Source organism: Gorilla gorilla, chromosome X, assembly GCF_029281585.2.
Source record: "Gorilla gorilla gorilla isolate KB3781 chromosome X, NHGRI_mGorGor1-v2.1_pri, whole genome shotgun sequence".
NCBI classification, from domain to species: domain Eukaryota; kingdom Metazoa; phylum Chordata; class Mammalia; order Primates; family Hominidae; genus Gorilla; species Gorilla gorilla.
In genome coordinates, this window is record NC_073247.2 from 126,859,947 (window position 1) to 127,148,304 (window position 288,358).

A 288,358-nucleotide genomic window follows, 5' to 3' on the forward strand; every position below is an offset into this window, starting at 1 on the left:
TCAAAATTCTGTGATGAACTTAGAATCATTTTCAAACAACTTACACCAAATATTTACTTACTTAAGTACTTGTTTAAATCTGAAAGTTTAGGATGAGTAACTATAAAACAGGGAATAATATTATCTTCAATAACATTGACCTGGATGACTTTCTACTTGTAGGGTAAATCACAATTACAAATTAATAAAAGTTATTTTAATAAAATATGTGGATTTTTAAAATATTAAATTTACCTGAAAAAAGAAAGATTAATTTTTTATCATACAGCTTAAGGGCAATTCAATAATATACCTTTCACTAAAACTACAATAAAATTAATCATAATTGGCTGGGCGTGGTGGTTCATGCCTGTTAAATCCCAGTACTTTGGGAGGCCAAGCACGAAAAAACTCAAACCCATCTTCCCTGTTGGGAGCGAGCTCAGACTCCATAAAGGATTACCTGCCTTCCATTGTCATGGAAGCAGGAAATCTTCCCTTCCTTGTTGGGAGCAAGTAAAACTCCAAAAAAGGGAATCATACAGCAAAATAAACTTCAGATTTCGACCAGATTTTGGGAGATCAGGGATTCTCTGGAGGGGGTGCTCCCAGACCTCAGCAAATTGCCTTATTCGTTTGAGCCATACAGTTAGCTCATGTTGGTACCAAGCGCCAATAAGAGATTTGTCAAAGGTCAGGGGTACCTCCACTCAGAATCCCTTCATGGTTACCAAATGTGAAGCTTGAATATCTGAGACAGGTCTCAGTTAATTTAGAAAGTTTATTCTGCCAAGGTTGAGGATGGTGCCTGTGACACAGCCTCAGGCAGTCCTGATGACCTGTGCCCAAGGTGATCAGAGCACAGCTTAGTTTTATACATTTTAGGGAGACACAAGACATCAATCAACATATGTAAGACAAATATTATTTCAGTCCGGAAAGGCGGGAAAACTGGAAGTGAGGAGGGGGCTTCCAGGTCATAGGTAGATAAGAGACAAATGGTTGCATTCTCTTAAGTTTCTGATTAGCCTCTCCAAAGGAGGCAATCAGATAGGCATTTATCTCAGTGAGCAGAGTGATGACTTTGAATAGAACTGGAGGTAGGTTTCTCCTAAGCAGTTCCCAGCTTGACTTTCTCCTTTAGCTTAGTGATGTTGGGGCCCCAAGATTTATTTTCCTTTCACAATATAAAGTGAATCTGGACCTCTAAACCACTTACTTTGAATATTCTCTCAAAGTCTGGCTATTTTTCTACACTAGGGAACACAGACACCATCTATCAAATGCTGACAAAAAATGGATGATGTGATGGTAAGAAAGGAGGTAGAGAGGGAGAAAAGAAATACCAGACTTAAATTTTTTCTTTCAACTTTATCCACAGTTTGCATCGGTAATATACATTTAAGTGTTCCATTTATTTTTAAATGCATCAGAAAAGCAATTATGATAGATCTGTGACCAATACAAACATTTCTGATTTATTCAAAAAATTCAGTTAAAAAAGTCATTAAACTAGCATTCTGTAAAGATAATTATTAAACAAATGGTAATGCATTTTTACTCCTTATTTCATTTCTAACATACCCAATGTCACTTCTTTCTTGTGCCATACAGTAATAAAATGTAACAGAAATAGATATCTATTAAATTTTGGGGGCCTAATAAAATATTTTTGATTATTCAACTGTCATTAAATCACAAATCCCACTCAAGTAATGAAAATCATTCTTAATTCAATAACTGATGAAATAGATAATAGCCATAAAAACATTTAGAATAAATTTTACACTTAGAAACTACTAAAAGAAATACATCAGAGCCTTGGTATAACATTGTAGGGGACCATGCTGTGAAACTGCTTTAGAGGTGGTGTTGCCATTTGGCACAAGAGTAAATGAACTGCCATGATGTGGACCTCAGAGAAGCCCATCTTAAATTGAATTTTGCTCTGCAGTAAAGAATGCTACAGTGAGGTTCTGCTGTATTTTCTTTTTAAAGGAATAATTAACTGAAAAGTAACTGAAATGCAATAAGAAAATGGCCTACAATTTCACTACTACTTCAAAGATATGAAACAGGACAACACTTGTAAAATAATTCATACTAGATTGATTAATCAGAGACTATCATAACACCTATGAAAGCAGTATGAATGATTGCTGTGTTTTTAATGGTCACTTAATTTGTAATGCTGTCAAATTTCTACATAAAAAGTCATTAACTAAGGTATTTATTTGCCATTTCTTACATATATTACCCAAGTTTTCACTAGGGAGATTATGTCAGCGAGTTTTTTTTTAATCCAACTAAAAAATTAACAACTAATGAGGTCAAATATTTAAAATAATAAATTACTAATAATTTAATTCTTAAACCATATAGTCATAGAAGCTTTAATTCTTTAAAAGCTCCAATTTGACCCTTGGGGAATGTAATGAACACATCTGTATTCTAAAGCCAAAATTTAATTCTATGGCTTCATGCCAACTGATCAAAAAAAGTACAGTTGTTCCTATACCATTTGGCACACTAATTTTTACCTTTTATATATACCCTTTGAAATACCCAGGCCAACATTTTTAATAAGTTGCATCCATATTAAGAGGTAACAAGTGCAAATGATCACATACTTAAGATATGATGCTTGCTTGGTTACTACAAAAGTAATTATTCAGGTTCTTCTATAGGAAACTCAGTTATTCATTACAGTAATGTTTTTGAAAAATTCCTGCAATACCACCAACGTAAATTTACCCATACCTAAGTTAAAACAAGGACTTTGTGTAACACAGTATCTCATGAAAATATTTATAGAAGAGTCTGTGTTTAATTTAACATCAAAGTAATTGAAGATCACAAGGTTTACAGGATTCACAAATGGCCAGATTTTGAGTAAAAACCTATTCCTCAACTGCTGCTCTCTGAGTATAGCTAAAGGCAGCACTGATAGAATGCTGCTCAAAGGGAAGATATAAACCCAAACTTTGGCAGTTTTATCAAAATGTCCTTGATAATTAGTACTTCACTAGTTCTCAAAAACTTTACTGCTTTGTGTAACATTTTCAATACAGAAATAAAATACTCTTCAAATAATACATTTTAAAAGATGATTAAGTTTCACAAAATTAAATAGCATAAATTAATCATATTAACATTGGTATTTTTGACAACATGAAATAACCAATTTAAGGGAAACTGCAATGGACTAACTAAAAAACCACAAATATCACAATGTGAGGCTCATTTAAATCCTCACATATTACTGACTTTACAAAATCTACTAAAATATTTTAAAGTTCCATTGACTCTATTAATACATTTAAAAAATTGCAAAAATGCTTAAGACTATGTAAGAGTCATCAATTACACAGGCACTTCACATGTAAACAATCTACAGTACAACTGAAAATATTTTGGCACCAACCTATAATACTAAAAGAATTTAATATAAAGCCAGAATTGTTTTTTCTACTCCTTTTTTCTAGAAAACTAAGACCAAAGATTGAAGAAATTGTGTATAAACTAGAATTAGAAGTGTATTAAATAACTCAAATATAGAATTGCTCTAAATTGCTAAAAAAAATTACCTTTATCCAGATGTTTACTAATACGCTATGATGTAAAAAAATTAAACCTAATGTGATTATTAAATTGAAACTACATTTTAAATTTAGTATCAGTCTGCTTTCTGAAAAATAATCAAGATTATCAACTGACTTAGTAAAAAGAGAATTTGAGTTTATCAAATACTCTTATTAAATTAATCCAGTTTTCCCCCAAAGAAGTTCGGGCAATTCAATGTTTAAGTTTGATGTTTCAATGTAATTTTTTTAAAATCCTAAGGCGTGACCTAAGGCAAACTATTTTTGATGGAATATTCTTATTCATGAATTTGAAATATTTGAAATCACTTCAAATAAATGAAACTATACACTTAGAATTTTAAAATGTTATATTAAGCCATAGAAAGCTGAGATGCCTTGGTTGTTGGTAATTCAAGGAGCGCCTGAACTGTGACACCAACTTTCACAAGTCCTCGTTCTTCCAAAATATGATGAGGCAAACAAAGTCTTTCCTGGAGAAAAAAAAGAGATATTTGAACATTCATTTTTTAGAAGTGTAATAAAATTAAGACAGAATTTGATTTTAAAAACATGATTTCTATAAAATGTCAAGAAAACTACATAATTCTAAGTTTTCTCTTATAAATATTGTAATCTAAAATGTTTTTAGATTCTTAATTTATACTAAGAAAAAAGATTACAGAAGTTGGCCTTGTTTGAAATGCTGTCATTCCACACTTGTACCTCTTTCTCTACAAAGAAAATGTTTATAAAAGAGTTGGTCACCACTTTTGGATTTCCCACTCACTACTCAACCACTGCTATCTTACATCTAACCCTAAAGCATATGCCCACTAAAACTATTTTAGTAAAAATCACCAATGCCATCTTAAATGTCAAATGTTGCACATGTCTAGTTGACTGCTCAGTCATATTATGCCTTTGATTAATGCCTTTCTGGGAACCTTACTCCTCCCCTGTCTTGTGTGACACCATTCTTTTCTACTTCAACTTTTCTGACAGCAATTGTGCAGTAGCTTTCATTAATTAGCCCTCACCGATCCTCTTCCAACATTCCAAATGTTTCCAAGGGTTCTGTCTTCACTCTCTTCTCTTTTACACTATACCCTCTCTTTTGGTATTCTCATCTATTTCTAGTTTTAACTACCCCTTCCATACCGATGACTTCCAGGTTTTTATTTCCTCCCAAGATCTCTCTATTGATCTCCAAATACAATATCAACTGGACACAGCCAAATGGACATCTAACAGACATATCAAAATCAATGTGTCCACAACAGAACTACTTTACCAAATTAATTTGTCCTTCTGTGATCCATGTCTTAGTAATACACTATTCAATCTCCATTGACAAACCTGTGAAATATAATAGTCTTCCTCTTTCTTCCTTATTCCCATAACCCATTCTCCAAATACTAATGATGGTATCCCATAAACAGTTCTCAAAATTATTGCCTCATCTCCATCTTCACTGCTATATTTGTTGCCCTCTTAATATTTTGCTTATTTATTCAAATAACCACTGAAGTATATACTAGAAAAGAAGGAAGGCTTCAAATCAATGACTTCAGCTTCCACCCTAGAAACTAAAAAAAGAAGAGCAAATTAAACCAATGGCAAAAGAATGGTGCAAATAATGAGAATGAGAGAGGAAAACAATAAAGTAAAAAAACAAAAAACAATAGATAAAAAAAATCAATGCAACCCAAAGTTAGTTCATTTAGAAGATTTTTAAAAATTCATAAACCTCAAGCTAGGCTAATCAGTAAGGAAAGAGAGAATACACAAATTACCAATATCATAAATAAGGGAAGTGACACCACAAGATATTCTACAAATACCAAAATGATAATAAGGAGACATTATAAATAACTTCATAATAATAGTTTGACAAGTTAGATGAAATGGATGAATTCTTTGAAAGAATAATTAAATGATTCTGTAAAGAGAAACTCCTAAGGCACAGAAACACACACACAAAAAACTATTAGAACTAATAAATGAGTTCTGCAAGGTTGCAGAATACAAGATCAATAAAAGAAAATCACTTCTATTTCTATGAAGTAGCAATAAAAAATTGACAGTGGAATTAAGGAAATAATTATATTTATAATAGTACCAAAGAGAATAAAATACTAAGCATTTAATTTAACAAATCTAATGAAAGACTCATACACTGAAAACTACAAAACACTGTTGGAATAAAAATTAAAAGATATAAATAAATGGAAAGATGTCTCATGTTAATGGATCACAGGAATAAACATTGTGAAGATGACAATATTCCCCAAATCATTTTAGATTCGGTATCCCCAGCAAAATCCCAAGTGGCTTTTTTGCAGAAATTGACAAGCTAATCAATCCTAAAATTGATATGGAAATGCAAGCGACTCAGTATAGCCAAAACAACCTTGATGCAGAACAAATCTGGAAGACTCACACTTCTTGATTTCAAAATGCATCACAAAATTACAGTAAGCAAGACAGTATGATACTGGAATAAGGAATTTAGTGGTAAAAAAAACTGAGAATCCAGAAATAAAGCCTTATGTTTATGGTCAACTGATTTTTGACAAAGGTGCTAAGACAGACAATTCAATGGGGAAAAGAAGAGTCTTATCAACAAATGGTGCTGGGAAAATTGGATATCCACATGTGAAAGAATGAATTTGGATCCGTACCTCATACCATGCACAAAACTGATCTCAAAATGGATCACAGACAAAAAGGTAAGCCCTAAAACTATAAAACTTTTAGAAGAAAACACAGGTGTAAATCTTTGTGACCTTGAATTACACAACGTTTTCTTAGATATGATATCAAAATCATAAGCAGCAGAAGAAAAAATGGGATAAACTACACTTCATCAAATTAGTAACTTTTGTGCTGTAAATGATACCATCAAGAAAGTGAAAACACAACCTGCAGAATGGGAGAAAATATTTGCAAATCACGTATCTCTTAGGCAATTTGTATCCAGAATACATAAAGAACTACAACTCAAAAAAAAAAAGATAAATAATCTAATTCAGAAATGAACACAGGGTTTCAATAGACATTACTCCAAAGAATATATACAAATCAATAAGCACAAGAAAAGATGCTCAACATCATTAACTACTAGGGAAACACAAATCAAAACCGCAATAAGATATCACATCACATACACACTAAAATAGCTACAACCAAAAAGGTAGACAGTAGTAGCCATTGTTGGTGATGATGTGAAGAAATTAGAACCCTCATATATTGCTGGTGGAAATGTAAAACTAGTGCAGCCACTTTGCAACATATTTTGGCAGTTTCTTAAAAAATATAAACATAGAGTTACCATATAACCTAACAATTTCACTGCTAGGTATAACCAAGAGAACTGAAAACAAGTGTTCAGAGAAAAACTTATTCACGGATGTTCAAAGCAACATTATTCATAATAAACAATGAGTGATAACAATCCAAATGTCTATCAACTGATGAATGGATAAACAACATGTGGTATGTATTTAGAACAGAACACTATTCAGCCATAAAAAGAAATGAAGTACTGACTTAGGCTACAAATGGATGAACCTTGGAAAAATTATACTAAGTCAAAGAAGCCAGACACTAAAGACCGCATATTGTATGATTTCATTATATGTCATGTCTAGAGTAGGCAAATCCATAGAAAGAACAGAGGAAGGACTGCGAATGGGCAAGGGCTGTGTTTCTGGGGTGACGAAAATATTTTAAACAGATTGTTGTTAACTGTTGCTGAACTCTGTGATTATACTAAAAACCATTTAATTGTACACTTTAAATCAGTGAATGCTATGGCATTGTAATTATATCTCAATAAAAATATTTTCTTAAAAAAATCAATGTATATGCCCAATCTCAGGCTTAAAAAAAGAGAACTTCAATCCATGCTTTTTAACCACATACAAAAACTAACTCAAAATTGATCATAGACATGAACACAAAACCTAAGATTATAAAATTTCTAGAAGTAAACATAGGAAAGAAATCTTTGTGGCCTTGGATTATACGAAGATTTCCTAGGTTTGACACAAAAAGCACAGCCCATTTTAAAAAATAAATTGTACTTCAATAAGTGAAGATCCTGCTCTTTGAAAGACACTCTAAGGACAATGAAAGGACAAGCCAAAGATTTGGATGCAATATTTATAAAGCTGGTAAATGACTTTATCCATAACTTGTAAAGAAATCTGAAATTCAATCATAGGAAAATAAACAACCCAATACAAAATATACCTCAGATTAGAATATGTACTTCAAAAAAGAAAGTATACTTCAAAGTACTTCAAAAAGAAGATATACAGGTGGCAAATAAGCCTTGAAAAGATGATCGGCATCATTAGTCTTTAGGAAAATGCAAATTAAAACTGCACTGGCAAGTCAGTACATACATATCACAATGACTAAAATTTTTAGAAGATTGATCATACTGAATGTTAGTGAGGATGTGGAGGAACTGGAATTCTCACATACTGCTGACAGGAATGTAAAACAGTACAACCACTTTGGAAGAGTTATGTAGTTTCTTAAAATGTTAAGTATGCACCTACCATATGTTCCAGTTATTCCACTGCTAGGTATTTACTAAAAATTAAAGAATGTATAAATCCATACAAAGACTTGTATACAAATGTTCATAGCAGCTTTATTTGTAGCAGCCGCTAAAACTGGAAACAACCCAAATGTCCATCAGCAGGTCAAGGGATTAACAAACTGTGGTATATCCATACAATAAAATACTATCCAGAAATGAAGAGCAATGGTCTATTCATACATGCAACAACACTGACGAGTCATAAAATAATTATGCTGAGTGAAAGAAGATAGAAAAATATAATACATATTGTATCATTCCATTTATATAAAACTCTAGAAAGTGCAAACTAATCTGCAATGACAGAAAGCAGATTAGTGGTTGCTGGAGAAAGAAGGATTGCAAAGACACATGAGGAAATTTTGGGGGCCAGTAGATATGTTCATTATTTTGACTGTGGTGATGATTTCATGGTGTATGCATATGTCAAAATTGATCAAATTGTACACTTTATTTATATGCCCTATATTGTATGTTAATAACTCAATAAGGCTGTTAAAAATTGGAAAACATCCTAAAACAAAGAAAATTAATTTAAAAATTATTATATATTACCAATTCTGAGTTCAGAGAAAAGCAATGAAGCTAAAAATAAAACCCTTAAAACAAAAATGACATAATATTAGTGAGGTAGTGAATGCTTGTAATCCCACTTATTTGTGAAATGGAAGTCTAGAGCTCAGGAGTTCCAGTCCAGCCTGGGCAACACAGTGAGACTCCATCTCTAAAAAAAGGGTTTTTTTTAGCCCTTCAAAAAATTAATGAATCCAGGAGCTGGTTTTTTGAAAGGATCAACAAAATTGATAAACCGCTACCAAGACTAATAAAGAAAAAAAGAGAGAAGAATCAAAAAGACACAATAAAAAATGATAAAGGGGACACCACCACTGATCCCACAGAAATACAAACTACCATCAGAGAATACTACAAACACCTCTACGCAAATAAACTAGAAAATCTAGAAGAAATGGATGAATTCCTCGACACATACACCCTCCCAAGACTAAACCAGGAAGAAGTTGAATCTCTGAATAGACCAATAACAGGATCTGAAATTGTGGCAATAATCAATAGCTTACCAAGCAAAAAAAGTCCAGGACCAGATGGATTCACAGCCGAATTCTACCAGAGGTACAAGGAGGAACTGGTACCATTCCTTCTGAAATTATTCCAATCAATAGAAAAAGAGGGAATCCTCCCTAACTCATTTGATGAGGCCAGCATCATCCTGATACCAAAGCCGGGCAGAGACACAACCACAAAAGAGAATTTCAGACCAATATCCTTGATGAACATTGATGCAAAAATCCTCAATAAAATACTGGCAAACCGAATCCAGCAGCACATCAAAAAGCTTATCCACCATGATCAAGTGGGCTTCATCCCTGGGATGCAAGGCTGGTTCAATATACGCAAGTCAATAAATGTAATCCAGCATATGAACAGAACCAAAGACAAAAACCACATGATTATTGCAATAGATGCAGAAAAGGCCTTTGACAAAATTCAACAACCCTTCATGCTAAAAATTCTCAATAAATTAGGTATTGATGGGACGTATCTCAAAATAATAAGAGCTATCTATGACAAACCCACAGTCAATATCATACTGAATGGGCAAAAACTGGAAGCATTCCCTTTGAAAACTGGCACAAGACAGGGATGCCCTCTCTCACCACTCCTATTCAACATAGTGTTGGAATTTCTGGCCAGGGCAATTAGGCAGGAGAAGGAAATAAATGGTATTCAATTAGGAAAAGAGGAAGTCAAATTGTCCCTGTTTGCAGATGACATGATTGTATATCTAGAAAACCCCATTGTCTCAGCCCAAAATCTCCTTAAGCTGATGAGCAACTTCAGCAAAGTCTCAGGATACAAAATCAATGTACAAAAATCACAAGCATTCTTATACACCAACAACAGACAAACAGAGAGCCAAATCATGAGTGAACTCCCATTCACAATTGCTTCAAAGAAAATAAAATACCTAGGAATCCAACTTACAAGGGATGTGAAGGACCTCTTCAAGGAGAACTACAAACCACTGCTCAAGGAAATAAAAGAGGATACAAGCAAATGGAAGAACATTCCATGCTCATGGGTAGGAAGAATCAATATCATGAAAATGGCCATACTGCCCAAGGTAACTTACAGATTCAATGTCATCCCCATTAAGCTACCAATGACTTTCTTCACAGAATTGGAAAAAACTACTTTAAAGTTCATATGGAACCAAAAAAGAGCCCACATCACCAAGTCAATCCTAAGCCAAAAGAACAAAGCTGGAGGCATCACACTACCTGACTTCAAACTGTACTACAAGGCTACAGTAACCAAAACAGCATGGTACTGGTACCAAAACAGAGATATAGATCAATGGAACAGAACAGAGCCCTCAGAAATAACACCACATATCTACAACTATCTGATCTTTGACAAACCTGACAAAAACAAGAAATGGGGAAAGGATTCCCTATTTAATAAATGGTGCTGGGAAAACTGGCTAGCCATATGTAGAAAGCTGAAACTGGATCCCTTCCTTACACCTTATAAAAAAATTAATTCAAGACGGATTAAAGACTTAAACGTTAGACCTAAAACCATAAAAACCCTAGAAGAAAACCTAGACATTACCATTCAGGACATAGGCATGGGCAAGGACTTCATGTCTAAAACACCAAAAGCAATGGCAACAAAAGCCAAAATTGACAAATGGGATCTAATTAAACTAAAGAGCTTCTGCACAGCAAAAGAAACTACCATCAGAGTGAACAGGCAACCTACAAAATGGGAGAAAATTTTCGCAACCTACTCATCTGACAAAGGGCTAATATCCAGAATCTACAATGAACTCAAACAAATTTACAAGAAAAAAACAAACAACCCCATCAAAAAGTGGGAAAAGGACATGAACAGACACTTCTCAAAAGAAGACATTTATGCAGCCAAAAGACACATGAAAAAATGCTCATCATCACTGGCCATCAGAGAAATGCAAATCAAAACCACAATGAGATACCATCTCACACCAGTTAGAATGGCAATCATTAAAAAGTCAGGAAACAACAGGTGCTGGAGAGATGTGGAGAAATAGGAACACTTTTACACTGTTGGTGGGACTGTAAACTAGTTCAACCATTGTGGAAGCCAGTGTGGTGATTCCTCAGGGATCTAGAACTAGAAATACTATTTGACCCAGCCATCCCATTACTGGGTATATACCCAAAGGACTATAAATCATGCTGCTATAAAGACACATGCACACGTATGTTTATTGAGGCATTATTCACAATAGCAAAGACTTGGAACCAACCCAAATGTCCAACAATGATAGACTGGATTAAGAAAATGTGGCACATATACACCATGGAATACTATGCAGCCATAAAGCATGATGAGTTCATGTCCTTTGTAGGGACATGGATGAAATTGGAAATCATCATTCTCAGTAAACTATCACAAGAACAAAAAACCAAACACCGCATATTCTCACTCATAGGTGGGAATTGAACAATGAGAACACATGGACACAGGAAGGGGAACATCCCACTCTGGGGTCTGTTGTGGGGTGGGGGGAGGCGGGAGGGATAGCATGGGATATATACCTAATGCTAGATGATGAGTTAGTGGGTGCAGTGCACCAGCATGGCACATGTATACATATGTAACTAACCTGCACATTGTTCACATGTGCCCTAAAACTTAAAGTATAATAATAATAAATAAATAAATAAATAAATAAAGGGTTTTTTTATTTTAAAAAAAGAAAAAATGGCAAAACGGGAAAATCTGTATAATGTAATGGCTGCAGAAAACGTTGCTAAGTTTGCTATTTCCCCATTGAAAGATTGAGAGTAGAAAAAAGAAACAACAAACACTTTTAAGAATTAAAAATTTAAAACATCACATCAGCCAAGCGCAGTGGCTTGTGCCTGTAATCCCAGCACTTTGGGAGGCTGAGGCGGGTGGATCACTTGAGGTCAGGAGTTCAAGACCAGCCTGGCCAACATGGTGAAACCCCGTCTCTATTAAAAATAAAAAATTATCTGGGTGTAGTGGCACATGCCTGTAGTCCCAGCTACTTGGGAGGCTGAGGCAGGAAAATTGCTTGAACTGGGAGGCGGCAGTTGCAGTGAGACGAGATCGTGCCACTGCACTACTCCAGCCTGGGCGACAGCGTGAGACTCCGTCTCAAAAAAACAAAAGCAAAAACAAAAACAAAACCATCACATCAACTATATACAAGAGGTAATTAGAGAACATTATGTAATTTCCAAATTACGCAACAATTCAGATTCTCTACACATTAAATTATGTTTACTTACTTGAGGGAAGAGATTAAAGTGGGATCTGTAGACCAGATTATTAAGACACTGTTCAAAAGACAGCTTAACAAACACAACTTAATTGTGCTCTGATAACAATGTCATTTCTCTCCATAGTCATTCATGTTGAGGTTAGGTTTATAACACTTTACAAAGAAGCAATATTGTGATTATATATCTTCCTTACATATTTACAATACTGCTTTAATGATTATTGTATAGTAGTGCAATTATTACATGAAACATAAGACAATTCCTAAAAATTTCAAAGTTTGTCCAATACAGGTATTCTCATAATATGCTGGTATAATTTCCAATTTTGCATTTTAAATAAAGTTTAAAAAGCTATTCACACTGAATGCAAATCTTCCAATCAGAATCTATCCAATGAATTACAATGGGGTCCAAATGTTCTCTAGCAAAAAAAAAAAAAAAAAAAGAAGGAAAAAAAGATGGTAACAATGACATCACAACCAAGTTGTAAATATGGCCACCGAGTTATGTTTGGTCAGTGATGTGCATGATTTTCCATATTTGTAGCTATTTTATAAATTACTTTAAAGGTAGCTTAAAAACATTCATTAGATAACTGCTACAGTGAAAGCTGGAGCTTAGGAGAAGGTACCAAGAGAAGGCATTCATTTTCATGTTCAGAAAGCATTATTCATTGCTCTAAGAAGAACCCCAGTTTGCATGTAATAAATTCAAATTTAAGTGATCACGTTGTTAGATAAATAACAATTACCTGTGAGACACCCAACTTTTTACAAGCATCAAGAAAATTTTCCACATTTCTTCGACATTTTGCCATGCTCAGTTTGGGCTGTAAAGTAAGAGGGAAAAAATGTACTTTTAGGCATTTTTCTATGGAACTTAATCAAAACTGAAAACTAAGTTCACTGAGGTATATTATTTAAAGACAATTTTAAGAAGCTATATCTTCCTTTAGAGAACTAACAAATTGTAAACAAAACTTACCACTGCTGGTGATGGTACATGAATACTAGCAACAGAACGTGGCCTTATATGATTGGCTAAATGGCAAAGAACAACCCCATCCATCAGTGCAGCTCCAATGTCATCAGGCAAAATTACTTTTAACCTGGATTCAAGATTCTATAGAAAAACAGGTATAAATCAGATACTCTATCTAAACATACATGTTAAATGTTTATATTACTAATTGTTGTATATCCAAACATTTTAAGGAGCACTGAAAATGAAATCTGTACGCCTTATTAATTTTCCAAGTTAAACCCATTTCCACAAAGCAGATCTGAAAGAGCAATCTGACTTACGTTGCGAAGTTGTCGTATTTGCTCTCGCTCTTCCCGTAAATGTTCCATCTTTCTTCTCATTGTAAATCCTGGATCTGCTGCCCCATATTCTTGGCGAGATGAGCGGCTAAAAGCTATAAAAACAGAAATTTCCTAACTTGTTACAAAGTTAATGGGAAGGAGCAACTATTGATGGGGAAAGAGGCATGATAAAAAGAATCAATACAAAATTACATAAAGTATTATTACTCACTAATACATTCCAAATATTTTTAGAGAATATATTTGAACTCTATTTATGTGCATAATTGAAAGCAACAGGGAAGATAAGTGTAATGATTTCTACCACCTATACATGTTCTTATTCAAACATACATTATTAGAAACTTATGGCCCAGATTAAAAATGATTACTGAACATATGTCAGCCTTTTATCTTTTAAAAAAGGAAATTATTCTTGAAGGTCAATACAGTTATTCAGGAATAAAAACTATAGTTCAATACCTTGCCAAGTAACATGGATCCATTTTCTTTTGGGCTTGCCAAATGCGAAAAGATCCCTTTATAAAACCACAATATAATGGAGTGCTATAATTTCAAACAGTGTTTGGTCTGCTGGCAGAGTGGTCATTCTAACAGCAGTCACAGTAGAGTAGAAATAAGACTGCAGTATATCTAAGGCAAAAAGCTGAGGTTTCAGGAGCTTGAAGGTAAAGAGGAAGAAAGAAATGGGAATGGGAATTGGAAAGACAAATATCGTTAAGAGAAAATTGCTTTTAGGAGAGGGGAAAGAATCTATGTGTACTTAAGACTATGGAATCAATCCCATTTAAGCTGGGAAACTAGTTTCAAATATAACTAATAAATTTTATCTACAGAATATCTATTTACCTGATCTAGGCTTCAAGCCAAAGGGACTGTGTGAAAAACCATGAGTTCTGTCATATTCCTAAAAAAAAATTAAAAAGTTAAAAATAAATAAATAATAAAACTTCTTTTCTTTCAAAATAATCTAGGTGCTTATTCACATCCATGCCAATTTGGGGAAATACTTATTTTCCTATGATTAGTGAAGAGAAAAGTAACTTGCATTTCAATTCAAGTTGATACATGTCACTTTTAAGAGGTCAACTAATATTTGCTAGTTGAGCTAACCATATAGGCTTTAAATACTTTCATAGTAGAAAGAAAATGAAAATCATTAGTGAACTGTATAAAATAGATCATACTTTTTGAAAGAATCAGACTGAAGTTTCCCAAAAAAAGAAGTAAGCTTCAATGAAAAGGTAAGTGAATTTAGCATGTACTCAGCATCTACTATGGACTTAACACCTAACAGTAGATAATCTGAAGGCAAACATATTTGTATAGGGACTGCAGAATGATAGATAATAAATATCATCTCTTCTATTTGAATGAATATTTTTTCAAATCTTTCACACACAGTGGTTTCCTATGGAAAGATTAGTAGTACATTAAACAAATCTGAAGATGGAGTTAGAAAGCTTAGGCTATGTTTTGAGCACAACATATAATTTCTCTGTGATTGTTTCTTCATCTTTCAAATGAGGTTACTGTGAAGATTAAATGAGATAACTAAATGAAACTACTGTGTAAAGTGATAAAATAATGTAATCTTAGCAGCACCTTATTTAATCTGTGCAACAACTCTGTGAAGTGAGTAGGGCTCAGCTTCAGTCACTTCTCTGCCATTTATTAACTAAGATAGTTTGGAAAGTTACCCATCTCTTCAGCTGTAAAATGATGAGGATCATACCTATTTTATGGGGCTGCTTTTAGGTACAAATATACAGGCAAGCACTTTGTTAATACTAAAGCATTAGACCAATTAGTTTTACTCTTTTCCATTCACACATGAAATTAATGTAATCAGAATTCTGTAGATTACCTAAATCTTCTGTTAACATGTGATATGCAGTTCAGGTTAAATGTCATTTGAGTTACCAAAGCACATACATACTCACCACCCTATCCAAATCTACAAGCCTCCCAGTTTGTCTTCACTATTTTGGTTAAATTAATGTGAATTCCTAGATGAAAATTTCACTGATCCAAATGAAATAAAAAATATATTACAAAACTCACACCTGTAATCTCAACATTTTGGGAGGCCAAGGTAGGTAGATCACTTGAGGCCAGGAGTTCAAGACCAGCCTGATCAACATGGTGAAACCCTGTCTCTACTAAAAATACAAAAATTAGCCAGGTGTGGGGGCATGTGCCTGTAGTCCTACCTACTCGGGAGGCTGAGGCACAAGAATCGCTTGAATGTGAGAGGTGGAGGTTGCAGTGACCTGAGATCGTGCCACTGCACTCCAGCCTAGGCAACAGAGTGAGATCATGTGTCATATATATATATATATATATACACATATATATACATATATATATATCAATGTAAATTATTTGGGAAATTTGGTATGAATAGTCTTCCCTGTGAGCACAGATCATAAAATCATGTATCAAGCAGACAAATAAGTAGTAGTCATATGTTTATACTTGTAACTTAAAGTAAAAGAATTACAAAAGCATATGACAAAGACTAATTTTAAGATATCCTAATTTAAATTGTTTTCTAAGTGTGTATACCATTTTACCTATCATATGAATAATTTAGAAACATGTTTATAAAATTAATGTCCAAATCCATTTAAAAGTTTTGTAATGCAGATCACCCACAACAACAAAGAATCCTAGCCTATTAAAAAAGCAACACCACCTACATATAATGAAATATTAACAGCATCTATGTAACCAAAGTTACACAGTGAATTTGGGCCATCCAACACTTTGAGCAAAGTGTTGAATTCATCAAATGAATGTGTAATCATTTACTTACTAATGCCAATACACTTTAAGGTAATCTTAAGTAGAAGAGATAGAGTTTAGAATTTTTTTAATTTATCTCTTGTTGTAAAGCAATAGACTTGAATAAATAAATTAGAAGAATCAGTCATTCAAGCCACCAGAGTATTTGATCGAGATTTCACAAACTCTAACTTTCTGATACCCATTCTCCCAAAAACGTGTAACCTCCTGTCGATAGGAACAACCCACTGCAGGGATGTTTCTCGTGGAAAAAGGAAATTTCTTTTGCATTGGTTTCAGACCTAACTGGTTACAAGAAAAACCAAAGGCCATTGCACAATGCTGAAGTACTTTTTTCAAATTTAAAATTTGAAAGTTGTTCTTAAAATCTATCATTTATTTTAAAATACGGATGAATGAGAAAGCATAGATTTGATAAAGTGAATTCTTTTCTGCAATCTACAGACACTTCCAGACACTACAGACACTACAGAAAATCATAAATAAACAAGTGCTAGTATCAATATTTTTACCAAAAAATGGCATTCTTAGAATTTTTTATAGGCTAGAAGGTTTGTACAAACTAATCTGCCATGGATTTTAAAATATGAGTGAATAAATTATATTGCAAAAAAAATCAGGTTACAGAGAACTGGCAAGGAAGAATCTTATGTAAAACACAGAAAACATACAAAACGTATTTTTAAGACAAATAAAAACAGAACTTGTACCTCAGATGATACTGGAGATTGTGGTGACATATTAGCATTATCACTGTCTTGCTAAAACATAAAAATAAAAAGATGGAAGATGAAATTACAATACAAATGATGATTTAAACATATAAAAGGAAAATAAAAATTGTTTTGACCAACTACTAAAGGAAGACCTACTAAAGATATGCCATCCAGCACATTGCCACTCTACATGTGGTCTGTAAACCAGCAGCATAGGGATCCTCTGGGAGTTTAGAAATGCAGAATCTCAGGCCTCACCCGAGACCTAACTAATCAGAATCTACATTTCAGTAAGACCCTCAAGTGGTTCGAAATATAGTAAAGTTTGAAAAATACTATCTACATATAATAGCAGGGACGTGTTACCTATCTGAGACATGTAAATGAAGGCATGCAAAATCTCCATCACCCCAAATAACTTTCATCTGAAAATTTACATGTATCTAATATAGGCTTATTGATAATTACAAAGAATTTAATTTAATAAAACATTAAATGGTCCATGATTTTTAAATGACTATTCTACTGCCAACCAAATATGAAAATTTTGACATTTAACTTTGAATATGCACACTACATAGAAAATGTATTCATTCAACAAATGATTATTGGCTACCTACTATATGTCAGACAGTATGCTAGACAGTGAGAGTACTGAAATTTAGTAAAATATCACCCATTCAAGGACCTTTCAGTCGAGGACAGAAATAGATTAATGTATACAGGTAATACAACATTCTCAGTATAATACAGAACAATGCATGGCATATTATGAGGCACAGATAAGGGGCACTTGGGGGGGATGATGAAGATGGTAGAGAAAGGCAAGTTTCCTGAGAAAGTATAAATTCAGTAAAAAACTGAGTGTCTACCAGAAAAAGAAAGAAGGGAACAACATGCTAAGATGAGAGGAGAAGAACCAAAGCATGGAAGCAACAAATGTAAAGATGAGTGCAGAAAACCTCAGAGCAGTTTTGTCTTGTTGGAGGGTAAGGTGAATGGAGGGTAAGGTGAAAGAAGAGCAAGTTGTGAATTAAGGCTGATGTGGCAAGCAGGGGCTTGATAAAGGAGGATCTAGAATTTATCTTCTAAGTTATGGGGGGAAACTGAAGGTTTCCAAGCAAGGGAATGGCCTGATTGCATTTGTGTTCTTTGAAACGACCACTCTGGCTGCAGTGAGAATGGACTAGAGAAAGGGAGAAGAGCAAGGAAGCTATTGCAGTAGAACAGGCAAGAAATGGATGAGGGCCTCTGCCGGAGCAGAAACAGTAGAAATAAAAGGGGAATGTATGCAAAATATTTTAGTGCAAATAAACAAACAGTAAGTCTTGGCTGCTGATTAGATATTGAGGCAGGCAAGAGAAAAGCGGGTATGAGGAGGCAGGGATAACAAAATGTTTTCTGTCAAAGGCAGATGACAAATATTTTAGGCTTTGTGACAACTAACTGTCCCCCAAATTCATGAGGAATATGTTCCAAGAACCCCAGTGAATGCCTGAAACCACAGATAGTACCAGACCCTTTATAATATATGTGCTATGTTTTTTCCTATACATACATACCTATGATAAAGTTTAATTTATAAATCAGGTATGAGATTAACATCAATAACTAATAATAAAATAGAACAATTATAACAATGTATTATAATAAAAGTTATGTAAATGTGGTCTCTCTCTAAGTGTCTTATTGTACTGTACTCACCTATTTTTAGACTGTGGTTGACCACAGGTAACTGAAACCTTGGAAAGTGAAATGGAGAAAAAAGGAGAGCTACTATACTCAAACACTGCCACAGTAATGAAAAAGTAGCCATAGGCAAATGAGTATGGCTGTTTTCTGATACAGCTTTACTTACAATCCCATACAGCATGTCAAATTTGGCCCCTGGATCATAATTTGCCAGCCCCCGCTCCAGCTAGATGATGGAAGGTGATTCCATTAACTCAGTAGTTCTCAACCTTGGCTGGACATTAAACTCACATGGGAAACGTTAAAAACTTCATTGCTCAGTCCATACCACAACATACCACATGTCAATTAAATTATAATATCTAGGGGGTGTGACCCAGGCGACAGTATTGTCTAAAGCTCACCCGGTAATTTTAGTGTACAGCCAAAGTTGAGAGCCACTACACAAACTGTCGGATATTAGCGAAAAAGTGGGTTTAGAAGCAAAGACTTTTTAAAAACTCAGTTTTGAACATATTTAGTCCTATTGGGTTTATGAGATATATCCAGCAGAAATTCTAAGCAGGGAGGAAGATGGATAAAATATTGCAAGGGCTTGAACCTCAGGGGAGAGGTCTGGACTACAGACAAATCTGAGAGGCTTCAGCAGGTACACAGGTGTTATTCACTGAAGGCTTGACAGCTGGTGAAGACATGCTAGAGACCACACAGTAGGCCACTCCCTGGGAATAATATTTAAAGGGTAAGCTGGGATCTTGTGGAGTTGGTGCAATGGAAAGCTTGGGCAGGTGTACAGGAACTGATTGTGCTGATGCACGGGTAAATATTGCCAAGCATACCCATACAAAACATGTAATTTAGGCTTAAACATAAATACTAACAGTGAAAATATGACCAGCTATAGCCATAACTGACTTTTATTCATCCCAGTAAATACTACTGGAGAGGCCAATGGAGAGAAATTGGCATCTGAGCTGGCAGACGACCAATCATCTGGCTCTATTCATTATTTTTCCCTGTGTGATTCTATTTCCTAAAACTGAAGACATTTTCAGAAGCCCTGCCAAGTACCCAACATCAAATTAAATACCAATCTCTCCAACAAAAATACACAAAACTTAAGTATTTATGGTAATGAGAATATATCTTTTCAACAATGATAGGCTGCTGCATAGTTTACACTGTGCAGTAGAAAGGTTTATGGTAATGCACAAACTGTAGAAGTCGAATTTTAAATTTTAAAATAGCATGCAGAATTTGTGGAAGGAGTTCCTAAACAAAGTTCCTAAAAAAAATCTCAATTGATGACCAGGCTGATTTAGAAAGATAAAAGATGTGAAAGACAACACACACTCACAGATGACAGGTCTAAGACGAATGATGACAAAATTCTAAAACTGAATTATTAGTAATTCCATTCTAAAGGACATATGGAAATTAAATGATTAAATTAATAATTGTATGATGATGCTCGTATGTTTTTATTGTTGGAAAAAAACATGCATTAAATCAATAACAAAGAAACTGAAACATGGATTACATTTTACTCTCACTGAGCCAACTTCATATGATAAGTAAACATTTCAAATAATTATTAATATTATCTTTTCTCACCTCATCATTTTCATTGCCACTTGAACTCTTCCTCATTGATTTATACTGAAAAATATTTAAAACACATAATTTATTTTCCCTTGAACATATAAATTCTCTACTAGTAAATTATGTACAAGGTTCTTTCATATTTTGGTAGCTTTATTACATTACCTGATAACAAATTTAAGTATATAACAGGTGTAAACAGTCCTACTACTAATAACTAACAAAAATAATGCTTTCCATGCGCAAGGCATTGTTATAAGTACTTTACACAGATCAAGTAACATTTCTTTCTTAAGCCAAGCTATTTCCCATTCATTCAGGTGTGCAATCTGAGGGTTGTCTTAGAATTTTCCTTTTTCTTAATTCACTATATCCAATATGTCATCAAGTCGATTCTTTTTTTAATCTCTCTCAGACTTACTTCTTTGGAATTCTCACAACTACCACCCTTTTCCAGGCCCTCATTATCTTATACCTGGTCTATAATCTCACCATTCTAAGATGTCATTCATTATTAAGAAACCTACTGCTTTCATGTTAAAAAACACTACATTAAATGTATATATTGATTGTTTAATAACTGTAATAATGATGACAGCTAACACTTGTACTAGTGCTTGCTATATGCCAGGCACTGATTTAAATGTCTTACATGTATTAACCCATTTAATCTTCTTAACAACCCTACTACATAAGAACCATGCTTATATGTGAAAAAATGCTTCTTAGAGTCAAGAAAATACAGTAGGACAACCACTGGAATTCTTACTTCTGACTCCTCTTCACTGCAAATGATCCTGCAAATCAGTGGCAGATTAATCTTCCGTTTACAACTCATGACTGCCCTGTTGTAACACCTACTAACTTTCAGATTATGTCCAAACTTCTATGCCTGGCATTCAAGGTTCTTTTTTGTAATTTTTTTAAAATTATTATTATTTTTACATTTGTATATAGTTATATTTGTGGTCAATTTTTTTTATTATACTTTAAGTTCTAGGGTACTTGTGTACAACGTGCAGGTTTGTTACATATGTATACATGTGCCATGTTGGTGTGCTGCACCCATTAACTCGTCATTTACATTAGGTATATCTCCTAATGCTATCCCTCCCCCCTCCCTCCACACCATGACAGGCCCTAGTGTGTGATGTTCCCCACCCTGTGTCCAAGTGTTTTCATTGTTCAATTCCCACCTACGACTGAGAACATGCGGTGTTTGGTTTTCTGTCCTTGCGACAGTTTGCTCAGAATGATGGTTTCCAGCTTCATCCATGTCCCTACAAAGGACATGAACTCATCATTTTTTATGGCTGCATAGTATTCCATGGAATATATGTGCCACATTTTCTTAATCCAGTCTATCATTGTTGGGCATTTGGGTTGGTTCCAAGTCTTTGCTATTGTGAATAGTGCCGCAATAAACATACGTGTGCATGTGTCTTTATAGCAGCATGATTTATAATCCTTTGGGTATATACCCAGTAATGGGATGGCTGGGTCAAATGGTATTTCTAGTTCTAGAACCTCGAGGAATCGCCACACTGTCTTCCACAACGGTTGAACTAGTTTACAGTCCCACCAACAGTGTAAAAGTGTTCCTATTTCTCCACATCCTCTCCAGCACCTGTTGTTTCCTGACTTTTTAATGATCGCCATTCTAACTGGTGTGAGATGGTATCTCATTGTGGCTTTGATTTGCATTTCTCTGATGGCCAGTGATGATGAGCATTTTTTCATGTGTCTGTTTTGAGAAGTGTCTGTTCATCTGCTTTGCCCACTATTTGATGGGGTTGTTTGATTTTTGCTTGTAAATTTGTCTGAGTTCTTTGTAGATTCTGGATATTAGCCCTCTGTCAGATGGGTAGATTGTAAAAATTTTCTCCCATTCTGTAGGTTGCCTGTTCACTCTGACGGTAGTTTTTTTGGCTGTGCAGAAGCTCTTTAATTAGATCCCATTTGTCAATTTTGGCTTTCGTTGCCATTGCTTTTGGTGTTTTAGTCATGAAGTCCTTGCCCATGCCTATGTCCTGAATGGTACTGCCTAGGTTTTCTTCTAGGGTTTTTACAGTTTTAGGTCTAACATTTAAGTCTTTAATCCATCTTGAATTAATTTTTGTATAAGGTGTAAGGAAGAGATCCAGTTTCAGCTTTCTACATATGGCTAGCCAGTTTTCCCAGCACCATTTATTAAATAGGGAATCCTTTCCCCATTTCTTGTTTTTGTCAGGTTTGTCAAAGATCAGATGGTTGTCGATGTGTGGTGTTATTTCTGAGGGCTCTGTTCTGTTCCATTGGTCTATTTAATGGTCCCCTTTACATACGCAGCATTATCTTCCATAACCCTTGGAAAAATAGATAACCAACCTGATATCTCAACCACGACCCTTGGAAAAATAGATAACCAACCTGATATCTCAGCCAAAAACTGGGAAGTGAGCTATATTAGGGATAATAAATACAAAACGTATTCTTCCTCCACTGTCTCTCCTATAGCAACTATCACTAATCTAGCAGCATGTTCTTTCCAGGTGATCTCACACAGAATCTCAATATGCCTTCAACCCAGTGTGCCAGAGAGCCACTGAATGAAATTGGCACGTGTGAAAAAATCCTATTTATCAGGCAAGACAATCACTGAAGTCACTTATTTTTGGTTTTAATCTATGTCAATGAAACAGTGATACTTGAGTGAATATGCTAATATTTACTAAGTGGTTACTCTGTGGCAAGTGTAATTCTAAGTACTTTTATTATTAAATAATTTAATAGTTATGAGCAGACCAGATTCTGCTTGCTCAAACGCCTTACTCCACTTCCTTGGCAACCACATCCAACAAACCCGATATGGCTGGGATTGAGAAATTTGGTAAGTCAAAATTGAAGCAGACAAAAAACACAAGAAAAAAATCCACTGCCTTCCAAAGAAATGACCAAACAGGAGAAGCAAGCAGACAAATCATAATGAGGTATACATCATGAAAACAAACTGTACATTGCACAAGCATTGCCTTCATATTTTACTTCTTTTGGCTGATTGACTTTGCAAGATGCAAAGAGGTTGGATCAAGTTTAAACGACTGTGCTGCTCCTCTCACATCAAAGAATGAAGAGCTACTGAAAATGAAGACCGCTCTTGCCTCTCCCATCTGCCTGGCTGGCAGATAAGGAAAATAATTTGAATGTTGGTGAAGAAAGAAGCAGGGTGGAATGACAGTGAAAGCTAGAGTAAAACCAAGCTGGGCCAAGGTGTCCTGCAAGCTATAAAATTCAGTTTAATCAGAGTATCAGCTTTTTTGTTCCAGTGATTTTATTTATCGGGATACGCAATTTTTTAAATGTGCAAATACAAAGTTTCAAAATGTGCAGAAAAAGTTTGTGGCAACCCTGTATCAAGCAAGTCTATTGGTGCCATTTTTCCAATAGCACGTACTCACTTCATGTCCATCAAATTTTGAGAATTCTCACAATATTTCAAACTTTTTCATTATTATCATGTCTGTTATGGTGATCTGTGATACTGATCTTTGATGTTACTATTGCAATTTTTGAGGGGTGACTCAAACAACGCCCATATAAGAAAGCCAACTTAATCGATCAATGTTGCATGTGTTCTGACTGCTCCACTAACCAGTTGTTCCCTATCTCCTATTCCCTGACACACAATAATATTGTAATTAGGCCAACTGATAATCCCACAATGGCCTCTTTAAGTGTTCAAGTGAAAAGAAATAGTATGTCTTTCCCTTTAAATAAAAAGCTTGAAATGATTAAGCTTAGTGAGGAAGACATGTAGAAAGCAGAGATAGGGTGAAGCTAGGCCTCTTGCTCCAATTAACCAAGCTGTGAATGCAAATAAGTGTTGAAGAAAATTAAAAGTGCTACTCATTCCAGTGAACATAACAAAAATAAGAAAGTGAAACAGCCTTATTGCTGATATGGACAAAGTTTGAGTGGTCTTGATAGAATAGCAAACCAACCACAACATTCCCTTAAGACAAAGCCTAGTCCAGAGCAAGGCCCTCTCTTCAATCCTATGAAGTCAAGGTGAGGAAGCTGCAGAAGAAAAGCTGGAAGCTGTAGAGGTTGGTTGGTTCATAAGATTGAAGGAAAGAAGCTGACTGCGTAACAAAACTGCAAGGCGAAGTAGCAAGTGCTGATGTAGAAGCTGAAGCAAGTTATAGAGAAGATCTAGCTAGCTAAGACAATTGATGAAGGTGACTACGCTAAACAACAAATTTTCTATGTAGACAAAATAGCCTTCTATTGGACTGCTGTAGATAGAGAGAAGTCAATGCCTGCTTCAAAGCTTCAAAGAACAGGCTGACTCTTGTTAGGGGCTAATGCAGCTGCTGACTCTAAATTGAAGCCAATGTTTATTTAACCATTCCAAAACTCCTAGGTCCCTTAAGAATTACACTAAATCTATTCTGCCTGTGCTTTATAAATAGACCTGCAAAGCCTGGATGACAGCACATCTGTTTACAGCATGCTTTACTGAATATGTTAAGCCCACTATCGAGCTCAGAAAAAAAGATTCCTTTCATAATATTACTGCTCATTTACAATGAGTCTAGTCAACCAAGAGTTCTGATGAAGATGTTCAAAGAGATCAATGTTTTCATGCACAACATCCATTCTGCAGTGCATGGATCAAGGAGTAATACCAACTTTCAAGTCTTACTATTTAAGTAATAACATATCACAAAGCTATTGGGGCCATAGATAGTGATTCTTCTGATAGGCCTGAGCAAAGCAAATTGAAAACCTCCGCAAATGAGTCATCATTCTAGATGCCATTAAGAACATTTATAATTCATGAGAGGAGGTCAAAATGTCAACATTAACGAGAGTTTGGAAGAAATTCATTCTGATCGTCATGGATGATTTTGAAGGGCTCAAGACATCAGTGGAGGAAATAACTGTAGATGTGGTGGAAACAGCAGGAGAACTAAAAGTAGAGGTTTTTTTTCCTTTTTTTTTTTTTTTGAGACAGGGTCTCACTTTGTCACCTGGCTGGAGTGCAGTGTCGTGATCTTGGCTCACTGCAGCCTTGACCTCCTGGGCTCTAAGAATCCTCCGGCCTCAGCCACCCCCGACCAAGTAGAGGGGACTACAGGCATGTGCCACCATGACCAGCTAATTTTTTTGTATTTTTTGTAGAGACGGGGTTTTGCCATTGGCCCAAGCTGGTCTCAAACTCCTGAGCTCAAGGGATCCACCTACCTCAGCCTCCCAAAGTGCTAGGATTACAGGCATGAGCTGCCACGCCTGGCCTAGAAGTAGAGCTTAAAGTTGTGACTCAATTACTGTAATCTCATGATAAAACTTTAACAAATAAGGAGTTGCTTTTAACGGATGTGCAAAAAAGGTGGGGATTTTTAAGGTAGAATTTACTCCTGGTGAAGAAGCTGTGAACACTGTTGAAATGACAACAAATGATTTACAATGTGACATACCTTTATTTGATAAAGCAGTGGCAGGGTTTTAGAGGATTGACTCCAATTCTGAAAGAAGTTCTACCGTACGTAAAATGCTATCTAACAGCATCGCATGCTACAGAGAAATCTGTTGTGAAAGGAAAGTCCATTGATGTGGCAAACTAGAAATTGCCATATTCACCCAATTTTCAGCAACCACCATCAACATCTACACAAGACCTCCCACCAGTAAAAAGATTATGACTCACTGAAGGCTCAGATAATTGTGAGTAATTTTTAGCAATAAAGTATTTTTAATTAAGGTATATCATTTTTTCATACATAATACTATTACACACTTAGATTATAGAACAATGTAAACATAACTTTTATGCACTGGGAAACCAAAAAATATTCATGTGACTTGCTTTATTGATATATATTCATGTGACTTGCTTTATTGAATAGATATTTGCTTTAATGGCATTGTCTGGAATCAAACCCACAATATCTCTTAAGTATGCCTGTACTGTTACACTCATTTATAAAGTTTTAAAAAACAAACTTAATTAAGGTTACATGACTTGACAAAGTCACATAGTTAATAGGTATCCAAGTAAGGACTGGAACCCAAGTGGTTTGATTCTATAAGCCCAGGCACTGTGCCATAAAATCATCTCTTGATATCTGCAAGGGATTGGTTCCAAGACCCCTACCCCCGCCTCACCCATGCCAAAATTCACAGATATTCAAGTCCCTTCCCTTATATAAAATGGCACAGTATTTGCATATAACCTACTCACATCTTCCTGTATAGTTTAAATCATCTCCAGATTATTTATAATACTGAATACAATGTAAATGATATCTAAACAGTTGTTACACTATATTTTTTATTTGTATTATTTTTACCTTTTTTTTGCCCTTTTTCCCCACATATTTTCAATCAAGGTTGGCTGAATGCATGTGGAACCTGCAGATACAGAGGGACAACTATACTCCCATTTCTAAACACTAATTAATAGGAATTTGCCAGAGATAAAAGGGCTAATGGGCATTCTCAGAAGAAGAAAAGCAAAAAGAACTAAGAAAGCACAGCCTGTGTAGAAAACAAAGAGCAGTTTAATGAGGCTAGTGAAGAAAGTGAATTTTGGCAGGTAATGAAATATAGAAAAGGAAAGAAGGAACGGTCCATGAAGATTTTAACAAATCCAAACTTTATCTTATTGGTAATGGGAAGCCAGTAAGAAGTTTTTTGGATGATTTACAGTTTTACAGATTTAAGAGAAAATTTACAGATTTACAGTTTTATTTAAGGGCATTTTCTCACATTGTCTGATAATTATTTTTTATTGATACATAATTGTACATATTTATCAGGTACTTGTGATATTGTGATACATGCATACAATGTGTAATCATCAAATCAGGGTAATCACCTCAAAGATATTTATCATTTCTTTGTGCTGGGAACATTATCAATCTTTTCTTCTAGCTATTTTAGAATATATAATAAATTATTATTAACTATAGTCAACTTATGGTGCTACTGAACACTAGAATAAAGAAATTTAAAGCCAGAGAATTATCCAACAGCTGAGAAAGGAGGACCATTAATCAGTTATCACAATTGCCTGGGCAAGAAAGTATGAGGGTTCCAAAAAGGGCAAGGGCAATAGAGATAGACATGAATTGCAGAAACGATGCATATATTAGGGCTGATAACCAATTAGGTGATGGGAATGAGGGCATCCAAACAATTAGAAACACAGATTTAGGGAACAGAAAAAAAGTTATAGGATGTAAATTTAGACACAGCAGAATATAAGAAACATCTAGAGTCATTAACAATCCAGAGAGAGCTTTTTAGAGTAATAAAATGAGGATCAGACCCTAAGAGCAAGCAGAAGAAAAGTTAGAGAAGGACATCAAAATGATAACAGGGAAGAAAAATGAGATAGAAACCAAGACAGGAGTATCAAGAAGGAAGATGTGGTCATCATTGTCAAACGCTACACTGGATTTTGCCATTAGTAGGTGCATGTTAAAACCTAGCGAGGGGCTATTTCAATGGAGAAATGGAAGCGAACGCCAGATTGCAGTGGGTTAAGGAATGATCAGAAACTGGAGAACTAGAAATAGAAAGTTTGGCCCTGGCCATGGTCAGTTCAAGACCAGCCTAGCCAACAAAGTGAAACCCCGTCTCTACTAAAAATACAAAAATCAGCCGGGTGTGGGGGAGGGTGCCTATAATCCCAGCTACTCGGGAGGCTGAGGCAGGAGAATCACTTGAACCCGGCAGGCAGAGGTTGCAGTGAGCTGAGATCGCGCCATTGCACTCCAGCCTGGGTGACACAGCGAGGCTCCGTCTCAAAAGAAGAAAAAGAGAAAGTTTAGCCCTAAAAGAGAGCAAAGAGATAAGGCAACAGCTAAAAGGGCAGTCAGGGATAATGGTAGTGTCAGGGCTCAGAAAATACTACCCCAAGATATGGCACCTTCAAGGTCACTCTCTGACCTTCTCCAGGCCCCCCTTTCTTCAGCCCCCCTTCCTCTCCCTAAGGCAGGTAATAGAAACTAGAATTCCCCGTCTCACAAAGCAAGCCATACAATCTAGAAAGGTCACTCTCTGACCTCCTCCCTTCTCCCTTTAAGATGCATGTGACAGGTTTCCTGCAGCATATCGAAGGAGAAGGAATGTCATAGAGAGAAACAGAAAAGATTCTCAACAAACAGGCCCAGTTTGTTACCATTAGATCATACCCTTTTCTGTTCAATCACGTGTCTCCACAACTATTCATTTCTTTCATCAGACTTAGCATGAACATACGGTTTTCCCTGGGTCTTTGGGTCTTCATTTCTGAAGGATCCTGTGTCACATAAAAACTTGAGTAAATTTTTATGCTTTTCTCTTGTTAATCCATCTTTTGTTATGGGGTGTCAGCTATCATTCTTGCAATGAGTAGGGAAAAGATATTACTTTTTCTTCCCTATAACAGAGGTTTGAGCATATTTATAAGGTGAAAGGTAAAGAGGCAGGAAAGACATAGAAGAATAAGAGGATAACTGAAATGCAAAGAAATACAAGATGATATACTTAAGAACTTAGAAAATGGGAAATGTATTACTGTTACTCAACTATAATTCTAATTTAAAATACTCATTATACATGAAAACTTAGGAAGATGCTAAGTTTGCATTACTGCACATATTTAAATGTCCTGAAACTCCAAACCTAATATATACATAGATTTGAAAATACTCTCTAATTCCAAGTTTTTACTAATTCAACTCGGCTATCCCCAACTAGTATTAATCTGAATTCTGAATTACTGAAGTTTTATTACATCTAAATTCAAATGTTACAATAAAGGCCCAGTTTAAAAACCAGAAAAACAGAAAGGTCAGTCCATCTCAGAAGCTTTTATATACATACACATATACATATACATATACATATACATATACATATACATATACATATTTTTTGAGGCTAGTCAAGTGAAGCAGCAGGAGTGGAAAATAAACAAATGTGTAATTGTGAGCAATTCGTTGTAAACACCATTGAATTCGGACTAGCCTCAGAAGCTTGTAATAATTTCAAAAGAGAGACAATAACTTGTGCATAAACTCTGACTCAGAATAAATCAGGTTATTTTACAATCCCAGTGGCTTCTTTACTCCCGTATAAAACTAACAATGATCATAGAAAATGTGTCAAAATATTTTCCAGGGGGTTAACCTTTAAATAAAAATAGTGTACTATATTTATAAAATCAACATGTATTTTATGAGTTATTATGTTTTATCACAATAGTAATGAGATACATTTGAAGACATACATGCCACTTAAATAAATCAAATAATATTTAAAACTAACTGGCTACAGATACTCTAATACTTTTTAACTGTTTTGTCTAGAAATCAATTATTAAATGCATTTAGAAATTCACCTGTGGCCGGGCACGGTGGCTCACGCCTGTAATCTCAACACTTTGGGAGGCCTGGGCAGGCAGATCACGAGGTCAGGAGTTTGAGACCAGCCTAGACAATATGGTGAAACACGGTCTCTACTAAAAATACAAAAATTAGCCAGCTACCCACAGTAGCCAGCAGTGCAGGGAGAGAAAGCCTGTATACTTGGGGGAGGGAGAGCACAGGGACTGGGGGGCTTTACATTGAACTTAGTGCTGCCCTGCCACAGAGGGGAACAAAGTTGTGCTGTGCTCAACAAGCACCCAGGCATGGAGGGAGCATTTGGATCAGCCCTAACCAGATGGGAATCACTCATGCCAGCAGCTTGAACTTAAGTTTCTCAGTAACCTCACCAATTGCAGGCCAAAGTACTCTGGGGTTCTAGGTAAACTTGAAAGGCAGTCTAGGGCACAAGGATTGCAATTTCTAGGCAACTCCTAGTGCTGTGCTAAGTTTAGAGCCAGTGTACTAGGGTGGCATGTGACTTAGGGAGACACCAGCAGGGGTGGCTAAGGGAGTGCTTGCACCACTCCTCTCCCAACCCCAGACAGTGCAGCTCGCAGCAATGAGAAAGAGACCCCTTCCTTTCACTTGAGGACAGGACAGGGAAGACTGAGGAGGACTTTGTCTTACCTCTTGGATACCAGCTCAGCCACAGTAGGATGGGGCACTGGCCAGAGTTGTGAGACCCCCATTCCAGGCCCTAGCTCCTGGATGACATTACTAGACATATACCCCTGGGCAAAAAGGGAACCCACTGCCTTGAAGGGAAGGACCCAGTCCTGCCAGAAGTCATCACCAGCTGACGAAAGAGCCCTTGGGCCCTGAATAACCAGCAGAAATACCCAGGTAGTATGCTGTGGGCCTTGGGAGAGACTGAGATGTGCTGGCGTCCGGTAAGACTTAGCACAAAACCAGATGTTGTGGCTACATGGAGAGTCTCCTGTTTGAGAAAAGCAGAGGGAAGAACAAAGGGGAATTTGGCACCTTAGGAACCCACTCAGACACAGTGAGGTAAGCAACAAGCAGTCTCTTGGAGTTCAGGAATCTAGGCCTCGGCTCTTGGGCAGCATTTCTGGACCTGCCCCAAGCCAGAATTCAGGGTGAGTCCCAGGACTGGCAGCATTCACCACAAGCTGATTGAAGAGCCCTTGGGCTTTAACAGAACATGAGCAGCGGCCTAGCAGAACCTCCCATGGGCCAGTGGTGGTGGTGGCCACTGAGAGAGGTTCCTCTACCTGTGGAAAGGGGAAAGAAGAGTGGCAAGGACTTTGTATTGTGGTGTGAGTGCCATCTTGGCCGCAGTAGAATAAAACATCAATAATAACACTAAATGTAAATGAACTAAACTATTAAAATAAAAAGACATAGAATGGCTGAATAGATGAAAAAATAAGACACAATGACCTGCTACCTACAAGAAACACACTTGAGGCCAGGTGTGGTAGCTCATGCCTGTAATTCCAGCACTTTGGGAGGCCGAGAGGGGTGGATCACGAGGTCAGGAGATCGAGACCATCCTGGCTAACATGGTGAAACCCCGTCTCTACTAAAAATACAAAAAAAAAAAAAAAAATTAGCCAGGCATAGTGGCGGGCGCCTGTAGTCCCAGCTACTCTGGAGGCTGAGGCGGGAGAATGGCGTGAACCTTGGGGATGGAGCTTGCAGTGAGCCGAGATCGCGCCACTGGGTGACAGAGCAAGACTCCGTCTCAAAAAAAAAAAAAAAAAAAGAAAGCTTATTTGGCAAGGTTGAGGATAGTGCCTGTGTCACAGCCTCAGGCAGTCCTGATGACCTGTGCCCAAGGTGGTCAGAGCACAGCTTTGGTTTTAAACATTTTAGGGAGACACAAGACATCAATCAACATATGTAAGACAAACAATATTTCAGTCCAGAAAGGCAGGAAAACTGGAAGCGGCCAGGGGACTTCCAAGTCATAGGTAGGTAAGAGACAAATGGCTGCATTCTCTTAAGTTTCTGATTAGCCTCTCCAAAGGAGGCAATCAGATATGCATTTATCTCAGTGAGCAGAGTGGTGACTTTGAATAGAATTGGAGGCAGGTTTCCCCTAAGCAGTTCCCAGCTTGACCTTTCCCTTTAGCTTAGCAATGTTGGGGTGAGGCCGAGGGGGGTGGATCACTTGAGGTCAGGAGTTCAAGACCAGCCTGGCCAACATGGTGAAACCCCATCTCTACTAAAAATACAAAAAAATAAAAAATTAGCTGGGCATGGTGGTACATGCCTGTAGTCCCAGCTACTCAGGAGGCTGAGGCAGGAAAATTGCTTGAACCCAAGAGGCAGAGGCTGCAGTGAGCCGAGATCATGCCATTTCACTCCAGCCTGGGTGACAGAGGAAGACTCCACCAAAAAAAAAAAAAAGAAAGAAAGAAAGAAAAAGAAAAAAGAAAAAAAAAAGAAACACAGTTCACTTACGAAGATACACATAGACTGAGAATAAAGGGATGAACAAAGATATTCCATGCCAATGGAAACCAAAAAAGAGCAGGTGTAGCTATACTTATATCAGACAAAATGGATTTCAAGATAAAAATGAACAAGAGACAAAGAAGGTCATTATATAATGAAAAAGGGGTAAACTTAGTCAGAGGATATAGTGATTTGTAAGTATATATGCACCCAACACTGGAGCACTCAGATATATAAAGCAAATATTATTGGAGCTCAAGAGAGAGATAGATCTCAATACAGTAATAGCTGGAGACTTCAACACCCCACTTTCAGCACTGGACAGATCTCCCAGACAGAAAATCATCAAAGAACAATTGGACTTAATCTGCACTACAGACCAAATGGACCCAACAGATATTTACTGAACATTTCATCCAGTGGCTACAGAATATATGTTCTTCTCCTCAGTACATGGATCATTCTCAAGGATAGACCATATGTTAGGTCACAAAATAAGTCTTAAAACAGTCAAACAACAAAGAAGTTGCTGAGATAACATGAAGCAACTTCTCTGACCACAATGAAATAAAACTAGAAATCAATAAGAAGAAGAATTTTTAAAACCATACAAACAAATGGAAATTAAACAATATGCTCCTGAATGACCAGTGGGTCAATGAAGAAATTAAGAAGGAAATCAAAAAATTTATTGAAACAAATGATAATACAAATACAACATAGCAAAACCTATGGGATACAGCAAAAACAGTATTAACAGGAAAATTTCCAGCTATAAGTGCTTACATCAAAAGAGAAGAAAAACCTCAAACAAATAACATAATGATTCATCTTAAAGAACCAGAAAAGGAAGAGCAAACCAAATCCAAAGTTAGTATAAGAAAAGAAACAGCCCAGGTGTCATGGCTCACACCTGTAATCCCAACACTTTGGGAGCGTGAGGTGGGCAGATCGCTTGAGCCAAGGAGCTCAAGACCAGCCTGGGCAACATGGCAAAACCCCATCTCTACAAAAAATACAAAAATCAGCTGGGTGTGGTGGTGCCTGTAGTCCCAGCTACTTAGAAGGCTGAAAAGTGAAAGGATGGCTTGACCCTGGGAGGTCAAGGCTGCAGTGAGCCATGACACCACTGCACCTCAGCCTGGGAGAAAGAGTGAGACTCTGGTTTAAACAAACAAACAAACAAAAACAAAAGAAATAATAAAGATCAGAGCAGAAATAAATAAATTTGAAATGAAGAAAACAAAATACAAAAGATCAATGAAACAAAAATATGGTTTATTGAGAAGATAAACAAAATTGACAAACCTTTAGTCAGATTAAGATAAAAAGGGGAGAAGACCCAAATAAAATCAGAGATGAAAAAGGAGACATTACAACTGATACCACAGAAATTCGAAGGGCTACTACTAGCTACTATGAACAACTATGTGCTGATAAATTGGAAACTCTAGAGGAGATGGACAAATTCCTAGACACGTAAAACCTACCAAAATTGGATCATGAAGAAATCCAAAATGTGAACAGGCCAATAACAAGTAATGAGATCAAATCTGTAATAAATAGTCTCCCAGTAAAGAAATGCCTGGGACCTGAGGGCTTCACTGCTGAATTCTACCAAAAACTTAAAGGAAAACCTAATACCAATCCTACTCAAAGTATTCAAAAAATTGAAGAGGAGGGAATACTGGCAAACTGATTCTACAAGGCCAGTATTAGCCTAATACTAAAACCAGAAAAAGACACATCCAAAATAGAAAACTACAGGCCAAAATCTCTGATAAATATGGATGCAAAAATCTTCAATAGAATACTAGCAAACCGAATTCAACAATATATTTAAAAGGTCATTCATCATGACCAAGTGGGATTTATTCCAGGGATGCAAGCATGGTTCAACACATGCAAATCAATTGTTGTGATACATCATACCAACAGAATAAAGGACAAAAATCATATGACCATTCCAATTGATGCCGGACAAGCATTTGCTAAAATCCAACATTCCTTCATGATAAAAACCCTCTGATATGGTTTGCTTGTGTCCCCACCAAAACCTCATCTTGAATTGTAACTCACACGATTCACAAGTGTCATGGGAGATACCAGTGGGAGGTAACTAAATCATGGGGGCAGGTTTTTCCCGCGTTGTTCTCATGATAGTGAATAAGTCTCATGAGACCTGATGATTTTAAAAACAGGAGTTTCCCTGCACAAGCTCTCTTCTCTTGTCTGCCACCATGTAAGACGTGCCTTTCACCTTCCACCATGATTGTGAGGCCTCCTCAGCCATGTGGAACTGTCAGTCCAATAAACCTCTTTCTTTTGCAAATTGACCAGTCTCGGGTATGTCTTTATCAGCAGCATAAAAATAGACTAATACGCTCTCAAAAAATGGGGTATAGAAGAAATATATCTCAACATAATAAAAGCCAAAACTCATAGCCTTTCCCCTAAGATCTAAAAGATGACAGGGATGCACATTGTCACCACTGTTATTCAACACAATACTAGGAGTCCCACCTAGAGCAATCAGACAAGAGAAAGAAATAAAGGGCATCCAAATTGGAAAAGAAGAAGTCAAATTATCCTTGTCTGCAGATGATATAATCTTGTATTTGGAAAAACCTAGACTCCACCAAAAAAAAAAAATAGAACTGATAAATTCTGTAAAGTTGCAGGATACAAAATCAACATACAAAAGTCAGTAGGATTTCTATATGCCAACAGTGAACAATCTAAAAAAGAAATTTTAAAAATAATCCCATTTACAATACTCACAAACAAAATTAAACACCTAGAAATTAACCAAAGAAGTAAAATATCTCTACAATGAAAACTATAAAATACTGCTGGAAGAAATTGAAGAGGACACACAAATATGGAAAGATATTCCACATTCATGGATTGGAAGAAACAATATTGTTAAAATGTCCATACTACTCAGAGCAATCTATAGATTCAATGCAATCCCTATCAAAATACCAATGGCATTCATCACAGAAATAGAAAAATCAAGCCTAAGATTTAGATGAAACCACAAAAGACCAAGAATGGCCAAAGCTATTCTGGGAATAAGGAACAAAACTGGAGGAATCACATTACATGACTTCAAATTATACTACAGACCTATGGTAACCAAAACATCATGGTACTTGCATAAAAACAGAAACACAGACCAATGGAACAGAACAGGGAACCCAGAAACAACTTCACACACCTACAGTGAACTCAATTTCAACAAAGCTGCCAAGAACATACACTGGGGAAAAGACAGTCTCTTCAGTAAATGAGGCTGGGAAAACTGGATATCCATATGCAGAAGAATGAAACTAGGCCCCTATCTCTTGCTGTACACAAAAATCAAATCAAAATGGATTAAGGACTTAAATCTAAGACTTCAATCTATAAAACTGCTATAAGAAAACATGGGGGAAAATCTCCAGGACACAGGTCTGGGCAAAAATTTCCTGAGCTACCCCATAAGCGCAGGCAACCAAAGCAAACATGGAGAAATGGGATCACATCAAGTTAAAAAGCTTCTGCACAGCAAAGGAAACAAGAAAGTGAAGAGACAACCCACAGAATAGGAGGAAATATCTGCAAACTACCCATATGACAAGGAATTAATAACCAGAATTTAAGAAGCTCAAGCGACTCTTTAGGAAAGTATCTAATAGTTAGATTAAAACATGGGTAAAAGATGTGAATAGACATTTCTGAAAAGAAGACATACAGATGGCAAACTGGCATATGAAAAGGTGCTCAACATCATTGATCATCAGAGAAATGCAAATCAAAACTACAATGATGTATCATCTTACCCCAGTTAAAGTGGCTTATATCCAAAAGACAGGCAATAACATACTGGTGAGGATGTGGAGAAAAGGGAACCCTCGCACACTGTTGGTGGGAATGTAAATTAGTACGAACAATATGGAGAATAGTTTGGAGGCTCCTCAAAAAACTAAAAATACAGCTACCATACAATCCAGCAATCCTGCTGCTGGGTATATACCCCAAAGAAAGGAAATCAGTATATCAAAGAGATATCTGCACTTCCATATTTATTGCAAAACTATTCACAATAGCCAAGATTTGGAGGCAACCTAAGTGTCCATCAATAGAAGAACAGATAAAGAAAATGTGGTACACATACACAATGGAGTACTATTCAGCCATAAAGAAGGAGAGTCTGTCATTTGCAACATGGATTGAAATGCAGGTCATTATGGTAAGTGAAATAAGCCAGGCACAGAAAGACAAACACCACATGTTCTCACTTATTTGTAGGATGTAAAAACAATTGAACTCATAAAGATAGAGAGTAGAAGGATGGTTACCAGAAGCTAGGGAAGGGTAGTGGGGGAGTAGAGGGTAGGTGAAGATGGATAATGGGCATAAAAAATAGAATAAATAAGACCTAGTATTTGATAGCGCAATGGGGTGACTATAGTCAATAATAATTTAATTGTACATCTCAAAATAACTAAGAGTATAATTTGATCATAACACAAATGATAAATGTTTGAAGGAATAGATACTCCATTCCCCATAATGTGATTATTGAACATTGTATGCCTTTCAAAATATCTCATGTATCCCATAAATATATATACCTAATATGAACCCCAAAAATTAAAAATTTAAAATAAAAAAAGTTTAATAAAATACTTCCTGGCATCATGAATTTCCCTGAAATACAGTGATTTTATTTTGGCTATAAGAACACTAAATTTTATATACTAGAATAATAATCTATACGATAGCAGCCTGGGAATCTAAAAGAGTCGATGTAACTTTCCTACCATGATTTACTTACTAACTTAACCTGACCCAATTTGTGTTCTTGCTCACATAATCTAGCCAATATGTTGAAACAGTTTTACCTAGTTTCAGGGACTTACCTGAAAAAAATGCTATCCAAAATTAGCCTTCAAAACTAAGAAGAAATAGAGCTGGATTTCTTACATACACACACACACACACACACATTCAATAAATACACTGAATAACCATGACAAATAATTTACCATGGGACAGAAACAAAGAAATCCTGTGCCTCAGTCATTTATACGTATTAAGATAAAGTTGCACAAAAGTTCTGTACATTTCGTAACATAGCAAAACCTAAAAGAGCCACCATTGAACAAACTCAGTGATAATCTGATATAAACCTCAAGTGTAGTGTATTTTACTGTTTAATGAACTATAAATCCAGATTAGCTTTAATAATACAACCTACCAATAGCACTTTCAATTATCGGGAGATAGGTGATTAAGAGAAATTTCCTCTTAGAAGCTGCTGATGTTTTAGTCATGAAAATAGTGACAATTCTGAATAATAGTGTTGATTTAATTTAGGAAACTGTATGTCAGTTTTATATTTTCTTGACATCTTAGGAAAAAAAACTAGTGACATACTCATTTTACTATGTCCTAATACTGACATCTTCTGACAATTTAGGAGAACTACACATCTCCTTAAAACATTTCCCAGTAACTGAAGCTTATCTTTGCACCTAATTTATTAAGGAAAAAAATTAACATTTGTTGAATGATGATTATGTAATGAGCACTTCAAATATTATATCATTTGATCTCTTTTAATAACTTTATAACATAACTATTATAGAAGATGTTTATTTTATAAAAAATAAAATACCAATAAATGATGCTATGAAACCAAAGAATTACGTTTTTAAAATGCTCAGTTTTTAAAATGCACATTTTTAAAATGTAGCCTCTATTAAGACATCTTGAGAAGTCCACTCAAGTTACTGTAAAACGTTTTTTAAACACTAAAAGTGGGCCAAAAATGTCAGTAATCTCAGCACTTTGGGGGGGGCCTAGATGGGAGGATCTCTTGAAGCCAGGAATTTGAGACCAGCCTGGGCAACATAGTAAGATCTCACCTCTACAAAAAATTTTAAAATTTGTAGGGCACTGGGGGACATACCTGTAGTTCTAGCTACTGGGGAGGCTGAAGCAAGAGGATCACGTGAGCCCAGAGGATGGCCTGAGCCCAGGCATTTGAGGCTGCTGTGTGCTATGATCATGCTATTGCACTGCAGTCTGGGCAATAGAGAGAGACTCTGTCTCTCGCTATTGCACTGCAGTCTGGGCAATAGAGAGAGACTCTGTCTCTTAAAAAAAAAATTAAAAACCAGTAAAACTGTGTTTGTTTGAAAGTGTTTGCTGATATGATATTAAGCTATACACAGTAGATAAAGAGGCAGCCTAGAATAGGCTTTGGGTTCAAATCTCAACTCTGCCACTTATTACTAAGTGAACTGAAGAATACTACTTTGCATCTCTGTGCCTTAATTTCATCATCTGTAAAATAGAAATAGTCATAATTGTACTTACCTCATAAGGTTGTTAGGAGGATTAAATGAGTTGATCTTTGCGAAGTCTTAGGACAGTGCCTGGCACTTAATAAGTGCTATGTAAGTTTTTTGACAAATAGTCAGAATTGGTATTGTTACTATGATAAAGGAGAACTGGTTTTGTTATACTACAATATTGGTAGTATACTAAGAATTTGTATTGTTATACTACAATAAAGGAGAGCAAATAAATATTAAATTTCTTTTATTATATGAAATACTACTAAAATTTCCCCCATACCATCAGTCATTCACTAAGTTTTATCTACAAGCAAATTTTATTCAGTGCTTTGTTCAAGGTCCAATGAACTAAAAAGGGAAACTTTAAAATAATGCTGGAATGTAAACACAATTACAGATGTATAAAGGGTTAGGATAAATAAACTTTCACTATTATTGACCAGGGTTCTACTTAGAATGTCCTTCCCTTTTTCCTCATGTCTTTTGTTTCTTTGTTATCTCTTATATTGACCAGGAAATGTAAGACTCATTAAAAGGACTCAGTATTTATTTGTTGAAGGCTTAAATTTACCACAGATCCACTAAGACATATAACAGTTTTGTTTTAGTCATATGATACTATTTCCAAATGTATGTTACACACCCATATATAGAAACAAACAAATGTGCATACAGACCTATTTCTACCAGAGAAAAACAGAGAATATAATCCTATTTATTAGTGATATAAACTTGAACCTACAATGTAGACTAGTACTATGTTTTAAGATGAAATTACTATTATCATCTAATAATAATTAGGCTTTGGGAAACATAAAACGTGTACAAAGACAACAAAATTTGCTATTCATGGAGCAGAAGCTTGTTTGTACTATTTGAGTCAAATCCAGTAATGAATTCTGGCTAGTATTGAATATTATTCTGAATTCTAATGATTGGCTTCTACAAATACAGCAGACCCCAATCACAAATAGACAATAATACAATATTTACAAATGTGTACCCAGTAAAATTTCATTAAAACCCTGCTAACTAGAAATGTGGGATAATTTGGATGATCTGAGCTTTTCTTTTAGCTAAGATAAAAGACACTCAAGCAATCTACTAAGGTAACAATAAGAAAAAAATGGAAAAATCTGCCCTCAAGCATTTTCAGAACTACATAAACAACACTTATTTACATAGGAACATTTAAATGCTAATTGTAAATATGTGTCAAATATTTATTGAAACAAATCCAATGAAAGACTTTTCCTGGACAATTCTTTTAAAACATACTACATATTGCTACAACTAGCAGTGCAGCAAACATTCGTCTATCTTGCAAAGTATTTGGTAAATCATAATTTATATTTATCTACTCAATTATTCTCAATTACTGAAACCTTATGGATATAATTAGATTGTATTACCCCATATATGTGAGAAATCAAAATAACACATTTACTACATTTAACTAGAGAGTTACAGTCTACCTTATTAACTCAAAACAAAACTGACAAAATAAAAACTAATAATTACAAAGTAAATTTAAAAACTAAATATAGAGTACCTTGAAATATTCTTTTCTAATCTGTTTGCTCCGCCTCCTTTCTTCACTCTGCCAGATTATAGGGTGAGATTCTGGCCACGGTTGTTCATCTATTTGATCTTTCTGATTTTCTAAGGGCTATAATGAGACAATTTATTTTAACTAAATAAAAGAGAACAAAATGATAGATATAATAGTAATTTAATTTCTTCTTACCTGCCAGGTGAGGGGTGATAATGGTGAATTAACTTCATCTGCTGAGACACTAAAAAATTAAAGATGCCTTAATACATTAAAATATTTAGAATAAATCCTTAAATATATATTATGAACCTTATGATGTTATCTTTTTAAAAACATTGTAAAGAATTTACCCATGTCTACACTTTGGCCTAACAACATAAAACTTAAAGTTGACAGAAATATATTTAAGTTTCTAAAACCTGTTGCTCTACAGGAAATATCAAAATGGGTTTATTCTATGTAGGCCCTATGCATAGGTCTATTCTAAGGAATTCCCAGAAGCTAAAATAAGTGAAATATCTAAAGATATATTGTCAAAGGACAGACAGGATATTTATTATATTAAAATAATTAACAAAGACTAAAAAAAACTAATAATTTCCTTCGTCTAAATGCCAAAGAGCTCAAGCGAGTAGTTATTTTTGCCTACTGAATTACTGATTATGAGATGCAACCTGTTCATTCTAACAAAACAGGGGCTATGAAGGAAACTATTTTCATCTAATTTTTTGTTGTTGAGATAAGGCAGACTATGCATGCTGTTGTTAGATGGCAATTTTGAACAAGGAGTTCCTGTGGAAAAAATATATAAACAAAATGTCCACTGAAGCTGCTATAACTTAACACTATTGTGGAATTTCTGTATAGTGCAATAACGAAAAGAAAATAAAAATTGGATATAAAGATCCAATTTTTAAAATTTATAGAACACATGATTATCCAAGAGAAAAAGACAAAAAATCTATTATTATAAGAGGTAAGGTTACCAGTTAAAGAAAAACATAGAAAAGTTAATAGCTTTCCTACATATCAACTACAATGAGTTAAAAGATATATTAGAAAAAAATGCTATTCATAAAAGTAAAGAAAAGTATAAAATACCTAGGAAGAAACTTAACTATACTTCTACAAGACCTACATGAAAAAACTACAAATGTCTAGTAAGAGACTTGAATAACCAAAAGGTTCTTGGATAGATAAGTATTACAGGTATAACTTCTCTTTCAACTTAATTAATAACTGAAATGAACTGTAATAATAATTTTTTTAACTCAAGAAGTATTTTTTGGTTTGTTTTAAACATTTGACAAAGGAGTTCCAAAGTTAATTTGGAAGAATGGATGATCGCGAAGAGAAAAGTTATATAATAAAGAGGACTTCTCAACCCTCCTTTCTACTAGCTCCAGAATCTACAGATTTTTCAATGGAAGAGGAGTACAGGACCACGAGTATAATAACTTCTGAAAAAAATGACATTTAAGATCATTGTGAAAGTAATGGCTTATATAACAAGTAGTACAGAGACACCTGATTGATCACGTGTAAAATATACACTGAAAGAAAGAATAAAAAAGGGGGAGGAGACACAGTGAGAAAAAGGTGGGGGAGGAAGAAAACTAGATTCCTTACCTCATACCAAATATCAAAATGAAAAATTAAAAGATTTAAATATAAAGAAGAAATCACAAAGTATCAGAAAAATACAGGCAGTAATTTTTTAAATATTGGAATAGAGACAGCCTATGGGACAAACAATCAAAATTAAATACTAACAAATTTGAACACATAAAATGTAAAAACTAGACTTTGCTAGTGGCCAAGATAGACTGACAGTGACCAGATTTATATCCTGACTGAAAAAACTAAAAGAATGGGCAAAATATTTAAAATTATGCCTTCCATGACATTGAATATTAGGCAAAAAATGACATTATCCTTTAGAGATGAGTAAGAAGGTAAATCCCATAACTGAGCCAAGTTGCTGCATGGAAAGAGTTTCCAGTCCACATCCCAGGAGAAAAAAACTAAGGCAGAGTCTAGCAGGCCCAGAATTCAGGAGACAGAGCTGGAGCCAGGGAGAAAAGGGCAGAGTGAGTTCATACCACACAGTAACAAACAAAAGGGCAATGCACAGAGAAGGGAAAGAGATCTACAGAGGCATCCCTCAAATTTTCATCTGAGCGTACTGATCATTGAACATGTATGTGAGGAAACTACCCTAGGCAAAAGGATAAAATTACCCTCAAAGATTAGAGGGAATAATTCCCAGATTCTCAGAGGACCAGGAGTAGTAACCAGTTCCCACCAGCTAAACTGGAAAACCTCATAATTCACAGGACATCCAGTAGAGAAATGTCTTGCCTCATTAAGGGGACAAATTTATTCCTAGACTAAATGCTGCACTGGTCCCACATAAATAAATTATAAAACCAAGTCCCAAAATATCAAATTATTTCCAAGTAATTTAACCATATCCCAGAACAAAAGTCAAAAATATGTATAATAATACAATATCCACACTCAAGAATGTAAAGTACACAATGTCTGTCATTTAATCAAAAATTCAACCAAGCAATGTTCAAGAAGCTAAAGGAAAAGACTGAACATGTTAAGTACAGACATAATCAAACTTCTAGAAATAAAAAGTGCAACATCTGAAATTAAAACAAACTGGATGGAATTAACTGCAGATTAGACATTTCACAAGAAATGACTAGCAAACACAAAGACAAAGCAGAAGGACTTGCCAAAACCCAACACAGACAGAAAAGTATTAAAGAATGAATAGAACATCAATGTTCCATGGCAAACTTCAAGTGGCCTAATTGGAGTTCCATAATAGAAGAGGTCAAATGATAGAAAACATATCTGAAGAAATAAGGGCCCCAAAATTTCAAATTTCATGAAAATAAACCCACAAATTCAAGAAGCTCAATGAACTCCAAACAAAAGTAACATGAAGAAAACTACACCAAGATCTATCACCATCAAATTACTTAAAACGAGTGATAAAAAATGTTACAGACACCCAGAGGAAAAAAGGACACATTAGGCAAAGTAAAACAAGATAAGAATATTCTCATAGAAAACAGTACAATCCAGAGGATGGTGGAGAAACCTCTTCAAGGTACTCGAAAAAAACTAAAATGTCAAACTAGAATTGTGTATGAGCCAAAATATCTTTCAAAAACGAAGGTGAGCTAGGCATGGTAGCTCATGCCTGTAATCCCAACACGTTGGGAGGCCAAGGAAGGAGGATTCCTTGAGACCGAGAGTTCAAAACCAGCCTGGGCAACATAGTGAGACCCTGTCTCTACAAAAAAAAAAAAATGTTTAAGTTGGCTGGGTGGGATGACACATGCCTGTGGTCCCAGTTACTTGGGAGGCTGAGAGGTGGGAGGATCACTGGCGTGCAGGAGGTCAAAGCTGCAGTGAGCTGTGATGGCGCCACTGCACTCCAGCCTCGGTGACAGAGCAAGATCCTGTTTAAAAAAAAAAAAATTTTTAAAAAGACTTTTTCAGACATAGAAAAGCTAAAAGCATTCAATCAGCAGACCAGTAGTAAAATTATGTTAAAATTTCTCTTTTAGGCAGAAAGAAAATGATACACATGTAAATATGAATCTACACAAAAAATAAAGGGCACTGGAGATAGTAACTAAGGGATTGAACACATAAAAGACATTATCCTGATTATCTAAATGTTCTTAAGAACAAATAACTGTTTAAAGCATAAATAACAACTTGTTATGGTACACATAACAGATACATAAAAAGTAAAATGTATGACAACACACCAAGGCTAAAAAGGGAAAAAAATAAGTATACTGTTCTAAGGTTCTCACATGACACACGAAATGGCATAATAGCACTTGAAGATAGACTGTGATAAGCTAAATATCATACTCTAACCCCTAAAAAAACCATTAACATAACAAAAAGTTACAGCAAATAAGCCCACAAAGGAAATAAACAAAAATTTTTAAATATAATTCAAAAGACAACAGAGAAGGAGGAAAAATGAATAAAAAGGATAGAACAGAAAGAAAACATACAGCAAACCTCAAAATATCATTAATTACAAAAACATAAATGATTTTTAACATTGCAATTAGAAGGTAGATTGTCAGATTCAATAAAAAGCAGGAAGATACTACCATATGCTAACCATAAGAAATGCGCTTTCTCTACAAAGACACAAATCAGTTAAAAGTAAAAGGATGGAGAAACATGCATCATGCTAATACTAAACAAAAGAGAGCTGGACTGACAATATTAATATCAGAAAAGTGGACTTCAGAGCAGAGAATATTATCAAGAATATAAAGAAAAGTCATTTCAGAATGACAGTACAAATTCACCAAGAGGACAATACAATCCTAAACATTTATATATCTAATAATAGAGCTTCAGAATGTATGAAGGAAAAATTATAGAACTGCAAGGAGAAAGATAAATCTACAATTAGTGTTGGAGATTTCAATAACCTTCTCTTACTAACTGATAGAACAAGAAAACAGAAAATAGGTAAGGTATTGAAGATTTAAACAATACTATCAACCAACTTGACATTATATAAGACTCTACCCAATAACCACAGAATACATTTTTTTCCAAGTTCCTAAAGAACTTTTACCATGTTAGGCCATATTCTGGGCCATAAAAATACTCAATATATTTCAACAACAGAAAGTGCTTCTGACTACAACAGATGCAAACAAACAAATTACAAAAGAAGCAATATAGATAAGCAATAAAAACTTGAAATAATACTCATCATCACTAATTTAATCACTGAAATGAAAAATAAAACGTTTTGATATAATTTGTTCTTTTTAGAATGGCAAAGATTAAATAGATTGATAATGTATAGTGTTAACAAGTATGGAAGTAAAGCTATCCATGTGTTACTTGTGGGAATGCAAACATAAAAACTTCTGGAGACAACATATCAAAAGCTTTAAATGTACATTCATGTTTTAATCCATCAATAACATATCTTTAAGCATTTAAGTTAAGAAAATAATACAAGTGGGCCAGGTGTGTGGTGGCTCACACCTGTAATCCCAGCATTTTGGGAGGCTGAGGCAGGTGAATCACTTGAAGTCAGGAGTTCGAGACCAGCCTGGCCAACATGGTGAAATCTCATCTCCGCGCCACTGCACTCCAGCCTGGGCGACAGAGCAAGACTCTGTCAAAAAAAAAAAAAAAAAGAGAGAGAGAGAAAGAGAAAGAGAGGAAGGAAGGAAGGAGAATGCAAGTGTACAGAATATATAAAGTTCATCAAAATGTATATTTAGATTTAGTAGGTATATAAAACCATCACTATAATATTAAGTGAAAACTGCATATTACTAAATAGTATACTCAGTATGATCTCATTTTTGTTAACAGAAAGTATGTGAGATTTTTCTAAAGGTGGGGAAGGGGTGGGGTGTGCTCACCCATGTACTGCTGAAAAAAGTCACAGAATTTAAAATATATTCCCATAATTTAATGTGTTTTGATACGTGCAGCAAACCATCAGAGCACATGTATACCTAGTAACAAACCTGCAGATTCTACACATGTATCTCAGAACTTAAAGTATAATTTAAAAAAAGAAAAAAAAGTTAAGGTCATATAATACTTCTTAATATCAGAAAAAGAATACCCACAAAGCTATTTCCCTTTTGAACAAAAAAGAAGGTTAGAATTGAAAAAGGAACGGCTGAGATACAAAAGAAAGGAAAAATAAGAAAGTCCACAATAGTAATAACTTAGTTTAACAACTAATAACATACGTGACACTTTCTGTGTGCTAATCACCGTCATAAGCAATTTACTACATTAACCCATTTCATCCTTACAGTAACCATGAGGTAGACACTGTTATTATTCGTGTTTTATAGAAGGGGTAAATGTGGCTCAGAGTAAGCTAAATAACTTCCCCAAGAGAATGAAGAAAGAAGTTCTGTTCCTAAATGCAAATGGTGCCAGTGGGGGAATGTACAAGATGAAGCTCTCAGGGTAAGCAGAAACCCACTTCAATCTTATGGGTTAAGTTAAATATTTTAAGGTTTATTCTAAAAGTTGTAAAGAGTCATTAGAAGATAATAAATGGGAGTCACAAGTAAGATTTATGTTTCAGAATTATCACTCTTCCATTGTGCAGAAGACAGACTTAAAGCTAGGCAAACCTGAAAAAAAGGAGCTATGTCTGGGGACTGTTGGAATAAGCCAAGCAGAAAAAGACTGGGCCTGAACATTCTCAGAGGACTGACTCAGGAGTTGAGTCTAATCTAAATTCAAACCATCAAAAAGAATAAATAGAAACTTTCAAGGTCTTCTGGTTCTCAGGAATTCATATATGTGGATTTATATCATGTATTCACATAGAAGAATTTAGTAACACCCAATTGAAAAGAAATGAAAACATAAACAGTATCATAGAGAATAAACACAATCAATGATAAAGAAACACATTATTCCTGGCAAGAATAGCAATATAATAAATGTTCACTGAATGAAAAAATAAATGATTCTATCATCAAGACAAAAATGCATCTATGAGCAAAAAAGATCAGCATTTTTTATTTTGCTTACATCAAAAGTAAATTTAACTCATGTTCTAAAACATTTCCTATTTAAATTATCTAGTTATATTAAATCTGTATCACTTATTTAATTAAAGCCTATATACAAAAACATCACTGTCAAAGGATCAATACTCATTATAAAATATTAAATGTAAAAACTAAGATATTTTTATACCTCTTTTCACATTCCACACTTTGTTTTGGCTTGTTTCTCATCACAGAAGTTGAATGATTAAGAATCCTAGAAGTAAATCAACACATTAATTCCCAAATCTATTAAGAATATTACATCACATGATATAAAAAAAATCTCTAAAATAAACTGCATCTGGTCCTTGAAGATCTTTGCTAGAAAATAATATTTAAATATTATTTAGATCAGATGCCCATAAGTGTACTATTTTATAACAAAATGAAGCTCGGCAACTTTTCCATGCATCTTCTTTTATAAACCCTTTCTCAAAGTTTGGATATCTTCCACCCATGCTATTATTGCCCTTTGCATATCTAACTTTTGGCTGAGATAGAAGATAAAGAGATACAGAGGTACCATCGTGACTGATTTATTTTTCCCAGCACAGCAAATGATATGAGGTGTGTTTATGTAATACATAGTTATTTTGCCAAATGAAAAACTTTAATTCTAAATGCAAAATCAGCGCTCCAGTTCAATTCTTTAAAAAAACACAAGTTTCTTAAACTTTTAATAACTAAATAAAACCATTCAAAGAAAACCAAAGAAAGAAAATGATGAACCATTATGAGAGAACTATTTCTACATAATGTTACATAATTCTAAGTATTAATCTCAAAGTCAAAAGTAATGAATTACTGTCCTTAACATAAGGAACTATACTTAAGAGTTCTTAATGTTACTATACATAAATATAATTTTCACTTTTAAAATTTAATATAAGTAAAATCTCGGCCTTTTATTCAAAATAAAATATCCAGATGTCAACTGCCAAAAGAATATAGAAATGGATTTTAAATAAAAGCTATATATTGACTAATAAAATACATAATGAATTAAATATAAGTTGGTAATTACAGAAATATGGTTAGCATAAAGAAACCAAAGTCCATTACGCTGGATTTCTCACTAGCGTGGATCTAGTAGGGCCTCACTAGGAAAAAGTGATAATGAGATGCAAAGGACAAGTATCACACACCAATCAGTGTAGCTTTGGGCTAAACAATTTCAGAATTAAGGACACTTCTTCTTTGTATAGGCATGCATTAAAATTGCCTTAAATTCTTAAATACAGAAAAATTAAGGTAATGAAATATCTAAAACTATTAGGAAAAATATATTTTAAAAGAGTGATTTTTTTTTTAAAGAAGAGACCACAGTAAGTACTACCCTGGGGGAAATTTCAGAATTATTGCAGGGGAGGGGACTCAAACTACAATGGCCTTCACTATGGTAAATTCTAACTCCTTCTCACCACACATTCATTAGCGTTGTGATTACGGTTGTGTATGAGTTATATTGAAACAGAAAAAAAAGTTGAGATCCACTTACCTATACAATATATTTTATGTACTTGAGAATTCACCTATGTAAAATTTTGCTATGTTCATTATTTTATGATTTACTCTGATACCAAAAGTCAAAACAAACATCTATTCTAATTAAACATCTAGATTATTAACATACTTCCCTAATCCAGTTACTAGTACTTATTTTAAGTAAAAGACTATACAATTCAGCTATGTCAACCTGGCCCCATAATACTTGAAGGCTTCCACAAACTCTAGATACCTTGATTCATGTCCTGTTGCTCTGGTCCTCTGGAAGAGTTTATCACTGAATGATGCTCCTACAACTTAAAGGCCTCTGTCTGTATTCATATTTCACATAAATCAACCAAACCAAAAGATGGGAGATGTTTTTGGAGAGACAGGGTAGTCATTTGTAAAGAAAGCAGAAACAAAAGAATACATAGATTTCAAGGACTGAGAGATCTACCTAATTAGTTATAACAAGCTAGAGGTTAACATGATGCTCCTCAAATTGAAATGTTCACATGATCAGGGAAAAATCATAATAAAACAGGTAATGTCCATAATTTCTATAATTCTAAAACAAAATTATAAACTTCCTAAACCTAGTTTTGCTTTCCATGATCCTTAATTATACTTTAATTATAACTTTTCACAATTGCTTTTTGTTATTTAGCTGTATCACATAGTAATTAGAAGCACATCTTTCCACAATAAAGAAAAACTCTGAAGACACACCTAAAAGCAAATAAAATAATTACTAAAAGGAAAGACACAACAGAAAATACTACAGCGTAAGTTAGCAGGAACAAACATGCAATGGGAACCAGTTAAATGAAGCTATTTACTGCAAAATCACACATATATTTTAATCCTTTCTTTGGAATAGTAACTAAACAAAATTTAAGAAGCCAGCTAAACATCTACTTATTACGCCCCCAAAGAAAATCAGTATAAGAAAAAGAGCAGTAGCCACCTTTTTAACACTAACATAAATGAGTAAGACTCATGGAAATTTGTAAAACTGGCTCAATAATTAATAATACATATCAACTTTTTTGTTTTTCAACAGAATTTCCTTTTTTATTATCAAGTTAATATTAAGAATATTCTAATAGTATCATTTTATTCTCAGTTCCTTCCTTGATTTTTCTTGTTCTAAAAAACATGCTCCCTTTTGTCAATTTTATTTTATTTTGGTAAGAACATTTAACAAGAGATCTACTCTCTTAACAAATTTTTAAGTATACAATACTGTATTGTTAATTATAGGCACAATGTTGTACAGCAGATCCCTAGAACTTACTCATCATGCAACATTATTTTTAAGATAATGATTTTTTTTCAAGACTTGTTTTTATTTCCCAAAATAATAGTGAAGGTAAAATTAGAACTTGATGAATAGCTATTTAAATATAGTCAAAGTCATTGATTCAGAGTGACTTCAATACACTCAGATGCAAGTAGAAATAATAATCCAATATTTTGACAGGGGATGATAAAGACTGTTTATCAATTTAAAAAAAAATTCAGGCCCGGCACGGTGGCTCACGCCTGTAATCCCAGCACTTTGGGAGGCCAAGGCAGGCGGATCACGAGGTCAGGAGATTGAGACCATCCTGGCTAACATGGTGAAACCCCGTCTCTACTAAAAACACAAACAATTAGTCGGGCGTGGTGGCGGGCGCTTGTAGTCCCAGCTACTCGGGAGGCTGAGGCAGGAGAATGGCGTGAACCCGGGAGGCGGAGCTTGCAGTGAACCGAGATCACGCCACTGCACTCCAGCCTGGACGACAGAGTGAGACTGTCTCAAAAAAAAAAAAAAAATTCAACAATAAACTGTAAACATAAAGTAGCTTAATCTACACATCTTAATCAGACAAAGTGGAGGCAGTCTTCTAAACAACTAGGCTTCAGACTTTAAAACCTTATGAGTTACCAATTTGATGGTTTATTTGCTGATCTCTTTTCTCACCCTTTTCGAGTATTAATTCTGTACAATATCCTCTTGCTGCTCCTCTAGGATAGTTTCATGTACCAAGTACTGGCATAAAGTTTCTTAAAGAATCAAAGACATTTTAAAAAATAATATGAACTGCCAGGCGTGGTGGCTCACACCTGTAATCCCAGCACTTTGGGAGGCTGAGGCGGGCAGATCACGAGGTCAGCAGTTCGAGACCAGCCTGGCCAACATAGTGAAACCCTGTCTCTACTAAAAATACAAAAATTAGCCAGGCATGCTAGCGCATGCCTGTAGTCCCAGCTACTTGGGAGGCTGAGCCAGGAGAATTGCTTGAACCCGGGAGGTGGAGGTTGTGGTGAGCTGTGATTGCACCACTGCACTCCAGCCTGGGCAACAGAGTGAGACTCCGTCTCAAAAAATATTAAAAAAAAATAAATTAAAAAATTAAAAATATATATGAACTAAGCAAGTGGCAAAACTGCCATAAGGAAATCATCACTGAACTCAATGTAAGCTGTTTTTTAATTACCTCTAGTTTGGGAGAAGATACATGGCTTCATTTAGCTGAGAGCTAACATTGCATTTGTCTTCTACTAGTAGCAAGTTAAAGAACAGTTAAGTAATATACAGTCAAAGTAGCAGTCCTGGATGATATTTCCTGGTAGGCGAGGGTAATCTTAATCCAGTTAAATTATTTTTAATCAAGACTAAAAACAAACAAAATTTACAATAATTAGTTTAAAACCTAAAAAGAGACGTTACAACTCCTGGCCTACAATTTTAAATAGCATTTCAGATCCTTCACTAATATATTTGGAATATAAGACACAATAATACAGCATGAAAAGGAAAATCCACAACCAGAGAAGGTATAAATTATATCAAATCCACTGTAGGATATATTCTCATATAGGATTACACTTAGATTTTTGGTCTCATTCAAATTCAAGTATTGTGACAGTAAACTAAAAATTTTAAGTCCCTAAATCTAAAAGATCTAAGTAATAGCAACATATTGTAGAAGGAAGAAAGATTATTTAATAGAAAAAATATTAGATTTAGCATTTAAAAATTGTGAGATCCAGTTTAAGTTCAGGCATTAACAGAATTGGCTAGGGATCTAAAATTCTCCATACGTTATAAATTTTAAAAGTAAAATGTGCTCTTTGGCCGGGCGTGGTGGCTCACGCCTGTAATCCCAGCACTTTGGAAGGCCGAGGCGGGTGGAACCCCTGAGGCCAGGAGTTTCAGACCAGCCTAGCCAACATGGCGAAACCCCGTCTCTACTAAAACACAAAAAAAATAGCCGGGTGTGGTAGCACACACTGGTAATCCCAGCTACTTGGGAGGCCGAGGGATGAGAATGACTTGAACCCAGGAGGCAGAGGCTGCAGTGAGCCAAGACTGTACCACTGCACTCTAGACTGGGCAACAGAGCAAGACTCTGTCTCAAAAAAAAAAGTGCTCTTTACTTTATGATCATATTATAAATATTTTAATGTCTGCAAAAATTAGACATACTTATCACAACAATGTCACTGTATATTAATATTTAATCTAAAAAGTTCTTATATTAGTATGTACTAACATCTAAAAAGGATGATAAAGAAGAGAATTAGAAAAAGAAATTACTTTTGCATACATCTTGAAGAACAGCAGAAGTTTTTTTTAGGGAGAACATATAATTTTTTAACTAATTTCTCCTACTAGTTTTAAATGTATTGATTTAATTTTCAAGCAGTCAATCAAAAATATTATGTATTTACTAGGTATAAGGCACAGTGCTAGATGCTATTTTGTACTGATTACAAAACTATCACAAAAATAAAACCAATGAAAGATAACTATTCAGTCAATGTTGTACCTAGGCTAGAAAGAATAATTTAAGTCACATGGATAGATGAAAAACTAATATGCTAATAAGAAAATGGAAATACAGAAATATCGTATATGGCAATGTAAAAATCTATAATTATGCACTCAAATGCTATTCCTAATACCACGAGAAAAATGGATATGCCTGTCGGTTTTTTTTTTTTTTTTTTTTTTGAGATCTGTCACCCAGGCTGGAGTGCAGTGGCATGATCTTGGCTCACTGCAACCTCTGCCTCTCAGGCTCAAGCGATCTTCCCACCTCAGCCTCCCAAGTGGCTAGGACCACAGGTGCACACCACCATGCCCGACTAATTTTTTGTATTTTTGGTAGAGACGGGGTTTCGCCATGTTGCCCAGGCTGGTCTTGCACTCCTGAGCTCAAGCGATCCACCCACCTCGGCCTCCCAAAGTACTGGGATTACAGGCATAAACCATGGCACCCAGCTAGCTGTGGGTTCTTAAAAAAACAATATTATCTTCCCATAACGATAAATACAATTCTTTCACCTGCTAGGTAGAGGAGACAGAAACTTTTTAAGCTCCACGGAACAGGTGGTGGCTTGCTTCATCAAACTTTTTAAATCACAGGGCAATCAACACTTAAATTATATTGGAGGGGGAAAAACAAACACAGACTCATAAGTAGCCAATTTTTAAAAGGCCCATTAGAAAGGAATCACAGGAAAAGTTGAAAAGATAAACATCACAGAAAAAGCAGACAGAAAGTTACAGCAGAAGAAAAATGTGAACTGCTGATGAAGATACATTCGATATGAAAGGAATAAAGGTTAGTGATTTTCTAGTATGATTTTGTATATCTATAAATGTAGCAACTGTGCAAAAAAGACACTTAGGCAATTCAGCTTATTAGCTATTATATAGATTGCCCCTAAAAAGTGGCCCCTAGAAACCATATATTTGTCATTTGATAAGTTTTAGTTGTATTTTTCAATGTACATTTAAACAAATGCCAGTATATTTAAATTTGAAACTTCCCAAAACATGGTCATATTAACCATAAACATTTATTATTTTGAATAAATGAAATAAAATATTTTACTTATCCATGTTAAATGCACCAAAATTATTCTCTTTTCTCAAAGCAAAAAAAAAAAAAAAAAACACTCAGATCTTTATCATTTCAAAACTATAAATGTAGTCCTCTCAGTACATGAAGATGGCAATAACAGCTGACCCTCAGCAGCATATGGAACTTTTCCTGCATTAGAAGTGGACATGTCTTGATTTTATTCTCATTCACACAGTACCCTTCTCATTGCCAACAACATGTACTTGAAGAAAGCCTAACCAAAAGATGAGGAAAATGGTCTTTGACCAAGAAACAGACCAAAGTGAGCCAGTGACCCTCAAATCATCATACTGATTTAATCAACTCTTGTAAAATTCAACTCCATTCTAAGGAGTTTAGACGTATGCCAAGTTTGGAATCTGAGTTTTAAAAAGCACGTTATATTCATGACATGTACCTAGAAAAAAAATGCTTACAATGTAAATAATGCTACTGTGAGCTAAAATTAATATCAACAAATAAATCAGTTATTAAGATTCAGCACACACACAGGAATAAAAAAGAAATACCTAGGCAATATTAAATATAGTGACTATATATATGAGTACATTCTGTTAGTTGTAAATGTAATTTTATATTCCCGTCCTAAGTATTTCCTATTGCCTTTTAGTACAGGTTGAGTATCCCTTATTTGAAATGCTTGGGATCCGATTTCAGATTTTTGAATGAGGGATACTCAATCTGTAGTTAGTCCCTTGAGATAGATCTTAAGAGGGCACTATTGTTTACTCAAAACTTCATATACTTTATTTGATAATCTTTAAATAATCAATTTAATGATTATAAAATTTGCCAATTCAAATCTCATTACTGAAAGGAATACCTGTTCTTCTGTTCTTGCTGCAATAACTGAGCAGCTATTTTCCTCAAATCAGTTACTTCCTTCAAATCATCATCCTCTTCCTCTGCCAGTAACTGTTCTTTCTCAAGTCTGAAAGGTGACACAAACATGGTTATCCAAAAAGTAAGGCAGACTACATTTTATGCCAGCTTCCAGAAATAGAAACCATTTTTGTTTTTAACACCATATGAAAGTTAAAATCCTAGGTCCTTCTTTTAAAATGCTAAAATAAGAAATAAGGAAAACTTCTGTGTTCTCTACTCATTATGAAATGTAGCATACTGGCTGTATTAATATAATTAATGACTAACAAATAATAGCAAAGTATATAAACCATTTTTTAAATTTCTGAAATGTGTAATGGTTAATAGTAATCTAAAAATGTATATTCTCCAGCCTTCAGTATAAAAAGGACTGCAGAGTTCTATATGGCCTGTCTTAATACATAAATTTAAAATATTGTAAAATTTTGTCATTTAATTGCACCATCCTGTTTTTATCAGTTTATTGATTTTGATTTTAAAAATCTGTATATGTCTAAATAAAGAAAATCCAAAATAGGTTCAAATAAGATTGGCAAATTTGCGTGAAAATACTAATATGTCATCTTTATAAAAGAGAACAAAAAAATTTTAAAATAGTTATCCAAACTCTAGTCATTTTATCTTTAGATTTCACTTTAAAAACAGTATCAAACCATGAATCTTTGTGACTTTACCACGTCGTACATGCTACAGGTGATTCTCAAGTTTAAGCAACTGACCTCATTAGATGAGGTGAGAAAGTAAAAGAATGAAATCTAAACAGTTCAAGACAAAGCAATGTACCTCCTTACAGGACATCAGAGATGATTAACTAATAACTGTGAAGTCATTTGGAGGAAGCATAATGTAGAGAAAAGAGAAAAGTTTAAAAATCAAAGAGAGCTACTTTCACACTCTAGGTACTAGTGGACACTAGCTAAGTGGTTTTAGGCATAAAACTTAGGAGTCTTTGAACTTCACCTTCCTCACCTGAAAAAATGAGGTCAGTATCTACCCTACAGGATTTTAATGAAGATAAAATGAGAAACATGGGAAAGCACATAGCACTAATCCTGGTATATGGTAGGTATTCACCAAATGTTTCTTCTTTCCTTTCTGCATCTATAAAGCAACCTGAAGGAGTAACTGAAAAAAATGTGGTAGGTCATATTTCATCATTTTATAAGATGAACGGTTCAAAAAAGATCCAAAGCACAATTATTTTAATAAAATATGGACATAAGTACCCTTAAAAGTCATAACCAGCATGACCAAATGGAAAGTATAGTAGAACAAGAGACAATACATCTGAGTTCCAGCCATTTAAAACTCCTGGTTTCAGTGTCTTAATTGGTAAAGTGATGTCAATACCATCTATTGTTATGGTTGTTACATAGCTCAAATGAAGCAATGTATATGACGGTATAGTTCTCCTCAATAATAATAATAGAAGTCATCATTACACTTCAGGGGTAAAAACAGTGCATATCCTACACTCAAACGCTTACTATAATTTTGTGTTTAATTGAGGAATACAGACAGATGTGAAGTATTTATAAATTAACTATCTAAACATAAGAGGTAAGTGAACAAAAAATTATATTTTTTTCAAGTACTCTTCCAAGTAGGAATATCTAATGAATGGCTCAAGGGCTTATAAATAACATTTCATTTTCATATGTGCTTACCTTTTTTCATCTTCTAATTCTTCATTTTTCCGAGATTTTTCAGAACATTTTTCTTTTCCCTTATATAAAAGAAAGTTAAATTTTAAATTGTATAGTCCACTTTTATAAGATCAAGAGAACATGTTATTAATATTTGTTCAAAGTTTTATTTACCTTAAAGAATGATACAAATGATCCAATATGTGCATTTCCCTGTTCAGGAACTGCTACATCTTCTGTGTTGGGGTCAACAAAATCATATACCTCCTGGTCTAGGTACAGATTAATATTTATTAGAAAATGTACATAGTAAACTGTATGCTTGACACTGCTGTCCTTAGAAAAATGTGTATTTTCTCAATGTAAGAGTTGGCTAAAGACAATATAATTTTTCAAAGCCCATTTTTAATGTGGGCTATGTACATGAAACAAAAATAGCAGGTACCATATGAATTACCTTTCTGAGAATCAGTCTTACTTCCTATTATGTGACTGTCATTTCTTGATATCTGCTCTCTATTTGATTCTGAGACTTGAGAATGAAGGCTGACTGTGTCATCATCTGATGGCTAAAAGGAATAAGCAAAAAGTACAAATGAGGCATTTTAAACTTATGATATGGATTATGTTACTTCAATTTTACATATGAATTACAGAATGTCTGCTTTACATCTCCAGTTTTCAAACCCAAAATTGACATAAGGTTTACTGCTCAGCTTTAAAAATCAGCATGCCCTTTTTTTCAGTTTTAGTCATAAAATGATCATATTTTCAAGCAAAATAAACTCAAGTATGCACAAGTGTCTCTATTTCAATGCTCTAATAAAATTGTAAAACAGAATGGATCAGCAATAGAAAATACTCACTTCTGTTGTGGATAATCGTTTCTCTCCATTATCACTTCCAATTCCAGAGTCAGGGCCATGATTTTTATTTGGATAAAAATCTTCCATACTATGGAAATAGAAATCCTAAGAGCAGTTAGGATTTTCTTCTTAAATAGATAATGCACACATGACCTAAAATTTCCCTAGATAATACAGAATATATACTTTTGATGTCTAAGATCCTTAATTAAGGACATGAGGAGAAAAATATCAGAACTCTTCCTACAAAACATTTTATTCATGCCACTCATGCAATATTGTTCCCTTCGTGTACTCTACAGTGTCAATTGTCAACAATAACCTATTATTTCTCCTCAGAGATTCAGAAAATCAGGCTGCCTTGTTAGAACATTATCTTGATGGAAGACCTGTTTTTCCCATTGGTTTGTCAAATTTCATCACAGAGCTTCGAAACATCTTTTAACTTCAATTTATATGCTTTACTCTTCATTGGCTCTAAAAATGTTTTATTTATATAAATAATGCCCATCTAATAAAGAGAGGATGTAAAAATGAAAGCTACAAAGTATTGAATATGCACTTTAATACTTTCAAATTCAATTTGTCCTTGCAAATTTCTGATTTACAAAATATGCCACCCAGGAAGCAAAGTATTTTTCACTTAATTTGCAATTTTACCACACAGTCTACAATGACCACTTATTATGTATGAGGAATTGTGCTAAATGTTTAAAAGACAAAACATTACATATTTATTGTGAAAAACTGTAGCAAATTGATGGTGTTTTCTCATTTTATATATGATAAAACTTTGACTGGAATGGATTAAGCAATTTATCCAAGGATACGCAACTTGCAGCCAGCAGTCCAAATTTGATCCCTCAATTATCTAGCACCAAAGTCCCTGGTGGTAATCACTATGTTATAATTCCTCTCCTAAAACCAGTTTCATGCTAAAAAAAAAAAAAAATAATAACAACAACAAAAAAAAACTGATTTTTGTACTTTTCAGAAGTATATGAATACATTTAGGGAATCACCTACCAAGTATCAAGTACTATGCTGAATGCTTAAGAGAAAATACATTTTTAAAACTTGCCTCCAAAGAGCTAGCTCTCAGCCTAGAGGAAAAATGAATGTGTTTAAATGTTTTGAAGACTATGACAAAGGTAAATACAAAGTGCTATGAGAAAAAAAAAAAAAGGTCAACTAATTCTCCTCGGTAAACTTAGGAAAGGCATCACTCAAGAATGTGGCATTTGAGCTTAGTCTTGTGGATGAAGAGGCAATAACTGTTAGCATTCATTGAGTGTCTATACTGTGTTATGTACTATGTTAGATGCACCTCATATTTTAGACATAATTCTTACAGTCTTGAAGTTATAATTATTATTTCTTTTTACAAAAAAAAAATAAAGCTTACAAAAGTTAACGTCCCGAGGGGAAAAATTATAACATTTGCTGTTTATCATTTATTGAACTAATTGCTAGGCACACATTTAATTCTCACAACTGTAGAAGTGGGTATGGTTAACATTTTAGGTATGGAAACAGGCTCAGAGAAGTTAAATAACTAACACAAGGCCACAGAGAAATTAAGTAGTTAAACCATGATTAGAGCCAAAATTCATCTGACTGCACTGCACAAAATACTCCATGTATTTGTAGTAAATGACAATGATGATAATAAGCTATTTGTTGAGGAAATGTTATAGGTAAGGCATTGCACTAAGTGCTCTACATACATTGCTTCATTTAATCCTGACAGCACCCGTGTAATTATTTTCTTTTTTACATATGAGAAAACTGAGGACCAGAGACATTAATACACAAGGACATACAGTTATTAAGAGTCATAAAAGGGCTTCAAAGCCATATTATGTCTGACTCCAAAAGCTGTTATATGTAAGTACTGTAGTGCCTATCTATGTATAATAAAGAGTTTACAAAACAGACAAGGCATGGAAGGGCATTCTAGGTAGTAAGAACCATACAGCCTGAGTATGAAAGTGGAAAGCACATACAAGAATTTTCTAAGTAGTTCAATACAGGCTGTGAGTGAGAAATTAATACAACTGACAACCCACTCTATAGACCTGCACTGTCCAATACAGTAAGTAGCCAGTAGCCATATACAGCCATTCCAAATCGAGACACACTATACACATAAAGTACATACCAGATTTCAAAGATTTAATATTAAATAAGCATGTAAAATATCTCACCAAGTTTTCACATTAATTACATGTTGAAATGATAATATTTTGGATATACTCAAATAACATGTATTTCTTTTCACTTTTTTCAAAATGGGTAACAAAAAATTAAAAATTATATATGTGGCTCACATTATATTTTTATTGGATGGTCCTGCTAGAGAATATCTCCAAAATATATCTTAATTCTGCCCATTTCTTTTCATCTGTACTGCAATTACTTTATTCTAGACCCCCTGATCTCTTGGCAGTACTACAACAATCCAACTGGTCCCTGTGCTTCTATTTTTGCTTACTTCCAATTTATTCTCCTATAAGCCAAAATAGTTTTTTTAAAAAAAATGAGTCAAATCATGTTATTCCCCCACTTAAAACTGTCCAATGACTTCCCACTGTACTTTAAGTAAAATTCAAACTTCTTACCACATCCTACAAAGCACCCACATGACTTGAGCTCTGACTGCCTCTCTAAAATCAACATGTACCACGTTTCCTTTCAGCTCCTCTGCTCCAACCACGCTGGTCTCCTTTCAGTTGTTTGAACACACAAAGTTCCTTCTTAACTTAAGGCCATGGCAATGTCATTCTTTCTGCCTAAGATGCTCTTACTTTGCTCTTCACAGAGCTGGCTTTTATTCATTCCCTGACGACACTCTTGAAATACATTCCTTCACAGCACAGAATACAATTTGAAATTTTATATGTGTGTGTATTTCCTTGCTTTGTTTATTCACTGACTCCTGCTCCACTACATTGTGAGCACCACGAGGCCAAGACCAACATATATGACATTCAACAAAACATAACTGAATCTACCAGTAGGCATTCAACTGATATTTGTAAAATAAATGACTAAAACAGTAAATGCCATTACTAAAAGTAAATTCATGTTAAAATAAATATAAAGCAGATTAATCGAGATTAGAATGCCTTAATTCCAATTTTTGGAGCCTTGTTTGGTCTAATACTGTTCATAATATTAAACAAAATAATCTTTAAGAACTGAATCTAATGTTTAGATACTTAATTCTACTTACAAAATAAAAATATTCAAGAAAAAGTCCTATTTGGGAATTCACAAACTTGTGCTGTTAACAATAGTACTTACTATATTGCCATTCAAAGCAATATAAAATTTATATATATGCAATGACAAATCTTTAAATATTTTAGGCAAGGGCATGGTCTAGCTTTCTGTAGTCTCACCCCATTCTAGGTTATTTTCTAAACTATTACATGGATTTATACTTTCATAAAATCTTTCAGACCAATCTACATCTTGAAAGGATGAATTAAAAACAGAATGTTCAATCTACTATCTCAAAATCTCATGAGGATCAAAACACTGAAATCATAAAGAACATCAAAGATGTTCATCAAAGATGATATATCATTATATGTCATTATGATATATAATCTTTGATCCAGACATAAAGACTATGATGAAAGGGAAAAGGTACTCCCCAAATGTCTTGCTCTTCCACCAACCTCAGTTCAAAGTCAAATTCTACTTGTTGTTACAAATGTACAATACAGTGATCACAAAATAAATTAACAGTTGTCACATGCTGAGAAATTAGTGTTTCCGTAATATAATGTCAAACATTTACATTTTTACTACTAAAACTTTAATGATTGAGAAAATGTCAAAAATATTCTAGTATCCTAGAACTTCATTCTATGATGGTGATATGTAGCTTCAGCCAATTATTTATTTTAGTGCGGGACCAATCAGCCTAAATATATTCGGAACACTCAAGATTAATAAGTATATTTCATAAAAAGAGAAGACAGCAATCATCAAATGAAACTGTAAGAATGTTACATTACCTGTCTGTGAGAGGCTGGGAGGGCATTCGTTTACTCAATGATGGAAGATCCAGGGAATCTGGTTTCTTATCCATTCTGCAACATGCTTGAATATTTAAGTACTTAAATATGTGCACCTTACCCTTTAAACATATCTGTCAATAAAAAATAAAGATTTAATTATATAGTTCCAAATATAAATGACATCTATCATTTTAAACCACTCAATAGTCTCAAATTACATTGAGACATCACAATCTTGATTGATACTTTGCATATTTAAATAATTTGTACTTCTGACACCAGGTGGAAAAATCTGACAACACTGATACCAACTAAAATTCTATTGCCATCTCTGTTCTTATTGAAAAAAGTTAATTTTTCTATATTTCACTAGAGTTTTCTTGTCAAAAGCAGAATGTACAAACTATTAAACAATATGAAGTTTACAACTCATAAAAGTGGCCTTTATTTGAAAAAATGAAAAATATATATTCATTGGAATGGTAAGAAAAGAACAAATAATCTATGTGATTCTTTAAAGTAATCTCATCAGAACCACTAAGATGTTTGGCATAAACCCTGGAGAAGGCTAATATAAAAAATATAAATATAGGAAAAATGAATTTGTTGAAAGGTACGATATTAGGCTGGTGAGACTGAAATAATAAAAGAAAACACTGGTCAATTCAACTAGAATAATATCCTAAGAAATTACTTTCGTTGGCCATAGAGAAAATGAATAATGAGGAATAAAATACTATGTGAGCAAAGATACTCTGCATAAAAACAATAGAAAATGAGAGGTAAGAAAACTGTAAGTCAGCTTTATCAAGGTTAATTACAGTCACTAAGTGACATCAAATAAATATTTCTCAAAATTCTAATAAAAAATGTAACATTTTATGGGCTCACACAAGCTTACCTCACATGCAAAAAAATCAGCAAAGAAAACAGTAAGACAACAACATTAAAAAGCAATTATCATTCCAGGTCCAAAAGAAGAATGTTTCTTAGATAATTCTAACAGACACTAGGTCTGACTTGACCACTGAAAAATTTCATTTAAAAGGAAAATTAAAACTTTTGAGCTATTAGAATATAAATATATTGCCAATTAAATGTTGTAAATATCACTGATTTTCTATTAATTATAAATTATTAATATTAAATACTATCAACTAAAATGTGCTAAAATTAAAATGTGAGGTAGTATTCTATTATATGTCCAAACTAAACAAAAATTTATCTTAATTACCAAATTAAGTGCTGGTAAATCACTCTCTTGTAAATTTTAACTTTTTATCATAGTACTTCATGTACACAGTTTTTAAATTTAAAAATAATTACAAAGCTGACAAGACATAATCCTCAATTCTACTTCTCCTTTTTTTTTGTTTTTTTTTGGTTTTTTTTTTTGCTTGTTTTTGGAAAACAGTGTCTCATTCTGTCACCCAGGCTGGAGTGCAGTGGCACAAACATGGCTCACTGCACCCTCGACATCCTGGGCTCAAGTGATCCTCCCAGATTAGCTGGGATGAAATTACAAGCACACACCACCATGCCCGGCTAATCTTTCTTATATTTTGCAGAGACAGGGTCCCACCATGTTGCCCAGGCTGTTCTCGAACTCCTGGGTTCAAGTGATCCTCCCACCTCGGCCTCACAAAGTGCTGGGATTACAGGCATGAACCACCGTGCCCAGCCCATTCTAATTCTTTCAATCTCTAAGATCAAATTCCCACTTTAAACTCTTTTAGTTTAATTTCTATTTGCCCTCATATTTATTAATAACATGCTTCTACTGCTATTTGTTTTAAATTTTCCAATGGTAGATTTATTGGAGTATCACTAAGGAAGATGAGGACTTGGATTTCTTACATTACCCACACCACCACCACCATCCCAGCCTCCCCGCTTCCTATCAATTCACATAAACATACTTCTCTCTTCAGAAGTATAACATAGTGGTTAAAGAGCATGGACTCTGCAGTCACACTGCCTTAGGTTGAATCCTGGCTCTAACCCATGCTAGCAATGTGACCTTGAACAAGTCATTTAACTTCTATGCCTCTGTTTTCTTACATGTAAAATGAGGATAAAATGAGGATAATGACAGTACTTGTTTTACAGGGTTAACATAAGAATTAAATGAGTTAATATATGTAAAGCATTTTCAACAGTGTCTAGAACACAGCAAATACTACATAAATCTCTGCTATTATAACTATGTCACAATTTTTCACTAAATCAAAATCTAGTATTTATATTATTATGACCAAGAAAATATTCACAGATAAACTCCACAGAGTAATATGATTACATTTTCTTTCTCCTGTAAGTTTTTGTTTTTCCTAAAGTAATTAATGGCCCCATTTTTTCTTTTGAAAAATTTTCTATATGCCTATTATAAATTCATTCTTGACTCTGACAGAAGTATAAAACATCTCTCCATGTGGACAAACATATCAAGTCATCTCTTACTTTCTTTTTTTTTTTTTTTTTTTTTGGAGACAACTCCTGTACTCCAAACTACTGACTGGCTGCTTACTAGGCCTATGCATATCTGTCAATCTCAGACATGAAGAATTCCCCTTTTTTTAGTTTACTCCCTCACTTTGGTATAGTACACCCTCTGCTAGCATCCTAAGAAAGGGTACATGGGAGTAAAAATTTCTAAGATCTTGCATGTTTGAAACCTTTTTCTACCTCACATTTGATGACAGTTTGAATGTAGAATGTTAGAAATACTCCCTTAGTCCTCGAAGGTATCATTCCAACATCTGCCAGTTTCCACAACTGCTGCTAGAAAGCCATGCTGATTAGTACTCCTATGAATATGCTCCATTTTTCCTCTTTATTTTTTTCTTTGAGCTTTATTAAAGTATGAGTTACAAATAAAATTTTTTTATATTTAAGTGCCATGTCCATCCCGCTTACCCTGACCCAATGACGGATGAAAGACGTACACTGACACAGATATTTTGCCTGTCAGTCTGGCTAAGGGGCTCTGCTGCCTGAGTCTGCAGCATCTGCCTCGATAAGCCGGGGAAGTTCGCATTTATTTAGTACTGATTAAATGACAAAGGTCTCGAGTAAACACCGCTAGAAGGTAATTAACACTGCCAACCCCTCGAGTAGAGAGCAATCATGCACTCACAGATGATAAAAGGTTGGGCTTAGGGCCACATGAGTAAACAAGCTATTTAGATAAACTCCCTTACATTCCTTTGTACCTACTTTAAACTATTAACTCAAGGTAAGAGGATTAGGCTGACTTCAGCTAAACCTTTTACTGAAGCTATGCAACACCCCCAGCCTTCCAAGAAGGTTTGTGTCTATTTCCTATAACTATCTTCATAACTTTTCTTCTATAATTTTTCCCACCACCCTGACTGAACTCCCACATTTAAGGTGTACAACATGATGCTTTGATATACAGTTGACCCTTGAACAACACAAGTTTGAACTGTGCAGGTCCATTATACATGGATTTTCTTCCACCTCTGCCACTCCTGAGACAGCTAGACCAACCCCTCCTCTTCCTCCTCTTCAGCCCTGTTCAATGTGAAGACCATGGGGATGAAGATCTTTATGATGATCAACTTCCACTTAGTGAATGGTAAATATATTTTCTCTTCCTTATGATTTTCTTAATAACATTTTCTTTTCTGTAGCTTACTTGATTGTAAGAATACAGTAAATAACATATAACATAAAATATGTGTTAGTCAACTGTTTGTTATTGATAAGGCTTCCAGTCAACAGTAGGCTATTAGCAGCTAAGTTTTTTGTGATTCCAAAGTTATACATGGATTTTTTACAGTATGCAGGGTTCGATGCCCCTAACCCTCATGTTGTTCAAGGATCAACTGTATTATACATTGTGAAATGATTACCACAGTCAATCTAATTAATATGCCCATCACCTCATGTAGTTACCTTGTTTGTGTGTGTAGTGAGAACACTTCAGTTCAACTCTCTTAACAAATTTCAAGTAAATACAATATTATTAACTATTATCAGCATGGTATACATTAGGTCCTCAGTACTTATTCATCTTATAACTGAAGGATGGTACCGTTTAAAATCTCCCCTTTATCCACACCCCCCAGCCCCTGGTAACCACCATTCTACTCTCTGTCACCATGAGTTCAACTTTTTTTTTTTTTTAAGGTTCCACATATACGTGAGATCACACAGCATTTATCTTTCTGTGTCAGGCTTATCTCAATTAGTATAATGTCCTTAAGTTTCATCCATGTTGTTGCAAATGACAGAATTTCCTTCTTTTTCTAAGGCTGAATAATATTTCATTACACACAAACACACCCCCCCCCCCACACACACACACACTATATTTTCTTTATCCATTCATCTGTTGATGGACATACAGGTTGTTTCCATATCTTGACTGTAGTGAATAATGTTGCAATGAACATGGGAGTGCAGATTATTTCTTTAAGATGGTGATTTCATTTCCTTCGGATATTGCAATTTGCAAGGAATGTATACTTGGTTTTGCTCCCATTTCCTATACACAGCTCCTAAAACTCTTACACGATCTCTTAAGTGGTAAGTATCCCTTTGCATGCTAATGAATGACTGGTGGCTGGGAGCTCCTGGATAGCCACAGGATAAGGGACTGATTGCCAGGAAAACCAACCATGGGATTGGGCGGTTGAAACTTTCAATCCTACCTCCCTCACCTCCAGGAACCAGAGAAGGGCTGAAAGTCGAGGTGATCACCAATGGCCAATGATGTAACCAATTGTGCCTCCACAACGAAGCCTCCATAAAAACCAAAAGGACAGGGTTCGGAAAGCTTACAAATTGCTAAACACGTGGAGGTGCCTGGAAGGTGGCGTGCCCACAGAGGGCACAAAAGCTTCATTGAGGTTCAGAAAATGATACCCCAAAATGAAAGCCTCAGAAGCAAAGTTTTTCTCTGACCTTCTCCAGACACCCCTCCCCTGTCTCTCACCTCCTCATTCTCACTAGAGGCAAGTCATGGAAACAAGAATTTATCTTCCCCAAGGCCAGTCATAGGCACTAGAACACCTTTTTTCCAAAGCCAGCCATAAAGCCTAATCTAACCTTCCCGTACCTTTCTGTGTAACCACTGGCCATAAACAAATTAAAACCCTCATTCCAGAGAAGTATTACCCTACACCCAGAAGGAACAAATGCTACAACAGAGACACCAAGAAAAGGCCTTGCTAGGTTTTCCCACTCCATCTATTACCATTAGCTCATGCTCTTTTTTTGTCCAATCACATTTCTACACTGCTGTCCCAGTCTCAATTGAATCGAAGCATAAAGTCAGCTAACTTTCTCTATATCCTTGGGTCCTTATTCTGAAGGCTCCAGTGTCACGTAAAACTATGATCAAATAAATTTGTTATCCTTTAATCTTGTTTACTTGTTTTTTGTTATAGGGGTATCAGCCGTGACCCTTATGATGGGGAGGAAAGGGAACATCCCCTCTCCACCCCTTCAGTTAGCACCCCTTCTCATATGCCTTGTCCTATCCTTCTCTTCCATCTGGCTATTCATTTGTATCCTTTGTAATAAATTAGCAATAGTAAGTAAAGTGTTTCACTAAGTTCTGTGAACCACTCTAGTAAATTAACTGAACCTGAGGAGGGGGTCATGGGAACCTTAACTTATAGTTGGTCAGTCAGAAGTATAGGTGAGCAGTCTGTGGGACTGAGCTCTTAACCTGTAGGATCTGATGTTAACTCCAGGTAGTGTCAGAATTGAATTGAATTATAGGATACCCAGTCAGTGTCTGCTGGAGAACTGCTTGGTGGTGGGAAGAAATCTGATGCATTTTGGTGACCAGAAGTGAAGTATTCTGTATTGAGAGTTACAATAGAAAAAAATAGTTTGGTTTATTTTTCTATCTCTTACAGATGTATACCCAGAGGTAGGACTGTAATATTATATGGTAGCTCTACTTTTAATTTTTTGAGGAAGCACTATACTGTTTTCCATAATGGCTGTACCATTTTACATTCCCATCAATAGTGTACAATGGTTCCCTTTTCTCCATATCCTTGCCGGCACTGGTTATCTTTTCTTTTTGATAACAGGCATCCTAACAAGTGTGAAGTGATATCTCATTGTGGTTGTGATTTACATTTCCCTGATGATTAGGAATGCTGAATGAATATCTTTTCATATAGCTGTTGGCCATTTGTATGTCTTGTTTGAAAAAATGTCTATTCAAGTCCTTTGCCTATTTTTCATTTTTTTTTTTTTTTTTTTTTTTTTTTTTGCTATTGAGTTATATGAATCCTTTTTGTATTTTGGCTATTAACCCCTCATCAGATATATGGTTTACAAATATTTCTGGATATCGACACACACACAAAAAATAAATGTGCTCCCTTTCGTTTCAATGAAAGCCTTTGGTGTTTTGGTCTCTGTCTTTCACGTTAGAGATTACTCTTGCAATGTCTAATGATTCTTGGCTGGCTGTTCATTTTCTCTTTTCTTTTCTTTTTTTTTTTTTTTTTTTTGAGACAGAGTCTCACTCTGTAGCCCAAGCTGGAGTGCAGTGGCACGATCTTGGCTCACTGCAACCTCCTCCTCCAAGGATCAAGCGATTCTCGTGCCTCAGCCTCCCCAGTAGGTGAGACTACAGGTGCGTGCCACCACACCCAGCTAATTTTTTGTACTTTAGTAGAGACGGGGTTTCACCATATTTCCCAGGGTGGTCTCAAACTCCTGAGCTCAGGCGATCCATCTGCCTCAGCCTCCCAAAGTGCTGCAATTACAAGTGTGAGCCACCGCACCCAGCCTTTTTTTTTTTTTAAAGACAGAGTCTCACTCTGCTGTCTAGGCTGTAGTACAATGGTACAATGGTGTGATCAGGGCTCACAGCAGCCTCAACCTACTGGGTTCTAACAATCCTCCCACTTCAGTCTACCAAAGTTCCAAAGTACTGGGATTATAGGCATGAGCTACCATCCGACCTGTCTGTTAATTTCCAAAAGGGATAATAAAAAACAAACTGGAAGCTCTGTGTGCATGGGGAAGTTTCCTGATGGTGAGCTTCCATCTATCTGGTGATCAGACACAGACTAGCCATTTCATCAGATGACTCCAAAAATTCAGTATATAGATAGGTCTCTTCTCCTGATGCAGTTTACTAAGGAAGAAATCCACCAATCCTGCCTGAAATATGTAAGACAGGTTGCAAGCATTCTGGGAGCCAAACTGGAGCATCTCAACATTCAGTATGCAACCATTCACTGTTTTCAGTATGCGGTCTCGCTCTTGCTATATAAGCTGTACCTGGAGCCCCTGACTCTGTTTCAATCCCTTTATAGCTTCACTGTCCAATAGGGTACCACTAGCCACATGTGTCTATTTATTTATTTTACTTTAAGTTCTGGGATACATGTGCAAAATGTGCAGGTTTGTTACACAGGTATACATGTGCCATGGTGGTTTGCTGCACCTATCAACCCATCATCTAGGTTTTCAACCCCACATGTATTAGGTATGTGTCCCAATGCTCTCCCTCCCCTTGCCCCCCACACCCCCACAGGCCCCAGTTTGTGACATTCCCCTCCCTATGTCCATGTGTTCTCATCGTTCAACTCCCACTTATGAGTGAGAACATGTGGTGTTTGGTTTTCTGTTCTACATGTGTATTTAAATGTAAATTAATCAAATCTAAATAAAATAAAAATTCAGTTCTTTTGTCACACTATACACTTTAAAGTACTCAGTAGCCACTATGGCTACCGTATTGGACAATGCAGATACAGAACATGCTCATCACCACAGCAAGTACAAATGGGATGGTGCTTCTCTAAGGAGTAAACACCAGTCTTCTGCTGAGGCAAGAAGTGAGTCATCATCTGGCCACTGAGCTAACGGAGAAAACCTAAGGATCTACCTACTCCTTAGAATAAATTCCGGACTTCTGCTGATGCAAATAAGGAATGGTCTGTGGCTGTGGGGCTGAGGGCAAGAATCTGAGGGTGTAAATCTTATAGCCATGGTGTTTAATATGGGAGCTACCAGTCACATGCAGCAATTTAAATTTAAATAAATCAAATTAAAATAAAATTTAAAATTTGGTTCCTTAGTTGCACTAGCTATATTCCAAGCATTCAACAGCCACATAATCAAGTGGTTACAGTATTGGACCAGTGTCGATTATAAAACATTTCCATCATTCAGAAAGCTCTACTGGACAGCACTGCCTTAGACATTCCACAAACCATCATGTTTTCAGTACTTAATCCCTATATTCAGAGTTACATGTTTCCTCCAATACTCAAGCCATTCCCAGGTTTGACGCTGTAAATCAACTTGAATCTGATTGCCTTCTCCCATAGCAGGCACAAGTTTCAGCTTTCTTCATTCTGCTAAGGTAGCTACCACCAGGACTCTAGCCAGTCTTTATTTGAATTAGAAAAGGTAACCCCTTTAGAATGAGTGGAATGTACTTTTGTAGGAAGAAAAAGAAGATCTTTCTTCTGGATGTCTGCAAACCCTCTGCCAGGGCACACAGCATAAAGTACCATTTCACTGCTACTTGCTCCTCAGCCAAATAATTTTGGGCAATCTAAGTAAAGGTACTTGTTTCTACTATTCTATTTTCCATTTTCAGAAATTCTATTGACATCTCTTCCCCACTGTCCTCTTTCTTCTCTTTCATACTTTGTCCATAGGGGATTATATCATAGTTTATTCCTTAACTATCATTTAAGAGGATTCCACATGGATTTAATCCTCACTAAACTAAAAGTCATAATTAATATTTTCCACTTGTATTTTGTTCTTTCTGTTATAATTCCATCTCTCAGTGCCAAGAATGTACTCCAATCAATCCCACAACAAATCCCAAGTAGATATATACCTGAGTGGGAAATAGGTAGAGAGACTTCAGAGTCACTTTTGTAAATAACTAACAACCAGAATTATCAGTTCACAAGCAGAAAGTTATTATCTGGGTTTTCCAAATGCTATCCTAGAGCCTAAGCTAAAACTCCTACCAAAGTGCAAAAGGCAATGCTCAGAAAAACTTTAGACAACAGTGCTTGAACAACAAATTGGCTCTTGATTTAGGTGCTTTTTGATTTACCAGTCATAAACAGATAAAATTATGAATAAAAATGAGAAGAAACATTATAATATTTTTATTACAAACCTGTGCTGGTGGTACTTGCAATGGATTGTTATCCAAAATTATTACTTGTAAATGATGCAGCTTTCTGTAACAAACTGGAATTTCGGTCACTTTATTACAAGAGAAATCCAGCTTGACTAAGGGAAGGTCTCCTAATTCTGGTCAGAAATGAAAAATAATTAATTAAATTTTACATAGTTACTCTCTTATTCATGTGAGTAAAAATAGTGAACATCTTACCATCTGGCAAAACATGAAGATTATTTCTTCTTATATTCAGCTCTCTAAGTGAATGTAATTTTCCCATTTGTTGGGGAAGGACTTGAATCTCATTGCAGCTAATATCCTAAGGAGAACAATAAAACAGAATTATAACAAGCTAACTGAGAAATACATATATTATATATATATATTCTAATTTTTAAATTAAAGCACATGGTTAATAGCTAGCAAAAGTTATCCTCTAATGTCATTGCTCTAAAGATGGATTATCTGGCAGATTTCTATTTATACGACATCATGAAGCCGACCTAGCACAGTAAATAGAAACTTCCCATACAAAAATTTGAGGTTATATCTTAGTAACTACAACCTCTCGAAAATCTCAACTAAAGGCCAACTCATACCAGCCAAAACCAGAAGTAAGAATGATCCAGCACTCTTCACGTGGAGGTAAAGTAAAAGACTAACAACTCTCAAACATTGTGTAATCTGTCAATTACAGTAGTTGTCTCGAGATACTTGGCTGGGCAGAAGCTAAGAAAGTCAAGGATTTATAAATGTGCACTGGAGAAACAGACTATGATAAAGATTGATTTAACTAAATCTCTTTCTCCAAAGGGATACAAAATGAGAAGTTACAAGCCCCAACACTTGTGACTCATCTCATAGCTCAAAGACATTCTAAGAGATCTGAGTTGGAAATCTCTCAGGTTATCTAAGGTGTCTCTCAGGAAATCTCTGTGGTTAAAATCCAAGCCCCGACCGGGCGCGGTGGCTCACGCCTGTAATCCCAGCACTTTGGGAGGCCGAGGCGGGCGGATCACGAGGTCAGGAGATCGAGACCATCCTGGCTAACATGGTGAAACCCCGTCTCTACTAAAAATACAAAAAATTAGCTGGGCGTCGTGGCGGGCGCCTGTAGTCCCAGCTACTCAGGAGGCTGAGGCAGGAGAATGGCGTGACCCTGGGAGGCAGAGCTTGCAGTGAGCTGAGATGGCGCCACTGCACTCCAGCCTGGGCGACAGAGCCAGACTCCGTCTCAAAAAAAAAAAAAAAAAAAAAAAAAAAAATCCAAGCCCCAATTTAAAGGCAAACAATATCAAGTTTCCATAATAACAAATCGAGGTTTTTATTTATTATCATAATAAAAAAAAACAGAAAAAAAGAACAGTTTAAGTTAACTGTGCTCTCTCCCCTCTTTCTTATAATAACATCAACAAAAAAAAAAGAGAAATCTACAACATGGTCTCAGACAGTAATCATTCCAGACACACTTCAAATGAAATTCATATTCTAATGCAACTGCCCCCAATTTCCAACTTTTAGTGAAAATGATAATAGCTTGGAGGGAGGAGAAGAGTACATACATTCAGTTTTCAAAATAATATTAAAACCATGTAGGGAAGAATATAATAATGCTATAGATGATTAGGAAAATATATCCTACATACCTCTTTCAAACAATATCTAAGGCATCTTCATTCAACAATAAATATTTATTGAATACTATTAACATTTGCTAGGTACTGTTCCAGGGACTGGGGATTTATCAAGGGGCAAAACAAAATTTCCTGCTGTCATAGCTCCTCGTGGAGTTTACATGCTAGCAAGGGGAGTAAATTATATAATATGCTAGAAGGTGATAAGTGCTATTTAAAAAAGATAACAGGGTAGGAAAATGGCTATGCTCGCAATAGTGGGGAGGGATACTACTTTATCTCATAGAGAAGGTGATATTGAGCAGTACTGTCAGAGCTAAAAGGTGAACCATACTAATATATAAGAAAGGAATATTCCAGACAGAAGGAACAATAAAAGTGAAGGCGCTCAGGCAGAGCGCACCTGACAGGTACAAAGAACAGCAAGGAATCCAGTGTAACTAGAGGGAAATGGGCAAGGGAGAGAGTAGAATAGAGGGAGGGATATGACTTTAGCTTTTATTCTGAGAGATGTGGGCAGGATCCAGAAACTTTTGAACATGGGATTGACATGATCTGACTTATATTTTGACAGGATCACCTTAGCTGCTATGTTCAGAATAGACTACTATTCAAACGATGGATAATAGAAGTTTGTGAAAATGTTATTTAAACATTATTGCTTCTTTCTAAAGGTATTTGATACTTATGATTTCCATATGGAAAATCCATAGAAATTTGAGAGATAGCTGTCATTTCCCAAGAGAAATAAACCCAGGCATAGGAAATAAACCCACTCCAGTGGGTGCTCTATAAAATATTCTGCAAAGGATTGGAAGCCAGAGAGTATTTCCCAGGTTTCTAATGATAGAATTTCATTGCAGTTGATTATCACATGATGTGGAAAAGTATCAAGGGAAAATATTCCAATGACAGGGAATATCCACCAATTCAATATGTGATTTACAACTGTCAATTAGCCCTCCTAATGGTATCTACCCATCTACTGTTACTGATTTCAAGAGTTTAAAGCATAATAATTTTACAGTACCTAGTAAAATAATAGTGTTTAACATTTTAGAATTTTCTACATAAATTAAAAAACAGTTGGTCCTCTGTATCCATGGGTTCTGCATCCATGAATTCAACCAAATACAAATCAAAAATATTCAGGAAAAAAAAAGCATGGTTGTGCCTGTACTGAACATATATTAACTTTTTTTTCTTGTCATTACTCCTTAAATAATACAACGTAACAACTACTCACACAGCATTTACACTGTATTAGGTATTATAAGTAATCTAGAAATGATTTAAAGTATATGGGAGAATGTATTTAGGTTATATGTAAATATTACTATTGTATATAAGAGACTTGAGCATTCGTGGATTTTGGTATGGGGTGAATCCTGGAACCAATCCCCCATAGAGGAACAACTGTACTAGAATTAATATAAAACTCCTAATTATTTTTTACATTTCATTTATCTAAAAATTACATCATGTAATGTAATTAAAAACGTAGGGCCAAAAACTAAATTAAAAAAAATAAATTACGGAGACATAAAATCTTAAATTAGAACCTTTATAAAATCTGGAAAAACATTAATAGTGTTCAAGTCAAACAAAATAATGGTACCTTTTATTATGAACTTGTTAGATCATATCTGGAATCTCTGTTCATTTTTTAGTATAACATTAAGTGAGACTTTAACTAAAAGGAACATTTTCTAAATCGAATTAGCTAAAAGTAAAAAGTCATACAAAGGAATAAAGGTAATAAGGATGTTTAAGCTATAGAAAAACACATCTTAAGAGTTTGGTAGGCTGGGCGCGGTGGCTGATGCCTGTAATCCCAGCACTTTGGGAGACCGAGGCAGGTGGATCACGAGGTCAGGAGTTCAAGATCAGCCTGGCCAAGATGGTGAAGCCCCATCTCTACTAAAAATACAAAAAATCAGCCGGGCGCGGTGGCAGGTGCCTGTAATCCCAGCTACTCGGGAGGCTGAGGCAGGAGAATTGCTTGAACTCAAGAGGGTGGAGGTTGCAGTGAGCCGAGATCGCACCACTGCACTCCACCCTGGGCGACAGAGTGAAACTTCGTCTCAAAAAAAAAAAAAAAAAAAAAAAAAGAGTTTGGTAAAATGGAGTGTAAACACACAACAGATTACAAATATCTGAAGGGGAGAGAAGTTGTCATTATCTATATTTCTTCACATGGTAGTCCCAGGCCCAATGGAAAAAAATGATAGAAGCATGTATTTTGGTTCAAAATAAGAAAGATTAATAACAAATAGAGTTTTGCAAAGAAGAATTAGGACAGTCACGCATGCACACGCACGCACACACACACACACACACACACACACAGAGTTGTCCACCATTGAAAATATACAGTAGATGTATCAGGGATTCCTACATTAGAAAGTGGTTGTATCTGATCACTTCTAAGATCTTTTATAACTTCAAAATTATATGGTTCTAAAACATAAGGTGAAATTCAAGGAAGTTTCCTTGTATTATAATTGGACATGCAGGTATTCCTTAATGAATAAAAGGTATTCCTGAAATTTCTGCTCATTACATTCTGTTAATATTAATTTCTCATTATGAAATTGTAGGTAAGTTCCTCAAGAAAACTTTTGACCTCCCCAGACATAATAAAGTCATACATAAGAATACTTTAGGACTTTAGTCCATGCACAGTGGCTCACACCTGTAATGCCAGCACTTTGGGAGGCCGAAGCAAGTGGATCACTTGAGGCCAGGAGTTCAAGACCAGCCTGGGCAACACAGTGAAACCCCATCTCTACGAAAAATGCAAAAATAAGTTGGGTGTGGTGGCGCATGGCTGTAATCCCAACGACTTGGGAGGCTGAGCACGAGAATAGCCTGAACCTGGGAGGCGGAGGTTGCCGTGAACCAAGATCATGTCACTACACACCAGTCTGGGCAACAGAGCGAGACTCTATCACAAAAAAAAAACTTTAAAAATACCTGTTTATTAGGAAAGCATCATTCAAAATAAAAGAAAAACATGAAGCATGGTATACTGCGTAAAGTGGAGGTAACCAGAAGATATGAAAAATAGCTGAAAGCTTCGAGGCTCTGAATATGTTTCTCTCAGAATTCAACGTCCTTTAATACCTAAAATGTTATGTCCAAGGTAATTAATTTAAATTATTCTATATTTCTACAATCAATTGCATATAATGGCCTTTTACCATTTATTTCAGTCTAAAAAGTGTCATAACATGACATAAGCAAACAGTGAGGAAGAGTTATGTTGCTAATTCTGTTTGCAGACACTTTCTTCTTTTATCTCCTTTGTCTAAGGATATATCACAGTCCTATAAAAGTTTTATTTTAAAAATTCCCTTAGCTTTTCTCTAAGACCTTTACTGTCCACAAAATGAGTAAACAAATGCTTATTCATTTGAAAAGTATTTCTTAAAGTTTGTAAGCAAGCCTTCTGACGTCACTAGGACTAAGGAAGAACCATGCTATTTTGTGACTGGAAAAACTCAGACATATAGTATCTCAAGATTTTACTAAATCTTACTGAATTTAGACATATACCAAGTTAGTACTTTTTTAAAAAATTACAATTAAATTCCATTAAAAATAGGTAATCTTCCAAAATGTAGATATATTATGCATATTGCATTAATTAATACAACTAAGTTACTCACCAATTCCATTAAATCTTTTAACTTCCCAATTTCTTCTGGAATGGATACCAGTTTATTATTACTGACGACCAAAACTTTAAGGGGAAGATCAAATAGATATTTTGGCAATGTTGATAAAAGATTTCGGCTGAAAAGAATGAGAAAGTTTCATTATGAGAATATGTATGTAATGTGACATATTAAAAACGAAGAAATCACTTTGTAAGTAAATAATATTCTATCACTAAGTAATAACTTAATAAGTACTTGCTGAGTGCTCACTTTGTATCAGGCACAGTGTTAAATTTCTTATATGCACTGTCTCATTTAATCCTCATGTTAATGATACAAGATTAAGTAGTTATTATCTCCATTATACAAATCAGAAAATGAAAGTTAAAACTGGTTAAGTGATTTGCCCAACTACAGCAGAGATCCATAGCACAGCAAACCCTACGCAGGCAGACCTATGATACTACTCCACACACCATCAGTTCTCAAAAACCCAGAATGATTCCTCCGAGCTCAATAATGTCAGAACTTTGCTCCTTGATATAATTCTGGTATATTCGATACTTCCATGCTAGGGAAAGTCTCCAGGGATAAATGTGCATGCACTATGTTTAAGTTTATAAAAGAGTGAATAGGACTATATCTTCAAAAACATGTAGTAACCCTAACCCATTCCCTTTTAAGGTTTAACAGCCTATTAGCACCTTTATCTCAGCTCAAAGTTGATAAAACATTCTTATCTCTGTAGATACATTTAAATATAATAACTAACATTTACTGAGTGCCTACTATTGCCAGGCCATGTTCAGGGCAGCTCATGTGAATTAACTCTCACAGTGATCCTCATTTTGCAGCAGGTCATGTGAATTAACTCTCACAGTGATCCCCATTTTGCAGATGAAGAAATAGTCACAAAGAGTTTAAGTAAACTGCTCAAAGTCACACAGCTGTTAAATGGGAGAGGCAGGATTCAAACTCAGGCAATCTGGCTCTGGGGTCTTTGCCCTCAAAGTACTATGGTCAAATTTATATGCCAAAACAGACTGACTGACTCAAAGGAACCACTAACAAAATGTATATTTTTCCATTCCATTTACATGCTAACAAGCACTGGTAAGCGATAAGCTATTATTTTTCCTGTTTTTCAAAGTGTCATTTATAGACCTATACCTAGCATTTCGTGTAACATACACAGCAACAAAAGTCCAGTGTTACTCAAGGGGGACTTGAAGACCCTCCTCCCCATCTTTTCTCTGGCAAAGGACATCCAGAAATACTAGACTGGCTTTAATAACACGGCACAAACAAACAAAAAAAAAAATGGCAGTGCCCCTCAACAAGCAATAATGGCCAGACTGCTGGAATGTCAAATGTGCTAGGGTCCTGTCATAATCCTTCATACTTTCAGGATGAAGCAGGCTCCTTGGAAAAATGGTCAGTCTGGGTCCCTTCATACCAGGGCACACAAGGATCTTTCTACAGGATTCTACTGAAAAAGGGGGGTAGTATATAGGAAGAGAGAAGAGTTGAAAAAATATTTTACAAGTTTATTAAGAGATTTTCACCAAAATAAATAAATACATGGAAGAAATAATGGCAAACTCATTCTAATACATCTTCAGGCCAAAAATAGCTTAAAAATCAATTTATTTTCTTCCCTTAAAAAGCATATTCAGGCCGGTCACAACGGCTCACGCCTGTAATCCCAGCACTTTTGAGAGGCCGAGGCGGGCAAATCATTTGAGGTCAGGAGTTTGAGACCAGCCTGGCCAACGTGGTGAAACACTGTCTCTACTAAAAATTAGTCGGGCCTGGTGACAGGCGCCTATACTTCCAACTACTTGGGAGGCTGAGGCAGGTGAAACATTTGAATTTGGGAGGCGGAGGTTGCAGTGAGCCAAGATGGTGCCACTCCACCCTGGGAGACAGAGCAAGACTCCGTCTAAAAAAAATAAAAAAAAAAAACGCATATTCATTGAGTTAAAACAATCATCTTTCATCAGAATCTGGTTTCTTAATACTGGCAAATAAATTATTAATTGTCACTATTTTACTACATGCCTTAGGGAAGAATTCAGTCACTAGAACAAATGTTATTTCAATATAGTTTGCTCAAAAATTTTTGTGACTGTAAAAAAAGATCAAAGTTGACTTTTACAGATAGTGACAGGATAGAATCAGAGAAAGTTTTAGTAAAACTAAGATTACCATATGTGTTAATAGAGAAGTGTAATTCAGTTTTTGGCGAATCACTTTTTCCGCAAAAGAACAAAATGAAACAGAAACAAAGACAAAACTTAAAAATACCTCACTTTCCTCAAACCTCTCCTAAGCCAGGCCAAGGAGATTTATACCTACTTAGAGAAAGGAGCAACCCAAATGATTGATATCTTTGGAAGGAAACTTCCCTCACACTTTTTTTTTTTTTTTTTTGAGACAGAGTCTTACTCTGTCACCCAGGCTGGAGTGCAGTGGCGCGATCTCGGCTCACTGCAAGCTCCGCCTCCCGGGTTCACATCATTCTCCTGCCTCAGCCTCCCCAGTAGCTGGGACTACAGGCGCCCACCACCACGCCTGGCTAATTTTTTGTAATTTTAGTAGAGACAGGGTTTCACCATGTTAGCCAGGATGGTCTCGATCTCCTAACCTCGTGATCCACCCGCCTTGGCCTCCCAAAGTGCTGGGATTACAGGCGTGAGCCACCGCGCCCAGCCAGGAAACTTCTCTCACACATTTTAAGGTGTAAAGTGGTTTCAGTTAAAATAGCTTGTACTGTCAGGTAACACCACTGGGGGAGTCAAACAAAAGAACTGATATATCACAGTGAGAAGGGAACATTATCATTTATGTATATTAATTATATTTACTACTTCTCTATATGGGAATTTAGACAAGTAACTTGGTTAATGAGGAGATTATCCCTTCCAACTGAATAAAAAAAGAAAAAAATTCTAAAATTAAGTCACAATATATCAATTTTCATTCAATGTTACTGATTTGGCAGGGAAAGTTTTTTTCTTATACTTATTGAGTGTTCATTCTTTTACATATATAGGGTAAAAGCTATGTATGAATGAGAGCTCTATAGCCAGACTGCTTTGATTTTAATCTTGGCTCTACCACTTGCTGAATATATCTATGAATTTGGACAAATAGCTTAACCCAATTTCCTCATCTGTAATGCAGGGATAACAATAGTACCTATCTCAAAATGCTGTCATGAAAACTAGATAAGGTAATATGGGTAAAGCGTTTGGAACACTGACTGCCTGGCACATGGTAAGCACTTACTAAGTATAAACATGAACTGTCATCCACTTCCAAACCTTTCAACATTCTCACCCCACTCTAACCATCCTTGAAGTAGAAGCAAGAAGTCACAAAAGTGAGAAAAAATAACTCAAGCACTGTTTGTTTCACATATCTAAGGATGCATATAAAATCTGTATCGTGGTGCTATAATTTCAGGAAATATTTATGGTCTAAAGCCTTGCTACTCAAACTGAGGTCTAAGGACCAGCAGGTAGGCATGAGCATTGCCAAGGGGCCTGTTAGAAATGCAGGCCCCATAACAGACCTAAGAAATTAGAATCTGCATTCTAACAGATCCCCGGGTAATTCCTGTGTGTTAAAGTTTGCTAAGCTCTGCTCTCAAGAACAAGACAAAAGCCTACAAAATAATGTGAACATATAAAAAACACAAATAAGATACTGTTGAGATAAATTTAAGCTACACAGCCAAATCAAACATATTCCTTTGCGACTAAAAAAGGATTAGAACAACAATAAAAACCAAAATTTATTTTTAAATTGTTTCCTTACCTAATGTTAAGGTATGTTAACATCTGCAGATTTTTAATGGCTTCAGGAATGGTTTTGATGCAATTATGATATAAATTTAATGTTTCAAGGGGTGCAAATAACCAGACATCAGAAGGAATTTCTGTAAAACGATTTCTGGAAAGATCTGAAAAGAAAATAGTGAGTATTAAACATATACCTATATCTATGGTAATTAAAAGAACTATTTTCACACTTGCTGAATCACTTAGAATCTAAGCAACTACTTAAAATACTTTAAAATATACAATATTATCCATCAATACCTTGAAGGCAAAAAACATCATTTAGAAATACACTCATACAGCTGGGCGCGGTGGCTCACATCTGTAATACCAGCACTTTGGGAGGCCAAAGCAGGCAGATCTTTTGAGCTCAGGAGTTGGAGACCAGCCTGGTCAACATGGCGAAATCCTGTGTCTACTAAAAACACAAAAATTAGCCAGATGTGATGGTGGGCCCCTGTAATCCCAGCTTCTCAGGAGGCTGAGGCAGGAGAATCGCTTGAACCCAGGAGGCGGAGGTTGCAGAGAGCTGAGATCGCGCCACTGCACTCCAGCCTGGGTGACAGAGCAAGACTCTGTCTCAAAAAAAAAAAAAAAAAAAAAAACACCTCATAGAACGCATGTTTATTAACCAGATGTATTTGATATGCTTCAGTATACCTAAATTCCAAATATGCTATTTGTCTTTTAAAATACCAACGAAGAATTATCTCTGATCTTTAAAAGCAAACACAAAAATACCTCCCACGATCCCACAACCCCCTCCATCTGCCTCTTCTTTTACAGCCAAACTCACATAAATCCACAGCACAACTAAATTTCTTACTTACCATGGACTTCTTAACCCACTGCAATTTGGTTTCTATCCACTCTCACATCCACCAATGTAACCAACAACCACCATACCAATAACCATTCCATATGTCTGGAAAGATTATTTTCCTTTGGCTTAGAAGACTACACTTCTGGGATCTCTTCCTACCTCTCTGGCTACTTCTTATTTTCTATTCCTAGGATTTCCTCTACCTGCATCATAGACGTTGGTGTTCCCAAGAACTATGACGTAAGGTACTCTTTTCCTTCTTGAGACATACACCCCCCAACCGGTAGGAGCCGCCCTCCACGAGAGCGCTCGAAAGCCGCGACTGAGTTGCTGCGTCATCACTTCCCACTTCCTCTGACCCACCATTCGGCAGGGAGACATGATGGAAGCGGATCACCCAGAGAAGCTTTTCGTTGGGGGCCTCAACCTCAAAACCGACGAGAAAGCCCTCAAAGCCGAGTTTGGCAAGTATGGCCACATCATCAAGGTGTTCCTGATGAAAGACCGAAAAACCAACAAGTCGAGGGGCTTCGCGTTCGTCACCTTTGAAAGCCCTGCAGACGCCAAGGCTGCCGCCAGAGATATGAATGGCAAGTACCTGGATGGTAAGGCCATCATGGTGGCCCAGGCCATCAAACCAGCATTCAAGAGCAGCCGATGGGTCCCGCCAACCCCGGGCAGCGGCAGTCGCTCAAGGTTCTCACACAGAACCCGTTGGGGTGGCAGCAGCCCACAGCGACCCCCCTCTCAGGGCGGGCCCAATGACGGCCGCGGCTACGCGGGGTATTTCGACCTGTGGCCCTACAGGGCCCCGATGCCCAGGAAGCGCGGGCCGCCTCCGCGGCACTGGGCCAGCCCACCCCACAAGAGGGCCATGCCATCGAGCCTGGCTCACAGCGTTGGCTGTGGAATGCGCGGGAAGGCGCCGACCGTGTCGGGGCAAGATGGCTACTCAGGCTTGCAGCCACGGCGCTGGGCCGGCCCACCCCGCAAGAGGGCTGCGCCCCGGTCGAGCCTGGCTCGCATTGGCGGCAGTGGAATGCCTGGGAAGGCCCCGGCCGTGTGGGGGCAAGATGGCTACTCAGGCCCGCGGGTCCGGGAGCCACTGCCCCCGTGCCGCGACCCCGGGGATTTTGTCCCCGCGCTCAGAGAGTACAGCCGCCGCTATTATGGCCACTCCAGTGTCCCAGACTACCGTCCCTTGAGAGGCGACGGCAACCGAAATGGCTACAGGGGTCGCGACCGTGACTACACGGATCATCCCAGCAAAGGCTCCTACGGAGAGCCCCTCAAGAGCTATGGAGGCCCATGCGGTGCTGCCCGTGTGCGGGGGACACCGCCATCTTATGGAGGAGGATGCCGCTACGAGGAGTACCAGGGCAACTCGCCCGATGCCTGCAGCGAAGGCCGCTCGTCCGAGGCCTTGCCAGTTGTCTTGCCAGACGCCTACAGCAGGGACCACTCGCCCAAAGCCTATAGTGGGGGCTGCAGCAGTTCCAGTAATGGTTACAGCCGGAGCGACCGCTACAGAGAAGAAGGCTGCTATGAGGAGTACAGAGGCCGCTCGCCCGACGCCCACAGCGGGGGCCGCAACAGTTCCAGCAACAGTTATGGCCAGAGCCATCACTATGGAGGAGAAGGCCGCTACGAGGAGTACCGAGGCCGCTCACACGAAGCCCGCAGCGGGGGCCGCTCCACTGATGCCCACAGTGGGGGCCGGTCCGATGACACCTACAGTGGGGGCCATGACTGTTCCAGCTGGAGCGACTGCTGCGGAGCAGGAGGCCGTTATGAGGAGTACCAAGGCCGCTCGCTGGATGCCAACAGTGGAGTCCGCTCGCCCGAGGCCTACAGTGGGGGCTACGACAATTCCAGCTGGAGCGACCGCTATAGAGTAGGAGGCCACTATGAGGAGAACCGAGGCCACTCTCTGGATGCCAACAGCGGAGGCCGTTCACCCGACACCCACAGTGGGGGCTGCAGCAGTTCCAGCAACAGTTACAGCCAGAGCCACCGCTATGGAGGAGAAGGCCGCTATGAGTACCGAGGCCGCTGGAATGACGCCCACAGTGGGGGCTGCTCTGCCGACGCCTACAGTGGGGGCCAGGACAGTTCCAGCCAGAGCAACCACTACGGAGGAGGAGGCTGCTACGAGGAGTACCGAGGCCGCTCCCTCGATGCCAACAGTGGAGGCCGCTCGCCTGATGCCTACAGTGGGGGCCACGACAGTTCCAGCCAGAGCAACCGCTACGGAGGAGGCGGCCGCTACGAGGAGTACCGAGGCCACTTGCTTGATGCCAACAGCGAAGGCCGCTCGCCTGACACCTACAGCCGGGGCCACGACAGTTCCAGCCAGAGCGACCACTATGGAGGAGGAGGCCGCTCGCTCGATGCCAACAGCAGTGGCCGCTTGCCTGACGTTTACAGCGGGGGCCACGACAGTTCCAGCCGGAGCCACCGCTACAGAGGAGGAGGCCGCTACGAGGAGTACCGAGGCCGCTCGCTCGATGTCAACAGTGGAGGCCGCTCGCCTGATGCCTACAGTGGGGGCCACGACAGTTCCAGCCAGAGCAACCGCTACGGAGGAGGAGGCCGCTACGAGGAGTACCGAGGCCGCTCGCTCGATGCCAACAGTGGAGGCCGCTGGCCTGATGCCTACAGTGGGGGCCACGACAGTTCCAGCCAGAGCAACTGCTACGGAGGAAGAGGCCACTACGAGGGGTACCGAGGCCGCTCGCTTGATGCCAACAGCGGAGGCCGCTCACCCAATGGCTACAGCGGGGGCCACGACAGTTCCAGCCGGAACGACCCCTGCGGAGGAGGAGGCCACTACGAGGAGAACCGAGGTCACTCTCTCGATGCCAACAGCGGAGGCCACTCACCCAACACCTACAGTGGGGGCCGTGACAGTTCCAGCAACAGTTACGACCGGAGCCACCGCTATGGAGGAGGAGGCCACTACGAAGAGTACCGAGGCCGCTCGCACGACACCCACAGCAGGGGCCAATCGCCCGATGCCCACAGCGGGGACTGCTCCACCGAAGCCTACAGCAGGGGCCGCAACAGTTTCAGCAACAGCTATGGCCGGAGTGACCACTACGGAAGAGGAGGCCGCTACGAGGAATACCGAGGCCGCTCGCCCGATGCCTACGGCGGGGGCCGCGGCCTCAACAGTTCCAACAACAGTCATGGCCGGAGCCACCGCTACGGAGGAGGAGGCCGCTACGGAGGAGGAGGCTGCTACGAGGAGTACCGAGGCCCCTCGCCTGACGCCCACAGTGGGGGCCGCGACAGTTCCATCAAGAGTTACGGCCTGAGCGACCGCTACGGAGGAGGAGGCCACTACGAGGAGTACCAGGGCAGCTTGCCCGATGCCTACAGCGGCGACCACGACAGATCCAGCAACAGTTACAGCCGGAGCGACCGCTACTCGAGGGGTCGAGACCGGGTAGGCAGACCGGATCGTGGGCTCCCTCTGCCCATGGAAACGGGCAGCCCTCCCCTGCATGATTCTTACAGCCGGTCAGGCTGCAGGGTGCCCAGGGGCGGAGGCCGTCAAGGAGGCCGCTTCAAGAGGGGAGAAGGCCGGAGCAGATACTAAGCAGGCACAGACTTGGGCCCCAAAATTCATTTTCAAAGAAACAAAAAGAAGAACCTGTTCTATGTTAACTACCCAAGGACTAGTATAAGTAGGAGTTGTTTTTACCTTTTAAGAATTTCCTGTTAAGATATCCATTTTTATGCTTTTGTGAGGAAAAACTTAAAATTAGTTTGAAATTGTTAATGTTTCTTTCAACAAGTTCTTGTTAAAAGTATAAGATATGAACCTGAGTCTTAGTCTTCTTCTATTTACAAGTTGAAATACGATTAATGGCTTCTTCCCTTGTAAATGTTCCTGATAAATGAGGCAAACAGTTCTAAGATCTTTCATAAACATCTGCTCACCTAAAATGGAAAAATGGATCATTCTGCTCATTTAAACCAACTAGATTGTGGGTGGAGAGTGGGAGGGATTGGTGTATACTACTCTTAAGATTTTAGGGTATCTTTCAAACTGAATCTCCGTGTTCCCAGTATTAAAAACCAAACAACCAGCAACAACAACAACAAAAATGATTTAGATCAAATGTTTATGAAAAATTATGTTCACTCAGTAAATCTGAAAAGTAAATGGAAAAAAAAAGATACTCTACTGGGTGATTTCATCCAACCTAGATCCAAATTATATTTACATACCGATGAATTGCAAATTAAGGATATGTCTAAAAGCCTATGTTCTGATCTTCAGGACTTCACCTTGATATCTCTCAGGCACCTCAGATTCTACAAATATAACATCTGAAATGAAGATCTTTTCCCACACTTTTTTTTTTCTCATCTCAATGTCAACAACATCCTCCTGGTGAGTTGCTCAAGCCAGAAACCTGGTATTCATCCTTGATTCATTCCTCTCCTAAATTATTGCAAGTACACACAAATATACTTCCATTCATTTAAATTTTCACAAAAATAAAATCATGGAATCGTTATAACCATTACTCCTATTAAGGGTTTATTTGTTAAATGAAATTTTGAAAAATACTTAGGACATTACAGCAGTGGGTTGAAAAATAAATACTCTAGAAGAGAGTTGCTCAACCCCACCACTGTGGACCTTTTTGGTCTGGATAACCATTGTAGGGGGCTATCCTGGGCACTGTAGGATATTTAGCAGCATCTCTGGCATCTACCCACTAGGTGCCAGCAACAACCTCTATTCATGGCAGACAAATAATGTCCCCAAAGGTGCAAACCCCCAAAAACTACCTGAGTAACTATCAAGTTAGTTACCTTATCATAGAAATTTACTTTGCTCACACTAGCTCATTATACTTATTTGGTTAAAAATGTAAGAAAATTTTGTGCCTCTGTCAGGAAGAGCATCCAGCCTAGCTCAATGTACCTCATTTAGCATCTGGTCTGCCCTCATAAAAACAACCTCCTCTCAGTAATGCTCAACTTCCTCATTCCAAGGGATGAGGCCTATTCACTTAGCAATATAGTAAATTCCTTATTCAGAACATTAACATATGCATTACTATATATGTAATAATATATAGAGATACATATAGAGAAGGAGAGAGATACATATTCTCATTCTTAACCTTATGTAAAATTGTATAACTGGCAAAAAATAGCTATGTTTATATAATATGAAAATTTCTATTCTTCCTCCTCCCACCATAAAATTCTGAATAACTAAAAAAACAATAGAATTACTAGAAACCAAAATCTAAACTAGAAATAAATGTTTCCCAATATTCTGGCTTACCTCCTCTGGATACCCAAGCATCACACAGTTCTATTGGGGAAGAAAGTGAAGTCACTGTTTTTAGTTTAGGATATGTTTCTTTATATTTAGGGTTTTACCTCTTATTCTTGTAACTTCAGAATTCTGGGAGTTCAAAATTACTGTTTACAAGTAATTTGAAATCCTAAAAACAAAATTATGCCCAGTTTGTTATTCTGTATAATACCTAGTATTAAGTACTCATAAATAATATAGTGGTCTCAGAGATAGACGATAGTAACTTGTATTAAGATTGCAAGAATAGGGTTAAGAGAAAATGGATAAAATTTGAAATATATTTTGAAATTAGTACTCATAGGGGATGGCAAGGAGCTAGGTATGTGGAAGAAATGAGAGGAAAGAATCAAGAATGGCACCCAGGATTCTGGCCTGGACAGCTAAAATAATAATATCTAATAAACAGTGGGAGTGTAACAGGATTTTTGCAGCTTCTTCTACTGGTGAGGTTTTTGCTTTTTTGAAACAGAGGTGCAATGAAAGGTTCAAGTTTATATCTGTATAAATCGAGACATCTGAGAGAGACTCAAAGAGGGGCTGTTAAATGGGCATTAGACAGATGAATCTTGATCTCCTAAGTGAAGTCTGGGATGGATATATAAAATTGAAAGTTGTGGCCAGGCACAGTGGCTCATGCCTATAATCCCAGCACTTTGGGAGGCCGAGGTGGGCGGATCACGAGGTCAGGAGTTCAAGACCAGCCTGAAGAATATGGTGAAACCCCGTCTCTTACTAAAAATACAAAAATTAGCCAGGCGTGGTGGCACACGCTGAGTAATTCCAGCTACTCAGGAGGCCGAGGCAGGAGAATTGCTTGAACCCGGGAGGCAGAGATTGCAGTGAGCCGAGATCGTGCCACTGCACTCCAGCCTGAGTGACAGAGTGAGACTCCATCTCAAAAAAAAAAAAAATTGAAAGTTGTAGGAATATGGTTAGTTCTATTAAATCACAGAAATGGAAGGCATCACCTAATATCAGAGTATTGAATTAGAGAGATCAAGAATGGGCTATCAGGAAGGCCAACACTTAGTGAGTAGAGAAAAAACAGCAAGCAGAGAAGGCTGAAAATAATAGTCATGAGAAAACACAGTAACCAAAGAAGTTCAAAAAGTGACAGGAGGATGACCTTTGTTTTCCAAGATAGCTGACTGAAACCATTTCCAGCACACCTCATCCACTTAGAAAAACCAAAGTGGTATGTAGACAATCACACTTTGAATACATTACCCAACAGGGAACACAGGGTTCAACAGAAAAAGTGAAAGGAAACTCCAGAATCTGGGAATGAGAAGAAAAGCAGACAGCCTGTCATGGTCAAGACTGGCTGGGAACTGGCAATGAATCCCTAAGAGAGAGTGAGTGAGTATCTTTCTGCAGTCCACTTTCCCACTGGGGAATCATACAGTCCAGGCCACAGCAGAGCACCCTGACCCACCCAAATCCTGAATCTGATTTAGGGAGCATCCAAGAGACTGTGAGAAGGAACTGCTTCAAGGAGGCAACATGCCCTGGGTCCCACACAATTCCTGAGAACTAAGTAGCCACAGTAAGATGCGATTCTTAATCCTAGCTCTTAGCAAACTATGAGTGGTCCTGGGAATCTGCAGCACCAGTCTTGGCCATTGGGGAAGATCAGGTTGCATCTTGTGGAGCAGGGGCTTGAGCAGGAATGGGGATCAATGGGGAATCCCACAATCAAAACTAAGAAACGGACATGGCATGGGCTCCAGCCTCTGGCACTGGAACCAGGCTCCCAATGCTCCAATCCTGAGCAGGATGAGTTACTGCAGAGGCTTGGTCTTGAGCTGGGTGCTGGCTTCTATAGCTCATGGCTGAATTATGGGCTGGGTGCAAACTGCCATACTAACAGAACAGCCAGGTTGGCTGCCACAGATGGGATGAGGGAGGGACAGCAGTGGTCTCATCCTCCCTGGCACCCATGGCAGGACCTCAGCACAGCAGCAGTCACCTCTCACCCAAGCATTTCACCAGGGGCATGAGGACTACACTGCCTGCCCCACCCCCACATCATGGCTCATGCACGCACTTGCCATTGGGAGGTGTTGAGTACAAGCTTGCCCAGTCTGGATCCACCCAGCTTCACCCTCCTAACCCTATGCCAACATGAACTGTGGGGGCCAGGTTCTGGGTGTTCCACAACCCAATCTACCACCAGGGGCACATGAGCACCAAGGGGACAGAGACTGAGCATAAACACCCTGCTTCTACAGTCTCAGCTGGCTCTTACCTGAAAGCACCACCTTCTGGCCTAGAAGCCAGTTTGCACAGCCTGTTGCAACCACTTCCAACACAAGAGCACAGTGCATGGGAACAAGGAGACTATCTCACCACCACTGCTACCTCTATCACCCACACTACTCCAACTGCTCAGGAGCTTGAGAGCCTGCTTATCTGCCTGGTATACTGCTACTAAAACTGGCATCTGAGAAAGCCACCCAGATGCCCAAACATGAGCCTGCCTGGAAACTGCCAACACAGGAGCCAGCATATGCTGTCCCAGGTCACAAGGATAGACATACTTAGCACACCTCTGCTACCATTACAACCTGATGATGGGCCCATCAGGCATTCCAGTCACAAGCACAACTTCACCACAGGCCCCACCAAGAACAACACATTAACAGAATAAGGATAGCCATACAAATTATACAGTCTTCACTACTGCATGCACCTGGAAGCAAAGCCAGAAGGCCTTACCCAACGAACATCATTGTCATATCTTCAAGAAAAAAGTCCCCCATCCACGTGAAAGTAATTTTTTTAAAAAGATGTAACTATGAAGCCAGATGAGCAGAAACCAACATAAAGATACAGAAAACATGAAAAAGCTAAGTAATATTATGGCCTCAAATGAATGTAATAATTCTCCAGCAGTAGATCCTAACCAAAAAAGAAAAAAAAATCCTCAAAATCCCAGATAAAGAATTCAAAATATTGATTTTAAAGAAGCTCGGTGAGATGCCAGAGAAATCTAAAAACCAATACAAAGAACTCAGAAAATCAATTCAGAATACAAATAAAAACTTATAACATGGAGATAAATATCTTTAAAAGATAAAAAGCCCGAGTGTGGTGGCTAACACCTACAATCTCAGCACTTTGGGAGGCCGAGGTAAGAGGACTGCTTGAGCCCAGGTGTTTAAGACCAGCTTGGGCAACATAGAGAGAACCTGTCTCTACTAAAAATACAAACATTAGCTAGGCGTGGTGGCACATGCTTGTAATCCCAACTACTCAGGAAGCTGAGGCAGGAGGATCACTTGAGTCCAAAAGTTTGAGGTCATACTGAGCTATGATCACACCACTACACTCCAGCCTGAGCAAAAGAAAAAGTCTCTCTCTCTCTCTCTCTCTCTCTCTCTCTCTCTCACTCTCGCTCTCTACTACACTCCAGCCTGGGCAACAGAACAAGTCTCTCTCTCTCTCTCTCTCTCTCTCTCTCACACACACACACACACACAAATTCCGAAACTAAAGGATTCATTGAAGAAAATACAAAATACATTTGAAATACTAGATCAAACAGAAGAAAGAATTTCAGAACTTGAAGACAGATCTTTTGAAATAATCCAGTCAGACAGAAATAAAGAAAAAGAATGAACAAAGCTTTTTCTTTTTTTTTTTTGAACTTGCTTATTGCTTTATTTTATTTTTTTATTATACTTTAAGTTCTGGGATCCACATGCAGAACATGCAGGTTTGTTACATAGGTATACATGTGCCAATTGAGACTACATAAAATGACCAAACTTACAAATTATTGGTATTCCTGAGGGATATGAGAGATTAAAAGGCTTAGAAAGCCTATTTAACAAAATAAGAAATGAAACTTTTCCAAGTATAGCAAGATTTAGACATCCAGACACAGGAGACTCAGTGATTCCCAGGAAAACACAATGCAAAAAGGAGTTTGCCACAGCATATTATAATCAGACTGTCTAAAGTAAAAAGAATTCTAAAATCAGCAAGACAGCATTCCACCAGAGCCACCATTGCAGAGCAGCAGCAATGGCTCTGTGCTACACTATGGTCGTGGGCCTCAACAAGGGCCACAAGTTGACCAAGAATGTGAGCAAGCCCAGACACAGTCGTAGCCTCGGGCGCCCAACCAAACACACCAAGTGTGTGCGGGGCATGATCCAAGAGGTATGTGGCTTCACCCCATACGAGCGGTGCACCATGGAGTTACTGAAGGTCTCCAAGGACAAACAAGCCCTCAAGTTCATCAAGAAAAGGGTGGGGACACACATCCACACCAAGAGGAAGCGGGAGGAGCTGAGCAATGTCCTGGCCATCATGAGGAAAGCTGCTGCTATGAAAGACTGAGCTCCCTGTCCTGTCCTCTCCCTGAAATAAAGAACAGCTTCACAGAAAAAATAAAATAAAATAAAATCAGCAAGAGAAAAGCACCCTGTCACCTACATAAGGAAACTCCATTAGACTAACATGAGACTTCTCACCAGAAACCTAAAAAGCCAGAAGAGAAGGGAATGACATATTAAAAATGCTGAAATAAAAAAAAACAAGACTGCCAGCCAAGAACTCAATATCCAGCAATAAGCTTCATAAATAAGAAGAAATGAAGTCTTTCAGAGACAAGCAAATGCTGAGGAATTCATCGCCACTAAACTGGCCCTACAAGAAATGCTCAAAGAAGTCCTAAACGTGGAAGTAAAAGCGATATTCATCATCATAAAAACACACAAAAGTATAAAACTCACTGGTAAAGTAATCACACAAAGGAGGAAGAAAAAGGAATCAAATGGCACCACTACAGAATTCCACCAAACCACAAAGGCAAACATTCCAAGAAAAAGAAACAGAGAATTTATAAAACTAGAAAACAATTAATATGACAAGAACATACCCTCACATATCAATATAAACCTTGAAAATAAATGAATTAAATGCCCCATTTAAAAGATATAGATTGGCAAAATAGATTTTAAAAACATAATCCAATTATATGATGCTTACAAGAAACTCACATTACTTGTAAAGACACATATAGACCAAAAGTAAAGGAATAGAAAGACAGTCCACACAAACAAAATCCAAAAGTGAGCAGCACTAGCTGTACTTGCATCAATTAAATCAGATATTAAATAAAAGACAGTTTAAAAAGACAAAGAACTTCATTCTGTAATAAAGGGATCAATCTGGCAAGAGGCTATAACAATTTTAAATGTATATGCACCCAACACTGGAGCACCCAGATCCATAAAACAAATATCACTAGGCCTAAAGAGAGAGATAGACAGATACAATAATGGTGGGAGACTTCAACGCACCACTCACGGCATTAGACAGATCATCCAGGTAGGAAACCAACAAAGAAACATTAGATATAAATTGGACTTTATACCAAATGGACCTAACAAATTTACAGAACATTCTGCCCAACAACTGCAGAATATACTCTTTCGATGAGCACATGGAACATTCTCCAAGATAAACCACGTTAGGCCATAAAACAAGTATCAACAAATGTTTAAAAATGAAATCCTATCAATTATTTTCTCATAACACAGTGGAATAAATAGAAATCAGTACAAAAAGGAACTTCAGAAACGATACAAACACATGGATATTACACAAGCTCCTGAACAATCATTGGATCAAAGAAGAAATTAATACAAAAGATTAAAAATTTTTTGAAACAAATGAAAATGGAAACACAACAAACCAAAACCTGTGGGATATAGCAAAAGCAGTGGTAAGAGGGAAATTTGTAGCATTAAATGCCTATTATCAAAAAAAAGAAAGATTACAAATTATCAACCTAACAATGCATCTCAAAAAACTAGAAAATCAAGAACAAACCACACTCAGAACTAGCAGAAGAAATAACAAAGATCACAGTAGAACTAAATGAAATAGGGACCAAAGAAATACAAAGTATTAAAAAAACAAAGAGTTGATTCTTCAAAAAGATAAATAAAACTGATAAACCAGTAGCTAGACTAACCTAGAAGAGAAATGAACCAAATAAACACAATGAGAAATAAAAAAGGAAATATTTCAACTGATACCACAGAAACACAATAGATCATCAGAAACTATTATGAACAACTATATACTCAACAAACAAGAAAACCTAGAGGAAAGAGATAAATTCCTGGAAACATACAACCTACCAAGATTGAACAAGGAAGAAATAGAAAATCTAAACAGGCCAATAATGAAGAGCAAAACTGAATCAATAGTAAAAAAAAAAAAAAAAAATCCCAATAAAGACAAGCTCAGGGATTGTTGAGGGAGCTTGGCTGAGGGATTCACAGCCAAATTCTATCAAATATAAAAAGAAGCAATACCACTCCTCCTGAAACTGTTCCAAAAAATTGAAGAGGAGAGTATTCTCCCTAATTCTTTCCATGAGGCCACTATCACCCTAATACCAAAACTGGACGAGGACACAACAACCAAAAAAGGAAAACAGCAGACCAATATCCCTGATGAACATACATGCAAGAATCCTCAACAAAATACTAGTAAATTGAATACAGGACATCAAAAAGATAATGCACTGTATCAGTTCATTTTCATGCTGCTGATAAAGACATACCTGGGACTAGGCAATTTACAAAACAAAGAGGTTTATTGGACTTACAGTTCCAAATGGCTGGGGAGGCCTCACAATCATTGTGGAAGGCAAGCAGGAGCAAGTCACATCTTACATGAATGGTGGCAGGCAAAGAGCCTGTGTAGGGAAATTCCCGTTTTTGAAACCATCAGATGTCATGAGACTCATTCACTGTCACAAGAACAGCACAGGAAAGACCCACCCCCATGATTCAACCATCTCCCACCGGATCCCTTACACGACACGTAGGAATTATGGGAGCTATAAGATGAGATTTGGGTGGGGACACAGAGCCAAACCATATCATACACCATGATCAAGTGGGTTTTATACCAAGGATGCAAAGATCGTTGAATATATGCAAATTAATAAATGTGATACATCACATAAACAAAATTAGGACAAAAAACATATGATCATCTCAATAGATGCAGAAAATGCATTTGATAAGGTTAAGCTTCCCTTCATGGTAAAAAAACCCTCAACAAACTAGGCATAGAAGGAACATACCTGAAAAAAATAAAGGCGATATACAACAAACCCATGTATCATACTGAATGGGGAAAAGCTGAAGGCCTTCCCACTAAGATCTAAAACAAGACAAAGATGCCCACTTTCACCATTGTTATTGAATATAGTACTGGAAGTCCTAGCCAGAGCAATCGGGCAAGAGAAAGAAATAAAACACATCCAAATCAAAAAAGAGGAAGTGAAAGTATCGCAGATTGCTGACGATATCATCTTATATCTAGAAAAACCTAAAGACTCCACCAAAAAACTCTTAGATTTGATAAAGTTTCAGGATACAAAAATCAACATATAAAACACAGTAGCATTTCTAAATACCAATAATGATCTCACTGAGAATGAAATCAAGAAGTCAATCCTATTTACCACACCTACCAGAAAATAAAATACCTAGGAATAAATTTAACCAAAGAGGTGAAAGATCTCTACAAGGAAAACTATAAAACACAGATGAAAGAAATTGAAGATGACAAAAACAAATGGAAAGATATCTCATGCTCATGGATCAGAAGAATTAATATTGTTAAAATGACCATACTGCCCAAAGCAATCTACAGGTTCAATGCAATCCCTACCAAAATACCAACACCATTTTTCACAGAATTAGAAAAAACAATCATAAAATTCATATAGAACCAAAAAAGAGTCCAAATAGCCAAAGCATTGGTCTTTTGCAGCAACATGGATAGAACTGAAGGTCATTATCTTAAGTGAAACAAACCAGACACAGAAAGAAAAATATCACATGTTGTCACTCACTCATTTTTTAGTGAATGCTAAAAAATGGTGTATACATAGATATAGAGAGCAGAGTGATAGACAATGGAGACTCAGAAGGGTGAGAGAGTGGGAGAGGGGTATATAATAAGAAATTACTTAATGGGTACAATGTATGTTATTTGGGTGACAGATTCTCTGAATCCCCTAACTTGACTACTATGCATGTAATAAATTTGCACTTGTACGCCATAAATTATATAAATAAATTTTTAGTGAAAAAACAAGAACAGCCACACTGGAAGACAGTCTGGTATGCTTTTACAAAGATAAATATGGTCTTAATTCAGCAATTGCAAGCCTGGGTATTTACTCAAATAAGTTCAAAACTAATGTCTACACAAAGTCTTCACACTAACATTTATAGCAGCCTTATTCATAATTGCCAAAATTTAGAAGCAAACAAGATGCATCTTTCAATAGGTTAATGGATAAACTGTGGAATATCCATACAATGGAATAGCTTCCAGGAAACAAGCTTTCAAGCCATGAAAAGAAATGGAGAGACCTTAACATATATTGCTTCTTGAAAGAAGCCAGTCTGAAATGTCTACATATGCCAGGATTCCTAGTAAATATCATTCTGGGAAGGGTAAAACTATGGTGGTAGTAGAAAGATCAATGGTTGCCATGATTTGGGAGGAAAAGAGGGAATAAGGGAAGAGGGAGAGAGTATTGGTCCATTTTCACACTGCTGTAAAGAACTACCAGAAACTGAGTAATTTATAAAGAAAAGAGGTTTAATTGACTCACAGTCCACATAGCTGGGAGGCCTCAGGAAACTTACAATCATGGCAGAAGGCAAAGGAAGAGCAAGCACCTTCTTCACAAGATGGCGGGCAGGGCAGGGGAACTGCCACACACTTATAAACCATCAGATCTTGTAAGAACTCACTCACTATCATGAGAGCAGCATGAGGGAAACCACTCTCATGATCCAATCACTTCTCACCAGGTCCCTCCCCTGACACATGGCAATTATAATTCAATATGAGACTTGAGTGGGGACACAGAGCTAAACCATATCATTCTGCCACAGCCCTTCCCAAATCTCATTTCCTTATCACACTGCAACACATTTGCAAAATTCCATCTCAACAGTCCCCAAATGTCTTAACTAATTCCAGCATTAAGTCAAAAGTCCAACTCCAAAGTCTCATCTGAGACAAGGCAAGTCCCATTTTGCCTATGAGCCTGTAAAATCAAGTTAGTTACTTCCTATATACAATGGGGGTACAGGCATTGTGTAAATACACACGTTCCAAATGGGGGAAATTGGCCAAAATGAAAGGGCCTCAGGCCCCATGCAAGTCCAAAATACAATGGGGAAGTCATTAAAGCTTAAAGTTCCAAAATAATCTTCTTTCAATCCATGCCTCACATCCAGAGCACACTGATGGAAGGGGTGGGTTCCCAAGGCCTTGCGTAGCTCTACCCTTGTGGCTCTTCAGGGTATAGCCCCCGTGGCTGGTTTCAGGGGATGGCATTGAGAGCCTGCAGCTTTTCCAGGTGCTCGGTACAAACTGTCAGTCTAGAGGTATGGAGGATAGTGGCCATCTTCTCACAGCTTCACTAGGCACTGCCCCAATGGGGACTCTGTGTGAGTCTCCAACCCCACATTTCCCCTCTACACTGCCCTAGTAGAGGTTACCCATGAGGGCTCTGGCCCTGCAGCAGACTTCTGCCTGGACATTCAGGCATTACTACACAGCTTCTGAAATCCAGGCAGAGGTTCCCAAACCTCCACTCTTGTCTTCTAAGCACCCACAGGCCCAACACCATGTGGAGGCCACCAAAGCTTGAGGCTTGCACCCTCTGAGGCAACATTATGAGCTGTGCCTTGGCCCCTTTTAGCCACAGCTGAAGCTGGAGTGGCTGGGACACAGGGAACCATGTCATGAGGCTGCACAGAGCAGTAGGGCCCTGGGCCCAGCCCATGAAACCATTTTTCCCTCCTAGGCCTCCAGGCCTGTGATGGGAAGGGCTGTCATGGAGATCTCTGAAATGCCCTGGAGACATTTTCCCCATTCTTTTGGCAATTAACATTTGGCTCCTTTTTACTTATGCAAATTTCTGCAGCGGGCTTGAATTACTTCCCAGTAAATGGGTTTTTCTTTTCCACCATATAGGCTGCAGATTTTCCAAACTTTTATGCTTTTCTTCCTTTTTAAACATAAGTTCCAATGTCAGACCATCTCTTTGTGAATGCATATGACTGAACACTTTCAGAAACAGCCAGGTCACATCTTGAATGCTTTGCTACTTAGAAATTTCTTCTGCCAGATACCCTAAATCATGTCTCTTAAGTTCAAAGTTCCACAGATCTCTAGGGCAGGAGCAAAATGCCATCAGTCTCCTTGCTAAAGCATAGCAAGAGTGACCTTTACTTCAGTTCCCAAAAAGTTCCTCATCTCCATCTGAGACCACCTCAGCCTGGATTTCGTTGTCCATATCACCATCGCATTTTGGTCATAACTATTCAACAAGTTTCTAGGGAGTTCCAAACTTTCCCATATATTCCTGTCTTCTTCTGAGCCCTCCAAACCGTTCCAACCTCTGCCCATTACCCAGTTCCAAAGTTGCTTCCATATTTTCAAGTTTCCTTATAGCAATGCCCCACTTCTTTAGTACCAATTTTCTGTATTAGTCCATTCTCACACTGCTATATAAAACCACCTGAGACTGGGTAATTTATAAAGAAAAGAGGTTTAATTGACACACAATTCTGCATGGCTGGGGAGGCCTTAGGAAACCAATCATGGTGGAAGGTGAAGAAGAAGCAAGCACCTTCTTCACAAGGCAGAGGGCAGGAGGAGAATGCTACGCACTTATAAACCATCAGATCTCATAAGAACTCACTATCATGGGAACAACATCGGGGAAACCACCCTCATGATCCAATCACCTCCTACCAGGTCCCTCCCCTGACACATAGTGGTTACAATTCAATATGAGATTTGGGTGGGGACCCAGAGCTAAACCATATCAAAGAGTGATTAATACATGGATCACAGAATTTTCAGGGCAGTTACACTCTTCTATGTGATACTGTGATGATGCATACATGACACATGCATTTGTCAAAACACATACAACTATACAACACAAAGACTGAATCCTAATGTATAGACTTTAATAATAAAGTATAGCTTCATCAATTTTCATCATCATCAAGGGTACCATATATTGGTTCATTAATTGTAAAAAATACATTACAAAAATGTAAGATGCTAAAAATAGGAAAACTATGAGCTGGAGAAAAGGAGTATGGGGTACCTGTAATATCTGCTCAATTTTTTTGTAAACCTAAAACTTCTGAAAAATAAAATATGAAATAAAAAGTCAGCTGGGCATGGTGGCTCACGCCTGTAATCCCAGCACTTTGGGAGGCTGAGGCAGGTGAATCACAAGGTCAAGAAATCGAGACCATCCTGGCCAACATGGTGAAACCCTGTGTCTATTAAAAATACAAAAAATTAGCCAGGCATAGTGGCAAGCACCTATAATCCCAGCTACTTGGGAGGCTGAGGCAGGAAAATCACTTGAACCCGGGAGGCGGAGGTTGCAGTGAGCCGAGATCACGCCATTGCACTTCAGCCTGGGCAAAAAGAGCAAAACTCTGTCTCACAAAAAAAAATGCAAAAAAAAATGAAATAAAAAGGCAAATAAACTACCAAAAAGGGACAGAAAAATATACTAAAACATCAGTATTAATAACAAGAATAATTTAATGATTTAAAGAATATCAAGACATTACTAATCTACACATTTTTCATGCTTCTTTATGTTGGTTCCCCTCCAAATAAAAGATTATTTAGTTAAATTACAAAGTAATATTAGAAGCTCCCTCAGGGAATTTAATTAAATGTGCATTCATGAACTATTTTCTGGATGATTTCATGTATTTATTTAGTAAACACCACTTAAAATTATAATTATTATTCTAATTTAATGGAGTTAAATTAAATAAAGAATAATAAATCTTGCTGGGAACAGGCCCCCAAATCTGGCCATGAACTGGCCCCAAAACTGGCCATAAACAAAATCTCTGCAGCACTGTGACATGTTTGTGATGGCATTGATGCCCACACTGGAAGGTTGTGGGTTTACCGGAATGAGGGCAAGGAACACCTGGCCCACCCAGGGCAGAAAACCGCTTAAAGGTGTTCCTGAACCACAAACAATAGCATGAGCGATCTGTGCCTGAAGGAGATGCTCCTATCGCAGGTAACTAGCCAGACCCACCCCTTTATTTCAGCCCATCCCTTTGTTTCCCATAAGGAATACTTTTAGTTAATCTATAATCTATAGAAACAATGCTTATCACTGGCTTGCTGTCAGTAAATATGCAGGTAAATCTCTGTTCAAGACTCTCAGCTCTGAAGGCTGTGAGACCCCTGATTTCCCACTCCACACTCTATATTTCTGTGTGTGTGTCTTTAATTCCTCTAGCGCCGCTGGGTTAGGGTCTCCACAACTGAGCTGGTATCAGCAAAATCTAATTCTTAGGTGTTTCAGATTTAAAATCAGTATAAACATCCTAAGCATTGGGTAAATACAATAACAGTGCCAAAAAAAAAAAAAAAAACTCAACCTTGGAAAGAAAAATGGGAAATAACATAAAACTATTTGTATCTTAATTTCTTGAACTATCTCACACTAACAGCATCTCATATTTTCCATCAAAAAAGTGAAGATTAACTTTTATATAGCTATAATTAATAAAATTTAAACTGATTTAAAATGTTTATCTTGTGATATACAATAAAGGAGCTTTTTAAACATTAAAAATCACTTAATTAACATGTATACTAGGGCAACTAGAAAAATAAAATATGACTAATAATGAACAAATAATTGAGAAATACATGCAAAACTGGTATTTTAATTGAGTTCCAGCAAAAAATTAAATAAATAAAAATTCCACCTAAAAATCGGGGGAAAAAAAAACAGCTGGGTGCAGTCGGTGGCTCATGCCTGTAATCCCAACACTTTGGGAGGCCCAGGTGGGAGGATCATTTGAGCCCAGGTGTTCCAGACCAGCCTGGGCAATATGGCGAAACCCTATCTCTACAAAAAAAATACAAAAAGTAGCTGGGCATGGTGCATGCCTGTAGTTCCAGCTACTCGGGAGGCTAAGAGGTGGGAGGATGGTTTGAGCCCAGGAGGTTGAGGCTGCAGTGAGCCATGATCACGCCACTGCACTCATGCCTGGGTGACAGTGAGACCCTGTCTTTTTCAAAAAATAAAAATAAATAAAAATCGGAAAACTGCTCACTTATTCCTCCGTGGGAGATTCACTTCACAACAATTTCAAAGCCTACCTTCTTAGGCAACAAACAGCACTTGGGAAAAGACAATTATAAAAATGGTTAACCTTTTCCACATAAAAAAGGACATTAAAATGTGTATTTATCTTCCTGTTGTAGGCTGAATGGTGGCCCTCAAAGATATCAGACCCTAATTCTGGAACCTGTGAGTGTTATCTTATATGCTAAAGGTTTTACAGATGTAATTAAGAGTCTTGTGATGAGATTAGCCTGCATCATCCATGTGGACCCTAAATGCCATCACAGGTATCCTTATAAGAGGAAAGCAGAGGGTAAACCAGACAGACTGAAGAGGGGGCCATGTGGAGAAGGAGGCAGCCACTGGAATAATTGTGCCACACAATGCCAGTAGCCATCAGAAGCTGGAAGAAGCAAGGAATGGATTCTCCCCTAGAGCCTCCCCATAGGGAGTGCGGCCCTGCCAAAACCTTGATTTTAGCTCAATTAAATTTGTTTCTAACTTTCAGTCTCCAAACCTGTGAGAGACTAATTTTCTTTTTTTTAAACTATTAAGTTTGTGATAATTTGTTATGGCAGGCACAAGAAACTAATATACACCATAATGATAGTTTATTGGAATCAATAAGAGAATGATTGTAAATATTTTTTAATTACATAGCTGTGTATTTTTTTCTTGTGCAGTATCGATATCTCAGTTAATTAGCATCCAAAGGGATAAGCACCTTTATAACCACTAAGCTGTTTTTCTTGTCTCATTTTTAATCATAAAATCCAGTATTGGCAGTAAATCAACAGTAGACAGATTGCTGTGTCCTGTTTCCTGCCTTCCTTCAAGACATTCCTTGTAAAACTGCTGGCAGTCTATTAGAGACCTTGGTCAATAATCTTAAGTAACCCAATCTAAATTATGTTCTGTATCACTCTTGAGCTTCAGAGGTCAAGGAAGCTAGAGAAGAAGGAGAGGAGTCAGATGGAATGGAAATCTGCTGTCTCCCAAGCTGCACCCACAGAGCCACAGATTGGTCTATCTGCGGCCCATTGAAATTCCTGGCCCACTGGCTACCATTTCTGCCAAATATACAAACTGACTTTCAGAAATTATACTATTATACTATACTAATTATAGTCTTGTCTTATCTTATTCAGTGTATAAATGGGTAGAGAGAGCTTTTTGCACAAATTGTTAAACTTAAGTTTAAGTGCTGTTTAATAATATAGATTACCATAGTCTCTCCTTTTAAAAAAATCCTAGGTAATATTTGAAAGCCTGACACACTTTTATCTCTGGCCCTAAAAATGCCATCACGTGTATCCTTATAAGAGGAAAGCAGAGGGAAATTAAACAGACACATTAAGGAGAGGGCCATGTGATTTTTACCTCTGATAAAATTCCTAATAATGAAGTGTGCTGTTTGAACACATCTTCATCATTACAGTAATCACCATAGAATTGTCTGCTTGAAGGAACATGGGAGTTAACGGAGAAATAACTTGAAATCAGAACTCTAAATTCACATCAAGAATAACCTAAGTGGAATTGAGGCAAATATTATACACATACGCCCTATATGCTAGATCACAGTACTGTGCACTTTGCATAGATTATTTCTAATCCTTTTAACAATCTTGTAAGCTAGTTACTGTTTCTCATTTAACATACTGATATGGTCTGGCTGTGTCCTCACCAAAATCTCATCTTGAATTCCCATGTGTTGTGGGAGGGACCTGGTGGGAGTTAATTGAATCACAGGGGCAAGTCTTTCCCATGCTTTTCTCATGATAGTAAATAAGTCTCACAAGATCTGATGGTTTTAAAAAGGGGAGGTTCCCTGCACAAGCTCTATTCTCTTGTCTGCCACTATGTGAGATGTGCCTTTTACCTTCCACCATGACTGTGAGGTTTCCCCAGCCACATGGAACTGTAAGTCCAATAAACCTCTTTCTTTTGTAAATTGCCCAGTCTTGGGTATGTCTTTATCTGTAGCATGAAAATGAACTAATACAGTAAATTGGTACCAGTAGAGTGGGGCACTGCTGAAAAGATACCCAAAAATGTGGAAGTGACTTTGGAACTGGGTAATAGGCAGAAGTTGGAACAGTTCGGAGGGCTCAGAAGAAGGCAGGAAAATGTGGGAAAGTTTGGAACTCCCTAGACACCTGTTGAATGGTTTTGACCAAAATGCTAATAATGATATGGACAATGAAACCCAGGCTGAGGTGATCTCAGATGGAGATGAGGAACTTGTTGGGAACTGGAGCAAAGGTGACACTCTTGTTTTGTTTTAGCAAAGAGACTGGTGGCATTTTGCCCCTGCCCTAGAGATCTGTGGAACTTTGAACTTGAGAGAGATGATTTAGAGTATCTGGTGGAAGAAATTTCTAGGCAGCAAAGCATTCAAGAGGTGACTTGAGTGCCATTAAAAGCACTCAGTTTTAAAAGGGAAACAGCATAAAAGTTTGGAAAATTTGCACCCTGACAATGTGATAGAAAAGAAAATCCCATTTTCTGAGGAGAAATACAAGCTGGCTACAGAAATTTGCATAAGTATCCAGGACCCGAATGTTAATCCCCAAGAAAATGGGGAAAATGTCTCCAGGGCATGTCAGAGGTCTTCACAGCAGCCCCTCCCATCACAGGACTGAAGGCCTAGGATGAAAAAATGGTTTCGTGGGCCAGTCCCAGGGCCCCTGTGTGGTGTGCAGGCTAGGGACTTGTTGCCCTGTGTCCCAGCCACTCCAGGCATGACTATAAGGGGCCAAGGTACAGCTTGGGCTGTGGCTTCAGAGGGTGCAAGCCCCAAGCCTTGGCAGCTTCCATGTGGTGCTGAGCCTGCAGGTGCACAGAAGTCAAGAATTGAGGTTTGGGAACCTCTGGCTAGATTTTAGAGAATGTATGGAAATGCCTGTATGTCCAGGCAGAACTTTGCTGCAGGGGCAGGGACCTCATGGACAACCTGTGCTAGGGCAGTGCAGAAAGGAAATGTGGGGTCAGAGGCCCCACACAAAGTCCCCACTGGGGCACTGCCTAGTGGAGACGTGAGAAGAGGGCCACCATCCTCCAGACCCCACAATGGTAGATCCACTGACAGCTTGCACCATGCACCTGGAAAGGCCACAGACACTCAGTGCCAGCTTATGAAAGCAGCCAGGAGGGAGGCTGTACCCTGCTAAGCCACAGAGGCGGAGCTGCTCAAGACCATAGGAACCCACCTCTTGCATCAGCATGACCTGGATGTGAGACATGGAGTCAAAGGAGATCATTCTGGAGCTTTAAGATTTGACTCCCCCACTGGATTTCAAACTTGCACAAGGCCTGTAACCCCTTTGTTTTGGCCAAATTCTCCCATTTGGAATGGCTGTATTTACCCGATGCCTGTATCCCCATTGTATCTAGGAAGTAACTAACTTGCTTTTCATTTTACAGGCTCATAGCCGAAAGGGTCTTGCCTTGTCTCAGGTGAGACTTTGGACTGTGGACTTTTGAGTTAATGCTGAAATGAGTTAAGACTTTGTGTGACTGTTGGGAAGGTATGATTGGTTTTGAAATGTGAGGACATGAGATTTGGGAGGAGTCAAGGGCAGAATTATATGGTTTGGCTGTGTTCTCACTCAAATCTCATCTTGAATTCCCATGTGTTGTGGGAGGGAACTGGTGGGAAATAATTGAATCATAGGGGCAGGTATTTCCCGTGCTGTTCTCATGATAGTGAGTAAGTCTCATGAGATCTGCTGGTTTTAAAAAGGGGAGGTTCCCTGCACAAGCTCTCTTCTCTTGTCTGCCACCATGTGACAAGTGCCTTTCACCTTCTGCCATGATTGTGAAGCCTCCCCAGCCACGTGGAACTGTAAGTCCAACAAATTTCTTTCTTTTGTAAATTGCCCAGTCTCGGGTATGTCTTTATCAGCAGCATGAAAACAGACTAACACACATATGAAGCAAAGATAGACTGAATGACATGCCTTCCCAAAGGTAAAAAAAATGAAAAGCTAGTAATAACTGACAGCACTGGGGTTCCAAACTCATGTGTCTTCAAAGCCTATGTTCTATGTGTGATTTTCCACTCCTTTAACACACTACTGTGGCCTTCTGTCCCACATCTCAAATATTCTGTCCCACTGCAACCACAAACCAGGGTCAGAAGAATTCTAAATCTAACAACATCCACACACCCCCCCAAGATTGCTTCTTGCAATAGGAGGAAGAATGTAAATCTTACTTCTAGGTTCAATTTTTGTTTTAGAGAATAACGAACACCATTATAAAGCCCTCAGCTTTTCCCAATTTACCAATTCAAAATTGTTTCATCTGAGATGACACACAGCTTTCTTGGCCCCTTAAAGAGATGGGCTCTTATTACTTTTCAATATTTTTAACCAATTCAATAAACAAGGATTAAAGAAAATTAGTCAAACAAATTTTGTCTAAAGGAGGATAACATCTTATAGCCAAAATCATTGTGCTGAGTACCTGTCAAGAACTCTGAAGGGTCGGATTTTGCCCTACTTGTAAGCCAGTATGTTAGCCTAACACTGTTGTATAGATGCTAGCAGAAGACATGAGACTCCTGTGTGAGAGACAGAGGCCTTTATTGCTCACAGCACAGCAAGTGGCACGAACAGCATATTTGGGTCAGTTCCCCGTACTCCCCAAAATCTCATGGGGGCAACACTGATGGGCCCAGATGGATGCATGCACATGCAGTATTATCACATTATAGGAAAGGAACCTGAGCTGAGGGAACCCAAATCTTTTATCACAGTAAGCATGCCTGCCTTTTATTCTAAGGGAGACATTATCTTTATTTTATTCAACATTAAGCATGATTATCTTTTGCTTTGGAGAGAAATACTATCTAATTTGTCCAAGGATGCAAGCAAATCTGCCCTTTGCTTTGGTTTGTTTCTGTTTTCTTTGTTTGCTTTTTAAGACAGTATCTTGCTTTGTCGCCCAGGCTGGAGTGCAGTGGTGTGATCACAGCTCACTGCAGCCTTGACCTCCCAGGCTAAAGCAGTGCTATTGCCTCAGCCTCCTAAGTAGCTGGGACTACAAGCATGCACCACCAAGCTTGGCTATTTTTTTTAAGAGACAGGGTCTTGGGTGGGGGCAGTGGCTCATATCTATAATCCCAACACTTTGGGAGGCCGAGGAGGGTGGATTGCTTGAGTCTAGGAGCTTGAGACCAGCCTGGGCAACATGGCAAAACCCCATTTCTACAAAAAAATACAAAAAAATAGCCGAGTGTAGTGGCATGGACCTATAGTCCCAGCTACTTCGGAGGCTGAGGCAGGAGGATCACCTGAGCCTGGGGAGGTTGAGGCTGTGGTGAGCCGATTGTGCCACTGCACTCCAGCCTAGGAGACAGAGCAAGACCTTGTCTCAAAAAAAAAAAAAGGACAGGGTCTTGCTATGTTGCCCAGGCTGGTCTCAAACTCCTGGGCTCAAGCAATCCTCCTGCCTTGGCCTCCTAGAGTGTTGGGATTACAGGTGTGAGCCACTGCGTCCAGTCTGCACTTTGTTTTGAAGGCAAACAGTAGGTTTATCTTGCAAAGCTGTTCACTGTACCAACATCATTGAAAATAAAGTTCAGAACACAGGGCAGTTAGTGTCTCACTTGTAAGATACGCAGAAACATGAAGCCATGGTGAACTGCCTTTGAACAGTACCATTCCTTTTCCAGCAGGGCTTAGAAGTTGCAGCCTAACCACGGAAAACATACACGGTAAAATATTCAAATATCTTAATATCAAATTATCTGTCGTCCTGCATTTCCAGAGTCTGTGATAGAGGCAAGCAAATTCTGACCCTCACCTTCCAAGCCTCATTCTCCATATTTGCCAGGTAGCATCCTGACTTGACTCACAGCCTTTATCATCCATTTGACAAAATTCCATTAAACATTAACTATAAACTAAGCATGAGATGTTAGGGTAAATCAAAAGCTCAACCAGACACCAACTCTAGGTAATATCAATTCTTATTCCACTCCAACACCAAATAATACCTGCTTAGATAGTAACACTTCAGTGAAAGAATGCAAAAAGAATCACCTCCATTTAGTTCTACTAAAATTGTAGTTTCTATAATATAAAGCTCTTGGGGCTAGACCAATACAGCATCATCCTTGGGGTATGTCTCAAAGTTCACAGAAGTCTTACTGACTAAAAAAGAGGGGAGATGAACACTAGACTTGATCTGAACTGCATTTCTGAATCTACTACTACCTATTAAACAGTGCCAAAATCACTTAATTCCTATTTCAGAGCTATTGGTAATGACTAAATATTCTGCAACAACCTAAAATCCCTAGAAGAAATAATCAATAGAAATGAAGGGAAAATTGTCAACTTGTACATAATGATAGGTAATGTTCATAAAGATAGAAAATAAAATGATGGAAATTAGACCATTATATTCATTTCTTGTAACATAAAAAATATATAGCAGAAATATGTCTTCAGAAGAGTGCATAAAATCAGCCAACTCAGATACTTATTTCCTAACATGAAAATGAAAAAATTAAATGTTCTCTGTTCTTTGGTAACTATTATTACTCAAATTTGAGCACAATTACAGTATGTAAAATCTGATTAATATGTTCTCAAATGTTAGCAGTTCCTCATCTATTTTTCTATCTAAAAGAACTGTTAAGACTAGAAACAAAAGCAGCAAGAAAACAGAAGGCACCACAGCTGTCTGTCGATGCAAGGATGGAAAGTGTCTTTGAAGTATTAGAGACTGATATTGGATGGAGCTTGATGGGAAACGACAACCCCATGGCTCTGGCATCTGCCTCAACAGATGCCCTCTGCAAAGACAGGTGATTTCTTGATTCAGTATTCCCTAGAAGGGTGTTGTGCAGGACAAAATAGTGAACAGTCTATAACACTGAGACCTTGTTGAACGAGTAAGACGTATGGATTACAGAATTTCGAAGCTACTCCATGATGAATTAAAATTTTAACCATAAGTGCAGCAGAGAGAAAAAAACAACTTGTAGACATTGGAAAAAATGAAGAAAAAAAATGCTTCAAAGTTAACAATTATGATAGACAATAACAAGGAGATCTCACCGACCTGAAGCAACCAGTAATGAAAGGCTCATTTTCAGCACAGGAACCTTGAGAAGCAAAGGTGCAAACAAAAACAGATATTGCAAGGGGAAACCACAGCTGCTAACCAGAGGGCAGATTCGTGCATGCTCAGTAAGGAAAGGACTGTGAGTCTCGCAACAATTAAGCCACATGGAAAGACAAGACCTTATTTAAAAGAAGAGGGAGGGGCAGCTCTATGCAGTTATCTGTAGGAAATTCTAGTAAGTTTTTCAGTTTCACCAAGAAATAATGACTAATGAATCACTGTAACAGCATTCAAACATCAAAGTGATATTTAAGAATGGCACTATACTTCAACCATTATAAAATGTATTATAAATTTGTCATTTCAAATCAATGTAGTATTACTTATTAAATGGCTATTGAATAACTATATTTTCAAGACAAATACTATTGCTTTATCACATAACTTTTACTAAAATAAAATCCAGATGGAAGAAAAAGATAAACATGAAAATGAAGCTTTAAGAAAAACATTATAGTGACTAGTCACCTAATATTAGAATGGGGAAGGAGTTTCAAAGTGTTAATATAAAGAAAGAATTCACACATGAAAGATTTCTAGGTTAAGTTACATAAAAAGAAGGAAAAACTTCAGTCTATCAAAAAACAAAAAGATACCAACAACTCATAGATAAAACCTGGGCCAAGGACATAAACAGTTTCGAAATGAAAACTATCAACGACCAAGACGCATATGAAAATATCTTCAACCTCACTGTAATCAAAATAAACGTAAAAATTATGATAACATAATTTGGCCAGGTGCAGTGGCTCACGTCTGTATTCTCAGCACTTTGGGAGGTCAATGCCGGAGGATCACTTGAGGTCAGGAGTTCAAGACCACACTAGCCAACGTGATGAAACCCCGTCTCTACTAAAAATACAAAAAATAAAAATAAAAAATTAGCCAAGTGAGGTGCCGTGCGCCTGTAGTCCCAGCTACCCAGGAGGCTAAGGCAGGAGAATCACTTGAACCCAGGAGACAGAGGTTGCAGTGAGCCAAGATCGCACCACTAAACTCTAGCCTGGGTGACATGGGTGACAGAGCAAGACTCCATCTCAAAAAAAAAAAAAAAAACATAATTCATTAATCAAATTTAAAGGTTTTAAAACTATTACTTGGTGTTGGCAAGGCTATTTTGAATTAGGCACTTCCATACATCATTGGTGGGAATACAAAATGAGGTAACTTTTCTGAAGTGCAATTTGGCAAAGTGAATCAAGGTCCTTAAAACTGTTCATAACAATTGATCCAATAATTCAATTAATAGCAATTTTTGATTGAAACCTAATAGAGATATGTAAAAAATATGCATATTTCAGGATTATTTAAAATAGTAAAAATTAGAAACAACTTAAATGTCCAACAATAAGATAAAGGCTAAACGAATTTTTATATCCTTAACATGGAATATCCTGTAGCCTTTAAAAATCATATTATAGACTCGATTCCTTAGTATGGAAATATGCTCACAGTATAATAACTAGAGCATTTAAAATGTAAAACTATATACACCAAGTGCAGCAATAGTTTTCTTTAAAGACCATACATAAATTTATAAAGACCTACAGGTATGTGCAAGATGATGAATGTTGGGAATATAAAGGAAATATACCAAAATATTAATGTTTATTCAAGGTTGCTGGAATGAGAAGCAATTTGTATTTTTTTCCCTATGCTTCTATTTTCCAAATGTTCTACAATAAGCAAGCACCACTTTTGTTGTATGCATACAAATGGCCAAGAAGCATATGAAAAAATGAAAAATATGAAATGAAGAAATACTCAACATCACTAAGCATCAGAGAAATGCAAATTAAAACAGACAAAATTTTGAGACAGCCAATGTACCACCCTACACCAGTCAGAATGGCTATTACTAAAAAGTCAAAAAATAACAGTTGGTGAGGATATGGAGAAAGGAGAACGCTTATATATTGTTAGTGAGAATGTAAATTAGTACAACCCCTGGGGAAAACAGTATGACGATTTGTCAAAGAACTAAAAATAGAACTACCATTCCATCTGGCAATCCCACTATTAGGTATCTACCCAAAAGAAAAGAAATCATCCTCTTTTTCCAGCTGGAACCATGGAGGGTGTAGAAGAGAAGATGAAGAAGGTTCCTGCTGTGCCAGAAACCCTTAAGAAAAAGTAAAGGAATTTTACAGAGCTGAAGATCAAGTGCCTGAGAAAGAAGTTTGCCCAAAACATGCTTCGAAAGGCAAGGAGGAAGGTCATCTATGAAAAAGCGAAGCACTATCACAACGAATATAGGCAGATGTACAGAACTGAATTTCGAATGGCGAGGATGGCAAGAAAACCTGGCAACTTCTATGTACCTGCAGAACCCTGAGACTCAGAAACGTAGGAAGGTAGGAGGGGGTTGAGGGGTGAGAAACTACCTAATGGGTATAATGTACGCTATTCAAGTGATGGTTACACTAATAGTCTAGACTTCATCACTATGTAATATATCCATGTAACAAAACTACACTTGTACCCCCAAACTCACAACAATTTTTTTTATTATACTTTAAGTTCTGGGATACATGGGCAGAACGTGCATGTTTGTTACATAGGTATACAAGTGCCACGGTGGTTTGCAGCACCCATCAACCCATCATCTACATTAGGTATTTCTCCTAATGCTATCCCTCCCCTGGCCTCCCACCCCACAACAGGCCCCAGTGTGTGATGTTCCCCTCCCTGTGTCCATGTGTTCTCATTGTTCAACTCCCACTTATGAGTGGGAACGTGCAGTGTTTGGTTTTCTGTTCCTGTGTTACTTTGCTGAGAATGATGGTTTCCAGCTTCATCCATGTTCCTGCAAAGGACATGAACTCATCCTTTTTTATGGCTATATAGTATTCCATGGTATATATGTGCCACATTTTCTTTATCCAATCTATCACTGATGGACATTTGGATTGGTTCCAAGTCTTTGCTATTGTGAACAGTGCTGCAATAAACATACGTGTGCATGTCTCTTTATAGTAGAATGATTTATAATGCTTCGGTTATATACCCAGTAATGGGATTGCTGGGTCAAATGGTATTTCTGGTTCTAGATCCTTGAGGAATTGCCACACTGTCTTCCACAATGGTTGAACTAATTTACACTCCCACCAACAGTGTAAAAGTGTTCCTATTTCTCCACATCCTCTCCAGCATCTGTTGTTTCCTGACTTTTTAATGATCACCATTCTAACTGGCATGAAATGGTATCTCATTGTGGTTTTGATTTGCATTTCTCTAATGACCTGTGATGATGAACTTTTTTTCTTATGTTTGTTGGCTGCATAAATGTCTTCTTTTGAGAAGTGTCTGTTCATATCCTTCGCTCAGTTTTTGATGGGGTTGCAGTGAGCCAAGATTGGACCACTGCACTCCAGCCTGGGCAACAGAGGGAGCCCCCGTCTCAAAGAATAAAAAAGTTAATTAATTAATTAATTCAACAAAATCATGCTTTCATGTAATATTTTTTAAAGCAAAAAAAACCCCTAATATCTGAATTGTTATGATTATTCTGATTAATGAAGTAACCAATGGCAAAACATGTATCTTGACCATGTCTAGTACATCAGAATTGATGATGTTCAATTAGTTTTGAGGCAGGAGTATAGGATCTGGAGGCAGGGCCGTTTCACGCTGACTTCCTAGAACTAAACTGAAAGGAAAACCCTAACTTTCCACACCTAAGTAACAAAAGGACCAGAGACTAGCCCCTTGGCAAACCCCCACTATTTCTGCATGGCAGATGGGAAATAGAAAGTACCTCTGATTGGTTGCTTTCTGTAACCAATCAGACTTTTGCATAGGCGTATAACTTTGTAACTTCAGCCTCTGATTGTTTGTTTTTTGCAACCAATCAGACTGATTGCAGGCCAAGTCTTCGTTAACATAGCAGTGCAGCTTTGTAACTTCACTTTAGGCTCTGTTTCGTCGCTTTCTGCAACCAATCAGATTGATTGCAGGCCATCACTTCATTTATATGAGGTAAACACAAAGTGGCCAATGGGAATCCTCTAGCAGGGTATTTGGACCCAAGAAGATTCTGTATCGGGGCTGTGAGAGGCTGCTCGGCCTGCTGCCACCCTGTAGAGTGTACTTTCCCTTTCGATAAATCTCAGCTTTTGCTGCTTCATTCTTTCCTTGCTTTGTGCATTTTGTCCAATTCTTTGTTCAAAACACCAAGAACCTGGACACCCTCCACTGGCAACAGTTTGACTTTGATCTTTCTGCCTAGGTCAAGGTCAACCAGCCACTGAAAATCAGGTAGATCTGTGTATACAATATACATTTTATTTGCATGTTAAGATAACTTAGTAAGTCTAATATAATACGAGAAAGGTCTGCATCCAACTGACTCTCCAGGACAACTTAAGCAGGCTTCAGATTGCAAAACAAAAGTAGTCCTTGAGAAGAGAGGAAGAAAAAAGAAAACCAAGTGCAGGCCACTGTACTAAACAAAACTAATTGCTTTATCTTTGATTTATTCAGATTAAGACTAATTTTATAGCTGCATGCTGTACCCCCTAAAATAATACTGTATTTACACAGCAAGGACCATCCTTACCTGAGCTATTTGATAGCAAAGCACTAACCACTGAATCCTGAAATTAAAAGCAATTTACAATAAATTGACCAATTAAAAAGTAATGACAAATTCCACAAACTGGTAAAAAAAAAAAATCCCATTTGTTTACATTAAGTGGTCAAGCAGCCCCTACACATCAGCACGGCGGCAGCTGCCAGTAAGACCAAATGGATTCAGATGGTTTATTACTAACACAGGCAGAGAAGGCATGATCAGCATGGTATCAGCTCCCCATGTCCCTAGTCCTACAAGAGAAACCCAAACTGGAGGGACTAAATGAAAGACAACACACACAGTGGGTTGCTCTGCTGTTGAGGAGTCAATTCTAGACTGCAACTATGTCATTTTATAGTCACAACTGTGCCTGAAGGAAACTCCCATGCCTTACCAAAATGAAAATAGGAGATAATAAGCTGCCTTGAGGCCGCCTCCTATAAGATACAGAGGTGGATAGGAAATGGCCTTGTGACAGCTCCTCACAAGTCTATCTTCCATGTATCAAGGAGGATCACAGAGTATTCCCCCAAGACTTGAGACAGATTGTGGTTGAGCCTTGCCTATGTGGCCTATGTGGGTACATGCAAGATCACCAAGGCACCATGGCAGAGGCATTGTCCTACACACAAATAGTATAGGAAGTCAGTATATAAAATTGTCACACTCTTTCCCATAACGTTTAAAAATTTGAGAAGCATCTATTATAAACTATTTCAGAGAGTCATAGCATTGAACCAAACACTGTCGAGAATTTATATAGAGAATGCATTATCTGTCCTAAAGAAGTTTAAATTTCTCTGGGGAGAAAGCAATGTAAAGCCAGGAGCACAATTACACCTGGTTGTTTATTAATATTAAACAGTAACTTAAACATCTAATGATAGAGGAATGGTTAAATAAGTTATGGTGCATCCATACATTTTTCTTCAGTGGAATGGTGACATAAGGAAAACTTTCCGAAAGAACAATGTAGAAGAAGAGTATACAATAGACTACAATGGAAAGATGTTTAAGGCAACAATATTATATTGATAAATGTGAGAAAGTTTAGTCATTCATTAAGTGATGAGGCTTTTTGCAAGAGAAGAAGCAGTGAATACAGAGAGCTGTTGTGAGTGCCTTTAAGCTCTGATCCTACTAAGGATGATAAACTTTGTAACTGAAAGGTAGCAGATCCCGGGATCTTAACTTTGCACATGGCTAATGGAGAAGAGCAGACAGTAAGAGGACAAAGTAAGACGAAGACATGCTAAAACACAATTTTAAACAATTCAGAGCTATACTACCGAGAAAACTCCTAAACCTAATCATGAAATGTCCATTTATCTCTAAATTTTTCCTGGACTTCATCTACAAACATGATTTTCAAAATAGAATTTGTTAGAAGAACATATTAATCCTCAAAACATTTTGTAATGTAGTATTTTCAATGTCAATCTTATTTAACATCATAAACAGTACTTTCAAATCAATTTTAATGAAGAGCTAACCTAAATATTTTTAAACGGCCAGCTACTCTAAAATAAAAACATATCTAGTGGCATAGTATAAGAATATATAAAAACTGGCCGGGCGCAGTGGCTCACGCCTGTAATCCCAGCACTTTGGGAGGCCGAGGCGGGTGGATCACGAGGTCAGGAGATCGAGACCATGGTGAAACCCTGTCTCTACTAAAAATACAAAAAAAATTAGCTGGGCGTGGTGGCGGGCACCTGTAGTCCCAGCTACTCAGGAGGCTGAGGCAGAAGAATGGCGTGAACCTGGGAGGCAGAGCTTGCAGTGAGCCGAGATCACGCCACTGCACTCCAGTCTGGGCAACAGAGCAAGACTCCATCTTAACAAAAAAAAAAAAAAAAGAATATATAAAAACTACAGCAAATTTCCAAACTGTTAAAGTTTAATACTCATATATCTGCTTATGAAGCAATAACAAGATATGTCTTTTTTCTAATTTTTTTATTTTTAAAAATAACAAAACAATAAAAACAAAAATCAGGAAAACAATGAGGGGTTCAGATATACACCCTGAAGAACAGGGTATATATTTATGAAGTAGTGGAAAACACAGAGGAAAACCAAAGGGACAAATTTTGCAGGGACTCAAAAAGGCACCCATGGGAAGAAGCAGGCTTAATTGAACAAAATATGCTAAACAACTACTATGTACCACACACTGTACTACTAGCTACTGGAGTGGCAAGAAAGTCACTATATTCAAATAACTCTAAAACCAATAAAAAGGGAAATGCAAACAAATAACCCATATTTCTTTAATTCAACAATGCATATTTCCTTCTAATGCTAACGTTTTTGAAATCTATGTATGCATTTACTGAAGTGGTGTTTATTTGTCAGAAAAGTTATTAAATTGATGGTGCATACTAGGGTGAAGGAAATATATTCACTGCAATACAAAATCACAGCGGCTATAATAGAGGTATAGAGTAATCACTGTTATGTAGAAGATGAGGGGAAAGGGAAAAGATAAAGGCCTGATCTGGGATACAAAGAATCAATAGGAGTTCACAAGGTGGAAAGCCAAAGAAGGATATTAACAGGAAAAAAAAAAAAGAAAAACCCTGAGGCATCGAACAGCATGATACTTTCAACGAGCAGCACATATTATAACTTGATAGGCTGGAATATAGAGGTCCGAGGCAGTATGAGACTAAACTGAAGTGCAGGTAGGTCAGGAATGCAAAGTGGGTTCATCTTATATTCAAAAACCAAACAATATTATATACCATGTTAATACAACAAAGGACAAAAACCATATGATTAACTCGATAGAACAGAAAAAGCCTTTGACAAAATTCAACACCCTTTCATGATAAAAACATTTGAAAAGCCAGGTATAAAAGGGAATTTCTTCCACCTGATAAAGACCATTTACCGAAAAAAACAGAGCTAACATTATATTTAATGGTTAAAGACTGAATATATTCCCCCTAAATTCAAGAACAAAACAAGAATGTCCACTTTCACAGCATCTGCTTAACATTATTGAAACTAGAAGTTCTAACAGGGATAATTAGGCAAGAAACAGAAATAAAAGGCTCCAGATTTCAAAAGAAGTAAAACTATCTCTATTTGCAGATGACATGACGTAGAACACCCTAATGAATCCATTTAAAAGACTACTAGAAGAAACAAGTTCAGCAAGGTTGAAGGATAAATGATCACTTATAAAAATCAATTGTATTTCTATACACTAGCAATGAACAATCCAAAAACTAAATTTTTAAAATTCCAATTACAACAACATCAAAAACTAAAAATAGGAAACTACAAAATAATTGTTAAAAGACATTAAAGATATAAATAAATGAAAAGACATCCCCTATTCATGGATTGGACAACTTAATATTGATAAGATGGCAAAATTCCCCCAAATTGATGATTCAACACACTCCTTTTCAAAATCCCAACTTGCATTCTGCATTTTCCAAAGAAATTGTGTAGCTTATCCTGAAATTCATGCAAGGGTCCCAGAATAGCCCCAAAAATCTTGAAAAAAATGTCGGAAAATTCACACTTCCCAATTACCAAATTTACTGCACAGCTACAATAATGAATACAGTGTGGTATTGGGTTAAGAACAGAAATATAGATCAGTGAAATACAATTGAGAGTTCAGAAATAAATCTTGACATTTATGGTTAACTGATTTTAAACAAGGGTCACAAGACAATCAGATGAAGAAAAAAATGACCTTTTCAAAAAATGGTGCTAGGACAACTAGATATCCACATGTAAAAGAATGAAGTTGGACCCTGATCTTACATGACACACAAAAATCAACTTAAATAAGCAGTAAAGCTAAATGTAAAAAAATGAAAGAGCTAAAACTATAAACTCAGAATACATAAGGATAAATCGTTCTGACCCTGGGTTAGGTAATGCTTCCTTAGACATGACACAAAAAGCACAAGCAACATAAGAAAATAGATAAAATGGGTGATATCAGTATGTTTTAATTTTGTGTTTCAGAGTAGATGAACCAACAGAATAGGAAAGAAATATTTGCAAATGATATATCTGATAAAAGACTTGAATATAGAATTTTTTAAAAAAAAAAAAAAACCTCTTACAACTCAGTAATGAAAAGACACCCCAATTAGTAAATGGACAAAGGGTCCTAATAGACATTTTGCTTATGAAAATATACAAATAGTCAATAAGCACATGAAAAGATGTTCAACATCATTAGTCGTGAGGAAAAGTCAAATCAAATCCACAATGAAATCCTGACTCGGGCTGGGCACGGTGGCTCACGCTTGTAATCCCAACACTCTGGGAAGCTGAGGCAGGTGGATCACCTGAGATCAGGAGTTCAAGACCAGCCTGGCCAACATGGTGAAACCCCGTCTCTACTGGAAAAAAAAAAATACAAAAATTAGCCAGGCATGGTGGCACACGCCTGTAATCATAGCTACCCAGGAGGCTGAAGCAGGAGAATCGCTTGAGCCCAGGAGGCGGAGGTTGCAGTGAGCCGAGATTGCATCACTGCACTCCAGCCTGGGCGACAAGAATGAAACTCGGTCTCGAAAAAAAAAAAAGAAGAAGAAGAAGGAAAGAAATACTGCCTCATACCCACTAGGATGGCTATAAACAAAAAGATAAAAACAACTGCTGCTGAGAATGCAAAAAAATTGGAATTCTCATAATACTGGTACATGCTACAACATAAATGAACTTTGAAAACATAGTAAATTAAAGAAGCCAATCATAAAAGGTCACATCCTGAATGAAGTCATTTACATAAAATGTACAGATGGGGTAAATCTATAGAGACAGAAAATAGATGAATGGTTGCCTAGGGTTTGATTGGTTGGGGAGGAGGCAGGGAGAATGGAAAGGGATTTATTTGTACAGGATTTCTTTCAGGGGGAGATGAAAATATTCCAAAACTAAATTATAGTGATGGGTGCACAGCTAACAACCAATAAACAATATACTTTAAATTGGTCCACTTTTGGTCTGTGAACTCTCAATAAAATGTTAAAAAGAAAAGAAGTAGGCCAGGTGCAGTGGCTCACCCCTGTAATCCCAGCATTTTGGGAGGCCAAGGCAGGTGGGTCACCTGAGTCCAGAAGTTCAAGACCAGCCTGGGCAACATGATGAAACCCTGTCTCTACAAAAAAATACAAAAATTAGCTGTGCATGGTAGCACACCCCTGTGGTCCCAGCTACTCGGGAGGCTGAGGTAGGAGGATCACTTGAGCCTGGGAGGTTGAGGCTGCAGTGAGCCGTGATTGTGCCACTGTACTCCAGCCTTGGCAATAGAGCGAGACTCTGTCAAAAAAAAAAAAAAAAAAAAAAAAGGAAAAAAGAAAGGGAGAAAAGAAGTAGATACAGAAGCCAAGGCCCTTGGTCCCTAAAGTTTCACAATTTCACTGAAAAATCACTGAAATGAGGCAGATTGATTAAAAGCAGAAAAGGCATACAAGTTTACTTAAAGTATATATAATGGGAGCCTTCAGAATTAAGACCCAAAGGAGGAATTGCCTATTTTATGCTTAGGTTCAACAAAGTATGGACAGCCCAGCTGTGCAGAAATATGATTGGCCAAAAAGAATATATTCTAAAGCTGACAGACTGAGTGGGGAAACCTAGCAAGGCCTGTCTGCCTATTAAATAGATTCTTCTAGGCCTCTCTGAGCCTGTATTCCTTCCTTCTGACTGTGGGGCAGGGCCCTATCTGGAATGGGGGTCTTAAGACCTACAGTCAAACAAGGTAGGTTAGATCATTTCTTTGTGTCCAGTTTTTACACAGAAAGGCAGAGGGGAAATTAGAGTAATATTTTTAGGTCTTATGGCTGGCTTTCAGGAAAAGGGGTTCTGGCTTCTGTGATCCTCCTTGGGGAAGAGGGATTCTAGTTTCTACAGCTAGCCTTGGAGGAGAATGGGACAGAGAGACAGGAGGGCAGGACAAAGTCAGTGCAAAACTTCTGCTTCTGAGGCTGCTGCTGAGGCCTTCATTTGGGGGTATTGTTTTCTGAGCCCCAACATAGGTAAGGATGGATCTGAAAAAAGATAATCCATATGTAAAAACAGGAACATGGAACTCCACCTCATGCTATACATAAAAATCGATTCCATATGAATTAAGAACTTTAATACCAAAAACAAAACTAAAACTCTTAGTAAAAAATGTAGATGAATATATTTTACATATTCTTAAACAGGACACAGAAATCATTGACTACAAAATTCAAGACTGATACATCTGGCTGTATTAAAATTTACAAATTTGTCCATCAAAACACCCCTCAAAAAGCAAAAAGGCAAGTTATAAACAAGATATTCAAAATATACAAAACAAATGATTAGTATAAGGAGTATTTTTTTAAACCCATAGAATTCTATTTTTTAAAAAAAGGACAACCAACCAACAGAAAATGGGCAAAATAAATGAAAAGCTATTTCACAGTACAGGAAAGACATATGACCAACAGACATCTGAAGAAAGGTTAACATCATTGGTGATCAGGGGAATGTAAATCAAGAAAGACTTCATCGAAATACCATTTTAAACACACTTGGTCAAAATTTTTAAATTTGACAATACTGTTTTGGAGGGCACATAGATTCATAGGATCTCCTATACATGTCAATGGAAACAGAAATGATAAATCGGTTTGAACACTGACATACTATACAACCCAGCAATTCCATTTTCAAGTATATACACAAGAGAAATCCTTGCACAAGTACAAGAGACATGTATAATAATGATAGTAGTGCTATTCCCAAGAGAAAAAGGAGGAGGGGGGAATGAAAATGGCTATCAGTGAGAAAGTGAATAAAGATGGTATATTCACATGATGCAAGATAACACAGCCATCCAAAAGAATGAACCACAGTTTTACATAACAATTTGGATGAATCTTAGCAATTTAATTTTAACTAATAAAATATAAAAATTACCACAGTTAAATAAAACATAGTGTATTACTTTTTTTAATGTTCAAAACAAGGAATAAGGAAATAAGATTTTGAAACGTATGGCTTGAAAACTGGCTACTGGCTTGAAGGTGTTTTAGTAACATTGTTTTAGTAACATGTGACAATCAGATTTGCATATTAGAAAGAATGGTTTAGCTACAGTGTGGAGGACTAACTAATTTAAGTTGAAGAAAACTTGAGACAGAGAGATCATTTAGAAAACTACTGACAGGTCCAGTTAAAGGTAAGGAATAGAGGAGAATCTGAACAATGACATTGAGAATAGAAAGGAATGAAACTGATCTGAAAGCTATTCAAAGAGTTATGACCAACAGGCCTTAGTCCCTCACTAGATATAGAGGGTGAGGGAAAGGGAAGAGTGGAGAATAACTCCCAAGTTTTAGATCTGGGTGACAAGGGGGCCTAGGGTGAATAACGAGAGTTCATTATTTGACATATTGAGTTTGAGGAGACTCTGAGATATCAGCATTCATGTAGTTTCCTCCATCTAAGAATAACTATAAAATCTGATGCCTCCTCTTTAAAGGCCAATCCTCCGACTTCTTTATAAAGCCCCCCTCTGCTGTTCCAACGACCAAATCAAATGTTATCCCTCCCTCTTTGAACCTATGCTGCACTTTCCATTTATCTTACTCTAACCCAGGGTTTCTCAACCTTGGCACCATGGACATTTTAGACAAGTTAAGTCTTTGTTGTATGGGGCTGTCCTTTTCAATGTAAGATGCTTGGCAGCATCCCTTGCCTCTACCCACTAGATGTCAGTAGCAACCCCCAAATTGTGATAATCAAAAATGTCTTCAGCCAGGTGTGGTGCTGCAGGACTATAGTCCAAGCTACTCAGCAGGCTGAGACAGGAGGATCACTTGAGCCCCCGAGTTAGAGCCTGTGAACAGCCACTATATTCCAGCCCAGGCAACATAGCCAGGGCAACATAGCAAGGCCTTGTCTCTTAAAAAAAAAAAAAAAAAGTCTCCAGATACTGTCAAATATCCTCTGGAGGCAACCTCTCCAACCCTACCCTTCCCCACAATGAGAACTACTGATCTAGGATATAATAGGTATATGAGTTCTTATTTTAAACCATTATGAAATCATTAACTCACTGAAAGCAGCAACTTTACAACCTTTACAAAATATCTATATGACAAATCCATTCTTACATACTCATTAAGGTAGTTTAAGGACACAGTCATCTATGTTTAATTTACTATTTCTAATTCACAAAAACCTTTAAATGTAATTATTTCCCATTGACATAGACATCCCCAGCCAAGTAGCTCAAAATACTAAGGATTTACGTATTGCAATTATTTTTTTAAGAAGTGAAAAACTCTAGACTATACATACTAGATTCTCTTAGGAACATAATCATTAACAAAAAGCCATTTCTGAGTGAAATCCAAATTCACAAATGTTCTAGAATCAGTTCATCTCCATATGGTTCAAAGAAAAGTTTATGTCACAGTTATCTTATACCTGTCTCTTGTCACCTTGAATCTCTAATATTCTACTGAGACAAGTAATTAATCTAAAAATAAAGTGACAACATTCTCTGTCACAAATTAGAAAAGACTACACAGAATCAAGTGTTCCTGAAAAGGAAAGAACTTACTTTCCTATTTGGAAAAAACTTTTCCTCAAAGAATTTGATATAAAAAATACATTAGAAAATATCTACTGTTGAATTATCCATTACAGTCCATTGACAGGTATTCTGTTAATGGAATGCTATCTATTTACATGAAACAAGAGAAATGTAAAGATTAAACATTACAGTTTGACCTTTAGCAGATTGAGTGCACTAGCTGAAAGTGAGAGTAAACATAAACTTACATTGTTATTAAATTGGCTTATACAGTTTTCTTTAATTACATTAAATGGTTCCCTGGCGTGTAAGGTATTTTTTTTCTGTAAATGAGAAGCAGACAACCCTTTCTGAAACTTTCCAGATAACTGATTATAAGAATATTACAATGTTTTAAGAAGCACCCAAATACACTCAAAGTGTAGAGAAAAAAAAGAAAACTAAAAGATTTCCCTTTCTAGGTCATGATGATCACTAGCCTCTGCAGAATGGGGAGGTGTGTATCATGCAGTTAAGGCATCTCACAGAGTGGGCTGCTAGGCTGGGCTGGGAGAACAATATGCCTCTTTTGCAAAGTTTCACTGTGTGCCTAGGAACTTAAACAAATGGCACCTCCCAGCAAATCAATTTTGTAAGTCTTCAATTATCTTTATTTGTAGTAAGTGTCCCTAGCATTACTTCTTATGTTCTCAGTGAGGTTCTGGATCTTGTCTACCTTCATGCCAAATAAATGCTTCAGAATTTATATCACAAATAATCTAAATTGAAATATTAAATTTAAACCTTAAGCAAAAGTATTCTACTAACCCCAATTTTAAAACATCCCAATCAACCACTTCTGTTCTTATACCTGTCATGCAACAAATACCTAACCTAACTTTTCAGGAAGCTTTCTCAAACTAAATTAATCCCCTCTAAAATTAAGCCTTATGCCACAGTTCCAGATCTCTTATGTGTACAGTATATTAAAATATATTATTTTGAATACTATTATATATTATAGTGAAATTCTTTTCTAATGGTTATATTACTGTACACATTTGACTATTGTATAAATCCTTTAAGTACAAAAACCATGTCTCTTTTTATTAGCCATAATCATGTTTCCAAAGTTGGAGTTCAATAAATGCTTGCTTAATGAATCTATTCTAAAACCATGAGAAAGAGAGGCATGATAGCTATGCAAATACACACAAAACAAAACACACCATACCACAAACAAAAAGTATATAACCTATGAAGTTAAATAAGCATTGAATTTTCAGAATAAATAACCTATTTATTGGCATGGTGTTTAATAACTGCTTTTTTATAAAGAGAGAATGTGTTACAGTGGAAATAACATTAGGATAGCACTGGAGTTGAAAAACCTAGGCTCTGACCCACACACTCTGCCAGACTCACCATTTAACTTTGGACAAATCACTTAACCTGTCTCTCAACCACAACGAGCAATTACTATGTACTCTGCCAAGCTCACAGGGTTATTATTAGGATACAACAGGATAATATATATACGAAAGTACTTAAAAATGTATAAAGAGCTGTATAAATGGTATTATCTTAATGATGAATGTACCCTTCAATTAAAGATAACATTTTATTTTAAATGAAAGAAATTAAGGGATAACTATGCTGTAGAACTTATCACTGAATAAATCAGTACAAGGTGCAGTAATTCAGATTCAATCTATAGCAATTAAAATATGAGTCAACTGTCAAAAATGTGCTTCACATTCGATTTTTCAGGAAGACATTTATTAAATGAAGCAAGGCAGATATTTGAATAAGGCCACAAAATCACAATCATGAGCTCATTCCACTAAATGCACTGAGAGGACCTTCACCTCACAAAATCAAATGCTGTGTTTATCTGGCTCCATTTTACAACCTGATACAATGCACCATGCCCTACAGTTGAAAAGGTGAACCAGCACATGTAGGAAATACTAGAGTTGACTCCTGGTTTACAGGAAAACACGTGATTATCCAGGACACGGCAGAATCTGATGTAAGAATTCCTAAATCTGTTTCACAGACCTACTGCTCATGTACATAAACAGGTATAAAGAAGCAGAGGGAGCAGCAGCAAGTACGCTGAAACATATCCACTTATTTGTAGCACTGGTGACAGAGTCAACTATGCAAGGTTTCAGGATTTGTTTGGGTAACAATTAAATTCACTTTCAAGTCAACAAATTATCATAGTATCCAGATGCACCAAAAAGTTCTATGCAATTTCCCTTCATCTTGTCAAATCTATCTACAGACCATCTCGGAGAATACATTACAGCAAGAGTCAGCTACTTTACTGAAATGGGTTACCAACTTTCTGATCACTGTTTTATGTCCTTATGTGGGTGAAAATTTTAATCAAGGAGTATCTGGAAGGGAGATCTACTCAAAAAGGTCATGAATCTCCAATCACCAATTGGAGATTCAAGTAAATTAGCAAACTCCCCCTTTTAAATGTTAATCTCCTAGAGAGGCTGCCATAATCATTTACCTGAGCTCTATCCCAATAAAGTAAGAGGAGTGAGGTTGAAGAGAGAAAGACAAAGGAGAAAAGTGTGATGGGGACAAAGGGAGGAGGCAAGTGAAGAACAGACACTAGAAATGCAGAGAGAGGTAAAAAGACACCAAAGATAAACTCTGCAAACAGTTGCCTAAAATACATTTTCCCTCATAGGAAGCCTGTTAGCAGAGAAAAGATTTTGCTGCTACATGTTTAGGGGGCATCATTTTCTTCACGTAAATTTATCAAACAATTTGAAACAATTTTTGAGTATTTAGTTCCTAGTTTTGGTTTTGACTTTCTTGACAAGTGGCTTTAAGGTTAATAACTAAACTTTTATCAATGTTCTTATTCACTCAAAGAACAAATATTTCTTGAGTGCTTAAAAAATAAACAATTTTAGGGTTTCTCAGCCCTGAGTGCATATTAGAATTACCTGGGAAGATTTTTTTTCCTTAAGTTCCTTGGCCCCTGAGAGTCTGATTTAATTGGTCTAGGGTGGGATCCAGGCAGGGTTGAAAAAACAAACAAAAAATCTCCCTTGCAATTGTAATGTGCAGCCAGGGTGGAGAACCAGGGGTCTATTTCATCTTAATGTAAAAAAACCTTCCCCCATTTATTTTGAAATGTATTAATTTCTCCTTATTCAATATTGTTTCACCCAGATTCTCACCACCTCTCACCTAGATTAACATTAACCGCTTCTTAGCTATTTTCCCTTCCTCTTGTCTCTTCCTAATGCAATAAGGAATGCTTGTCTAACTAATCAGTTTGGTTCTGAAACAGTATTCCACGGAGTCATTTTAAGTATAATAAGATCACCAAACAGACCATTTTCATCAAATAGAGAATATACTGTATGTGTGTTCCTGTATGTATGTGTGTGTATGTATGTACATATGTATGTATAATCTCAAACACACTCTATTTTTCTTCAGTTCCAATGTACCTGCCGTCATTTACACATAATGAATAGTGGTCTCTCTACATTAAAAAATACTGCCCCTAAAAATTTCGTGGCTAAATTTTATCAAAAACAAATGGCAAATGAGTCACCCAAAGATATCTAATTTAAATGAAAAAAAAAGAGCAGCACAAGATCTTGTTTACTCTGATTTTTGAAATGTTCCCACAAGAAATGCTCATTCAACTGAAGAGAAAAAGTAAAATGAAACTTATGATGAATGAATGTTTACCATGAACAGATATGGTTCTGCTTTGTGTTGAAGCTTGCCTCAGAAAACCAACTGAAGGCTTAAAAGCCAAAGGCTGTAACTGCATCAGATGATATTCATATTTATGAGAAATATTATCAAATACAATAAAGGGAATATATAATAAGAAGACTGAACAAGTATATGGCTTACACCCTGCCTTTTAAGGGGCTCTATTTCTTCTCAGGGATAGCAAGACAGAAACATAAAAAGAAAATAAAACCAGCACTGCCAAGTAAGTGGTAAAGACAATAAGTACCATGGGAATTCAAAGAAACAGGAGATTCTTGTGGACTAAGGGAGTTGGAGACAATTTCTTGGAAGAGCTGGGGCTTCAATAAAATTAAATAGACGGAGAAAAGAGGGAAATCCCAAGCATACAGATGATCTTGTACAAAGATGAGGCAGAAATGCACAAAATGTATCTGAGAGACAGAGAGTTGACCTAGTTGGAAGAGAGGATTCTATGTGGGAGCATTTGGGGGAATAAGGTTGCAACAATAAAGTGGAGCCCAACAATGAAAGTCCTGAATGCCAAGCTAGGATGCTTAAACTTTGTCCTGCAGGTAGAAGGATCCTTTATAGGTTATAAAGAACAATAAGAAAAAAAAAAGAGGAAGAAGAAGAAAAGAAAAAAATCACTATAATGATGCAGTCTGAAACTGTTTTACTTGAAGCCTTTGAAGAACACACCAAGTTGCATAATATCTTGCTAACAGTCATGAATATGTGAACATATTATTTAGGAAATCTGTTCTGAGTGAAGGAGTAAACACTCCAACAGGCTTTACAAAATATAAAATCAGTGGTCGAGTACACATTCATAGTTCTTAGGATCATTCCTAAAAGAATCACTGGGTGGAAAGCTTCAATTTTAGGTTTTCCTCCTCTCCCCACTTTGTTCCAACACAAATACCTTGATTTAAGATCTAAAAACTGAATACATCTGAAATTGTCTTGTTTTGAAAATAAGTGGTATTTTACTACTCCTCATTATGGGTGAATTTACTTACTATATTGTTTCAAAATGACGACATCTATTAAAATAATTTTGTCCAGGATTTATTTCAGCAAAGCAGATGAAAGCAGAAATAAATAACAAATTTAAAGATTATAAAAAGCAAAAAAAAAACCTTTCATCAAATCAAGACATATCTAAAATAATCCAGCATTGGTTTATAAGAGAGTGTGTCCCTAACAAAAAATGCCAGCCACAACAAAGACTACCAGAGAGTATATGAAGAACATTACAATAGCCAATTTCTCACCCAAAGTGATAAACCTTTAATCCACAACTCCATAAAGAATGGAGATAATTTTTTCTCAAAAATACCCTTAAAATTGTTGGCTTTCTACTATAAAAATTAAGACTCTAAGATAACTCAAAACAAGGATTAGCTTTCTTCTAGTAAGCAGACATGTAAGTGATTGATGATTTAATTTACCACTGCAGCAAATACTAATTTAACCACCACTACCTTCTCAACACCAGGAAAATGAAAAATCTCAGTCTTTAAAGGCATACGTGACAAGAAAGAAGCCAAGAATATCGTAGGATGATTAAACCACACAGAAAAACCATGGCAATCCTGCTGCTGTACTCTGAAAAAGGATATGCCATTCTTTCAGGCACGTATGCCTTTAAGGAATGTGTAGAGATTATGATTTTTGTGTTTCGTTTAGTTTGGTTGGGTTTGGTTTTCCGGGAAAGACGGGAAGATCCAGGAGAGTTGAAAGAAGTGCATTAAGGAAGGTGTCAATGCCTCCCTCCCACCCAAACTGGGGAAACTTGCTTTAACAATGATGCTCTTTCACCCCTAACATCCTACCAGTTTCTATACATCCTTCAGGCAGCATTCCTCCCCTCCCCTATTGCTTGATTCGCCCCTCACGTTCAGGAGAACGGGCTGCCCCGACTTTGTTAGTCTGGCGGCCCCCGCGCACCCGCCCAGACCTGCAGAGTCCAACAACGCAGCCACGCAGCCACCCACTCCCCGCACCTCCTCCTTCACAGCCAGCTTCCCCTCCCCCCGTCCTGTCACCTGCTTGGGTGGTGTCCGTCAGGTCGTAGCCGCTGCCCGGGAAGTCTCGGAGTTTCCGACCACTGAGGCTCAGGATGCCGGAGCTGCCCGCCTCTTCCAGGGCCCGGTCCAGGCTCCTCACGGTGTGCTGAGGCTGCAGGCTCCCCGGGTTCCACGGCGGCCCGTTGGGGAACGGCTGACCGAAAAGAGTCGGTACCGGGATGGGGACCACCAGGGTCCCGCCGCCGCCGCCGCCTCCCCCTCCAGCCCCGCCACCTCCCCCTCCAGCCGTGCCACAGCCACCGCTACTTCCACCTCCACCACAACCGCCGCCCCCACTGTTACCACCTCCTCCCTGACTCGCCGCCATGTTCCTGGGAGAGAGAATAGCCCCCGACAATACTGTCAGCCTGTGCCGCGAGTGTAAGGGGTTCTTAGGACGCATGCGCAGACTGGGGGCGGGGGGTGGGGGGCGAGGTAGAGAGTGGGAAGGAACCAGGGGGCGGGCTGGGAGGAGGTGTTGGATAGAGAAAAGATGATGTTTGAAAGTGCAGAACGCTTGCTTTAAGAAATGTATGATGAGAAGAAGGATGCTAAATCCCGGTTCTGCTGCTTCGGGTACCAAAGTCTTGCGAAACGACACCAGGCGAACTATAGGTCATCTGGGCTCTATGTCCCCAACTCTCTAAGTTGCTTCACTGTTTCCGTTCTGCAAAACAGAAACAAATATATGAGCTAGGGATGAAAGGGATTCGTTTCAGAATATACAGAAACAGCACTTAGAAGGGCTATGGGGCAGCTTATTGAGAAGCTTACTGCAAATGCCTCAGGAATCCTTTACCAGTGTTAGAGAAACGCTGGGGAGTCACTTGGGGGAGGGAAATGAGTGCAGTGTTGAGTTTGGGGCATATATGAATTTCTCCATAGTTTAGAATTCTATAATAGGAAAAGATTTGTAAAATGTTTTCAAGGAAGCCTCTCGTTTCAATGTATGTAAGTCTCAGCCAGACTGTTGCCTTCCAAAACTTGGAAGAGTTATCCACATTCTGTTCTATCACTCTTTGAAGTTGTGCCAAGATCTCCAAAATATCTCTGGTTTCTTCTCATCGTGTCAGTACTGCCTGATGAAAATCTCTTTGATCATCAAACAATCTTAAGTTATTTCTGAAATACAGGTTTTGTTTTTAGATGGAATTCTGAAGATTTAACCCTGGGTATTATGAAGCCAATCGATCTTGAATTTTAGGAGTTCATTCTCAGAACCTGAAGATATTTTTAATGTAGAAGACATAGAGAAGAAAGTTCAAAGTCCTTTATCAGGCATTCCAGGCCTCCATAATTTAACCCCAGACTATCTAGCCGAGTTTATCACCCAACCATTTAGGCCACTGCCATCCCTTTACCCACTACCCTCTCCACTCTCAATCATAGTCATTCAAATCTTTTTCTCTAGTATTCAGTAAAGTTGATGAAGAAAACTATCAGAATGCTTGGACATATTCACTTATCATTGAGTATCCTATGTATCTCTTTTACACCCATTTCAATTTGAGCAATGTGTCAACAGCCTCATTTTTTAAGAGAAATCTCCACTTCAAAAAAGTATATCTGCCATAGGCTCTACTTTGTAAAAGATTACAGGAAAGAATTACAACTTGTCTAAATTGATTTGTGGCTATACTGGTTAACTAAAATGATTATGTCATGAGAAATTACATTCACCATATGCATGACCCAGAAGGAAGAAAACAGAGAATCAGACTCTGTATAGTGAATTAGCAAGTGAGATAAATTATTAAAACACACCGGTGTCAAAAAGGCATGTTGCACCTTATATCTCATCTTCCTTATATCTTAAATCAAATTATTAATTCATAATTCATAATTAATTGAGAACTTCAGAATTAAGAAGAATGAGAAAGGACACTAAGTTCATTAGTTAGAGAAAAGATTAGGAAAGAAAATATTTTAATAATTAGCCAATGAGAATTTTTGCAATTATTTAAAACAATGTACTGGACTCCAGGAAAAATATGTCCTATCAGGATACCTGTCCAGTGAAAAAAGGCATGCACAGCCAAATTTAAGAAGGAAAATAATTTTTCAAAAAGTTGAAAGATAATCTAAGTAAGAAAATGGGACACTTGTTTAGTAAGCTATGTATACCTTAAAATCAGACAAAATAACATGTTGTAGAGCTCTTTGACAAGAACACCAAGGCCAAAAGATTTAGAAGAGAGGGCATAAAGTTTAGAAATTTATTCTGAACTTTTAACTCCCTGTGTAATACTTGGGAAAGTGGCTTAAAAGCTCAGTACTTCAGTGTCTTCATATGTAACAATGGAAAATAATAATAATAATAATATTTTTAAAGTGCTTGCTACTTGCCAGGGACTGCTTTGTATATACTTACTTGTCTATCAATCCTCATAACAACCTTGTAAAGTAGGTACTATTATTCTTCCATTTTATAGATGAGGGAAAATAGTACATACCTACTATATGATTGTTGTAGGAATAAATAAAGTCATACATGTAAAGTGGCAGGCACATACCTGACATTCATTCATTCATTTAATAAGCATTTAAGGAGCAATTACTCTGTGCCAGAAACTCTCCATGCCAGTAATACTAGAGCATTGGGCACTCAATAAGTGTTAATCTCTTTACTACACCTCTACTCCTTCAAAAACTAAAATAATAAAGAACATTCAAAATGTAGGACGCCAAGGAAAAAATTAGTAAATGTCCTGATAACTGTGGGTAAAGACATTATCTGACATATTGCATGAATTTTTTGATTCAGTCTATACTAGAGGATATTTTACACTGATTACCACTGCAGTGCAGTCCCTGAAATGACACATTGGTAACTGGTTGAATTACAGCCAGCAGTCAGAATTATCCAAGCCAAACTTACAAAATGTATGTTGGTAAGTCACCAACTATATGACATATACCAAAGATTATACAAGGAGAACAGGGGGAAAGTAGGGGAGTTTTGAACAAAACATGCAGCCTCTACTAAATCACTGGCAGACTCCAAATGTAGTTTCTGTTCAAAAGAACTCTAGAGAGGATTTCTGAAATTCCAGGCCAGTTTATAGTCACTGCTATTCCAAACAAACACTTATAAATATATGGAGAAAAAAAGGCACAACCAAATGTCCAAAGCTACAAATTCTATTAAAGGTCAAGATTATTGGGCTAAAGTACAGGATGTTCTTACTAATCTGTAAATAAATCAAATGTGAGATATGTTTTAGCTCAGGATCCAGAAAAAGGCAACCAACTTGGAGATTAAATAGCTCAAAGTATATTACGAATTTTTAAAAATCTTGATCAAGACCCAGGAAAAAAACATGAAAATCTCTGTAGTCTGTTTTTTGAAAACATCAGCTCAACTAAATGCTAACTTTAGGGGGAAAAACGAAATGTTGGGTGTCATCAAAACATGTATGAAAAACCTGAGAAAACATGTTGGTTTACCCCATACTAAACTATTGGAGTGAGCTGCAGCTGGAATGAGATATGCAGTTCTGCTCACTCCAATCTCAGCACAGTCTTGAATTAGAGAAAGCCTTGAGAAATGCATACAAAATGATTAGAGATAAGGAGGAGGAAACTCACTTGGCCCTCCTCTGTCTAGTAACTTGATCTTCAGTCTCTTCCAAACTCCCTGTTCTTTCATGGGGCCTTGTAAAGGACTATACATTAATGTATTTTAGCATAATTTACAACATACTATATACAGCATCTCTGATCCTCCTTCACCTATCTGTTCTTGATTCTGCCTTTTCAGATAATCCTTTGTCCTGCTTTAACCAATCCTAACAAATTAATTAATCCCAAAGTTAATATTTACTAACTCATAAAGCATTTGGACAAATGTACGAATGATCACTATTACTTAAAAGAAGCTATTACATACCTAGTCTTCAAGGTTGACGTCAACAAGCACTATTATGTTCCATCTCGGTTAGAATCTCTGCCCTGACATTTGAAAAATGTGAGATGTTAGACAAGTCACTTAACCTCTCAAAGTCTCAGATACCTCATCTATAAACCAGAGATCATTACATTATTAGCTATCTTTAGGAGTGTAGTGAGAATTATATGAGATAATTGTATTAAGTAACTAGCATATTAATGATTATTTTCAATGGTTCTGGGTTCATTCTGTCAATAGGACACCTATCTGAGTGGACCATGAGTTAACAGCAGAGCAGTTCCTAAATTCTTCCATACTATTGTGCTACCAGCACTAATAGGCACTTCCTTTAGTGTCACTGTTGAGGTTATAGCCTTGTCAATTCACCCCAAGTTCCTGCCTCCCCTAATCATTGTGTTTTCACTATAAACAGTTAACCTGACTCCAATTTCTGCTTACTGCCTCTAATGCAATCCCGGATTTTGACCTCTGTGTTTCTAGTATTTTAACCTGATATCATGAAATTTATTTAAAATATATGTTCCATATCCTTCTTTAAAATATGTCCTAAATGTTTTTGTGTACACAACATCGGTCTGTTACAAATTTTGAAGTTTTCTTATTAGAGTAGTATGTAAAGATACAGAGATTGTTAAATTTTGCTAGTGTAGCTTGGTCAAAGGAAAGTAAGGAAAACATCACACAAAATTACTGTAAACCTGTTATGTCCAATTAGAAAACATAATGTTGAGGAAGACTTTTAGTCTTCCTTAAGATTACATTGGAAAATCTCCTCTTCATATATAAACATGGAAACACACATGCTATGATGTATAAACATGGAAAAACACCTGTTTGGGAGATGATTTGCCCCCTCCAAAACTCATGTTGAAATTTGATACTTAATGTGGTTGTGTTGGAAGGTAGGGGGCCTACTGGGAGGTGTTTGGGTCATGGGGCAGAACTCTCATGAATGTCTTGGTGCTGTTTTCGTGGTAGTGCATTTTCAATCTCTTGAGACTGGATTAGTTCCAGAGAGAGCAGATTGTTATAAAGCCATTTCCCTCCTCCTGCTTGGTTCTCTTCTTCCCACTGACCACTTCCCCTTGACCTTCTCTGCTATGTTTTGGCCTAGCACTTGGCCCTCACCAGAAGCCAAGCAGATGCCAGCACCATGCTTCTCATATTTCCCAACTTGTAAAACCATGAGCTAAATAAACCTTTTTTCTTTGTAAATTACCCAGTGTCAACCGGACTTGATGGTTCATGCCTAAAATGCTAGTGCTTTGGGAGGCCAAGGTGGGAGGGTTGTTTCAGGCCAGGAGTTCGAGACCAGCCTGGGCAACATAGCAAGACCCTATCTCTACAAAAAAAATTACTCAGTCTCAGATATTCTGTTATAACAACACAAAACAATCTAAGACCATGACATATGCCCTTTTCGGCAAGTGTGTCTTTTATATTTTCCTCTTCTTGCAGTATGGGAGAGGGAACAATGAAATAGGGTCTTTTCAAGCGAAATCCAAATGCCTAAAAGTAAAACCTAAGTAATTATCATACTACCTCTAAGCAGGCATAATAAAGTGCCCATAATAAAATGCCCATAATCCTAACAGGTTGGGATGTGAAGGAGAGAAGATCCTTGAGCCCAGGAGTTCAAGACCAGCCCTGGCAATATAGTGAAACCCTGTCTCTACATAAAATAAAAAAAAATAAAAATTTAGCCGGGAGCAGTGATGTGCACCTCTAGTCCCAGCTACTCAGGAGGCTGAGATGGGAGGATCTCTTAAGCCTGGAACTTCCAGGCTGAGTAAGCCCTAGCTGCTCCACTGCACTCTAGCCTGGGCAACAGAAGGGGGAAAAAAAAGAAGATTGGAATGAAATGTTGAAGAATCCAGTTGGGCATCTATGAAAGTCTAATCATATTTTTTTACTTTAAAATTTGCTTCAATCTTAACCATTCTATATAGCATTTACTTCAAGTAAAGTTGACTGGTTTACAAGTTTATGTTTTTTAGTTTATCTTCCTCAATTGATTAAACTTATGAATTTCTGTTGGACTGTTATGAGGCATCTCCTAATGGCAATGCACCCAAATTACAAGGAGTTTTGTTTTATTTTGTTTTGTTTTGGTTTTTGAGAGAGAGTCTGGCTCTGTCACCCAGGCTAGAGTGCAGTAGTGCAATCTCAGCAGCTCACTGCAACCTCTGCCTCCGGGGCTCAAGCCATTCTCCCACTTTAGCCTCCCAAGCAGCTGGGGCTACAAGCACTCACCACCAAACCTGGCTAATTTTTGTAATTTTTGTAGAGATGGGTTTCATCATGTTTCCCAGCCTGGTCTCAAACTCCTGAGCTCAAGCGATCTGACTACATTGGACGCCCAAACTGCTGGGATTACAGGAGTGAGCCACCGTGCCCAGCCACAAGGGTTCTTTTGTTTTGTTTTGATGAATGATGAAATTTATTTTAAAGTCTAAATCTGTAAACTTAACACTAAACATAACAGGGTCACACATTACCCTAAAATCCAATTTTTCTATTTGGTGACAAGATTTGCTTCTTCTTGACCATGGACTACATCATGACCCTATTTAGCCTATTAGTAGAGAGTATGTGAGCAAATATTGCAGAATATCTTAAATGTGTTTTGTTTTGGTGAGGCAGTCAGAAATTCCAGCTTTCACTTACATTACAGGTTTAGGTTGGCAATGATAACCTTCAAGAGGATATTTATTTCTGCTTAAGTACATTGTCTACATTTATGGTATGATTCCACAAAGTAGGAAAAAATATATTGGTTGTTATGGTCTCATGTTTCACACTACCAGGTGTAATTAAGGTAGAAGACTAACATACTTTCCCCGTCTCTTGTGGTTTTAACAGTATCTTTATTAAAACAGCTAACACTAGTCATTAAATAATGGAGTAGATATTTCTAAGGTACTAATTAGTAAACAACTAGGTTCTTCTTGATGAACTCATCTACTTCTTCCATATTGTATATCTTAAGCACTCCTTAATAAAAACCTTCTATTTAAACACCTCTACTTAGATTAAAGCCTTTTATTCCAGGACACATACATAAAGTTTCAAGGAGCTTAAAATTTTCTTAGCTTCCAATGGCTTCTTCTACTGGTGGTAAGCGATAGCTTTTTGAGAAGGTAGCAAAACTACAGACATTAATGCACCATACTGTTTGACCTCTGTTACGGTATGTCCCTGTATGCTTAGTCAACAGACAAAATGGACTCTTTGTGCTTAACTGAGGTGACTTAAAACAGAACCAGGTGGCCATGGCTCATGAGAGAGCCGTCATTTATTCTGTTCTCAGAAAGATGTTGTAAAGATATCACAGGACCTCACTTTCTACAGTCAAGCCAAACCAGTTCCTATTGTTGGTGCCAAGATAAACTTCAGACAGATCACCCCTCCCCAAGCTGTTTGAAAGAAAAGTCTCACAGACTTCTATTTTGGAACTTGGAAACCAACCAATCAGAATTCACCTGCCCTGAACAATCGGGGTCAGTTGTATCAACCAATCAGGACTTGGCTGTGTCAGCCAATCAGAACTAAGCAAGTATGAATCCTTTATTTGCATAAATGGACCTCATTGGGAACCTTGGTTGGAATTTTTGCTATAAAAGACAAACTCAACAGGCACGGTGGCTCCTTCCTGTTATACTAGCACTTTGGGAGACCAAGGTGGGAGGATCACTTGAGCACAGGAGTTGGAATCCAGCCTGATCAACACGGTGAGACCCCCCATTTACAAAAGAAAAAAAAAATAGCCAGACATGGTGGTGTGCACCTGTAGTCCCAGCTATTTGGGAGGCTGAGGCAAAAGGATAGCTTGAGCCCAGGAGTTTCAGGTGGCAGTGAGCCATGATCGAGCCACTGCTCTCCAGCCTGGGTCACAGAGTAAGACTTTGTCTCAAAAATAGTAATAATATTAATAATAATAATAAATAATTTTATTATTATTATACTTTAAGTTTTAGGGTACATGTGCACAATGTGCAGGTTAGTTACATATGTATACATGTGCCATGCTGGTGTGCTGCACCCATTAACTCATCATTTAGCATTAGGTATATCTCCTAATGCTATCCCTCCCCCCTCCCCCCACCCCACAACAGTCCCCACAGTGTGATGTTCCCCTTTCTGTGTCCATGTGTTCTCATTGTTCAATTCCCATCTATGAGTGAGAACATGCGGTGTTTGGTTTTTTGTCCTTGCGATAGTTTACTGAGAAAGATGATTTCCAATTTCATCCATGTCCCTACAAAGGACATGAACTCATCATTTTTTATGGCTGCATAGTATTCCATGGTGTATATGTGCCACATTTTCTTAATCCAGTCTATCATTGTTGGACATTTGGGTTGGTTCCAAGTCTCTGCTATTGTGAATAGTGCTGCAATAAACATACGTGTGCATGTGTCTTTATAGCAGCATGATTTATAGTCCTTTGGGTATATACCCAGTAATGGGATGGCTGGGTCAAATGGTATTTCTAGTTCTATCTAGATCCCTGAGGAATCGCCACACTGACTTCCACAATGGTGGAACTAGTTTACAGTCCCATCAACAGTGTAAAAGTGTTCCTATTTCTCCACATCCTCTCCAGCACCTGTTGTTTCCTGACTTTTTAATGATTGCCATTCTAACTGGTGTGAGATGATATCTCATAGTGGTTTTGATTTGCATTTCTCTGATGGCCAGTGATGATGAGCATTTTTTTCATGTGTCTTGGCTGCATAAATGTCTTCTTTTGAGAAGTGTCTGTTCATATCCTTCGCCCACTTTTTGATGGGGTTGTTTTTTTCTTGTAAATTTGTTTGAGTTTATTGTAGATTCTGGATATTAGCCCTTTGTCAGATGAGTAGGTTGTGAAAATTTTCTCCCATTTTGTAGGTTGCCTGTTCACTCTGATGGTAGTTTCTTTTGCTGTGCAGAAGCTCTTTAGTTTAATTCGATCCCATTTGTCAATATTGGCTTTTGTTGCCATTGCTTTTGGTGTTTTAGACATGAAGTCTTTGCCCATGCCTATGTCCTGAATGGTAATGTCTAGGTTTTCTTCTAGGGTTTTTATGGTTTTAGGTCTAACCTTTAAGTCTTTAATCCATCTTGAATTAATTTTTGTATAAGCTGTAAGGAAGGGATCCAGTTTCAGCTTTCTACATATGGCTAGCCAGTTTTCCCAGCACCATTTATTAAATAGGGAATCCTTTCCCCATTGCTTGTTTTTCTCAGGTTTGTCAAAGATCAGATGGTTGTAGACATGCGACATTATTTCTGAGGGCTCTGTTCTGTTCCATTGATCTATATCTCTGTTTTGGTACCAGTACCATGCTGTTTTGGTTACTGTAGCCTTCTAGTATAGTTTGAAGTCAGGTAGTGTGATGCCTCCAGCTTTGTTCTTTTGGCTTAGGATTGACTTGGCCATGCGGGCTCTTTTTTGGTTCCTTATGAACTTTAAAGTAGTTTTTTCCAATTCTGTGAAGAAAGTCATTGGTAGCTTGATGGGGATGGCATTGAATCTGTAAATTACCTTGGGCAGTATGGCCATTTTCATGAATATTGATTCTTCCTACCCATGAGCATGGAATGTTCTTCCATTTGTTTGTATCCTCTTTTATTTCGTTGAGCAGTGGTTTGTAGTTCTCCTTGAAGAGGTCCTTCACATCCCTTGTAAGTTGGAGTCCTAGGTATTTTATTCTCTTTGAAGCAATTGTGAATGGGAGTTCACTCATGATTTGGCTCTCTGTTTGTCTGTTGTTGGTGTATAAGAATGCTTGTGATTTTTGTACATTGATTTTGTATCCTGAGACTTTGCTGAAGTTGCTTATCAGCTTAAGGAGATTTTGGGCTGAGACAATGGGGTTTTCTAGGTATACAATCATGTCATCTGCAAACAGGGACAATTTGACTTCCTCTTTTCCTAATTGAATACCCTTTATTTCCTTCTCCTGCCTAATTGCCCTGGCCAGAACTTCCAACACTATGTTGAATAGGAGTGGTGAGAGAGGGCATCCCTGTCTTGTGCCCGTTTTCAAAGGGAATGCTTCCAGTTTTTGCCCATTCATTATGATATTGGCTGTGGGTTTGTCATAGATAGCTCTTATTATTTTGAGATAGGTCGCATCAATACCTAATTTATTGAGAGTTTTTAGCATGAAGTGTTGTTGAATTTTGTCAAAGGCCTTTTCTGCATCTATTGCGATAATCGTGTGGTTTTTGTCTTTGGTTCTGTTTATATGCTGGATTACGTTTATTGATTTGCGTATATTGAACCAGCCTTGCATCCCAGGGATGAAGCCCACTTGGTCATGGTGGATAAGCTTTTTGGTGTGCTGCTGGATTCGGTTTTCCAGTATTTTATTGAGGATTTTTGCATCAATGTTCATCAAGGATATTGCTCTAAAATTCTTTTTTTTGGTTGTGTCTCTGCCCGGCTTTGGTATCAGGATGATACTGGCCTCATAAAATGAGTTAGGGAGGATTCTCTCTTTTTCTATTGATTAGAATAGTTTCAGAAGGAAATAATAAATAATTTTTTAAAAATAACACAAACTTTCAGGGACAAGGATGAAGCTGGAAGGGAAGCCATTATTCTCAGCAAACTAATGCAGGAACAGAAAACCAAACACTGTGTGTTCTCACTTATAAGTGGGAGTTGAACAATGAGAACACATGGACACAGGGAGGGGAACTACACTCACTGGGGCCTGTCGAGGGAGGGTGGGTGGAGAGAGCATTAGGGAAAACAGCTAATGCATGTGGGCTTAATACCTAGGTGATGGGTTGATAGGTGCAGCAAACCGCCATGGCACATGTTTACCTATGTATCAAACCTGCACATCCTGCACATGTACCCCAGAACTTAAAAATAATAACAATAATAAAGAAAGAAACACAAACTTGCCAGGTGCAGTGGCTCATGCCTGCAATCCCAAAACTTTGGGAGGCCAAGGCAGGAGGATTGCTTGAGCCCAAGAGTTCAAAACCACCCTGGGCAAAGTCCTCTTCATCTCTACAAAAAAATTAAAAATTTAACCAGCCATGGTGGCATGTGCCTGTAGTCCCAGCTACTGGGAAGGCTGAGGTGGGATGATTCCTTGAGCTCAGGAGTTTGAGGCTCCAGTGAGCTGTGATTATGCCATTGCGCTCCAGCCTGGGCAACAGAGTGAGGCCCTGACCCAAAAACACACACACACACTCTCTCTTTGTTCTCTGGAACACAACTTCATTTTACACCAAAATCTGTATCTCCCCTGTTTGCAAACTGTTCACTGGAATAAAGTCTCTTTGCACCAAATTCCTTTCCAGAGAACTTCTGTTCACATTACTAGCATCTCCACTGCTGTAACCTTAATTCAAGTCACTATTTTCTCTGGACTACTACAGTAACTTCCTGATTTAGGCCTTTCTGCTTCTACTCTTCTGCCACTTAATAACTATGTGGTTTTGGGCAAGTACTTATCTTCTCTTTGCCTCTGTTTCCTCATTTGAAAAATAGGGATGATAATGCTACCTACCTGATAGGAATATTGAGAGGATTAAAATTAGTTAATATAAATACAACACCTGAAAGAGCTTGTAGCACATAGTAAGTACTCAAAGAATGACAGCTAATATTAAAGGTAAATTAACTCTCTTAATTTCACAAGAGTCTTGTGAAGCAGGCTTTTTTTTTTTTTTTTGGACAAGTTCTCGCTCTGTTGCTCAGGGTGGGGTCCAGTGGCACAATCACGGCTCACTGCAGCCTCGACCTCCCAGGCTCAAATGATCCTCCTCCCTCAGCCTCCTGAGTAGCTGAGACTACAGGTTTGCACCACCACATGGCTAATTTTTGTATTTTTTGTACAGACGGGGATTCACCACGTTACCCGTGCTGATCTCGAATTCAAAGCAATCCTCCCACCTTGGTCTCCCAAAGTGTTGAGATTACAGACGTGAAGCACCACACCCTGCCACAGCCATCATTATTATCTTCATTTTGTAAGTGAGGAAACGATTGTTCAGAGAAATTAAGTTATTTGTCTAAGGTTTCAGCTGAGAAGTGGCAAAGCAAAAATTTTAATAGAAGCATGCCTGACTCCTAAACCCAGTTTCTAAACCACTATGACTCCTGGCAGTTATCCATCTGCATTAGTGTCTTTTCTCGGCCCCAAAATTCTTAGTTACTTTACTCCTTCCAAGCTATCCCCAAGTAGTAGTGATTGCTAATTGCTAAGTGCTGCCTGGTTAACTTAAGAAAAATTACAAAGTTTGCTCGTTAACAACTTCCATTAAACTTCAAATCAACCTATTTTCTTACATGGACTTAAATAGACTGGCTTCTTTTTTAAAGTATCATAAACCTAAGATTATCACAACCTTTTTCAAGGTTTTTTCTTCATTATGAAAACTTACTCATAAACGCAGTTCCCAAATACAACCATTTCGTTGTATTTGGTGATGATATTTTTATATATTTGGTTCTATGTTTTCCTATTAGCACAAATTCTTATTTCATTCATTATCTATTTTATTTATAAATATTATAAGCATTTATTTTTATTGTGATATACTCTTTAGAGATGTTATAATCATATTCTATATACCATATAACAGCAGTCCTCAACCTTTTTGGCACCAGGGACAGGTTTCATGGAAGACAATTTTTCCACAGACCAGTTGGTGTTGGGTGGGGGGGTGGTTTCAGGATGATTCAAGCGTATTGTATTTATTGTAAACTTTATTTCTATTATTAATTATTATTATTTATTATTATCTATATATATTATATATATTATCTATTATTATTATTAATTTCTATTATTGTAATATATAATGAAATACACAATTTACCATAATGTAGAATCAGTGGGAGTCCTGAGCTTGTTTTCCTGCAACTAGATGGTCCCATCTGGGGTGATGGGAGGCAGGGACAGAACATCGGATGTTAGATTCTCATAAGGAGTGTATGACCTAGATCCCTTGCATACGAAGTTCTCAATAGGGTTCATACTCCTATGAGAATCTAATGCCACTGCTGATCTGATAGGAGGCGGAGCTCCAGTGGTAATGCAAGTGATGGGGTGCGGCTGTAAATACAGATGAAGCTTTGCTCGCTCACTAGCCACTCACTTCCTGTTATGTGGCCCAGTACCAGTTCGTTACCCAGGGCTTTGGGACCCCTGCTATATGATATATATTACCTTATATTACATAATCATACACTACTTGACCTGTGCATTTATTATTTGCTATTTGAGTTCTTACCAATATTCCTTTATTATGTATAACCTTGTTATTAAGATATTATGAAAAAAATTTTATTTATATTTCTGTACGCTAGATTTCAAGATCAGTTAATCATACAGTAGAAATATATATATATATGCACACACACACACATTTATTTATTTATTTATTTAGACAGGGTCTTGGTCTGTTCCTCAGGCTAGAGTGCAGTGACGTGAACACAGCTCACTGTAGCCTTGACCTCCCGGGCTCAAACTATCCTCCTTCCTCAACTTCCCAAGTAATGGGCACCATAGGCACATGCTACCACGCCAGGCTAATTTTTATTTTTTGTAGAGACAGTTCTCATCATGTTGCCCAGGCTGGTCTCAAACACGTGGGCTCAAATGATTCTCCCACCTTGGCCTCCCAAAATGCTGGGGTGAAATATTTTAAAATATTTTAGTAAGTATTGGCCAGGCGCGGTGGCTCACTCTTGTAATCCCAGCACTTTGGGAGGCCGACGCAGGTGGATCACAAGGTCAGGAGATCAAGATCATCCTGGCTAACGCTGTGAAACCCCGTCTCTACTAAAAATACACAAAAAAATTAGCCAGGCATGGTGGCGGATGCCTGTAGTCCCAGCTACTAGGGAGGCTGAGGCAGGAGAATGGCGTGAACCCGGGAGACAGAAAGTGAGCCAAGATTGCACCACTGCTCTCCAGCCTGGGCAAGAGAGTGAGACTCTGTCAAAAAAAAAAAATTTGGTAAGTATTGCCAAGTTTCTTTCCAAAAGGTCTGTACCAATTTATATTGTCAACAATAATATATGCAAGAACATTGTCAGTGCTGGGTATGTTAAGTTTTCTAATACTTTTACTATATTATATACGACCCAAAAAACAGTGTTGGTTCTTCTGCTGTAAGCCAACATGGAAAAACAGGGACTGGATTTACCCTCCCAACTGAAATAACCAAAAACTTAGACAAAGTATATGAGACAGTGGTTTTCAAGACACCGAACATCAAGCAACAAAAACAGTAACACCTGAGTTATGGGACACAAAGGAGGTGAGACCTGCAAATGCCCAATCTTACTGCTTTAAGAGAGTTTCCAGGCCATGCAGCAAGGAGGGGAAATCCAGGCAGAACCTGGAGGGCAACCTAATTTTAGGAGAGAAAACTGAGATTTCATGGACACCAAGACAGCTACAATTTGCAGAATAGTTCACTGGATAGGAGAGAGCTACACAGAGAACTTAGGAGATATGCAGAGAGTCTACCTTAAATATTCATCAGAATGTGAGAAAACTACCCAAGGCTCAGGAAACAGCCCTCCAAAATGAGTAAAGGTAACAGTGTTTGGAACTCACACACGGCAGGGATTAGCACACATTCCTATAAACAAGACTGGAAAACCTTATAATTTGTGGGTATTGAGTACAGAACCGAGAAGGATCTTGTCTTCGTAGTGGGGAATAATTAACCCTAAACTAAACACTGCTGTGGTTTGGCCGAACAAATCTTAAAAGTAAGAGTTAAAAGGATCAGTTTCCAAGTAACTTAACTGTGAAAACAGTTCAAGAATTTTATAGCAATACAAAAATATCCAGCAAGCAGAAAGATAAAATTAACAATTTCTGGCATCCAGTGAAAAAATTACCATACATGCAAGGGAACAGAAAAATATGACCCATGGCAAGGAGAAAATCCATCAATTGAAAACAACCTAAAATGGATACAGATGTTAAAATTACCACACATAGATATATAAACAGTCATTATAACTGTGTTCTATATGTTAAAACCTATAGCAGAGACATGCACAATTTTTAAAAAGACCCAACTGAACATCTAGACATGAAAATTGCAATAATCAAGATGTGAAAAATAACAAGATGTGATTAACTACAGATTAGGCATTTTGGAAGAAAAGATTAGTCTAGACATAAAAATTACAATGACCAAGATGAAAAATAACAAGGTGAGATTAACTGCAGATTAGATATTGTGGAACAAAAGATTAGTGATAATAAAGACATAGCTATAGAAGCTGTTTAAAATGAAACACAGAGATTTAAAAAAGATCAAAAATAAATAAATAAATAGGGCAAACAGACACATTCAACTGGCCTAATATGTATGTAATTGGAGCCTCTTGCCAAAAAAAGGCAAGAGAGGTAAGTGACAAAAAAGTTTTTGAAGAAATAATGAAAAATTTTTTTTCCCATTTGATGAAACTGATAAACTAACTCATCCAAGAAGCTCAATTAACCCCAAGCAAAAGAAATACAAAGACAACTACACCAAGGCATATCATAATTGAATTGCCCTAAGCCAATGACAAAGGAGAAATCTTAAAAGCAGCCAGAGTAAAAGATACATTGTGTACAGAGAAAAAAGCTAAAGATTACAGTAGATAGGAGCAATGCAAGTAAGAAGATATAGGAGCAACATCTTTAAAATTTGGGGGAATAAACTGTCAACCTAGGTAGAGTTCCATATCCACTAAAAAAGCCCTTCAAAAATGAAGGATAAAAAAAGAGATGTTTTTCAAACATAGAAAAGCTGAAAGTATTCATCACCAACAGACTTATACTGTAAGAAATGTTTGGCTCACGCCTGTAATCCCAGCACTTTGGGAGGCCGAGGCAGGCGGATCACAAGGTCAGGAGATCGAAACCATCCTGGCTAACACAGTGAAACCCTCTCTCTACTAAAAATACAAAAAATTAGCCGGGCGTGGTGGCGGGCACCTGTAGTCCCAGCTACTCGGGAGACTGAGGCAGGAGAACGGCGTGAACCCTGGAGGCAGAGCTTACAGTGAGCCGAGACCGTGCCGCTGCACTGCAGCCTGGGCAAGAGAGCGAGACTCTGTCTCAAAAAAAAAAAAAAAAAGAAATGTTAAAGAAAGTGCTTCAGACAGCAGGAGATAATACCAAACATAAACATGGATCTACACAAAAGAATGAAAAACACTGGAAATGGTAACTTCATGGGTAAATATATATTTTTAGTGTTTATTATTTAAATTTTTTTAAAAGATAAATGGCTGTTTCAAAAACAATAATGATAATGTAACATGGGCTTCTGACAGATGTGATAGTAAAATGTATGGAAACAAATGCAAAAAGAAAAAGTTAGCAAACTATGGGGTCTGTGGGCTAAATCCAGCTCACCATCCATTTTTGTAAATAAAGGTCCATTGGCACACAGTCATGTTAATTCATCTTTGTATTGTCTATGATTGCTTCTGTTTTGCAATTGCAGAGTTGACTAGTGACAGAAACTGTATGGCTCACAAAGCTGAGAAAACTTATTTGGCCCCTTACAGATAAAGTTTATTGACCCCAACAAAAAGGTTGTGAGAGGAAAACTGGAAATGCACTAATGTAAAGTTTTTATAATATATGTGAACCGGAAAAATATTACTTGAAAGTAGACTGTGATAAATTATACTATAAACCCAAAGCAAGTACTAAAAAACAAAACAATGAGTTATAGCTAATAAGCCAACAAAGAAGATAAAATAGAATCGTAAAAATATACACATTTAATTCAAAAGAAGGCATTAAAAGAGGAAAAAGCAAGTAAAAGACTGGTGGAAGAAACAGAAAATAAATAGCAAGATGATAGAAGTAAGCAAAACCACACTAATAATTATTAAATGTGAATGTTAATAAATGTAAATAAAACCCCATTTAAAAGGCAGAAATGGTCAAATTGAATAAGAAAGCAAGACCTAATTACTTTCTACTTACAAAGAGTGCATTTTAATATAAAGACATAAATAGATAAAAAGTGAAAAATAGAAAAAGATATGCCATGTTAATGCTAATCAAAAGAAAGCTACATTAGTATCAGACAAAGTATATTTCAGAGCAAAGAACATTACTAGCAATAAAGAAGGTCATTTCACAATGGTAAAATGATCAATCCATTAGGAGAACATAACAATATTTTTATGAATAACAGAACTTCAAAATCCAGAAAGCAACAATGGACTATAAGGAGCAACAGATAAATCCACAATTATAGTCAGTGATTTCAATAACTCTCTCACAATAATTAATGGAACAGGAAGACAGAAAATCAGTAAGCATATAAAATACCTGAACAATACTAAACCAACTTGACCGAATTGACATTTACGGAATATTCTATACAACAGCAGAGTGCACAGTCTTTTCAAAGGCACACAGAACATTTAACAAGGTAGGCCATATGCTGGGACATAAAACATGTCTCAATAAATTCAAAAGAACTGAAAAAATACAAAGTATACTCTCTGACCACAATAACAGAAAGAAATTTTGGATTCACAAATATGTGGAAACTAAATAGTATACTTTACATAGTCATAGGTCAAAGAATAAATCGTGCCTGGCTTCAAAATATATTACCAAACTATAGTAACCGAAATAGCATGATATTGGCATAAGAATAGACACATAGAACAATGGAACAAAATAGACAGCCCAGAAATAAATCCATGCATTTACAGCCAACTGATTTTCAACAAAGTTGCCAAAAACACACACTGGGGAAATGATTGTCTCTTCAATAAATGGTGCTGGGAAAATTGCATATCCATATGCAGAAGAATGAAACCAAACCTGTGTCTATCACCACATACAAAAAAAAACTAAAAATGGATTAAAAACTTATATATTAAGATGTGAAATTATGAAGCTACTAGAAGAAAACATAGCAGAAACACTTCAAGACATTGGATGGGGCAAGGATATTTTTGGATAAGACCTCAAAAGTACAAGAAACAAAAGCAAAGATAGACAAATGAGATTACATCATACTAAAAAGCTTCTGTGCAGCAAAGGAAAGACTCAACAGAGCAAACAGGCAACCCACAGAATAGAAAATATTTGCATACACTACATCTAACGAGGAGTTAATATCCAGAATATGTAAGGAACAAACAACTCAATAGCAAGAAAATATGAAAACAAATAATCCAAAGAGAAAAGAGCTAAAAGATCTTAATATTTCTCAAAAGAAGACATACAAATGGCCAACAGGTATATGAAAAAAATGTTCAACATCACTAACCATCAGAGAAATGCAAATTGAAACCAGAATGAGATACCACCTCACGGCAGTTAGAAAGGCTATTATCAAAAAGAAAAAAGATAACAAATGCTGGCGAGGATGTGTAAAAAAGAGATCTCTTAACCACTGTAGGTGGGAGTGTAAATTAGCACAGCTAATTTGGGAAACAGTATAGAGGTTGCTCAAAAAGTTAAAAATAGAAATACCATATGATGCAGTAATCCCACTACTGGGTATGTTGTACCTAAAGGAAATGAAATCAGTATTTCAAAGAGATACATGCACTCTTATGTTTATTACAGAACTATTCACAACAACCAAGATGTGGAATCAACCTAAGTGTCCAACAACAAATGAATGAAGAATATGTGATATGTATACACAATGGAATACAATTCAGCTATTAAAAAATAATCAAATTGTGTCATCCAAGAGATTAAAAAAAAGAATAAGTGACAGGATTTCATTCCTTTTAATAGCTGAATTGTTTCCATTGACAACTTGTTTACTTATTTCACATAATGTCCTTTAGGTTCATCCAAGTTGTCAGGAATACATCCTGAGGCCCAGGCTAGAGGATGACTTGCGTCCAGGAGTTCGAGATCATCCTGGGAAACATAGTGAGACCCCCTCATCTCTACAAAAAATAAAAAATTAGCCGAGTATAACGGCAGGGGCCTGTAGTCTAAGTTACTCAGGAGACTGAGGTGGAAGGATCATTTGAGCCTGGGAATTGAAGACAGCAATGAGTTATAATCATGCCACTGCCCTCAGCCTGGGTGACAGAGTGAAACTCTGCCTAAAAAAAAAAAAAAAAAAAGAAAAGAAAAGAAAAGAAAGAAAGAGAGAGAACAAACAGTGAGTTGATACAGAAAAATCAATGAAAGGAAATACTGGTTTTTTAGAAGATCAGTAAAACTGAAAAACCTCTAAACAGACTAAGATAAAAAGTGAGAAAACACAAATTACCAATATCAAGAATGAAGAGGGAACATCACCACAGAATCTACAGACATTAAAGTGATAATAAAAGAATATTATGAATGGCTTTTTGGCAATAAACTTGATAACAGGTTAAATGAACAAATTCCTTGGAAGACAGACGGGTCACTCAAGAAGATAGAGGTAGACTGAGGAGCCCTATATCTATTTTAAAAATTGAATTCATAGTTTTAAAACTTCTCATAAAGAAAACTCCAGACTCAGATGGCTTCACTGGAGAAATCTACATTTAAGGACAAAATAATACCAATTCTATACAAGTCCTTCCAGGATATTTAAGAGAAGGGAGATTATACCACCTTATTGTACCAGGCCAATCTTGTCATAAAAAAAGACAAAGACATTACAAGAAAACAACAGACTGATAACTTTTGTGAATATAGATGCAAAATATCTAAAAATAAAATCTAACCAAAAATTTAGCAAACTGTATCAATATATTAAAAGAATAATACATCAAGACCCAGTAGGGTTTAACATTTAAAAAATCATACAGTGTAATTCACCATATAAACAAACTAAAAAGAAAAGCCATATGAGCATCTCAATTAATGCAGAAAAAGCTTTTTTTAAAAAAAGTCCGATATTATTTTTAATAAAAACTCTGTGTAAACTAGGAATAGAAAGAAACGTCCTTCTTCAACCAGAAAAAAAAAGGAAGATCTGTGAAACACGTACAGATAACAAGACACTTAGAGATGAAAGATTGAATATTTTATCTCTAAGATCAGGATTAAGACAAGGATGTCTACTCTCACTACTCATTGAACATTGTACTGAAGTTTCCAGAGAAAGAAGGCAAAGAGGAGAAAAAAAAAGGCGTTGAAGAGAGAGGGAGGGGAGGGAGGGGGAAAAGAAACGGGGAAGGAAGGAAGAAGACATAGAAGGAAGGCAGGGAGGGTGAAAGGAAAGAAAGAAAGAAGGGAAGGAAAGAAAGGAGGAAGGAAAAAATGACATCCAGATTGGAAAGAAGTAAAACCATTATAATATTTTTATTTGCAGATTCTATCATCATTTGTGCAGAAAATCCAGTGGAATCTACAAAAAAGCTACACAAAAAAATAAACGAGTTTAGCAAAGTTTTGGCATAGAAAGTCAATATACAAAAATCAATGGTATATTACACCCTCACAGTACATAATTAAAAATTCAAATGAAAATAAATGCATTTCACCATAGTATCAAAAAATATAAAATACTTGGGTATAAATCTCACAAAAATGTAAAAACTTGCATGCTGAAGACTACAAACCATTGCTAAAAGAAATTAAATAAGACATAAGTGAATGAAGAGCTATATCAGTTTCATGGATTAGAAGAATCAATATTTTTATGATGTCAGTTCGCCCCAAAATTTGGCAGGAATTTTTGTAGAAACTGACAAACTAATTTTCAAACTCGTATGAAAACGCAAAGGATATAGAATAGTGAAAACAATCTGAAAAAAAAGAACACAGTTGGAAGACTAAGACTACCAGATTTTAAGACTTCCTAAAAAGTTACACTAATCTAGACAGTGTAGTACTGGTGTAAAGATAGAGAAATCCATCAATGGCACAGAATAGAAAATCCAAAGATAATCTCACACATATGGACAAATGGCTTTTGACAGAGGTATAAAGACAAGTCAGTGGGGAAAAAGGCTAGTTTCAACAAATGCCGCTAAGCAGAATTGGATATCCATATGCAAAAAAAGATTAACTTGAATCCATATCTCACATCATATGTAAAAACTAATCTCTAATGCATCATAGACTTAAATCTGAAACCTAAAATATAGGAAGAACTATTTGTGGCCTTGATTTAAGCAAAGATCTCTGAAGTAAGTCATTAAAAAAAATGAAATTGGACTTCATCAGAATTATAAACCTCTGCCTTTTTTTTTTTTTTTTGAGGCAAGGTCTCCCTCTGTCACCCAGGCTAGAGTGCAGAGGCATGATCACAGCTCACTGCAGCCTCAACTTCCTGGGCTCAAGCAATTCTCTCACCTGAGCCTCCTGAGTAGCTGGAACTACAGGCCCCCATACCACCAGGCCCGTCTAATTTATTTATTTTTTTTTTGTAGAGATGAGGTTTTGCTATGTTCCCCAGGCTGTCCTGCTCTTTTTAAAAATAAACCTCTGTTCTTTGAAAAACACTGTTCAGAGAATGAAAAGACAAATGACAGAATGAGCAAAAATATTTGCAAATCATGTGTAGGTTAAAGAATTATATCTACGCTGTGCATACAACTCTCCAGAGGAATGAGTCACAAACAATAATAAGAAAACAAACAACCCAACAAAAAAGGAGCAAATGATTTCAACACCTTAACAAAGAAAATACATGAATGACAAATAAGCACATAAAAAGACGTCAACATCATTAGTCATTAAGAAATGAAAAATAGGTTGGGAGCAGTGGTTAATGCCTGTAAACCCAGTGCTTTAGGAGGCTAAGGCAGGAGGACTGCTTGAGTTCAGGAGTTCAAGACCAGTCTGGGCAACATAGCAAGACCTTATCTCTACAAAAAATTTAAAAATTAACCTGGCATGGTGGCACACACCTGTAGTTCGCGCTACTCGGGAGGCTGAGGCAGAAGGATACCTTGAGTTCAGGAGGTCAAGACTATAACAATGAGCTATGATCACATCACGGCACTTCAGACTGGCCAGCCTGGATGACAGAGCAAGACCTTGTCTCAAAAAATAAAATAAAATAAAAAATAAATCAAAAATAAAACTACATGAGATAATACTACACACCTACTAGAATGGCTAAAATTCAAAGGATTAGCCTTAGCCTTACCAAATATTGACAAGGATGTGGAGAAACTGAAATCCTCATACACTGCTGTTGGGAAGGTAAAATAGTAAGACCACTTTGGAAAATAGTGTGGCAGTTTCCTAAAATGTGAAACATACACTTACCATATGATCTACCCAAATGTATGATTCCATTTACGTAAAACTCTAAAAAATGCAAACTAATCTGTACTGACAGAAACCAAATTAGTAGTTTCCTGGAAGGAATGTGGGTGTGGAAATATGGGAAGAGAAATTGCAAAGAGTTATGAGGAAACTTTTGGGGGTGATGTGTATATTCACCATCTTAATCCTAGCGATGGCTGCATGAGTGTAAACATATGCCAAAACTTACGACATTGTACACTTTCATTATGTGCAGTTTATTTTGTCAATTACACCTCCAGAAAAAATGTTAAGGTTGATAAATATTCATTGTAAAATTAATATGAAAGAGATTGTTTAAGATTAAAATTCCCATAAAATAAATTTAATATAGAAATATTAAAATGTTCTTATACAATTTAATAGAAAATTGGTTGAAGAGTTAAACTGAGTGAACTGGCCGGGCACAGTGACTCACACCTGTAATCCCAGCACTTTGGGAGGCCAAGGTGGGTGGATCACTTGAGGCCAGGAGTTCAAGACCAGCCTGGCCAACATGGTGAAACCCCATCTCTACTAAAAATAAAAAAATTAGCCAGGTGTCATGATGTGCGCCTGTAATCCCAGCTACTTGGGAGGCTGAGGCATGAGAATCGCTTGAACCCAGGAGGTAGAAGTTGCAGTGAGCCGAGATCATGCCACCGCACTCCAGCCTGGGTGACAGAGCAAGACTCTTGTCTCAAAAAAAAAAAAAAATGAGTGAACTGTGTTTATTCTTAACATACTTCTTCAACAAAAAGGGTCAGTGATATGTAATTCAGAACCAAATGCTTGTATGTATAAGTGAGAAGTCAAAATGTCTTTAGGGTCCAAATGTCATAGTCTACATTATCTACTGTATCAAAATGTTAGAATAAAAATGGCCTAAACTCAGTTGGGATGATTGAGGTAATATTGCATTATTATCCCCTTAGTGAATTTACAATGTAGTTGAAGAAGTAAAACTTGCCTATATTAAATAGTTAAATTGTCTAGAGAGTATATGATTCCATCTAAAATTGTATTGGGAAATCAGAGAAGTAAGAGTGAAGGAAATCTTTATGAAGGGATTGGAACTTGACCTGAGCCTCGAAGGAAGATAGGGCAGGCAAAGCAGAAAGGATATGACACCTCAGGAAGGGACAAAGACGGAAATGAGCATGTAGTATTTTAGGGACAATATGCAGCATGGCTTCATCAGAGCAAAGGGAGAATGTTGGGGAGAATAGGAAATATCTTACGCAGGTAGAATGGAACTGAGTTATGGAAGACCTTCAAGTCAGAAAGAGGAAATTAGATTAGATTCATCAGTCAAGTTTCTCAGAGAGGATCTGGCATCATTACGCTCAATAGAGAAGTGGAGTGGGAGAGATTATTGTGGTAGACTAAGGTAGTGGTTTTAGAAATGTTTAAGAGACAAATTTAAGAGGTATTTTATGGGAGCATTCAACAGGACGTGGAGACAGGTTAGACACTTATTTCTCTCACATTGTTAGTTCTATCCCTTATTTCCTTAACATTGCAATCTAGTGTTAATTTAATGTTTATGTCACCTTTCACATCCATATTAAAAAATAATCAGGTAATTTCATTTACATAATCTAAGCCTGGGATATTTTCTATTCTCATTCAGACATAATATTTCATGGAATTCTTCCTGATTAATTTATTTAGTATAAAGAATTTAGTTTCATCAATGTCCTGTGTATAATTGTGTTCCATTATAACTTCATTTCATAATCCAGTACACTATTTATTCTGATTTTCATTTTATACAAGATTCATTTTTAAATGATTATATCAATCTGTAATTTAAAAAACTTTTTAAAGTATTTTAAACTTAATTCTCAGTGATTCTGCATCATGTCTTAATAATTTATTACTTATTCTGGTTATTTCTTCTTACTGTTCTTGCACATTGTGAATTAAATATCATCATCAATTGCATTCCATATGGTCTTCTGGACTCTTCCTTTGCAAAATAAACAGATTTCTGGCATGGAAAGCTTCTTTTTTGTGGGATTGCTTAGAGGGTATTTGTGCTTCTGTAAAGAAGAAAAAGAGACAGCTGGCTGAGACTTTCTCCCTCACTGTGACCCTAACTTGCCTTATTCCCACTGCACAAATTCCTAGAACATGCTAAACCACATGAGTTATTAACCCTCAATAGGCTAAGCAACCAATCTTCAGCAAATAATTACTCTTGCAAGTTGAGTAAAAAAACAAGGAATTTTTAAAAAGAGCACTTTCAGAATTTATTCTTTTTCACAAATATCTTATCTCAAATAAGCTTTTGTGATATTGCATCACACTATCCCATTGCCCTCTTTCTGCTGCTACCACATCAACTACTTTGACTTCCAAGTCAAAGTAAGCCTTGAATCAAAACAATACAAAACAAGGACAACAACAAAAGTTTTTCTCAATAGTCTCAAACCCATCTCCTTGATGCCATCCCCTATGCTACTGCCTTTGTTGTGACCCCACTTACCTCTCTCCTCTACTATTACCACTCTTAACTAGTCCCTCTGCACTGGACTTGCCTCTGGTTCTTTCCATTCTCCATGCTGCTACCAGAATGAATATCAAAAATGGTCGCTTACCAGCTTCTCTGTTGCCTGTAATAGTGTGATCCTTTTTTTCCTCAAAACCAAATTCTAAATTCTCCTCTCCCCACATCACAGTTGCGATCATCTCTCTATCCTTGCATTCAACATAAGGCTGCTGTGTTTCAAAGTTTTGTTATTTGCAATCCTGTGTTTTCACTTAATGTGACTATGCCCCCCACTCCCTGATTCCTGGGAGCCTCACACTCTAGCCTTGTGAGCAACAAAATTCCACTCCTTACTTCCCTAAGGCCAAATCCAAGAGAGGTTTTCTAGCTCATAAATTTTTCCTGCTGTTTAGAGTAGAAGGCACAGAGCCTGGGTGTCATAACAGAAAGTGCTAATCTGTACACCGGGTGTATTGAGGCATGTAAAGCCAATTCATAACATTCTATGACACTTTTATGAGCTTAAAAGCATCTTTCCAGACCTATTCAAATTGTATGCATGTGAAAGAATTGTGCTTATAGCTATTTTTAGAGTTTTAGATAATCCTCCACAAATATGTGAAGGTACCCTCAGTAATCTGTTAGAGATCAAACTCATTTTTAAAGAAGCATGCCAAGGTTCCAACTCCTCCTCATGTGGCAGGGTTTGGAATAAGGAAGACTGATTACAGAATTCTGATTCTTTTTGTGGGTTAAAAGGGTGGACAGCAGGTCTACTAGATTTCTCATAAGAGGCAAAGCAGACTTTAATCTGCTGATTGCAGACAGAAGATAAGTAGGTGACAGTGAGCAGTAGTTCTTGCAAATGGCTGGCTGTGAAAAACCTGATGGGCTGTGGGAAAGGGGAACTGGAGTTATTGAGAAGTCTGTGTGCCACCTTTGGTGAGAATACTACATATTGCTACCCCTCTCAGGATAAACTTTCATCTACTGTCATCTCATCCCATTCACACATCCCATTCAATTATGTTGCACATTAAAGCTTGAGAAATAATGACTTAGGAAGTACACGACAACATCCTTCAAATATTTGGAAGTGTTTTTGTTTTGTTTTGTTTTGTTTTGTTTTGTTTTGTTTCGTTTTGTTTTGTTTTGTTTGAAACGGAGTCTCGCTCTGTCGCCCAGGCTGGAGTGCAGTGGCGCGATCTCGACTCACTGCAAGCTCCGCCTCCCAGGTTCACGCCGTTCTCCAGCCTCAGCCTCAGCTGGGACTACAGGCGCCCACCACCACGCCCAGCTAATTTTTTTGTATTTTTAGTAGAGACGGGGTTTCACCGTGTTAGCCACGATGGTCTTGATCTCCTAACCTCGTGATCCACTCGCCTCGGCCTCCCAAAGTGCTGGGATTACAGGCGTGAACCACCGCGCCCGGCCTGGAAGTGTTCTTATATGGAAAAATAAAAAGATTAGTTTGGTGTTGCTCAAGAAGACAGAACTTGGATGAAAGAAAGAAGGTAGAGGAGTGGATGCAAATTATCACAGAAGAGTGTCTTGCTTCTGTTTTGCTTACATATTTGTGAGCTTTGAGTCATCCATTCCTGAAACTCATTCCTGCCCTAAGAGGTTTCAGTTAACAACACAATCACAGAGTAAATAATGTGACCAAGTCTACTAAAAATTGTTGAGATAATTGTGGACAGTTTCAGTAGAACATAAATCAGGTTAAATGTGATAATATCCTAAGTCCACTTCTAATTAGTCAAAATACACCTGAATATTTGGTTTCATTGTGGGGACTACACCTAAAGAGAATAGATACAAATATCCAGTGACTTTGAGGATTAAATTTTATAAGTACTATTTATTGAAACATTTAAAAAATATTTTTGCCTAGGCAGTGTTTCGTGACAAGTAGTCTGTGGACTATCTGCATCAAAATGATCTAGTGTGCTTGTTAAAATTTTATATTTGCTGGGCACAGTGGCTCACACCTGTAATCCTAGCACTTTGGGAGGCTGAGGTGGGCAGATTGCTTAAGCTCAGGCATCTAAGACCAGCCTGGGCAACATGGCGAATCCCCATCTCTACGAAAATAATGTAAAAATTAGCCATGCATGGTGGTGCACGCCTGTAGTCCCAGCTCCTCAGGAGGCTGAGGTGGGAGTGAAGCAGGATATTTCCCTGACCCCTTCATGGGCCTCGTGACGAGGTGCCTTGCTTACTCAGCCCGCAGCACTCCACTTGCAGGAGGGAGAATGCAGGTGAGTGGGTGCAGGAGCCAGGGTGAGTGCTTTTGGGCACCAACAAGAGCAAACTCCTTGCGGGGCCCCATGGCAGCATCTAGTAGGGTGACCATGACCCCTGAGGCCCCAGAGGGAGTGTTACAGTCAGTATTCTTTTAGCTCTGCCATCCGTGGACAGCTGAAGTGTTAATAGCTCAGGGGGCCCCCTTATAGCCACACTCATGGCTCTGAGCTCTTGTCCAGCATCCAGGAAAAATGAGGTCACACGAACAAACTGAATATGGTAAATGGGGAGATTTTATTGCCGATACAAGTGGCTCTCAGGGGGATGGGGAGTTAAAAAGGGGATGGGGCAGGAAAGCAATCCTCCCCTGAAGTCCAGCCATCCCCTGTCATACTCCTCTTCAAAGCTATGCTGTCAAGCTGTCCCTCTGAAGTCAAGCTGCTTCTGTCCAACATCCAACCATAGTCTCTGACGTCCAGCTGCTTATCCTCTCTCTGCCAGTTGAACCTGAGGTTTTTAGGGGCACAGGATTGGAGGCAGGATGGGCCATGGATGGTTTTGGAAAAGACAACATTTGAGAGGGAAAACAGGGATGTATATTCTCACTCTGGGTTGTGGTATCAGGCCTTTCAGCTTGAGGGTGGGGCCCTCGCTGGGGACCTGCCCTCTTCTGCCCAGAATTTCACTGCCTCCTGTCCCTATCAGAAGGATTGCTGGAGCCCGGGAGTTTGAGGCTGCATTAAGCTGTGTTCACACCACTGCACTCCAGCCTGGGTGACAAAGCAAGAACCTATCTCAAAAAAAAAAAAGTATTTTCCTAGGATTCATACCAGACCTATTGAATGCGAGTCTTGGAAGGTGGGACCAGGAAATCTTCATATTTAACCTGCTCCCTAGGCAATTCCATTGCAAATGAAAACTTGAGAATTAATGGTTTAGGAAGCACATGACAACACCCTTCAAATATTTGGAAGTGTTCTTATATGTAAAAAGGAAAAGATTCATTTTGTGTTGCTCAAAAAAACAGAACATAGATGAAAGAAGGCAGAGGAATGGATTAAAGTTATAACAGGAAAGCGTTCAAGTATGAGAAAGACAAAAAATAGATATAGCCATAAATGGGATTAACTGTCTTGCAAAATAATGCATCCTTTAAAGTATTCACATAGAGAAGATAGAGAGCTCTGTTTAAGAGATGAGGTAGTAGGGATTTTAACATTGAGTGGGAGATTGAACAAAGGGACTTCTCTAGTCCCTTCAAGCTAATGGATTTCATTGATTGATTTATACCAAAAGTTTCACATTAGTCAGATTATGCCATGGCTTCTGAAGTTGATAATCCTTGTCTCTTTGCTCTTTCCCTTAATTAGCATACATCTGTAAGCAACTACTTTGTACTGGACACTGTGCTAAGTTGCAGGAATACAATGGTCAGCAGGCAAGTGTTGCTGCCTTCATGAAATTTATAGCATAATGAGGGAAATAGGTAAAGTACAAGGTTAGAGTGCTACTTGCTGTGGTGAAGGAAATAAAAGATGTGAAGGGAAAATAGAGAAGGGATACCTTATCAGACTTGGGAGTCAGGAAAAGCTTTCTGGAGGAGGTAATCTCTAAACTGAGAACTAAGGGATTACAAGGAGCTGTTGATGTAAAGAGAGGGAGGAGCCCGTGCAAAGGCTAGGAGGAAAGGTATAGGACGCCCATTCAAACAAATGAAAGTGGTTTGAATGGCTTAGAACAGAAGTGCCAGGAGACATAAAATGAGACCAAAATGGTATGTATGGTCAAAATCTCTCTGAGCCTTGGATTTTATCCCAAGGGCAATGTGGAGTTATTGAAGGGTTTTAAGAAAGGAAATAGGCCAGGCACAGTGGCTCATGCCTGTAATCCCAGCAGTTTGGGAGGCCAAGGCAGGCAGATGACCCGAGGTCAGGGATTCAAGACCAGCCTGGCCAATGTGGTGAAACCCCGTCTCTACTAAAAATACAAAAATTAGGCAGGCATGGTGGCGGGCACCTGTAATCCCAGCTACTTGGGAGGCTGAGGCAGTAGAATCCCTTGAACCCAGGAGGCGCAGGTTGCAGTGAGTGAAGATTGCGCCATTGCACTCCAGCCTGGGCGAGAGAGCAAGACTCCGTCTCCAAAAGAAAAAGAGAAAGAAAGGAAATAAATTGACCAAAAACCATTCTTCAGTGAGGAGAAAGTTTTGGAGAGGAGGCAAGACTAGAGGGCCAAACACAGATACAAAAGACTTTTTTCAGTAGTCCAGAAGAAAGACAGTATTGCTAAGATGAGTGAAAGGGTATTGGAGATGGTGAGAAGTAAATTATTTGAGAAATATTTAGAAGCTGTTATTGATGGGACTTGGTAATAGATTGAATATAAGGGCTTAAGGGAGACAGGAGTCAAGGATGACTCTCAGGTTTATGACTTGAGCAGTTGTCTGGATAGTGGCACCACCAAGAGAGTGAGCCAGGAGTAGGAGGCTTTGTGCAGGGAAAATGGTTGTGATGAGTTAGATTTTGAACATGGAGAATTTGAGCAGCCTATAAGACTTCCAGATAAGACTTCTTCCTAGGCAATAGAAAGCTGGGTATGTAAAGCAAGAGAGGGATCTGAACCAGAGATGTAGGTTTTAGAGTCATCAGCTTTTGGAACTATGTGAGTGGATAGGCTCACCCAGGGAAAATGTATTAACTGAGAGGGGAGTCTAGGACAAATCTCTTTGAAAACGATTAATTAAGCTACCAGATAAGGAAGAAGAGAATGCTGAGAATGTTCAGATTTTTTTTTTACTAATTCATTTGTATTGTTATATCTCTTTCTGTGAGTCACTGAACTCTAATGATATGGTATATATTAGAATGGACTCTTTGTCCCATTTGACTAGTTGCTTTTCTGATAATTTCCTTCATGCACATAACAATCTCTTGCTCTGACTTTCAACAGCAGTGTTCTGGAATCCTACCTGCTTATCTAGTGCCTGAGTGTAATGCCTGGAACTAGTGATGGTTCACAAACGGTGGCTGTTTTCCTTATCATGATGCCTTGTTGCTCTTGGTTCTGATGTACCACTTTATCTCCCAACTGTAATGTAGTTTTCAGTCCTGGATGGACACCACTGACTCTGGGTTTTCTCCTCCTTTGCATAATGAAATTGCCATTTGCCTCAACGCTTGGTAATAGTTTCAACATTTCTTGTATTTCTAACTCCGTGATTCTGGTTTCATCCAGACCCAGAAGATTAATACAACGTTATTTTAAAAATTCTAAAGTTAGGCCAGGCATGGTGGCTCATGCCTATTATCCCAGCACTTTGGGAGGCCGAGGTGGGAGGATTACTTTAACCCAGGAGCTCTAGACCAGCTGGGAAACATGAGACCCTAGCTCTACAAAAATAAAAATTAAAAAAATTAGCTGGGCATAGTGTTGCACATCTGTAGTCCTAGCTACTCAGGAGGCTGAGGTGGGAGGATCACTTGAGCCCAGGAGTTCAAGCCTGCAGCTCACTATGATCATGCCACTGCACTTTGGCCTGGGTGACAGAGTGAGATCCTTTCTTTAAAAATAAAAATTCTAAAATTATATTGATATTAAACGCTGAAAATGTATAATTCAGGATATTAAGAAAGAAATACATTGTTTACAACCTTCATAATAAAAGTCTATGAAATTTAAGTTGTAATTAAAAAGAAAAGGAAGGTGAAACTATCAAAAACCAGAACACATTTTGATGCATTTTAAGTGCTCTCATCACCAGAAAATATTAAGTACATGAGGTAATAGATACGTTAATGAGCTTGATTTAGCCATTCTACAGTGTATACATATATCACAACATCATGTTATATACCATAAATATATACATTTTTATTTATCAATTATACAAACTTCTTAAAAAATTCGACAACTAGAAAAAACAAGAATGCATACTACAAAATTTAGTAAAAGGAAAGAAATCCTGTTAACTAATATTAAAACTGATGGGGTACAAGTTTGGGTTCAGTTTCTGTTATACATTAGATATGCTCAAATCCTTAGAGAGCAAAAGCAGAAGATTTGGAAATTATGATAATGTGAAATGAATGAGGGAAAGATGGAATTGGTGAATTGCTTTGTTATCCCTGAGGCAGTGAATAAGTCTGTTTAACAGCTGTTTGCCTATTTTCCTAATGCATCTGTTGGGTATTTGCTGTAGAGATGAAAACAAATAATAGTCTTGCCAATACAGGTGAAATTCTAAATAAGTGGCCTAAATAAAAGTAGTTGATATGGGAAGACAATGAATAATGTTATATAACACTGCTGAATTATGTATATTTAATGATTTAGTCTCTAAAAAGAGACATAGAGCAGTTCATGGAAAGAGGACTTAAATTTGTGCAGGCCTAATACTAATAAAATTGTTAATTTAGCCAAAGGTAAAAATACTTCAAATAACTAGAATCAGAAAAAGACATAAATGTTTGACAGTACATTGGTTAGCTCGATGTCATAGATCAGCTTTAGAATACTATTGCAGATGCAAAATTATAATACATGAATATATATTTATGTAAATATTTGAGAAATATTTGATAATACATAAGAATATCTAATTATATAATTATGACTATTATATAATAGGTAAAGAACTAATCCTATTTTTGTCCTCTGCTTAGAACTGAATTCATTCCATAACCTTTAATTAAAACAGATTTTAAAAGATAAAATACATGTTACGGTAAAAATAATAGCGTAATTATATTAGCCTAATAAATCAAACCTCTTCATAGAAGAATAGGTTTCATCAGTCTATTAACTGGATTACATAATGAATCCCTATCAAAGAAGATCCTCCCAAGAACATAAATAGATTTTAAATTCATTGTTTTAGAGTATGTATAGCAACGGCCACAAAGTACAAGAAGAATGCATGAAGGATCACACTTACCAAATTAAAGGGTGTAGGCAGAAATAAGTCTTTCTCCCCAAGATTTAATATGTCTTCCTGAGAAGGAGAAAAACTAAGCAAATCTCCCTTTTCCTTATCTGCCAGTTCAATCTTGAATATAGGCCTTATTGTCAAGACTAACTAACATCTAGGAAACTATGTGTCTGCACTATAAGGTCTTTAACAAAGATGACATACCGACTGAGGCAGAGTGTAGGAGAGAATGAAACAAAAATGTGTAGCTTAAATGCTGCCAGAAAATCTCTGACAAATTAAGGCTAAATCCTGTTTACCTGTAACAGAACCAGTTCTGGAAGTCTGCAGATACCTCAAATATATTAAAAGAACTACGTTCTTCTAGCCATCTGATTTGGCAATGCAGTGCCTCTTAGTGTCCATGGTAACGCCCACAGAGTGGTTTAGAGATTCACCATTAAAAGACTTGCTCATTGAAATATAATGGTGGGTCAGCCACAGTACTTAGGTAATGTTCAGTTTCTGAACTTCAAAGCAAGCTTAAACCATTCTACATCTTTAGAAACATATTGTCAGAAGAACATATGGAACTAGTGAGGGTCCACAAATAGTGGCTGTCTTTATTATCATGATGCCTTGTTGATATATTTTATATATATAATATATATAATATATATAATATATATATTATATATATTATATATATTATATAATATATATATTATATATATTATATATATTATATAATATATATATTATATATATTATATATATTATATAATATATATATTATATATATTATATATATTATATATTATATATATTATATATATTATATATATTATATATATTATATATTATATATATATTTTATATATATATATACCCAAATTTTATTTTAATCCACAGCAATATAAGTTTTCTATTATTACAAAGTATAGCTAGTGGTTAAGGGGTAGAAAAAGTAAAAACATGAAAGCATTTTAAAATCTACAGTGGTCTCACAAAATATCAGTATATATAATGTTATCATAAAAATGTAAATTTTAAAAATGGGAATTTCTATTCATGTCCTCAAATGGCCATTTTGGTTTTTTGTTCTTTATTTTAAAGGACTGTAACATGGTTGTATTTTTAACTTCAAAACTGCTAACATTTTTTGGTTATCCTTTAAGCAGTAAGAAGATAACTAAATTGAAGTAAGACAAGATTTAATTTAGTGGGTTGAAACTAAAGAAATGTGTCATGGTTCCTGCTTATAATCCTTCCTTGGCAGGTTGCGTATGATAATTTGAGAAATTGGTTAAATGCATGAAAATACCTCACGGGTTCATTGGTCACTTAAAAGCAACTGACCTTTACTTGGCCTTTAATCAGTGAGTGAATTCAGTGAGATGTGACTAATCCCAGAGGAACAGCTTTTGAATATACCTTAGTGTGGGTAAGAGCTGGCAGAAACTCAGGATCCATTTAGCTAAAATTAAGAATATGAAAGTCTTAATCCTTTAGTAGTTTAAATGCATTATATACATTTTAAAAGAATAGATGCCTCCATTTGAATTTTATCAGTCAACATAACTGTAGGCTCGAAATACAATACACCCCCAGAATTGTTAGATGAGGTCAAGAAATGTTACGGTCTGAACTGGAAATTTAAAAGAAGCAACACCAAATGGATAAAATTAACCACCTGGGCAAATATTTTCAGGAAAATAGCCCATGTAAGAGATGATCTCTGAGCATGTTGCCAGTTTGACTAGGGGTTCTTTGAGTCAGAACCACCTCCTTTAAAAGGAAATGTTGATTTTAAACATAATAATGGCCTATAATCAGTCTATCATGAGGAAGGATTGAAGTGGGAAAAAAGTTCTGATGATTGACAGAGCAATACATTAAAATAAGGGATTCAGAGTAAAACAATTTGTCCATTTCTCCAGTACCACACAAGAAAGGAGATTCCATTCTTGGCAACATCATCCCTATAGAGGCAATGGATGCAATTGATTATCATAGTTGGATTACAGCAGCCCATTGAGATAATTCAGTTCTTCGTGTATCTCTAAAGGAGACTTTTATCTGACGGTAATGCTTTTCATTGTGAACATTGCCTCCCAAGTCTCTGATGGGTAGACTGTATGCATTGTAACTCCCTCCCGTATACATATAAACACTCTGTAAGACACAACCTAAGCAGCTAGTGAGGCTCTTTCTGTGCTATCCTGTGTAAAATATGGATATACTTGAGCTGCTCCTCTGCCATAGAGAATAGATGTCTATAGCTCCATTCAACGAAAATGTTCCTGATCTACAAAAGGATCTTATGTTTTATGTAAAATCAGGTGTATCCTGCTTTTAGAAAACTCAATAACATATATAAACTATGACACCAAAAACAGAAATTAGAGAATGAGTAAATTATTTATTTTAAAAGTCCTTTTCTTATGGTTTCACTATGTGTTTCTCTTAAATAAGAAATTACTCTGATAGGTTTCAAATATGAATCAGTTACAACTTTTTAGACATGCTCCTTATACATACTGTACGTAAAGTGAGAAATAACTTGAAAATATGTAGAACATTTGACAATCTTAATATCTCTATTTTTCTCACATTCTACATCTATTTGTACTCCTTCAAAATTTATTCCAAATCTAACCATTTCCCATTACCCTGTTCCAAACTACCATCGTCTCTTACCTGGACTCTTGTAATAGCACACGATTGATCTATTTCCTGCTTCCACTCTTGCCCCCTACAGTCTGTTCTCAATACAGCAGGCAGAATGACTTGTTTACAACAGAAGTCAAATTATTTCATTCGTCTGTTCAAAACCCTACAATAGTTTCTCATCACGGTCACATAAAAAGCCAAAAACTGTATGATGGCTCCTTCATAGCTGTAAGAAATGTTCTCCTTTCCTTCTTACTACTCTGACCTGATGTCCCTCTACTTTCTCATCTCTCTCACTCTACTCACGCTACTTTAACCTGTCCCCCTAACACACCAGCCACTCATCCAACCTCATGGTCTTTGCATGTAGCTATCCCTTTTCCCTGTGAAACTCTTCCACCAGATTTCTCCATAGCTGACGCCCTCATCTCCTTCAGGCCTTTGCGCAAATGACACTTAGCATCAAGGTCTTTCCTGACCCTGCTATTTAATATTACAACTTTCCCACACACACAACTTCTTATCCTCCTTTATTGTTTTTTTTCCTCCACAGCACTTATCATTATCTAATATCCTATTTATGTTACTTACAAGTTTATAGTCCACCTCCCATTACTGGAATGTAAGCTCCATAAGGGCAGGGATTTTTGTGTTCTTTGGTCACCGTTGTATCCACACAACCTATAACACTATCTGGCTCAATAAGCATTTGTTGAATGAATGAGTGAAGCACATGAGATGATGCTTCCAGCTGAGAGCATTCCTTCTACATATGCTATATATGTTAATATGCTAAATAATTCACTATGTGTTAATATGGAGATAACATTCTCTAGGTTCTTCTTTCAAACCTCTACCACTAGACATTATTCTAAAGCATATTCTGCCAGTGATTTCTTTCTCATTCCTAAGTGTACACACTCAGAGAGCCTGCTCTCCATTGCTTTTGCATTGCAGAGCAGTGGTAAGGGCTGAGAGCCAAATTCATGTTCATGGAGAGCAGTTCTACCACTGAATTTTATTTTCATTTTTCACTGAAAAACTTGGTCTACACATAATGACTGTGTCTGTGTATAAAGGATAGATATTTTTCATTTGAACACAAAATGTTTAAACAAACATTTAAGTAATGTATATTTCAAATTGACCATATGGTTCAGAAAGAGGAGTCAAACTCACATAGAGTTAAATATACTCCTCATTCTCCTACCCAAAGTTAACGAAAGTAGCTATAAACAATCCACCAGTTTTTACAGGAAAAGGGGAAGCCTATAGGAAACCTTTCCAGGTGAGTGGAGTTAGTAACCAGTTTGCTGTGTTCAAGTAACAATATACTTGTTTATTAGCTAGTATAGATAGTATAATTTAAAGTATGTGCATAGATGGCATTGTACATGCTATAGCAGAATTATTAGTCACAAAACTAAAGCAGTAACAACATCTAAAAAACAAGTATTGGTTCCTATCAAAACCAAAGAATAGATCCAAGGGAGTTTAAATCCAAAAGCTAAAGGTGAAGGCATTTATTTGTTATCTTTAAAAGGTGTTTCAGTTCATGTACTTTTACTTGTTTCTGTGTTCTGAAATATGAAAAGCAGCAGATGCTACATCTATTTTAAAGCATCAGTTTAGTATATAAAGCTGCAATTATGGCAAACTCTTTTTGTATTAAAAAATCAGAACAAATGGTGAATGAAACTTAACAAAACCACCTGAGCATGAATGAATACTTTCAGTGGGATACTTAAGGAAAGAAAAAAAATTGTTATTATTATTATATGGTACTTTGTATACTAGTGGAGAAACCACAAAATGTTCCCTCCTATCCTTTGCAGAAGGTTATTAACAAAGAGCTCATATATTCCTAAGAAAACCTCAGATTTGCAGAGTATGCCTAAATATACAGCTGGTAATGCTTCACCACGCTTGTGAAAGTAGATAATTTATCTGAATATCTGAATGTAGAAGTACAACGGACAGGCTTCAGCCCAAAAAATGAAGCAGTCACATTAATAAAGGGTGTAGCTCTCCTACCGAATGTATCTTTTTACCCAATACACATAGGATATTTGATATAACAAATATGGAAAAATATGGTGGAACTGAACAATATGTTTCCCCTATTTTTAAATGTATATTTATTCGAATGTAATAGAAATAGGATTGTTTGAATACCATGTCTGTAACACAACTTTAGGGATAGATACTAAATTTTGAATTTTGAACAAAATGTTCAGATAAGAGGATGTCTTAACCAAATAGATTTTCTGATTAAATGTAGGCTGAGCTAAATTCAGTTTTCTTCCAATTTTTGTTAAATAAAAATATTCTAAAGGATATTGTTCTTTGTTGAATTAATTTGTGCACCAAAACGTAAACGTTTTTTATGTTTGAACGTGTGATATACTTTAGAATCATCATGTTGGACAGCAATCACTTTTCAGTAGTCTAAATATAGAAGGTGAAAGAATTTGTGATTGCTTGAGGTGTCAACAAATAGAAAAAAATAACCTCTGACAACAGGTTTATTGTGATGTTTCACTTTCTTTTCCAAGTGGAAGATAGCAAAATACCTGGATTAAGTAATTGGAAGTTATATTTAAGTGGATAATTGGACTGTAAGATTTCCCATATGTAAAGAAAATGAATTGAATGAAAGGAATTCAAATATTTCACAGTTAGGCATTTTAATCTTTTTTTTCCTCAGTTTCCAAATTCAGGTTTGTGAATTTTCTCCATACAGCTAAAACAGAAGCTATGTGCCCAGCCCCAGCTCTGCAGCTCTGGATGTTGATGCAAGTCAGGCTACATGCTGAGGGCTAAAAAATTCACCAGCTGTATATCAGAGTGTATGAGCACAGGAGGATCTGCCACAAACTGTTCCTATTCATTGCATGGGAAAGATAAGGAACCAAAAAGAAAAAAAGAGAGAGAGAGAGAAAGGAAAGAAGGAAATTCATTTTTTTTTCTGGACTCTACTCTTTAGGAAGGACCTCAATTACATCTCTCCTCTCTATCTGAGCTTAAATAATGGAACCCATGAAGCTGGCAACTCTTAATGAGAAAAAAAAAAGGCTGGGGGGTAGAGGGAAGGAGTGAAGGCACCTTATCCAATGTAGTGGAAAGAGAAAAAAAGCAAAGACAATAGCTGTAGACAGAGGAGAATATGTGAAGCATGTTTCTCCTGAAAAACCTTACCATGACTCCGTGATGATTCATGAATTGATTTAACAAATACAGAAATGCATATTTTAACGTGATTGAAAAAATACAAGGAATAAAAAAGGAGCAAGCTTAGGTCATTACTTGCCCAACTTCATGTTTTTTGATGCATTTATTTTTACCTCCCATTTATTTGAAGGTAGGTAGCTCAAAATGGTAGCAAAATTTTCACCCCAAAGTCAAACTTCTTAGCTAAGTTTTCTAAATTTTAAGACGATCTAGGTATGTTTTGACAATTAAAAAATTAAAATACCCAATTACCACCTTTCTCTCCTAAAATTTCCTTGATGGACAATGCAATGTGACTCAAAATCAGTTTATTCATCCTGTTTCACCAATTCCTAGTTGGGTGTCATGGGGAAAATAACAGACTTCTCAGGAGTTAAGTTTTCTTTGTCCCTAAAATGACAGGGTTGGACTGGACCACCCTCAAGGCTCTTTTTCCATTGCAAAATTCTGTACCATTTTACAATTATTATTCCTATTTTTAAGTTGGGCCTACTTGATACAGAACAAAAGAGGGCACTGGAAGAATATGAGTTAGAAAACCAAAGCCAATTTAGGCCAGGGGAAAAACATGTAGGCTTGAATTATCCAAATGTACACAAACTAAGAGATATAATTTCTGAAATTTCTCTTCATTTTGTAGTGTACAATTGTACTATTTTGTAATGCAGTTAATAATATTCAGAATGTCACCATTTAGAGGAAGATTAATTTAAAATCTTTTACCTACAGATATAAAAGACAAAACACCTTTAAAAATACTCAGAAAGCAAATGTGATGTTAATTGGTAGCACCATTCAAGGCAGAATTGCTTTTCCAGGATCCTAGCAAGAGAGCATTTTCAAAGTCATGCAAACCCAGGATGTTTCATACTCTTCAGTTGTGATATTTAGTTATTATAATAGGATGTATTTTTTCAGTGCCTCAGTTATTATGACATCTTTTGTGACTTGAATTCCAGGTTTGAAACTAAATGTTCCTTTGTCATCATGAAAATGGATAATGCCAAAAGGAATAAATTTAATAAATAGTTTTTTCTGACATCAAATTTAAGGTAATAAAAGTAACACATCTTATTGAAAATAATAATAAATTGTTTTCAAGACTTAATGCATTATGTCTTTTTAAAAATAGAAAAAAGTAACATAAGTATCTCACTGGAGGGTGTTATTATCTAACAATTAAATATTAAAATCTGTTGTTTTTAATACAAATGGTATTACATAAAATAAAATATAGCATCACCTCTCAAGCCTTATGTTTGCTATTCTGCACACAGGATATATCATTATGTTGATTTATGAAAATTATCTTAGCAAGCCAAAAAATGGCATTATGCATATTGACCAAGAAAATTACATTTCAGAAATAGTACCCGTCTCAAGTATGTTAAACCTCAATGTTATACCTAATATACGAAGATGCCATTTGGGTTTTTGTTTTCTTTTGTTTTTAATTTTTTATTTTTAATTTTTGTAGGTACATGAGATGTTTTGATACAGCATGCAATGTTAAATAATCATATCATAGAGAATGGGGTCTCCATTCCCTCAAGCATTTATCCTCTGTGTAAAGGTGCAATTTTATAAACTTGCATTAGTAAATTAATATTTATAACTTTATTTTCCTCAATAACATCTTAATGCCTGGTATATTTATTTGCAAGAAGAATCTTTATTTTTCTAACTTTGTTTCAAATTTTCAATAATGGAAAATATTCATGTGGAAATTAGGCATATTTTTATAAAACCCCTAAGAATAAATAAAATTATTAAGTAGTGATCTGTAGGGAAGTAACATTTGTTGTATTTTTTAATATGTTACTGTAAGAGTATAGATTTGTTGTACAACAATGTGAATATGCCCAACACTGCTGAACTGTACACTTAAAAATAGTTAAGGTGGTACATTAAGATGGTAAGTTTTATGTTATATGTTTTACCACAATTTTTAAAATAAAAAAAAGGGGTTTACATTTCTAAATCAATCAATGCTTTTGCAATGTTCTCTTGGTATTGAATGAAGTGTGGGATAATCTCTCAAATATTTTTTTCTGTACAAAGGATATGGCATTATGTCAATCTTTAAACAATTATCCTAGCTAGGGGGAAAAAAAGCATTGCACATTTAACTTTGTGTATGAATAACCCCTTGAAAACATGGAAACAAAGAAGGTAATGCTGCCCTTTTAGGAGGTAAACTAGCCAAAATTGAGAAAGATCTGGTAATCTGGTAGGGAGACAGCTTTGATTTTGAATTTGGATATTGTATAAAGTCTATGTAATAAAGGTGAAGGTTAGTTTAAATTCAAACAGTTTCTGATGTGCATCACAAAATTCACAGACTTTCCATCAAAATCTTCTTGCCACTTTATACATATTTATGTGAGAAGGGTATCCTGAAAGACATAGATAAGGAATAGGAAATATAATGTAGTTTCCATCATGCTATAGGCAAATGTGTATGAGAGGACTTCCAATCATACGACAGGCCAAAGGCTAATTCCATAAGATTCAGAGACCTCCTAAAGTCAAGGAAATATAAATATCTCAGTTGAAAAACAGCTGTAGCATGTAAAATATATTTTGCAAAAGGAGAAACAGGAAATAACCAGTAGACATGAAATAAAAAATCAGCCTCCACTGGGCAGGGTGGCTCACGCCTGTAGTGTTGGCACTTTGAGAGGCTGAGGCAGGAGGATTACTTGAGTCCAGGAGTTCGAGATCAGCCTGGGAAACATAATGAGACCTCATCGCTAGAAAAGATTTTTAAAATTAGCCAAGCATGGCGGTTGATACAGTTTGGGTGTTATTGTTGCCTTTAAATTCCATGTGGAAATGTAATGCCCAATGATGGAAGTGGAGCCTGGTGGGAGGTGTTTGGGTCATGAGGGAGGGTCCCTCATAGCTTGATGCTGTCTTCGCAAAAGCAAACAAGTTCTCATGAGATCTGGTTGTTTGAAAGCGTGTGGCACCTACCCACCCTCTTGCTCCTGCTCTCACCATGTGACTCCCTGCTCTAAAAAAATGAAAAAACAGTAATGTAGTCAGGTGTCGTGGTGTGTGTCTGTAGTCCCAGCTATTCAAGAGGCTTAGGTGGGAGGATAACTTGAGCCCAGGAGTTCAAAACGGCAGTAAGCTATGATCCTGCCACTGCACTCCAGCCTGAGCAACAGAACAAGACCCCATCTCTAAAAAATAAAAATAAAAAATAGAAATTAAACAGGTATGTTGATATATAATTTACATACCGTACAAATCACCTACTTGAAGTATACACTATACCCATTATTGAAAGTCTCCAACTATTGTTGTTGAATTTTCTCTTTCTCCCTTCAATTTAGTCGGTTTTTGTTTCATGTATGTGGGGCTCTGTTGTTATGTGCATATATGCTTGTGATTGTTTCTCTACACCTTTATACCATAAGAGAGAATTTTTATTCTACTCTCCGATTCTACAGCACATTGATCATTAGTCTATTATATGACTTTTTCACAATTCTCTGTTATTTTATGATTTTGTGTTTGTTGCTCTCCCTACTGCGTCTCAGTTTTCTCTGCACTACAGAACCTAGTGTGATCTGAGAGACCAAAATAGACTCCCCTTTGTCAACTAAGATGAACCCAAAGGTTAAGGAAACAAAGTTATGTGTCAAAGATTCAGGGTCTGGTTGAAATGGCAAATTTCTAAATTCCTACAGCTAAACTCTCCAACAATGGAAGCTATCAGCTATAACTCTGATTGGACAGAAGACCAACCAACCATACAATCATTTTTTTTTCTGGTAAGCTAACAGAAACCTTAGGCCAGTTTCATCCATCTTATAGAGGCTACACACAAACCGCTTTTGTGTCCTGGAGTTCACCTTTTCATGTAAAGAAAGCCCTGCCCCAAAGTGAACGTGGGATATGTGTTTACTCAATCCATATGTACATAGCTCCCCTCATAAATATGTAAAGCTTTTCCTCCAAACCTACTAAAAATGTATGATATCCTGAATATGTATGAGGCTCTGCAAGGCATAAAATCCAACCTGCCCTTCCCCTCTTCAGAGTGAGCACCTTCAGTCCATGCTGGGGATGTTCTTTTTCCGGCTTGCAAACCAGTATTGCCAATGAAGCTCTCCTTTCTACTATTTAGCCATCTTGGCAGTCTTTTGGAAGACACTAGTAAATTACAAAGGAGAAAATAGGTGGTCAACCCATGTTGTGAAATGACTGAATGCATGCCATTGTTTTGTATTAGCCTCAAAGATATTCTTGCCATGTTTAGCATTTGAGTTCAATATTCTGATATCCTACTGTCTTAGTCTATTTTTTGTTGCTGTAATAGAATACCTGAGGCTGGGTAATTTATAAAGAAGAGAAATTTATTTGGCTCCTTCTTCTACAGACTGTACAAGAAGCATGGCTCTGACATCTGCTCAGCTTCTTGTGAGGGCTTTTGTGCTGCATGAAAACATGGTGGCGAAGGTCAAAGGGGAGTCAGGCACATGGGAAAAGAGGGAAACCTGTGGGGCATCCTAGCTTTATAACTACCAACTCTGCAGGAACTAATCCATTCCATGAGAACAAATTCAGTCTGGAGAGAGTGAGAACTCAAGAATAGCATCCAAGCCACTCATGAGGGATCCACCCCATTGCCTTAACACCTCCCACTAGGACCTACCTCCCAACACTGCCACATTGGTAATCAAATTTCGACGTAAGCTTTGGTGAGGACAAACAAACCACAGCCAAATTGCAGCACCAACTTTCTCAAAGGCAACTTTAAAAATGCAACCAACACTTGAAAATGTCAGGTAGAGAACAGGCAAGGTGGCTCACACGTGTAATCTCAGCACTTTGGGAGGCCAAGGCGGGCAGATCACTTGAGCTCAGGAGTTCGAGACCAGCCTGGCCAACATGACAAAACGCCGTCTCTACTAAAAATACAAAAATTGGCCAAGTGCGGTAGCTCACGCCTGTAATCCCAGCACACTGGGAGGCCGAGGCAGGCAGATCATGAAGTCAAGGGAACGAGATGATCCTGGACAACATGGTGAAACCCCGTCTCTACTAAAAATACAAAAATTGGCTGGGCATGGTGATATGCACCAATAGTCCCAGCTACTCGGGAGGCTGAGGCAGGAGAATCGCTCGAACCCGGGAGGAGGAGGTTGCAGTTAGCCGAGATCACGCCCCTGCCCTCCAGCCTGACGACAGACCAAGACTCTGTCTCAAAAACAAACAAACAAAACATAAAAAAATTAGCCAGGCATGGTAGCACGCACCTGTAATCTCAGCTACTTGGGAGGAGGAGACAGGAGAATCAGGTGGAGGTTGCAGTGAGCTGAGATCATGCTACTGCACTCCAGCCTGTGCAACAACAACAACAAAAAAAGGAAATGTCAAGTAAAATTTGGATAAAACTTCCCCCAAAATTTCCTTCATACATTTCAGCATATCCCATATGTAATTCATTTGTGTGAGAAAATTAGCATAGTTACAAAGGGAGAGTTCTGCTCCTTTCTAACTTCTTCTCGTATATATTTACAACACTTTCACATAAATGATTTCATTTCTCTTGGTGTTTTTAAAGCATTTCATTTATTCATTGATAAGTAAAAATTGTACATATTCATGGTGTGCAACATGATGTTTTGTTTTTTGTTTTTGTTTTTGGCTCGGAATCATTTGCTTCCAGTTATGTTTGGTTTCTTTGTATTTTTTGTTTTTTAAAACAATATTTTTTATTTATGCATAATAGATGGACATAGTTTTAGGGTGCATGTGATAATTTAATACATTCATATAATTTGTAGAGATCAAATCAGTGTTACTTGGGATATCCATCAACTTAAATATTTGTCTTTTCTTTATGCTAGAAACATTTTAATGATTCTCCTCTAGCTATTTTGAAATGCACAAGATATTATTGTAAACTATAGTCACCCTACTGATGTATCAAACACTAGGTCTATGTCTTCTATCGAACCTTATATTTGACATGATGTTTTGATATATTATCCACCTGATTTTAAATTTCGACACCACTAATGTGTTCAGTGAGAGGCCAGGAGTAAGAAAGTGGAACAGGAAAAAAAAAAACTAGTAGCATTAAATATTTGCTCCACTTATATCTATTTTATTTGCTGTCTACCATTAGCCAGGCTTGTAACCTAGAATTGCAGGATAAGAGAAATAATAGATTATTTACTCTCTAGGAAAGTACTTATGCAATTTTAAGAAATATGAACATGAGCTTTGATAAAAGTTCAAAGAGTTTACTCTCTTTAACAAGTTATATAATCCTCTCTTTATATGATTGTATATTTATACTGCTAAATATTTAGAAACTTGTTTGGCTACCTAATAAGCAGCAGAAATTAACACTTAGAATATGCTTTTTAAAAGTCACCTTAAATAAATAATGCAGGCTGGGTGCAGTCCTTTGGGATGATTGTTTGAGCAGAAAAGCAAGAAACAAAATTTAATATATATACATACATATATCTATACTTTTTTTTACTATGTACGGTTTTTTAACCTTTATTTTTTATTGATATATAATAGTTGTAATTATTTTGGAGTTACATGTAATATTTCGATACCTGTATACAACGTGTAATGATAAAATCAAGGTAACTGGGATATCCATCACCTCAAACATTTATCTTACCTTTATGTTGGGAACATTACAAATCTTCTCTTCCAGTTATTTTGACATATACAATAAATTATTGTTAACTATAATTTCCTACTGTACTATTAAATGCTATATTCAAATTGTTTAACGTAGAAAGTATGGCTAGAAGGAAATAAATGAAATGTTTAAAATGATCTTTGAATATTTGGTTTTATTTATTTACTTTTTTTTTTTTTTTTGAACTGGAATCTCATTCTGTCACCTAGGCTGGAGTGCAGTGGTGCAATCTCGGCTCACTGCAACCTCTGCTCCCGGGTTCCAGTGATTCTCCTGCCTCAGCCCCACAGGTAGCTGGGATTACAGGCGTGCAACACCATGCCCAGCTAATTTTTGTATTTTTAGTAGAAAGGGTATTTCACCATGTTGGCCAGGCTGGCCTCGAACTCCTGACCTCAGGTGATCTGCCCGCCTCGGCCTCCCAAAATGCTGGGATTACAGGCGTGAGCCACTGTGCCCAGCCTATTTATTTACTTTTTTATGTTTTCCAGACTGCCTACAAAAATATGAGTGAAACTGATCATTTAAAAGTATAATTTAAATATTGGGTTTTTTTTTTTTGGGAAAGGAAGAAATAGAGGTTTGCCCTAGATATCGTTGGAACATATATCTATTTAGGAATCAACTGATTACCCACGGAAGAATAAATTAAGCTTATCTTAAAAAGCACACAACCTAGCAATAGAAATTATTTTATTCCTAAAATGTGTTGGCCGAAAACAATATAACCGAGCTCTTTCTCTAAAGAACTTAACCTTGGCCAGGTGTGGTGGCCCACGCCTGTAATCCCAACACTTTAGGACGCTTACGTGATTGGATTGCTTGACGTCAAGAGTTTGAGAGCAGCCTGGACAACATGGTGAAAACCCATCTCTACAAATAATAAAAAATTAGCAAAACGTGGTGGCACACACCTGTGGGCCTGGTTTTGCAAAGGAAATCTGCCTAAGAATTGATAGCTAAGGCCAGACACAGCAGCTCATGCCTGTAAATCTCAGCACTTTGGGAGGCCGAGGAAGGCAGGACACTTGAGCCCAGGATTTCGAGATCAGCCTGGGCAACACAGGGAGACCCCTATCTCTACAAAAAAATAAAAAAATGAGCAGGTTCAGTTTTTTACTGAAATATCATAGTGCTTAATTTCCATTCTAGGTACTTAAAATCGTTTATGTTGCTACTGCCTGTCTAGTGCAATGATTAACTATGTGTTCCTTTATTACTATGTTCATTTGTATTTTAAAAACCTGAGAAACTAAGAATGGTCTTAAGTCACGTGATTTAAATAACTAGCAAGAGAAGTCTCTGTGTGTCTGTTTTTTCTGCAATATCAGATTAAAAGGAAGCTCAGTAACCACTGAACCTAACTCATTGAAGTAGGCAGTAATCTAGCTTCTGCTTTAATATTCACAGTGTCAAGTATGTCAGTTCAATGCAGCTTCTCCTGTTGTAGTTTTGTCCCATTGTTTTAGTTTTCATTATTAGAAAGTTTGTCTCTATATAGTGCAGAAATCTGTTTTCCTGTAATGTGGGTCAACTTGGGATAATGCTGCCCTCTCCTGCCAGACCGAATAATAAATTCACTCCCTCTTCCATAAAATTATTTGAAGACAGTTATTATGGTCCCCTGAGATTTCTGTTCTACGGGCAAAATTTCTTCAACCATGCTTCAGATGACATGATTTAAATCTCCTCACAAACCTGGTTGATTTTCTTTGGTTTCACTGTAGTTTGTCCGGTAACAACTGGTGCCCAAAACTGAAGCAAAAAGCAATGAATTATCTCCTTTATATTTCTCTTGATGCCAGTAGAAACAGAGTTCTTAGTTGAATGTGACAAATCCTAGCTGCTTTAAGCATAGAAGAAATTTATTGAAAGCCTGTTATGTTACGTAGCTCAAGGAATAGCCATGATGTCTAAGAATCAAGCTCAGGAAAAAGTGCAGGAACCAAGAGAGGTGAGAAATTTATAGTATTAGCTAAAATCACACATCAAAACGAATCTGAAGAGGCCACCACTGCCACACACTAGATACTGTGATTTGCAACACTGCCATTGCTGCCTCAAGAAACTGGCTTTTGCTGTTGCCACTGCTGTTGCCAGAATTCCACACTGTCCCTGCTGTTTTGTTTTGTTTTGTTTTGTTTGAGACAGGATCTTGCTCTGTCTCTCAGATTGGAGTTGCAGTGGTGAGATAATGGCTCACTGCAGCGTCTCCCTCCCTGGCTCAAGCGATCCCCCCATCTCAGCCTCCCGAGTAGCTGGGACCACAGGTATGCACCACTACGCCTGGCTAATTTTTTAATTTTTTGTAGAGACGGGGTCTCACATTGTTGTCACTTTGTTGGCTGACCTCGAACTCCAGGGCTCAAGGGAACCTCCCGCCTCAACCTCTCAAAGTGCTGAGATTACAGGCATGAGCACCACGCCAAGACTGATGTTTTAAAAGGCTCACTTTGGTTTCTGTGTGGTTTTGCAAGTCTGTCCCTGGATGCTAGATTTGTGCTCATTCTTCGAATTTGAGAGAAGCTATTTGGATGAAGGCAGAGAAGTTCAACTAAGAGAAGTGAAAGTTATGCAAGATCAAATTAATCAAATAACAAGCAATTTCAAGCAAAGCACAATGTCTTTCAAAGTTATCTCCTGGTCCCATCTCTACTATGGCTCAATTCTGAAACCAAGGGAGAAAGGAAATTCATTGATTATTTCCTTACTTCCTTTTATTTTTATTTATTTATTTATTTAATTTATTTATTTGAAACAGAGTCTGGCTCTGTCGCCCAGGCTGGAGTGTGGTGGCGCAATCTCAGCTCACTGCAATCTCTGCCTCCTGTGTTCAAGCAATTCTCCTGCCTCAGCTTCCCAAGCAGCTGGGATTACAGGCGCACACCACCAGGCACTGCTAATTTGTGTATTTTTAGTACAGTTGGGGTTTCACCATGTTGGCCAGGCTGGTCTGGAATTCCTGACCTCAAGTGATCTGCCTGTCTTGGCCTCCCAAAGTGCTGGGATTACAGGTGTTAGCCACTGGGCCGGCCTCCCTTTTCTTTATTTCTAATGTGTCTCTCTTTGCTAGCTCCTTTCTCATGACCTATAAGCATGTTTAATTTAATCTCTTCCATTAAAAAAAAAACTACCCTCATGTCCTTTGTAGGGACATGGATGAAGCTGGAAACCATCATTCTCAGCAAACTATTGCAAGGACAGAAAACCAAACACTGCATGTTCTCACTCACAGGTGGGAATTGAACAATGAAAACACATGGACACAGGAAGGGGAACATCTCACACCGGGGCCTGTTGTGGGGTGGGGGGAGGGGGGAGGGATAGCATTAGGAGATATACCTAATGTAAATGACGAGTTAATGGGTGTAGCACACCAACATGGCACATGTATACATATGTAACAAACTTGCACGTTGTGCACATGTACCCTAAAACTTAAAGTATAATTTTAAAAAAACCACCCTATACTACCTTGTGTAAAGGTAGTAGTTACAAGTGTGATTTTTAGAGCTGAACTGCATGGGTTTGAAATAATTGCAACATTTACTAGCTCTGTGTCCTTGGGCAATTTTTTAAATGTCTTTGTGCCTTCTTTTCCTTGTTGGTAAAAGGAGATAATATTATTTCTCATGGGGTTATTGTGAAGATTAAATTATTGAATATTTGTAAAGCTCTCAGAACAATGCCGGGCAGATAGTAAATGCTTTATGTGTTTGTTAAATAAAAATTAGTTGTTTTATCAGTTTATAGCCTGCTAGAACTCTGCTGAAGGTAAAAACCGGATCTCATAATTACTAAATTTAATGAATTAATCAGTTCTTAGCTCATTTGACTTTCTATCAACCCTTGACAATATGGACCCGTCAGTTCCTCCTGGAGTTCTCCCTTAATAAATGAATACCTCTTTCCTGGTTCTACCCATATCTCTCTGATATTTTCTACTCAATGTTCTTTTTAATTTTCTTGGGGTTCTATCTTTGATCCTCTTTCATTCTCACTTCATACCTGACAGAAAAATAAATCTGACAGAAAAAAAGCCCCAAACCATTAGCATAATATATTATAAAAGTCACTCCATGATCTAATATCTGTTGATCTCTTTAGACTCATCTCTCAGTACCCACCACATGGAATTAATAGAACTTTCCACAGTGTGTTAGTGGTGCTGCTTCCTCTGCCAAGAAATACCATTCCCACCCCTACAATTATTCCCTAATTTTTCAGGATTTAAATAATTTTTTCTTGATTCCTTGGGTGAATTTTCTCCTTTGAATCCCAAATACATTTTGTACATACCTGTATCCTCAGAACCTAACACAGCAGGAGCTCAGTATTTGTTGACAGACTAAATTACAGCACCTAAATTAATATTTTGCATGCATTTATTGTCTTCAGGCAATTGTATATGCATGGAGAAACAGATTTATTTATTAATCTTTAGGTCCCAGGTGCGAAGCATTTACTTAAATACAATAAATAGTTAAATAATTTACATTTTTCAAAATCTCTTCCGACATTTATTTACGTTGTGGATTCTGTAATAGCTTGAACATATTTTTACCTTTGAAAATGTATTAATTTGATTTTTATTTCTACTGAAGAGCCAGTGACAAGATTTCTCTAACATTTTAAAATAGCATTTGATTGAGCAGTATTAGGTGATAACAAGAACAATTACATTTTTCTTAAGAAATGTCATGGACACATCTTCAAGGTCATTGAACAGCATGTGGCAGGCCGGGTATGGTGGCTCATGCCTGTAATCCCAGCACTTTGGGAGGCCAAGGTGGGAGGATTGCTTGAGGCCAGGAGTTTGAGATCAGCTTGGCCAACATGTGAGATCCCCATCTCTACAGCCCAAGAGGAGCCTGGGAGGTTAAGGCATGCCAACCTTGGCAACAGATCGAGGAAAGAAAGAAAAAAGAAAAGAAAGAAAAGAAAGAAAAAGAAAGGAAGGAAGGAAGGAAAAAAGGAAGGAAGGAAGGAAGCAAGGAAGCAAGGGAGAGAAGGGAAGGGAATAGCCGGGTGTGGTGAGGGAGGAAGGCCGAGGTGGGTGGAAAGAGAGAAGTTAGGAAAGAAGGGAGGGAGGGAGGAAGGAAGGAAAAGAAAGAGAGGAAGGAAGGAAGAAAGAGAGAGAGAAAGAAAGAAAAAAGAAAGAGAAAAGAAAGAAAGAGAAAAAGAAAGAAAAGAAAGAAAGAAAAAGAAAAAGAAAGGAAGAAAGGAAGGAAAAGAAATAACCAGGTGCGGTGAGGGAGGGATGCCAAGGCAGATGGAAAGAAAGAAGTTAGGAAGAAGAAAGAGAGGGTGGGAGGGAGGAAGGGAGGGAAGAAGGGAGGGAGGGAGGAAGGAAGGAAGGAAAGAAGGAAGGGAGGGACAGAGGGAGGGAGAGAAAGTGTGGGCGCTGTGGTATGAGGGTAGCAGAGACGGGTAGATCACTTGAGCCCAGGAGACCAGCCTGATCAACATGGTGAAACCCTATCTCTACTAAAAACACAAAAATTAGCCAGGCGTGGTGGTGCGCTCCTGTAATCTCAGCTACTTGGGAGGCTGACGTGGGAGAATCTCTTGAACCCCAGAGGCGGAGGTTGCAGTGAACGGAGTTGGTGCCACTTCACGCCAGCCTGGGTGACAGAGAGATACTGTGTCTCAAAAAAACAAAAAACAAAAACGAAAAGAAAGACAGAAAAGAAAGCGTGTGGCATTGCAAACCTGTGAATCCTCCCTAGATGTTAAATGTGTGCTCCCTCTTGGAATTTGAGAGAAGCAGAGCACCAGCTCATTAAGTCAAGAATATAAGGTTTTATTCGCCATGAATGTCAACAGCAAAGAGGAGAAATGGGTCCTAGGAACTGTGAAAGGCAAGGGCCGGAACACCACATACACTAGAAACTTGTAGCCAACTACGTAGTGCTCTAGGTGGAGAGAATATTTTTAGAAAGGGGTATCGGGTGGGAGATGGGAGGGTCTTTCCTTTTTTTTTCTTCTAGCAAGCCAAGCTCCTGATAGGAGATTTGGTGAGGGGTAACGCCAAGCTCCACCCCTTGGGGCTTAGCAACAGCGAAGGGAGAGGCTAAGGATTGGAGGATCAGGTTAGCCCACCACTCTGCTCCTCCTGCGCGGTGAGGGGGCGGTACACGCGCCCTACCTCGGAGTGTTTGGCGCCATGATGCAGAGAAGATGGCTTCGTTACAGAAGCTAACGCTTTCTGAAAAAGTGCCGCCAAATCATCCCGGTCGGAAAAAGGTTAACTTCCTAGATATGTCTCTAGGTATGTAGATCTCGGATCCCAGTCTCCACTAGTTTGGGCTCGCTGGTCTTGAGCGCAAGACCTCGGCATAGCGCTTACTAGAAGTGGCGTCGGGAGGAACACACCACTTCGAGGAGAGGCTTCCCCTTCAGGGCATCTCCGCACCTGCCCCACCCTGACGAACCCTGGGACCACTTGGCCCCTATCCCTCCTCTCTTTTTCTCCTCACCTCCAGCCCTCTCCTTGCAGGTGGGGAACTGAGGGAGGCTGACCAGAAGCGCGTGGGGATTAAGGATTGCTGAAAGGGGCAGGCGGAGAAAATAGACCGCTATTTCCGTGTATTTTACTCTCCTAAGAATTGATACCTAACTACTGGTCTCCTTCAAACACATGGAGCCAAGTGCTCTTCTCAGTCCAAGCGGATGTCATAAATCACTAGATTCCAGGGCCCGGAGGAGCAAGCCTTAGGCTATTTTACTAGGGATCCCGGCGTGGTAGTGCTAGGAGTTGTTGGTGGGTTGGTGTATCTGCTTTGTTGGCTGGTGGTTATTTGAAGGGGTGGTTGGTCCATTTATTTGCTTGTTGGCTGGTGGTTATTCGCTCTGGATCACCTTTCTTTGCTGGCGCTCTCTAGTCTCTAACCTGAGACCTCTACACGGAGAGTGGAACCTTAGAAAAAAGAAATCCTTTATCAAGGCCCCTAACCTCCTCCATTTGCACCAAACCCAGAAAAAGTGGATTTTACTTGGACCAGTTCCTCTGCTATTATCCATCTTAGAAATGGGGGAGAAGGGGAGGGAATAGACTTTCCAAGCCAGATAGGGAGTGAGCAGAGCTGAGTAGAGAGGATGGAAGCTGACTTTAGAAATGGAGAAGGGCATCAGAGCACAGAAGAAGGAAACTGTAGAAATGGGGGAAGGAGGACAAAACAGAAAAGGGCTACTTTATTTAGTTAGGGGTGTGTGTGTGTGTGTGTGAAACGGGCTTGCTCTGTTTCTCAGGCAAGTGTGCAGTGGCGTCATCTTGGCTCAGTGTAACCTCCGCCCCCTGGGGTCAAGCAATCCTCCCACCTCAGCCGACGGAGTAGCTGGGACTACAGGCACGCGCCACCACACCTGTCTAGGTTTTTGTTTTTTTGTTTTGTTTTGTTTTGTTTTTTAGTAGAGCGAGGTTTCACCATGTTGCCCAGACTGGTTTCCTGGTCTCAAGTGATCCGCCCTTCTCGGCCTCCCAAAGTCCTGGGATTACAGGCATGAGCCACTGCCCCCGGCCTAGTTAGTTATTTTTGAGATAAGGTCAGGGACTGTTGTCTGGGTTGGAGTGTAGTGGCACGATCACGGCTCACTGTGGCCTCAAGCTCTCAGGCTCAATCAAGTGATCCTACCACCTCAGCCTCTCGAGTAGCTGGAACCACAGGTGCTCACTACCATGTCCACCTAATTTTTAAATTTTTGTAGAGATTGGGTCTCCTTATGTTGCCCAGGCTGGTCTCGAACTCCTGGCCTCAAGCAATCCTCCCGGCTCGGCCTCCCAAAATGATGGGACTGTGGGCCTGAGCCACTGCGCCTGGCCAAGGGCCACTTTAGAAATGAGAGGGGGAGAGGCAGAGCAGTGGGAGCTGAGCTTCAATGTGGAAGCGCAGGAGTGGAGCAAGGAGAAGCAGGAACAAGGAGGGCGGACCTCAGAAATTGATGGAGCAGTGGAAAGAGGGTTCACCTTAGAGATGAGGGTAGGGGAGCAGAGCAGGGAGGGCTGAACTTTAAAAGGGGCAGGATAAGTGGAGGGAGAGTGTACCATAGAAATGAAGAGGGTCGGCTGGGCTTGGTGGCTCATTCATGTAATCCCAGCACTTTGGGAGGTTGAGGTGGGTGGCTCACTTGAGGCCAGGAGTTCGAGACCAGCCTGGCCAACATGGTGAAACCCCATCTCTACTAAAAATACAAAGATTAGCTGGGCATGGTGTTGCATGCCTGTAGTCCCAGCTATGCAGGAGGCTGAGGCAGAAGAATTGCTTGAACCTGGGAGATGGAGGCTGCAGTGAGTTGAGATCGCCCCACTGCACTCCAGCCTGGGTGCCAGTGAGACTTCATCTCAGAAAAAAAAAAAAAAAGTAATGAAATGAAGAGGGGCGCCATGGCTCATGCCTGTAATCCCAGGAGGCAGAGGTCAGGCTGGTCTTGGAACTCCTGACCTCAAGTGATACGCCCACCTTGGCCTCCCACAGTGCTGCGATTACAGTCGTGAGCCACCTCACCCGGCCTAAACTTTCTTTATAGTGTCCTTTGAAGTCCCGAAGTTTCAGAATTTGATAAAATACAATTTATCTGTTTTTTGTTGTTGTTCATGCTTTGGTGTCAAATCTAGAAGATCATGAAGATCATACCCTTGTTTCCTTCTGAGAGTTTTCTAGTTTTAACTCTTAAATTTACATCTTTGATCCATTTTGAGTTAATTCTTGTATATGGGGTGAGTTAAGAGCCAACTTCATTCTATTGCATTTTGATGTCTAATTGTTCCAGCACTACTTGTTAAAAAGACTAATTTTCCTCCATTGAAAGCTCTTCTTGGTGGAATTGCTTTCTTAATTTCGTTTTTGGATAGTTCATTGCTGGTATATATACATAGAATTAATTTTTGCATATAGATCTCGTATCCTGCAGCCTTGCTGAGCGTGTTCATTAGTGCTAATCTCTGTGTGTGTGTGTGTGTATCTTTAGGAATTTCTGCATACAAGACCATGATATCTGAGAACAGAGATTTACTTTTTTCTAATCTGCTTGCCTTTTATTCTTTTTCTTGACTAATTGCTCTGGATGGAATTTCTAGCAAAATGTTAATTAGATGCGGTGAGATTGGACATCCTTGACTTGTTTCTGATCTTAGGGAGAAAAGCTTTCAGTTTTTCACCATTAATCATCATTTTACCTTTGGTTGGGTTTTTGTTGATGCCCTTATGAGGTTGAGTAATTTATCTGCCTCCCACTTTACTTCTGAGGGAGAATGGCCCTGAAAAGTAACTAAGTATTTTTTGTTGTTGTTGTCTTTAAGATGTTTTTAGCAATCTATTTTAAGATCGGTATCAATTTCCTCTTCTAAGACATGGTCCCTGTTGATCCCATACTGCTACTTCCCCCTACCCCAACTTCATCACAAGTTCTGAAATATTTTGTGGCATTAAAATGACTTTAAAAATAATATTTGGTCACTGGCCAGGGCTGGGACTAGGGTGAGGTAAATGAGGCACTTGCTTCCAGTATAAAGTTCAAGGAGTCACAAAAAAAGTTTGTTAATAGGGATAATTAATATTTTAATGAAATATTTAAAAAATTAAATGGACAAACTACAGCCATCTGTCTGGCCACCTGTTTTGTAAATAAAGTTTTCTTGACCTAAGAACTAGAGTGAAACAAGTGAAGGAGGGCTGTGCAAGTACAGGGTCTGATCTGATCCTATTTTTTTTTCTCTTTTTTGAAATGGGATCTCACTCTGTCACCCAGGCTGGAGTGCAGTGGCATTATCACAGCTCACTGCAGCCTCGACTTCCTGGGCTCAGGCAATCCTCCCACCTCAGCCTCCCAAGTAGCTGGGATACAGGCGTGTGCCACCACGCCCAGCTAATTTTTTTGTATTTTTGTAGAGACGGGTTCTCACTATATTGCCTAGACTGGTCTCGACTTCTGGGCTCAAGCGATCCACCCACCTTGACCTCCCAAAGTGCTAGGATTACAGGTGTGAGCCACCACATCCGGCCTTTGATACTATCTTTAAAAAAAAAAAAAAAAAGCTTGATATTTTGTTCATCACAGATTGGTTTTGCATTGATTTTTATTTTTGAAAATACTGTGAAGTGGGCGTGGTGGCTCACACCTATAATCCCAGCTCTTTGGGAGGCTGAGGCAGGTAGATGACCTGAGGTCAGGAGTTCGAGACCAGCCTGGCCAACATGGTGAAATCCTGTCTCTCCTAAAAATACAAAAATTAGCGGGGCGTGGAGGCAGGCGCCTGTAGTCCCAGCTACTTGGGAGGCTGGGACAGGAGATTTGCTTGAACCCGGGAGGCCGAGGTTGCAGTGAGCCGAGATTGTGCCACTGCACTCCAGCCTGGGTGATGGAACTAGACTCCGTCTCAAAAATAAAAAATAAAAAAAGATTGAAAAAAAGAAAATATTGTGTTGAGATATTTTAATCTTGATTACTGAGTTTTGGGGGACCTCCTTGAATTTTGTGCCTGAAGTGAATTCCTCACTTACCTCACTCTAGGCCCTGCCTTGTCACTGGGACCTTGAAGGGAGAAAAACCCAGAACTGAAGGGAATTTATAGCACTGAGGTAAAACTTCATGCTTCCTGCACTTTTCTTTGTGTTGATTTCACTGATGTTTTTGCAACTGCTAACAGAAAAGACAAAACAAAACTGATAACTAGCTAAAGCAATGGGTTTATCTCAAAATTCAGAGAAATAAGGGCCATAGTTGCAGAGTGGCTTGGTCCCAAAAATGTAGTAGTTGTGTGACCTTGTGCAAGTTGCTCCATCTCTTGGGGCCTGAGTTTCCTGATCTGAATAAAATCTACATCATAGAGTTGTTGAAGATTAAATGAGAGAATACAGGTAATGTTCACAAAGTATGCTGCCTGACGTGGAAAAAGCTGAGTAAATATTTGCTATATGTGCCCCGGAAAGTGGGCCTAAACGCTCACTTTTGGGTAGCCAGCAATTTGGCAAGCTGGAGAAGTTACCTCTGCTCTCAGGATTTTGTTATCAAACTTCATAGATACAGTAGACATGAAAGAGATTAAAAACCATCTAGGTGAAAGATGGGGTTTAAACAGCTCACGTCAGTCTCTGGGAGACTGAGAGAGATGGTGGTGTCGTGTAACTTGAATAATAGTGAAGTAAACGGACTTAGGAGGCACTTATATTTTAGTAGATGATTACAGCTGGAAGGATACTGGAGAGTCTGCTTTGGGAAAGATTGGTTCAGTTATTTGAAAGGCTGAGGAAAGATGTTGAGTTGAATTTGGTAGGTTAGTTGGAGATTAAGTATGACTGTAAGATCTCATAGTCACCGAGTTGTAAAAAATCTGGAGGTCACTGTTTTATCCTTTTAAACGTTGGTTCTCTATATCCATATTTATACCTTTTTAGACAGATGAGAATCCCAGTTTTGATCATGTCAGGAGGAACAGCAAAACTTTCGACTGGTTATCACAGGCCCTTGCGGTTTATTTTATTTTTACTTTTATTTAATTTTTTGAGACAGGGTCTCTGTCGCTGAGGCTGGAGTGCAGTGGCACAATCACAGCTCACTGCAGCCTGGACCTCCCAGGCTCAAGCGATCCTCCCACCTTTGCCCCCAGAGTAGCTGGGACCCTAGGTGTGCACCACCACACCTGGCTCATTTTTGTATTTTCTTTGGTAGAGACGGAGTTTCGCCATGTTGCCCAGGCTGGTCTCGAACTCGTGGGCTCAAGCAATCTTCTCGCCTTGGCCTCCCAAAGTGCTGGGATTACAGCCATGAGCCACCGTGCCAGGCTGAGGCCCTTGCAGTTTGAAGGCAAGAAAAATACACAATAAATAGCAAATACATGTTGCTTTCTATGATGTAATGAGAAAGCCATACTTTTTCCTGATAAATTTCCCCATGTTTTTCTCAGTGAAAATAATACTTTGTAACAATGCATATCTTTGTTTTTAGATAACTAAACACATGCTTTAGAAAAGCAGTAGTATGTTGGATGCAAGGTTATTACTTCCATTGTAATACACGCTAAAGTAGGAAAAGGCTCTAGAGATTTATTTTTGTTTTTGTCCTCAGTAAACATACCGAAAAAGTATTAGAGTCCTTTTTTTTTTTAAACAAATAAAAGGCAAAAATAAGACCAGAATTCGAACTGGTAACAGCAAGAACTTAATAGGAACTCCACTCCCCTGTTAATTACTTTTACCTAAAAGAGACTGATGCAAAAGTGTTGTAGTTAGAAAGAAAAGAACTCTTTCTGCCTGCTAGATATGTTGGACCACGAATCCACAAATATGGATTATCCACTCTGTATTCTGTGCTAGGCACTTAGTACACTAATAAATAAACAGTGGTCTCTTCTCAAGTACTTCCTAATCTAACTGGAGAGACAGCTAAGTAAATATGTGCAATTATACATTGTTTTAAGTATTCTGGAAGTATGTATAGTCAGAATTTTTCAGAAGTTGAGAGGAACCTAAGTCACTTACATTTTTTGAGGTTTCCAGTGTTTTAAATATTTAAAAAATGGGAAAACAAAAATTGTGGTGTATTTTACATGTTTATAAATAGAAAATAGTGGTTTCAACCCACTGTAAAATAAAATGCAATATAAGTATACTTTTCACAAGAAAATTAATTATGCAATTTAAATAAAAATGTAATTATTCATATGGCACCTCAAGCAGTGTGATCAGTTTTAAACTGTGTGAGGAATACTGTCTTTCTTCAGTCCTGACAGTTTATTTCTGAGAGTAAGTATATCAAGAATTCAAATTTAAGGCTCTTTGGTGAGGCCTGGATCAAATGTCTCTCCTTGAGAGATTGGCTAAGTGTTCTCTAGGTGGATTCAGTGGAGAATATCATTACAGAGAGCAGAGTGAACAAAGCCCCATGTCTCTGTAATGATATATTCTGAGAACTAAGGAAAAGGACATGAGAATCTGGAAAAATACTGTAGCATTAAGGACGCTTTCTTCATAACCTCATAGCCTATGTTGGAAGGGCGTTTAGACAGCTTACCCAGGTTCATAGGCATTTGCTTTCTCTTCAATATGAAGAGGCTGAGCAGCAATTGATTTCATCTCTAAGTCGTAGCTGGTGAGATCTACCCAATTCCATTACAATCCAACAAATCAAATGGTGGTCTCTGGAATTACAAAGTCTAAGGATTAAAATTACGTATGATTTCACTTAAAGAAAAACCCTGCAACACATTCCAAGGTGTGGATAATTCAAAAACATTTTTAAAAATAAGTTTTATGCTGGGCGTGGTAGTTCACACCTATAATCCCAGGAGATGTCAGCCATTTCAAAGAAAATCAGAATCAGATTTTTTTCTTATTAATTGTTTATTATTTATTTGTAATTTTTGTGGGTATATAGTAGGTGTATATATTTATGGGGTACATGAGATGTTTTGATACAGGCATGCGTGCAATTGCAATGTGGAATAAGCACATCATGGAGATTATCCATCCTCTTAAGCATTCATCCTCTGAGTTACAGACAATCCAATTATGCTCTTTATTTTAAAACATATAGTTATTATTGACTATAGTCACCCTGTTGTGCTATCAAATAGTAGGTCTTATTCATTCTTTCTATTTATATTTTATTGTACTACCTATGTACTGAAAAGTTGTTGTAGTTATTTTTTATTGGTTCATCGTTTAGTCTTTCTACTTAGGATGAGAGTAGTTTATATACCACAGTTACAGTATTATAATATTCCGTGTTTTTCTGTGTACTTACTATTACCAGTGAGTTTTATACCTTCAGATGATGACTTATTACTCATTAATGTCTTTTCTTTCTGGTTGAAGCACTCCCTTTAGCATTTTTTGTAGGACAGGTCTGGTGTTGATGAAATCCCTCAGCTTTTGTTTGTCTGTGAAACTTTTTATTTCTTCTTCATGTTTGAAGGATATTCTCACTGGATATGCTATTCTAAGGTAAAGATTTTCCCTTCAGCACTTTAAATATATCAGCCCACTCTCTCCTGGCCTGTAAGGTTTCCACTGAAGGGGCTGCTGCCAGACATATTAGAGCTCTTGTTTGTTATTTGTCTCTTTTCTCTTGCTGCTTTTAGGATCCTTTCTTTATCCTTGACCTTTAAGAGTTTGATTATTAAATGCCTTGAGGTAGTCTTCTTTGGGTTAAATCTGCTTGGTGTTCTATAACCTTCTTGTACTTGGATATTGATATCTTTCTCTAGGTTTGGGAACTATTTTTTTTTTTCTTTGACAGAGTGTCGCTCTGTAGCCCAGGCTGGAGAGCAGTGGCGTAATCTCAGCTCACTGCAACCTCTGCCTCCCAGGTCCCCGTTAAGCAATTCTCCTGCCTCAGCCTCCTGAGTAACTGGGATTACAGGTACATGCCACCATGCTCAGCTAATTTTTGTATTTTTAGTAGAGATGGGGTTTCACCATGTTGGCCAGGCTGGTTTTGAACTCCTGACCTTGTGATCCGCTCGCCTCAGGAACTTCTGTTTTATTATCTCTTTGAATAAACTTGCTCTGTCACCCAGGCTAGAGTGCAGTGGCGCTCTTGGCTCACTGCAACCTCAGCCTCCCAGGTTCAAACGATTCTCCTGCCTCAGCCTCCCAAGTAGCTGGGATTACAGGTGAGCACCACCACACGCAGCTAATTTTTGTGTTTTTAGTAGAGGTGGGGTTTAACCATGTTGGCCAGGCTGGTCTCAAACTCCTGACATCAAGTGATCCACCCGCCTCGGCCTCCCAAAATGCTGGGAATACAGGCGTCAGCCACCACTCCCAACCCCTTTGAATAAACTTTCTACCCCTATCTCTTTCTCGACATCCTCTTTACAGCCAATAACTCTTAGATTTGCCCTTTTGAGGCTATTTTCTAGATCCTGTAGGTGTGTTTCATTGTTTGTTTGTTTTTTCTTTTGTCTCCTCTGATTGTATATTTTCAAATAGCCTTTCTTCAAGCTCACTAATTCTTTCTTTTGCTAGATTTATTCTGCTATTAAAGGACTCTGATGCATTCTTCAGTATGCCAATGGCATTTTTCCAGTTCCAGAATTTCTGCTTGACACTTTTAAATCATTTCTATGTCTTTGTTACGTTTATCTGATAGAATTCTGAATTCCTTCTGTGTTTGCTTGAATTTATTTGAGTTTCCTCAACACAGCTATTTGGAATTCTCTGTCTGAAAGGTCACATATCTCTGTTTTTCCAGGACTCATCCTTAGTGCCTTATTTAGTTCATTTGGTGAGGTCATGTTTTCCTGGATGCTGTTGATACCAGTAGATGTTCTTCAGTGTCTGGGCATTGAAGGGTTAGGTATTTATTGTAGTCTTCACTGTCTGGGCTTCTTTGTACTCATCCTTTTGGGGAAGGCTTTCCAGATATTTGAAAGGACTGCAGTGTTGTGATCTAAGCAGTTTCTACTTTAGGGGACATCACAAGCCCAGTAACGCTATGGTTCTTGCAAACTCATAGAGGTACCGCCTTGTTGGTTTTGGACAGGATCTGGGAGAATTCTCTGGATCACCAGGCAGAGACTCTTGTTCTTTTCCCTTATTTTCTCCTAAACAAACAGAGTGTCTCTGTTCTGAGCCACCCAGAGCTGGGGTGGAGTGACACAAGCACCCCTGTGGCCACCACCATTATGACTGTGCTGGGTCAGACCCGAAGCCAGCACAGCTCTGGGTTTCACTGAAGGCCTGCTGCAAATACTCCCGGCTACTGCCCAGCTTGCTCAAGGCCCTGAATCTCTACAATCAGCCAGTAGCAAAACCAGCCAGGCCTGTGTCCTTTCCTTCACGGTGGCAAGGTCCCCCAAGCCCGAGGTGGGTCCAGAAGTGACATCTGGGACTCAAGACCTAGAGTCAAAAACCTTAGAAGTCTACCTGGTGTTCTATTGTATTATGGCTGAGCTGGCACTCATACCACAAGATGCAGTCCTTCCCACTCTTCCCTTCCCTTTCCAAAGGCAGAGGAGCCTCACCCCATAGCCAGTCACCCTAGGCCAGGCAGAGTACTGTTGGACTACCATAGATGTTCCGTTGAGGCTCAGGGGCTCTTAAGTCAGCTTGGGATGAATGCTGCCTGATCTGAGACTCACCCTTCAGAGCAGTGAGCTCCCCTCTGGCCTAGGGCAGTTCCAGAAGTGTTATCCAAGAGTCAAGTCCTGGAATCACGGATTCCAAGAGCCCACTTGGTGTTCTACCCTTCTGTAGCTGTGCTGGTACCTGAAGCCAGCAAGTCTCGGAGTCTCACCCAAGGCTCTCAACATAGTACCTGGGTATTGCTGCTAGTTATTCAGAGCCCAGGAGCTTTTCAGTTAACAGTTGATGAATTCTGCCAGGGCTGGGTCCTTTCCTTCAAGGCAGTCGGTTCCCTTCTGGCCGACGGTGTGTCTAGAAGTGTGGACCAGGAGCTAGAGCCTGAAACAGGAACCTCATAACTCTAACAGGTGCCCTATCCTGCTGTGGCTGAGCTGGTATCTAAGATGTAAGACAAAGTCCTCCCCACTCTTCCCTCTCTTCTCAAGAGGAAGGGTGGGTCTCTTTTGGAGCTGTGAGCTGTCCAGCCTGGGGTTAGGGGAGGGGTGATGCCACCACTCCCTTGGCTGCCCCAGCTGGTGTCTCAGTATGTCATGTGGCCCCCCCAGTCCACACTCTGTTGGCCCAGTTCAGCACTAAGTCTTGCCTAAGAGTTGCAGTCCTTATGGCCTAGACCAGGTGTTTCCAATCTTTTGGCTTCCCTTGACCACACCGAAAGAATAATTGTCTTGAGCCACACATAAAATACACTAACATTAACAATAGCTGATGAGCTAAAAAAAAATTGCAGAAACAATCTCATAATGTTTTAAGAAAGTTTACGAATTTGTGTTGGGCTGCATTCAAAACCGTCCTGGGCCGTGTATGGCCTGCAGGCCACAGGTTAGAAAAGCTTGGCCTAGACTACCTTTCAGGTTTACTTGGAGATCCAGAGCACTGTAGCTCTTGATGGAGAGGTTTGTGGGAACTCATGCTCGGGCTGCCGGGGTGGGTGATTCCTCTCTGACTGGGGCTGGTTTAAATCTTCCCTCCATGGGCAGGTGTCAGGTGAGTTTGGTCCAGTTTTCCTTTCTGCTCTAACAGGACAGCACTAAATTCAATGCCTCATGATTGCTGTGTTCTTCCTTCCCCAGTGCCCAGAGATGCTCTTGGTACCACCATGTCATTGCTGCCGGGAGTGGGGGAAGGGTGGCATTGGCGATTCAGGACTGTTTTTTCTATCCCTTCAGTGCCTCTTTCAGTGATAAGAAGTTAAAACCAGTTACTATGAGTGCTCACATGATTTTTGGTTTTTATGAACGTGTTTTTTCTGTGTAGATAGTTGTTAAATTCGCGTCCTTGCTGGGGGGACGATCGGTGGAGGCTTCTATTCTGCCATCTTGCTCCCTATCCCAGAATCAGATATTTAGAGACCTGAGGCAGGACTAGTACTAAGCAAAATAATAAAGGAGTGGTTAATCTGTGTCACCCAACTGCCTCTTTTGTACCCTTTTCAGCTCTTCTTTTCTTTTAGAATCTCCAGTTTTTTCCAAATACCTAGCTTGTCCTTCTTTTTTTCTTTTTCTCTTCTTCCTGAGTGTAGCTTGCAAAAGGTGTGGGGGGCTTTTGCTTATTTCTAAAGATGCCTTAGCATGAGTAAAGTTTTATCCACTGATAGAGCATCCCACCTGTAGACTCTTCCATTCTAAATGTTAGGAGAGATATTTTAGAGCAAGTTGTACCTGTCTGCCATTCTTTAAATTATGCCATGTAAGTGCTTTCTGCCTGAGTACGTAAATATGTGCCTGACTACAGAGTCAAGTCTGATTGCTTCCTGCTACTACAATAATCTAAGTTCCTCACTTCTGTGGTGTCTTCTATGAACTTCCATCACCACTTTCTTACTTTTGTCACTTCCTTTCTCTTTGTTAGTTTTTGATAATATACATGTAACTAATTGTCTATCACATTTAATCAGATAGACATTTAATGGTCTATCACTTTACATTTAATTGCTGATTTACATTTATTTAGTCAGCAACTTGATGACTCTCTTGCTCTATATTTCTATGACACTGAAATAACATTTAGTAAAGTCATTTATTTAGATGATATCCCCCCTGAGCTATTGCAGTGTGAAAGTATTTTGCTTTTGCATAAAGTTACCATATATCTAACAGGAATTGTTCTTTCTTGTTCCAGCAAACCTAAGATGTCGGTACTGTTTGACCTTTGTTAGAGTTTAACAAATTTATTATTATTATTATCATTTTTAGGGCTACCAGTTTTTGGGTATTCTGAAATATGATGAGATAAGATATAGATTATTCACTCGAGACATTATTATTTGGCTTTTGCCATTTTATTCATTTTTTATGTATTTTCTAATACAGACGACATTATAATCTATAAAGAGTTAGAAAGGACAAATGCTAAAGAAGAAAAGAATAAAAGACAGAACCATAGTATAAAGGAATCGCCTTCAAGACAGCAATCAAATGCTCATAGACATCGCCATCGGAGAGGTAAAGTATGCTGAAAATAGTCACATGTGGTAAAAAGAGTCTGAAATATTTGTGAATAACTAGATAAGTAAAATCAAGAATTCACAATATTGTTCTAAAGTTGCATTATGTTGCTTGTTTTATTTTTTCTGGGCATGGGCTCATACAGGGTTGGTAAGAATTTATGTCATGTCATATGAATAAAAATTTATTTTAATTTATAAGAATTACTTCCCTAATGGAGAGTGGGATAAAAAAAGTAACCATATGAGCTGAGAGTTATTTTGTACTTGTTTACAAGCCTGGGTTGGTTGGTCCAGTTCCACTTTTAGGAGGCAATACAGGAGGATTAAGAGCATAGTCAATAATCTGAACACTATGGCATCCACATTTTGAAAATACAGATGTTGTAAGACAAAAAGAGAAGGGTAGAACATGACAAATGTCCTCTATATACTTAACCTCATTGGTAATTGCAGTACGCATTTTTTAATATGAATGTGCTACAGATTGCCACGATACAGAAGTCTTTTCAACAATTAAAGGTCTTCATAATCTAGTCAACAGATTGGAACCATTTTGACATTGTGTTTACTATAAGCCCCGACAGTTGCCTATGCAGCTTCATTTAAGTTCTTGTGTGAATCTTCAGTGGCTCAGCATGTTCTGAGAAGAGAAGCGATGATAGTTATTACAGGGGCAGAGCAGCCAAAAAGGGTAACGTGGCCCATTCTTATGTGCCTAACCAGTCATCACAAAATTGATCTTTGTGAGCCTTTTGGAGATATTCTTTGATGGGTTTTTAAACTGTCTTTATACCCAAACAAAGCAGACAATTGAGACAAATATTCACATGATTAATACAAAGCAGACAATTTCTCTCCATCTCTCCTTTTTCTACTGGAGTATTCTTTCATTTAATTTCAGATAGTATGTCCCAACTTTGGTGGCATGTGAAACCAAAATTGATGTATTATATACTGAGAAGACTACCCTATTAAGGTATGCAAATTGAAATAGTATGGCAAAGACTGTTCTAGAATTCAGTGAGACTCCCAGATGATACCAGAGTAATGAAATATCAAAAGTTTTGCAAAACCCAGTGAATAGCCTTAAAAAAATGAGATCAGAGATAATACTTCTGAAAGATACATTGAATTTACTACTTGAAAATACAGAAAATATTTATTTTTCAAAGGCTACTCAAGATGCGGAAGCAACTCTGAGGAAGGAAATCATGATAAAAAACCATCCCAAAAACCTTCTGGATTCAAGTCTGGACAACACCCTTTAAATGGGCAGCCTTTAATTGAGCAGGTAGATAAGTACCAAGAATTAACCAATATTAAAAATCCTACATTTACTATATTTCCTAATATTAATGATTTACTTTAAATTCTATTGAAAGCAGGGATTGTTTCTTGGTATTCCTCCATGGTGCCTTGAACATATTTTAAATTCAATGTTTATTAGTTAATTTTTCCCCTGTAACTATTTTAATAAATATTTGATTTTTGCTATTTTCAGTCATTACTAAAACTTTTGAATTTATAAAATGCCAAAATAGATTATTAATTAGTCATTAATCCTATATAATAATTTTTATTTGTCCTCATACAGAGGCTTTGAGCTTAAGTTATATAAGAGTTTTAGTATCTTTGTGAATGAATTGTAAAAGCCAGAAGTCAGATGATATCAGATATGAAATATACTCTGGAAGCAACAGGTGGCACAGACTATCCCTGTACAAATCCATTTCCTCTAAACACGTATAGGTGAGCCAGTCAATAGACAGAAATTTGAGAGGTGCTCAGATCCAGAATCATTAGCTAACATTGGTGTTAATGTTTCATCCTAGCTTATAAACTGATTCTTCTTAAGGTGTTAAGTGGTCATTTATCAAAAATGGCAGTTCTGGGAGCTTAAATCATTTTTGCCAAATCATGTAAATGCAAATGTTTATTTATTTGCTTGTTCATTTATTTGTTTTGGAGAAAAACATGTTGCATTTTCAAATATTTAAAGGATTACTTTAAATTGTTCAAATTATGATTCAATGCCTACTCTATGCAGGCACTATGATACCAGAACAGCCTGCTTCAAATAGTCTGTATGGTGGTGGAAGAGAAAGCTAAGAAAGAAATGTAATGCCAGGCAGTATGCAGTATGTGCTTAATAGGACATAAGTTATATATTGTGGGGATGTAGAAATTCATTCTGATTGGGATTCTTGAGAAACTTTGATGGAAGAGATGGCATATGATCTGTGCCTTATAGGATGAGGAGATTTTTTTATACAGTTTGGGAAGAAGAACATGAGCTTCCTTCTGATGCAGTCCAAGATGCATAAATAAACTGAGAATAAATATTAAACAATATTTTCAAATTGAAAGCATCCTTGTCCTTTTGTTTATTTATTTTTTGAGACAGGGTCTCATTCCGTTGCCCAGGCTGGAATGTGGTGGTGTGATCATGGCTCACTGCCTCTTCTACCTCCCAGGCTCAAGCAATCCTCCCACTTCAGCCTCCCAAGTAGCTGGGACTATAGGCACGTGCCACCATGCCCTGCGAATTTTTTTTTCTTTTCTGTAGAGATGAGGTCTCGCTATGTTGCCCAGGGTGGGAAAGTATCCTTCTATTATTCATACTTTTGAAACTTTTGAGACTATCATAGCCGAACTCACTAGAAAAAAAAAAATACCCTGCAATAAAGAAATGTATTAAAATTTAAGCATAATTATTTCACCAATAAATTGAATAATTACAGTTTTCAATAATACTTTACAATTCTATTAAGCTAGTTTCGTACTTAACAAGAATTTGTCTTATTATCAGTGGAACACAGTTGTATTTGTTCACCCCATGTATTTATTCAACACAACCTTTTGATAGAAGGCTTCACTTGTTTGTAAGGAAAGAAAACTAATGTGCATTTTGTTTTCCAAAGGTAGGAAATACATAGTACATTTCTTATATACTTATTTCTTATATAAACATTCATAAAAGGGACTGCAAGCTCCTTTAGAAAGGTACTTGGATACATACGGGTCTTTAGAAGATGGAACTCAGTCCTATCTTTCCTACTGACCCACTGTGCTCCCAACACCAATCACTTAGAAAAGAAAGAGAAAAGGTACATGTGCATTTCACCCAATCTCCTTATTTAGGTTTTTCAGTACAAAAGCTGGAGAGTGGCTATAGCTTTATGTTTTAGCAAAACAACTAATTTTTTACATTTTTATTTTAAAATAAGTTTTCTGTGCATAATATATTTTGTGCTGGTACCTCCCCTGCTGTTTAGCAGTTGCTTCCAGCTTCTGGTAGTGTTAAACTAGAAAGTCATAATGCCAAATTGAGGGGATGTTGTGTTTGTCAGGCAGCATATACTAGTAGAAAGCTTGATTTCTCAGCATGGTCTATATGACTTTATCCACTTACATTTACGTAGCATCATAGAGATTTGTCAAAGGTTTCGTTATTTCCATTTGGCTGATTCACTCCACTGTCTTTTTGGCTTAAAAATTGAAAAGGTAGAAAGGCTGTGTTGTTGCCAAGCTAATTTACTTGAATAGTATTAAGCCAACCTTCCGCTTTTTTTACAGCTTCCTTTCCCCTTCCTTACTTTGTCTTTCTCTCTAGAATTAAGTATTACTTTATAATGAAAAGATAGTTTCTTTTTAATCATTGAGTAGGCAAAGAGTAAACAATATGATTTTGAACACTTTCCTTTTGATCCTAAGGACTTACACTACAAAATATTCTATCAAAGTCACAGAATCTGTTGTTTCTTTAGTAAAACATAGATCAAGAAATTGGTAGGTAGAACATGACCTTAGAGTACAGTCAAACTCATAAAACTAATTTTCCATATTTTTATTTTATTAAAGTTTTAGTTGCATAGCATTTTTGTGCCAGTGACACGATACAATGGAGCTATTCTGTAAGTTAGTTCTAAAAACTGGTTGATAAATAAAAGTAAGCACAGTGGAATTCTAAAAGAAATGGTTGCCCATAAAAATGGTCTTGAGAATATATCATTATGACTTAAATCATGAAGTATATGTTTCATTTGTTTTGCATAATTGGGATCCTTTTCAGGAGAAGTGCAGTGACAATTATGAGGCCCAAGCAGAGAAGAATCAAGGCCAATCAGAGGGGAACCAGCATCAATCAGAAGGAAATCCGGACAAATCAGAAGAATCTCAGGGCCAACCAGAAGAAAATCATCATTCTGAGCGATCCCGAAACCACTTAGAGAGATCTCTTTGTCAGTCAGACAGATCTCAAGGGCAGCTAAAGAGACGTCATGCCCAATATGAGAGATCTCATGGCCAATACAAGAGATCTCATCGTCAATCTGAGAGATCTCATAGCCAATCAGAGAGATCTCATGGTCACTCAGAGAGATCTCATGGTCACTCAGAGAGATCTCATGGTCACTCAAAGAGATCTCATAGCCAGGGAGATCTTGTGGACACTCAGAGTGATCTCATAGCCACTCAGAGAGATCTCATAGCCACTCAGAAAGATCTCATAGCCACTCAGAGAGATCTCATAGCCACTCAGAGAGATCTCATAGTCACTCAGAGAGATCTCGTGGCCACTGAGAGAGATCTCATAATCAGTCGGGGAGATCTCATGGCCAATCAGAAAGACATCAGAGATACTCAACAGGTAAAAATACAATGACTACTTAATCATCAGAACAATGTGTTGAATTCTGTGGAAATAGAAAAGCATATATCTATATTCTAATGGCTAAATATGTATTTGTTGAAACATGTATATTGGGACAAAGACATAAATATTAGAATGGAGGTAATACATACATGGTATCAATATTGTTTCAACTTGATGTCCTCTAAGCTATCATCCAGTTACCCAAGATGTCCCATTAAGTTGTTCCCAGTAGGTCTGCTTTCCCTGGAAGAGCCCTATGTACTCAGCCTTTCCTGTTGGGCCTTCCCCACAATTAGAATATTTTGACTTAGTGTCCTGTCCCCCTTGGACGTTCCAACTTGACTTAATGTCCAGTGCCCCTTGGACATTCCAACCTGGTAGGTAAGCTAATCTAACAACTAACTGCCAAATTGATAATATATAATCTATGATAATGAATATCTCTTTTGTGTCTCCTTCCTAAGCCGTCCTCAGAGAGTCCTTAGCAGACAAATGGTAGACGTATCTTTGGGCAGCTTAACTTTTCTGCTTTCCTCAAATCAGACCATATGAGAGGATATATTCTATGCATAGATGTAATGCTAACCTTCTGAATATATTTTGAATACATTTATATATTCACTGTTGCCTTATAAAACTGTTAAGGTAGGTCTGTCTACCCTAGCAAAAGAAACACAGAAATTTAAATGTACTGGGAGTTATGTTTTTAAAAACACAAGATATGTTAACTGCAGTTTGTTTGGTTATTCAATAAAAGTTTCAGTTTTAATTTCTCAGTGATTACCTTGTTTGTATTGACTGTAAATGTCTAGTCAAATATTTTAGGTTCATATTAACTGCTGCACAGAATTACTTACTTCAGCTAAAAAAAATTATTTCCGGCTGGGCATGGTGGCTCATGCCTATAATCCCAGCACTTTGGGAGGCCGAGGCAGGCGGATCACTTGAGGTCAGGAGTTTGAGACCAGCCTGGCCAACATGGTCAAACTCCGTCTCTACTAAAAATACAAAAATTAGCTGGGCGAGGTGGCGAGCGCCTGTAATCCCAGCTACTGGGGAGGCTGAGGCAGGAGAATTGCTTGAACCCGGGAGGCGGAGGTTGCAGTGAGCTGAGATCTTGCCACTGCACTCTAGCCTGGGTGACAGAGCAAGACTCTGTCTCAGAAAAAAAAAAAAAAAAAAAAAGTATTTCCAAGATATGTGTATGAGTTATTGTGTATGTAGATGATGTCTGATGCAGGCATCATTTTAATGCAAAAGATCCCAGCCTACTTATATTAGCAGTATACACATAATTTGCTATAAAAATGAAAATGTTTAATACTGATGACAAGCAATCCATATTTCTGCATTTATTAGGGATTTGTACACATTTTACTTAATTTTACATATCAATTTTTGTTTGTCATGTGGTATAATACTTCCATTAAGGCACTAAAAATTCTATTTAAATTATTGTCCATTGGCATATTCCTATCATTTTGCAAATACATTTTAAAATATAATGAATAAGTCCACTCAGTTTTTTTCCTTTATGTTCCATTATAATTTTTTCATATTCTCAGCACAAATAGATACCACCTGAATGGTTAAGGTTAAATTAATCAATGTAGAGCTATTACTAAAGAATACATAAATTACAGAAAATTAACATGTATTAATTGATACTTTGGAGATTAATTATTCTACTCCATAACTTTCTACTCTAATATGTATCAGAATAACAATAAATTGACCAGATGGGTTTAATAGCACCCTTCAGAACTAAAATTTGCTTCTATACCAAGTATAAAATAAAGATTTCAGTGATTTCATGATCCCACTCAAAATCTTCCCCTCAAGCCACGTTCACCAGAAGGTAAAGATATGCCAGACAGGCTACATTTCTGCTTTAAACAAACAAGTTAAATCCAGAAGGCCATTGTGGCCTTAATAAATAGCTGGGCAAACACTTCAAATAAAATATGATAGCATATTCAGAATATTATTTATGAAGTTTGGAATAACATTTTCATTTTTGAAAAACTAATATGCCTCCCAATAAAAACTCTAAACAGGATGTATGCAAACAAGGTGTAAATTTGAATTTTTAACTCCCTTAAAATACCTGATAATTGCAGCTTTTTGTCTTCTTTCCTGATATGGTAATAATACTCATAGTCAAATGCCTTCCTTGGCTGGATTGATAGGTAAATAGAGAGGGATAGCAGAACAAAAACTGTCTTTTGTACCCCCACTAGGTGTGGCAAAATGAAATGTGTGGCAAAATATGCATATCTTTACATTAGTTGGGCTGTCCACCTGATTAAAGCTTTTCTAAACATAGGTAATAGCTTCGGAGGAAATTACGTATTTAATTTAGTAGTGCTTGCTATTTGAACTCCAATTATAGAGTGACAACTAATATCTCATCATTTAGCATCTCTTTGGATTTTAATACTAGACAGCATTCCAAGTCATTCTTAAAATAGATTCAGGCTTGATTATAATTGACAATCAGATCTTTGGGTCTCAAATCCCTAATATATTGTATATCATTCTGAAGACAAACGTTTTTTCTGATACTTGATTTTATTATTTGATTTTCCTATTTTTATTCCCAAATTCTTCACTTTTCCCTAGCCCCATTTGTTGCCTAGTTGTTCGTATTTTTCTTATTTCTTGAAAGAAGATGCCAGTGAGAATTTGGTTTGCATTTTTCTAAGGAATTGGCCTCTAATGCGGCATAAGTAGCATGAGTAAGTGGAAGTGACATAAGAATAAGAAGACATGTCTCCATGTCCCAAATCTGTCAAAGTATATGACATTGGACAAATTAGTTAATAACTATGCATCTCAATTTCCTAATATGTGAAAGGAGGAGTTTGGACTACATGACTTTAAAGACCTATACCAACGAAAAACATCATATGAGTCATGAAAGATGAATGATTTATTCATTTTTTCATTAAAAAAATTGAGGTTAAGAAGATACAAAATTTACCATCTTATCCATTTTTAAATGTACAGTTCAGTAGTAAATACATTCAAATTATTATGCAATACATCTCTAGAACTTTTTCATCTTGTAGATCTTAATTCTATACCCATTAAACAACAACTCCCCTTTTCCCACTTCCCTCAGTATTCCCTACCATTTATTTTTTTCCTATAATTTTGACTACTTCATATACCTCATATAAGTAGAGTCATACAAGATTTGTCTTCTTGTGACTTTTATTTCACTTAGCATCTTGTCATCAACATTCATCTATACTGTAGCATGTGACAAGATTTCCTTCATCTATTAGGCTGGATGATATTCGTTGGAATGTATATACCACATTTTCTTTATCTACTCATCTATTGATAAACATTTGGCTTGCTTCCACAACTTGACTGTTATAAACAGTACTGCTAAGAACATGGATTTGTAAATCTCTTTGAGACTACCCTTTCATTTCTTTTGGGAATATACCCAGAAGTGGGAATACTGCATCATATGGTAGTTCTATTTTGAATTTTCTGAAGAACCCTCATACTGTTTCTATACCAGTGGAACCATTTTACAGTCTCAACAGCGCACAACTGTTCCAATTTCTCCACATGCGCAGCAATACTTGTTATTTTCCATTTCTCTGGTAATAGACAACCTAATGGATATGAAATGATATCTCATTGTGGCTTTCATTTTCATTTCTCTAATGATTAGTGATGTTGAGCATCTTTTCACATGCTTGTTGTGCATTTGTATATCATCTTTGGAGAAATGGCTGTTCAAGTCCTTTACCTGCTTTTTAATTGGGTTATTTGAGATTTTGATGTTGTAGGAGTTCCTTATATATTCTGGATATTAACCTTTTATTGATATATGATTTGCAAATATTTTCTCCCATTGCATAGGTTGTCATTTCACCCTGTTGATTGTGTCTTTTGATGCACAAAAGTTCTTAACTTTAATATAGTCTCATTTGCATATTTTTTGTTCTTATTGTTTGTACTTTTGATGTCCGTTCCAAGAAATTATTACTAATTCCAGTATCATGAAGCTTTCCCCTGTGTTTTCTTTAGGAGTTTTATTGTTTTAGATCTTTAGTCCATTTTCAATTAATTTTTGTATATGGTATATGATAAGGGTCAAACTCCATTCTTTTGCATGTGGATATGCAGTTTTCCTAATACCATTTGTTGAAAAGATTGTCTTTTCCCCGGTGAGTGGTCTTGGCACCCTGGTTGAAGATCATTTAATCATATAACCAAAGGTTTATTTCTGGGCTTTTTATTCTATTCCTGTAGTCTGTCTTTATGCCAGTATGATGCCATTTTTTTTTTTTGGTAGGAAAAACAAAATTCCCAGTCCTCTTGACATGACAGTGGGATCTAGCAATCTACTTAGGTAGGTGTACAGAGAGAAGCTAGGATGTGCCAAGAAATGGAGGTATCCTAGACTGCCCCTACACAATTGGCACCAAGTCCTCACTTTTTTTTTTCTTTCTATCATGCCTTTTGCAATGTTATCTCTTATTCCACCAGCATCTGTCCCCAGGCAGTTGGTCGATGCTGGAGCTAATTCCCATTGGTATGCAGATTTTCTAAGCACACAGCAGGCATCTCTCTTCTGGTGCCCCAGACATTACAGAATATCAAACTTCACATTGGAAGGTGCAGAAAAGGAAGGTGACCATGTCCTCGACAAGGCATGTACTTGATAAGTAGGTCATACTTTCTTTTTCTATATATATAGAGCTGTATGTAAACAGCATTGGGGTGTCTGTTTTCTGCAGCTGGATTTCCAAAGGGTTTCCCAAGTCCTGTGCTCCAGGCCCTGTCTTTACTCTCTACTTCCTTCTCAAAGTGCCAACCGCAGCCTTTCAAGCCCTGGGTTTCCCCTCTGGAAAAGGGGAACCAGCTTTCTCCAAGGACACAGGGTTTTTACCAACCTGTTTATCACTCTGGCCTGCTGTCTGCTTAGGCCCCACCAAGAAGTCCCATGTTCCTGCAAGCTCTGCCTGCCAAGCAGCCAGGCCGCCAGCGCCACCAGCTGTGGGGCCGCGTACAGCCAAGGCCAGTAGGTACGGTGCTCGCTGGGCGTGGGGCTGCCACGTGATGCACTGGTGCAGCTCCTTTCGGGGCTGTGGTGAGCTGCGCTGTGGCCGAGCGCAGCCCCAGGCGACCCGCGAGGTAGGCATACAAGGCCAGGGAGCTGTGGCCGCGGTGCAGGGGGCACGGGAGCATGACAGCTGGCCTCGCTCCCTCCCTGTGCTCCAGCAGCCCCTCGCCTCCTCTCTGGCCTCTGCGCCCACTGCCGCCTGCCGCCGGGGGCCTCCCCTGGACACCAAGTTTCTTCTTTTGTTGTGTGTTTGTTGTGCTGATGGCACTCACTATTTTGATTACTATAGTTTGTACTATGTTTTGAAGTCAAAAAGTGTGAGTCCTCCAACTTGGTTCTTTTTTTTCCTCAAAATTATTTTGTCTATTTGGGGTCCGTTGAGATTGCATATGAAATTTAGAATGAATTTTCTTATTTCCGCAAAAAACGTCATTGGATTTTGATAGGGATTTCATTGAATCTATATATTTCTTAGGGTATTATGGATGTCTTAACCATAGTAAGTCGTGTAATCCATGAACATGAGATATCTGTTTGTTACCGGTGGAGGGTGTCCAGGTTCTTGGTGTCTTGAACAAAGAATTGGACAAAATGCACAAAGCAAGGAAAGAATGAAATAACAAAAGCAGAGATTTATTGAAAATGAAAGTACACTCTACAGCGTGGGAGCAGCTGAAGCCTAGGGGCTCAAGAGCCCCATGACAGATTTTTGGGGAAATACCCTCCAGAGGTTTCCACTGGTTGCTTGGCATGTGCCCTATGTAAATGAAGAGGATGAAGTAAAGTTACAAAGTAATTTACTTGGTATACTCCCTGTATAAATGGGGAGGATATTTCCTGTCGTAGCTGAAGTGTTTCCATTTGATTTAGCTCTAGGAAGTCAGCGTGAATTAGCCTTATGTTCCCTGCCTCCAGACCCTATTCTCCTGCTTCATTTCCCACCTGAGAGATGTGATCCCATAAATCTTTATGGGTGGCGGAGGGACCAATGGTCCTTGTTCTGTAACTGCTTCATACTGGCTTGGGGCATAGTCCCTACCTATTGGGGATAATAGAACTCTCGCACTGCTCTGTCTAGTGGAGGCAGGGTAGTTCCTTGATGGCCAGGGGTAGTGTCTTCACCTGGAACTGGCTGGAACCCTCGTTGCATGATCATCTGAAGCTTGATGGTCTCTAGGCAACAGGAAATGAATTTGGTTAAAAGATTTAATGGGAACTTCAGGAATTGGATACCTCTGCTGTCAGGAATGTTTATTATAGAGATTTGCAGAAGAAAAAACAAAACCTGGTCTGTTCTAGGATCTATGTGTTTGCTTAAAGTCTTACACAAGCAACTCCATTTTGGTTTGGTTTGTTCTGTTGGGGCCTAGTGCATGAGCTCAGTCCAAAACAATGGCCTTCCTTAATTTTGTTTAAAAATATTTCCCCTTTTTGCTTAGGTTCTCACTTAGGTGAGAGTGTGACCAAAACTTAGGGCCTTAGTGCCACCCTCAGTTACCATCATTTTGCGTTTCCACTCTCAGCACATTACGCATAGGTTATGGTGTCCTCCTAGTAGCACATTTTTTTCAGCTCTTGTCATTCCAGTTGAAGAGAGACCATTTGACATTGCAGAGATGTCTCCATGCAAGCATTTAAAACCTTTGAGAGAATACAGTGCACCAGGGAGACTATTATTATGACTATTGGGAGAATCATACCAAGAGTTTGGAGTATGCTTCTTACCCAGGGTCCCCATAAACCAAACCTCCTAAAATCAAATAGATCAAAGAATGAGCTAAAGAGTCTCCTCACTTAACTAAGCAGTCTCTTCGTTAATCCGCTGCAACTGAATCTCTATAATACCCAATGTTTTCTCCATAGGCCATGAGTACCAGCAGCTGCACAGCTACTTCTTTGTTCAACCAATTCTATCATAACTTTCACAAGAGAATTTAAAGTTTATTGTGTAACTGTAGCCTGTACAGTAGAATTTGCTATAAGCCTATCATAAGGGATACATTTTTAATCATTGCTTCTTTTACTCCAAACCATGGAAAAAGTACCTAACGAATGATGCCCTTCTAGAAGGGTGAAGACCTCCTAGCAATGTTCTTTTTAACCGGTGATGTGGGTTAACAGGAGTGAACCAATGTTCTGTTTCTGACTGATGATGAGGCAGTGTATGTACCATTAAAACTTCTTGGCAGGGCACGGTGGCTCACGCATGTAATCCCAGCACTTTGGGAGGCCGAGGCAGGTGGATCACCTGAGGTCAGGAGATCGAGACCATCCTGGCTAATACGGTGAAACCCTGTCTCTACTAAAAATACAAAAAATTAGCTGGGCTTGGTGGCAGGCATCTGTAGTCCCAGCTACTCGGGAAGCTGAGGCAGGAGAATGGCATGAACCCAGGAGGCAGAGCTTGCAGTGAGCTGAGATTGCGCCACTACACTCCAGCCTGGGGGACAGAGCAAGACTCTGTCTCAAAAAAAAATAAAATAAAAAAACTTCTTACCTACATTGGGAACATAATAAACATAATTATGATTGATAGCATATACTCAGACATATTAGAATTTTATAAATCCCATATAATTTTGGAACATATGTTAATATTATTCACTAAAATATAACCTGAAGATGATTAAACATTATTCTTTTAATTTTGACAATGCTTCCCATGTAACTAAACATGTCAAAGAATAAAAGACAATTGTAAAGCTTAAATTTAATTTTGGGAAGCCTATTAAATATTGTAAAGGTTTAAAAAATTTACACTCCCATGTCTTCTTATAATTTTCTACCAAAAACACATTTCACTTGTCCACACACCTTGCATGTGAAACTGTTTCTTCAGTAGTTTCAATTACATGTTATAATGTTAACTCTTAGTGACTTTTACTTTTGGTGAAAACCTTGGTAAGTTCAGGATTTTAATTGTGTATTAGATGTGGAGCCTAGGACCCAGATAGGGTGCAGATAAGGTCTGACTCTGCAGCATCTAACTTCAAGTGTCTCAGGCATTACCTAGCTGTAAAGCAGGCAAGTTATACAGTTAAGAGTCATAGTGGCATTTTATGAAGCATTTAGGAGGCCTAATCACCTTTAAATTGTATAACATTTCTTGCATAAATTCTCCTTCATAAATTCTTTCACAACTTACACAGTCCATCTATGACATGATTGGACTTCTGACTTGTCCTAAACATCCCTCTTTTAAACAACCAGTTATTTTACTTTAGGACAAGAATTTACCATACAAGTTCCTTTCTTATATATAATTTCTTTTCTTTGTAACCTTCTTTGCATAGCTATGGGGCGTGGCTAATTTCACATGTCCCTAGGCCTTATCTAGAATCTAATGCTCCAAAATAAATTGAACAATTTTTAAACGTCAAAGAAGCAGTTTATGACCTTAAAGCATTTAGCATACCTAATATTCGACCTGCATAATTTAGACCAAATGTTTACATTTTTGAAGATATTTTTATTTTACCAATAATCTTTAAAACTGTCTTTATTTCCCAGATATTACTTAAGTCACATAAATTAAAAGGCATTACACTTTTTATTTTTCTGACAAAATATTGGATTTAAGCTCTTATTATTATTAAACCAGTTAAAGCTCTTTTATATTATACACACAACGCATATAAATACACAGAAGATAAAGGACTCATTCATTCCCTAATCCAGGAATCGGACCCTAAACCCAGGCAGCCATTTTGAAAAGAGAAAGCATGGCCACATGGTTACAAAGTCAAGCTCCGAAGAACATGACTGACCAGCTTGCTGGGCCATGTTGAACAACAGCCCTATGGGGGGTCCTAGGCACACATTTTATCTTAAGGTACCCCTCTTTATGACAGAACAATACAGAAAGACACACAAAGCACACCAGATTCACTACAGCATAAGACCAACATCAGAATTCTTTTTTATATTAATTAAAACTTTACAGAGGAGATAAACAGTGACTTTTACCTTTCATTTAACCGGTTTGCAGAGAGGCCAGAGTCTGACTGCTAAGAAATTCTTACCCTTTTGCTGGCATGTCAGATTTCTGTGTTCTCTCTCCCTGAGCAATCCTAGCAACTCTGCTTGACTTTATGCAAACAAACACATTGCCATGAATTAAGAATGTTCACAAATAGTTTACAAATTTTGGACAAATTAGGCAGAAAGCAAGAAATATGACTCAAATTCTATTTACAAAAGTATACTCAACACACTTAAAGTATCAGGAAGCGTAAACTCCAAAAAGTTAGTTTAAGGTGAAAAAGCTGATGTGCTCCATTAATTCCTGTAGCCAAGCAAAGGTAGCCTAGGAATTCCCGGAAAATGTAACAAATGATGACTTGCCAGAAACACATAGGAAACAAAGTAACTGTTCACAGAACCAAATAAAAGCCTTCCACTAGAAACTAAAAAAAAAAAAAAGTGGTTTTACATATGCATACACAAGCAAAGCCAGAGAAGAATAAACAGCAAATGAATGAAAACTAGAAGCAAAAACAAACAGGAAATCAACCCTAAACCTTTTCTATTCAGTCTTCCCTGGAGTCTACAGTGTTACCCAGGGCCCCCTAAAAACCACATAATGAATATTTTATCCCTGATACACAATTTAATATCCTTAAATTCACCACTGTCACCATACATCCTATGCAATAAAGAAATTCACTCTAGGCACATGACCAATAATTACTCCAGTGCCAGTACTGTAAGCACAAAACAGTAAACATAGTGTGAAGCAATGCAACCATGTATGTGAAATTTGGCTCCATGCTAAATTCAGGCTTAACTATATTAAAAAAAAAAAAAAAAAAAGAATTGCCTAACTGCTGATGCATTTCTTTACAATACTTCTTATTTTACTTTAATCAAGCCTAAGAGCTTTAACTATGAAAATGTTAATTAGCCAAATGTCTCCAGTTCTCTATCAGGTTTTAAAGAATATTTTATTATCTAAACTTTGTCCACAATCTTCTCTCCTACTTACTGGTTCCTTAATACATTGTTTAACCAACTTTCGGATAATTAAACAAAATTATTCTTTTTCTCACTAATAACATAACCCTTTCTGGCACATTTTGTGTACAGAATTATGTGTTAATTAGAATTCTTATCCTTAGTAACCTAAAACTTTAGTGAAACCCTAAAAAGCAAGAAATCCTAAACCATAAGATATGGGCATTTATAGATAAGAACAATTCCACAATTTTGGAAACATATTTCCCCATATCACAACCCTTTCTTAATTGGAAATGACCCAGATAGTAATTGAGCATCAAAAATAATTTACACAAAAAGTTTACCTAAAACATTTACTCCATTAACTGTACTCAGTTCTTTCACTTTTAACAAAGCAGACATGAGACATCAATCAACATATGTAAAATGAACATTGGTTCAGTCTGGAAAGGCGGGACAAAGTGGGCAGGGGTCTTCCAGGTCACAGGTAGGTGAGAAACAAACGGTTGCATTCTTTTTCAGATTCTGATGAGCCTTTCGGAAGAAGGCAAACAGATATGCATTTATCTCAGTGAGCAGAAGGATAACTTTGAATAGAATGGAAGATAGGTTTGCCCTAAGCAGGTGTCAGCTTGAATTTTCCCTTTAGCTTAGTGATTTTTGTGGCCCAAGATATTTTCCTTTCACAAATTACTCTCTCACTAAAAAAAAAAAAAAAGGCACGCAAACCAAGATCATTTTGTTTTGGCTAGGTTTATAGTTTTATAACCTTCTATGCCAAACACTTGATATATCCAATAGTTTGGAACCTTAGCCATGAGATAGCAATACAAGCTTGCCAATTTTACTTTGTTTGCCCCAATAGATAATCCGATGAAGGCTGTGAACCAGTTTCAGGTAAAGCAGTTTCCATGGCAGTGTGATTTTTAAAGGCCAAACCTCCCGACTCCAAAGAACACTAGGGCCAAACAGCACCAAAGGAGAGCATCACACATTAACCAGGCCCCCTGCTTAGAACAGCAGCACAAAAGCCTGGATACATGCAATACCATCCCACTTTCCCATTCAACAGTAAAATCCAGGTTCCAAACAATATTGGGGCCAAACAGTATTGCAACTGCAAGAGAAAATTCTAAGGATGGTTTAATACTAGACCTCAGAACCTCTGCTAAGGGTATCCCATTTGGAGATGTTGAGGTCTGGAGGATCCCCCAGGGTATCCCCCTTTGAGGTCCCATCTTAGATTGTCAGACGTCTCTGACCTTAGGTGGGCACCAGTGCCACTTGCATGTTTTCTTTCCAGAGGTGATGGCCTACTATGAGCTTTCCTTTTGTCCCTGGATGAAGGCCTCAACTTCTAGCAGCCTTTTAATTTATAAGGCCACCTTTTCCCATGCTTCCTGTTCTTCATTAGAGTGATAGCTATGAACTTTAATGATAGGAAACTAAAGGCTAGGTGGGTTTCTTTTGTCCTTAGCCAGTCAAGTAGAAGGGAAGAATTTAGCATAAGAAAAGAAGGTTTAAGTCACCTGAAAAGCGTGTGAGTTTGCTCCAAGCTGCGCCACATGTAGAGATCAGGGACCACAACCAGAAAAGATAGAAAAGAGTAAAGAAAGAGAGGGGGAAAAAAAGGAAAAAGACACAGATCCTTTACCCGAACTGGGTGGTGGTGGTTAGGCGCCTCCACATGGACGCCCCTTAGTTTCACCTGCCATGGCCGGAAACCTCCAGTTGCCTCCGTGTTTAGCTGCTGCTCACCAAGGCTCCCACACTGGAAAGAAAAAGAGAAAGAGAGAGATTCCCCTGTATGAAGCAGAAAGGAAAAGGAGAAAATTAAATTCCAAACTTCGAGCTTACCTCCTGGCTGGCTCACCAAACTATGTTACCGGTGGAGGGTGTCCAGGTTCTTGGCATCTTGAACAAAGAACTGGACAAAATGCACAAACAAAGCAAGGACAGAATGAAACAATAAAAGCAGCAATTTATTGAAAATGAAAATGCACTCCACAGTATGGGAGTGGTCCCGAGCATAGGGACTGAAGAACCCTGTTTCAGAATTTTCTGGGTTTAATTACCCTCTAGAGGTTTCCATTGATCGCTTGGTATAAGCCCTATATGAATGAAGAGGATGAAGTAAAGTTAGAAAATAATTTACTTAGTGTACACCCTATGTAAATGGAGAGGATATTTCCTGTCATAGCTGAAGTATTTCCATTTGATTTAGTTCTCGGAAGTAAGGGTGAATTAGCCTTATATTCCCTGCCTCCAGACCTTATTCTCCTGCCTCATATCCATTTATTTGTGCCTTCTTTAATTTCTTTCAGTGATGTTTTCAGTGTACAAGTCTTTAGCCTCCTTGGTTAGGTTTATTCCCAAATATTTTGTTCTTTCTGATACTATTGTGAAAGGAATTTTTTTCTTAATTTCCTTTTTGGATTGTTAATTGTTAGTTTGTAGAAATCAAACGCTTTTTGTGTGTTGATTTTGTGTTCTGCAAATTTGCTGACTTTGTTTATTAGTTCTAACAGTTTTTTAGTGGAATCTTTAAGGTTCTCTACATATAAGGTCATGTGATCTGCAAACAGATAATTTTACTTCTTCCTTTCCAATTTGGATGCATTTTATTTCTTGCTCTTACCTAATCGCTGTGGCTAGCATGTCCAACACTATGTTGAATAGAAGTAGTAAAAGCAGGCATTCATGTCTTGTCTAGAGCAATCAGTCAAGAGAAAAATATGAAGGGCATCCAAATTGGAAAAGAAGAAGTAAAATTATCCTTGCTTGCAGATTATATGATCTTACATTTGGAAAAAACTCAAAGACTCCACAAGAAAACTATTAGAACTGACTTTAAAAATTTAGTATGGTCACAGGATACAAAATCAACATACAAAAATTAGTAGCATTTCTATAAGTCAATAGTGAACAATGTGGAGAAAGTAATTTTAAAAAGTAATCCCATTTATAATAGACACATAAAATGAAATGCCTAGGAATTAACTTAACCAATGAAGTAAAAGATATCTACAATGCAAACTATAAAACACTGATAAAGGAAATTGAAGAGGACACCAGAAAATGGAAAAATATTCCATCTTCATGCATTGACTCAGCTATTGTTACAGGCACATATTCCTAAGTTAAGGTTTCAATCTTGTCTACTTATTTAGGTTCATCCGCAAGAACCTAAATATAGAAGTATGGAGTCCGTCTCAGGCCATATTTACTTTGCTTTAACAGTGGGAATGTAAATAAGTACAACCACTGTGGAGAACAGCTTGGAGGTTCCTCAAAAAAGTCAAAATAGAACTGCCGTATGATTCAGCAATCCTACTACTGGTTATGTATCCAAAGGAAATTAAATCAATATGTCGGAGAGATGCCTGCTTTCCCATGTTTGTTGCAGCTGTGTTTACAATTGCCAAGATTTGGAAGCAACCTAAGTGTCCATCAACAGATAAATGGATTAAAATATGGTACTTGTACACAATGGACCACTGTTCAGCCATAAAAAAGAATAAGATCCAGTCATTTGCAACAATATGGATGGAACTGGAGGACATTATGTTAGGTGAAATAAGCCAGGCATAGAAAGACAAGCATTGCGTGTTCTCACTTATTTGTGGGATCTAAAAATCAAAACTATTGAACTCATGGACAAAGAGAGTAGAAGGATGGTTACCAGAGGATGTGAAGGGTAGTGGGGTGCTTGGGGAGAAGTGGGGATGGCTAATGGGTACAAAAAAAATGGAATAAATAAGACCTACTATTTCATAGCGCAATAGGATGACTATAGTCAAGAATAACTTAATTGTACACTTTAAAATAACTTAAAAAGTGTAATTGGATTGTTTGCAACTCAAAGGATGAATGCATGAGGGAATCAATACCCCATTCTCCATGATGTGCTTATTTCACACTGAATGCCTGTATCAAAACATCTCGTGTACCCCATAAATATGTACAGATACTATTTACCCCCCAAATTTGAAAAGAAATTGTTTAAAATAACAATAAAGAGTATATTAAGTTATTGGGATAATACAGTTTTCTATCTCACTTAGCTATTATGAATACAGTCAAAGTCACAGGCCTAGTATATATAAAGATTTTCAGGGCACTATTCGTAGATTTTATCTCCAACTATGATATCTTTTCTAGATTCTGATAAGCAGTGTTTTGATCCAGGCCCCATCGAGATCTTAAGAGAGTTTGCCTCTGGGTCACTACTAGCTATCAGTCCTTCAGGAAGTCTTTTGACTCTTCTGAATCCCAGTTTCCTTATCTCTTAAGTGAAGAGGTTGGCCAGCTTGATCTCTAGGGGTTCACTGGCTTTGACATTCTTGCATCTGGTAATAGTGGCAAAAAATCTGAAATTGAATGTCAGACTGAGGATCAAGCAAAGAGAATATTGTCACTGAAAATGTTGAGTCAATTTTAAATATAGACAATAAACACCTTGTGCTGAGTAAGGATAGCTTTTGGATGATTTGTTTCAACTTTTCCCATTTGGATAACACCAGGAAATGAGTGTAATTCCTACAAAAATCATAGAAGACAGAAAGGTAATTGCAGGCAGACATCTGTACAACTATATTTAATTATTCTAAATGGACAATATGAAACAAAAAAATGTAATTTTCAGCAGGGAGCCTCTAGAATCTGACTGAACAATCCATAACAACGTCTGTAAATAATCCTAATGCAGAACCAGAAAACTCTTAAGTAAAATTACCTGGCTTGTTTTTTTGTTTTATTTTGTTTTGTTTTTTTGTTTTTGTTTTTAAGACGGAGTCTTGCTCTGTCACCCAGGCTGCAGTGCAGTGGTGTGATCTCGGCTCACTGCAACCTCTGCCTCCCGGGTTCAAGGAATTCTCCTGCCTCAGCCTCCCAAGTAGCTGGGACTACAGGTGCATGCCATCACGCCTGGCGTTATTTTTTGTAGAGACGGAATTTCACCCAGTTATCCAGGATAGTCTCGATGTCCTGACCTCATGATCCGCCCGTCTTGGCCTCCCAAAGTGCTGGGATTACAGGAGTGAGCCACCGTGCCCAGCCATCTGGCTTGGTTTTATTTTTATTTGAGATTTCCATGCATCAATTTTCTCTGGTGATTATAAATGTCTTGATGTTGTACCCTTTCTGCTTAAAGCATGCAGGCAATGTCATGTTGAAGACTTCAATGCTGTGAAGATTTTTCCTCATTTTCAATCTTAAAATGTAAAACTCTTCTGCTCTTTAGAAATACAATCATACTAGACATGCTAAATAAATTTCAGTATTCCAAATGCTGTTGGCTCCAATAGCGGAGGACTTTGCCTAGTGATGATGTAAGGGAAGAAAGAATAATTTTTCCTCTACCTTTTCTGAGTTAGCTGAGACAGACCCCTGTAACAAAAGACAGATTAACAAGAGAAAAATAATTAGAAGTTTATTTGCATATACAGGCATACCACAGGGATGTTGCAGGCTTAGTTCCAGACTACCACAATAAAGTGAATATCCCAATAAAGTGAATATAGCAATAAAGCTGTCACACAAATTTTTTGGTTTTCCAGTGCATGTACAAGTGAAAGAGGAGAAAAGAAAAAACCAGGTCAGGCAGGCAGTTAAGGTGGGTCCTGAGTTTAATCCTTTTGACCAAAAGAACAGCTGGCACACACTGATAAGGGAACTTGCACAAGTGGGCTTTCCTAAGATATGCCCACAGCTGCACAGATAAGAAAGGTTACACAGATGACTTGCCCAGACAAGCTGCAATAGAAAATTCTGTTCCCTGTCACGTGTGCAGTAAGGGAAAGAAAACAATATGAAGTAACTCAAGCTAAGGGCCAGCATGTACATTAGGAGGACAGGGCGGAGCTACAAGAAATTCATGGTTTATGCAAATGAGATGCCCAGCCCTCATTGGTTTCCTATAAAAACCTTTGTGTTCAACTGTAAAAATGGCAACCCACTTCCGGGCCCCCTCTCTGCAGCAGAGAGCTTTCTTTTTTTGCTTATTAAACTTTCACTCCAACCTCACCCTTTGCGTCCATGCTCCTTAATTCTCTTGGTTGTGAGACAAAGAACTTTGGGTAATACCTCACAATAAGAGACTGCTACATTGTGGTGCATTGGCAAGACTGTAACACAAGTTTTATGTATACTATACTATAGTCTATTAAGTGTGCATTAGCATTATATGTACAAAGACAATGTGTATATCTTATCTTAAAAATACTTTATTGTGAGAGAATGGAATCATGTCCTTTGCAGCAATATGAATGCAGCTGGAGGTCATTATCCTAAGCAAATTAACACAGGAACAGAAAACCAATTACCGCATGATCTCATTTATTTAAGTGGAAGCTAAATATTGAGTACAAATGGACACAAAGAAGGGAACAACAGACACTGGGGCCTACTTTAGTGTGCAGGATGGGAGGAGGGTGAGGGTTGAATTACCTATCAGGTAATATGCTCATTATCTGGGTGATGAAATAATTTATACACCAAACCCCACAAGTAAAAGTAAAGAAGTTAGATTATTTAAAAGCCTAGTGTATTAGTTTTCTATTGCTGCCAGATTACCACAGGCCAGGTGGGGTGGCTCACGCCTGTAATCCCAGCACTTTGGGAGGATGAGGTGGGTGGATCACTTGAGGTCAGGAATTCAAGACCAGCCTGGCCAACATGGTGAAACCCCGTGTCTACCAAAAATTACACAAATTAGTTAGGTGTGGTGGTGTGTGCCCATAGACCCGGCTACTCAGGAGTCTGAGGTGGGAGAATCACTTGAACCTTAGAGGCGGAGGTTGCAGTGAGCTGAGATCATGCCACTGCACTCCAGCCTGGGCAACAGAGACCCTGTCTCAAAAACAAAACAAAGCAAAACAAAAATTACCACAAAAAGCAGCTTAAAATAGCACCCATTCATTATCTCACAGTTCTATAGGTCAGATGTCCAGGCATGCTCGGCTAGTTCTCTCCCTAGGGTTCCATAGAGCTGAAATTGTCACCTGAAAGGGGTCCCGATCCAGATCCCAAGAGAGGGTTCTTGGATCTCATGCAAGAAAGAATTCAAGGCAAATTCATAAAGTGAAAGCAAGTTTATTAAGAAAATAAAGGAATAAAGAATGGCTACTCCATAGGCAGGGCAGACCTGAGGGCTGCTGGTTGCCCATTATTATGGTTATTTTTTGATTATATGCCAAAGAATGGGTGGATTATTCATCCCTCCCCTTTTAAGGCCATATAGGGTATTTCTTGATGTTGCCATGGCATTTGTAAACTGTCATGGATCTGGTGGGAGTATAGCAGTAAGGATGACTACAGGTCACTCTTGTCACCATCTTGGTTTTGGTGGGTTTTGGCCAGCTGCTTTACTGTAAACTGTTTTATCAGCAAGGTCTTTTTGATCTGTATCTTGTGCCAACCTCCTATCTCACCCTGTGACTTAGAATGCCTAAACATCTGGGAATGCAGCCAGGTAGGTCTCAGCCTTATTTTACCCAGCCCCTATTCAAGATGATTCAAACGCCTCTGACAAAATCAAGGTGCTAGCCAGGCTGCCCTCTAACTTGGAAGTTCTGGGGAAAAATCTGCTTCCAAGCTCCTTCTAGTTGTTGGCAGATTTCAGTTGCTTGGGATTGTGAGAAGGAGGTTCCCGTTTCCTTGCTGGCTGTCAGCCAGCGGCACTCTGCTTCTAGAGGCAGCTTGAATTCCCTCCATCTTTAAACCAGCAAAAGAAGGTTATGTCCTTCTCACTCTTTGAATCATTCTGACTTATTCTTTTGCTCCCTTTTGCTTTTATCATATGATTAGATTAGGCCAACCCGGATGTATGTTGTTAAAGAAAATAAAGAAAAAGAAAGCGAAATTACAACTGAAAAACAATTAGGAAACTAATTACTCAGAGCATTCTCTCCCTTTTTTCCAAAATAAACAGTTTTTGGTCCAGTTGGGTCATGGTAGGAAAAACATTTATAACCAGACTAAAAAAAAAAAAATAAACTGAGAAAAAAATACCTGATTTATTTGGACTACTAAGTACAGCAACTCAACTGACAATGTCAGAATCACCACACAGCATTTGGGCTTTTGTTGTATTTTACCTCTAACAGAATGTGACTACATGTGATAAACATATTCCCTTGAAATATCTCACTACCCATTAAAAAAAAGTCTTCAGCCAGGTCCCATGGCTCATGCCTGTAATCCCAACACTTTGGGATCCCAAGGTGGGCTGATTGCTCGTGCCCAGGAGTTTGAGACCAGCCGAGTAACATGGTCAAATCCCGTCCCTACTAAAAATACAAAACATTAGCGGGCTGTGGTGACGTGTGCCTGTAGTCCCAGCTACTTGGGAGGCTGAGGTGGGAGAATCAACTGAGCCAGGGAAGGTGAGAATGCAATGAGCTATGATACTGGGGGACTGGAATGAGACCTTGTCTTAATGTCTCAAAAAAAAAAAAAAAGAATGAAAAGAAAATAAAACTCTTCTGTACTGTTTATTTATGTGAAGAGCTGTTTTAGTAAGACAAAGTAAGAACCAGGCCCCACTAGCAGCCTTTCAGGAGTCCTCGTGTAGAACATGCCTCTACAATGTGGCAGAAGGAAATTTTGGATAACTGAGCTGCTTTTCATATTAACTGCTATGTAGCCATGTGCTCCAGCTACTTTTTTGGTAACAAGTTTACTGAGATATAATTCTCATACTATAAGGTTCACCACGTTAAAGTATACGGTTCAGTTAGTATATTAACAGAGTGTGCAACCAATACTATAGTCTAATTTTAGAACATTTTTAATGTCCCCCAAAGAAACTCTGTACCCATTAATAGTCACTCCCCCTTTCCCTCCTTTCCCCCCCTTCTCACAGCCCAAGGCAACCATGAATCCACTTTTTTTCTCTATATGAAGGCTCTAGCTACTTTTGTTCCAAAATGCATATAGGGATAACTATACTTTAAAAATAGTAAGACTGATTTGGCATTTAAACAGTAGAATCTGGGCACGGTGGCTCACACCTATTATCCTAGCACTGTGGGAGGCCAAGAGAGGCTGATCACTTGAGCCCAGGAGTTCGAGTCCAGCCTGGGCAACAGAGTGAGACCCCGTCTCTACAAAAAAAGATACAAAAAATTAGCTGGGTGCGGTGGCAGGTACTGTAGTACCAGCTACTTGGGAGGCTGAGGTGGGAGGATCACCTGAGCCCAGGAAGAAGAAGAAATTTTTAAAAATAAACAGTAGAAAAACTCATCTAGGGATTTTGAAGTAACAATATAAAAAAGACTAGATTAATGCATGCATGCAATTTTTAAAAAAGATAAACGGTAGAAAAACTCACCTAGATATTTTGATGTAATGATTAAAAAAAGACTAGATTAATGCATGTTTACAATCCTTCTGAATGCTGCACTAATACTCCCTGATTCAGAACTTGGAACCTAACTACTAAAAAGGGAGCTTGAAGATTCTCGAATATACCTTCTTCATTTTACAGCTGGTGTTAATGAGACTTACATGAAGTTGAATGGCCCAAAGTTGCTCATCTAATTAGTGGCTGTCAAATATATCTTTACTAATTATTATGCTTAAGTGACACAAATCTGAGACATAGGGTTAAAACTTTACTCCTAAGGACAAAATATACTACAACCAAGAGTTTTCTGCACCTGCCCAGAGGAATATACTTGAAATTCAACTTCCAAGCAATGGATAATCAGGTGAATGTAATAGAATTGCACAATAAGCTTGTTCACGTGATATTAAAGAATTCATGTCTGTTTTAGGACTACTTGATGTATAAAAAGGTATCTCTTATGTATCAGAAAAAAATGCAGTTAACTAGATTCTACCTGGAGCCCTTAATTCACAAAGAGTCTCTTCCTGTACTGCACCTTCATGAAGGATACAAAGGTCAAAGAAATAAGCCAACTTCAATTATTTATTTTTAAAATGAACTTCAAGTTGAACGTGGATTTAGTCCTATATACTATATTTGTCCCTCGGTATCTGCGGGGGATTAACTCCAGGACCCCAGTGGATACCAAAACCATGGGTCCTCAGGTCCCTGATATGAAATAACATAGTAATTGCATATAAGCTGTACACATCTTCTTGTATACTTTTTTTTTTTTTGAGACGTGGTCTCACTCTGTTGCCCAATGTGCATGAAGCTTCCTAATGTAATTTGTGGCAAATGATTTGGAGAGAGAATGTTTCTTCATATCACAAAAATAATACAGGTTGGCCGGGCGCGGTGGCTCACGCCTGTAATCCCAGCACTTTGGGAGGCCGAGGCGGGCGGATCACGAGGTCAGGAGATCGAGACCAAGGTGAAACCCCGTCTCTACTAAAAATACAAAAAGTTAGCCGGGCGTAGTGGCGGGCGCCTGTAGTCCCAGCTACTCGGGAGGCTGAGGCAGGAGAATGGCGTGAACCCGGGAGGCGGAGCTTGCAGTGAGCCGAGATCGCGCCACTGCAGTCCAGCCTGGGTGACAGAGCGAGACTCCGTCTCAAAAAAAAAAAAATAATAATAATACAGGTTAATTGCAGAAATTTTTCAAAATACAAAATACCAAAAATTATCACACACACACACACACACACACACACACACGCAAACTTGTAATATCTACGTCCGTATTTATTTTACTGCCACTAAGCCTTCTTCCACAGTAAAGCTTTCTACACTATTTATCCAGTTCTCCATTGCTGGATAGTTAGGCCGTTTTCAGTTTAAGTTTTTGTAAATTATGCTTGTGGTGAGTTTTCGTGTACTTATATATTTGCAGTATCTCTTCAATTCATTACATATGATAATTTTCCAGAAGTAAAATTGCTGGATCAAATAATACATATTTGGAATGCTACAAAGAAGTTGCTGTACAGAAAGGTTGTACCATTTGACATCCCCACTATCAGAATACTAAAAGGCTTGTTTTCTCATAATCTCATTTACAAAGAATATGGGATGGATACATTGCTTTCAACGTCTTGCTTGCTAATGGGTAATTAGGGTAAAGAGCAACAGTATGGCCAGGCGCAGTGACTCATACCTATAATCCCAGCACTTTGGGAGGCCAAGGCAGGTAGATTGCTGGAGCCCAGGAGTTCCAGACCAGCCCGGGCAACATGGAGAAACCCTGTCTCTACAGAAAAAATAGCCAAGTGGGGCGGTGTGCACCTGCAATCCCAGCTACTCGGGAGGCTGAAGTGAGAGAATCATCTGAGCCTGGAAGGTGGAGGCTGCAGTGAGTGGCGCCACTGCACTCCAGTCTGGGCGACAGAGCAAGAAACTGCCTCAAAAAAAAGCAAGAAGCAAAAGCAACAGCATAAGGCAATGAGCCCAGCAATATTTCCCAAGCTTCAAATGGTTTTTCCCCCGTATGAAACAGCAGCTATATAAGTCACAAACCTCTCCCTCTCTGCCTTGAATAACATCAGAAGTACAACATTGTCATAACAATCAGTTGGGACAATGCCGAGAGATGTGCAGTCTAGCTGTTTGGCAGTATGTGAACAGAACAAAGAAACAGGCTGACTGAACTTTCCATTTTTGCCTCATTTGGCACCAATCATAGCATGAATTTTCTGTGTGTGGTCTTCAAACCAGCATTCTCAGCCTTACCTGGGAACCTGCAAATTCTCAGGCTTCACCTCAGACCTATTGAATCAAAACCTCTGGGTGTGGGTCCCAGAAATCTGTGTTTTAACAAACCCTCCAGAAAATTTTGATGTATACTAAAATTTGAGATTATGCAGGATCTTACTTCTTAGTGGTAGTTAAAACTCCTGCCCAAGATCAGGTGAAATTATAGTGCTTACCCCTTGTCTCCATCTCTCCATCCATCAGTCTTTCTGCTTCTTACTTTTTAATGTGCCAAACTCCCTCCCTCTCTCCCGTCTACTACATCCCCACTCTAATACTCTATCCAATAATAATAGTGGATGTTGGGCGACCCTCTGCTTGGCTGGATCTTTACCACTCTATCAGTGTAGCCATCTTCGTCTGATCTTAGGGTTCCTAGAGATAGGGCCTATGACGTACTAACAGATTACACTCTATTTATTGGTTCGGGAAAAGGGGATCATGGTACAACCAGAAGTGGCAGAGTTGGGAGATCTCTCTCAAGTCCCAGAGCTCATACTCTTAACCTTAAAAGCACTCACGCCTTTGCTTCATCATTGGTCTCTTTCCGGGATGTTCTTTCCCGCCTTTGCTGACTGTGGATGCTGCCCATCCTTCAAGATGCAGCTCTGTTATGTTAAATGGATTTAAATGGGGGAAAATAAAGTTTGTACATGGTTTGGCCCTGTTGTGGTTTGATCTCTGGCTGTGCTCTCCTATTTTATTTCCTTCCTGTTTTTATCTCCCACACACCTTCCCAGCCACACCAGCTTCCTTACTATGCCGCTAATACAGTAAGCATGCTCCTGCCTCAGAGCATTTGCGCTTCCCTTTCCTCTTAGAACACTTTTCACACCTAGGGCAGAGGTCCCCAACGTTTTTGGCACTAAAGATAGGTTTTGTGGATGACAATTTTATCATGGATTGGGTGTGGGCAGGGGGGATGGTTTCGGGATGATTCAAGTGCATTACATTTATTGTGCACGTTATTTGTATTATTATTACATTGTAATATATAATGAATATACTGAATGAATATAATCAATGTAATATATAATGAAATATACAATTTAATGTAGAATCAGTGGGAGCCCTGAACTTGTTTTCCTGCAACTAGACGGTCCCATCTGGATGGAGATGATGGGAGACAATGACAGATCATCAAGCATTAGATTCTCACAAGGAGTTTGCAACCTAGATCCCTTGCATGCACAGTTCACAATAGGGTTCACGCTCTTATGAGAATCTAATGCTGCCACTGATCTGACAGGAGGCGGAGCTCAGGCGGTAATGCCAGTGATGGGGAGCAGCTGTAAATACAGATGAAGCTCAGCCTCCTCTCACCTCCTGCTGTGCGACCTGGACAGATACCGGTCTGTGGCCTGGGGGCTGGGGACCCCTGCCCTATGGGACTCTTCCCCTACACATTTACATGGCTTTCTCCTTCTGGTCATTCAGAATGCTACTCAAATGTTACTTATTACACTACCTCAGAGGGGCCTTTCATGACCACCCTATCTGAAGTAGCTCTGTAATCATTTTATTTCCTTTTGCTACGCCTTATTTTTCTTCATAGCATTTCTCATGATTTAACCTTTAATTATGTCTTTATTTGTTTATTGTTGCTCTTGACCCCGAATGCAAGCTCTGTGAGGATAGGGACTTTCTAGATTTTTTTCTTTGTTATTTTATCTCTAGTGCCTAACGAAGTACTTGGTATATAGAAGGTGCTCAAGAAATATTTTTGGATGAAAGTCAGTTATGAAAAAAATTGAATTTTTTTTTTCTTTGAGACAGAGTCTTGCCCGTCACCCAGGCTGGAGTGCAATGGCGCAATCTCGGTTCACTGCAACCTCTGCCTCCCTGGTTCAGACGATTCTCCTGCCCCAGCTTCCCGAGTAGCTGAGATTACAGGCGCCCACCACCACGCCCGGCTAATTTTTGTATTTTTAGTAGAGACGGGGTTTCACCATGTTGGCCAGGCTGGTCTCGAACTCCTGACCTCGTGATCCGCCCACCTCGGCCTCCCAAAGTGCTGGGCTTACAGGCGTGAGCCACTGCGCCTGGCAAAAAATTGAATTTTTAATGAAATTCGGGATATTGCAAAGAATGCAATGAACAAAGATTGGAAAAAATGCACCAAAATGCGTTAGAATTTAAGAACTGTAGGAAATTTGTATTTTCCCACATGTACTTTAACATATTTTATAAATTCCTGAAATAATCATATTTTACTTATATTAGAAAAAATAAACACATTTGTGGGTAAAATAAAAAGCATTTAAGTTGCTTTTTGATTTGTACATCTCATGCTTTTTTTTTTCTTTAAGAGATGGCGGGGGGAGAGGGGAGGTGGGCGGGGTTCTCACTGTGTTGCCCAGCTGGTCCGGAACTCTTGCCTCAGGTAATCCTCCCACATAGGCCTCCCAGAGTGTTGGGATTACAGGCGTGGCCACCGTGTCGGGCCCTACATCTTACGCCTTTAGTCCTGCGGGTGTTTTTGTTAGTTTGTTTTCTGCCACGGGTCTGGCGGAAAGATTTCCCTACTCCAGTTCAGTGCTGCCTGTCAACCACCAGATGGCAGCATTCAACTTCCAAAAACTGGCCTTTCGTTAACTTCTCACAAACCGCAGTAAAACAAAGGAAAAAAGAAAACCCTTATGGTTAAACAAATTGTGGAGTTTTGGGCTACTTCAGAAAATAGATATTCGTTTGAAGCTGGAAAATATTTTATCCCTAAACCACAGTTTCCCAATTTAATTCGGACAGTTGATCTTCAGGGTATTCAAACAACTAATCCTGAAAGTCTACTAGTAAAGAGGAGTTATGGCATAATTTGCATTTCTCAGAACCACACCTGGCAGCTGTGGTAGTCAAGACCAGACTTCTTTGGAAATGTTTTGGCATCTGCGCGAAAAGCGTAACTTTAAGACCTCTGAACAATTCTTCTCCCATCCCCACAGCTATAACTAAGCTTCCCCCAAGTCATTTTCCTTTACCAGATAAGTAACCAGGGAGCATTAAACGCCTGTTCGCTTTTTAAATTCAAATATCCCTCAGGGAATTTGAATTGTTATAGGTTTTTGTGTTTTGTTTTGTTTTTGAGACAAGGTCTTGCTCAGTCCCCCAGGCTGGAGTGCAGTGACATGATCTCGGCTCACTGCAACCTCCACCTCCCGGGTTCAAGCGATTCTTGTGCCTCAGCCTCCCAAGTAGCTGGGACTACAGGCTCGTGCCACAACACCAGGCTAATTTTTGCATTTTTAGTAGAGACGAGGTTTCACCATGCTGGCCAGGCTGGTCTTGAACTCCTGACCTCAGTTGATCTGCCCACCTTGGCCTCCCAAAGTGCTGGGATTACAGGCGTGAGCCACCGTGTCTGGCCGTGAGTTGTCATGGAATTTTAATGTGGTAAATCATAATAAAATATAGTTTTATTTTGATTTTAAGGAAATAAATCTGGGACTAAGGGCTTAAACAACTTTCCCATGATTAGATAGCTACTTAGTGGCAGAGCTAAATGAAACAAGGCCTAGGTCTCCTACCTTCAGCCCACTGTAGGCTTTATGTTTATTTAGGTTCTGCTATTATATATATCACACCGCTTTTGTTTATGAATATATACCTTGCAATAGTACGCTGTCTGGGGCTTGCTTTAAAATATTTTAGAAATCAATCACCCATTCAGCAAAATACATAAATTATGTATAATTTATAAATAAATATTAGCTGGGCATGATGAGGCATCCGCAGTCCCAGGTACTCGGGAGGCTGAGATGGGAGGATTGCTTGAGCCAGGGAGGCAGAGGCTGCAGTGAGCCGAGATCATGCCACTGCACTACAGCCTGAGTTACGGAGTGACACCCTGCCTCAAAAAAAAAAAAAAAGAAAAAGAAAAAAAAAAGAAAAAAACAAGAAATTTATAAATAAATAATATACAGTATATGAAATTCTATAATAAATATAATAAAGAGGTTTTTTAAAGAGTATATCTTATTGAGATACCAAGGAAGGAACATTAAAAAAGATGAAATGGAAAATGGAGAGGTTGAGGATGAGGACAAATTTCTTCCAGTTACTTCTTCATCTACTGGTGATGCTTGACTGAATCAGCTGTGTGATCTTAGGGAAGTCATTTCCCCTCTATAAGCTTGTTTCTTCATCTGGTAAGTGAGGTCATTAGAAACGATGGCCCTAAAGGTACCTGGAAGCAATATGCATCTTAGCTCCCTATGAAAACCCCCAAATATTTAAATTCCTCTTTGGATTTTCTGAAAGGGATGACAAAAGAAGCCTCAGATCAGGTAGAGCCCCATGGTTCTGACTAAATCATTTCTGACAGCTAGGCAGTTCCATGGCCCCACAGTTCCTCAGAATGCTCCAAAGCCACCAGTTCTGAACTGGGACTGAAGTCTTTAGGAAGCAGCCATACTTAGTGTTGCAGTTTCCCCATAGCTTGAGGGTACCCAAGGAACATGGCTATGTACCACTCCCATGGCTCCCCGAGGCTTCCATTCAAATGTAAGAACACAGACTGAGGTGGACCAAAGTTTAAATCCCGCCTCTGCCACTTCCTAGACGTGTATGATCTTAGTTATTTCTAGTTCTCAATCTCCCCATAAATAAAACTGTTGGGAAAATTAAGTATTCAATAAAGGTGAGTAAGAAGGTAGATAGAGAGGTAGACAGAGAGGTGATAGGATAATATATTTGAGATATTGAATTTTTGCCCTCCAGGAGTTCGCCCCCTTCCCATTCAAAGTGCTAGTCATTTCGGTACTCATTTTCTCAGTGGTGGCATGTGACTATCATAAGGCATAAACAGTAAGATCTTTCTGACTTAAGAGGGCAAAATCTTCAGGCAGTGGTGTGCTGGAGCCGGTTCCAACTGGCTCCTTGAGCTAAAATTAACCATTTTAAAGTAAACAACTCAGTGGCGCACATCTTGTTCCAAAACATTTCCATCAATCACTACAAAATAAAACCCCACACCAATTAAGAAGTTACTCCCCATTCATCCTCCTTTCAGGCTCTGGTAACAACCATTCTACTTTTCATTTCTCTGGATTTTCCTATTCTGGATATTTCACATAAGTGGAATCGTGTGCCCTTTTGTTCCTGACTTCTTTCACCTAGTGTGACGTTTCCAAAGTTCATCCACTTTGTAGCATGTATCAGTACTTCATTCCTTTTTACGGCTGAATAATGTTCCATTGTATGAATATACCACTTTTGTTTGTCCATTCATTAATTGATGGACATTTGGACTGTTTCCTCTTTTTAGTTGTTATGAATAATACTACTGTGAACATTCCTGTATATTTTTTTTGTGTAAACATATGTTTTAAATTTTCTTGGGTATATACATGGGAGTCGAATTTCTGGGTCATATGGTGACTGTGTTACCAGAGTTGTGAATAAATGCCTACAATCAGCAATCAAGAGCTATTTGGAAATCAGTACGTAGAAAGATATTCAACATCATTAGCCCTGGGAAGGGGGAAATGTAAACCAAACCACAATGAGATAACACGTCACATCCACTAGGCAGATAATAACAAGTGTCAGGGAGGATGCAGAGAAACTGAAACCCTCATACATTGCTAGTGAGATTGTAAAATGGTGCCGCTGCTTTGGAAAAAAGTCTGGTAGTTCCTCAAATGGTTAAACTTCGAGCCTTCATTTGTGAATGTCTCCTGGGCATGGGAGGGGGTGGTCAGGCCCTGAACAGAATAGCTAGAGAAGCTTCTTCCCTCCTCCGCCTGGGATGAGATAATCATTAAACACATGCCCATTCAGATAGATGGATATGTGGATCTGATATTCACCTCTTTGGTGTCACCTCACATCTTATCCCCATCCCCATCCCCAATTCTCACCTTCCTGTGTGGTAGATATCCTACTGCAATGCAAATTCTCTCCAAAACAACTAATGCAGAAAAGGTAACCCATGGTTTCCCCTCTTTGTTATAACTGATTTTCTGGGGGGTTTTTGGAAGTGCGAGCAGAGGCTTACCATGTAACTTACATATGCAGTTCACATTACGTATTGTCCTGCCACTGGATCTGATTGCCACCATTCCACTCCTGGAAATGCCCTCTTCATTCCTTTCATCCTGTCTAGCTCCTTCCCATCCTGTGAGATCCAGGTCAAATCTCGTGCCCTCTGTAAAATTTTTCCTCAGTTAAATCCAGGATAAAAGTGCCCATGACTGGGTAGCATAGCTCCCGGATATCCTAGTACTCGTAACTAAACACCGTAAAATGCTGCTTTTAAAAACTTAATATAGTGAAGCACATGATTTTTTTGGATTTATGTTCCACCTTATGCTAAAGACATGGTGGCAGGCACAAAGAGTTTAAGAAATAGTTAAGGGGCCGGGCGGGATGGCTCACGCATGTAATCCTAGCACTTTGTGGGGCTGAGGCAGGTGGATGGCTTAACCTCATGAGTTCAAGACAAGCCTGGGCAACAAGGTGAAACCCGTCTCTACAAAAAATACAAAAATTAGCCATGCGTGGTGGCATGCGCCTGTAGTCCCAACTATTTGGGAGGCTGAGACAGGAGGATCGCTTGAGCCCAGGAGGTTGAGGCTGCAGTGAGCTGAGATCACTCCACTGCACTCCAGCCTGGGTGACAAAGTGAGTACCTGTCAAAAAAAAAAAAAAAAAAGAAAGAAAGAAAGAAAGAAAAGAAAAGAAAGAAATGGTTAAGGGAGATAAGTTTAAAATGAAGTAAATGTGAACTAAATTTTGTGTGGAATACGTTGGTTAAAGACTTTCATTGTTTGGTTTTACTTGGAATACTAATGCTTTGTAGCTGTATTGTTTACCTTCCCTTGGATGGTAAATAGGTGGCATGAGGAATTGATAGGTTTGGGTTCTGGTACTAGCTTAGTTGTTAACTAGGTATATACTCTTTCAGCTCCTTTAACCCTCCCTATGAATCAATAGGAAAATGGGAGTGGTACAACCTAGTGATAAACAATTCCTACAGATTCTATCTTCTTTTCTTTGTAAACCCTTTATTACTCCCAATATTAGTTCCCTGGTTCAGACTTTCATCATTCTTAGCCTAGGCTCTTGCTACCCAAAATGTGGTCTTCAGCCAAGTAGCAGCTTGTTGGGAACACAGAATCTTGGGCTTCACTCCAGACCCTAACAAATAAGAATCCACATTTTAACGAGATCTTTAGGTGATTCATATGCATATTAAAATCTGAGAAGTACTGGCCTAGACTAATTACAGCCTTTTAGCTGGTTTCTCTGTCCCCACCCTGGGCCCTTCCAATCTACCTTCTACGTTGTAACTAAGAAGAACTTTTCTAAGCCAAGATTATATCACTTCTCTATTTAAAATCACTCAGGAAGCCAGGCACGGTGGCATGTGTCTATAGTCCCAGCTACTCAAGAGGCCAAGGCAGGAGGATTGCTTGAGGCCAGGAGTTCAAGGCTGCAGTGTACTATGATCTTGCCTGTGAATAGCCACTGCACTCAAGTCTGGGCAACACGGTGATAACCTGGCTCTTAAGATAAATACACGAAATAAAATCCCTCAGTGGCTCACCATTATAAAATAGCAATATAGAAAGATCATAGGCAGTAGAATCAAACATATTAGGGAATCATATGTTTGAACCAGTAAGTTTTGTGGCTTTTTTCTTTTTTTTTTTTTTTTTAACCGGTTCTCGCTCTGTTGCCCAGCCTGGAGTGCAGTGGTGCAATCAAGGTTCACTGCAGCCTCGACCTCCTGGGCTCAAGCCTCAGCCTCTGCCTCCAGAGTAGCTAGGACCATAGGTGTATGCCACCACACCTGGCTAATTTTTTTAATTTTGTAAAGGCTAGTTTGTGACTTTTGACAAGTGATACAAGCTTCTCTTGGTTCTAGTTTCTTCATTTGTAAATGGCAAAAAAAAAAAGCCCACTAACGAACGAGTCTATATATGCAGAAATGTTTGCAGATGAAAATGTGATGTCTGAGATTTGGTTTCACATAGTCCATGGAAGTGGAAGATGTGTAGGGGTATAGATAAAACAGGAATGGTGTGGAAGATTGTGTTTTCAAATATGGCAGCAACAATATCTCCCATTCTATGTGCTCTTCTACAAGGTGACATTGACACTCACCCCATTTAAGAGGTTGAATCTAATTCTGCTCTCTTTGCATCCTAGCAAACCTTGTAAATCACTTAGAACCAATATAGCAGAAGTGATGCTGTGTGACATCTGAGACAAAGTCAGAAAACTTCATGAAGCTTCTGCCTAGTTCTCTCTGGACACTTGCTAAAGGAGAAGCCAGTAAGAACTTTGATTACCCTGAGACCGTCATGCCAGAGATGCTACATTTCGATATTCCAGTCAACAGTTCCAGCTCATCTCAGCCTTCCAGCCATTTCCAGCAAGCCACCAGACATAGGTGTGGAGCTTTCTTTGGACCCTCCAGACCAGCTCATCTATTAGCCACTACTATCAGCCATCCATCAGTAGGCCACTCCTGAGTGGCCTCAATTGGTGCTACAACCAACAGAATTGCCCAGGTAAGCCCTGCCCACATTCCTGGTGCCCCAAGTCGCAGAATCTAATAAAATTCTTGTTTTATCCCATGAAGTTTGGAGGGTGGTTTTTCAATGCAGCAACAGATTACCAGAACAATTGGCATGAGTTGATAATTGTTGAAGCTGGGTAATTGGGTACACAGGGGTTCATTCTATTGTTCTTTCTATTTATACATATGTGTGGAATTTTCTATAAGAAGGAGTTTTTTAAAAAAGAAATGTATGTAAAGCACTCAGCTTAAAGTTAATAGTCAATAAATAGCAGCTATTGTTATTGTGAATGGAAGTAGTCAATAAATAGTAGCCATTATTATTGTCATTGGAATGAAGTTCAATCTGAGTAGCACAGCATTCACAGTCCTCTTGCTAATTTGGTTCTTGCTTCTTCAAGTTCATCTTTCACCAACTCACACCCTTCACTTCGCTCTTACGTGCTCCAGAAATTACCAAAATACTTACAGTTCCTAGAATATGGCTCTGTGCTTATGCCTCCATGCTATTGCCTATGTTGCTTTCTCCTTTGGGAAGTATTTTCCCACCTTTGTTTCTATATAACGTTTCAAGATTCAGCTCATATGTAACTCCATCAGGGAAGCTTTCTAACACATAGAAATAGAATTTGTTCCTCTTGTTACTAGGACCCTACTCTAAACAGACTTCTTCCAAGACATCAAGAGTAGTTTCTTATGCTTCTGTGTGTGCTTGTCTGTTTCTCTACCAGACTATGAAACCTTCCCCACAGTGCTATGTGTGGGGAACCACGTCTTAACCCTCTTGAAGCTCACAGTGCAAGTAGAGAAGCCAGACAATAAACAAATAAATCTATAATTAAATTTTGATAAGTCCTATGAAGGATACAAGCAGGAAATTAGGAGAAAGCAGGGGACCGGAAAGGGAAATCCTCTCAGAAGAGGATGACATTTGTGTTGAGCTGAGAGGATGAGTAGGAGTTAGCCTTATTCATATGTTTAAGCCAAGGCCTAGCTCAAGGCTTGGCAGGTAGTAGGATGCATTAAATACTTATTGAATGAACTTGCTCTGCCTCGCTCAGAAGTTTCTTGTGAGCATCACATGTGATAACATCTGCAAAAGTTCTTTGGAGAGTATAAAGTGCAACACAAATGCAACTTTATTACAGACGATATCCTGAGAGGATAGGAAGCAGAATTCCCTCTTTCATCAGAGTGAACTTCCGCAGACAGGCAAGTTCTGCCCTGGCCAAGTGTATCCAGGCTTACAATCTTCTCTCCAAACATAATTTTCTCATTTTTTTTTTTGAATCATCAACATGGCCTTTAATGAGATACAGGAGGGAGTAGACACATGGCTTGTGTGGGTGTAGGTTTGGATGAAGTCCTATAGCAGGAAAGCAGCCAGCTCTAGTGCAATGACTTGAAGATCAAACTGGATGATTTTCAAGGGTGGAGGGGAGGATGCTAAGGAAAGTGGGAAGTAGGGAAAGTGATTAAGAATAGCAATATTAACTCCATGTTTGCCCATCCATATGATCTGATTCTATCAAGTGCTTAAGTTCCTCCTCTCCCTTTTCTTTACCTCCCCAACTTACGGTTGTCCAAATATCTCCTGTTTTCAGTAAGACCAGAAGAGAATTAACGTATATTTAGCATCTACTATGTGAAAGGCACTATGGCATGTTCTTTTAAAACATAAAGGTGTGATGGCTCATGCATGTAGTCCCAACTACGAGGGATGCTGAGGCTTTAGGATCGCTTGAGCTCAGGAAGCAGAGGTTGCAGTGAACCACGATTGCACCACTGCCCGCCAGCCTGGGTGACAGAGTGAGACTTTGTCTCAAACAAACAAACAAAAATTAACAAAAACAAAAAAAACAAAACAAAATACAAAAACCAACCTAAAGAGCACAGGTTCTGGAGTGAGACTGTCTAGAATTGTACCCCTCACACCAAAATACCTGCTACTTAATGTGTATTTACCCTAATTCAGATACTTCATGTCGAAAAAAGTATCCTTGCCTATCTCTTGATCAAAATTACCATTATGCAAGAAAAGTATATTGCCATATTATGGGTGAGCTATGTGCTTTCTAATTCCAGCTCTCCCTCTATGAGGTGGATGGCACTAGGCAAGTCCATTTCCTTCTCTGAATATCAGGCCCATCTGTACATGAGGGTTTGGATTATGTAAGTGATTTTCAAACTGTGTTTCTTTGGAAACTTAAGGTTTCGAACAGGAGACTTGGGGAACTCTATAATGGTAAAAAGCAGAATTGGCAGGGAACTCAGTACACCCACTTTTGCTTCAACCAGAGCAGCTAAATTCTGCTTCTACCTTTTTATTTATTGTTCTTTCTAATAAGGTTTCTATTGAAATAAGGGTTTTATTTATAAATTTGTTTAACCACTGAAGTAGATCCTAACACCTTTTCCATGCCAAAATTCCATGGCTGTAAAGGAATTCTGTAACTAGTTAAATGTTGAATGCAGCAATGTATTTCCAAAAGAAAGTAGAGCTTAAAAAGCACATTGACACCATTATCTCATTTGATACCCAGAACAACCCCATGACAGTTAAAGAATGAGAGATCAGGCCAGGCATGGTGGCTCAGGCCTGTAATCCTAACACTTTGGGAGGCTGAGGCGGGAGAATTGCTTGAGCTCAGGAGTTCAAGATCAGCCTGGGCAACACAGTGAGACTCCACCTGTACAAAAAGTTTTTAAAAATTAGCTAGGCGTGGTGGTGTGCACCTGTAGGCCCAACTACTCACGAGGCTGAAATGGGAGGATTGCTCAAGCTCAGGAGGTCAAGGCTGCAGTAAGTTGTGATCATGCCACTACATTCCAGCCTGGGTGACAGAGCAAGATCTTGTCTCAAAAAAAAAAAATTGTTTTAAAAAAGAATGAGACATTAAGAGATGGGGAGCTCCTTGCCTGAACTTCTGTAGCCAGGTATGGAAGAACATGACTGGAACCTAGGTCTATTTTTGCTGATTGCTTATCTAGCCTCCACTGCACTATATTACAACACTTCTCAAAATTTGATTGTGGTGGGAAACAATAAGCAGAAATTTTCCTCAGAAGTGATGTTGGGCAACATAGACACGAAAGTTGGAAAGTTCTTTGGCATCCTGAGAATTTCAGTTACAGAAGCAGAATCAACTAACTCTACCTTCAAAATGTTCAGTTCCCACAGGCCACACTTGGAAAGTACCCAGCCAGAGTGTTAAGCTGTTCTTCCTCTCTTTATCCCAGAGAGAACGTATGAAGGAAAATGATGCAACTGATTGTCTAATGAAAGCACTCCCCATATGGGAATGACTAGAGTATACACAAATGCCTTGTTGACTCCTTGAACAAAGACCTTAACTTACACCTTGACGTGATGGTTATGGCTGGAAAAGGCCTAGAGATCACTGAAACCAACAATACAAAGCTAGGATCCCAGAAAATTCTACTTACGACATAGAGTTGGCTTAGTGGCAAATATAGCACAAAGACATTTGCAGGCAAAGTGGTATAATGAAATGAATGGACCTCTGAGTCAGATAGAACTGGGCTTGAATTTGAACTCTTGCTTTTCTACTTGTGCATCATGGGGCAATTTATTTAATCTCTCTGAGCCTCAGTTTCCTAATCTGTAAAATTAGGATAATATCTCCTAAGGGGTATTCAAAAAGGGGTAAATGAGATAATTCTCATAAAACTCCATTGCTAGCTGTAGATTCACTTAACTTCACTAAGCCTTTCTTAGAAATGTAGACAAAAATAACCACTTTGTAGGATTAATACCTATTATGTAGGCTCGGTGTGGTTTTAAATGATATTACAAGTATTTAACTACTGATAGAGCCTGGGCACTGACCAATCAGAGTGGCACCTGCTGAAAACAATTGGTTTGACCATTCTAGTGCCTAATTGCTGCACAGCCAAATATCAGCCTTCATGTGGAAATTAAATTAAATGACATGAAACATAATAGTTATATAATGAATTATATTTATGTCTCTTTCCCTTCCTGCTCTTTTAGCTTTCTATCATATCAAACTACTTAACTAGAGGAATCTAGCTCCTCCCCTATGTGATTTAAGGTGAATTATGTTTGCCTTTCTGGTTTCATAATTATATTTGGGTTCCCTATTCTATCCTGTTTTAAAGTCTTGGCATTCCAATGTAAAAACTTCACATTTTCATGATAATATCAAGGTATCCATAATATCTATTCTAAGGAACTTGGGGAGAGTAAGTTACACATCTTAGGAAGCTGCAATAGAGTGAGCTCACTGGAATCATTTTTGAGGAAAAGGTCTCTTTGTGATGTGAAAAGGTAGATGTGTCTTGGAAAAACAAAACAAAACAAAAAAACGAAAGAGCCCACTTCAGATCTAGAGTGTGCACTGGTTTAAAAAGCTATAAACAGGGCTGGGAACAGTAAGAAAAAAAGATGCTACGGATCTCTGGAGTCACAGATTAGTAACTAAAATAGTGCCTAATACTATTGTCAACAAATACCTTAAGAAGGGTGGGAGGGTGAGAAGAAAGGAGTGGTGAATAATGTGTGATTGGGGTAGAAATGGTTTAGAAAAGGAATTAGTAATGTGGCCCAGTCCAGCAAAAGTCAAAGAACTATTGCATATCCAGCACCGAGACACTTCCAACTCCCCCTTATAAAGCTGTCGCTTTCTCACAAGACCCAACTAGTCCTTTGATCTTTGTGTACTTCTCAAGTTGAGGCAGGAATCGGGTTAAAAAATAAAAAAGGATCCCTTTTTGCTTAGAGGGAATAGGACTTTGTAGGCATTATAGAGACATTAGTGGCACTTGGGAGCTCTTCCCAAAGGGACTAGGGTCAGCCCCATCCTGACTAGGGCACCTGAAGAAAACAAGGGAAACTTTAACTTTTAAAAGAGAATTTGCAGAGTCAAAAGATTTTTGATGCTTCATTGTGGAAAATTTCAGGGCTTTGTTCAGTGTTTTGTTGACTTTTTTCGTAAAATCAACGTTGTCGTCAGAGAAAGTAGCAAATATGGTTACTATATGTCTGTTTACATTATCTTCTGCATTCCCAGAGAGAGGATGTTCTGACTTCTGATAACTGGGCAGAAGTCTGACAAAAAATATTTAGGTGGTAGAGGTTGTTCCATTAGGAAGATGAAAAGACCTCTTAGTTCCATTATTCTGATTTTTTTTTTTTTTTTTTTTTTTTGAGACAGGTTCTCACTCTGTCACTTGGGCTAGGGTGCAGTAGGGCGACCTCAGCTCACTGCAGTCTCCACCTCCAGAGCTCAATCGATCCTCCCACTTCAGCCTCGCAAGTAGCTAGGACTACAGGTGTGTGCCACCACGACCAGTTAATTTTTGTATTTTTTTTGTAGAGACAAGGTTTCACTGTGTTGCCCAGGCTGGTCTTGAACTCCTGGGCTCAAGCGATCCACCAGCTTCAGTCTCGCAAAGTGCTGGGATTACAGGTGTGAGCCACTGCACCTGGTCTATTCTGACTTCATGTCATTTAATTATACCACAATATAAAATCTAGACAGTATGTTGTTTCTCTAAATGGACTTCCTGACCAAGGAGATGGGGCCTGTGCAGAAAACAGGGTGTTCAGGCATAGATTTTGGTGCAGTTCAGATTAGGAATAGTATAAGCCATTCTGAGGCTCAATCATCCATGGGTAAGTGGACTCTCAAGGTTTTGGGCCTACAGAGCTGAGAGAGAGAACACTTTACCTTCGAGAACCAATTTCTTTGTCTTCTCTCACCCTGCGTGGACAAAGTGTGACCATCCATGAAGACTCTGTCCAGATATGCCTTGCTCTATTTTACACCATTGCCAACAGGTTTCCACCACAGCCCAGCAAGCTTTGCTTTTTTACTTTGCACCCCAGATTGGTTTTTAAAATTGACTCTTGGCCTTTTGCAGTGGCTCATGCCTGTAATCCCAGCACTTTGGGAGGTCGAAGTGGGAGGATCGCTTGAGCTCAGGAGTTCAAGACCAGCCTGGGCAATATGGCGAAACTCCATCTCTATTGAAATTTAAAAATAAATTTAAAAAATAAAATAAAATAGACTCTTGGAGAACACTTCCTGGCACAGTCGTCTGTTCCATATTCTGTTGCGCCCAATAATTAACTCTTAATAATTGTAGTACAATGGGCTGCTATTTATAGTGACTATTAAAATATCCTTCACTGCCTTTTGCTGTTAAAATGCCTAGAACCCACTTTATAATATTTTAACATTCTTAAACAGTAATATAAAATGGCATCTGCGTATGTTTTTCCTTCTTGAAAATTAATAAAAGAGTGGTTCGCTAATGACTGTGTCTGTACAGAGCAAGACAAGGCTTCCAAAAGGGGCTAACCATCTGTGTATCTACCTTCTCAGTTCTGGTGAAGAATTCTGAGATGATGGGATGAGGACAAGAGAGCTGAGAACAGCCTGAGAGGGGTGAAATTAATTAGATATCAGGAAATCTCTGGAATCTCCTTTGAAACCATGCTAGAAATAATGATATTTGCTATGGGCCAGCCACTGCATCAAAGAGAAAAGAGAGAGTTAGTTTGGACTTTGCAGAAGCACAGCCACATGAAGGGTATTCCACGCAGGGATTTACATGTGCAATTCCGTAAATTTGGGCAAAAAGTCAAGTGACGATGCTATGGAGATAAGTGCTCCAGTGACACATTAAATCACTCTCTGAGAATCTGTTAATTCGGATCTAGTTTCTTTTCGTATTCCAGAATAAAGCTAGAGCAATGCTGTCCTCTTCAATCTCAATATATGTATTGCTTGAAAAACAAGGGAGAATATGAGATCTTTTGCATGTTCACACAGCAAGTACAAGAGAAAGGGGGCAACGTGGATTTTTTCTAAATCATGTTTCCCAGCTGAGGAACAGGCTGGAGCATGAGAGGAGTACAGAGCCATTACAACCGTTTAGATTGGCTTCTCGTTTCAACAGGGTCACACTATCTTCTCTGGAAAGCCCACTTTCCATGCCAGGCAACAGGAGAGGTTTTGAGGGCCAGGGATTTGTTTCTCTTCCTTGTTACCCTTCCCACCCAGGTTGTCACACCATATAAGAGGAATAAAGAATACACTGAGAAATACTGAATGGACCAAAAGTCTGACAAATAACCAAGCATTTTCATAAAAAGAAAGAGTTTGTTAATTGTCAATTTACTCTGGTTTTGCTTCCAGTTGGTTCCCTTTTCAGCTGATTAGCGCAAGTGACTATTGAGAGCATGGAAGCATCTCAGGGTTGAAGAGACAGGAGTCCCATTTTCCACTTCCTGCCCTCTTGGGTAACTCTGCTTCCTCCAGAGCAAAGAGTTAATGAAGACATTGTTGCTTTTTTTTTTTTTTTGTAAATAAGGAAAGGCAGACACTGAATGTTTATTATTCAGTATGAACATAGAGCCAAAACTAGGAGAAAAAACAGATATGAGGTTTCCAGAACTACGGAATTTTAGGCATATTATATTATCAGTTATCATTTATTGAGTGCTTACTATGGACCAGCCACTGCATTAAGCATTTTACATAGTCTATTACATAGTTTAATTTTAAATTTTTATTTATTTACTTATTAGAGATAGAGTCCCACTCTCACCCAGGCTGGAGTGCAGTGGCATGAGATAATAGCTCACTGCAACCTCAAACGCCTGGGCTCAGGTAATCCCCCTGCCTCAGTCTCCCAAGCAGCTGGGAATATAGGTGTGTGCCACCACACCTGGTTAAAGTTTATTACATAGTTTATTAGTCTTGACAACAGCCCTATGAAATAGGTACAATTATTATCCCCATTTTACAGATGAGGAAACTGAGGCTTACAGAGGTTAGGTAACTTCAACCAAGCCTAAACAGCTAGTAAGTGGTGGAAGTGATTCAAATCTAAGACTGTGTTACTAAAAGAGCTGTGTTCTCAATCACTCTGCCACACGGTACAAGAGAGGTGTTAGCTAGAATGCCTTCAGGGGCATAAAAATAATTATAGTTAATGCTGTTGTGGAAGGCTTATTATATGGTAGACCCTATTCTAAACACTCACCTATGTCAACTTTAGGCTCTGCATCTCACACTCTATAAAGAAGGTGCTATTATTGGACCCATTTTACAGTAAGGAAAGTGAGGCACAGAGAGGTCTTAAGTTCACGGAACTAATGAATGGTGGCGCAGGGCTACAAATTCGGGCACTCTGACTCCAAAGATCATCCTCTTAGCTGCTAAGCTATGTTAAGGTAAAATGTTCGTTTCTGTGTGAGGAAGCCCAGTCCACTTTGAGAGTCAGCTTTCTTTGTTAGAAAGTTGTGCCTGCAGCTCTAATAGACTTCTCAGAAGCAAACAGAAGGGTTCAAGAGTCCAGCTGACAGCAGAGGCTCTTGCTCAATCCTTTCCCAGAATGCTTGTCTCCATTACCCTTTAACCTGCATCTTTGAACAAATTGATATATGGGGAGTTCAGCAATGGCAGATCTCAGCTGTGCCTTTAATGTTTGATATGTCTGCTAGCACACCATGTTTTTCATTGGATCTAAAGGAGATCTAATGAGAGATCATTTCCTGATAACACATTGTCTGCTTTCAACATCACTAGGAAAGCACTTTGCTGCAAACAATCCCTATGTTGGTTTAATTGCCTTTGAAAAGGGGCACAAGAGGGAGCATCAACTCTTCAGAGTTTGGGTCTGATTTCCTGAGGTGTTCCATTTCAGAAGAGGCCCCTGACAACAGGCAGAGAATAAAAACAAGTGTGGTCTAGGGCAGACAGTGTTTTTCAAACAGTTGGCCAAATCTCTCCTGGCAGCCGGGAAGCAGCTGAATCATCAAACACTAGGCCTCTAACGAGATGGAGGCTGGGCTGTATTGAAGTGCATTCCAGACTGACTGTGAAACCCAGAGCTGCTGCTGCTTTCCCAATGCTGGCTCCCTTCCAAGGGGCTGGCCCAGCTGAGCTGCTTGTCAAAGCTTCATTTTGTCTCTTCTCTCTCTTTTTTTCCTCCTCTTTGTGATTTCCCATGTAGCATTTGCCTGCCCTTGGATAGAATATTTGGATGAATTTTGGGGTCACCTCAGGTACAGCCTCTGCTCTGCAAGCTAAAGTTCATGAACTGTGTTTACCTGTTGGAAAGTCAGAATGGCAGAGGGGAAAGGCACTAAGCTAGAGCACTCGGGGAATGGACAAGTGGACAGACATTCTTTTCTGAGAGGCAGGAATGACCTAGACATTCAGAAATTGAAAGCCAGATGTTGGGATAAAACTCTAGACTCAATTTGAATCGTAGGAGTGTTGACAACCTTGATGAAATCCTATGACTAAAACTTTCTAGAGTAGAGGGGAATTAATGGGGCCTAAGTAGGGTAACACATCTTGAAAATAACCAGATCCCTCTATTTATATCAGAAACAAATGTTTGGACTCTTTAAGTGCCATGGTCTGAATGTTTGTGTCTCCCCCAAAATTCATATATTGAAACCTAATCCCCAACGTGGTGGTAATTGAAGGCAGAACCTTTAGGTGGTAATTAGGTCATGAGGGCAGAGCCCTCATGAATGGGATTAGTGCCCTTATAAAAGAGGGCAGAGGGAGCTTGTTTGGCCCTTCAGCCATGTGAAGACGCAGCAAGAAAGTGCCATCCATGAAGCAGAGAGTGAGACCCCATCAGACACTGAGTCTGCTGATGCCTTGATCTGGGACTTCCCAGCCTTCAGAACTGTAAGCAATAATCTTCTCTTGTTTATAAATTACCCAGGGTAATGTATTTTGTTATAGCAGTCTATTAAACATGAAGAATAAACAATATTTTCTGTGCCTTTTATGATGACTACCTGTGGCATGTACCATCCACATGCCTAACTTTAAATGAGCACAAAAATATCTATTGTTTTCCATCTCTGCTGATATGTAGATGACTATTGTTTAATTACATTTGCCCCTAATAAGGAAGGGGAAAGATCCAATGTCTTCCTGACTGACAGTGCCATGTTGGCCATTGATCTCAACTTGGAGCTGACCTCAACCTGCTCAGATAGGTTTTTCACCTAAATAAATATTGTGGAAGAGAGAAGCCTCCTTCTTCACTGTTAATAGTAAACTGCAAAAGCATGGAGGTAGGGGGAGGGAGGCTGTGTCTTGGAAAGAACCTTGAAGTTCCACAGTACTATAATCCATTGTCTGGACTCTGATGGGAAAAAGAAAAAAACTGGATTCCTTTCCCGTCAGTCTTTGCCAACAGCATTCCTTTTTCAGTTTGTTTTCCCTGACCCCACCCATACTACTACTAATAATAATGTGTGTTTTTATAATCTCTAAAGAAGTTTCACATACATTTATATTTGATCTATACAACTTTGGGAGGATGAAAAGAAGAGACTTGTCCCTTTTTACAGATGAGAAAACTGAGGTCCAGAGAAATTAATTGATTTGCCCAAAGTCACACAGGAAATTAGTTGTGGAGCCAGATCTATTAGGTCATCAGTTTCCAGGGTCGTTACTTCTTTTACACACCAAACTGTGGAGTGCTGGTTCTCAAATATTCAGTTGCATCATAATCACCTGGGAAGCATTTCACAAATGCATACTTATGGACTCTACCCTCAGAGATACCACGGGTCTAGAATAGGTATCGTTCCCAAATGCTTCTAATAAACGTGGTCTCTGGGTCATACCTCGATTGGAAGTGAATCTATAGCCTTGAACTGTTCAGGAATCTCTTTTAAATCTCTATAGATAATCTGTTTATTTTAAGGTTCACATAGGAATGGAAGAAAACAACAGGGTTATCCTTAAGAGGACTGTGAGATGAGGGGGTACAGGAGAGTGGATGTTCTTTGGGAAAGGACACTTGCTACCTCAACTCTCTCTCCAAAATCCCTTTTCCACATGAAATTTGATTCAAATGAACATAAAAGGAAACCTTAAAGATAATCATACAGTGAAAACTGGCCCCTAAGACAGCTGGCCAATAGCCAAAGAAAGGGGGTTTGCAAAGATGCCATGGGGATGGCTCTAGGTCAATAGAATATATATACTTGAACTTCAGGTCTTTTTTTAACAGACAGCTGGTCGGGTCTTTTTACTGTGGAGCCCAACTGCCTGGGTTTGAATCCTCTCATTGCCAATTATTATCTGTGTAACCTTGGGCAAGTTATTTAACTTTTCCATGCCTTAGTTTCTTTAACTGTGCAATGGGGATAATATTACTACATATTTCATAGGCTTGTTGTAAACATTAAATAAAATAATGCATGTACAGCATTACATGCTCTAGGCACATCACCTAGAACAGTGGCTGGCATCTACTGAGTAGTGTTAGTGTTATTGTTAACTACAATTTTCCTGAATCATTGCTCTGCTGCAATCAATAAAGGATGGCTTGGGCCTAGAATTGGTCATTTCAATGGTTTTCATGTGTGTGCCTCAGTAACCTGTGAAACAGGTGCTCTGAAGAGCCACAGGTGGCACTATTGTGACAGTACACTAAGTCCATTTCCCAGAGTAATAGATAAATCCTGACGAGCTACGGGACTTCAAATGTTTTCTGTGGCAACATCACAGAACAGAGACATTTGACCCCCAAAGACAATACTCTTCCTGTCCTTCAGTAGAATTTACTAAAAATCTGGTCAGTGTTGGTAGAGAGCAAAGTATACATTCAAAGCACGGTGGTGCAAAGCTGTTGTTCCTCTTTCAACCTTTCCATCTCAAGACTGTTCCATAAATGACAAAAGACGATGATAAGGGGGACACCAAGGCACTGAGTCTCCTCCAAGTGTATTAGAAAGGCCCATGGGGACACAGGCCTCAGTCAACTGCACGGTATGGCATGGTAGCTGGGTATAGAAGTTATGCCCAGGAACTGTCTTCCTAGAATTTGCTGATAGGTAATATTTTGGGATTTTGACAGGGTTTCAAAGTTGATAGATTTATGGGATTCAGATCAACTGTCTGGAGACCCTAGTGTATACGGTCAGGGAATGTATGAGAAAGAGAGAGGAGGAAGGAGGGAGGGAAGACAGAGTGAGAGAAAGAAAGAGAAAGTAACAGAGACAGAGGGCCATGATGTAAACGTATATTGGGCAGAAGTGGGGATTGGGGATGGAAAGCAAGAGAAGAGAAGTTTTGAGAGGTGATGGTGAGAAGCAGGGAGGGGTCTAGACTTGAGTCTAGAATCTCCTTGAAGCTTCTGGAGCACATCATGTCTCACAAGGAAAGCGGAGTTTCATTCCAGCCTGAGTCAGCCTGCCTACCAGCGGCCTTGTTCCCTGCTGTCTTACTGTCACTCATGCTCACAGGCACATCTGCTTCAGTGCCCCAGGCCAATTCACGGTATATTCATCTGAATATTCCTGGCTCATGTGACCGCCAGCCAGCCAGTGAGGCGTCAGAGCACCAGCAAGCAGCCTAGGTTGAAGCGCAAAGGAAACACTGACAAATATAAAATATTTATAAATGTCTGGTGCCAATTACAGCCAGTTAGCCCTTAAAAAATTCAAGAGGCTGGAAGCAGTGGTATCACTATTGGAATCCAAAAGCTTGTGTCTTTGATTATGTGCATATGTGCATCTGAAGAACACACTTGCACATAGAAGTCTTTCAGTAACTGGCAATCTTCATGAAAATGATGTAAGAAGGATAAGTCCATTCCTGGTTTTCTCTTCCAGTAGGTTCAGTTACATAGTGCAAACTGTTCACAGATCAGACCATTTATCCCGACGAGTGTCTGTTTGGCCAGGACCCAAGTCCTGCTAGGTTGGAAGGTGATGGCGGCTGCAGAAGCTTTGGCTACTGTGCTTTTTATGCATATGCAGCTCCCACATTTTACCATTGGAATTGGAAAGTCTGTTGCAGAGTACGTTGAACTTGAAGAGATTTTTCCATGTACTTTGCAGCCTCCAAAACATCCAAGGCTTTTCTTATAATCCCAGTTCAGTTGAACTTTGACTAGCTTTTATATAGACATAGTCCAGTTTAATCACTTAAACAGAAGAACATCATGAAACATGTTTTCATTCTGACGATTTTGCACCTAACTAGGAGACAACCACCAAATAAAAAGTCTGTCAGGACTTTTTTTTTTTACAAGACTATGAAAACTCTTTAATTCGTAGACGAATGTAGAGTTTGAATGAACTAAAGTCAGAGTTTATAGAAGGTCAGAATAGAAGGCTGGAATTAGTGGAAATAAATGCTTTTGCCTTTTGGAGACAAACAGAATAGGACAGAACTATTTATCTAGAGCCAGGTTATTCAGAATATCCAAAGAACCAAAGGATAAAGGCATATCCTTTCAGACTTCTTTGTAAGAACAATTGAGGTAACTGGCTTTGGTGATATACACCACTGTTAGCAAAATCCTCAGCAAGTTGCATGTACCAGTATGGTACCAGTATGAAAAAGTGAATAATCTATGCCTAATGTCCAGGACTTACATTTCAGATATAATGATTGCATACATTAGGCCAGTTATGATGATATGCCCCAGCCCTTGTCTATAGACTTTTAAAAAAAGTTGTTGGCCGGGTGCGGTGGCTCACACTCCTAATTCCAGCACTTTGGGAGACTGAGGCGGGTGGATCACCTGAGGTCAGGAGTTCGAGACCAGCCTGGCCAACGTGGTGAAACCTTGTCTCTATTAAAAATACAAAAATTAGCAGGGTGTGGTGGCATACACCTGTAGTCCCAGCTACTCAGGAGGGTGAGGCAGGAGAATCGCTTGAACCCCAGAGCCAGAGGTTGCAGTGAGCCGAGATCCTGCCACTGCACTCCAGCCTTGGAGACAGAGTGAGACTCTGTCTCAAAAAATTTTTTTTTTTTTTTTTGTTGAGGTTTGATCTCAGGAAAGTCTTCCCTGAATTCCCCACATTCAGGAAAGAATGTGGGTGAAACGTCCAGTGATATATTTCTAAGTAATTATCTGTTTAGATTTCTGTCCTTCACAATACACTGTAAGGTCTTTGAAGGCAGATACCATATTCTACTTATATTTAAAATACCACTACTAACTTGCTGTATAATACAGATTAAGTACTAAATAAATATTTGTTTAACTGTTGGTAGAAGACAGGCAGTGGGACAAATGAAAATTGAGCAGGGGTGATCTAAAGTGAACATTCAAAATATGGTCCACTTTTTAGTCTGTTTTCCATGATGTGGATGAAAATCTGCATTCCTGAATCTGAGCCCATCTCTATGACAGGACCAGGATTATATAATATGAGTAAAAAGCCTGTTTTGCTAAGTATCTTTCTCCTGAACTTCGTGAGTTTATTCTGTCGTTTTGCCTGAAATCTCATGATAATAAGATCCCTTTTGTAAAGTCTGAGAATCCTTGAGGATCTTTCATGTGATTTGTCTTTCATATCATAGTATGCAATTGTTGGATCAGGTTGTTCTACTTTTAACACCTAGCTGATATTGGCACAAAACAAAAACAAAAACAACAACAAACAAAAACAAAAAAAAAAAGAGTTTTGGCCAGGCACGGTGGCTCACACCTGTAATCCCGGCACTTTGGGAGGCCAAGGCAGATGAATCACCTGAGGTCAGGAGTTCGAGACCAGCCTGACCAACATGGTGAAACTCCATCTCTACTGAAATTACAAAAATTAGCTAGGCGTGGTGGTGGGTGCCTGTAATCCCAGCTACTTGGGAGGCTGAGGCAGAAGAATTGCTTGAACCCGGGAGACAGAGGTTGCAGTGAGCCGAGACTGCACCATTACACTCCAGCATGGACAACAAGAGTGAAACTCTGTCTCAAAACAAAAAAAAAAAAGTTTTGACTAAAGAGGTGGGAGGATGAAAGATGGTGCCAAAGTAAGAGAAGAGGAGTATTTTGGAGAATGGGAAAATACCTGGGAAATTCATTCTGGGTAGCTGACTGCAGATTCAGGTCCTGGGTTGGGTAGCGGGTGGAAGCGAAGCATGGGTACAGAAAAGGATTTGGTGAAGGTCAAAGTCAAATTGAGAGTGATCAAGTTGTGGACTAGGAGAGTTAGAAGGATTATTACAGGTCCTTAATGCCAAGAGAATATGGAGGTATGGAAAGGTTAAGTGACATTTCCAAGGTCATATGGTATTTCTTGGTAGAGCTAGAAATAAAACCAACAGAACTTTGATCCTTTTACCACAAAATTAAATTCCATTTTCGTGCTTGTTAAATAGCTACATGTTCAGCACTGTGCTACATACTACTGGGAGTGAAAGTTCCATTTATGATATTTTGCCATCATGAAGTCCTCCATTTTCCTTCCTTGTAATAAAGATTTCCTGTTGTGAAGGCCAAAATATATGAGCAATACTGCCTAATTTATGCTGGGATATTGGAATTTGAAGATAGCAAGTGAAAGTCTCTGCTTTATAGCAGATTCAAATCAATAGGGGTAACCAACATAATAAAGTCAATCATAAAGAACTAATTTCTCTCTTTAGATTCAACTTTAATATCCCCTTTCTTGATTCATTTAGGCATCAAGTCATGTAGATTCTAACATCATAATCTCTCCCAGGCCTGGCCGTTTACTCACATCACCTTCATTCTCACCTTAGACTGCATCCTTACCACCTCTCATAGGGACTGTTGCAGCCATCTCTGAAGTGGTATTCCTATATTGATTTTTTATCATCCTTCAATCAATGCACACCTATGTCAGATTAATATTCCTAAAGCACCACTTTGCATTCCTACATCATAACTCTGTTCAAAATTAATTTAATGTTTATTTAATATTTAATGCATTTAATGTTCCCCATTGACCAAGGATAAAGGCCAAATTCTTATGCTGACTTCATGGTCATCTCCTTTGTCATCCTTTGTGGTCATCTGTTTATGAACATATCTTATTTCTGACACTGGATTGTACATTTGTAGGGACAGGAACTCTAGCTTCTTGTCTTTCAGTTTCCATACACTAGCACCAATTAGACACTTAGTAAATGTTTCTTACTGATGATTGCTTCCTATAATATAATATCAAAATATTTTCATTTAATATTCCATTATCAGATTCACAGAAGACATTCCTGTATTTGCTAAAGGCTTGTTAGCTATTTGATTTAATCTTTGTAACCACTAATCTTCAGAAAAAATATTTCATATTATCTATATTTTTACACATATGCACACATTCACATAGAGTTAAGTCAAGCTTTGGGAGAGACTGACCTAATTCCTTAATATGTATCCCAAACACCTACACTGTTATGATTTGACTTGCCTCTAAGTGCTTAAGCTTAAATCTGTCTTATCGCTACTAAATATACAACCCATTCTAGCCAAGTGTACTAATAGAGAAAAAGTAACTCTTCCTTCTCTTTGTGCTTTGTGTTTGTTCTTTGTACTGGTTCCCACAATGGGTATATTCCCAATGGGTCCATAGGCAGTCAACAGGAGTTTTAGCTGAAGGCAAATGATGGATTGCACACACTAAGAGAAATTCCATACTTATTTTTAATGGGCTGGGAAACAAGATGTTCTGGAAAAATCATTGACTTAACAATCAGAATAACGGGGTTCTAGACTTGGTTTTACCAGGAATTAACAGTACGATCTTATAGTCATGTAAATACTTGTTGTCAATCTATTTCCACATCTGTTGAACATAGGACAATGGTGGTGGATTTGATTCATTCATTTCACAAATCTTCAGAGGTTGCTGAATACATGATAGGCATGGTGCAGGACACTTTATGGAATAGAAAGGTGACTTGAGTAGAACCCAGGCATGAGCTTCTGTCCTTGAGGAGCTTATAAGTCTAGAAGGCAGACGATACATACCCAAAGGACTGAAATACAAAGCAGACAGACATGAGAACCATGAAAGAGGTACAGAAAAAGTATGTAATGATCTCTCCGATCCCTTCAGCTTAAACATTCTATGGTTTGTCATTAATTTTTCATGAAAAAACTCTTTCCTTCCCAAAATAGAAGTGCTGTAATAATTTATTAAAGTGCTTTCTTTACTAGCATCACTTCCCGCATCAATGGGAAAGTTAGGGAGATCAAATTGAATGATTTCGACCATAATCACAAGGAGATGGAAAAAAGGGCATTTTGCAGAAAGATGTAATACCCATTAACAAGTCAGCAAAAGACAACAACAGGAACTTTTTAAATTCCTTTTTTAAAAAGTACCTGTTTTGTAAAAGAATTTTGAAGACAAAAACCAATCACACGTTACTGAGTCTCTATACTTCTAGCCCTCTTCAAGAGACTGCAGGAGTTGGAAACAAAGCTCAACATATGGTGCCTCTCCTCTTTCTGATTAGCATGTAGGTAGGAAGATCAGACTAAATATAGAGAGGATGATTTTAAACCAGTTTGGTATAAAATTGCATAGTGCACATTATGGTATGATAAGAGGTAAGAGAAGAGAAACATTGCAATGGAGGAACGATGTCTTTAGAATCAGTCAGATCTGGATTTAAAACTTTCTCTGCCACTTCTTGGCTATGTGACCTTGGGTTTATTGCATACATTCACTGTAATTCAATTTTCTCAACTGTAAAATGAGGATAACTGTGTAACTTGCTATGCAGGATTGTTATGAAGATTAAATGGGCAAGTGCATGTAAAGTGACAAGCATTGCCTGGCCCATAGAGGTGTTTAATGGTCATTTGTTGATTTTGATAATTAGAGTGAGTTGGAAAACCTAAGGAAGAAGTTCAGACCCAAGGTGGGCATTTACAGATGGCAGAGAGGAGAGAGTAGAAAAATATATAAATGAAATCTACTTATAAACTTGACTTGTAAGAAAAAAATTAAGAGAGGAATAAGCGTTATCTCATGCACTTCCACAATATATCTGGCAATAAACTAATATTAGTAACCACCAGCTAATAGCTACTGATAATTCACAATCTAGTACTCGTCTGGTTAGCATGTCTCTTCTCAACGTAGTCATTAAACTCATTCGTCAGGGAATCTGTAAATATCATAAAGCTATTAAAATTTGCTCCATGGATCTTAAGAGTAAAACACAAGCACAATTCATTATTTGCTAAACTCAATGAATTTGCTCTTGATCCTCTAGCAGCCCAGAATGAGTAAAAGGTTGAGAAATATTTACAAGTGGCATAATACCTCTTTCTTACATCAACCTTTCTGAAGCTGTTGAAACTGGATAAAGTATTTAACCAGCCTTATACCTTTTTCTTTTTACATAGTTATTATGATGATGACTGGCAGACCAAAAATATTTTGGTGCTTTAGGGTGAAATGTACTAGACACAGAAGATACAAATCATCAAAAATAAAACTGGAAAGAAAGAAGCTTATCCACTGAATTCAGTTTTCAAGGAAAAAAACCAAACATCTTATTGAGACTAAGTTGTCTTCTGTGTTGATATGAACTATAGGCATGCTATTTTCTCTGAAGCAGGAGTAAACAACACTCTCGTGGTCTTTAACACACTAGAGTTGTTGTGGAAACATCACATCCCACTTTGATTCATGTACTCTGGGCTAGGAAAATGAATTTGGAAAAAACCAAAGCACTCTCTATTTAACTTTCCAATGAAACTACACTCTCTTTGTGTGTCCCCATTACTTGACTTTGAATGGAGGTAACCAAACTCTCTTCCTAAGGCTCCACAGGATTAGAAAAACTCACAGCTTCCAGGTTGTCTTAGCTTGACCCAGGCAATCACCCCTGCGATCTCAGTAAGGCATATTTCCAGAGCTTAGAAGAAAGCTTTTTTTTTTTTCCTTGAGGAATTGATGGCATTTTGTAAAGGAGGAAACGAAAACTCATAAAGCATTTGCAAAGACTGAACACTTTAGAATTGAGTTCTTCTCAGAGTTCATCTTTCTGTACACAGCCAGTGCTTCTAAGAAGTGAACCTCACCTCACCACCCCTCCAACCCTGAAACTGAAAGACCTCTCTATTAGTAGTAGGGATTAGCCTCAGAGGGGTGCGTTTGTTATTAGAAGACAAAGTATAAGTCTAGCTATTTAAATCCATTATTTAAAACCTTCACAGTTGATCAGGAGTCATGCAGCAATTTTAGGGTTTAGTAATGCAAGCATCCTTAAATAGACTTGAGGCCTGAGCCATAGCCAAGAGGTATGTCATGATCCTGTGGAAGACAAATCCATTATTTCCTCCAAAAGACTTTTAAGGAAACTAAAAATAGTCAAATACATCTTACGATAAAAATAATAAGACACATTTTGAATCAACAGGTAATAAGATACAGGCACGCAAAAGATGTAGTAAAGTTGTTATGTCCTTCTGGTTTCTAATGTTAATAGAGGTTTTTCACAATTAAAGATACTAAGATTTTGTCTTTCTATCTGGAGATGGTTTTAACATGAAAATATGGTATATGAAATGGATAATTCATGTTGCAAGCCTGTGAATTTTATATTCCTTTCCAACTGCATGTTGTTTCTCTCCCAAGATACTGTCTCAGAGGTTTGCCAATTACAACAGTGACTCTTTTGAAAGAATGTTCATTTGAGTTCCCAGCAAAAATAATTTCAAGGAGACGTTGCCATTCAAAACATTCACAAATGAACTCCATACTTCATTACCTCAATTGCAGACAAAAATATAAAAACAATCTGACCTTTTCATTCAAAATATGTTTTTGACTGAAACAAACAAAAAATCATATTCTTCCTTAGAAAAAAGTGTCCAAGGAGGGGTAAAGGTAGACTACCTCGACTGCTAATGTGAACTTGATAGTCCTGTTTGGTTACTGACAATGACATAATACATTTTGTTCTCCATGGAACCCATTTTACTACCTCTGACCATTTGATGGTTGCTTAGGTTTGGAAGCTGTCTAATATCTGTGCCCAGGGCAAACCACTGGAGTTAAAATGTACAGAGGAAAGAGAATGTGGTTTACTGAATGCTAAACTAAAGTGAAAGTCAGCAGACCTCAGTTCTATTTCTGGCTTCTCTTTGGACAAATCGTACCTTCCTTGACCTTGAGCAAGTCATTTACTATCACTGTATCCCAGATGGTACAATAAGACCTCATTATAAGAAAACACCAATACCACATTTTTCCATAGCGTAATTTATAAGGTAAGGAATAAATGTGAAATGGATTAATTGAAGAATTGCTTATTGGAAATGTCTCAAGCCCCACTGTCTAATGGTACTATCAAAAGTACAGCTAAAAACAAACTTCAGAACAGCAGTGGGATACATGGCTCTTTATGTCTTCAGGTGAGATCTGAGGTACAGTTATGGGGGGAAAAGAAAAGAAAGACCCAGGACAAAGATTTAGTTACTCTCCCCACTTCCCTTCCTTTTTCCTATTTCTTCCTTTCCTGATTTTATGAGAATTGCTGAATGTCTTTTGCACTGCAGACACTCATGGTAATAACACTATTGACCAGAGGAAAGTTCTACCTGAACGAAGCAAGAGAACAATAATTGAGGGTTTTATAGGTAAGAGGAAAGAAAATGGTTCATCGTCTGTACCCTTGAGTGTTATCAAAGCTTCAGAAATGGAAAATGGTATGATCTTCAGAATGTCTGTGATTTCCAAGTCTGGAATGTAACTCTTAAAAAACATGATGTCTCAGAAATACCTCTTTAGTTATAGGATGTAAGGGAGTTGTAACGCAGAATTCCTTTTATTCAAGGATGCTCTAATAAAGAAACAAACAAAAAATCTAGGGATGCAGTTATTTTATATATTGAAGGATAGTTAGGCCAGGCGATTATTATTTCTATTCCATTTTATGGTCTTTAGTGAATTTAGTATAATAATAAAATAGAATCAGAGAATTATAGAGCTGGAAGGAGCATTAGAAATAACAGAGTCATTTTGCAGGCAAATCATCTGAGGCACAGATATGAGTTGCCCAAGATCAACACTGGTAAATATGAAGGCTAGAAATTGAATCTTCTGAATCTTATTATAATAATAAATATTCCATTACTTAAATTTGACATCATATGACCTGACAAGTTCCTATAAATAGTAACACTTGAATTTTCCTTCTTTCTACAAGATGTCCAACTATTAAATATGAAACCAGTTACTGAGACCATAATTGACTTTAGTTGCCTGTACCTTCATTTTTATTTTGGCTTTCATTTCTCCACCAGTTATATGGTTTGGCTGTGTCCCAACCCAAATCTCATCTTGAATTGTAGTTCCCATAATCCCCACGTCGTGGGAGGGACCTGGTGGGAGGTAATTGAATCATGGGGGTGGTTACCCCCATGCTGCTATTCTTGTGATAGTGAGTGCGTTCTCACGAGATCTCATGATTTTATAAGGGGCTTTTTCACCTTTTGCTTGGCACTTCTCCTTGCTGCCGCTGTGTAAGAAGGATGTGTTTGCTTCCCCTTCCACCATAATTGTAAGTTTCCTGAGGCCTCCCCAGCCATGCTGAACTGTGAGTCAATTAAACCTCTTTCCTTTATTAATTACCCAGTCTTGGATATGTCTTTATTAGCAGCATGAGAATAGACTAATACAACCAGTAAGACATACGTTTAGTTATTATTGTTTTCATTATTATCCCCAACAGAATGAAAAGAGGAGAAAAATAAGAGGCTAAAATGTATTGTCCAACAAAGCCACATGATCGTCTACAAAAAAGTTTTAATAGGGAAGAAAATTGCTGATGATTTTTCCGCCTAAAGATAGCAGGCAAGATGAATCTCTTCCAAAGCCATATTCTGCAAGAATATATCAGTGCCAGGGCCACTACTGGCACATACAGTGCCTTCTGGCAAATTATAAAATGGCATTTCCTGTAGGCAGATGAATTGGGGGGGGGAAAAAGGTCCCCTCTAATCGGATCAATTACAGAGAGACACAGATTCTGGAAATGCCTGTGCCAGTAGTATTTCCCCACCTCTACCCATGCACTCAGAGCCTCTGTGCAGGATGCAGCCTGCATAACCTTAAGCTGAGACCCTGAACATTATTCTCTTTATCACAAATGCTGTCACTTCTGTCTGCATAGACTTCATTAGTAACAAGTTAAAATTCAGCTGTGGAAAACACATGTCTTCAGTTTCTTTGGCTTGCCTTCAATACCAACAAAGATAGGAGTCCCAAGTCTCTAGTATCCTAGCAATAAGTATGGATTTTGACATTACCAAACACACTGACCCATTCTTGTAGATCTGCAGACTGCCCTGCCCAAATTTTCTGTCCAGCCAAATCCTATTGACGCTTTAAAGCCTCATCTTCTCTTCCAAGCAGCCTTTGCTGACTCATTCCAATCCTCACTGATATTTCTTCCCTACATCCCTTAAGATTCATTGTCTGTTGAGGATTTGGCATTTATTTATATGGCATTGAATGATATTTCGCCAGAGGACCCAGTAATGCTTAAATCACCAGACTGCCCTGGAGATGACATGGCATTCCTGCCAGAGTGGTTTCAGGGCAAGGGGGAAGACAACCCGAAGACTCTAGCAGCTCTATATTGTGAACTAAGATAGACCAACAAGTAATAAAACAAGTGCTCGGCTGCCCAATGCACCTCGTACTGGCAAGTGCTGCCCAGACTTCCCACTTTCTTGGTGTACAGATAGCCACCCAGCCAGTGTTTCCAAAAACAGTGGATTGATCCTTCCAACTGGCTATTGTGAATGGTGATTGAAAGTGTCTGCCTCTTAAGTAATGGAGGCAGCGCTTTATTTTTTTTTATATATATCAACTACATTACTTTTGACATGAGAAACTTCTGCAGCCTGTTTAAAAATGTGAGAAAACGCTGGGTGCAGCGGCTCACGCCTGTAATCCCAGCACTTTGGGAGGCTGAGGCGGGCAGATCACAAGGTCAGGAGTTCGAGACAAGCCTAGCCAACATGGTGAAACCCCATCTCTACTAAAAATACAAAAAATTAGCCGGGCATGGTGGCAGGCACCTGTAATCCCAGCTACTCAGGAGGCTGAGGCAGGACAATCGTTTGAACCTTGGAGGCAGAGGTTGCAGTGAGTGGAGACCGTGCCACTGCACTCCAGCCTGGGTGACAGAGTGAGACTCTCTCTCAAAAACAAAAAAATAAAAAATAAAAATAATAAAACTGTGACAAAAAAATCAGGAAAGCTACAAAATTAACTGTCATACTAATGAAGACATTTAATAATTTAGCCGATCCCCTAAAATAATTGCCACCAGATGCCCCCTTTCCTGAAATTGGTGCATGTTTGAGTAAAAAGCATAAGCAACTTCAAGTCTATCTTTTTAGCTTCAAACAGGAAAGGATGCTGAGCAAGGAGTGGCAGGAATAACAGGAATTGATGTGACTTCCTCTGATATATTATCAAATATGTATGTAGAGGTGTTTATTATTTTCTACCAGTTTGTAGATATGATGCTAATGACTGCTCCGTTTTGAGATTGCTGTGACATAAAGCTTACCTTTTCCTGAAAAAAAAAAAAAAAAGGCAACGATACAATAAAAAGGAGGGCAAAAGGCCATCTTACTTCTCTTTCTATCCCAAAACCCAATCCCACATCTTAACACTCCAGTTGAGAATCGGCCAAACAAGTCAAGAAATAATAGAACAAAAATGTACACTCATAAGCTCCAACACCCATATAGGTGTGTGTATGTGTGTGTTTGTATGTGGGGTTGAGAGGTGAAGCCAGCTGGACTTTCTGGGTTGGGTGGGAGAACTTGAAGAACTTTTCTGTCTAGCTAAATGATTGTAAACGCACCAATCAGCACTCTGTAAAAACGCACCAATCAGCACTCTGTGTCTAGCTAAAGGTTTGTAAATGCACCAATCAGCACTCTGTAAAAATGGACCAATCAGCACTCTGTAAAATGGACCAATCAGCAGGATGTGGGCGGGGCCAAATAAGGGAATAAAAGCTGGCAACCCACTTGGGTCGCCTTCCACGCTGTGGAAGCTTTGTTCTTTCTGTCTTCACAGTAAATCTTGCTGCTGCTCACTCTTTGGGTTCGCACTACCTTTAGGAGCTGTAACACTCACTGTGAAGGTCTGTGGCTTCACCCCTGAAGTCAGCGAGACCACGAACCCACTGGGAGGAATGAACAACTCCGGACGCGCCACCTTTAAGAGCTGTAACACTCACTGCGAAGGTCTGCGGCTTCACTCCTGAAGTCCAGCGAGACCACGAACCCACTGGAAGGAAGAAACTCTGGACACATCTGAACATCTGAAGGAACAAACTCCAGACACACTATCTTTAAGAACTGTAACACTCACCGCGAGGGTCCGTGGCTTCATTCTTGAAGTCAGCGAGACCAAGAACCCACCGGAAGGAACCAATTCCGGACACAGGGTGGAGGAGGGGGTGAAGGTTAATGTGCAATTTCTAGATGAGAATGCCTGTGGCTTCTCTTAGCCACATGCAAGTGAACAAGCGCTGGCAGAGAGACAGATGGCTTAGCTTGCCCAGAGCAGCCCCAGTGCTCTTAGGGAAGGAAAAGAGCCCACTTCACTTCACTTCACTTCATTCAGTTCCTCCTTTCCCCAGCAGGGTGAGCAACCCCTAAAGACCATCGTTATTTTGAGCGCTTTTGATTAAGTATAGCACATATATTAGAATGTACTATGGTGATGGCCTATGGTGCTCTTGAATTGTTTCATAAATATTTATCCTGAATCCCCAGAAAGATTAGAAACTCATTGAGAGCCAGATCCAATATCCATGCTGCTTCTATGTCTCAAAAGGCTTAACTGAGGCACAGAGTAAATGCTCAGTCAATATGTGTATGATTGAATGAAAAAATAAATCCTTAATTTTGAAACTCAGTACAACCTGGTTTTACAGATGTGAGGATAATGATATGGCATATTCAAAGGACGTAGAAAGGAGTTAGGAACTGGCAAAAGAGTTTAAACCATCAAGAGTAGCTCCATTGTATGAAAAAAGCATACCCCCCTCAAACCTTCTAATCATAGACTAGGCTCTGTGAGTTAATGACATTTCTTTATAAGACATGCAATGTTTTTTTTTTTCTGTCTGGAAGCAATACACATTCAGAAATTGAAGCAAACATCAATAGAACAAAAGCTGCTGTAGCTCAGCTGTTTGGAGAAAATCAATTCAAACAACTCATAATTTGCTGGGTGACACATCATGAAACATTAAGCTAAGTGGCGGCACCTGGCTTCAGAAGCCTAATCTCTAGGACAGCTACTAATTTATTCGTGCTGAAAAGGAAAGTCTCCCTTCCCCACTCCTTTCATGTAAAGCTTATAAACCAAAATGAGAATGATATCAAAGGGCTCTAAAAAAAAGAGCTTCCCAATAGACAGTTATCTCTTTGTCAGGTTATTTCATGCAGCTTCCTCAAACAAAGCAAAAGATGAGCTGTACTAAGGAAATGTTTTGAGATCTATAAGCTGTGAACAGAACTTACGAGGTTCAATATGAAAGGAAGGTATGCAGTATGGCAGGATATTAGTATAATGGAAGTCTGGTTCACAGTTTGGGAAGGTTGTCGGCAAAGGTATTTTCATTTATTTAGTAACTGGGGTTAGTGATTAGAAAATACAAGGACTCTGAACCTTAAAAATCGTCATGATCGGCTACTTACTGATGAAATGGTAAGTGGAGTTCATGCACACACACAAAGCAGGCAGGGAGGGCCTGACCTTGGGTTGACTGAGAAAGAAGGTCAATGGGAATACATCATTGGTGGTGAAACAAGGCATTAAGTCTCATGGAGAAGCTTTGGGGAGTATTCACTACCATCATTGATCATAAGTACATATTGAAGGAAGATTTACTGCATGGCCAGTTTGAGCCAGCTGAGATGAGGAAAATAGAAGAAATGGAGCCACTTCCCCCAAGTAACATATAATCTAATGAAGACAAGATTGATAATGATCATTGAATATTTACTGTGAGCCAAGTAGTGCTTTACGTAGGTTATCTTACAACATAATCCTCACAACATCCCAGTGAAGCAAGTACTGTTATTCCCTCTATTGTAAATACAAGGAGACTAAGGTCAAATAGGTTATGAATCTTGTTTAAAATCATTCATCCAGTAAGTGGCAGAGCTAACTTGAACTGTGGTCTTACTCCAGAGTCTATGCACTTAATCACTATAGTAGACCCAACTGTAAAGTGGGGATAAAAAGGGTGTCTACTACAGAGTTGATATGAGAATAAATGAGGTAACACTAAAAACAGCAAGGAGAGTGTCTGGCATGGAGCCAATGTTCAAAAATGGTTGGCTATCATCATCTTTAATGTCATCAGTGTTTTCCTACCTCCTAAAAATATGAATCCTTTTTACAACAATCTTGACAGGTAGTTCCCAGCTCCTGATAATATATCTCCCCAAGGGCAGGAAGCTCAGTATTTGAGCAGGCTGCTTCCTTGTGCAACAGCTCTTGTTGTTCAGAGGAATTTTCTTTGATCAGCTGAAGTAAACTTCAGCTCTTCTGTAACTTTTGCCTATTGGCTTTAGTTCTGCCATTGAGAATAACACAGAGTAAGCTGATACCCTCTTCCACTTGACTTGACAGATTAAATATGGCAAGAAATAGAGAATCATTTACATTTTTTTAGCTGGAGAACAACAACAAAGAAAAGGGAGGCTAATGAAGCTGTGTCTGATGAGAATAAGCAGAGCTGGATTTGAGAGCAGTGAGAATGGAGACAGGAAAGCCAGTGAGAAGGATGTGGCAGTAATCCAGGTCATATGGACCAGGATGAGAGCAATGGCAACGAGGATGAAGAAGAAGTGCAGATAACAGAAACTTTTCATGTGGGAAAATGGACAGAACTTGGGGTCTGGCCAGATATTGGGGGGGGGTAAATTTTAAAAATCTCATTTATGGTCCAGAGTTTTCAAACATAGCTATTAAGAGAATTCAATTTTTTTTTTTTTTTTTTTGCGGTGGGGGTGCATTTGGAGGGTGGTAAGATGATGATTTTGGATTTGAGTTGACAACCAAAAAAAAAAAAAAAAATCCGGTAACTAGAGACAGGTGACTGGCAAGAGTTATCTGGGATAAGAGATACACATTTAAAGTCATCAGCCAGAAGGGTTGAATAGGTTAGACAAACTGTTGATGCGGGGCTTCAGATGTTAAGGTGAGAATCTGAACGTGGTCCAGAGGGTAAGGCTGGCCCCATGTGGAACTCTGAAGGAGCTAGTATTAGAAGCCTCTGGCTGCCCTCCCACTCTGTCTTTTTTTTCCTTTGGTGGTGTCTTTCCCTTCCATTTAGGTCTTAAATACCCTTATCTCCCTCTACTTGCCCTCTCTCTTAGTCCGTTTACACTGCTAAAATAAAATACCACAGACTGGATAATTTATAAAGAACAGAAATTTATTTCTCACAGTACTGGAGGCTGGGAGTCTAAGATCAAGGCACTGACAGGTTCCATGTCTGGTGAGGGCCTTATCTTCACTTCCAAGAGGGTGCCTTGTTGCTGCATCCTCCAGCGGGGAGGAACGCTGTGTCTTCACATGGTGGAAAAAACAGAAGAGCCAAAAAGGGGACCAAACTCCCTCTGTCGAGTCGTTTTATAATGTTTTATAATCCATTCGTGAGGGCAGAGCCCTCAAGACGTAAACAGCTCCCAAAAGGCCCCACCCAATTAGCAATACTGTTGCATTGAGGGTGAAGTCTTGAACACATGAATTTTCAGGGACACATTCAGATTATAGAAAGCTCCTCTTAATATTGTGGTGAAGACAAAACTAATTTAAGTGGGTCAAGGTGGTTACGTGGCAACAACATAAACTGGGATTCAAGAAACCTGGATTCTAAGCAGGTCACGGTGGCTCACGCCTGTAATCTGAGCACTTTGGGAGGCTGAGGCGGGAGGATTGCTTGAGGCCAGGAGTTTGAGACCAGCCTGGGCAACATGGTGAGACCCGGTCTCTAGAAAAAATACAAAAATTAGCCGGCCGTGCTGGTGCACATCTGTAGTCCCAGCTACTTGGGAGGCTGAGGTGGGAGGATCGCTTAAGCCCAGGAGGTCAAGGCTTCAGTGAGCCATGATTGCACCACTGCACTCCAGCCTGGGAAACAGAGCAAGCCTCTCTCTCAGAAAAAGAAACCTGGATTCTAGACTCAACTCTACCACTCGTCCTTTTGAATCTCAGAAGGGCCCAAATGGCCCTTACAACTAAAAATAAATCAATGTGTGTCCAACCTGCCTGTACTGAACACTGCCCCAGTTAATCGGCTCAGTGCTGCAAACCTATTTCCAGATTCTCCATTCACTCTTAAGTGCAAAAGACACAGAAGAGCTTAGCATATACAGTTAGAAAGAAAGAAGCAGATAATATGTTTAATGGATAATCCAGAAACAATAGTCTTTGGTCTTGGACTGTAGCCTGACATAGATATCCAGACACATGCCTACTAGTACAACCATTCATTCACCTTCTCCTGAACTCAGCTGGATGGCTTACTGCTGGAGCTGGGTGAGATAAAGTGGGAGAGGAAAGCAGTTACATCAAGTAGACTTCTAATGAGGATTCCAAGAGTTATGTATTTGTTGCATAAAGTTTATGTGCAAATATGTATATAACTAAGAATAAAAGGATCTGAAAGGTTATATATGGAAGAGTTGACAGCAGTTCCTTCTGGGAAAGAGACTTAGATCGGGATGCAGGGGTGAGAATGAAAGGAGACTCCATTATACTCTAGATAGTTTGGCATGTTAATTTTCACGATGAGAATGTATTCCTATGTTACACAAGTAATATATGAAACAATGAAAATGCTTTTCATTTTTAAAAAGAGACAACTGTTTATTAAGTCTGAGAAGCTGAAAAGTTTAGAGTAGCATTTCTGGTATCACAATGATAATGACTTCATGTCTTAGGGTGCTTGGTGGACAGCACCCTCTTCTCCCTTCCATAGATCACCAGCCTTTCTAGCCTCATAGCCACCTGAGAAGCAGAATCAAGGAAAGGGGTGTTTGAAAAGAATGCAGAGAAGAAATGGAGTGTATCAAATGACATCAGGAAGGCTGGCTGGTGGACTATAGGCCCCAAAGGTTAGCCAAGCAGTGTGTCAGGCAGTAAACCAGAGGGTCCTCTTTGACCTCCTACCACCATTTGACGAGAAAACAAGAGAAAATGTGGCTGGTGTGGGTCCACTGCAGAGGTGGGGAGTTCTTTCGTGCAGTAGTGACAATGCCCTGCTTCCCCAGATCTGGCACATTTCAGAAGTTGCTGACGTGTTGATGCCTGCTAAAACACGACGTGGGAAGAAGAATGAATGTGGGCAAGCTCGGCTAGCCACTCAGAGGGAAATGATCTCATTTCTCCTGCTGGGCAACCCCCAGTTGCTGGTAAGTGGAAAAAGACAGGGTAGAATTTAAATTCCACCATTATGTTTTTTTTTTCTCAAAAGCCACAAGTTTACAGATGATGGCTTATATTGTCTCATGAGCTGTTTATCATAGCTATTGCCAGAAAAGGAGAAGGATTCAGAAATACTGTCTTGGCCAGAATTTCATTCCCTTGCTTCTCTTTGGGGATATTTCCATTATTTTTTTTAATATACAGGAGTGGCCTTTGGCACTTGTTATGGTCTTATGTGCTGACTGGTTGGAAGTCATGAATATTGGAGCCTTTAATCCATAATCTGTCTCCCAGTGCAATTTGTCTATGAGATTCCTTTCCTGTCCTGCCAGAGGGTAGTAGAGTTATAATTCATTATCCTGTGATCTTCAACATGGCTTCTGGCACAGTGAGTAAGTTCTTTGTTCTTTTAGGACAGAACTGTCACTCATCACTAAACAGCCCTTCATTTTTTTCCCCAAACACTGACTCATAGAATCATAGATTCTCAGGGATGGAAGGAAGCCGAGAGGTCGTCTAATCCAACCCTTTACTAGTTGACTCCAGGCAGTGCCTAGACATGGTAAATTACTTCATGCCCCAAATAAGTAAAATTTAGTGAAATAAGAAGGGCGATTTGTGAGAGTCAGAGATGGAACACCTCCAAAGGGTCTCTAAAGGGTTGTGTGTGCTCAAAGGTGCGATGAAGGAAAAAGGCATACTTAATAACATCTCTGTTTCTGTGAGAATGAATTAGGTGCAAATCCAAATTTGAAGCTGAGAACCTCCTAATTCTATAATAATAGTGATAATAATCATAGTAATAATAAATCAGAACAGTTAAAATGAGTTAAGATTTTCTGAACACTCGCTATGTGTCTGACATGAATCTAATTTATTCATGTGAATTATATAATCATCAAGTCACCACTTTGGGGCTGGTATCTTCCATATTACAGATGAGGAAACTGGGGAGTTTTGGAGTGTTTTGCCCAAGGTCATATACCTGGTAAGTGTCAGAACTAATATTGGAATCCAGGAATGTCTAAGTCTTTACCACCAGGCTATATTACCCTATTATCCTCAAATAAAGACAGTTGCTACAGAAAATAGTTGCCTCCTGGATTTATCACCAGCTGCCAGGCTAGTGAGGAGGATATGTTTTATAATCTTTTCCTAGATCCCTTGAGATCTTCTCAATATAAGTCCTCATTTAAACTGAAGCAGAAACATTTCTTGCTTCTGTCCCTTCACACAAAGGATGTTTTGGTTTCAGACAAGAGCAAGAGAAATAGTTCCCCAGCTTTGAAATGTTTTAGTCATCCCGCTGGTGCATTGGAGCAGGTGATACATCCAAAGTGAAAATAATAGCCTATAGTCCTGGACAGCTGGTTCGAGAGAAATTAAAGCCCTACTCTGATCCAAAGAATAAGAACCTTTCACACAAGCTTTCTGCCCAGCTAGTCAAAATCCATAAATCTGTCAAATAGAGTGAAGTTTTTTTGTCTTAAAATGTCTCAAAGATAAGCTTTCCTATTAAGTGTGTCGTTCTTTGAATACTGCATTTTAAAAAGCTGGGTTGCTATGCTGTGGTTAAATATTTTAAAAGTGTAAGAATATCACAAAAATAAATAACTAGAATCACTTGTAAGCACTTGTAATTTAACGAAGGAGCCATGCTTTTTTTTCCATATTCATACTTTACCAAATGCCTTCCCATACTTTTCTTGATTTGATCGTCACAACAACCCTTTGAGATAGGCAAAACATATTTTATTTTCCCAATTCAGTGAGAAAGAAAACTGAGACACAGAGTTTAAAAGAATCACTCAAAGTTTTGTGGGGAAATGATGAAAAAGGCAAGACTAGGACTTACAAATCTTTTTATCTTGCTCTATCTACATTGGATAGTTCTAGACTGACAGATGGCATGTTTATCATTTTTAAACATTATAAAATATCTCTAATGATTTTATCATCCTTCTTTGGTCTTAAATGTCTTAGTGTTAACAATGTTCTTGTTCTTTGATCTTCATGGGAAATTAACAGTATATGTCAAAGCATAAGTAGATTAAGTCTGTGCTGGCATTTCCTGAATATAATTTTTGAAAATGCAATATATGGTCATTGTCTTCATTAAATGATAACACAGCAATAATATTTAATGAACTTGGAAATGTGCTTGGTTGTATGTTTAGAAAGGTGAAAATATCACACTAAATAGCCACTACATGCTGGATACTTTATGTGTGTTATTTCATTTAACGTTCTTCAATATCAAAAAAGGAAGATACCACTATAGTATAGTGGCACTATAAATTGACTGATATTGGGGCTTTTATTTTTATTTTATTTTGTTTTATTTTATTTTTAAGAAGGAGTTTCACTCTTGTCACCAAGACTGGAGTGCAATGGGTGACCTCGGCTCACTACAACCTCCGCCTCCTGGGTTCAAGCGATTCTCCTGCCTCAGCCTCCCAAGTAGGTGGGATTACAGGCACCCACCACCACGCCCGGCTAATTTTTTGTATTTTTAGTAGAGACAGGGTTTCGTCACTTTGGCCTGACTGGTCTCGAACTCCTGACCTCAGGTGATCTGCCCGCCTCGGCCTCCCAAAGCGCTGGAATCACAGGCGTCAGCCACTGTGCCCAGCCCAGGACTTTTAAATGGACTCTTAGAGATGTTGTTAAACATCTCTAAAATTGACTCTTAGAGAATTAAAAATTGATTCTTAGAGATGTTAAAAACTGACTGTTAGAGATATTAAACAATATGACCAAGGTCTCATCGATATTAGGTGGTAAAGCTAGGACTCAAACTAGTGTGGTCTGACTCTGAAGTCCAGGTTTTAAACAAACGTGCATACTGCTTTGTAGTAGCTGAAGCTAAATAAATATGAGTAGTAGCTCACCTTGGGGGTTTATTATCTACCAACCATTGTGCTTATTACTTTGCCTCCTTCATCCCATTAATGTCAAAACCTACCAAGTAAGTGTTAATATTATTTCCATTTTGTAGGTGAGGAAACCGAGACTGACAATGGTAAGTAATTTAAGCCACACAGCTGGAAAAGAAAGGAACCAGAATAATTACTATGCATCTCTGTATTCTGTGTGCCATTTAGGCAGTACAGCCTATGAGTATAAAAAAGGAGTAGAGAATCACTTTGCAGCAATATTTTGAGTTGGCACGCATATGCACACACTCACATATCAAAAACTCAAGGCCCATGAGAAACATTACCCTTTTGCTCTCGAGGTTACAGACTGCTTATGAGGGAATGAGGACATTTTGATATGCTAAGAAACTCTATTGAAGACAGAAGCTATTAAATAAATCAGTGTAAGGTTAAGAACAAAACTGTCAATTGGAGCACAGTTTAATTTGCTGCTATGATGACATCGGCCAGTTCATGAACTTGAACCCTGACAGGTATAATCTTTTACCTTGTATTTGTTTTGGAAATTTTACAGAAGAAAAAATTAAAATAATGATGTGATGAATTGCTATGTAATGACACATGAGCTATGCTGTCAAAACATTTAAAAGATAAAGTATATACATACAGACAGGTATCGGTTTGGATCCTATCTCTGCTGCTTCCCAGCTGTGTGATCCTAGTCAAGATAGTGACCTTTCTGAGACTTATTTACTAGGCAATTTTTTTTTTAAAAATGGAGTCTTACTCTACCGCCCAGGTTGGAATGCAGTGGCGTTATCTCGGCTCATTGCAGCCTCTGCCTCCCAGGTTCAAGCAATCCTCCCACCTCAGCCTCCCAAGTAGCTGGCCTGACTAATTTTTGTATTGTTAGTAGAGATGGGGTTTTGCCATGTTGGCCAGGCTGGTCTCAAACTCCTGACCTCAAGTGATCTGCCCACTTCACCTCCCAAAGGGCTGGGATTATAGGCATGAGCCACCAGTCACCTCACAGGGTTGTGCTTAACCTCACAGGGTTGTGGTGGGCCTCTAATGAGTTTAAATATGCAAAGCAGCTAGTCATGCACTTAGCACACAGCAGTAACTCAATATATATCAGTGCCATTTGCCTTCCCTTGAAAATCGTTATTGAAAATTAATCTCCATACAGCAAGGATGTTTTATGATCTATAACATAAATATTTTATATGTAATAATTGCAATTAGTAGTTTCATATTATTTCACCATATCAACTTTGTTACATAGTTGTGGTTACCCCAGATCTTGTGCTTCTTAATAGTATGTGCAGAAACTCACCCACACAAAATGGATTATTTTGTGGCTGATTTAATAAGATTTGCACAAAGTTACTGCTGCATTTTAATTTGTTTATTCTGTTTTTCTTTTCATGCTACCTGGCAGGATTGTCTTAATGGCACTTAGAAAACCAGACTTACATGGGAAAGTAAGTTATCCAAGCAGACACCCAGAATTGCTTGGCATACTGTATAACAACTGGCAAATTAACCTTCACACACTCTGATAATACTGCAGAATTTAAGGAGCAACTGTATCTGCCTCCATGCAGCTGTCTAGTTTGCTAATGCATGTTCCTAAAATAAAAAAAAAAAACACTGACACACATACTGTCTTTTTCCTTTCAACAATCCAGCTACTCAGTCCTTCTTGAAGTCCATTTTCGTAACCACTTTGCTGATCAAGAAGTGTCTGAAGATGGGAAGACGGAGAAAGCTTGTATTGTTTACTGAGTATCAGAGGACACTTCCTTCAAGTGACCTAAGGCATGTGTGAGTGCTATCCTACGAGCCACATTCTAAAGGAGTGAAGTCATCACGAACACTGCCTTAGAAGAGTGAGTTAGTGCCAAAGACTATCCTCAACAGCATTTCCAGACTCACTTTTCTAAAAATCCAGAGATTTTTTTTAAACATATAAATCAAGAATGAACAAGGCAAATGTTCAGCAATTCACTTCCATGCATTACTCCCCTTCTCCTTGGAACTCAATTTCTTAGCCAGGTTGCTTTCTGGGGCTAAAAGAAAGGAAAACAGAGATGGAGACAGACAGGGCCAAGAAGCCGATAAAGAGATGAGCTGCACAAAGGTATAATAATCAGTAAACCTAAGCAAGAAAAAGCTGAGAGGAAGGAAAGTTACTTAAAATCAGAGAATGCGGGGAGGGAGAAAAATTGCTTAAAATTAGTTTACAGAAAAAGAAAATTAACCTCCATTTTACTGTTGAATGACCTTTAGTCTGGAATTAGAATTCTATAAAGTCTAAACAAAGAGCCACATTTAATTCCCTGGGAAACTCCAATTTTAACTTGGCTTTAATAATAAAAATTTTTGTGTGCAAATTCAGAAAGCAGCACACACAAAGAAATTAAAGAATACAAAAACCTGTCCTAGGTAATCATGGAAATCTTACATAAAGAGAAAATGAAAATCTTTTCATGCAATTGCACTTTACTCGAAAATTCTACTAATCCTGACCTTTCAGGTTTTGTGAAGTGCCAAATGCAAATTAAATGAAAATGAAATCACAATACATTGGATTTTAGAGAAAGGAAATGGCTAATCATGAATGCTTTTTTTTGGCAAGAACTGTTCAGGTGAATATTATGCTTAGTAATTGTTCAGGCAAGAAAGTGGGTAGAAATAAGCTTTCTCTCCTACCATGAGGCTGGATGCATGCTTTGTTCTCTGAGGGAAAGATCTCTACACATTGAATAAAGGCGAAGTACTTACACTGGACTTTAGCGAAAGTCTGACCCACAGAATTCCTTTCCTTTGTGGGAAATAGGGGCAATTCTCAGCATGGGAAGTACACACACACACACACACACACACACACACACACACACAGACACATCGCGCCCACTCTTTCCTTGCCTGCGCCTTTTGTCTCCAAACCTAAGGGACCACACACCATCTCCATTTTATAGGCCCCTGTTTGACACTCTTAGGCATTTCAAATTTATCCTGCCCAAGCCTATATTTAACATTCTAGATTAAAATCAGAGAATGTTAAAGCTGAAAGTTACCTTATATACACATAGGTCGGCCAGTCAGTCAGCTCTTGCAATATTAAGGCCATTTAAATAATTTAATTGGCAACTTAAATTTCCTTGCTTTTTTCGGAAAAAAAATATATTAAGTAAAGTTAGGTTAGCCTCTACAAAAGTATTTGTGCTTTAGCTGTAATCTGGCCAATGATTTTAGTGATCATTTATGAAAATATATCATTCATTCTAAGTCCTGTTAGGCATTTAGAGGTGAATTGAAAATACTTATTTCTGAATTTGTTCCTCCTCTATTTCTTAGGATCACCTCTACCTCCCATGCACATTAACCTGGGAAAGAGACAGAAAAAATCAGAAAAAAAAGATGTTAGGAGAAGCTGAACAGACTGAAATTCTCCAGAATGAGAGTGAAAGGAGCTGAAATGCCTTTGAAATATTATTTCTCAGCAAACAAAAATCACAGAATAGATGCTGCAGACTTGAAAATGGATAAACACTGTTTGTGCCTACATCTTCATCTCTTTGCAATCACCTCAAGATTGGATTGTACTGTACACTATGGATGTCTAGTTGTGCTTCAGTTATAGTACATTTCCTTTGATGCCAACCTCCCTAATGTCAGGATTTTTCCCAGATTAAGAGTGAGAACTGGGATTGAGCCAAACAACAACACAGAATCCATAATCTTCAATACAGTTCAAGGTTGTTTCTAGGGATTAAAGAGTAGAAAAACACACCAATGCAATATAGGGCAAAACAAAATATAGTGATATCTCACTTACCCTATCACCGAGCACACAGTCATATACAGAAAGGCTTATAATTTCTCTTGGTAGTAAAAAATGTGTTACCTTAAGCCCTCTATAGTTAGATGATTGCGTGAAAGGTAAAAAAGCAGATTAGAAGGGATGCATCCAGGCATAAAAAGGAATGCTGATAGTAGAAGAGGAAAATGTGAAATACCCAGGGTCCAAGCTTAGTACACTATGGTTAATTAGTGGTGAGGAGCAACAGCTAGTTAGTCCACAGGAGTCTCAGGGATAGTGAGACCCCCATCTCTATAACAACAACAAAAAATGCCTGGCATGGTATCATGTGCGCCTGTAGTCCCAGCTACTCAAGAGGCTGAGGTGGGAGGATGGCTTGAGCCCAGGAGGTTGAGGCTGCAGTGAGCCATGATGAGCACACTACTTCACTCCAGCCTGGGTGACAGAGCAAGATTCTGTCTCAAAATAAATAAATAAATGAATAAATAAATAAACCCCAATCACTGTTTAATATACAGTGTGATAATTACATTTGTAATGTTTCTTCTGCCCCCTCAGTTATCATACTCCTCAGTGATTACCATCCTGCCCTTGCAAGCTCTGCCCTCTGCTCCAAGTTTCAAGGGGGTGTATGAACTGAAATATCTTCCCTTCGATATAGCCTGTATATGCTTTAAGGCGGTCTTCCATGATCCCTTGTCCATTCAAAAATGGGTTGGGTTGTTCTTTACGTGTTCTCAGCACCCTGAGGTTTCATTCAAAGCATTTATCAAAACTGTAACTAGATCAGGTGCAGTGGCTCATGCCTGTAATCACAGTATTTTGAGAGGCCAAGGCAGGAGGATTGTTTGAGGCCGGAAGTTTGAGACCAACACAGACAACATAGGGGATGCCCCTGTCTCTACAAAAAAAATGTTTTAATTAGCTGATCGTGGTGGTTCATGTCTGTAGTCCTAGCTACTTGGGAGGCTGAGGCAGGAGGATCATTTGAGGCCAGGAGTTTGAAGTTACAGTGAGGTATGGATTCACCACTGCACTCCAGCCTGGGTGACAAAGTGAAACCATGTCTCAAAAATAAATAAGAGAAAAAGAAGACAAGAATTAAGTGAAAAAAACATAAAGGGATGGAGAAAGATATACTATGTGAACACTAATAAAAAAAGTGGCAGTAGTTATGTTAATCTCAGAAAGAGTCGACATCAGCTAAGGACAGTTATCAGGGATAAAGAGTGGCATTACATAAAGATAAAGGTATCGATTATCCACGAAGACATAACAACTTTTAATATGTACATGCCTAACTTTAGAACTTCAAAATACATGAGGCAAACACTGAGAGAACTTCAAGAACTTCAAAGAGAAGTAGATGAATCTACTATTACAGATGGAAACTTCATAACACCTATATATCAGAAATGGACAGATTCCAAAGGCAGAAAATCAGTAAGGACATAGTTAAACTTAGCACCATTAATCAACTAGTTATAATTGACATCTATAGACTACCTCATTCAACAACAGCAGATTACACATTATTCTGAAGCTCATGTGGAACATTCACCAAGATTGACATTCTGGATCATAAAACACACCTTAACAAACTGAAAGGAGTAGAAATCATATAATGTCTGCTCTCAGACTACAATGGTATTCACCTAGAAATCAGTAACAAAAAGATAGCTGGAAAACTTCCAAATACTTGGAGATTAAATGTTAAACTTCTAAATAACATGTGGGTCAAAAAAACTCAAGAGAAATTTGAAAAATATTTTGAACTAAATGAAAATGAAAATGCAACTTCTTGAAATTTGTGGGATTCAGCAAAAGCAGTAATTAGAGGGAAATTTGTAGCACTGAATCCATGTATTAGAAAAAAAGAAAGGTTTAATATCAGTCATCTAAGCTTATATTTTAGGAAACTAGAAAAAAAGAGATCACATTAAATCCAAAGTAAAGAGAAGAAATAAAACAGCAGAAATCAATGAAATTAAACAGAAAATTAATAGAGAAAGTAAGTGAAACCAAAAGCTGGTTTTTTCAAAAGATATTGATAAGCCTCTAGCCAGGCTGGGAAAAAATTAGAAAAGACACAAATTGTTAATATGAGAAATGAAAGAGGGATATCACTGTAGATCCCGTGGACATTAAAAGGTTATCCTTTATTATTAAAGGAATATAATTAACAACACTATGCCCACAAATGTAATAACCCAGATGAAATAGATCAATTCCTTAAAAGACAAAATCTGCTAAAACTCACACAAAACAAATAGACAATCTGAATAGGCCTATATCTATTAAAGAAATCGAAACAATAAACAGAAAGCACCAAACCCAGATACCTTCACTGGTGAATTTTACTAAACATTTAAAAAAGCCATTAAAGCAGTTCTCTACAATGTCTTCCAGAAGATAGAAGCAGGGGGAATATTTCCTAATTTATTCTATGCTACAGCATTACCCTAATACCATAAACAAAGACATTATAGGGAAATAAAACTACAGACCATATCTGTCTTGCACATAGATGTAAAACTTCTCAACAAAGTATTAGCAAATGAAAGCCAACGATATATAAAAATAATTATATGTCACTACTGTACCAGGTATGAAAGCCTGGTTCAACATTTGAAAATCAATTAATTCCAGTTTTATTGTTTATCAGTTAAAAAGAAGAAAGAAAATCAATTAATGTAATCCATCGCATCAACATGATAAAGAAGAAAAACCACATGATCATATCAATAGATGCAGAAAAAGCATCTGACAAAATCCAACACCCATTTGTGATAAAAACTCTCCATAAATTAGTAATAGAGGAGAAATTTTTCAACTTGATAGAGAATATCTACAAAAAATCTATAGCTAACATTATACCATTAATAAATAGTGAGACACTTGATGCTGTGAGCACCCTAGACAAGCAAAGTGTCAGTTCTACATTTCCATCTGCCTTCAGGCTATGGGTAATGAGGGGCCCTCTCTGCTTCCATCTGGCTTTGGGAAAAAGCTTGTCACCTTTGATCAGATTAAGATTTCATCCAGTGCCTCAGTACTTGTGGGATATGCTTTGGGTTAGCCTTTTGGCCTCTGATTTGGGATATATTGGAATCTAACTCAAGCCTATAGATAGTAAACAAAGCACAAGCAGATATCACTGGAAAAAAGAGTAAAATACTGGAAGAGGGAAATTAGTATAGACTCAGAGAAATTTGTGAATTTTTCTCTTACTTTGGAATTGAAAAAAAATAAAAATAAAACTCCTCTAATAAATTCAATCACTCCCTTTGTCTCCTCTACACCACCACCCTTCCCGTCCCCACCCAATACATTCACATGTACACATGTACACGTACACATGCACACGTACACTCACATGTGCACGAATGAAGACAGAACTAAGCCCATTGAGAGTAAGGAGAAGGAAGAATTCAGAACTAGAAATTTGTTGAAGACCCTTTGAGTGACCCTCCAACAAGCCCTAAAAGCAGTCCAATAGGCAATGGAACCCAGACCTGTCCCCCTTCTGGTTAAATTGACTAAATGTCCACAGGGTTTGCGTTTTAAGGTCAAAGCCTGTGCGTGGCCATAACCCTGCTGATTTCAATATGGCCATTTGCTCAAATCTATAGATCCCTTATTTCCCTAAGAAATTCCATCAGTTAAAAAGCCAAATACCTGGCCCTTATTAAATCCAGACCTTCATCTATATTTTCAAAGACCTGTGTGTGTCTTCTTGGGTTTAGTTTTCTAAGACCTGCTCTGACCTAAAATAGGAATAAAAATGATATAAATATGGGAAACAGTTCATTTACATATACTGCCTCTGTAGGGTGGATGGAGATAACAATACAGCACAATTTTTTAAAGCTATTAATTCTCTAAGACAAGTGATTCAGAATTACAATTCCCTTTCTTGTCTCAAAATTTATAGTGCAAGACAATTCAACAACTGTTTATCAGGTTTATCAGGTGCCTAGCACAGTGTTCTAGTGTCTATCATGGTGTCTCAAAAGTAGTTGCTCAATTATCATTCGATTCAAACTGCTATTAGTTAATTTTGCCAGCCCAAAAGACAGATTGTTAGAAAATATCTTCATTTGGCATCTGAGGGGTTTGGAAAGAATCTGGATTCATTCCCAGAAATGAATATATCTGCTAATCAGGGTTCTGGAGTGGAAAAAAAAATGTTGAAGCTTAGGTCAGATTAAGAAATAGGTGGTTTGTTTTACTTCCTCTGACTATCCAGTGTTATTCTAATGCTGCCCCCTACTTAAATGCATAAGGAACAACATTAAAGCACTCCACTCTGTGCTTTGGTCGGATGGATGGGTCAATAGAAAAAAAGATGTGGCATAAAAATACAAAGTCTGTAGAAATGATTGACTGTAAGGGGCTTTCTTTGGGAGAAGGTTTGTAAATGTGTTATAGGAAGAAAAGGCGTGCCTGGAATCTTGTCAAAAAGACTGGCATCTTCCTCAAGGTCAATCAAGAAACCGAAGTGACTGGCATAAGATGACAATGGAAAATTATAATCTACTCAACTGCATTGGAACTTCTCTGGCATGACATAGTCATGATGAAAAATATAAAAGGAGAATGGAAATTTTAAAACTGGGAGAAGATAGGATTTTAAAAATGGGAATAATTTATCAGTTTTCAAAGAAGAGTAAACTCTCGCCCTTTCTGTGGGTTACTGAGAAACAATAGCCTCGACATAGAGAAAGACATTCATTTAGCCATGCTTATTTGATAAAAATAAAACTACAGAACTCAAGAACCCTCCTTCCCTTCATCCAAATTCTTTGCTCACCAAGCAATCTTCCCGTCTATAATTTGGTTCCCTGAGTGCCCATCCAAAAGGAATGTCATGAGAAAATGACAGATGTGAATTATTCTACCAGATCCATCTGTAAATTAATAAATGACTCTGTGGTTTATATGTCAGCCTTTTACAAGTGTACATAGTATGAAGCAGTCCCCCAAAATTGACCACTTTGGGGCTAAATAAACCAAGTTTCTGGATCTGCAAAACTGAGGATCTGACCCTGAATCCACAAGGAACTTTCAATCAGCCTGCCCACTGAGCTTTGCTGACTTGGCACAGTAAGCATTCTTGTTACCATTCCTTAGCTGTTGTGTGGCCTGAATATCACATTTACTTTCATTAGAAATAAATGTGCAAAAAACAAGAAACTGGGAGGAAAGTAATATAGCAGAGAGGGAAAGGGCTTTAGTGTCAGAAGACCTGAATTTGGACAAGATACCAAGCTCCTACCTTCCATTTTTCTCATTTGAAAATGGACTTAATAATATCTACTTCTGAAATATTTCCTTGTGAAATTAAATGATATTACATATAAAATATCTGGCAAATGGAAGGTGTTCAATAAGACATAAATTTTGTTACTACCAGGCTATGTTTATATTTTAAAAATACCTTAGACTTAACCCAAAGGCATAAATGTCTGGTGGAGACATCTCAGACCCCAGCCAGGAAGCAAAGTGGCAAAAGAATGTGGGGGGACCCAGCACCTATCAAGGTCTTTGGAAATTGCACCCCAGGAGCTCCAAACACTAGAGCTTCTGGTTGTCCACTTAGGGAGTATGAAGTAATTAGGTAGCTATCCTAAACCCATTTAGGGAGGATGCAGTAATTAGGGAGCTGCTTCTATCATAATTTCTGTGTAGATGGGTGGTTCATTGACATAGGCTACTCCCAACACATTGTCACAAGATACCTTCTATCTTCATCCAGAGAAAGTTTCCTGGGAAATAATACAAATAATAATAGCTAACATTTGTTCAGCATTTACTTTGTGCTTTACACTGTGTTAAGAAAAGTAGTTCTCTAATTACTTTCATATGCATTTGTTTTGTCTCATCAAGAATATCCTAAGCTCCTTGAGGATTTAGTGTCTACCTCATTGCCTAGCACAGTGTAGGGTGTAATGGAATAACAAATGCTACGGATGCTGCTGCTGAACTATTAACATTTATTGATTCCTTACTATAAGCCAACCAATATGCTAACTGCTATTACATGCATTATCTCATTCACTTCTCTTAATAACCGGATGAAGTAGGTTATTATCCCCATCTTACAGATGGAGGCATTGGAGCTTGAAGGTTAGGTTGCTTGCCCAAGTTCGCTCAGCTTTAAGTGGCTGAGTATGGAGTCAGTCCATGTCAGTGATTCCCAAAAACCATTCTACTACCATCCTATTATCTCCAGTCTTGGCTTTACCACTTACCTCAGGCAAGTCATTTAATGTTTTTAAAGTACACCTATGCTATGGTCTGAATGTTTGTGTATTCCTAAAAATTCAACTGTTGAAATCCTAACCCACAAGGTGATGGTATTAGGAGGTGGGGCCTATAGGAGGTGATTAGGCCATGAAGGAAGAGCTCAGGATTGAGAGTAGTTCCTTTATAAGAAACCCTGGAGTGCTAGCTCACCCCTTCCACCATGTGAGGACACGGCAAATAGGCACTATCTGTGGAAAAAGAAACGGGTCCTCCCTCAACAAAGACCAAATCTGCCAATGCCTTGATATTGGACTTCCCAGCTCCAGACTGTGAGAAATACATTTATGTTGTTTATAAGCTTCCCAGTTTACGGTATTTTGTTATAGCAGCCCAAACAAACTAAGACAGCCTATGAAATTGAAATAATAATTCCCACCCTCAACAAAACAACGCATTGTGAATTCATCATTTTGACCCTGAGAATGATGAAACCCCAAATAAAGACTGTTCATTAGAAAGATCCTGTAATATCTAATTTCACAATCTGTTATGAATCCAATAAGAAATTAATATAAACCTTTTGCATTTTTATCCAATTCAAAATAAATATTACTGGTAAAAAAAACAATCAGCACAGAATAAAACTGAAAAAGCTGAAGCAAAACCAACTATATTTGATAATAAAAAATTGTTGTAGATGAAAAACTAAGAATCACACCTTTTCAGTCAAAAAACTGCAAAAATTGACCTGATAAGTTAGACTTGGTAGAACTTATCAAAGAAATAGAATGGAAAATGAATAAAAACACACTAAGCAAAATATGTCATTACTTGCAAATTGAATAGGAAACAAAATTTTGCAAAATATATATCTATCAAATAGGACTAAGGCAAATTGAACTGTGTAGAAATAATTTCCACAAACGTGAAACTAGGGAGAAAATATTTGTAAACAACCCATCTGACAAGGAATTGATAACCAGAATATATAAGGAGCTCAAACAACTCTATAGGAAAAAAAAATCCAATAATCTGATTTTAAAAAATGGGCAAAATATTTGAGTAGACATTGCTCAAAAGAAAACATACATGTGGCAAACAGGCATATGAAAATGTGCTCAGCATCATTGATCATCAGAGAAATACAAATCAAAACTACAAATGAGATATCATCTCATGCCAGTTAAAATGGCTTGTATCCAAAAGACAGAAATAACAAAGACTGCAATAACAAATGCTGGCGAGGACGTGAAGAAAAGGGAACCCTCGTACATTGTTGGAGAGAATGTAAATTAGTACAACCACTATGGAGAAAAGTTTGGAGGTTCCTCAAAAAACTAAAAATAGAGCTACCAGGTGATCCAGCAATCCCACTACTGGGTATGTATCCAAAAGAAAGGAAGTCAATATATTGAAGAGACATCTGCACTCCTATGTTTGTTGCAGCACTGTTTCCAATAGCCCAGATTTGGAAGCAACCTAAGTGTCCCTCAACAGATGAATGGAAAAAGAACATGTGATACATATCCACAATGGAGAACTATTCAGCCATAAAAAAGAATGAGCTTCAGACATTTGCAACAACATAGATGGAACTGAAGGCCATTATGTTAAGTGAAATAAGCCAGGCACAGAAAGACAAACATCACATGTTCTCACTTATTTGAGGAATCTAAATATCAAAATAATGGAACCCATGGAGATAGAGAGTAGAAGGATGGCTACCAGAGGCCAGGAAGGGTAGTGGGAGGTTGGTGGGGAGGTGGGGATGGTAAATGGGTACAAAAAAATAAAATGAATGAACAAGGCTTAGTATTTGATAGCACAACAGGGTGACCATAGACAATAATAATTGTTCATTTCAAAATGACTAAAAGAGCATAATTGGATTATTTGTAACACAAGGGATAAATGCTTGAGGGGTGGATACCCCATTTTCCATGATGTGCTTATTTTACATTGCATGGCTAAATCAAAGCATCTCATGTACCCCATAAATATATACACCTACTATGTACTCACAACAGTTAAAGTGAAAACATTTTTAAAAGTAAAACTATATATGTACAAAATAAATTTCAGTGTAACCTTTACGAAGAAACTAATTTATTTTGATAACAAATAATTTAAGCAAATTAAAAGTAAAAATGAAAAAAATAAATATTTTCACTTCAATGCATAGGAAAATTGATAAAAGAAATATATAGGCTCAGTGGCATTCTCTCCAGAAAATACTCTAAAGAAGAAAATTCATCAATGTTGTTATAATTAAGAATCAGAGCAAAATGGTTTTAAAAGTGTGGGCTCTGGAGCCACATGATCTGTGTTTGAATTCCAGCTCCATCACTTACTTAACGGTATACTTCAGCTGGTAGCTTATCCTCTCTGTACCCTGCAATGACCTTGTCTGTAAAATGGGTATAAAAATCTGTAAAATGGGTATAAAAATAGTATTCGGTTCTTGTGAGGAGTAAACAAAGTAGTGCATACAAAGCACTTAAAAGTGTGCCTGACACATACTAAGTGCTATATAAGCACTAGCTATGTACAAATCTTTCCTTTTCCATTACTTTCAGGACCCCACATCGCTTAATATTGGGTCATAATCATTGCATGACAAGGTGCTATCAAGACATTATGATATGCCTGTAATTGACAGAACTAGTGTGTTATCAATGACCAAAAATCCCATGTTTGATAAACAAGTTTTAGGTTATTTCAACTGCCAGAGCTAGGTTGTTTTGCAATGATTATAAAAAAGTAAGTTGATAATTTTCCCAAAGAGTTTTCTGAGTTGCTTAAATGTAGGCTGTTTTGTTCTCTAGTGCTAGGAAGGTGGGTGGGTAGTGTCTGCAGAAAAGAGTTGGTCTTCATAAAAAATATATTTGATTTAGGCACATATATATTCAGGCTATAAAGTTGCCTTTTGGTTCAAAGATGCTAAGTCTGGGCACTTTCCTACTAGGTATTTCTGTATTTTAGTTTGATCTCTTTATTTCCAAATAGGATGTGCCTCCCTCAATAATTCATTCTAGTGTTTAAAACTCACTATATGGAGATGTTAAGGCCTGGATATGATGGGAGACGGGCAGAAACCAGAAAAAAAAAGGGCTGGCGAATATCTTCTTTTTACCGCCAGTTTTTAAACATTTTATTATTATTTTTTAAAGTTCTGGGGTACATGTGCAGGATGTGCAGGTTTGTTACATAGGTAAATGCGTGCCATGGTGGTTTGCTGCATCTATCAACCCATAACCTAGATATTAAGCCCAGCATGCTTCAACTATTTTTCCTGATGCTCTTCCTGGCCCCTGCCAACCCCGACAGGCTTCAGTGTATATTGTTCCCCTCCCTGTGGCCATGTGTCCTCATTGTTCAGCTCCCACTTATAAGTAAGAACATGAGGCACCACCCGTTTTTTTTAATCCCATAATAAAAATTTTTAGATATTTCCATTTTCCCCTACTCCAGAGCTATTTTTTGCCCCTTGTATATCTGTCACTGTCCCTTTTAACCTTTCCCTCTTTATTGCCCAGTTTTCAAGGCTCAGTTCGTTTTCCATCTCCACCCTTCTCTAATTAATCAAGATACTCTCTCTTTGAATTCACATTGCATTCCTTACCCTGACCATGGAACTTTAGATTTCATTACTTGTGTTGGTCTTCATGTCATGTGTTATTTTAGTCCAGTGTTCTTAGCCACAGCTGCCCACTGAAATTAACTGAGGGGCTTTAAAAATGTTGATGCCTGGGTCCCACCTCACAAATTCTTGTTTAATTAGTCTTAGATGCAACCCAGAGATTGGGATTTTTAAAAGCTCCCCAGGTGATCTTAGTGTGTAGCCAGGATTGAGAACCACCATTTTAGTTCATCGTGAATGTAAGCTTTTTTATATTAATAAATTTTGTATTAGCATTAGCATTAGCAGCCCTCAGACTTGCTCAGATGCTGGTATACCTCGAAGTTACAGTGCTCTTTAAAGAACACTATAAAATATTGATGTATTTGATTGATTCCTGTAAATGAAGAACAATTTTAGTGGCAAATAAAGAACTACGGTTTGAATATAAAATATAAGAGCATAGCCCTGTGTACATATAACCTAGACAAACTTTTGAGCTATACATGACTGGCTGATTCCCAGTTTCTCCTTAATATTCTTTGGCTTATTTTTCTGTGATCTGTAAGCATTCACTAACAGTCTCATAATAAGAGGTATCAAAGTTTTAAATAAAAATTGTAAGCCAAAAAAATCCAAAAGTGGCTAAATTGCATCTTTTTGTATTCTTTTACTTGCAAAGTAAGAAAAGCCTATTGCTACTAGATTTTAGTGTTGAAATACCTCCATTCAGCTTGCAGAACACCCAACACAATAATAACTGCTGACATTTATTAAACCCTTATTATATAGCAGATGATCTTCTTTATATACATTATTCATATTTATATGCTTTATATGTTTATGTATTATATATAAATTACCATTTCTTAATGACAGCTTTTGTTAAAAAGGAATGGATGCAATACAAATAGCATTTTATTTGGAAATTACTTGTCTGAAGCAGGTCTTTTGAATCTCTTTATAAAAGAAACTTGTATTTTATTAATAACAATGGCATGTACATGAATATGTAATTGGTAGAAGTCATACATATAAGCTATTTATTTCCATAAAAGTTTTGGAGCCCTAGAAATAATTCCACAGTTGGCTAGCAAACTGAGACTTACAGGTTGTAAACTAAATGTTGAACTCCAAATTTGGAGTCTGTGGTATGCTGATTCATGGCCCCTAAAGATATCCAGGTCTTAATCTCTGGAATTTGTGCATGTTATATGGCAGAAGAGACTGTACAGATACAATTACATTAAAGCCCTTAAAATAGGGAAATTATCCTGGATTATTTAGGTGAACCTTAGATGCAATCACGTGCATCCTTTAAGAGTGAAGCAGAGGGAGATTTGACACAGAAGAAAGAAGGCAATATGACAACCTTAGCAGAGAGAGAGAGATTTGAAGATGCCAAGGTATAGGTACTGTAGATGGAGGAAGGGCCCGCCCACAAAACAAGGAATGCAGATCTTTAAGCCGGAAGGCAAGAAAACAGATTCTCCCCTAGAGCTTCCAGGGAGCACAGTTCTGCCAATGCCTGAATTTCAGGCCAGTGAAGCTGATTTTGGACTTCTGGCCTCCAAAACTGCAAGAAAATAAATGTGCATTGTTTTAAGCCACAAAGTTTGTGGTAATTTGTTACAGCAGTCATAGGTAACTAATAAAAAGTCTTTCCCCACATAGATACTGTTAGGAAAAGAAGAAGACCAAGATTTCACGTCTAGGCCATCACGACACTTAACAAACATAGAAGGACATATTAAAACCAAGGAAATATTGCCTGAACCCTATTCCTTTGTTTTTAAATTGATGAGGTGTGCAATAGAAAACTGGGCTTATTGTTAATGTAGAAACCACTTTAGTTGAACAGTCTTTGAAGAAATTTGGCTCTTTTTTTGGATAGTGTCCCCCCAGCCTAAGATGTGCCAAACCAACCCCATCTGTGTGGTTTACATCAGAAAGTGTACTTTTTTCCCCTTTTTATTGTGTGTGTGTGTGTGTGTGTGTGTGTGTGGAGATGGGGTATCACTATGTTACCCAGGCTAGTTCAAACTCCTGGCTTCAAGTGATCCTCCTGCCTCAGCCTCCCAAAGTGTTGGGATTACAGGCATGAGCCACCATGCCCAGCCCAGAAGTGTGCTTTTTTAAAGAACGTTTTGGTGAAAGATGACTGAAAGTCTTTACGTGATAGTTGAATTTTGACTTGAAATTCTTTATAAAAAAAATTAAAATGTAATAAATGACATGGATTATCAGTTATTTACTTACAAATAACTTTAAGGAGCAGATAGGTTTTCAATACTTTAATGACTTAGGATGTCATCAGTAAACACCCCGTTAAGAATTTGGTGTTTTTGGTCGGGCTCGGTGGCTCACGCCTGTAATCCCAGTACTTTGGGAGGCCGAGGTGGGTGGATCACAAGGTCAGGAGTTCGAGTCCAGCCTGACCAACATGGTGAAACTCTGTCTCAACTAAAAATACAAAAATTAGCTGGGAATGGTGGTGCACACCTGTAATCCCAGCTACTCAGGAAGCTGAGGCAGGAGAATCACTTAAACCTGAGAGTCAGAGGTTGCAGTGAGCCAAGATTATGCCACCGCACTCCAGCCTGGGCAACAGAGTGAGACTCTGTCAAAAAAAAAAGAATTCGGGTTTTTCCACTAAAGATACTACATGGAGAGCATGAGAGTACACTCACATTCTGGTGATGACAGGATGGCATACTCTTTGAAGATTTGGCTTCACCTAAATTTTTTAGAAGGTAAACTCACTTTACCTAGAAGTCAACATGGATGTTGATGGGTCATTTGTAATTTAAAAAGGGGGAATTCCTATGAAGGAAACAAAAATAAAACACCATTTAATGAAACAGGTGTTCCCTTGGGAAGGGTTGTAGGGGTTGGGCTGGGGAGTGAAATTTTATGTTTCAAAAAGCTCGATCAATCTGAAAGTGACTGACTCTATAAAGGCTTCGTTTAATGGCCACAATAGAAAAGTAATAAAAACAAACAACTATCCCTAAAAGTACAAAACCATAAATTCTGTATCAGTGGGTCTATGTTTTTCAAAAGAAGCAAAAAGAAATGGGTGAATTTTTGTTTCAGAATTTGTTATTTTATTTTGTTTTGTTTTTTAACAGTAATATGCACCCTAGAGACTAATTATCAGCCTTTCATTTCCTGGTCACAAATTACTTCTAAGCTTCATTGTTGTATTAGTATCCATTTTGTGGTGTTTATTTCTGTTTTTTAACCATGAATACACATATTGGAGTAAGGATGTGTAACTGAGGATGTAAAGCAATTTGCTACATATGCAGCCAATGTTTAAGTCATTTCAAGCCATTAAAGCTTATAAAAGCAAATTATTTGCCCTTTCTAGGTCCGCTAACAATAACCTTCACCAAAGTGGTTTTAGAGGAGCATAGTTACTGAATTAGATCCTGCTGAAGTAGTAAGTTTATACTCCCCCAAACAGTATTTAGTAAGTCAGCATATCTGTAATTTTTTAATTACTGCTCTTATAAACAAAGACAGAGACAACTGGAGGCCACAACTTAATAGCTCTCTAGACAGTTGCCTATTCCAGTTCATGGGTGATATCTTAATGAGGATTCTTTACATCATGTAACTGGATATAGGAGGAAAGAGGTGACAGTAGCAGAAGGTAGTGGCAAGGTCTTTTGTTTGTGTGATAGGAAGCCTGGACTCTGTCCCTCTAGTGAGAACCCCTGAATGGCATATCTAGCTTCAGAAAAGCTGGATCATCAGTGTTGACAATCAGAAATCCTATTTACATTAATACCATCAAGCCTCTTGAGAATAAAAAACAGATTACTTTTTGACTGACAGTAAGGTTCCTGTGACAAAGAGATCAAGATCCTTAAACAAAGCAATGGGACAATAGTCACCTTTATCTTAGGAAGCATGAGAGGTAATGCCAAGAATGAGTAGTGAGCCCAGAGTAGAATAGGTTTGAGGAACCTAGGCACTATCACAGACATTGGATTTTTTGCTGGCAGGGAGAAATGTTTTCCAATAAGACCCAAGTGGCTTTTGCTCAAATGTCTATGGTAGCGGTTGGCAAACTTTTTCTGTAAATGGTCGTATAGTAAATATGTTGGGCTTTGTGTCTCAAGAGATAAAATTGAGGATATTATGTCGGTGTTCATACAACAAGAGAGAGAACAAATTTCCACATATTCAATGTTCAGTAATAGTGATTTGAGGCCAGATTTTATTTATTCAGAAAAATTTCAATCTCAGCCCTGAGCTTAAAAAAAAACTCAATAAAAATTTACCACTGCTAAGCCATTGAACTTCAGTGTCATAGGGCAAGTCAGATATTCAGTTTCTATTTCGGACAAAAATTCACAGAACTGTTGATGGCTAAGTCCAGGAGAGAATGTGAACTTCATCACTGACGCTACTGGTATAATAACACAGTAGATGCAAATATTTTCTGCAAAGTGCCTGCTGAAGCAATGAATAACCATAGGCTTTAATTAACTCACCATCAGTAAATGGCTTTCTTTGCTCGCCTAATAAATGAGCCACTTGGAAATTTACTTTGGTGGCAGCCTCACTTCCTGTGAAGAAATTCTTCTGCGATAAGGTATTCCATTTTAAATGTTCTAATTTTTCTGACCATTGCTTTCCTGTGAGTTGGGGATATTAAGAGTGCTTAGTCTGGAATTGTTGACATATACCATATTCTTTGGATATCCTGCAGCTGTAGTGTCATTGCACAATAAACACAATGCTCTGCCATATAATTAGACAACCAAATATCCAAACTCCAGTATGTCTTAACAATACAACAATCAGAACTGGGTGTTGTGGTGTGTGCCTGCTGTCCCAGCTACTCAGAAGGCTGAGGCAGCTCACTTGAGGCCGGAAGTTTGAGCCCAGCCTGGGCAACATAGCAAGACCTCCATCTCTTTAAAAACACATACAACAATCAAAGTCCACGTCATTTTTGTTTGAAAGGCTGTAGAATTATAGATGTGCCACTGCAATTTATAATGCACTGAGTAACAGTGTGAAGAGATGAGAGAACTGTATTTGGTCTCTGTTGCAACTATAGTGTATAACTTTTTTTTTTTTTTTTTTTTTGAGACAGAGACTCACTCCCTCACGTAGGCTGGAGTGCAGTGGCGCAATCTCGGCTCACTGCAACCTCCAACTCCCGGGTTCAAGCGATTCTCGTGCCTCAGCCTCTTGAGTAGCTGGGCTTACAGGAGAGTGCCACCATGCCCAGCTAATTTTTGTAATTTTAGTAGAGACGGGGTTTTATAATGTTGGCCAGGCTGGTCTCAAACTCCTGACCTCAAGTGATCTGCCTGCCTTGGCCTCCCAAAATGCTGGTATTACAGGCCTGAGCCATCATGCCCGGCCCCAAGTATAACTTTTGACTCCCCAAAATCTTAACTACTAATAGCCAGCTGTTGAGCAGAAGCCTTACTGATAACATAAACAGTCAAATAACACATATTTTGAAAGTTATATGTACTATATACTGTATTCTTACAATAAAGTAAGCTAGAAATGAGAAAATGTTATTAAGAAAATTATAAGGAAGAGAAAATATAGTACTTTACTTATCGATACCTTAAGTTTACATCATCTGTTTACAAAATAAATTGTTTGTCAAAATAGTGGGCCACCTCCCTGTGCAGACCTCAATCTATGGTGCATATCAAGCAATTCAACTTTTTGTTGTAATGTCATGGCTTTCCTCTGCTTCTTATAGGAGCACTTCCAGCACCACTAGGGGCTTTTTGTATGGATCCCATGGTGTTATTCAAGGTTTACCGTATTGCACTAAACATGATGAAAAATAAAGAGCTCCAGAACAGGTCACTTTTTACTGCACTCCAGGATATACCGGAGAGACAACAGCTCACACAGAGATAATTTGTGTCACATGACGTTTTAAGCAGATATTCAAAATATTTTAACCTCACCACAATAGCAACAGGAGGTGGCTACAAAATCATTATGTAGCACAGAATGTATTACAGTTAATTTTATGCAGTTATGATTCATGTAATAAGTTTGTTTACATTTCTTTCAAATGGTGCCAGGTATGGTCTGTGTTTGTGTGCATTCATTTTGATAAATTTTATCTTTTTATAGTAATTTGTGTATATTTTATGGTTGTAAATTGTAACATAGACTATTATTTACATATATTTCATGCATTCATGACATACATTTTTCTTAATTTTTTTGATATTTCTAAACTAGGTGGTTTATCTGTGAGTTTTTCAAATCATCACAAATGTCAAAAAATTGTTCCAATATATTTATTGAAAGAAATCCATGTAACTGTGGACCCATGCAGTCCAAACCCATGTTGTTCAAAGGTCAACTGTACTTAACTCTGCTATCATAGCACAAAAACAACCAGAAATAATGCGTAAATGAATGACTGTGGCTATGTTCCAATAAAACTTTACTTACAGGCCCTGAAATTTGAATTTTATATAATTTTCACGAGTCATGAAATATTTTTCTTTTCTTTTTTTTTTTTTTTTTTTTTTTGAGACGGAGTCTCACTGTATCCCCAGGCTGGAGTGCAGTAGCGCGATCTCGGCTCACTGCAACCTCTGCCTCCTGGGTTCAAGCAATTCTGCGGCAGCCTCCCGAGTAGCTGGGACTACAGGCACACGCCAGCATGCCCAGCTAATTTTTGTATTTTTAGTAGAGCTGGGGTTTCACCATGTTGGCCAGGATGGTCTCAATCTCTTGACCTCGTGATCTGCCCACCTCGGCCTCCGAAATATATTTCTTCTTTTGATTTTTCTCATCCATTAAAAAATATTAAAAACCATTCCTACCAGAAGAAAACCTAGAGAAAAAGCTTCATGACATTGGAGTTGGTAGGTTTTATTGGATAAGAGATGAAAAGCACAGGCAACAAAAGCAGAAAATAGACAAATGAAACTACAATAAATTTAAGAAAGCTTTTGTGTATCAAAGGACACAATCAACAGAATGAAATATCAACCTACAGAATGAGAGAAAATATTTGCAAATCATGTATCTGAAATGGGGTTAATATTCAGAATTTTTAAAGAACTCCTACAACTCAACAACAGAAAAACCCAAATAAGCTAATTTTAAAAATGAGCAAAGGACATGAATATACATTTCTCCAAGGATGATATACAAATGGCCAGTAAGCATATGAAAATATGTATATCACTAATCAGTAAATAATTGCAAATCAAATGAAATATCACCTCACACCTATTAGGATGGCTGCTACCACAAAAAATCAATAAAATAAAACATGTTGACAAGAATGTGGAGAAGTTGGGACTTTTGTGCACTATTGGTAGAATTGTAAAATGGCGCAACTTCTATGGAGAACAATATGGTGGTACCTCAAAAAATCAAAAATAGAACCACCATATGATCCAACAGGCTTACTTCTGAATATATTCACAAAAGAATTGAAAGCAGGGCCTCAGAGAGATATTTCTACACCCATATTCATAGCAGCATTATACACAACAGCCATGTGATAGAAACAACTCAGATGTCTATGGACCAATGAATGGATAAACAAAATGTAGTATATACATACAATGGAATATTGTTCAGCCTTAAAAAAGAAGATTCTATCATATGCTACAACAGGGATGAACCTCAATGACATTATGCTTGGTGAAATAAGCCAATCAAAAAATTGCAAGTACTGCATTATTCCACTGCAAATACTGCATTATTAAGTTATCTAAAGTATTCAGTCCTCTTAGAGACAAAAAGTGGAATGGCATTTGCCCAGAGCTAGAGGAAGGGGCAAATGAAGAATTGCTATTCAATAGGTGCAAAGTTTCAGTTTTGCAAGGTGAAAGAGTTTCCAGAGATCTGTTGTGCAACAATGTTTGTATAGTTAACACTACTAAACTTTAAAAATGGTTAAGATGGGCTGGGCACAGTGGCTCATGCCTATAATCCCAGCCCTTTGGGAGGCTGAGGTGGGCGAATGGCTTGAGCCCAGGTGTTGGTGACCAGCCAGGGCAACATGGAGAAACCCTGTCTCTACAAAAAAAAAAAAAAAAAAAAAAGCAGGGTGTTGTAGTGCATGCCTGTGGTCCCAGCTACTCAGGAGATTGAGGTGGGAGGGTCATCTGGGCTTTGGGAGTTCGAGGCTGCAGTGAGCTATGATCATGCCACTGCATTCCAGCCTGGGCGACAGAGTAAGACCCTGTCTCAAAAACAAGAAAATTGTTAAGATGGTAAATTTTATTTTTTTTAACCACAAAATAAATACAAGTTAGGGAAGGGATATTATTAAAAGAACAGTCTTGAATCTACTGTAAATTAGTTTTTAAGCAAATCATTCCCAAATTTTGAGATGTAAGTATATTTAGTAAAAAATGACTTGAGTCAATGCCTCACAAGCATTAAAATTCATAGAAACAGAAAGAATATTGGTTACCAAGGGCTGGAAGAAGAGAGAAAAGGGAGTTGTTTAATGGGTATGGTGTTTCAGTTTCACAAGATGAAAAAGTTGCCGAGATCTGTTGCACACCAATGTGAATATACTTAACACTACTGAACTGTACTCCTAAACATGGTTAAGGTGGTAAATTTTATGTCATTTTTTTAACCACAATTAAAAATAAACAAAGAAAACCTTCTTAGATTGCATGCCATACAAAAACAGACAGGGCACTGAACTTGGCCTGCAGGTTGTAGTTGCCAACTCTTCCTCTTTGGCCCAGCCTCAGGAAACTTCTCTTAGGTTCCATGCCTGAGAGTACTCTAAACTATAAGAACCACATCCACTTTTGGAGAATTCAATAAAACACCTGCAATACCAGTGGGTAGAAGTTTCTCTTCCCTCTTAGAAAAATTGGCAGTGGATGCAGTGGTGGAAAAACCAGCAGAGTTAGAATGGGAGATATTAAGGGACTGGATAATGGATGCGAGAATGTGTGGGCAATCAGAGCAGAGAAGAAAGCGTGAATGGTGAGGAATTTGATAGCCTGTTTGAGGAAGAAGAGGAATATGGACATTGACAATCCACTGCTCACTTTTTACCCAGAGGATGGTGTCATTTTGGTGAGCAAGAGTTAATTCATTCAGTCACTGTGTAAACTTGGACAAGTCCATTCCTCTTACCTTATCTGTGAAAAGGAGGGTGGGAACATTCCTACTGCCCTCTCAGCTCTAAAAACCACAAGACTCTATCACCAAGCTGACAAAGTGCCAATGATTTTATCCTCTCATTTGTACAGCTTTAAAGGCAGGAGACTTTCTGTGTCTCCTATTGGGTAGATTTTATTCATTTACTCTAGCCGGTGTGGGTAGAAAACTAATTACAGTCTATGGAGTCCTGACTAACTCTATCCACAGCTGGGTCTTTTACTCAATACCTCAAGCCTCCCTTCCCCTGGGAACCTGAGGAAATAGTGCAAACAGGGAAGGGAATTAGGAACCATTGTTAACTCCAGTTTCTTTTCTTCTTTTTTATTTTTCTCTCTCTGTCGCCCAGGCTAGAGTGCAGTGGCTCGATCTTGGCTCACTGCAACCTCCACCTCCCAGGTTCAAGCGATTCTCCTGCCTCAGCTTCCTGAGTAGATGAGATTACAGGTTCCCACCACCATGCCTGGCTAATTTTTGTATTTTTTAAATAGAGACGGGGTTTCACCATGTTGGCTAGGCTGGTCTCGAACTCCTGACCTCAGGTGATCCCCTGCCTCGGCCTCCCAAAGTGCTGGGATTACAGGCATGAGCCACCATGCCCAGCCTTTAATTCCAGTTTCTTAGCCCCACAGCAGCTACCCCCTCCTGTTAAGAATCTCTGAAGTCTCTTCCAGTTCTTTAATAGGAATGGTTGGGGAAAGAGTCTTCTTTACGAAAAGAATGTAAATCCCAGTGCTTTTGTTTGTTTGTTTGTTTTGTTTTGTTTTGAGATGGAGTCTCACTCTGTTGCCCAGGCTGGAGTGCAGTGGCTCGATCTCAGCTCACTGCAGCCTCTGCCCCCGGGTTCGAGTGATTCTCCTGTCTCAGCCTCCCAAGTAGCTGGGATTACAGGCGTGTGCCACCACACCCAGCTAGTTTTTGTATTTTTAGTAGAGATGGGGTTTCACCTGTTGGCTAGGCTGATCTTGAACTCCTGGCCTCAAGTGATCCTTCCGCCTTGGCCTCCCAAAGTGCTGGGATTATAGGCGTGAGCCACCGCGCCTGGCCAAATCCCAGTGTTCGTTTTAAAAAATCATCATTGTGTGTGACAGCGTTATCAAAAGCAACAGCAAAGTTCTTTTAGCTTTTTTTTTTTTAAAAAAAAATCCTCTCCTCCTTCATTAGGACTACCAAGGAAAAAGCAGGAATTTAAAGGGACTCATAACAGACCTTCCTCCTTCCAGTTGTTAACCAGGTTAATCGGATTCATTCCAGTTGTTAACTTCCTTCCTTCCAAAGAGGAAGAAGTGTCCTTTCTGTTGGCCTCTAGTGTGTTGGGGAAAGGGCCACGTGTTGGGAGGAGGGCCTTTATTAATGGGATCACTCCAGTAGCTGTCTCATTTGCTTTCCAGTTTGCAGCTGTCCCGTGATCTGATTATTTGAATCTCAGCCTCAGAACTGACTTGCCTTTGTTTCTGGTTCAAGAAAGCTCTAGTTAGAATGGGAAAGCTCAGCCACACTGTTCAAGTTAAACACATCGCAATGGCGAAACATGAACCTCAAGACTGCTGTGCCGGGGTTAGAATTTTCAAAGTGAATGCCTTTGCCAGTGTTGTGCTTTTGTTTACTTCTGGGGCTAGTTGTGGTGTTAGCCCCACATTTGCTCAGCCATTTTCCTGGGGTGATTTACCATAACATTTGGTCCAATAAAAAGGAAATTAAATATCTGTTGGCTACCTTTGTGCATTCATTGCCATGTTACACTTGGAGCTATAATAATAATAATAAAATGTCTTGCAGGTGTAAGTTGTGATTAGTTATACAACACTTGCACATCATGCTCTTGTTTAACATAACAAACCCTGGGAGGTAAACAGAGTAAGAGTTTTATCCTCATTTTACTGATGATAAAACTGAGGCTCAGAAAGCTGAAGTGACTTGCCTAAGTTAGTGGTTAATTTGGAACTAAAACCTACCTGAAGATAATAGCTTTTTACAGAACATCACACTGCCAACCCTCTTTCAGAAAAGCAGAGAGGTTGCAATTTCACAAGGCTTAGACTCAGCCTGGAGGCAGGAAGAGTGGTTAAAATCATGAAACATTTTGGGAGGCCGAGGCAGGCGGATCACAAGGTCAGGAGATCAAGACCATCCTGGCTACCACAGTGAAACCCCGTCTCTACTAAAAATACAAAAAATTAGCCAGGTGTGGTGGCGGGCGCCTGTAGTCCCAGCTACTTTGGAGGCTGAGGCAGGAGAATGGTGTGAACCCGGGAGGCGGAGCTTGCAGTGAGCCAAGATAGCACCGCTGCACTCCAGCCTGGGCGACAGTGTAAGACTCCATCGAAAAAAAAAAAAACAAACAAAAAACAAACAAGCAAAAAAATCATGAAATACTGAGGCACTCATTGGTGAAGAGTTGCTGCTTTGAGCCCTTTGAATGGGTGCCAGTTGCATCAGCATGGAGGAGTCTTTCTGGGGGCTGCCCTGCTGCCTGTCTGCCAACAGGCTCCCATCCATGTGTCCAGATGACCAGAGCTGAGATAGCACCAGCTAGAGCGGAAACAGCACCCCTGGCAACAGGACCAGCACCTTAGTGTGCAAACTGTGTACTGAGCCCACAGCTGACCAGCATGCCCCTCAAGGACCTTCAGCTAGCCACTGATGAGAACTTCTGCCTCTCCAATATATCCTACTGCTTCTTAAATACTTTTAATATTATCCAAACATGTACAACTAAGTCGAGGCAACAGCAAAACTGTGAAATAGATCCCTATCATTTGTCTTTTCTCCACAGTGGGTGCCCTGCCCCTGAATGGGTGCCTGGTTCCTCAGGTTACCCCCTGCCCTAGTCTGTTAGAAGCCTTCACTTCAGAGTGATATCTGCGCTAGGTCTATTCAGGCTTTTCCTACCTTCCTTTTACCATACCCACCTATCTAAGCTGTCAGAGCCTGACTTTTGAAAGTTTTAGTGACTAGTGACAGATAGTTGTGATGCTTAAAGATATAAAGTCTTAGCGACATCTTTACCTATGAAACTTTAGGCCTCATGGGGGATGGGACAGGATATATTTTTTGAGAGCTGGCTTTTCTGCTCTCAAGCCCTATCTTGTCATAAATATCTACAAAGCTAGGTCATGGCTTACTGCAGCCTCAACCTTCTGGACTCAAGCAATCCTCCTATTTCAGCCTCCTGAATAGCTGGGACTACGGGCATATGCCACCACACCTGGCTAATTTTTAAATGTTTTGTGGAGATGGGGTTTTGCTATGCTATCCAGGATGGTCTCAAACTCCTGGTTTCAAGTGATCCTACTGCTTCGCCCTCCCAAAGTTCTGGGATGACAGGTATGAGCCACTGTCCCCTGCTCTAAAATACATTTTTAATGTATGATCACCTTCTATTCTACAGGAAAATAGGGAGCTATATTTAATACAAGAAATGTGTTTAGGAGGAGGGCATTTCATTCAAAGGCATAACTCTGAAAATAAACATAAATGCCATATTTCGTGGTTAAGAGCACAGGCTTTCAACTCTTTTTTACAAATGGCAAGAAAATAATCCCAGCATTTTGGGATGCTGAGATGGGAGGATAGCTTGAGGCCAGGAGTTTGAAATCAGCCTGTTCAACATAGCAAGACCCTGTCTCTACAAAAACTGAAGAAAAAAAATAGGCGTGGTGGTGTGCACCTGCAGTCCAAGCTACTCTACTCAGGAGGCTAAAGTGGAAAGGATTGCTTAAGCCCAGGAGGTCAAAGCTGAAGTGTGCCATGATTGCACCACTGCACTGCAGCCTGGGTGCCTGGGTTACAGAGGAAGACACTGTCAAGAAAGAAAGAAAGAAAGAAAGAAAGAAAGAAAGAAAGAAAGAAAGAAAGAAAGAAAGAAAGAAGGAAGGAAGGAAGGAAGGAAGGAAGGAAGGAAGGAAGGAAGGAAGGAAGGAAAGGGAGAAAGAAAGAGAGAAAGAAGGAAAGGGGGAGGGAGGGAGGAAGGAAGAAAGGGCAAGAAAAGAGGGAGAAACTTATAGATTAAAAGAAACTTAAGAGATGACTTATGAACGAAATGCCATTATATGATGCAAACCTTTTCTGGATCATGATTCAAATAACCCAATGTGAAAAAAAAAATGAGATAATTGGGGAAATATGACCATGGATTGGACAATTAATGATATTAAGAAATAATGCATTTTATAGCTATTATAGCTATTTTTTAAAGAGTCCATTTCTTTTGAAAATATATATTGAAATATTTACAATGAAATGACATGAAATCTTGAGTATGTGTGTGTGTGTGTGTGTGTGTGTGTGTGTGTGGTATATGCAGCCAGTGTGTGTGTCCTATAAATAGCTTTGCAATATACAAGATGTCTACTGTTGTTTTGCAACTGAAGAGCTTGTCTAGGAAAGAGTTTGCAGTGGCAGCACAGGTGGAAACAGTAGTGAAGAATCAGACTGTTAATCCCGAGGAATAAGAAAAGCCTTGCTTCACGGGCAAAGATTTCATGATTAAAACATTAAAAGCAATTGCAACAAAAGCAAAAATGGACAAATGGAATCTAATTAAACTAAAGAGCTTCTGCACAGCAAAAGAAACTACCATCAGAGTAAACAGAGAACCTGCAGAATGAGAGAAAAATTTTGCAATCTATCCATCTGACAAAGGGCTAATATCCAGATTCTACAAGGAACTTAAACAAACGTACAAGGAAAAAGCAAACAATTCCATTGAAAAGTGGGCAAACGACATGAACAGACACTTCTGAAAAGAAGACATTTATGCAGCCAACAAACATATGAAAAAAAGCTCAACACCACTGAGCATTAGAGAAATGCAAATCAAAACCACAGTGAGACACCCTGTCATGCCAGTCAGAATAGCAATTGTTAAAAAGTCAAGAAGCAACAGATGCTGACAAAGCTGTGGAGAAATAGGAATGCTTTTATACTGTTGGTGGGAATGTAAATTATTTCAGCCATTGTGGAAGACAGTATGGCAATTCCTCAAAGACCTAGAACCAGAATTACTATTTGACCCAGCAATCCCATTACTGGGTATATACCCAAAGGAATATACATCATTCTATTATAAAGATATATGCACACATTTGTTCATTGCAGCACTATTCATAATAGCAAAGACAGGGGACCAACCCAAAGGCCCATCAGTGATAGACTGGGTAAAGAAAATGTGGTACATATACACCATGGAATACTGTGCAGCCATAAAAAGGAATGAGATCATGTCCTTTGCAGGGACATGGATGGAGCTGGAAGCCGTTATCCTCAGCAAAGTAATGCAGGAACAGAATACCAAACACAGCATGTTCTCACTTATAATTGGGAGCTGAACAAGGAGAACACATGGACACAGGGAGGGGAGCAACACACACTGGGGCCTGTCAGGGGTGGTGGGGAAGGGAGACCATAGGGATAAAATAGCCAATGCACGTGGAGCTTAATACCCAGGCGATGGGTTGATAGGTGCAGCCAACCACCATGGCACACGTTTACCTGTGTAACAAATCTGCACGTCCTGCACATGTATCCTGGAACTTAAATTAAATTAAATTTTTAAAAAAGGAAAAGCCTTGCTTCGCAGCACTAAGCCTTTAAAAGCATCCTTAGGAACAAAAGTAGCGTATTTCTTTTGTATCTGTTTTTTGTCCTCTCTCTACCACCTCCCACCCCACATTGCCCCATAGTGAATGTTAATAACCAATTAATTCTCCTCAGATTTCCTCAGAATACTGAGCGGGAAAAGTCTGGTTGCCACTGAAGCAGGAATACAGATCCCTTCCTTACATAGTCCTTATACCTGACATAGGAATGGAGAACTCTGTAGTCATACTTTAACTCTTTTAACAAACATTTACCAAATGTTCACTACATGCCAATAGTCTGCTAGACACTCACACGTTATCTCAGTGATCTGGCCCAGACCCGTTTTACATATGAGTAGACTGAGGTTTGGAGAGATTAAGTGGCTCACCCAGAATTACACACACTGTTAATGTAATCATGGGCCATCAATGCCTGTGGAGGCTCTGTGGTCTGTGAAGAGGAGAAAATTACAGAACAAAGAGGCCCTTCATGTTTAGGTTCAATACCAAGCCCATGCTGCACACAAAGGTTCAGAGCAAGCGAACAACATGGAGTCCACTGAGCTCCATTGTAAGGTAGAAGTGGACTACCAGACGGGACCTTTGCCAGCCCTGAGCCATTAAAGACTTCCTGAGCCCAGCCAATTTACCTGCTTTTCAATAAGATCTTTATTTGCCCTTCTATTCTTGTCTAAAGTTGTTGTCATTTCCTTTTCTGTCTGGCGACACTGAAAGCTGCCTTCAGGCAGTATGACCATGCTGGCCCCTTCTGCAACCCCCACCTCACCAAGAAACATATCTTAGGATTCCCTTTGTTTGACTTTTTTCTTCTTTTTTGAGCAGAAAGCATCTTATCTCTCACATTTCTAGAACTTTGGCTATTCAAATTCTTTATTGGATCCGCAAGCAGCTCAGGGTCGGGAGTAAATGGAAAGTGCTGTCCTAGCAGCTCTGGTTTCATTATTAAGCGGTTGCATTGGGAGACATATGGATTCACAGGACCAGAGCCTCTTAGAGCTGCCAAGCTCTCAGAAACTGTAGAACTGGGCCCAATCTGGGATGACTGCAACTTGGCTGCTAACAGTTCATTTGTTTGTTCGTTCATCCCTCCCTTCGTTCTTTTATTCCAGAAACACTTGTGGAATACTGCCTACTTGTGCCTTGCTCTCCCCGCCCAACTCAGGAGGCTGTTATCTTGAGGAAGGGGGTGAATGGACCAGTAAACAGAGGGTCACCATCCAGTGTGGCTAGTTCTATGAAGGAGAGGCGGTGTCAGATAGTGGTTTAGAAAGTACAATTTAAAAATCACACAGTCCTGGTTTAAACTTCAGCCTTCATACTTATTTGTTGTGTGATGGTGGATGAGCTATGAAACCTCCTCAGTTAATCCATGGTGGGGAGGTACCTGGTACTAGAGCAGCACAGATAGGCAGCAGAACATCTCTATCTGACTAATGGGGATCCATAAAACCAGGAGCTAACATGGGCGAATTTTATCCTTAAAAACATCTTATCTTCGGCACGGTGGCGTGCACTTGTAATCCCAGCCACTCAGGAGGCTGAGGCAGGAGGATCTCTTGAACCAAGGAGTTGGAAGCTGCAGTGAGCTGTGATCATGTCACTGCACTCCAGCCTAGGCAAGAGGGCAAGACCTCATGTCTTTCTCTCTCTCTCTCTCTCTCTCTCAGTGTGTGTGTGTGTGTCTGTGTGTGTGTGTGGGTGCGCATATATATATATATATATCCTATGGCAAGGGCAGGCAACAGGCAGGTAGACGGCTGGGACAAGGGATGTTTGTTCATTGGGACTGAGATGTCCACAGGGGCTCTAGTTCAGAGTCAGATCCATAATTTATAGAAGGATTTAGGGGGCAAGGCAGACTTCACTCCCAGAGGAAATATACGGCTGGCTTTATAGAATGAGAGTATAAATTAGGACTTGGAAACAACAGAACCTGGTAACCAGAATACGGGGGCCACACTAAACAGTACAGGAGCCCTGCTGACAATGCTGGGGTTGGCAGGCATGGCAGTCCTGAGAATGTGCCACTCAGATCTCTGCAGGGACAGTGACCAAGCTGCTGCTGTGCTCTGAAATCATCGCCTTGGCACTGAGGCCATGCTTCCTACGGCTGCTCCCCGTCATTGTGTGAGCACAGCAGGGAACCTAGACAGGCCTGTCCATGAGACACTGGATTCCTTTGACTGGTGACTGTCTCAAGGACTCCCTGTCAGCCTTGTTAAACTTTCCTTAGAACTACATGGTAGGCTAATACCCTCCATCCCCCACTCCTTCCTTCCTTCCTTCTTTCTCTCTCTCTCTCTCCTTCACTCAGGGTGAGACTTGCATTGCATTGCAATGAATGCTGGTGGCTCTCCTAGATTTTCCTAGCTCCCTCCCCATTTTCTATCATATGGATTGCCTCTAATAAATTTCTTGTGTTTTTAACCCTATCACTTTGTCTGCTTCTTGGAGAGCCTGGACTAACACAGAGGGTCACCTACAGGTGTGGTTTAAGGGACCCCAGCTTAAAGGTTAGTGAGTTGAAATAACAAAGATTTCATAGGACATTTAGTGCAACGGTTTCACATTTCATTCCATGAAGAATGTAGATTCACTGGGGAGGCCTTAGGGGCCAGCCACAATGCCACTCTCTAGGAATACAGTAATGAACAAGATGAGCAAGATACCCTTACAGATTTCGCCAGGAAAGACGGCAGAGTAAGCAAGTAATTAAGAAAATATTTCCATTAGTTTTTTAAAATTTAGAAGCTAGTAATATAGTTCAAATCCCTTATATATCTTACAAGTCTTCATGATCTAGCCCATACCTTTCTATCTCCTTTTTTTTTTTTTTTTTTTTTTTTTTGGCCATATCCTTATTGCATTCCGCATAAGCTAGCCAGAAATGTTTGCAATTTCCGGAAACTTCCATCTTCCTTCTTATTCTGAGCCGTTGCCAAAGCTACCCTTCGCCTACTAGCCTTAACCATATCCATCTGCCAGGCTTAATTCAGGCATCCCCTCTCTGGGAAGTTTTCCTTGAGCAACTGAAGGTGCTCCCATAGCAACCTCTACCCTGATCATAGATTTCATTAAAGGCAGGTAAATGGAAAACAATAGAAAAGCAAATGTCATGCCAGGTGTAAGAAATCTATATTCCTTCTTTCCAAATCAGTTGGCTCATATTTAAGAAATACTATCTCCACCCTTTATGCTCAAGCCAAACTTGACTTTTGTTTTGTTGCAGAGACTGCCTACCCAATATCTTTTCTCCCCTGCTTCCTTACTATAATAATGTGGCCAACTAAAAAATATCTATGCTTCTTAGTCTTTCTTGCAGATAGAGACAATGAGATACAAGCAGAAGTCATAGGGTGGGGCTTCTGGGAAGCCCTTTTTGCCTTTTGACTCTCCCTTCTACCCACTGCCTGGTATTTGAATGTGATGCTTAAAGTACCACCAGGCATCTTGGGACTACGAGGGAAAGGTCAAGAGAATTACAAACAGCCCTGACATTCTTGAGCTGCTAAACCAACACCAGCAACCGCCTACCTTTGGACTTCTCATTACACGGGACAAATAAACCCTCATGTGTTTCAGCCACTGTAATCAAATTTCTTTCGCTGACAGATTAATGCATTTCAGAACTGGTCCACTTTAACAAGTTCTGCTCCCTTCTCCTTAGCTATACTCATGCCTGGAACACCTCCCTCCCCACCATCCTTTCCCCTAAATCTCCAAATCCTACCCATCATGGAAGATCCAGTTTAAATGACATTCAGTTAATGGGATCTTATTTTATCCCATCCCACACTTGATGTGCTATTTCTTCTGACTCTTATGACTCATCGTATTGCACTTTATCTGGACTTCTGTTGTGGAATATATATATTATACACACATATATGTGTATATATATAAAATACATATTATACATATATTTGTGGAATATATATTATACATATGTGTGTATATATACACACATATACGGAATATATACGTATATACATATATGTATATACACATACACATATATACACATATGTATATACACACATATATGTGTATACATACATACATGTGTATATATACATATACATGTGCATATATACATATACATACATATATGCATATATACATATACATGCATATATGTGCATACACCCATATACATACATGTGCATATATACACATACATACATACATACATGTGCATATGTACATATACATACATACATGTGCATACACACATACATACATGTGCATACACACGCATACATACATGCGCATACACACGCATACTTACATACATGTGCATATACATATGCATATGCATACATGTGTATATACATATACATACATACATGTGTATATACACATATATGCATATGTGTGTGTATATACACATACATATATACATACATGTGTATATGCACATACATGTGTATATATACACATACATACATATATGTGTATATATACGCATATGCATATATACATAAGTGTATATATACGCATATGCATATATACATATGTGTATATATACGTATGCATACATACATATGTGTATATATACACATACACATACATACATATGTGTATATATACACATACACATACATACATATGTGTATATATACACATACACATACATACATATGTGTATATATACACATACACATACATACATATGTGTATATATACACATACACATACATACATATGTGTATATATACACATACACATACATACATATGTGTATATATACACATACACATACATACATATGTGTATATATACACATACACATACATACATATGTGTATATATACACATACACATACATACATATGTGTATATATACACATACACATACATACATATATGTGTATATATACACATATACATACATACATGTGTATATATACATATACATATATACATGTGTATATACATATACACATGTGTGTACACACATATACATATATACACATGTGTGTACACACATATACATATATACACATGTGTGTACATACATATACATATATACACATGTGTGCATACATATACATATATACACATGTGTGTACATACATATACATATATACACATGTGTGTACATATGTACACATATATACGTATGTGTGTACATACGTAATATATTATACATATATAAGTATACATATACATATATACATATATGTATATGTACACACCACATATATACATATATGTATATATAATACGTATATATGTATATATGTATACGTATATATGTATAATGGCTCTTATGGGTATTGAATACATCTTTGTACTTCTCCAATAAGTTGCAGAGACACACATAGTAGACATTCAGCAAATCCTTGTTGAATTAAGTATAAACTTGCAATATGAACATAACTTTACACACACACACACACACATTTAACCACTGACTACTGTATTTTTTGGAATGAAGTTGGGCAGAATGCAAGCAAACATACTGATAACATATGCCTTCAAATGACATCTTCTTTAATTGATTTGGAAAATCAAATTATTCACATGACA

General features: G+C 38.2%; 4 protein-coding genes, 1 non-coding gene and 1 pseudogene across 11 annotated transcripts; 4 read left to right on the forward strand and 2 right to left on the reverse strand.

The window, feature by feature from the left end:
- Window positions 1-1,375: 1,375 nt before the first annotated feature.
- Window positions 1,376-124,919, reverse strand: LRCH2 (leucine rich repeats and calponin homology domain containing 2). 6 transcript variants are annotated; one of them, XM_055375569.2, is made up of 22 exons: window positions 124,506-124,919; window positions 79,074-79,218; window positions 75,261-75,387; window positions 70,169-70,274; window positions 69,950-70,086; window positions 60,799-60,932; window positions 56,771-56,858; window positions 56,362-56,473; window positions 56,079-56,176; window positions 55,926-55,984; window positions 54,197-54,304; window positions 47,115-47,180; window positions 43,724-43,843; window positions 40,554-40,602; window positions 40,359-40,475; window positions 20,650-20,694; window positions 17,338-17,388; window positions 14,669-14,726; window positions 13,799-13,911; window positions 13,479-13,616; window positions 13,246-13,323; window positions 1,376-4,054 (listed from the first exon to the last, which is right to left on the reverse strand). In XM_055375569.2, exons 1-22 carry the CDS (start codon window positions 124,852-124,854, stop codon window positions 3,935-3,937), a joined length of 2,418 nt encoding a protein of 805 aa, XP_055231544.1. In that variant the 5' UTR covers window positions 124,855-124,919; the 3' UTR covers window positions 1,376-3,934. The 6 variants fall into 6 exon arrangements, with proteins under 6 accessions (XP_055231544.1, XP_055231545.1, XP_004064788.1 ...); XM_055375570.2 differs by having other exon boundaries at window positions 56,383-56,473; window positions 124,506-124,883; XM_004064740.5 differs by lacking the exon at window positions 43,724-43,843.
- On the reverse strand, window positions 16,823-16,951 carry LOC115932549 (small nucleolar RNA SNORA35). Its single transcript, XR_004068814.1, has one exon. It is a non-coding gene; the product is annotated as a small nucleolar RNA SNORA35 (small nucleolar RNA).
- On the forward strand, window positions 23,156-23,671 carry LOC109024644 (thymosin beta-4-like; annotated as a pseudogene).
- Window positions 80,196-83,878, forward strand: RBMXL3 (RBMX like 3). The gene has a single exon (XM_019018816.3). It carries the CDS (start codon window positions 80,299-80,301, stop codon window positions 83,518-83,520), a length of 3,222 nt encoding a protein of 1,073 aa, XP_018874361.3. The 5' UTR covers window positions 80,196-80,298; the 3' UTR covers window positions 83,521-83,878.
- LOC101123893 (large ribosomal subunit protein eL36-like) lies at window positions 89,296-89,635 on the forward strand. The gene has a single exon (XM_055375573.1). The coding sequence runs from the start codon at window positions 89,296-89,298 to the stop codon at window positions 89,611-89,613; it is 318 nt and encodes a 105-aa protein (XP_055231548.1). The 3' UTR covers window positions 89,614-89,635.
- Window positions 124,920-174,480: 49,561 nt separating the features above from the next.
- Window positions 174,481-192,830, forward strand: LUZP4 (leucine zipper protein 4). 2 transcript variants are annotated; one of them, XM_004065287.5, is made up of 4 exons: window positions 174,481-175,143; window positions 187,267-187,398; window positions 188,576-188,694; window positions 191,476-192,830. In XM_004065287.5, exons 1-4 carry the CDS (start codon window positions 175,053-175,055, stop codon window positions 192,064-192,066), a joined length of 933 nt encoding a protein of 310 aa, XP_004065335.3. In that variant the 5' UTR covers window positions 174,481-175,052; the 3' UTR covers window positions 192,067-192,830. The 2 variants fall into 2 exon arrangements, with proteins under 2 accessions (XP_004065335.3, XP_055232771.1); XM_055376796.2 differs by lacking the exon at window positions 188,576-188,694 and having other exon boundaries at window positions 175,011-175,143.
- The last annotated feature ends 95,528 nt before the right edge of the window (window positions 192,831-288,358 follow it).

What these genes read in the sequence shown, in the direction of transcription:
- RBMXL3 (XM_019018816.3), top strand. Translation starts at nt 80,299, where the DNA reads ATGATGGAAGCGGATCACCCAGAGAAGCTTTTCGTTGGGGGCCTCAAC.
- LOC101123893 (XM_055375573.1), top strand. Translation starts at nt 89,296, where the DNA reads ATGGCTCTGTGCTACACTATGGTCGTGGGCCTCAACAAGGGCCACAAG.
- LRCH2 (XM_055375569.2), bottom strand. Translation starts at nt 124,854, where the DNA reads ATGGCGGCGAGTCAGGGAGGAGGTGGTAACAGTGGGGGCGGCGGTTGT. An exon ending in TCTTCATGTTTTGCCAGATG is followed by an intron (nt 70,087 to 70,168) that starts GTAAGATGTTCA and finishes ATTTCTGACCAG; the next exon opens with AATTAGGAGACCTTCCCTTA. An exon ending in GAATTAGAAGATGAAAAAAG is followed by an intron (nt 54,305 to 55,925) that starts GTAAGCACATAT and finishes GTCACCTTTCAG; the next exon opens with ACTTGAGAAAGAACAGTTAC.
- LUZP4 (XM_004065287.5), top strand. Translation starts at nt 175,053, where the DNA reads ATGGCTTCGTTACAGAAGCTAACGCTTTCTGAAAAAGTGCCGCCAAAT. An exon ending in CTTCCTAGATATGTCTCTAG is followed by an intron (nt 175,144 to 187,266) that starts GTATGTAGATCT and finishes TTTCTAATACAG; the next exon opens with ACGACATTATAATCTATAAA. An exon ending in TAGACATCGCCATCGGAGAG is followed by an intron (nt 187,399 to 188,575) that starts GTAAAGTATGCT and finishes TATTTTTCAAAG; the next exon opens with GCTACTCAAGATGCGGAAGC.